Source organism: Pipistrellus hanaki, assembly GCF_964339955.1.
Source record: "Pipistrellus hanaki genome assembly, chromosome: 17".
In the NCBI taxonomy this organism is placed as follows: domain Eukaryota; kingdom Metazoa; phylum Chordata; class Mammalia; order Chiroptera; family Vespertilionidae; genus Pipistrellus; species Pipistrellus hanaki.
Window position 1 is genome coordinate 14,137,319 of NC_140519.1, and position 288,358 is coordinate 14,425,676.

The 288,358-nt window shown below is 44.6% G+C and overlaps 1 protein-coding gene and 2 long non-coding RNA genes across 7 annotated transcripts; all 3 read left to right on the plus strand.

Annotated features, from left to right (window-relative positions):
- The first annotated feature begins 7,334 nt into the window (after nt 1-7,334).
- STAU2 (staufen double-stranded RNA binding protein 2) lies at nt 7,335-229,588 on the plus strand. Of its 5 annotated transcripts, XM_084865006.1 has the most exons (15): nt 7,885-7,983; nt 17,493-17,558; nt 20,965-21,019; nt 33,427-33,557; nt 37,899-38,058; nt 46,652-46,787; nt 82,487-82,646; nt 84,861-84,968; nt 87,852-88,064; nt 90,427-90,564; nt 98,268-98,399; nt 105,230-105,290; nt 122,684-122,991; nt 227,157-227,245; nt 228,388-229,588. In XM_084865006.1, the coding sequence occupies exons 4-15, from the start codon at nt 33,444-33,446 to the stop codon at nt 228,479-228,481; spliced, it is 1,713 nt and encodes a 570-aa protein (XP_084721132.1). In that variant the 5' UTR covers nt 7,885-7,983; nt 17,493-17,558; nt 20,965-21,019; nt 33,427-33,443; the 3' UTR covers nt 228,482-229,588. The 5 variants fall into 5 exon arrangements, with proteins under 5 accessions (XP_084721135.1, XP_084721134.1, XP_084721132.1 ...); XM_084865005.1 differs by lacking the exon at nt 20,965-21,019 and having other exon boundaries at nt 7,886-7,983; XM_084865007.1 differs by lacking the exons at nt 7,885-7,983; nt 17,493-17,558 and adding an exon at nt 19,891-19,938.
- LOC311612208 lies at nt 128,522-129,956 on the plus strand. Its single transcript, XR_014793251.1, has 2 exons — nt 128,522-129,592; nt 129,886-129,956. It is a non-coding gene; the product is annotated as an uncharacterized lncRNA (long non-coding RNA).
- Nucleotides 229,589-231,714: 2,126 nt separating the features above from the next.
- On the plus strand, nt 231,715-239,589 carry LOC311612206. Its single transcript, XR_014793248.1, has 3 exons — nt 231,715-231,797; nt 237,390-237,786; nt 239,401-239,589. It is a non-coding gene; the product is annotated as an uncharacterized lncRNA (long non-coding RNA).
- The last annotated feature ends 48,769 nt before the right edge of the window (nt 239,590-288,358 follow it).

Genomic DNA, 288,358 nt, shown 5'->3' on the forward strand with positions numbered 1-288,358 from the left:
TTGGCTCAGTGGTAGAGCGTTGGTCTGCAGACTGAAAGGTCCCAGGTTCGATTCTGGTCAAGGGCATGTACCTGAGTTGCGGGCACATCCCCAGTAGGGGGTGTGCAAGAGGCAGCTGGTCGATGTTTCTCTCTCATCGACGTTTCTAGCTCTCTATATCTCTCCCTTCCTCTCTGTAAAAAATCAATAAAATATATTTTTAAAAAAAAAGAAGAAAAAAAGAAAAGAAAATAACTTCAGGTTTTCTCACTGTGCAGAATATAGTCAAACACTGCTGCAGTTAAATATTTTACCCTTTGTTCTTCCTGCATGATCTATAATAATAATCTGCTTCGTGTTGATATTTACTGCTGTGTTGCTGACAATCAATTACCTGAAAGAGAAGTTGGGTGCTTCCCTGGGCTGGAAAAAGGTTAGGTAAATCAGAAAGCAGGCCTAATTAAGCAAATTTATCTCTATATATAAAGCTCTCACTGGTGCCAATCACACGTGTGCATTTTGATCTGTCATTGCCGATTGTGAATTTGGTTGATACTTCTATTATAGAGAAAGGGCAAATGGTGAGATTAAAATATTTATTTTAATTAATTTCCTTTCGATGTGCACCAGACCACTAGTATATATATAATTTAAAAAAATAAACCACTAAATTCTGGGATAGCTTATTTCACTGCAATATCTTACTAACTCAGAATGCCATTGACAACTACCAAAGAGAGGAAAGAATGAGGAGGTGTCAGTAGCTGCAAGGTTCAGTTTTTGTTTTTTTGTATGTTTTTCTTCCTTTATAAATGTGAAGGGAGAATGTTGGATCAATCATGAAGTCCTTTGAAAAGGAGGGGACAATAAGGAAAAATTGAGAGGTGATTGCTAAGATGATGTCTCTCAAATTAGTTACAATTAAAAGGTAACAACTTACTTAAAAAAATACACATACCTTCCCTCTCATGCTGTTTAGAAGTGTTATATATTTAGCCCTGGCTGGTAGCTCATTTGGTTAGAGCATCTTCCAGATACAGCAAGGTTGTGGGTTCGATTCCAGGTCAGGATACAAGAATCAACCAAAGAGTGCAAGTGCATATATAGGTATATTGCAGCCTGGCTGGTGTGGCTTAATGGTTGGGTTACCAGCAAGTCGCTGGTTGAATTTACAGTCAGGAACATGCCTGAGTTGCAGGCTCAATCCCAGAGTTGGGGCATGCAGGAGGTAGCCAATATACACTGAGTGGCCAGATTATGATGATCTCTGAATGCATAATAATCTGGCCACTCAGTGTATATCCTATATAATAAAAGGCTGATATGCAAATTGTCCCCTCAACCAGGAGTTTGACCAGCAAGCAGGCTGGCCAACCGCCCATAACCCTCCCCTTGGCCAAGCTGGCTGGCCCCCACCCATGCATGAATTCATGCACCGGAACTCATATATATATATGTATATATATATATATATATAGTGGTCAGATTATTATGCGTTCAGAGATCATAATAATCTGGCCACTCAGTGTATGTTGATGTTTCTCTCTCCTCAATGTTTTTTTTTTTTTTTTTTTTTTTTAATATATTTTTTTACAGAGAAGAAGGGAGAGAAATAGAGAGTCAGAAACATCAATCAGCTGCCTCCTGCATACTCCCACTGGGGATGTGCCTGCAACCAAGGTACATGCCCTTGACCAGAATCAAACCTGAAACCTTTCAGTCCACAGGCTGACACTCTATCCCCTGAGCCAAACCGGTTTCGGCTCTCTCCTCAATGTTTCTATCTCTCTTTTCTTCTCTCTGTAAAAAATCAATAAAATACATTTAAAAAAATGTATTTTAAAAAATGTTTTTATTGATTTTTTAAAGAGAGGATGAGAGAGGGATAGAGAGTCAGAAACATTGATGAGAGAGAATGATCGATCAGCTGCCTCCTGCACACCCCCTACTGGGGATGTGCCCGCAACCAAGGTAAATGCCCTTGACCGGAATTGAACCTGGGACCTTTCAGTCTGCAGGCCGATGCTCTATCCACTGAGCCAAACCGGTACAGGTTAAACATGATGAAATAAAACCAAATTATAGATTTTTCTTTCTGGAATGCTTTTCCACACCACCCACCAATTCTCTGATTTTTTTGGAATTGTACACTAAACCTGGGTATGTGCCCTGTCCTGGAATTGAACCAGCGACCTTTTGGTGCACAGGACTAAGCTCAACCAACTGAACCACACCCACCCGGGCAAAACACTTTCACCTTTATTATTCTGTGGGTATATCAGGAGCTTGGAGCAAAACCCAAATATTATAACAAATCATGATCCTATCTTATCACTTAGAAGATTACAAGGGTTTTAGGAACTCTATAATAGGAACCCTGGACAAACACCAAAATAAATCTTTCTTAGATCATCACACCACACTCTTCCATTCTTTTTTTTTTTTTTTTTTTAATATATTTTATTGATTTTTTTACAGAGAGGAAGGGAGAGGGATAGAGAGCTAGAAACGTCGATGAGAGAGAAACATCGACCAGCTGCCTCCTGCACACCCCCTACCTGGGATGTGCCCGCAACCAAGGTACATGCCCTTGACAGGAATCGAACCCGGGACCTTCCAGTCCACAGGCCGACGCTCTATCCACTGAGCCAAACCGGTTTCGGCACACTCTTCCATTCTTAAAAACGAATAAAATGCATGAAAAAAACCCGAATCCCCCAAGTTCCCCTTCCCCCAAAACTCTACTGGGTAAAGCTAAGGTAATCAGAGATCTGGAAAGAACTCAGATTAGGCATGAACAAAATGAAAATAAATTATGTTAAAATTGTGTCGATCATTATAGCAATAATAATAATGATGATGGTGATGACGATGATAATAATAATAAAATGGGGTATTGCATTCAAAAGAGAGAAGAAGAATCTGCCATGTTTCCCCAAAAATAAGACATCCTCCAAAAATAAGACCTAGCGCATGGAAAGATAAAACATCCCCTGAAAATAAGACCTAGCGCAACTTTGGGAGAAAAAATTAATATAAGACACTGTCTTATTTTCGGGGAAACAGGGTAGGCTGGAAGAAAGGCCACTGAAGAGAAGAATGCTTTCTGTGAGCATTTTGTACTATAGGTAAAAGCAGAGTAAGCTAGTATTGTAGGCCCCCACAGTGTTCTTTCTGCTGGCCTAGTAATTACATCTATATAAGACAGATTAACACGAAAAAGGAACCAAATTTATTATATATGTATGCATGGGAACCCCACATATTAGTATATGGGTGAGTGAGAGGCCCCACCTACATGAGAGGTTCAGGGACAGAAAGTTAAAATGAGGTACTGCTGGCATTTTAAAAAATCCTCACCCGAGGATATATGGAATAGATTTCAGAAAGAAAAGGAGAGGGAGAGAGAGATAGATACATCAATGGCGGGAATCATTGACCAGCTGCCTCCTGCACACCCCCTGCTGGGGATCGAGCCCGCAATCAGGGCATGTGCCCTAATTGGGAATCGAACCCGAGACCTTTGGGTGCTCTGGCCTAGGATCTACCACTGAGCCACACTGGCCACGGCTATGTGGCATTCTGAGCGAAGGATGAGGTCAGGTGCCTCAGGGCCTCAAAGGGTCAGTAGGGTAAGAGATGTTCAATGGATAGTGGTTTGCCCTGCCATGTAGATAGTGCGCACAAAGTTATTTCTGGTGATGTCTTATGACAGGCGAGTTTCTCGGTCTCTATTGCCTTTAGTTCAAAATAATCTGCATACCACCGAGGCACATCCTAGGATGGCTCTTCCTGAGCCCTACAGTACACATTCGGTAAAATAACCCAACTTGTAGATGACAAAACAGACTGAGATGAAAAAGCAGGTTGTAAAGCTATCTTATCTTGTCTTTTTTTTTTTTTTTTTAAATATATTTTATTGATTTTTCACAGAGAGGAAGAGAGAGAGATAGAGAGTCAGAAACATCGATGAGAGAGAATCATCGATCAGCTGCCTCTTGCACACCCCCTACTGGGGATGTGCCCGCAACCAAGGTACATGCCCTTGCCCGGAATCAAACCCGGGACCCCTCAGTCCGCAGGCCGACGCTCTATCCACTGAGCCAAACCGGTCCCGGCTTATCTTGTCTTTTAATTAAGTAATTTTGAAGCAGAGACTTAGCCAATAAATTCGAATAAAGATATTTGAATATAGTTGAATCAAATTTCTGCCATGGTGGAAAGTGTAGATGTAGCCCCTTCCCCTCACTTCCCACAAGTTGAGATGTTTAGAGAGCAGATGATAGATAGGAAGGAAAAGTCAATAGAAATATAATTGGTTTCCTATTTTTTTTTTATTTTTTATTGAAAAATATCTGTTGAGCCTGGCCAGAGTGGCTCAGTTGGTTGGTTGGTGTCCATGCACTGAAAGGTTGCTGGTTCGATTCCTGGTCAGGACACCTGCCAGGGTTGCAGCCAGATCCCTGGCAGGGGCATGCAGAAGTCAGCCCATCAATGTTTCTCTCCCTCTCTCCCTCTCCCTTCCTCTCTCTCAAATTAAAAAGTAAATCAATAAAAATTAAAAAAAATATGTTGAACACCATGTTTCATAAAATTTAAAAGAATCATTGTACAGTTCATTAAATAAAATTTTGTTTCCTTACTCTCAATGATGATATTTGTAATGTAATTTATTTCTGTTGTTTTTTTAGTACCGTGTGTAGACAGCTGATGTTTTGGAAAAAAAACATCATTATTATGGAACATTATTTAATTCTAAGCAATCAATTCATCAGTGAATATACAAATTGATTAGGCATATCCAGAATAGTACTCCAATAGGGAAAGGATTTGGGAGTGTTTATTTCACTCGCTCACTCATTCATTAATGCATTCCTCTGTAAGGTCCAGGAGGTGAAGACTTTGCAGATTTTTTTTTCCCATTGCTGTATACTCCGGGGCCACAAACAGCCCTTGGCAGATACGTGACCCCCAAATATGCCGCTTTGGCTTGTGGGTTATTTTGAACTGAAGGCAATCAAGACTCAGCAGACTCAAGAAAGACTCTCCAATCTGCCTTAACTACTGCAAGCATTTAGATGGAGGGCCTGTTCCAGAAGACAGCTATTCCCAGAGATAACTTTGATCTGAACGCCTTACCTGTATGGCAGGGCAGATGTGGAAATGCCGAACGTCTGCGCTTCCTACTGTCCTGGGAAATACTCTCTCCCCTTTGAAGCTCCAGGCCCTGATCCCATTCCTTAACTCAGGATGGCGTGTCAACCTCAACGGCCAGCCTTGCCTTGGGTCTCATGTTTTCAAGGGGCTCCCTTAATAATTAAATTGCTTTTTCTCCTCTTCATCTGTCCCATGTCATTTTAACTATTAGACCAGCTAAAAGAAGGGTGGAGGAAAAAATTTCCCTTCCCAGCTGTACTCAATAAATGTTTGTCAAATTCACTAATCCATTTATTCAACCACAATTGTTAATGAGCATATAGACACTGTGCTCGATGCCGCAGAAGCAAACACGAGGAAGCCATTGTTCTTGCCTTCAAAGAGCTGAAGGCATACTAGAAGAAACAAATACGGTGTAGTGATAAATATATGTTCAAATATAAGCATATAAAGGAGAGCAAATTATTTGGTGGGGACTGGGGGCTAAATGAATTTTACAGGAAAATAGATACCAAGGAAGGGATGTAATAAGACAGAGGGCATAGCTAAAGGAGAAATTATGGTTTGTGACTCTGGAATCTGTCCCATTCAAATTGCTTAAACTGACCACAAAGTTGAAAACACTATTTTTTTTTTTTTTCTGATGGTTGAATATTTGACTTCTATTAAAAATGCATGGAGTCCGAGTGGCTTGGCTCAGTGATTGAGCGTTGACCTGTTGACCTATGAACTGGGAGGTCACTATTCGATTCCAGGTCAGGGCACATGCTCAGGTTGCAGGCTCTATCCTCCATCCCCAGTGTGGATGTACAGGAGCTCGCTTATCAGTGATTCTCTCTCATTATATATATATGATTCATGGATAAATTAGTGGCTCTGTTTTCATCAGCTGCCAATAGGACCACTCTTCTTTATTTGTCCATTATTTTCAATTCCTATGCAAATACTTGGTTTTAAAGTAAAATCTTGAGATCCTCGATTTATGTGCAGATTGCCATGCCACTCAGGTGATCCCATGCGCTGAGGCTATATATCTTGAGCAACTGAAGGTGCTGATTCAAGCTTAAAAACAATGTTCTTGAGAACCAGGACGGCAGTGTAGGTACACGGTGGGACTCCCCGCCTCCCGCAACCACATCAAAATTACAACTAAAATACAGAACAACCATCATTCAGAACCGCCTGAAAGGTGGCTGAATGGAAGGCCTACAATTAGAGAAGTAAAAGAAGAAAGCACATTGAGACTGGGTATCTCGGCTGCAGGGGTCCCCTGTGAGGAACAAGGGGTTCCAGCAACTCCCGGCCCCAGCCCAGGGTCACTGATGAAGGACTGGTGCAGATACTGGGAGGGTGCCACATTGCCACATGGGAAGTGAGGGACTGCAGAGGTGCAGAGGGGAAGGAGCATGGGAAAGCTCCAGGAGGAGACCTATTGGTAGCTCCTGGCTCAGCACAGACCCACCACATGCCAGGCCCTGCATAGAGGGCTTTGCATGTAGTGTCACATTTACACACATGTTATATGTAATCTGCGGAACAAAAGAATAACTGACTCACTGGGTGAGTAACAGGCCTGGTTATCTGCTTCTGTGCTCTTGCTTTGAACCACAGGCCGCTGGGCCTCCAGTTGTAGATAAGACACCCATTGGTTTTCGGGGATGGCTCAAATCACAGGCCTGGGAGGCACCTCAGGGGAACTGGTATTGGGAAGGAATGCTGGGAATAAAAATGCCAATGGAGACGTTTGGAAAACATGGGGTATTTATATTTTTGGACTTTACTGTCAGATTATTCTCGGTGCCATTTACTAAACGAAGTGTGGACTTTTTTTCTTTCTTTCTTTTTTTTTTTTTTTTTTTTTTTTGTGTGGCTGAACTGGGGTTATCTGGGCACCAGAAACCCACATCAAAACCAGGGCGAACCAGAACGTAATTTGAGTTTCCTGGCACTCTTGCCTCCACAATCTAGGATCTAGGGCACTGTGGTAAAATGGTCCTCATTTTCGGTCCCAAGGACTTCTTTCTCATGTGACCAAGTACGTTTTTTTGTGTTTTTTTTTTTTTGGCCGAGGAGGATGTGTGGCCACGTTGCTGATCTTGGAGAACAGGTGATTACTCATCATTGGTGTTTTCTGGACAAGACAGTGGCACTACCCCCTCCCCGTCCCCCTACACTCCTCCCCGCCCCCCCCCCCCCGAGCCTGGAAGGTGCGGGATCCGCTAGCCGCGCACCCACAGCGGCGCGCAGCGGCGGCCGAAGCGCACGCGGGATGGGCGCGCGCCCCCGGCGGCGCGGAGCGCGGCGGCCGGCGAGCCCGGGGCAGGTACGCGCGGGGGATCGGGGCGCCGCCCGCCGCCCAGAGGGAGCCGGGGGTCCCCCGGGCCCGGGAGGCGGCTGCCCTAGGCCCACCCAGTGCGGCGCGGGCTCGGGGCGGGGTGGGTGGGGGCGGCGAGCCGGGGACCCGGAGGCTGCGGACGCGGTGCGCTCCCAGCCCTGGCGCGCCCTCCCGCCCACGGCCCCGGGGACGGTCCCGGCCTGCGGGCGCCGCACCGCCGCACCCGGGAGGCCGCCGCCGCGGGGCCGGGCCGGCCGCCAGGGGGCGGGAGCGGCGCCCGAACAATGGCCGCGCCGGGCGGCGGGCGGGAGGCGGGAGCGCGCGGGCGGGGGCGCGCGGCGCGGGCCCGGGAGGGCGCGGCGGGCGGGCGGGCGGAGCGCCGGGGAGGCGGGCGGAGGCGGGGGCGGGGAGCCCGCGGGCTGGGAGCCGGCGGCGGCGGCGGCCGAGCGGGGTCAGTCCTTTGGAGGGTTTGCCAATGTGGGAGCCGCCCGCCCAGCGTCCCCGGCCACAAGGTAAATGCCCGGCCGGGGGGCGCCCCGGAGGCCCCGGCTTCCGCCCCGCGGGCGGAGGGGGAGACCGAGGGCGCCGGGCAGCCCCGGGCACCGGCCCCTCCGCGGCCTCCCGGGCCCCGCGCGCCTCTCGGGCTCCTCGGGCGGGAGGGGGAGGGGGAGGGGAGGGAGGGGAGGAGGCTGGGGAGCCGGGGGCCGGGGGGCCGCGGAGGGGGCGAATGAATGGGGGGTGCGTGCAGGAGCTGGGACGACACAGGTGTCGGGAGGGGAGGAGCCGGGAGGAGGCTGGGGCGCGGGGGCGGGGGTCGTGGGGGCTGGAGCCGCACGGAGGGCGCTGGAAGGTGGGGCGGTGGGGCCGGGTGCGATCGGCGGGAAGCGGGGCGGCGGGGAGGGGAGGGAAGAAGAGGGAGGGGAGGGGAGATCAGATGGCGGGGAGGGGAGGGAGGGAGGGTCTGGGGAGCCGGCCTGGGCGCGGGGCGCCGGGGGAGGCGGCCCGGGGCGCCCGGGCGGGGAGCCGGGTCTGTGAAATGGGCCGGCGGCGGGGCAGACGTCACCCTCCGGAGCGGGGAGGGAGGTGGGGCCGAGGGCGCAGAATAGACCCCGTGACGGGCAAGTTGCGCCCGCCGCGATGCGGGCCCGGCCTGAAGGGGCAGTTACTTGGCAGCGAGTGACCTTGCCGGGCGAAGGGAGTTGGGCGAAGAGACAAAGATCAGTTACCGAGTCCTCCGCGTGTGGGCAGCGCCGCCGCGCCGCCCAGGAGCGCGGGGCCGGGCCGGGCCGGGGGCTCTGCAGAGGCTGCGGGTGGGCGAGCCGCGGAGCTGCGGTTCTCAGCGAGGGGGTGGGGGTGGGGGGTGGCCTGGGGCCCTGGAAGTCCTGCAAATGTGTGCAGGGTTTTGCATTTGTGATTAATCCCTGTTTGGAAAGCCCCCCGACGTCCCCATCGCCCCCAAAAGGCTAAGAACTGCTGGAGTAGGGAAGGACCATTCCATTCGGAGAGGGTTTTAAAGTGGGTGGTTCCTGCGGAAAGGAGAAGATGATCCTGTAAAGGTATTTCCCTGGGAGCTGAAAAACCTTCCTTTGGAATGTTTGCTCTCAGGATTTTGGTGCACTTTTGCCAAGCACAATATTTGACTTCTCTTCTGGTGCATCCCCCTACGTCTTAGGAAACCCTGGTAAACACTTGAAATCGAAATCGTGATGGGCAGGCAGGATGCTAGTAGCCTCGTGGGGGAAAAGATTGCAACATTTCTCCTGGAGGAGAGTTCTCCTCTGCCCTTGCTCTTAAGATGGTTCAGATACACTTTAACTGAGCTGCGAGGGGGTGGGGGTGGGGTGGGGTGGGGTGGGGGAGGCACCTTTAATAAAACCACCAAAAACCAAAACATTCCACATCTCGATTGTTATCCGACAAGTCTTTCAGTTTTCAGTGTGTCTGTATTTTCTGCAAACTAGAGAGATCACATGTCACTGGAATTGTAGATTTGCTGCATTTTACAGCAGGCCTGAGTTACATTTTTGAAGCACTTAGGCCAAACTGTGGGGTGTGTATTTTTTTTTTTTCTCTCTCTCTCCCCTGCTAGGGTTTCAACTCAAGTCCCCAAGGCCACGTTTTGTTACATGGCAGTGTCCTTTGAAATTTTTCCCTAAAAGAACATTAGTTGGTAGGATATGGTGCACGTTTTCTCAGAAATGATTATTTTTCCTTAAAATCTCTTGCTTTGTATTTGTAAAAATGTTGCTGTATAATCTAAATATGTATGGTTAACTTCAGATAGAATGCCATGTAATTTTTAAGTTTTAACTTTTTGCTTGGAAATAATTTCAAGCTTGCAGAAAAGTAGCAAGCATAGTACAAAGAACACTTATGTAACCTTTACTCAGATGCACTTGTTACTGCTTTACCATTTATCCTTATATTGCGCGCGCGCGTGCACACACACACACACACACACACACACACACAGTCTTTTTCCTGGACCATGAGGGTAATAAGTGTCATACATCATGGCTCTTTATTCCTAAATACACAGCATGGAAAACCATACAAACTTGCCTATTTTAGCTTACTTAGCTTACTAGGAATGGAATTCTAGGAAGGAATGGCTTGGTCTGGTTTTCAGCAAAGATAAGGATTTCAAAAGTATCTAAAATGATCGTCACACCTTTTAGTACGTAAGCAACACAAAATGAGGTTGAATGGTTTTCTGGTTTTAGGACCAGGTGCTGGAAGATGTAATAATTGGCCAATATGTTTTGTTCTGTTTTGTAGTGAGTCTCTTTACTCCTATTACTCTGTCTCCTTTTGTGCTGGGTATCTGATTATTTATGTGCACAGGTCAGAAAGAGGGAAAAATCTAGGTATTGTAAAATGGGACTGGTTGATAATAGACTGAATAGAGAGATGCACAGTACGATCAAATCACATAGGTATATTTTTTCCTCTTAGTTCTAAAGAAAATAGTAGATGAGTGTCTTGAATCCATAATAATTATACTTTATGTATAATTATTTTATTTTGAATAAATCACCAAAATTCTATAGAGGAGCCTTGACATGCTGTTGTCCTAGAGCCCATGCCCTTTGTGACAGGAAAAACTTTAAGTTTGGTCTTTGTTTATAATTAAATGTATAATGAAGGGAAGAGGACTTTGAACCAGACCATATTGGGTTTTATTAAAAAATATATATATATATATATATATATATATATAGTTATTGATATTTACAGAGAGGAAAGGAGAGGGATAAGAAACATTGATGAGAAACATCAATCAGCTGCCTCCTGCACACCTCCCATTGGGGATGTGCCTGCAACCAAGGTACATGCCCTTGACTGCAATCGAACCTGGGACCCTTCAGTCCTCAGGCTGATGCTCTATCCACCAAGCCAAACTGGTTTCGGCCATACTGGGTTTTAATCCTAGCAATGGACTAGCAGTGTTTCCCAAAGTGCGGTACGCGTACCCCCAGGGGTACGGGAAGAGTTTGGTGGGGGTAACGCGTTGCACCGGAGTTCGGTGGGGATATGCACTGCACCGTGCTTAGCTGCGCCTAATTCTACGTTCTCATGAGTACGAGGGGTACTCGGCGTTACGAAAATTATAGAAGGGGTACACATATGTCAAAAGTTTGGGAAACACTGGACTATGGGAAAGAAACCTAACTTCTGGAAAGATGGGGATATTACCTACATCCAAGTTGATGAAGATTGAGTTAATGTAAAAATGGCAAAATAGCCCAGCTGGTGTGCTCAGTGGTCAAGGGTGGAACTATGAACCAGGGGGTCATGGGAACCTGATCAGAGCACATGCCCAGGGCTTTGTGCTGGAGCCCACACATCCCCAGTAGGGGGCCTGCAGGAGGCAGCCGATCAATTGATGTTTTTATCATTGTTTCTCATCATTAATGTTTCTTTCTTTTTTAAAAAAATATATTTTATTGATTTTTTACAGAGAGGAAGGGAGAGAGATAGAGAGCTAGAAACGTCGATGAGAGAGAAACATCAACCAGCTGCCTCTTGCACACCCCCTACGGGGGATGTGCGCGAAACCAAGGTACATGCCCTTGACCGGAATCGAACCTGGGACCTTTCAGTCCGAAGACCAGCGCTCTACCATTGAGCTAAACCGGTTTCGGCTCATCGTTAATGTTTCTATCTATTGCTCCCTCTCCTTTTCTCTCTGAAATCAATAAAAAAATATTTTAAAAAATGGCAAAATATGGCCCCTAGCATTTAAAATTGGAGTCTGATAAAAGTTTCCTTTTCTTCTTGGCTGGTGGTGTTTTTATTTATTTTTATGGGAGAAGTTCATGGAGTGAGATATCTATACACATAGAATCTTTCATAGATTCTTAGGATACATTAAAATTCATACGAGTCATTTAAAAAATATATTTCATTGGAGAGGGAGAGAGATGGAAACATCAGTGATGAGAATCATTGATTGGCTGCCTCCTGCACGTCCCTTACTGGGGACTGAGCCCAAAACCCAGGCATGTGCCCTTGGCCGGAATTGAACCTGGGACCCTTCAGTCCACAGGCTGATGCTCTAGCTATTGAGCCAAACCAGCAAGGGCAACTTGTCATTTTTTAAAAACATAAAGCAGTTTTTCTGGGATGCTTACTTTTAAAGAGAAATGAAAATGAAAAAGGTTTTTAAAACACTGTTTAAGGATTCCATGACTTTTTTAGACTAAGGAGCTTGGAGTTGATATTTAGATTTATAGTAGTTTGGAGTCTTACGAATGGAGATGGGACATGCTTTTGCTTTTCAAGTTGTCCAACAAAGGCATTTAAGGGAGGATTGTGGAATGGATGATGATATAAAAATGTATAGGGAGATTAATATTGCTGTTTCATAAAGCAGTATTTAACTGTTGAGGATTTTATAGATTTAAGCCCGCCTTTCAGTTTACCAGATGAGCCAAAGGTAATTGGTATCAAAAGCAGTGTTTTTTTGTTTGTTTGTTTTTAAAATATATTTTATTGATTTTTTACAGAGAGGAAGGGAGAGGGATAGAGAGTTAGAAACATCGATGAGAGAGAATCATCGATCAGCTGCCTCTTGCACACCCCCTACGGGGGATGTGCCCGCAACCAAGGTACATGCTCTTGACTGGAATCGAACCTGGGACCTTTCAGTCCGCAGGCCGATGCTCTATCCACTGAGTCAAACTGTCCTCGGCCAAAAGCAGTGGGTTTTATCAGCAGTGAATTTCAGAGACATGCAGGACTTGGACGTCCTCATGGGCAGCGAGTCTCCCACATGAGCAGTGCCCTCTCCACGGAGCCACCTCCTTGCATTTAGTAGCCGGGATCGGAACTGGAAATCGCCTGTTGTAATGTGCCCGACTGGGGACCCCGTAGGGTATTTTTGAGGAATGGGGATCGGTTTCTTTAGCTGTAGTTGGAATGCACCGTCTTGATATTTTATCAAATTCTTTTAAATATAGGACACTAGACCAGGCATGTCTTTCAGGAAGAAGTGAACTGTTAAAGATGTGCCCCAGTGGGCATTTTGAATTGTCCATGGGGTAGTTGTGAATCACAAATTTTTATATTGGTATAAATTTAATAGAATTTGTTGATGAAAAAGAATAGGTTCTGAGCGTCACCCAATTACCTCTCAGGTGCTGTGATGGATATTAGTTTCATGTTTTAATGCATACAGATCTTGTTATTATTATTGTGAAGAAAGGATTGCAGAATATTTAAAGTTGCCAGGTCCATTTTAAGCAAATAGGTGCTTTTTAAAAAATTGTTTTTATTTATTTTTAGAGAGTGAAGAGAGAGAGATAGAGGGATAGAAACATCAATGAGAGAGAGGAGCATCATTGATTGGCTGCCTCCCACACGCCCCACACCAGGGATCCACCCGCAAACCTGCAACCTGGACTTGTGCCCAGGCTGAGACTCCGAACCACTGACCTCTTGGTTCCTGGGTGGATGCTGAACCACCCAGATGGACTTTTTAAAAAAATTCTCATCTGAGGATATTTTTCCATTGATTTCTAGAGAGAGTAGAAGGGAGGGGAGAGACACAGAGAAGAAACACAGAAACACATTGATTGACTACCTCCCACACATGCCCCAACCAGGGCCAGGAATCGAGCCTGCAACCCTTCAGTCCGAGGGCCAGCGCTCTGTCCACTGAGCCCAGCCAGCTAGGTGATGCTTTCATTTTTTTCTTTATAAAACTACCTTTTTATATTAGAAAATTTTTAAAAAAAATGTACCCCTGTATCTTACTGTGCCTACTGCTCGGAATCAGCCGCCAGTGATACCAGATTCTAATACTGAAGAATCACATACAGCTCTAAAGATAGCATTTGTAAGCTATAGAGATTTACATCAAATAAAAACAAAATGGGATTTCTCATCTGGGGTGAGTGCTTACCAAATAATGTTACATTCTAGAAAGTAAGGCACGTGAAATCACTGGGATACTTTTGGTAGTTCATTTACATTTTAACTTCCAAATGAATTGTTCCCAATTACAAAATGAAGTCCTAACCGGTTTGGCTCAGTGGATAGAGCATCGGCCTGTGGACTGAAGAGTCCCAGGTTTGATTCCAGTCAAGGGCATGTACCTTGGTTGCGGACATATCCCTAGTGGGAGGTGTGCAGGAAGCAGCTGATTGATGTTTTTCTCTCATTGATGTTTTTCTCTCATCGATGTTTTTAACTCTCTATCCCTCTCCCTTCCTCTCTGTAAAAATCAATAAAATATATTTTAAAAAATGGTTAAAATGAGAAACTTAAAAAAGAAAAAGAAAATCAGATGGGTCTGTATTTTTAGTTATAGCTAGTATATTTTAATATCATTTGAGTAATGCTACACATTCTAACGATTTCATTTTTTGAATAAAATATACATGTTTAGCCGAAACCGGTTTGGCTCAGTGGTAGAGCATTGGTCTGCGGACTGAAGGGTCCCAGGTTCGATTCCGGTCAAGGGCATGTACATTGGTTGCGGGCATATCCCCGGTAGGGGGTGTGCAAGAGGCAGCTGGTTGATGTTTCTCTCTCATCGACGTTTCTGGCTCTCTATCTCTCTCCCTTCCTCTCTGTAAGAAATCAATAAAATATATATATAAAAAAATATATACATGTTTAAATTTTATAATTTACAATTTTTAAATTTTGTAATGGTACTTGTTTGCTCAGGGAATTAATTCTTTTTTGGCCTACTTAAATATGTTGGTCAATACCTGACGCACCATACGGTTATAGAATTTTAGAGTTGAACCAAACTGTTTTATTTATTGTTGCATTACATACTACGCCACAAACGAAGGGCTTAAAACATTTATTACCTCAGGAATCTGGGTGCAGCTTATCTGGGTGCCTGTGGCCCAGGTCTCTTATGAGGTACAGATAAGCTGTCATTGGGGCTGTAGTCTCAGCTGGAAGCTCGCCTGGGGGAAGATTTGCTTCTAGGCTGGTTCCTGCAGCTCTTGGCAGGATTCAGTTCCCAGGAGGACCTGGGCGGAAGGCCTCAGTTTCTTTTGGGCTGGTGGCCTCCCTCAGACCTTTGACCGGTGGGCCTCTCCACAGGGCAGCTGGCACTGGGAGCTGGCTCCCTTCTGAGCAGACAGGTGAGAGACCCAGGGCAGGTGACACCTACAGGGCGTTTTATTTAGCTGCTGTTGTCCAGTTGTTAGAGGTTGCCACCTATAAGGACTTTAGTTTGTTTTGTAAAGATTTAAAAAAAAAGCCGAAACCGGTTTGGCTCAGTGGATAGAGCATCGGCCTGTGGATTGAGGGGGTCCCAGGTTCGATTCTGGTCAAGGGCATGTACCTTGGTTGTGGGCACATCCCCAGTGGGAGGTGTGCAGGAGGCAGCTGATCGATGTTTCTCATCCATGTTTCTAACTCTCTATCCTCCCTCTCTATAAAAAAATCAATAAAATATATTTTAAAAAAGATTAAAAAAAAGATATGAAAGCAAAAGAACCCAAAGATACACAAAGTGGTTAGTAATTTACCAAGGCTCAGAAGGTACTGCTTGAAGAGCTTAGACCCAATCTCACATTCACTGCTGCTCAGACCTTGGGCTGTTTCTGTAACATATGATTCTCTTGTAAGATATAAAATGCCGAGGTCACCACTGTAAGGAATATATTAAAAACCTCCACCGTCATTTAGAATGGACCCCAGTGTGTCATTTTGAAAAAATGATAGGCAAACGTACACACACATTTATAATAGACATATGTATGTGTATATGATGTATCTGTGCGTATGTTTGTTTCTCAAGAACCTTTGCTTCTGAGGGAAAGTTCAATATTAAAATTTTACAGCATAATAATTTATACAGCAGTTTAAATTATACAACTTGGTTGTATATCCAAATTGTTACTGCTTTTTAGATAATTTTTTTGGGGGGCTGTGTACATAATTTATCTTTTTAAAAATATATTTTTATTGATTTTAGAGAGGAAAGGAAAGGGAGGAATAGAAACATCAGTGACGAGAGAGAATCATTGATTGGCTGCCTCCTGCTTGCCCCACACTGGGATCGAGCCTGCAACCCAGGAATATGCCCTGAATGGGAATCAAACCGTGACCTCCTGGTTCATAGGTCAGTGCTCAACCACTGAGCAACATTGGCCCGGCCATAATTAATATTTTTTAATGTAAAATTACCATTACAAGATCCCATTATTTATTTGTTTATAAGTTTGGTGTCGTTGCCCTTCTTTGGTACCTATATTTTAAAGTTCAGTGTACAAGAAATTTGCCACATGAAAAGAAATGGTGAGGTCAGATCCAGAAGGAAACAAATTGGAATGTAACACTGGGTTGTGTCAGGATCGGTGATTTTCCTTTTGAAAATCTTATGAGGAAAAAGTTTAAAAAATATATAGCTTATTGATTTTTTTTTTACAGAGAGGAAGGGAGAGGGATAGAGAGTTAGAAACATCGATGAGAGAGAAATATCGATCAGCTGCCTCCTGCACATTCCCTACTGGGGAAGTGCCCACAACCAAGGTACATGCCCTTGACCGGAATCGAACCTGGGATCCTTGAGTCTGCAGGCCGATGCTCTATCCACGGAGCCAAACCAGTTAGGGCAGAAATTTTTTTTATTGTTGACACTCTTACAGATGTCCCCCCCTCTTCCCCTCCCCTTTGATCTCTGTAAGTCCATTTATGTGAAATTTTAATGTGCATGCTGTTTTTCTAATGCTGATGATAAAACCACACACAAAAGTCTCCAGGTAGGTAACCTGACTGTGCACTCCCTGTACCGCCTAATAGAAGACTTGTGCGTTGCCTCTTTAGGCTTGAATTTATCTTACAGGGGACGGGAACAAGGCCTCTTAACACCTTATTGGAGCCAGGGGAGAGGATATTAAACATTAATCTGACTATACGTTAGAGATGGGGGAGTACATATTAAATAAGTAAAAACTTTTAGGTCATTTTAAGTTTCACTTTTGCTGGACTTGTCTTAGGACTCTAGAACCAGGGTGTGTGTGTGGGGGGACGCACTTTGTTCAGCCTAGATTGGCACTGCCCAGGATGGTAGCCGCTAGCCACATGCGCTTATGCACATTTCAGTGACTCTTATTTTTTTTTTTAATTAAAAAAAATATATATATTTTATTGATTTTTTTCAGAGAGGAAGGGAGAGGGATAGAGAGCTAGAAACATTGATGAGAGAGAAAACATCGACCAGCTGCCTCTTGCACACTCCCTATTGGGGATGTGCCCGCAACCAAGGTACATGCTCTTGACCGGAATTGAACCCGGGACCCTTCGGTCTGACTGAGCCACACCGGTTTTGGCAACATTTCAGTGACTCTTAAAGAAAAGTAAAACTTTGCTCTCTTGGCTGCATTAAACCGCATTTCCAGTGCTCGGTGGCCATGTGCCGCCAGAGGCCACCATCCTAGAAAACTCTGCATTTTATTCCTGGTTTTGACCAGGGGTGTGTGTGTGACAAGGGCTCATCCCTGAAATCGCCTGCCAAGCTCACCTTTATTTCTCTGTTTCCCTTTTGCAGGTTTTGGAGCCGTGAGGGATCCCGCAGCTGGGTCCACGTTGCTTTAACATGCTTCAGATCAACCAGGTGAGTATGGGTCGAGGCCCGTCATACTCCTGGGGTGCTTGGGCTGCCCCCCGGGGCACGCACTTCCCCGGCTTTCCTGTAACCCTAACCTGGCCGCCGCTTCGCAGAGCAGTCCCCGCGCTCTGTTCTGTGGGAGGATCACAGCCGCAATCCGAGGGGGGAGCTCTGAGGAGCGCTCGGCCCAGCGGGCTCGCCAGGTCCGCTGCTCTTTGAGGACGTGCTGGCGTGTTCAGAACGCTCACCCTGTGGTCCGTCTCCGGTCGGCGGCAGTTCTGCGGACTGCGGGCGCTTCTAGTGGCACATCTTGCGAGGGAGTCCTCATATCGGTGTGTTAAAAAAGGTTCCTTTCTCGGGCACTGGAAGAGGCGAGGAGGGAGTGCTCTGCTAAGGGAATGACAGCGTAGCGTGCCTCAAACTCACCGAGGGAAATAGCTTCCTTGGGTGTCGGCATTTCTCCAAGAGCTTTATACCCTTAATCTTTTTTTTCCCCCCAATATATTTTATTGATTTTATACAGAGAGGAAGGGAGAGAGAGAAACATCGATGAGAGAGAGTCATCGATCAGCTGCCTCTTGCACACCCCTCACTGGGGATGCGCCCGCAACCAAGGTACATGCCCTTGACCGGAATCGAACCCGGGACCTTTCAGTCCCCAAGCCGACGCTCTGTCCATTGAGCCAAACCTGTCCCGGCTATACCCTTAATCTTATCCTTTCTGAGCAAATCGGGCATCATGTTGGAACGGTAGTATTAGAAAGCACTTTGTTTTATTTAATTTAATTAATTAATTTATTTTTTATTCCACACTTGCAAATCAAGAAAGTTTAGATGGCAACCATTTGTTTTCTTTTAAAAATATTTTTATTGATTTCAGAGAAGAAGGGAGAGGGGGAGAGAGAGAAACATCAATGATGAGAATCGTTGATGGGCCGCCTCCTGCATGCCCCACACTGGGAGTCAAAGCCCGCAACCTGGGCACGCGCCCTCACCGGGAATCGAACCGTGACCTCATGGTTTGTAGGTCGATGCTCAACCACTGAGCCACACTGGCTGGGCTAGATGGCAAAATTCAATTGCAAGAAGTAATTTTTTGTATGTGATGTGAGGAAGCAATGCAAGTCTCTCTCCCCCGCTCCCTCCCTCCCTCCCTCCACCCCACCAGCTTCCCTTGCCCAGGGCACGTCCGGTTCTCGTTCACCACCCGCCGACTCTGATGACCCCCACGTCTACTCCTGGTCTAGACCTGTCCTCTGAGCGCCAGTGTCACATAGCGGTCACCAGCCTGATCTCTTAGCGTGGGTGTCTTCATACAGCTCAGGGTTAGCCCGGGCCCAAAAAGCCGTCTAACTGTTCTCCGTTCTGCCAGGCTGGCTCAGTGCCTTCGAGGGGCAGGGCCATTCCCGCCCGGGGACCCCGCCAGAGCACCTCTGCCCGCCCCCCAGTCCCCCCCCTCTCGGCCAGTCCAACAGGCCTGGCGTTTGCTCAAGGCGCGCGTGGCACCCTGCCTGCCCTGCTATTGAATGGCATCCTGACATTTCCTTGACATTTAATGATGTCATTAATTGTTTAATGTCTGTTTACTATACATCCTGCAAGCCAAATGCTCCCCGGAGGCAGTGACCTTGGCTTGCTTCCCTCTTGTATCTCAGGTCCTCGTAGTTCTCGTCGGGCTTCGTTTTCACCTGTTTGCTGAATGAGGGGGTGAACGGTGCCAGGGTTGTCATGAGAGCGAGGGTCTCTGCGGTCCTTGTACCGGTAACCACGTGATGGCATTGTCTGTTCTGGGGCCCGCTGACACTTGCTTTACCCAAATGCCATGAGGTAAAACCCCTCGCTTCTGCAGAGCTGCTGTTCTATTTCCTCCTGGCGTTCGGAGATTTTCCCGTGCAGTAAATGCTGCTTTCATCACAGACATCGCTGATAACGGTGCACATGTGTCAAACACACGGCCCGCGGGCCAAATCCAGCCCGCCAGGCCTTGCAATGTGGCCCGCACCGCGCTGTCATCACTGCACTCCGCTGCCAGTTTATGACATTGTCAGTTTATGACTGTTCAGTAAACCATTCGGCCCGCGATTTAGGCTGGATTTTAGATTTTGGCCCCTTCTCTGATTGAGTTCGACACCCCTAGACTGTAGAGGCATTTCAGAGCAGCACCGCGCGTGGGGCCACGGCTCCCTGCTGGAGGCGTTCACGGAGCTTTTGAGACGTGGCCGGCAGCCCTGCTGTCCGTGGGACGTAGTGGCCTCTGACCGACCGCATGGTCACCTGCCCTGAATGATGGGGGTCCGGTTAGAATAATTTGTTTTATGTTCTACTGCACACAGATGGGATTGGTCCTGTTGTGCCAGTCAACATCGCTGCAAAGTCTAGTTCGTAGGTGAGTCCCTGACTGTCCGTGCTGTGGTCACGCTGAGTCAGGCGTGTGGAGCGGTTCTAGGCGACCATCTGCATGGCCGCAGCGGGCCCCGTGCCCGCGGGCGTGGGCGCTTTGCTTGTGATGGACGTGTGTGGGGGGCTCTCTTCCCGAGCCTCTCTGGTTATCGACTGAGCGTTGTCCCCCAAAATGTTGGAGCCTGAAGGGAAGGGTCACCCTAGTTTGGGTGGCAGACGTAGAGAAGGCTCTCTCTTCAGCCAGACTCGGAGTGATTTTACGTTTGCTCATTTCCACGGTGACTGCGCTCCCTGCCGAGGAGGGTTCTGGAGATAAATGTGACAAAAGGCAGTGGAGCAGTGGAGGTTTTTGTAAAAAAAAGTATATTTTATTGCCCTGACCGGTTTGGCTCAGCGGATAGAGCGTCGGCCTGTGGATTGAGGGGTCCCAGGTTCGATTCTGGTCAAGGGCATGTACCTCGGTTGCGGGCACATCCCAATTGGGGGGTGTGCAGGAGGCAGCTGATTGATATTTCTCTCCCATCGATGTTTCTGGCTCTCTATTCCTTTCCCTTCCTCTCTGTAAAAAATTCAATAGTGTATATATACATATATATATATATATACACACACACACATATATATATATGTATATATATATAATATTTTAGGATTAGGACTCAGTTTTTATTTGGGAGGTCCTTTTGTTGTCTTAAAATGCCTGAACAGTACTAACAAATTCTCCCGAGTGTGTTTCTGGTAGTAATTAGAATCTAGGCTATTGAATACTAAGTTATTTGACTTTTTTTTTTTTTTTTATATATTAACCCTGCCTGACATTCTTATTAGGCATTTGGGAATGATCGTGTTCTGTTAGAATAATGATACTTTTCCTTTAAATTTGTGCTTCTCAGTTTGACTTTTGTGTGGAGTGTGTGTTGTTATCCATGTGCATTTCATGTAGAAAAGTTAAGTGGTACAAATAAGCAAAGAGAAAAAAAAAATCACAAATAATTCCACTATTCTTTTACAGAGATTATCACTGCTAATATTTTGGGGTGTATACTTCTAGATATTTTTCTACTCAGGTATGTTTTTGTGTGAATATATGTTGCTTTAAAAATATGTGTATGCAGCACCTAATATTTTGAAGTGAGTTCATAATCTTGGTTTGGAGGTACTAAAATTTATTTAGTCAAACCCTTATTGTTGGACAGATTGTATATTCTAATTAGTGCCATAGCGAGTTTTAAAAAAAAAAAAATCTATATTCCTCGGTCCCTTATTTTCTTGTAATTAAGTATTAGAAATAGAAATACTAGTCAAAGGGGTATGTAGATTTTAAAGATATTTAATGTATAAATACTAAAAATACAAAAATTTCATTTATTAAAAAGTTTATTAGAATGCCTGTTTCCTTACATCCTTGACGTATTTTCAATGTTGGCCAGTTTGTCTGACAAAAAGTGTTCCTGTAATTTGAATTCCTATGATTTGCATATATTGGTTCTTTTGCTTTTGTCTTTTGTGAATTGCTTATATGTGTCCACTGCTGTCTTTTTCTTTCATTAAATATATTTTATTGATTTTTTACAGAGAGGGAGAGAGAGGGATAGAGAGCTAGAAACATCGATGAGAGAGAAACATGGATCAGCTGCCTCTTGCACACCCCCATTAGGGGGTGTGCCTGCAACCCAGGGTACATGCCCTTGACGAGAATCAAACCCTGGATCTTTCAGTCCTCAGGCCGACGCTCTATCCACTGAGCCAAACCGGTTTCTGCTAGTCTTTTTCTTTTTCTTTGTAAATAAAATTCTTTTGATTATACCCCCTTTATAATTTTGTGAGCTAGTATTTATAATCATTGCCTTATATATTCCTTAATTCATTATTCAATAATTTACTAATGAAAACCTATGTAGGAGCTCGGTATAGCTATTACCTTTCTCCCTGACAGTCAATTATAAGTCCCTGGGGGAGAGGAAACCCATCTTGACGGGAAGCTGTAGCACATATAAGTGAAGCAGGCACATGTGCTGTGAAATAATATGTTAAAACGGGTGGCTGACGTGGGCCGCATTTTTGGGGATTAGCTGGTGAGGCACACTGGACAGGCGGCTGTCTGAAGGGTCGGGGAGTCTATATTAGGCAGCTGTGGCAGCAGGAAAGCCCCGAGCAGGGGATTCAAAGAGGTCCGATTAAAAAAAATAAATGCTAAAAGTTAAAATAAGGAAAAGAGGTCTACATTTTTTTTTAATGGTTTCTTTTAAAAAATATATATATTTTATTGATTTTTTACAGAGAGGAAGAGAGAGGGATAGAGAGTTAGAAACATCGATGAGAGAGAATCATCGATCAGCTGCCTCCTGCACACCCCCTACTGGGGATGTGCCCGCAACCAAGGTACATGCCCTTGACCGGAATCGAATCCGGGACCTTTTAGTCTTCAGGCCAATGCTCTATCCACTGAGCCAAACCGGTTTCGGCTTTAATGGCTTCTTTTAAAGAGGTTTGGTGGTAGGTGCTGGGACCATAGATTCTTAAGAGGAAGCGCTCAGGCCAGGACAGAGCAGAATGTCAGTGTCCCCTGCAGGGCGAGAGGGAGGGAGGGAGGGAGCGGGGTCACAGGGGAGAAGGAAGCCGCACCCAGGTACCCTGTAAAGCGTGGAGGCCCTTCAGGGCCCCAGGAAACAGGCCTGGGGCTCAGGGCTCATGGTTCCTCTCTCAGGTTTGTGGTGAGGGGTAAGGGAGGTGACAAAGGCAGATGCTTCGTGCTGGTCTGGGACTGTTGCTGCTGCGCTTGGTATTAGTGTGTGTGTGTCACAGTGTGTGTGTCCCTGTGCCCATGTCGCTGTGTCTTTTTTCCCCCCTGGTTATCTCTCAATTCATTTTTTAATTTTTAATTTTTATTATGATTATGATTATTATTTATTTCAAAAATATATTTTATTGATTTTGTACAGAGAGGAAGGGAGAGAGATAGAGAGTTAGAAGAGAGTCATCGATCAGCCGCCTCTTGCACACCCCCCACTGGGGATGTGCCCGCAACCAAGGTACATGCCCTTGACCGGAATCGAACCCGGGACCCTTCAGTCCCCAAGCCGACGCTCTATCCATTGAGCCAAACCGGTTTCGGCTGATTACTATTTTTTATATGTCCACTTATTCCCCTATTACCCTCCCATCCCCAGTGTGTGCCCCACCCCTGCGGTCTGTGTCCATTGATTAGGCTCATTGCACGTACAGAGTCCGTTGGTTGATCTCTTTCCCTTTCTCCCACCGAACCCCTCCTTCCCTGAGGTTTGAGGTTCTGATCGATGTTTCTCAGTTGCCGCTGTGTCCGTTGCTGCTGGCGCTGGGGACTGGGGAGGAAGGTGGCCGTTCCGATGGGTTCGTTGGGGGGGATGGAGCTTCACCTTTGCTCTCCTCCCCTTCCCTGCCGCAGGCACAGGAGCTCTTTGTTTGCTCTCCCAACCTGCTGCTCCTTCCCTGGAGTCATTTTTCTCCCCAAGTCTGGCTGTGGAGTCAGATCTACAGCCCCACTGGGGAAGCCCTGGGATGCAGGCTGCAGTTGGGGGGCTGACAGACAGTCACCTTCTCCGAGAGCTTTAACTGCCGCGCTGGGAAGAGCCTGGCGGAGAGGCCCACGTGGCCAGGAACGGAGGCCTCCTGCACACACAGAGCTGAGTGAGGCCCATGGCCTCAGGGTGTGGCTGGGCCTTCTGGGAAGCAGATCTCCCGCCCTGTCAGGCTCCCAGCCCTGGCCCCCTGGCCCACTGGCCCACTGGCCCGCTGACCCCTGGCCCACTGGCCCCCTGGCCCACTGACCCCTGGCCCCCTGGCCTCCTGGCCCACTGGCCCCCTGGCCCACTGACCCCTGGCCCCCTGGCCCCCTGGCCCACTGACCCCTGGTCCCCTGGCCCACTGGCTCACTGACCCCTGGGATCCTGAGCCAGAACCGCCCTTGGGCTTCTCCTTGATTGTGTGGCCTCGTAAACTGGCAGAGGAGGCGTATTGGGTAGCAGTCACATGCGCCCTTCCTTCACAGAGGCACACATCAGCATGTAAACAGTGGCTTTCAGACACTGACTGATGGGTAGCCGTGGCCTGCGGTCCCTGAGAATGAGAGCACATGGGAGCGGCTCTTCTGCACGGTTTACGGAGAGCCATGGGGCTGCTCGCAGGCTGCCAGGCAGGGAGGAGGGGCCGGCAGAGCCCAGGCCTGCAGAGATAGGCGCACAGGGGAGTGTTCAGGAAGACCAGGAGCCCCAGGGCCGAGGACCAAGAAGGGAGCTGTGGGCCAGGCGGATGGAGTGTGCATTGCCGTAGAGGAGTTACATGCAAGCGTGCACGCATTCTGGAGACCCGCAGAGGGCTTCCCTGAGTCTTTGGCTGAGTTTTGGTCCGTAGATGGTGACAGGACCTACGCAAAGCCAGGGAAAGCATTGCTGGAAAACCGTAAGAAAACCATTCCCATAGCTCATGGAATGCTGGGGTGAGCTTTTTTTTTTTTTTTTTTTTTTAATATATTGATTTTTTACAGAGAGGAAGAGGGAGAGATAAAGTTAGAAACATCGATGAGAGAGATACATTGATCAGCTGCCTCTTGCACATCCCCCACTGGGGATGCGCCCGCAACCCAAGGTACATGCCCTTGACGGGAATCGAACCCAGGACCCTTCAGTCTGCAGGACAACGCTCTATCCATTGAGCCAAACCGGTTTTGGCAAATTCACGCTTTTTTCATCCAATCAAAAACTAAAGTGGTTGCCTCTTCTGTAATAAGGGACAGAACATCTAGGCAGAAGATTAGTAAGGAAATAGGACTTGAACGAAATGTAAACCAATTAGACCTAGCGAACATGTACAAAACACCCGGCAAAGCAGGATACACATTCTCAGGTGAGCGCAAGACTCTCCAGGAATAGACCATTGGTGGAGCCACAAACAAGTTTCAGTACATTTTGTTGTTGTTAATGAGGACATTTTCCCATTGATTTTTAGAGAGTGGGAGGGCTCAGGAGAGACAGAGAGAGAGACACATTGCTTGGTTGGCCTCCCGCACATGCCAACTCTGAGCACCAAGCAGCCTGCAACCATGGTACGTGCCATTGACTGGAATCAAACCTTCAGGCTGCAGGCTGACGCTCCAACTGCTGAGAAAACTGGCTAGGGCAACCACTCTTAAATAGCCAACAGATCAAAGAAGAAATCACAGGTTAAATTAGAGAATAATTAGAGATGAATGAAAATGAAAACACTATATACCATAACTTGTGAGATGCAGCGAAAGCAACGGGAAATTTATAGCAGTAAAGGCATAAAGCAGCAGTTCTTAACCTTTTTCATCTCATGGCACACATAAACTTAATTCCTAAAATTTGGTGGCACACCAAAAAAATACATTTTTTTGTTGATCTGACCAAAAAAGGGTATGATTTTGATTGATATACAAAAATAAAAAATAATAGTAATTACCTACACTTTGTTCCAAAGTGATTTTTTAAGCCCAGCTTGTGTTGCTCAGAGGTTGAGTGTCGACCTATGAACCAGGAGGTCATGGTTCGATTCCTAGTCAGGGCACATGCCTGGGTTACGGCTGGATCCCTAGTGGGGGTTGTGCAAGAGGGAAGTCAATCAATGATTTTCTCTCATCATTGATGTTTCTATATCTCCCTTCTTCTCTGGAAATCAATAAAAATATATTAAGAAAGATATCGAGCCGAAACCAGTTTGGCTCAGCGGTAGAGCGTCGGTCTGCGGACTGAAAGGTCCCAGGTTCAATTCCGGTCAAGGGCATGTACATTGGTTGCGGGCACATCCCCGGTAGGGGGTGTGCAAGAGGCAGCTGGTCGGTGTTTTTCTCTCATCGACGTTTCTAGCTCTCTCTCTCTCTCTCTCTCTCTCTCTTCCTGTCTGTAAAAAAAATCAATAAAATATATTAAAAAAAAAAAAAGAAAGATATCAAATTCACAAAACTAAATCCACAAGCAAACTCATTGATTACAATTATAAAATGACCAAACGAAACAATAACAACAACAAAAACAAAGTGACTAAAAAAAATCAGGTGCCTATACTTGTACATAGGATTTCTGGTGCCAAAAATTAACCAATCAGATACAGTCTTAGGCAACGTGACCAATAAGAGGCAAGTATATTATCTGAACTATATATTTATGGTTTAAGACAGGGAGTTCTCACCAGGTGGCTATTGTTGTGTTGGCTGTTGTCATTTTTTTATTTGTTAATCTAAGGGAAAAGAGGTCAGTGCCCCTGAATAAGGAGTCAGGAATTACATGTTTTAAAAATTCTTGTGGCACACCAGTGAGCCATGGCACATGGGTTGAAAATTGCTGACATAAAAGAAGAAGAAAGCTCTAAAACATATAACCTAACTTTTCACCTTAAGGAAACTAGAAAAGAGGAACATATTAGATCTAACACTAACAAAGAAAGGAAATAATAAAGATTAAGTGGAGATAAACAAAATACGGAATAGTAAACAATATGGAGAATCAGCAAAACCATAAGTTTCTTTGAAAAGATAAACAAAATTGACAAACTTTTAGCTAGACTGGCAAAGGGAAAAAACACATATAACTAAAATCAGAAATGAAAGTGAGGATATTACTATTGACCTTAAAGAAATAAAAATGATTCTAAGAGAATAGTATGAATAAATACAGGAAAAAATTGTATAACCTAGATGAAATGGGCAAATTCCTAGAAATACCAATTATGGAAACTGACACAAGAAAAAAAATAGAAAATATGAACAGATTGAATCAATAATAGAAAAAAAAATTCCTCCTAAACAAAAAAAAGTCCAGGACCAGATGGCTTCACTGGTGAATTCTACCAAACATTTAAAGAAGAATTAACACAAATCCTTCTCACACTCTTCAGAAAAATAGGAGAGGAACGAATACTAACTTATTCTGAGACCAGCATTTCTCTGATACCAAAGCCAAACAAAGACACCATGTGAAAAAAATTTTTTTTCTAAGTGGAATCATACAGTATTTGTGCTTTTGAGACTGGCTTGTTTTACTTTGCATAATGTCCTTAAGGTTCATCCATGGTGTAGCTTGTGTTAGAATTTATATTTGTTAATGCTGAATCATGTTCTGTTTATGTACACACCCATTTTATTTAGCCATTCATCCATGCGAGCACACTTGGGTTGCTTCCATCATTTGGCTCTTGTGAACAGGGGTGTGCAAATATCTACTCACATTTCTGCTCTTAGTCATTTTGGGTTATATACCCACAAGTTAAATTGCTGAATCTTATGGCAATTCTATGTTTAATCACTATTTTTCATAATGGCTGCTCCATTTCACATTCCCACTAATGAACAAGGGCTCCAACTTCCCACACTCTCACCAATACTTATTGCTAATGGTCATTTTAATGGGTGCGAAGTGGCATCTCTTTGTGATTTTGATTTGCATTTCTCTGATGATTAGTGATGGTGAGGATATTTTCATATGTTGGTCACTTGTATGTCATCTTTGAATAAATGTATTCAAGTTTATTACACATTTTTTGATTGGCATATTTTTCTTTTTTTAAAAATATCTTTTTATTGATTTCAGAGAGGAAGGAAGAGGGACAGAGAGAGAGAAACATCAATGATGAGAGAGAATCATTGATCGGCTGCCTCCTGCATGTCCCCTACTGGGGATCGAGCCTGCAACCCAGGCAGGCATGTGCCCTGACTGTGATTTAAACTGTGACCTTCTGGTTCATAGGTTGATGCTCAACCATTGAGCAACACCAGCTGGGCGGATTGGTGTATATTTTTGTTGTTGAGACATAAATGTTCTTTATATATTCTGTGTATTAATCCCTTATGAGATATATGATAGGCAAAGGCAGTGACTTTTGAGAGAAGCAAAATCTGAGGGAATTCATTTTCAGCAGACCTGCACTGCACAAGGTCTTAAAGAAGTTGTTTAGGCAAAGAAAATTAGTAACAGATGGAAATTTGGATCTTTGAAAAGCAATGAAGAGTGCAGGAAATTGTATAATACGTGGTAAATATAAAAGACATTTTCTAGGTTTTTAACATTTAAAAAGACAATTGATGATTCAAAATAAAGTTAACAGTTAATTGGAGGCTTATAACATACATACTTAGGCTGAGGCCAGTAGCATAAAGAATGGGGCGTGGGAAAGGGACATAGAGCATTGTTAGGGCTTACACCATACATGCAGTGGTATAATATTTACTTGATGGTAGGCTGTGTATATTTTAGAGCCATCGCTCTAAAAATAAAGAAAAATAAATTATAAGCCCATAAGGGATATAAAATTGAATACGAAAATATAATAGTTCAAAAAAAGGTAGGTAAAGATGAAAAAGGAAAAAAAAAACACCACACAGATGGGACAAAAAGTATCAAAAGAAGGTATATTTTTTTCTAGTTGACAGGTAGTACATAGCTTAGGGTCATTTCTGAGGACCGTAAAGGCTTGGATATATGGAACCTCCATCTGTTTCCTTGGGACTTGCAAAATAAGATGGTATTAAAATTAGTGGTTTCAATAACTGTCCAAACATCTTCATTGCCCAATTTATACCGGGTCCAGGCCACGTTGCAAAAGATTAGCCTCTTTTTATGAGCGACTTGGTCAGATTTCTTCCAGTGGGTGAGCGTGTGCAGGAGGCAGCTGGTCGATGCTTCTCTCTCATCGATGTTTCTAGCTCTGTATCCCTTTACCTTCCTCTCTATAAAAAAAAATCAATAAAATATATTTAAAAAAATGTCTCAGAGATCTAAGTATGCAATCCCAATTATAAAGCTGCTAGAAGAAAACATAGGAGAAAATCTTTGACATCTTAACTAGGCAATGATTTCCTAGATACAACAGCCAAAGCACAATCTGTATCTGAACAAATCGATTAATTAGACATAGTTAAAGTCTGTTTTTCAAAAGACGCTGCTAAAAGGATAAAAGGAGAAGCCACATACCGAGAAAAAAAATCTTTGCCAAACGTTTACCTGATTAATACTACTTGTATTTAGAACTTCAAATAAAACAAGAAGGAAAAAGAAATAACCCAATTAAAATGGGTAAAATATTCAGATAGACACTTCCCTACAGGATATATATATATATAGATAGCATATAAAAATGAAAATTTGTTCAACCTCATTAGTCATTAGGGAAATACTGGTTAAAACCACAATGGGAATGCACCTGTTCGAATGGCTCAAGTAAGAAGACAGACAATACCAAATGCTGGCAAGGCCACACTCTTCTAAGCAGTGTTGAAATCCCACTTAGTTTCATTTGAAAAGTCAGAGATTTGTAGGCCTTACACTTATGGCCTCCTTTTTTAAAAATTACAGTTGACATACAATATTATATTAGTTTCAAGTGTATAACATAGCGATTAGACAATTATATAGTTTATGAAGTGATCCCACCCTACTCATAAGAGTAGTGTCCATCTGACACTGTACTGAGTCGTTACAGTATGATTGACTGTATTTCCTAGGCCAGTGGTCAGCAAACTGTGGCTCCCAAGGCCACCTGTGGCTTTTTGGCCCTTTGAGTGTGGCTCTTCCACGTACAGTGCGATTGAAACTTCGTGGTCCATGCGCAGAAGTCGGTTTTTGGCTCTCAAAAGAAATTTCAATCGTTGTACTGTTGATATTTGGCTCTGTTGACTAATGAGTTTGCCGACCACTGCCCTAGGCTGTACTTGGCATCTGGTGACTGACTATCTTATAACTGATTTATGAATTGCTTTGAAACAGATCCTGCAGCATCTTTTGTTTTCAAGAAATTTGATGGCACTGGAAAGAGCTCTGTCAAGGAGTTAAGACTCATGAGATTTCTGATTAAATAGAGGAACAGCTACTTACAGTTTTAATCATTTTGTAAAGCAAACAATTTCTTTTTTTTTTTTTAATATATTATATTTTATTGATTTTGTACAGAGAGGGAGAGAGATAGTTAGAAACATCGATGAGAGAGAGTCATCGATCAGCTGCCTCTTGCACACCCCCTACTGGGGATGTGCCCTCAACCAAGGTACATGCCCTTGACTGGAATAGAACCTGGGACCCTTCAGTCCCCAAGCCAACGCTCTATCCATTGAGCCAAACCAGTCTCAGCTAAAGCAAACAATTTCAACCAGGATTAATTATTTTCACATTTACCAACTTGAAACAGTTGTATTTTGCTATAAAGTTTTATCAAAGTGAGGTCTTGCCGAAACTGGTTTGGCTCAGTGGATAGAGCATCGGCCTGCAGACTCAAGGATCCCAGGTTTGATTCCAGTCAAGGGCATGTACCTTGGTTGCAGGCACATCCCCAGTGGGGTGTGTGCAAGAGGCAGCTGATTGATGTTTCTAACTCTCTATCCTTCTCTCTTCCTCTTAAAAAATCAATAAAATATATATTTAAAAAAAGTGAGGTCTTGCAGGTGTTTTGCATACCCTTCTTGCCAAAATTTTACTCACACATTAAAATGTTTTATTGGGTGCATGTTATTTTTATGAAGCAGAAAGTCAAAATTAGTGGAATCTGAGTTTAATACCATGTTATTAGTTACCACTTTCCTTTAATAGATTTCAAGCCTATGCTGTTAAGACTTTTCTTACCGAGCTAGCATGGCTCAGTGGTTGAGCATTGACCTTTGAACCTGGAGGTCATAGTTTGATTCCCCATCAGGGCAGGCTCAGACCCCATTAGGGGGTGTATAAGAGGCAGTCAATCAGTGATTATCTCATCATTGATGTTTCTCTCTCTCTCCCTCTCTGAAATAAATAAAAATATATTTGAAAAGAACTACCTTTTTGTTGTTACTGTTGTTAATCCTCAACAAGGATATGTTTCCATTGATTTTTAGAATGAAAGGGAGGGGGGGAGACAGAGAAACATCGATGTGAGAGAGACACATTCATTGGTTGCCTTCCCACATGTGCCCTCACAGGTGTCGGGGATCAAGTCTGCAACTGAGGTACATGTCCTTGACTAGAATCAAACCCGGGGACCCTTCAGTCCAAGGATCAGTGCTCTATCCACTGAGCCAACCCCGCTAGGGCCACCCTTTTCTCACTGTAAAATTGTCACCTTGTGCTTGCCATGTTCCTAGAAGTTTTGCCATTGTAACAGATGAATGTGCGGCATTGCTGAGTTGTCAACATTGTACACTAACAGAACAAATGCTAGTTCAGTGTTATGCAAAACTGCCTGATTCTTACCAGACTTTAATATTTTCTCATTTTTAATACATTGGTCGTTTTTCGTTTGGCTTTTTTTTTTTTTTGATGTGCAGGTAGCTGTGTTTGTTATCTGTTGTGCTTGAGTATCTAATGTCACAGTGTGTGCAGACCAAGATGGGTTATAGCCCCAGGTCACCTTGTGTTTGATACAACGACTGGCTCTGGAACCATCTATGGAATGTTTATCTGAATGCTACACAGTTGGCTAAGGAGTAGGCAGGTTTCCTCAAAACTCCCTTGACTTACTCTTGTCTTTTTTGTGTTGTTCCAAACAATAATGATTACTAGGGTTTTTTTTTGTTTTGTTTTTTTTTGCTTGCAAGCCACTTAGAATGGTTTAATTGTAGAATCAGTAGTCATCTGTATTGGCCCTATAGCTGATTTCTTAGATTCTCTTTCCTTTTACTTCTGCACTATTAGGTAGTTTTCTTAAAAAGTAATTTCTTAATCATAATGATTATGATAGAGTTATTCTATGAATTTATTGGTCTTGTAAAGAGCTTTAAAAAGTTAAAAGAATACAATTTTCTACATTAAATCTTGCCATAGAACATTTGAACATAAAGTTCCTGAAACCAGCTGTTTCCATTTATTTAATGTGTTCTCCACACATTGTGACTCCAGTTTGAGCAGGAGGTGATCCGTGGGCAAGGTGTGACACTGATACATGGGAGATGAAAGAAAAACTAACATGCAACTAATGTGCCTGTAAGGGAGATGAAGGAAAAACATTAGGGAAAATAATTTAATACAGTATTTGGGAAAGTTCTGAAGCTGTAATAATATAATGTAGAGTCCCATACATTTAAAAATCTTAACCTCATAACAGCCTGTGCGTTAAGTAGGATAGATTTATGGCCTTTCCTTTGCAGATAAAGGAGAGAAGGCTTAGGAAATTTAAGTGAAAGTAATTAAGACCTTGCAGGTTAGGAAAGGATTTCTTAAGGCCTGAAAAGCATAAGAGATTGATTAGTAGTTTTTTAAAATATAAAATATATAAAATGACCAATAGAAAGCAGGACAGAAGCAGTTCCCAGAAGAGAAAACCCAAATGATCAACATGAGCGGATGAGTCCCCTCACTTGCAGTCTGTGGATGCCAATTAAAAGAGGGATGGGTGGGGGACCATAATGGGATGCTATTTGTCAAGGTTTAGCTTATCACAAAGTACCCGACCATACCGTGTGTTTTCAGTGTTGAGAGAGACGGTAATTATCATGTTGCTAGGGAAGGTAATTGGGTACAATCATTCTCAATGCCACTTGGTAAGGTATTTTTTACCTGTGTGAGTGAAGAATTTGAAGCATTCTAAATGTCCATCGGTAGGGGAGTGGGATAAGAAATGGGTATGATCTTGTGAAGGAAATTATACAGCAGTTAAAAGGGATGTACTGAATATATAAGTTACAATTGCAAAAACATAATGAAAGAGTGAAGAAATTGGTGAAAATGATATATTTATTATTACTCTTTATGTGGCTGTAAAGCCACATATATCAAGACTGTATTTCTTCTTGGATATGCATGCATATAAGTGTGTTTACAATATCCCAGAGGGATATATTTTAAATTCATATAATTTTGGTTTCTTAGATAAAAGAAACTTAACTATAAGGTAATACTGTTGGTTTTTTTAATAAGACTTAAAGGAAACATGGAAAATGTTAATTTCCATTCTGGATGCTAAGGACGTAGGCATTGTTAAATTATTCTTTCTATTCGTACTTTCAAAATTTTGTTTAAAAAAAGAAAAAGAAGTTATTATAAAATAGTAGTTGAAAGAACTAGTACTTAAATTTAGGACTTGATTCCCAAGTCTAGAGCTTTTCAGTTAATATGCTGCCTCAAGATGAGAAGATACTGAGTTTCATAGTACTAAGAATCAGGAGGATTATGTGTTTATGCTAAAATTTTTTTAAGAGGAAAGAAAAGTTACAAGATAATTTAGAAATTGTTATTATCCTATATTATTTTAAAATCTTTGAGCATGCTGTTATCATATGTGTGTAGAGACAGCAACCTCAGCACTTAGGAAAAAATTACCCTCATGTATTGCTTAAACTGTGATTCATATTTCTGTTGCATGTCACGGAAGACAGTAGATGATTTGAAACTTTAACATAAAATTTGTGAAAAATAACTTAATCCAACTAGACAATCTGACCTCAAGCTAAGAGAGTCAAAATGAGCTTTTCTTCCATTGTGTGCAGTCAAGAGTGACAAAAACTTCACAGCCTTTTTATTTACAGCTTCTCTCCAAGATAAAATGGCAAAGCCCAAAGAGAAAACTCCAGTGTGTCTGGTAAATGAGTTAGCCCGTTTCAATAGAGTCCAACCCCAGTATAAGCTTCTGAGAGAAAGAGGGCCTGCTCACGCGAAGGTAAGGCTTGAAGCCAGGCGGTGAGACGCGCTTCTCAAAGTCTATCCGATTTATCGTCTAGGTTTCCATTGTGCTTCATTTTTTGGGGGGAGGGGGTGGCAGATGTCCTGGAGGCTCTGAGTTCCATATGAAAAATATTTTAAAGTCTGTAACTAGACAGCTTTGTAGCTTTTTATGGTTTATAGAACTTAGATACGGTACTTCACAAAGTCACATGAGATAGGGCTTTTTGATTTCCTTTTTGTAAACTAAGGAACTCCGGCACAGAAAAGTTAAATGACTTGGTTAATAGCTCATAAATGCCCATGTCAACATGAGATATGTGCTCTTTGGCTCCCAAGTGTAGTGTTCTTTCCATTAAGTAAATAGCTGCTGAGTAAATAAAACTGTGAGTACAGCGATGGTTAACTAGTCGTGAGATATCTTTTCCATTGTTTACTGCTGAGGCTCACCATTTATGGAAGTTGTCTAACCGGTATTGTTGCCCGGGCATTGGCTTGTAATATTGTTCTTGTAAATGGAAAATCAACGTATTTCTGTATATTGCCTTACATGTTTACATGTGTACATGTTTTAAAGAAATCTGTAGCTGATGCATATGTGTTTGAATTCTATTCATCTGTTTAGGAAAGTCTCAGTTGTGCATAAGTTTCCTTGGTACATTTAAAATCTTGGATATTGGAGATTATGATAATGACCATCAGTTCTTGTATAGCATGTGGAGGCAATTGATTCTGTAAAAGTTGATTCATTTTTGTAAAGCAAATAGCTCTTGGATTGTTAAATTGTTTTCTTGCATCTCCTTTAAAGAAGGAAAATAAGATGAAATTAAAATCCATCAATTTTGTCTTCTATTAGAGGCTTTTAGGAACGGTTCTGGGCAACAATTTACATAATATCTTTTGTGTAGAGAAGAAGGTTATGGCCTTGGTCTACCTGTCTAATCGTATATCCTCCTTCATACCCGTTAATTCATACCCCTTTCTCTTTTTTTATATTTTTATTGGTGATTGGCTGCCTCCTGCATGCCTCACACTGGGGATCAGGCTCGCAACTTGGGCATGTGCCCTGACCGGGTATTGAACTGTGACCTCCTGGTTCATAGGTCAGTGCTCAGCCATTGAGCCGTGCTGGTGGGCATGCATAGGATTTTTTGTTGTTGTTAATCCTTACTCGAGGATACTTTTTCATCAATTTTATTTATTTATTTTTTTTTTTTTTAAGAGAGAGAGAGTCGAAGGTAGAAAGGGAGGGAGGTAGAAAGAGAGAAAGAAAGAGAGAAATATTGACTTGAGAGAGCCACGTTGATGGGTTGCCTCCACATGCCCTGAACGGGGATCGAACTTAAATTTTAACATAACATTCATGAAAATAACTTAATCCAAATTTATAATCTAACTTCAAGCAAAAAGAGTCAAAACAAGCTTTCCTTTCATTGTGTATAGTCAAGAGTGACACAAACCTGCAACTCTGATATGTGCTCTTGACCGGGAATCAAACCGGTGATCCTTTGGTTTCGGTGCTTGGGCTGATGCATTAGGCAACCGCCCAGGGCAGTAATGTATAGGATTTAAAAAAATCCTTGGTAAATAATTATTGAGTATTTACTACATGACACTCACTATCCCTGCACTGCAGCGTTCTCCTCTGCAGATTCTGTAATGTCACTTTTTACATGTTCTGAATGCAAGTTCTTCCTTAATGTGCTTGGCAAATATTCCCTCCTACTCTAAGTCTTATCTTTGCCTTTCAAAGAGCAGTTGTTAGTTTTGATTAATTCCCTGATATCCATTTGTTCTCAGATAGATGGTGCTTTTGGTGTGGTATCTAAGAAGTCTTTGCCTCATCGGAGATCATAGGGATTTCCTTCTGTGTTAGCTTCTAGATGTTTTCTAGTTTTTGGTCTTAACATTTAGGTCTAACTGCCATTCTGACTTAGTTTTTTATGTGATGTGAGATATGGAACAACATCCAGATTCTATAAAACCAATAGCTTTTGATTTTGTCATTGTTGAAGAGTTAATTCTTTCTCCACTGAATTGCCTGTGCCCCTTTGTCACCAATCAGCTTGGACTCTGTTCTGTTGTTCTATTTTCTCATCTTTATGCTGTGCTGTTTTGATTACCGTACCTTTGTAAGACATGAAATTGCACAGTATTAGCCCTCTAATTTGATCCCTTTTCAGGATTGTTTTGGCTATTTTACATCCTTTGTATTTTCATATGAATTTTAAAGTCAGCTTTCCATTCTGTAAAGCAGATGTTATTTTGGATAGAATTGCCATAAATCTATAGCTCCATTTGGCAAAAATGAAGATATTAGAAACATTGAATCTTCCAATCCATCCTCAAAATCTATCTCTCATTTATTTACTCTTTAGTTTCTTTCAGAGATGCTTTGTAGTTTCCATTGAGCAGGTATTTCACATCTAGGTTTATCCTAAGTATTTCATATTTTTGATGCTATTGTAAATGTTATTGTTTTTTATATTTTAGTTTCTATTTGTTTTTATTTATCATTGCTGTCCTATGAATGTTCTTTATTTATTCTTCCCTAATTGCATTGGCTAGAACGTACAGTACAATGTTGAATAGAAGTTATGGAAGCCAATATCTCTATCTTGTTCTTGATCTTATGGGCAGCCATTTAAAATCTATTTTCTCAATATATTGATTTTTTACAGAGAGAAAGGGAGAGGGATAGAATTAGAATCATTGATGAGAGAGAAACATCAATCAGCTGCCTCCTGCATGCCCCAACTGGGGATGTGCCCGCAACCAAGGCACATGCCCTTGACTGGAATCGAACCTGGGACCTTTCAGTCTGTAGGCCGACACTCTATCCACTGAGCCAAACCAGTTAGGGATAACTGGAGACCTTTTGGGGCATGGGTCAATGCTCTTGCCAGGGCCCTGCTATGTTCTTATTTATCTATCTTATAAAAGATCAGAGACATTCTTCTCCATAACCACAGTACTGTATCATCACTCAAGAAATTTGACTTTGACTGAAAGTCTTATTTGATAATATATAGTCCAGTCAAATTTCCTGAGTTGTTCTCTAAATGCCTTTTCTATTTCTTTGTCTTCCAAGTACACATCCAGTCAAGGGTCATTTGTTGTACTTTATCATATGCATTCATATTTCTTGAGCATCCTTTAATCTATAATAGCTATTATTGTTTTGTTTTTTCCCCCTTTCATGACATTGTTATTTTCGAAGAGTCTAATCCAGTTACCTTATAGAATATACCATCATCTGATCTGTCTGATTGTTTCCCTGTGGTTAGATTCAGGCTAACATTTTTTGGTCAAGGATATTCAGTCTTCTCACTGGGTCATATCAGGAGGTTCGTTGTGTCAGTTCGTGTGATTATTGATGATTTAATTTAATCACTTGGCGAAGGTATTTTCTGTCTGACCTCCTTTCTGCAATTATTTATTTTTAATTGAAAAGCATTTGGAGTTAATATTTTGTATTACTAGAGAGTACTAAGTTATATGTGGAGTAAAATAGTGGATTGTGTTCGTACCCTGTAACTTGATTCTAAATTCTCAAGGTGAGCAATAGGTTTGGGGCTCATGAGGAAATGTGTGAATGGAAAGTTAGGGTGTGAAGTGAAGGCTGACAGCTGGGACCGGCTAGGGCGGGAACAGTTTGCAGGGTTTTAACCTGCTGTTGGTTGGGGTGCTGCAATCGGGTTTGAGCTTTAGGAAGATAGTCTTAGCAATCATGTGGGAGGTGATTATGTCTGAGCTAATGATGGTGAAAATCTGACTCCAACGCAGCGTCACTGGCAGACAGAGAGGAGTGAGAAATACTCAGGAGGTTAAAATGGGCTGATTTTGGTGACTGGCTAAATGGTGATTGTGGAGGATTGAGAGAATCTTGGTGACATAATATTTGATAGGATTGCCTGACTTATTGACTCGATCATGCTAAGGATGAGTTTAAGGAATTTAATTTTATAAAGTGTTACAGAGACAGGGCCTTGTGGATTCCCTTACAGTTTCTCTTGACTCTTTGTACTTAGTACTCTGCTTTTTTGAGGACTGTTTGAATGGCATTAACAACATGATCCTTTTTAGGGACGTGATTTCTTTTGACTTTCTTACCTCAAATGCTCACGTATGCCTTTCAGCCTTTGGCTAGGTCAGAACAGATTTGGCACAAGCTCTTAAAATTGGTTCACAAGGTAGAACCATACGATTTTTTTGCAAATGATCTGTGGGGGACCTCTAGCTCTAACATGTTGATTCTGCGGTGTATCTGTTTTTCTCTCGGAGGGCACGTTCGATTTCCTGAAAACTTTTAATGTGTTTCTTTCTATGTTTTCCTAAGATGTTCTCAGTGCAGCTGAGCCTCGGTGAGCAGACATGGGAATCGGAAGGGAGCAGCATCAAGAAGGCCCAACAGGCGGTGGCTAGTAAAGCTCTGACTGAATCTACACTCCCCAAGCCCGTTCAGAAACCGCCCAAAAGTAATGTCAACAATAACCCAGGTATGAACGGACTCCTTTCCTCCGTCATGCTGTGTGTTCTGTGTGTGCTGGTCTGTCCGTTACTGTCCCTCTCACTTCCTTTGTCAGGCCAGCTGTATAGTCAGCAGGCGTATTAATAGTACGTATGAGAAAGACAGGTGAGTGATCACTGAGTGTGAGAGAATGAAGAAGGTAATTGTAATTAATTAAAAATGTTGCCTTAGCCGAAACCGGTTTGGCTCAGTGGTAGAGCGTCGGCCTGCCGACTGAAAGGTCCCAGGTTCGATTCCGGCCAAGGGCATGTACATTGGTTGCGGGCACATCCCCGGAACGGGGTGTGCAGGAGGCAACTGGTCGATGCTTCTCTCTCATCGATGTTTCTAACTCTCTATCCCTCTCCCTTCCTCTCTGTAAAAAAAAAAAAAAAATCAATAAAATGTATTTAAAAAAATGTTGCCTTTGTGGATACTATCATGATGCATTACTGAATTTTTCTTTCTTTAAAATTTTTTTTTTTTTTATTGATTTTTTTTTTTTAGAGAGACAAAGGAAGTGAGAGGGACAGAAACATTGATGCTGTCTATCAGTTGTCTCCTGCATGCTCCCCACCAGGGACTGAGCCCACAACCTGGGCATGTACCGTGACCCTTCAGTTCATGGGACTGATGCTCAACGGAGCCACACCAGCCGGGGCCATTACTTACTTTTTCAATCTTGGGCAAAAAGAAATTGGGATACAAAGAACAGAAATAAGAGTGAATTTTCCCCTAAAGTAAAGATAGAAATGTTCAATTTTTATTTTTCAATATGTCATATAAAATTTAATAATTAAAATGGTTATTCTTTTTTTTTTTTTTTTTTTTTTAGCTTAATGAAACATTTAAGCATCTTATTACTCTGTTTGTTGGTGTAGAAATGATATTCAGTTTAGGACATTCATATGAAATTTAGTAAGGAGCCCACAAATAAGAAAGCAAACCCATCTGTGTTTAATAAATGAATACTCTGATTTTAAGCTCCTACTAATAATTTAAAAAAGTTGTTCTGCATATAATGCCACAACATTATATGTTCAGTAACCTATTGGGCAGAGGCAAACCTGTGTTGGACATGGTGCATGAATTCACAACATCAAATTAATAAAATTTCATAAGTTTAGTACCAGCCCTACATCCTTTTACTTATTCGTTAACTTATTAATTCAGGTAGTTACTTCTGATCAATGTTGCTTTAGGTGTTTTTGTGATGGAGTACGAAAAGACATTTTGCCTGCCCACAGTCACCCTATAATCTATTTAATTATAGTTCACAGGCTTATGTTTGTAATCAAGTCAGACACTTCTTGTGCTCACGTGGCACCTGTTCCATAGACACAATCTCCTTTTGCAAGAGCTGTTCTTTCCAGAACTCCATGACTTTCTTACTACTGGGCCTTTTGCTTCTGCCCAGCTGATTCCAGTATTTCTTTTTTTAAGTATATCTTATTGATTTTTTACAGTGAGGAAGAGAGATGGAGAGAGAGTCAGACACATCAATGAGAGAGAAACATCAATCAGCTGCCTCCTGCACACACACACACACACACACACACACACACACCCCTGCCCCACTGGGGATGTGCCTGCAACCAAGGTACCTACCCTTGGCTGGAATCAAACCTGGGACCCTTGAGTCCACAGGCTAATGCTTTATCCACTGAGCCAAACTGGTTAGGGCTGATTCCACTATTTCTTTTTTAAATATATTTTATTGATATTTTACAGAGAGGAAAGGAGAGAGATAGAGAGCTAGAAACGTCGATGAGAGAGAAACATCAACCAGTTGCCTCTTGCACACCTCCTACCGGGGATATGCCCGCAACCAATGTACATGCCCTTGACCGGAATCGAACCTGGGACCTTTCAGTCCACAGACCGACGCTCTACCACTGAGCCAAACCGGTTTCGGCTCCAGTATTTCTTAAGTAAGTTTAAAGAAGGCAAACTATTATTATAATAAAAAAACAACAACACGCCTATTTAGTTTGAAGTTGATAAGAGGCTAACTACTTATTTGATTTTTAAAATCTCCTTAGATTACTGGATGATCATTAGTAATGATCACCACCACTACTTCTATTTATTAAGAACTTACTCATATATGTAGATCTAAGAAGTATGTAAAATGTAAGATGTTACGGTCATATATATAAATCACAGAACTCAATGAATGGTAAAGGTTAAGTAAGTACCAAGTGAATGATAATGGCCATTGGTGTTGTCAGTAATACCAATGGCAGGAGGTAGCTGAGGTGAGATGTGGGTCTTGACTGGAGAGTGGGCAGGCATGGAGGAGAGGAGAGAAGACTACTCTGAGAAAAGGCACTGGAATTGGAATCTGGACAATTGGTTTGGTTTTAAAAAAAAGTTGTAGATGGTTTTTAGTTAGAACAGGTAAGTGACCATTAAGGGATAAGACTGAAGATGTAGCCTGGCTGGTGTGGCTCAGTAGGTTGAGTGTGGTCCCATGCATCAGAAGGTCCCAGTTCGATTCCTGGTCAGGGCACATGTCCAGATTGCAGGCTCAATTCCCAGAAGGAGGTGTCGGGGAGGCAGCCAATCGATGTTTCTCACTTTGATGTTTTTCTCTCTCCCTCTCCCTTCCTCTATCTGAAATCAATTAAAAAAATTATATATATATATATATATATATATATATATATATATATATATATATATATGACTGAGGATGTATTTAAGGAGTGGATTGTGATGAACTTGAGTGCCAGCTTTAGGACATAAAGTTTTATCCACACAGCAGGTCCTCGATCACCTTGTTTCATTAGTTGCTGCAGGAACTTCACTCCCGTGTCTATCACTTAGCCTCTGGGGACGTGGCCTCCTCATACAGGTTTCCATTTGGCTTAAAGTCGAAGTTAAAGGAGGACTTAGTTTGGTGGATTAATACTTACGAGGTGGTGGGTGACATGTTTAAAAAAGCATTTTAGGAAGTTCAATTTGACATGTAAATGGAAGGTAGAAAATACTAAAAACACGATCAGGTAGGAACCCCCTGCCATAGTTTATGGGTGAAGAAACGAGAAAAGAAAGTCATGTGCACTGAGTTCTGTCTGCCCCTGAGCTGCAGGGCTGTTGGGAGTGGTGGCCAGAATGGAGCAGGACAGGAGTGCCTGACCCAGTGGCTGCCGCCGGCCCAGTGGCTGCCGCCGGCTCAGTGGCTGCTGGCCCAGTGGCTGCCGCCAGTCCAGTGGCTGCTGCTGGCCCAGTGGCTGCTGGCCCAGTGGCTGCCGCCGGCCCAGTGGCTGCTGCTGGCCCAGTGGCTGCTGCCGGCCCAGTGGCTGCTGGCCCAGTGGCTGCCGTCGGTCCAGTGGCTGCCGGCCCAGTGGCTGCTGCTGGCCCAGTGGCTGCTGCTGGTCCAGTGGCTGCCGGCCCAGTGGCTGCTGCTGGCCCAGTGGCTGCTGCCGGTCCAGTGGCTGCTGGCCCAGTGGCTGCCGCCGGTCCAGTGGCTGCTGGCCCAGTGGCTGCTGCTGGCCCAGTGGCTGCCGCCGGTCCAGTGGCTGCTGGCCCAGTGGCTGCTGCCGGCCCAGTGGCTGCTGGCCCAGTGGCTGCCGCAGGCCCAGTGGCTGCTGGCCCAGAGGCTGCTGCCGTGGCAGTGCAGTGCTCTGCAGGGCGGTTGGTGTGAATGGAGCAAGAGCGTGTGTGCGGAGCTCTGGGTCAGGCCCACCTCGAGGGTTATTGTGGAAGGCACAGCAGCCCAGAGGCCAGAGGAAGGAAGCAGGACCGAGCCTGAGGGCCAGTGGAGATGTCTTTCCCCTGTTGGAGGTGGCAGTGAGCGGAGAGAATGAGTAGATTTGGGGGTAAACCTTTAAGATGGAGTATAATCGGATGCACCAGCAGGCGCACGCCTCCCGGTGGGAGCCCTGATGGATCTTGGCTCTTTGATCGCTTTGCCACAGGCTCTGCCAGGGCCCCAGCCCTGTGCAGTGGCTACACAACTGCAAAGGGAACGCTGCTCTGCTGTCTCACGTCTCACCTGCATTGTGCCGGCTCGCGGAGCCGTACGCCAGGTGGCTTGTTTTTCTCAATATTATGCTTGTGAGAATTATCTGTGTTGTGTTCAGCAGTGTCACATTCCATTGCTCTATAGCAGGGGTTCCCAAACTTGTTTGTGCCATGGTAGACCCCTTGCCATGTTTTTCGGTTTTGGGTAGACCCCCTACTTACCTGATATTGATTTTTTTGTAAATTTCTAACTGTAGTGAAGTTTAGTGTTAAAATTTAATAAAAAAATAATGTACCTACTTTTCTCCGGCATTCTCAAACAAAATAACACTGACTCACTATAATTTGTATGATAAACTACCAGTTTATATTTTTAAAAAATATTTTCTCAGCACTTTCCTATTCAAGATTCAGGAAACGAATCTTGAACGTATTTTTCTCACATTCATATTTATAGAGTGACGAATTGAACAAGTCGGTGCAAGTTCGCGAAGCTTTGAGACAAAAATTGGCAAGAATGTTTACTGCGCGTATGCTTGTAACAAGATGATACTGGTATATCATTATGTGCAGGTTTTTATCCTACAACTTACACAATTTTATAAACATATATAATAAATTTTTTACTTCATAGGTACTTTTATAAATAATTTATATGTTTTTATATTATAAGATAATATGATGTAAGTAAATAGGTACTATCAGTGTATGTTGAGATCCACTATCGTGGACCCCCATTTTCATTTCATGGACCCCCAAATTTTTTTTCCGCTGACGTAGACCCCTTGCAGGTTGTCATAGACCCCTGGGGGTCGATATAGACCACTTTGGGAATCACTGCTCTATAGTATCCCATTGCATGAATATCCCACAGTTTTCTTAGTCGTTGTACTATTGATGGAGGTTTGGGTTGTGTCCAGCTGGGATTATGATTTAGAACTAATATTGTTGTGATCATTCTTGTACATATACTAGTACATCTCTGTCGGGGCTGTGCCTAGGATTGCAATGGTTGAGTCATAGGTTATGCACATGTTCATGCTTAAGTCACACCAGAACATGAATTAAGGCCGGAAGTTGATGAACACAAAAAGGACAGGTGTTCTTGCATCACAAGCTTCTATTTCTGGATCTGTTGGAAAAAATGAGAAAGCTATTTAGGCATCAACTAGACGCAATAAAGGAACCAACAAGGGTTTTAGCCAAACTGAATAGTGAATGCAACAATTAAAGCATGTTCTTTTTTAAAATGTATTTTTATTGATTTCAGAGAGGAAGGGAGAGAGAGATAGAAACATCAACAATGAGAGAGGATTACTGATTGGCTGCCTCCTACATGCTCCCTGCTGGGATCCAGCCTACAATCGGGGCATGTCCTCGGCCAGGGAATCAAACCAGTGATCTCTGGTTGCATGGGTTTGAAATGCTCAACCACTGAGCCATACTGGCCAGGCACCACAGTGATTTTTTTTCTTTTGTGATTTAAAACAAGAGAAACATTCTTTCCCAATGGGTGATTTTTAGAGTACAGTACTCTTTTTAGATTTAATAGTTGGCATTCTACCCAAGAGCTTTTCTTCCCTCTCGTTTTTTTATTTGTTTGTTTATGTATATCACCACAGATTCCTGCATTCCTGTTTAGCTTAGAGGCGTGTAATCTATCATTATTAATTTCAGTTCTCACCTTGTCCCAGATTTGGCCAGTGGTATGGCCCCTTCTAGTCAATCCCCGAGTCCTTCTGTATTTCCTCCTCATTCTCTGGTCATTTCTTCCTTTCTGGCACAATAGCTGATCCAGGCCGACTGGTATTTTCCTGGCCCTGGCCCTGGCCCTGACCCTGACCCTGGTGCCAGCCAGGTCCCCAAGGAGCCCTGAAATCCATTCATTCTTTCAACACATATTTATTGAGAAACTACTGTGATCTAGGGACTGTTCTAACTTCCGACAAAGCTGTGGCCTCAAGTGTCAGTGATATGTGGCAATTTCTTTCACCTGCCACATACTAGAAGTCCACGATTGTAGCTATAGACGTTTGTATATCTAATTAGCCTTTTTATATTTATCGCCGATGAATGTAGACATTTCCTTCAATGTGGCTAAAACCCACTGAAAAAGCGTCCTGTGGGTATAGTGTTGCTTCTAGCCGTGTGACACAGAAGGGTTCCTGGGTAATGATTCTCTCTATGTAGCCTGTGCCCAATTGAAGATAATGGTCCTGAGCATGACATGGAGGAAGCTCCGAGTTTGAAGTTACTCTGTAAAGAGTGTTTTGTGGGAAAACATCACCGCCTTTGTCTAGTGGAACAGTAGGAGACCTTTTCCTCCAGAGGGGAGGACCCCTTTCAGCACGGTTTGTGCTTTTCCGCTCCCCTTCTCTCCTTCACAAGGACCCCGTGTGACCTGGAGGCTGCTGGTGTCTGTGATGATGGCAAAGGAGAACTCAAAATGACAAAAATCTTACAGCTGATTTACATGTTAATTATTAAACTGGAGTCTTCCTGAAGAGGATTGTAAGCTTTTAAAAGGCATAGACTGCTCTTTGGTGTGGATTCAGATCTCTGGAAAACTGTGAGGCAGTCCGTAATAAAGTTAAATATAAACCTACTCTTGACTTAGCAGGTCCACTGCTAGGTATCCACACCCAGAGCAAGTGAGTGTCAACGTGGCTTTTCACTTAACAGCCCCAAACTGGATACAATCCCAGATGTCCCAGCGACAGCAGATTAGATACACTGGCATGTTCATTCATGGGAATATTCAGTGATGAAATATAGTTTGAATTACTGATATATTCAATAAAATCATTATGTCGAGTGAAAGAAGCAAGACGGAATGATTCCTGTTCGGATTCGAAGGACGAAACGGATCAATGATGACAGAGGTCAGAATGGGTCCCTTGGGGAGGTCGGTCTTGACTGGAAAATGGCATGAGGAACCTTCCGGGTGATGAAAACATTCGTACCTTAATCTGAATGAGTGTCTACGTTCATGGAGCTATATGCTTACGGTTTGTGCATCTTATTTCTCCCTTGGTAAAATACTGAACAAACGAAAGACACAAGAAAATTCCTTCATGCTGGACTTTCTCTTCCTCTGCCCTGTGCATAAGATTAAATTAGGGATTTGGACTGATTCAAATAACTTTGCTTTTTTTCCTTATTCTTTCCCACCTCTTCCTTTGTCCTTCACTCCCCATATTCCCCCCGTTTCTTAACCTCGGTTTATTCTTGTTCCTTTAAACTCTTCCATGGTTTCACACGAATTCTTTAGGGATGAGACCCCGTGAGCAGGTTCTTGAGACTTGGTGGGTTGCTTGTGGCCTGGGTGGCTACCAGGGCTGCATTGGGGTCAGCCCCAACACCTTTGCTGGTGCTCTGGGCGGCCCCGGGTTCACTGTGGCAGGAACCAGGCCCGATTTTGTATGTGATGAATGGAGTCTTAAACGTACAGAATTTACATTGCAAATAAATCTTACTTTCTAAGAAAGCTTTCGATTTATTTTTGTGATTTGTTACGCGGAATGAATGTAAATATATTTTATTAAATAACTTCTTTTGGTACTTAAAATAACTTGACATAATTTTACATTGTGCATTATTCGTTATATAATTATTTGAACTTGTACTAAAATAGAGAGAGTAAGATAGAAAATATCTCTGTACCTATCCCCAGCTTCAGTGGTTATCCACACATGATGGCCAACCTTGTTTCATTTTTTTAAAATCCTCACCCAAGGATATTTTTCCATCGCATTTTAGAGAGAGTGGAAGGGAGGGAAGGAGGAAGAGAGAGAGAGAGAGAGAGAGAGAGAGAGAGAGAGAGAGAGAAACACACCTCAGTTGGTTGCCTCCCTGCATTCTTATCACACACCCTGACCAGAAGGGGCACCGGGGATCGAACCTGAAACCAAGGTATGTGCCATTGACAGGAAATCGAACCTAAGACCCTTCTGTGCACAAGCCGACACTCTAACCACTGAGAAACACCAGCCAGGGCCAATTTTGTTTCTTATCTCTCTCTCCTCTGAGTTATTTTGAGACTAATCTCAAATATATCACTTCATCCAGGCATGCTTCTGTATGTACCTATGAAGATTATCTGCAGAAAGCATTACTTATTGTATTCCTTTGTCCTGTTGTTGGTTATAGAATAAATTCAAATTTATTTTCATTAGATAAATCCAAGAATTACTGATGACTGTGTTCCTTGCTACTTTTAGTTGCTCAACTGCAAATACAAATAAAAATATTCACAGATGATAATGCTTAATGATTAGATAATTGTAAGTTTTCTGGGATAAGTAATGAGGAAATTCAACACGTTCTTAATAATATCTGAATTGAGCAATCTGTGAAACTTGTGTTTGCCTTGTTTTGAAATAGTATCGCTATAAAGTTGAATTTTGGGCCATCCATTACTGTACGGAAAATGTTGCAAACCCCCAAATCCCAGATTTCATTTGGGGAATGATTTTCCTGTTTGTTTAGTTTGTTTATGCACCTCCTTGGAAAGTCAGACCTACTTCCATGGTGTTTTCATGTAATACAGAGAGAGCTGGCACGATTCATTAGGGAAATGCTTCACTGTGTGCCTTTGCTGTGTGCCTTCACAGGTAGCATCACCCCCACCGTGGAACTGAACGGGCTTGCCATGAAGAGAGGAGAGCCTGCCATCTACAGGCCACTGGATCCAAAGCCCTTCCCAAATTACAGAGCTAATTACAACTTCCGGGGCATGTACAACCAGAGGTGCGTCTGCCCTTTTGGCTTTGTTCTCACTTATTAGTTCGTGCGTGTGGTAAACGGTTCTGAAACTTGAGGCGTGTTTTCATTGTAAACAGTATTGACTTCAGGCATATTTCATGGGACTTGGATAAATCAGACTCTCAGGCATATGTCACTTAAAAGAACAACTGGTTTTCAGGAACTAGTTTTTATTGAGTCACGAGACCCCTGTGTTTGTGTTGGGTGGGGCCATGTTTTAAAGCCATTCCGCAGTCTAGTGCTGACTGCCCAGTCGACTGCTCATTTCTTCACCAAGCAGGTGTTTTCCTTAATTTGTCCGAATATACTGCAAGCATGAGTGTTTATAATTTTTTTAAAGACAGTTTTTCATGGTGGATAAAAACTGTGAAATTATAGGACACATCAGTGAAATTTAGTACTGTGAAAAGGAATAAGAGCCTACTCAAATTCTCTCCTATAAGAGTTTTAATAATTTATAAAAAGTTTGTTGGGAGGATTTACTAAGTCTTTCTGTACATATCCATAATTTTGTGATAGTTATAAGTGTAACAGAATTTTATTTTACAAGCATGGCAGAATTTTTATAAAGGTTTATAATCTTTTTCTGATTATTGGTAAAAGTAATTTAACTCTTTATAGAGAATGTGAAAAATGCAGAAAGATAAAAAGAAATTATAAATAATTTGCAACCCCAGATTTAACCACCTTTAATATTTTGATGTACTTTATATATATTTTTTACTCTACATATAAACATATTTAACCAAATTGAAGTTACCCATAATATGCAATTTCTGTATTACTTCATGGAGGTATATATGAATGATAAAATGTACAAATCTTAAATGTACTTCTTGATGACTTTATTTGATTATTTTATTTATGTATATGTGTAATTATAGTATTTGATGACTTTTTACCTGTGTGAATCCTCATTTGTCACCATTCCCCCCCCCCCCCCCGCCCCCCTCCAGGACTTCCCTCCTCCCTCCTCCATGAAGTAACCACTCTTCTGTCCCATAGACTAGTTTTGCCCGTTGCTGAACTTTATATAACCAGACTCACACAGCATCTACTCTTCTGCATCAGACTTTTTTCACTTTATATAATGTTTTTTTTTTGTTTACTTTTCTTTTTAGGGATTCATTTATGTTTCTCCTATCTGGTTTTTGCTCTTTTTTTTTTTTTTTAAAAAAAATATATTTTATTGATTTTTTACAGAGAGGAAGAGAGAGGGATAGAGAGTTACCGTGTTTCCCTGAAAATAAGACATCCTCCGAAAATAAGACCTAGCGCATGGAAAGATAAGACATCCCCTGAAAATAAGACCTAGCGAAACTTTGGGAGAAAAAATTAATATAAGACACTGTCTTATTTTCAGGGAAACAAGGTAGAAACATTGATGAGAGAGAATCATAGATCAGCTGCCTCTTGCACACCCCCTACTGGGGATGTGCCTGCAACCAAGGTACATGCCCCTGACCAGAACTGAACCTGGGATCTTTCAGTCCGCAGGCCGACGACGCTCTATCCACTGAGCCAAACCGGTTTCGACTGGTTTTTGCTCTTTTTTTTTATTGATGAGTAATGTTCCTTTGTATGACTATATCATAATTTGTTCATCTCATGTACATAACATTACCTTTTCACTTAATATAGTGATCATTTTTCATATATTTAAGTAATCTTTGAAAACTCTTTTTAATGGGTATTAATGCTTTATAATATGGTCAAGGTATACTTTATAAGTATATAATTAGGTATAAACAAGGAATATTTTATAAGTATACAAACAAAAATACCTTTTTGATCATTTAATGGGTTTCCCTTTTTATGATAGTTATAAATAATGCTGCAGTAAACTGTCTTTTATACCAATTTTTGTTTCTATCACTGATTATTTCTTTATATCACAGATAGATTACTGCAAGGGGGTATTGGATTAAAAAGAATAATGTTTTGCTCAATTACATTAAACTTTTTACTCATTTTTAACAGTATATTTCATTGCATTCTGACATCACAAATTGGGTTTGAATGCATTGTCTTGTTTGATAGTTAAAAAGTGGAATATTTTTAGTTTGGTTTTATTGATTACTTGTGAGACCGAACAGATATTCAAATATTTATTAGTTGCTTATCCTTTTTGACTTTTCTTTTTGACTTTGCTAACTTGTATTGTAGTGCTTGACCGATCTTCAAATGTTTATGTGTTGGAGGTATTACATTAATTCTTATTTAATTTTCCTGCTTAAAAAATTGGCTAGATTTGTATTTGTTTTGTGTAATATACTACAGTTTAAAATGTTATATGGTCTAATCTGTTATTTTTTTTGTTTTATATCTTTTACTACTTTTATGTCTAAGGAATTCTCACATGTGATCAGATATTTGCTGATGCTTTGAAATTTTTTTATTGAGGTATAATTGTTGTGTAACATTGTGTAAGCTTAGGGTGTTGGACATTGATTTGACACATTTATATTGCACTGTAATTGCCATTGTGTGTTAGCTAATACCTCTAGCATGTCCCATAATTATTATCTCTGGATGGGCTGCTGATGCTTTTCAAAGCATTTCGTATATTTACTGATATCACAGACTCAGAGGTGAGGAGAAGATATTTATTTGGTCTATACACAATCTAATTTTTTTTTGATGTCTTGCTTGGGAATGGAAAAATTACTATTTAACCCTACTTAAATTGTGAGTAACTCATTTAAATATTGCTCAGGTTCTCTGAGAAAACCTTTTAGACAATCCCATAGACTTCTGCCCCTCCCTGTTCTCCGGGGTGTCTGGGGAATTGGCTGTGCTGTCCTGGTGGGCAGGGAGCGCCCTTGTGTCTGTCTGGGGGCCTGCCCTGTGCCCTGGATCCTCGGTCTTTGTGTTGATGCTCCTTGTCCATGGGTAGCTGGCACCTATCCTGCCTGCCCTGCCGAATCCTGCGCGTGGTGATCGTGGGCCATTGCCTCCCCCTAAGCACTCCTCCAGAGCATCCCCCTTCCTTCTTGGCCACCTGGCCCGCCCCTCAGCTCTCCTCGGCTCCCTGGGCTGCTGCTCCCTCCCCTCTGCGCCCTCTCCCGCCACCGAGCAGCCTGTGGCAGGCTCCTTAGCTCTCCGCTTGGCATCTGCACCGCGTAGGAGGCAAGAGGGACTTCACGTTTGCCGTATAGTTGCCTCACTTTCTCTTTTTCTTTAAAAAAAAAAAATATATATATATATTTTATTGATTTTTTTTTTACAGAGAGGAGGAGAGAGGGATAGAGAGCTAGAAACGCTGATGAGAGAGAAACACCAGCTGCCTCTTGCACACTCCCTACCAGGGATGTGCCCGCAACCAAGGTACATGCCCTTGACCGGAATCGAACCTGGGACCTTTCAGTCCGCAGACCGACGCTCTACCAGTGAGCCAAACCGGTGTCGGCACTTTCTCTTTTTCTGTATAACATATCCATTACCTTCTTTGTCAGCCTGAGTTTACCTAACATAAATAGAACTGTTTGCCAACCTGAGCACCATAGATCTGTTTGCCCACCTGAGTTAGGAACCTCGTCTATTTTATGTTTGCAAGATAGTTAAATTAAAAAAAAAAAAAAAAAAAAAAATATATATATATATATATATATATATATATATATATATATATATTATTGATTTTTTACAGAGAGGAAGAGAGAGGGATAGAAAGTTAGAAACATCGATGAGAGAGAATCATCAATCAGCTGTCTCTTGCACGACCCCTACTAGGGATGTGCCCACAACCAAGGTACATGCCCTTGACAGGAATCGAACCTGGGACCTTTCAGTCTGCAGGCTGACGCTCAAGATAGTTACTTTTAATGTGCTATCACAAATAGACTCACGAGGACATTATACTTAAGCTGGTAGCCCTGCTCACGAATCCGTGTGAGTGCCTCCACTGCTCATAGCTTGCCGCCCTGAGCTCTCCTGTAGCTCTCCGCTGCCACTCGTAGCTCGCTGCCCCACCCCCATGTAGCTCTCTGCTTGTCGTTATGCATCACGGCATAACAACCATTTGCATATTACCTCTCTTTTTTTAAAAAAAAAATATATATTTTATTGATTTTTTTACAGAGAGAAAGAGAGAGGGATAGAGAGTTAGAAACATTGATGAGAGAGAAACATCGATCACCTGTTTCTCTCCCCACTGGGGATGTGCCCACAACCAAGGTACATGCCCTTGACTGGAATCGAACCTGGGACCCTTCAGTCCGCAGGCCGATGCTCTATCCACGGAACTAAACCGGTTCCGGCTGTTTATTGATTTTGATGTCTATAATCCTGTATCGGACTTTTGCTAGGACTTTGATTAGTGAATTTATTGCCTATTTTTTATTTTTGTGTTGTACTATAATCGACATATAACATTATAACTTATTACTTTTGAATGAAAGAAATCTGGTGGTGAAGCAGTGAGACATCTGACATTAATCTCTGTCCTTAGGAGCTCGTGTCCTAGTGGGGCAGGCAGGCGTCAGTAAGAGGCAACGGTTACTCACTGAGAAGGCGACAGTGTTAATAGAGAGCTGAAGGAAGAGAGGGAATGAGCCATGGGAATGGCACTCGGGGAGGACGGGCATTCAAGGCAGCAGAATTGCCAAGTGCAAAGGCCCTGCCGCCAAGTGCAAAGGCCCTGTGGTAGCTGAGCACCCGGCAGCAGTGTCCCGAGTGCGGGTGCCTCCATCAGGGGCCAGAGGGGTGGGAAATGAGGATGTGACGGGTCCGGGTTTCCTGTGATTTTACTTTTTCTGCTTTAGATCTTCTGCTAAGAACGCTGTCATTTTCCCTTTGTCAGCAATTCCTAGGTTCAGGATCTGATTCCGTGGTTGTCATGAAGGTGTAAGGATTTTAGTTGACTTCTCCAAACGGTTGTGCCTTCGGCCATGTCCCTGTGGTGGATAAAGTGGGCTTTCCCCCCGGTGTTTGGAGAGTCTGAGGCACTAACAGGGTGAAAAGGAAGTAGGGGAGCGCCAGGCCGTGTTTTACAAAAGCTCTCCTCCGCTCCCGAAGGCCAGACCTTACCGCTACTCGTTAGAATTGTGATAGCGCAAAGGAGCTTCATTCGCAGAGGCCGCACCCAGAGCTGTTACAGGGAATCTGGAGGCAAAGATCCGAGGAGACGCTTCTTGTCCGATTCCAGGTGAGGCAGCGGCTTCCTAAGGAGGCCGGAATGAAAGGTGAAGGAGTTTAAGAAGCAGGTAGCATTTACAGGGATTTCCGAAAAGGTCTTTTCGTTTTCTACTTAAACTAATATTAAGCAATAATTAGGTATTGCCCAGGCTGGTTTTATTTATTTATTTATTTATTTATTTATTTATTTAAAATATATTTTATTGATTTTTCACAGAGAGGAAGAGAGAGGGATAGAGAGTTAGAAACATCAATGAGAGAGTCATCGATCAGCTGCCTCCTGCACGCCCCCTACTGGGGATGTGCCCACAACCAAGGTACAATGCCCTTGCCCGGAATCGAACCCGGGACCTTTCAGTCCGCAGGCCGACGCTCTATCCACTGAGCCAAACCGGTCCCGGCTGGTTTCATTTTTTAGTCTGTTCTTTCCTGAGGAGGTTCCTCCACTTGCACTCATTCGGAGGCCTAAGGAGAACCTCATAAACGGGTCTCCCTCCCTCCATCCCCCCATTTCTGAGGCTGGAGAAGAAAGAGGTGGTGATTTTCACCTGGACTCTGAAGTCCTGGCCTCCCAGTGCTACCCCCAAGACATTTGAAAATGAATACATCCAGTTGCATCCACTTCCCCCCACTTCCTTTATCATTTGGAGCCCTGTTGACTGACTAACATATAAAGTTGAGCCGAAACCGGTTTGACTCAGTGGATAGAGCCAAAGGACTGAAAGGTCCCGGGTTCAGTTCCGGTCAAGGGCGTGTACATTGGTTGGGGCACATCCCCGGTGGGGGGTGTGCAGGAGGCAGCTGGTCGATGTTTCTCATCGATGTTTCTAGCTCTCTATCCCCTCTCCCTTCCTCTCTATAAAAAAATCAATAGAATATATTTTTTTAAAAAAAAGTAAAGTTGAAAGCATCCACAGATTTATAGGACAAAGTATAAGACGTAAAGATTGGAGAGCATTTATACTTCTGTTCTCCCAGCTCTGTTACAGGAGAGTAGGCACATTATCTCAGGGGACAGAATGGCTAGCCTCAGGCCTCCTGCAGTTTGTCCACGTTGGATACTCACAGGCGGAAGGAAGAGCGCCATTGCCAGGCTCCAGTCGCAGGGCCTGTGGTGTGCCGATGCAGGCCGCCCGTCTCAGGCCGGCCCGCGTGGAAGTGGGGGTTTTACCGTGGGACGGGGGCTCTCGCGGGGAGATCTGGGGGCGCGGCTGGCTGCAGGGCTTCAGTGCCGCTCCTCTCATCTTTCTTCTGCTGCTTCTCTTCATTTTCAAAGAAGCTTGTTTCCATCAGCGATACCTGTGTGATACCAGCCCTCAACTTGCCAGCTGGAGAAGGAGAAAGGGTTTTGGTTTTGGATTGTTCTTAGAAATCACACAGACACACACACACACACACACACACACACACCCCTTATGTAGACTGTCCATCCCAGAATTTGTCATTCAGCCTGGATTTGGGGTCAGGGGGGACTTTAATTGGCCAAGTTTGGGTTTGTGCTGAGCCTGGATAAATAGGAGTTAGTCCCGTCCGAATAACACAATTATTTTATGGAATGGTTCCCCAAGGCCAGATTCTGAGAAAGTCGTTTCCATTACAGCCAGGGCATCCGGTGCAGATCCCGGGCCTGCTGCGTTAGCTGTGCGGTTTGGGGAAGGCCCTGGCCCGGCTGACTGGCCTCATTTCCCTCACGGGGACAAACCACCTGCGAGGGCTCTGCGAGGCCTCGTTCCCGCAGCAGACTGTTCCAGTGCCTGCGACTCTGCCACAGGTTGTGTTGCAGGAGATGCTTGGATGAATGACAGGCTAGTGCCGTGGTCAGCTAATTGCGGCTCTTTGGCCCCTTGAGTGTGGCTCTTCCACAAAATACCATGGCCTGGGCGAGTCTATTTTGAAGAAGTGGTGTTAGAAGAAGTTTAAGTTTAAAAAATTTGGCTCTCAAAAGAAATTTCAGTTGTCGTACTGTTGATATTTGGCTCTATTGTAGGGGTGTCGAACTCAATCAGAGAAGGGGCCAAAATCTAAAATCCAGCCTAAATCGCGGGCCGAATGGTTTACTGAACAGTCATAAACTGACAATGTCATAAACTGACAGCGGAGTGCAGTGATGACAGCACGGTTCGGGCCACATTGCAAGGCCTGGCGGGCTGGATTTGGCCCTCGGGCTGTGTGTTTGACACATGTGCTCTATTGACTAAAGAGTTTGCTGACCACTGGGCTAGAGGATTCTAAGTCTAGGGGAGGAAGACAACGAAAAGAAACAACGATGATAGATGTGTCCATATGGGGATGGGAATATTGAGAACAGCCTCCCTCAGACAGGAATCAAGCCTCCGTGGAATAGACACTTACACTGAGTGCTCAAGGTTAACCGGGTGACAGCTAGGTTGCCAGGAAAGCAACCTAGATTTTGAAAACAACAGCATGGAATCCTGAGAAGTGTAGTTCATTCCTGGACTTGCAAGCAAATGGGTATGTCTGGGATGACAGTGAAGGTCAGGTAGGACGCTGACCTGGGTGCCCGCAGGTGGCTCGCCAAGAGAGTTAGGGTTTATCCTGAAGGTGATTAGAGCCCCTGAAGGGATGAGGGATGAGGGATAAAATAGCTGGATATTTTATTTATTTTTATTATTATTTAAAAACATTTTTATTGATTTTAGAGAGGAAGAGAGAGGGAGAGAGAGAGGAACATCAATGAGAGGGAATTATTGGTTGGCTGCCTGCTGCAAGCCCCCTAGTGGGGATTGATCATGAAACCCAGGCATGTGCCCTTGACTGGAATTGAACCCGGGACCCTGCAGTCTGCAGGCTGACACTCTATCCACTGAGCCAAACCAGCTAGGGCTAGTTGAATATTTCTTAAAAAAATATGTCTTATTGATTTTTTTTATAGAGAGGAAGGGAGAGGGATAGAGAGTAGAAAGACCGATGAGAGAAAAACATCGATCAGCCGCCTCCTGCACACCTCCTACTGGGGATATGCCCGCAACCAAGGTCCATGCCCTTGACTGGAATTGAACCCGGGACCCTTCAGTACACAGGTCGATGCTCTATCCATTGAGCCAACTGGTTTTGGCTGAATATTTTTTTTAAGGAATATGGCTTTGAAAGTGTATGGAAAATAGTTTGTATAGGCTTAAAATTCAAGGGAGACAGAGGAATTACAAGGATGTTGTAACTCAGGCTTAATGTGATGAGAAGCAGTGTCAGGAGATGGAGAGCAGATTGAGTCTAGGTATGTAGAAGATAGGCTTTGTAGCACTTGGAGAGTGGTTGGCTGGGGGGCATTAAGGGTGACCTTCACATCTCTGGACAATGGGAAGCGTCGGAGCAGGTCTTTGGGAAAAGGAGGAATTTGGTTTTGGCTGTGTTGAGCTTATATTACCTACCATAGGCCCAGTGCACAAAATTCGTGCACCGGGCTGGGGGTGGGGTGGGGTGCCCCTCAGCCCAGCCTGCACACTCTCCAATCTGGGACCCCTCGAGGGATGTCCGGTGGGACTGGGCCTAAATGGGCAGTCGGACATCCCTCTCACAATCCAGGACTGCTGGCTCCCAACTGCTCGCCTGCCTGCCTTCCTGATTGCCCCTAACTGCTTCTGCCTGCCAGTCTGATCATCCCCTACCACTCACTCCCATGCCAGCCTGATTGATGTCTAACTGCTCCCCTGCCAGCCTGTTTGCCCCCAACTTCCCTTTTCTGCTGGCCTGGTCACCTCTAACTGCCTTCCCCTGCAGGGTTGATTGCCTCCAACTGCCCTTCCTTGCAGGCCTGGTCCCTCCCAACTGCCCTCCCCTGCTGGCCATCTTGTGGTGGCCATCTTGTGTCCACCTGGGGGAAGCCATCTTGGACCACATGGGGGCAGCTATTGTGTGTTGGAGTGATGGTCAATTTGCATATTACTCTTTAAAAAAAAATATATTTTATTGATTTTTGTACAGAGAGGAAGGGAGAGAGATAGAGAGTTAGAAACATCAATGAGAGAGAGTCATCGATCAGCTGCCTCTTGCACACCCCCTACTGGGGATATGCCCGCAACCAAGGTACATGCCCTTGACCGGAATCGAACCTGGGGCCCTTCAGTTCCCAAGCCGACGCTCTATCCATTGAGCCAAACCGGTCCCGGCTCCATATTACTCTTTTATTTATTTATTTATTTATTTATTAAATTATTATCTGTGTACATATTTTAACATTGCCCCCTCATTTCCATAGATACCCTTCCTCCCCAGAGTTTTGTGTCCATTGGTTGCACTTATATGCATGTATACAAGTCCTTCGGTTGATCTCTTATCTCCCCCAGATCTCCCTCCCCTCTCCATATTACTCTCTTATTAGACAGGATGAGATACTTAGGGGGAGGGAGTCCTGTTACCACTTTGTAAAGCCTCAGTGACGGGCATGTGAAGATAACCTTTGGCGTTGAGTGCCGGCTGGAGATAAAATGGGCAGAGGAAGCCAGGGCCTCCGGAACAGCCTGTGTCACGCATCCTGCAGGAAAGGGCATTGTTTCGGATGCAGCCTAAGTTTGAGTGGCGCATGTGTTCTTTGTTCCTCTAGGATTTATATTTCCTTCCCCAAAGCCTTTGGTTCTATTGGTTTGTCATCTTCATTTTGGAACAGTCGCATGGCTTGCATCCACACCAGGCATCCCTGGCCTCACATGTGGTTGGTTTATTTTGGGTCAAGATAATATGTGGTCGCCTTTGTCTCGTAGTGTATCCCATGCCTGGGCCAGTCACTTGTGCCGAGGTTAGTAAAGCTGCTTTCTCTTAGCATGTGTGGTATGAGTCACAGCAAGTGAAACAAGGAGAGGTGTTTGGCTTTTAAAAAAATTATATCTATATCTATCTATCTATCTATCTATCTATCTATCTATATTTTATTGATTTTTTACAAAGAGGAAGGGAGAGGAATAGAGACTTAGAAAATCCATAAGCTGCCTCCTGCACACTCCCTTCTGGGGATGTGCCCGTAACCAAGGTACATGCCCTTGACCATAATCGAACCTGGGACTTTTCAGTCCGCAGACCGATGCCCTATCCACTGAGCCAAACCAGCTAGGGCATGAGTTTGGACTTTTTTGTCCCAAAGTTACTTGTTCCTATGGCAGAGCCCGATACCTCCTTGAGGCTACCTGTCTCTCCCCACCTCTCTTCTCCCCCCCACAATGCCATGGGAAAGTAACGTATCAGACTCGCAAAGAACTTTACAGAGTGGAAATTCGAGAGGGTGAGATGAGTTTTTTGAACTGTCTGACCTGATTTTATGTCATTATGTTAAATATCAGTAATCTTAGAAATAACTAAGATTTTAGTTTATGAAAATAGCTTATTACATTTCAGGGTTTATGGTGCATAGGTCAATGACTAGCTGCTAATTATTGTTAGAGGTGCTGTTTATTTTAATTTAAGCTTGTTCAAACAGTCAATCTAAGCGTTCCTCACTAGTGTAATGCCCCTTTAAAAACCATATTGGAAAGAAAGTAAAACAGCTGAGAAACTGAATGTATTTGTAGCAGTAGTGGTATCAACAGGTATAACCTGCAGTTTTGCTTTGTGCCACCAGATGGTGCTTGTATACTGATAAAACAACATGCATTCACTTTGGTTCCTATGCTAAGGCTGGTGGTTAAATGATAAATGATAGTTTAAACCGCATGAAATTGCCAATATTTGACTGTTTTTTTTTAACCTTTAATATGTCAGCTTCATATGGTTCAGTGTAATAGGCAAAAATTAGCCTGATGCACAGCTGACAATATGGGTGAGTGGGCTTTCGGCCTTCAGAATTGTGTAATGGAAATTTTATACAGGTTGGTAGTGTTAGCTCTGAGAAATTTGAAAAGTTCTGAATCTCCCCCCCCCCCCCCTTTTATTTGGAGAGTCTACTTTGGTTTGAGTAGAAAAACAGTTAGAAGCCAGGTGTTTTTCCTTAATATTTGGTAATTTTTTAATGTATTTTCTTCATCAGTCAGCTGCCTTCTGCACACCCCCTACTGGGGATGTGCCCGCAATCAAGGTACATGCCCTTGACTGGAATTGAACCTGGGACCCTTCAGTCCGCAGGCTGACGCTCTATCCACTGAGCCAAACTGGTCAGGGCGGTGGTATTTTTCTTGATTTTCTTGATTTTCACACCCATAGGCAGATACGGGTAGTTTGAGGAAAGTGGCTTACTAATTTAAAAATTTTTTAAACATGAATATGGCAGCCTTAATTAATCTTTTGAACTCAGGCACACCCAAAAACTGAAATCTTATTTTCCTTTTATGTTACCTAATATAATTCTCCCATAAACTTAGTCATCATCAGTATTTCTGGTGTAGCACAGGTAAAGCATTTATCTTGAGCCATTAGAGGGCAGCATGAGTTTACTTTTGGAATTAGCTTTCACAACACATGAATGCTTGTAAGTCACAGGCTTAATTTATCATAAGCATTATTTCAAGGAACTATGAAATTTTTTAATTAAAAGTCAAGCTTTCATTTGGCATTTTTGTAATGTAATAAAAAACATGATAGCATATAAGTAAGCCCCCTTTTCCCCTCCTCCCCTCCCTGTCCCTCAGCATAATGGAGCTTTTATACATTTTGGAAAGTAGCACTGTTTGATTATTACTTAAACTTAATACCTTGATTTAAAAAAATATATATTTTATTGATTTTTTACAGAGAGGAAGAGAGAGGGATAGAGAGTTAGAAACATCGATGAGAGAGAAACATTGATCAGCTGCCTCCTGCACACTCCCTATTGGGTATGTGCCCACAACCAGGGTACATGCCCTTGACCGGAATCGAACCTTAGACCCTTCGGTCCGCAGGCCCACGCGCTATCCACTGAGCCAAACCGGTTTTGGCAGGTCCTTGATTTTCAGCTGAAGAATGAGGAACTCAGGAGTCTCAGGTGCTCTGTGAAAAAAAGTTTTGAAGACAAATTGGGAAATGCTGCATACTGTATTCGTCTTAAAGATTCTTTAATGATTTAAAAAAATATGTATATATATTTCAAAGAGGAAGGGAGAGGAAGAGAGAGAGGAAACATCAGTGATGAGAGGGAATCATTGATATCCTGCCTCCTGCATGTTGCCCAAGCCTGCAACCCAGGCACGTGCCCTTGACGAGAATCGAACCGAGGACCTTTGTGTCTGCAGGCCAATGCGCTCTCCACTGAGCCAGACCAGCTAGGGCTCCTTACTGATTCTTAAAGATGCCACGCAGAAAGCTGTTTGTCTAAGTGGTTCCAGCTCTAGCCGAGCATCACACTCTCCTGAAGCACGAGGTCCGATGCCAGGCTCTCCCCAGACTCATTCAGTCGGAACCACTGGCTGGAGACCTGCACACCAGCCTTTACTGGGCCCCCAGGGGAGTCGAATGTCCTGTGCTGGGCACACATCACCTCTGTTACCATCAGGGCTGTTCTGCGATGTGCTGGTTTAAGTGGTCACAGAGAGGTCTTTTGAAAGTGTTAAAGCAGAAGGTAAGAATTGCAGTTAACCACAGTCCTCAGGGAAGCCAGTGTCTGGGCAGCCGCGTTGTTCAAATTGCTGAGGACTTTCCCTTTTCTGCAAACTACAACTTTTCTTATTCCAGTAATTGTGGGTAGACATTTTCCTAAAAGTCAGGGCACACATTTTTCATATTAAAAACGCCACAATCACGAATCTAAAGACTCTTATCACGTTGACTCAGGGTCAGCCTTATAAATGACAGCCACCATTCTAAGCCTTATGACAGTGGTCGGCAACCTCATTGGTCCACAGAGCCAAGTATCAACAGTACAACGACTGAAATTTCTTCTGAGAGCCACATTTTTTAAACTTAAACTTCTTCTAACGCCACTTCTTCAAAATAGACTGGCCCAGGCCGCGGTATTTTGTGGAAGAGCCGCACTCAAGGGGCCCAAGAGCCGCAGGTGGCTCTCGAGCCGCAGTTTGCCAACCACTGCCTCAGGGGATGCAGATGCCCCTGGGCGTCTGCTCGCTGCTGTTTCCCCACCGTCCGTGGTGGTGAGGCGGACAGCTTATCTCGTTGCATGCCAGTCTACCTCTGCATGAGCACCGCTTGCCCTACCTCCTTAACTGAAGGCTGTTAAGCTGCTCTCGTGTTGAAAGCAGATACTGTAGTTAGAACTGGGAGCAAAGCAAGAGGAACAAGGCTTTGTCTGCATTAGGCCCTCAGGTGCTCCTGGGTGAAGTAAACGAGCTTTCTTCAACCCATGGGTTTGTTTTTTTTTTTCATCTCAGGAGCAGCGGGAGGAGAATGTTTTGGAGGAGCCGGACAGGTGTCTACCTCTGCCCAGACGGGCAGTAGGAGAGGGGAAGCGTGGTTATGGGTAGTCGAGTAGGAAGCGATTAGAATAAAAACAAAACCAAAAAACCCAACCGCTTAACGATCCAGGCTCTCTGCTAAGTGTTGAAGGAAGACAGAAGATAAAGCATTATTCTATCTCCTGCCGAAGGAGCTGAGTCTAGAAGGTTAGAGAGGTGATTTCAGTCCAGAGCTAAGTGCTCTGAGAGGGGAGGGGAGCGTGTGCGAGTGCACTTGGTCCATGGGTCAAGTTTGCAAGCCTGAGTTATTTCTTGGATCACATGATCTCACACATCTAGAGGAAATAATGAACAACACAAACAGACCCAGAGAAAGAGAACCAGCGATCAGACTCTCAAACCTCAGAGGGAAAGTAAGGGAGGATGGGGGTAAGGGGAAGAGATCAACCAAAGGACTTGTGTGCATACATATGGGCCTAGCCAGTGGTCATGGACAACGGGGGTGGGGTGGGGGGGCATATCTAGGGAGGGGTTTGGGATGGGAATGGGGGAATAAGGACAATTATGTGAGACCATAATCAATAAAAAAAAATATTTTTATTATTGATTTCAGAAAGGAAGGGAGAGGGTAGGGAGGGAGAGAGAGAGAGAAACATCAATGATGAGAATAATTGACCGGCTGCCTCCTGCACGCCTCCTACTGGGGATCGAGCTGCAATCTGGGCATGTGCCCAGACCAGGAATGGAACCAGCGACACTGGCTGGGGCAAACCTGAACTGAATGTTCGAGCAGCTTTAACAAAGTTACTACTTAGAAATAGCCTCGCAGTTTTAAAATTCAGAACCTGAAGGTGTATTTATCTAATCCTTACTGATGAGAAAGTTTTCCAAAGAGTGTTCCGAGGAACTTTCACCTTCGGGGGATGTTTAAGAAGTACTGTAGAAAGGAATTAACTGAGTAAGTTTGGAGAGTTCTAGATGAAACCAATGGATTTCTTCGCTGCAGGACTTCTCAGAACTCGTGATACGCTGATGTACATTATAAATCTAGAAATGTAAAGAACATATAGCATTTCCCGTACTTGTTTGGCCAGGGATCCTGGTGTGTCAGTGAATCGTGTGTGGATACAAATTTTGGGAAATGCTGGCTTATGTGATTTTTCTCAGTAACCAGTTAAAGCTGCAGCTACAGGACAGTTCCCATGACAGTGAGCTGCGATTTTTCTAAGACATTTCAGTATTACCATAGAGAACAGCTTTCGCTATGGAAATGCCACAATTCTTACGGACACATTTTAGCACTGTTTTACACGTGGTGTGAATAAAATTCTAAACTTGGCGTACGTATTGCTAAATAAACCCATTTTATTTTATTTTATTTTATTTTATTTTATTTATTTTTTGTTGTCAACTTCTTTTTATTTTTTTAATTTTTTTTAAAATCAATCTTTATTGTTCACATTATTACAAAGGTTCCTCATTTCTTCCCCCCTCCACCAGGAATAAATCCATTTTAGTTCAACGGACAAATATTATGTAGAGCAAGTTTAATTCCTTGTAAAATTTATGGACGTAGGAACATGTAACGAAATAGTATTTTCCTGTTTTATTACCCCTTTTTGTGTGGCTTTGAAATATTAAGCATACTTCATTTTAGCTTTCCTATTTTCAGTTCAGCTGTTATCTTGGTAGATAATGCTGCTTTAGAACTTAATCTACTGGACAAATAATGTTATAGTAAAGGTGCAACACTTCATATCTTACCTAATAATAGACAAACATGTAAATTGACCTTACCTCCGCTATGCCATCAGCCAATCAGGAGTGCTATGCAAATTAACCCAACAAATATGGTGGTTAATTTGCATACTCAGCTGCCCAGTGACTGACAGGGACAGGATGCTTGTGTTCTGCGCCCCCCCCCCCCCCCAGTCTCTCAGAGCCTCTGGCAGTGTGGGAAGGAGGGGCCAGAGCAGAAAGAGGCGGCTCCTGAAGCTGAAAGGGGGCTCCAGGGCCTGCACAGAAAGGGGCTAGACCAGAGTGGAAAGGCAGTGCCAGCAGTTAGGGAAAGGGAAGCCCATTCTAGCACGAATCTTCATGCATTGGGCTTCTAGTTCTACTGTAAAAAAGAATGTTTGGGAAGTATTGCTAGTAACTACTTTTTGTGTATTTCTAGATCAGGGTTGGCAAACTGTGGCCGATGGGCCAAATCCAGCCGCTGCCTGTTTTTGTATGGCCCGCAGCCTGAGGTTGTACCTGTGAAAATTGTCGGAAAATAAAAATAAAAAAATCAACAGAAGAACACCAATGTGCCCTGTGTGAAAATTACATGAAATTCTGATTTCGGTGGCCGAAATCAAGTTTATTGGAGCACAGGCGCACCCATTCCTGTGTTGTCATCTGTGATTGCAGGGTATCGAACAGGTGTGAGTGCAGCCTGCTAAGCTTGAAACATTTATTGTCTGGCTCTTAAAAAAAAAAAAAAAAAAAAAAATATATATATATATATATATATATATATATATATATATATATATATATATTTTTTTTTTTTTTTTTTTTAAGATATATATCTTGACCCCTGATCTAGATTAATCAGCCATAGAATTTATGGTGTTATTTTATAAGGCAAAGTATATGAAATATAAGGAACTGTGTTTTATGTGTAACCAATCTTTAAATAAATAAGGGTCTTCTAATAATTTTCATTTATTTGTCCTTGCTGATTCGATTCCCCTTTTTTTCTGGTAGAAGGTATGTTTTATTTTAACTTCAATTGATTATCTTCTTTTTGCCTGTTGATCAGTGAACAGTGTCTAATGCTGTATATTGTGATAGGAAGCCCTTGGATTTGGAACATATTTCTTTGTAGAATACAAGAACTTGGAATAATTTTATATTTTTCCAATATGCTTGGTTTACTGGTATAGGGAAAACTGTTATATTTGAAGTTGACTTTGAGACTAAGTCTTTTTTATATTTTTATTTCTCCCCCTTTTTACCGAATTTATTGGGGTGACACTAGTTAACAAAATTAATTACACAGGTTTTAGGTGCACAATTCCATGACACATCATCTGTACACTGCATTGGAGCAGACGGAAGCCTGTGTGGTGGGAGTGGAGCAGGTGTGAGTCCAGATCAGAGAGAACATTTGGAGTCACATGTGTGTAGGGCCTGGTAGGCCGTTCGAAGGACTTCGTTTTTTTAGTTTATTTTAAATATACTTTATTGATATTTTACAGAGAGGAAGGGTGAGGGGTAGAGAATTAGAAACATCGATGAGAGAGAAACATAGATCAGCTGCCTCTTGCACACTCCCTACTGGGGATATGCCTGCAACCAAGGTACATGCCCTTGACCAGAATTGAACCAGGGACCCTTGAGTCTGCAGGCCGATCTTCTATCCACTGAGCCAGACCAGTTAGGGCTGGTTTTTACTCGGAACAAAATGTAGAACCGCTACAAGATTTTTAGCAAAATAGTGATGTATGTCGACTTGTCTTTTGCCATGATCACTTTGCCCAACTTAGTCTGGGAGGTTATTACAATAATCCGGACTAGAGACAAGTCTGAGTTAATTTTCTTTTCTTTTCTGATATATTTAGGGGGGGCGGGGAATGATATGTTTTTAGCATTTTAGTGTGCATGTCTTTATGAATGTAGTTGAGCTCCTTCTCATAGTGTAAGTCATTTATTATTTCCTGTGAATTGTGACTTTATAACCTCTGCTTGTTTTGCTGTTGATTACATTTCTCTTTCTTACTGATTTGTAAGTCCGTTGGTTTTACATAGAGCTAAGGATGAAAATTACAGCTCTAGCCTGACTGCATCGGTATATACACAGCTGCCTCAAGGTCATGGTCAGGGCAAATGTGAAGAAGTACCTGGAGGGACCGCCGGCACACCTGAGCTCATCCCAGCCTAGCACTTGCCCAGCCTGATTCCACACACCCATCCCAATCCCACGTGCCCATCCCAATCCCACGTGCCCAGCCCGGTCCCACTCGCATCCCTTTATCCTGAACTCACCCTGCAGCGGGCCTGGTCTGCTTTGCTCCCTTGGGGCGTGGAGCCTGGCCGTTGCTAGTCCAGTGTCCTTCTTTCCCATCACTCGCTCCCACGGTGAGAGGACTGCAGTGGTGCCGTGTCACCGTTAAGGGGGGTGGAGGAGCCAGTGTACCCCTGTTTACACCTGGCTCTCCTTAGGCCAGTTACTTCACCCCTCTGCTCTGCCGCCTCCTCAGCTTTAAATGGAAATAACAATGGCATTTACCTCCCGGGGTAGTTGTGTGGGTGAGCCCCTTGCTGTGTGTACAGTGCTGGCATATGGTAAACCGCTCAGTAAAGTTAGCTGTGGTCACCCTCCCAGTTAACAGATGTTTCCCGGACTCCTTTTGAGGGATGGGTTATCACACCAGCTGCAAGATGCTAGGACCGCAGTGAATAAGCCTCTGCTTCCCCCGTGTCTGAGCAGCCATCAGTCCCGGACGGCCTTCCTGGAACTCCGCCCCCAGAACGGCATGGCAGTCTTTTATTTGCTACTCTGTCCAAGAAATGGAACTCATACAAGGTTCACAGACATGAGCAGGGGAGTCCTGTCCTTAAATTTGAGAAGTCAAAGAATACTTATTTTGATTTTGTTAGCATCACATTTTGATAAAACAAGAGTCAAGTGACAACTAAGATTATAGATTCAGCTCCTCATCTAGTTGACTTCGTCATAGTTCATCGGCTTCGAAGTGTTGAGTTTCTGGGCGGAATTGCTCAGGCGTGTCTGGGGGATTGAGCCTCCCCAGTGATCCTGTGGTCAAGCCCCGCAATCTTGATCATTCTGCTGGCCTTGTTCACAGACCACGTGCCCCGCCCCCCCCTCATCCATCTCCCATTACATCGCAGGCCTCTCTCTGACTCACAGGAATTGTCATCCTCTGTAAATAAGGTGGTATAGTCTTCCTTTTGCTCTTTAAAGTGAATTTTTCAGGAAAATCACAAAAAGGGTAATTCAAATTTGCTCAAAGTATTTTCTTACTTTGGTCCCATGTGGGTCTCAACTTTGTGGAATTGTCCATGCTGCTTCCTCAGATCCTCTTGGAGCCTTATCCACACTGGGCTGGAAAGGCTCATAGAGTTTGCTTGACATCCTGTCTTTTTAAGAACACACAGAAGGGTACCTCCGAGTCAGTAAAGGCAGCGGGAGATTTTTTTTGCCACCCTGAACTTAGTAGTTGTCTACATAGCTCATTGAGAAACAAAAATAAAACTGCCTTATGCCGTATGTACCGATCTTTCCTAAATCCAAATAAGTTGTTTATGTTTAGTTTCAATAGTCTATATATATATATATATATATATATATATATATATATATAATTGATTTTTTACAGAGAGGAAGGACAAGGGATAGAGAGTTAGAAACATTGATGAGAGAGAAACATCGATCAGCTGCCTCCTGTACACCCCCTACTGGGGATGTGCCTGCAACCAAGGTACATGCCCTTGACCAGAATCAAACCTGGGACCTTTCAGTCCGCAGATCAATATTCTATCCAATGAGCCAAACCGGTTTTGGCTCAATAGTCTATATTTCTAATCTATATATATAAAAGGCTAATATGCTAAGTGTCTGATTGTCTGACTGGTTGCTATGATGCACATTGACCACCAGGGGGCCGACGCAGGAGCTGCTGTGATGCGTACTGGCCATTTACAGAGAAATGGCACCACGGACCTGGTGCCCACAAAGCAACACTTGGCTCCTGCCAAGTGGGACACAGGCCCCACCACCACCCTGGGGCGACAGCCCACCAAATTGCAGCCGTTGATGTTGGGACCTCATGGTGCAAAATGCGGCCCACAGTCCATACCAGCCCGGAAAAGGTGGCTGTGGGTGCCAGGTAATGACATCATATAGCAACGCCCGACTTCCTCTCTCTAGTGACTAGCCTCCTTGGAGTTTCTTCAGCCCAGGAACACAACTTGCTTTATAGCCAGGTGGAAACATTTCACACTGTAACTAAATGTCTGTGAAATGTTTGCCCATGCCTCAACTCCTTTGATTCTCACAGAAGTCCTGAAGTAGGTAGATAGGAGACTCGGTGGGATCCTATTTTCTTTTCATTAGCCGGAAAATGGAGATTTAGAGAGCGTAGAAATTTGACCCAACTGAAAAGAAATGGTGGACTTTGCAAATGACTTCAGGTTTTATTCACTGCGCAGAATATAGTCAAACACTGTTGTAGTTAAATATTTTACCCTTTGTTCTTCCTGCGTGATCTATAATAATAATCTGCTTAGTGTTGATACTTACCGCCTTGTTGCTGACAGTTACCTGAAAGAAAAGTTGGGGTGCTTCATTGGGTTGGAAAAAATTTAGCTAATCAGAAAGCAGGTCAAAGTAAGCAATATAAAAGGTTAAGTTTGACTTGCACATGCGCAGTACGTTCTTGCTGGTGCCAATAGCACACATGTGTTTTGATCTGTCATTGTCGATCATGGATTTGGTTGACACTTCTATTATAGAGAAGGGGCGAATAGTGATAGTAGAATATTTCTTCTGATTAATTTCCTTTCAATGTGCATGAATTTGTGCACCAGGCCACATGTGTAATATAGTAAAACAGTTTGAATAGCGCACATAATATCATCAACTATTTCTTGTTGCTTGCATACCTTTTCTCTCTCTTGCTCAGCCCTCTCTCTCTCATTGAGATGAAGACAATCAGCTTTGACTCTTTAGCTCTTCGCTCTTAGGCAGTAACGTTTGGACTATATGTTTAATTACCCAAGGTATTATCCCCATCAAGGCTCGGTTCATATTTCCTGGGAGCTTATCATTCACTGATTTCCCAGGCCTTTTCTTGGCTTCAGTCATCTCATCAGAACCTTGACCCACTTGCTTTCCTAATGACCTTGTTATTTGCTGACAGTCTCTGGTCAAGATGCCTTTCTTCAAAGATAAATGAGTTACCAGATTCCTACACCATGGTTGACTAACAGGTCACAGAGCAGTCTGTATAGATGGAACATAACCCCAGACATGGAAATAAATGCCCTTTAAGTCCTAAGACAAAGCAAAATGATAGTAAAAGTAACATTTAATAAATTTTATCATTTTTAAACTTTTATCCTCACCCGATTTAGAGAGAGGAAAAGAAAGAGACCAAGATGGATTGGTTGCACCTGTATGTGCCCTGAGTAGAGACCAAATCTACTGGTATATGGAGTGGCACTTCAATCGAGTGGTCAGGGCTAACCCATTATTTATTATGTAACATTAAATTCTTCCGATGATTTATTTAGTTGGTTTTCACAATATCTGGACTAATGAGTGTATATTCTGAGTGCGGCCTGCTGGTTTGAAGAGCATTGGCATTCCTGAGTGACTGATGAACCCAATGCTAAGTTTCTTGTGTGAAATAGAGGCTAGAGACCAGCTAGCAGGCCTGCAGCCCTGCCCTGGACCTCCCCACAGACCGAGCACTGTGCAGTGGTGGCAGCATCCTTGATTTGAGTGGCCCAGCCCCTTAGTTATTTATGGTGAGTAACAAAGTAAGAGAGGTGCTCAAAGCATCATAGAAACATTGTGGAATGTCTCAGAAGGAGGATGGGTTAGTTGGCAACAAGGGAAGAGGGCAAACCACTGTGGTTTCCTGCTCCGAGCTGGCTGACATGGCCCTCAAAGGACTGAGCTGCTCTCCAACCCAGGATTCTACGTCTTCAAAGCTCCTGTTTTCTTCTGCCACCCTGTGCCAACTCAAAAAAACACTTGCTCTTTGGGAATATTAGGCTCTCACGACAGACTTATTTAAGAATCTCTTTAGCCCTAACTGGTTTGGCTCAGTGGATAGAGCGTCGGGCCTGCAGACTGAAGGGTTCCATTCCTGGTCAAGGGCACATGCCTGGGTTGCAGGCTCAATACCCAGTAGGGGGCATGTAAGAGGCAGCAGCTAGCTGTTCAGTGATTCTCTTTCATCATTGATGTTTCTATCTCTCGCTCCCTTCCTCTCTGAAATAATAATAATAAAAAAAGGATATCTTCAAAAGCTATTTTGCCCATAAAAAAAGTCTTTGCAGTGCGACAAAAATGCAATCTCTGATCTTTGTGGTGAGTAGGAGTAAAACAGCGTAATCAGAGGTTAGGCCTATTAACCTTCAAGCTCTATGCGTCACTCACCTTGTCCCCGTGTCAGTGTCCTGTCTTGGCCTCGGGGGACATGGCCAAGGTTAAGAAGGTTGGGTGATGCTCAGTGTAGTGCACGTCCTGGAACCACACACTGACTTCCTGACGAAAGCTGCAGGCAGCAGCGCAGGAAGAGGACAGCACAGACCAGGCACCCCCTGTGGCATTCCCCACAGGATTTACGCTGGAAAAATAAAGCATTAATTTACATTGCTTAGCATTACCTCCAAGGAGCTATTGTTCAAAGTAGGAGAGTTTTCTAAACGTTTCAGGTACTCTTGTTTTTTATTTTTTTTGTCTTTCTTAAAAAAATATGTATTTTTATTGACTTCTGAGAGAGGAAAGGAGAGAGAGAGAGAGAGAGAGAGAGAGAGAGAAACATTGATGTGAGAGTATAACACTGATCGGCTGCCTCAGGCACTCTTCTTAGCAGGGATTGAGCTCATAACCTAAGCATGTGCCCTGATTGGGAATTGAACCTGTGGCCTCTCGCTGCACGGGACGACGCCCAACCAACTGAGCCGCCCTGGCCAGGGTGGTAATCTTCTGCTTTGCCCTTTGTATAGTGGGAAAGTATCCAGGTAGTTGAGCAAGTCCTCTTTCCCATTTGAGTCAAGAGGCTGGTGTTGGCTCCAAAGGCTCTGTATAACTCCAAAAAATCCTCTGGTGTGGATTATGATAAAGTGTATTACTAATAGAACACATTTCTGAGGCCCTTACATGATTATTAACAATCATTTGAGACTACTTGCGTTGCCCGAATCTGACCACATATCTCCTCCCTGTGGCAGTCCTGCTAAAGAATTGTGTATTTCTGGTTTCAGTGCCAAGGAACTCACCCAAAACTGCATTTTTAAAAGACACATGCCCTTCTTAATGATTCTGGGAATGTGAAACAAAATGATTACCCATTTGATTGTTATTGCAGGCCAGAGGATAAAATGTAGTTTGTAAAATAATTGATTAAATGTACCGATTCCTGGGCATACATGTTTAATTGTAATTTTTATGATGTGTTGACGCCAACGTTTTCCTAGAGAAGCACAACTCAAGAGTTAATATTGGGCAACAGTGGGAAAATGGGATTTAGTATGAAAATATTTGCTTTATGTAACTCTTTTTATGAAAGTAGCTAATGCATAAGAGACGGCAAGCTGTAAAAACAATTGGCTGGGCAAATGCCAAGTAAATTTTTTATATTCCAATGAATATCAGTTAACTACACATGATTGTTGTCATTAAACCATATGCAAATGCTCAGCTAGATTTACTTAGATTCAGGTAAAAGAGAACCCCAAAACCAGAGGTATGCAATAAGTATGATTACTGTTTGCATCTCCAAACAAAGCACATTAATCTTCCTGTAATCCCACTGATGTAACGTCTCCATGTTACTTTGGGGAGTATTGGAAATGGGCAAGCATCCAAAGTTGATAGTTAATTCTGATCAGCAAAGGCACTGGAGTAGATGTCTGGGTTGGACATTGTAACAAAGCAAACAATTTATAAAGCTTTTGGAAGATTTCAAAACACAATCATCCATTTGATTCTCAAATTCTAGAGAATTTGATAAAGTTAATTTATCCAAAAAAGATGAGAATTTGATTACAGTTAATTTGTCTAAATTAACTTTATCTAAATTCTTCTAAAGAGAAGCCTCTTCTAAAAATATAATCTGATATTTGTATTTCTTTTAAATTTAAACTTCTCGAAAACACGTATTTTTGTGTTCAAGATAATGAGGAAACAGAAGCATTTTAAGTATTTTCTAGAACCAATTTCAGACCCATTTTGTTGCTGGAAAGGACTTGAGAGATTCTGAATACTTAGTGGTTTTCAAAGAACCTTCTCAGACAATCACAATCTGTTGATGGAATTGAATAATGAGAATCTTCCAACTCAAGGAAAAAATAAGCTATATTTTTAATAATTTTCTTAAACTTAGGAATCTGCTGTTAGACTACTAGCACACAGTATTTAGTAAGTCTATATTAAAACCTTAGCATTGTATTTATTTTCTTTTTTTTAAAGTATATTTTATTGATTTTTCTATAGAGAGGAAGGGAAAGGGATAGAGAGTCAGAAACATCGACGAGAGAAAAACATCCATCAGCTGCCTCCTGCACACCCTCCCACTGGGGATATGCCCGCAACCAAGGTACATGCATGCCCTTGACCGGAATCGAATCTGTGACCCCTCAGTCTGCAGGCCGACACTTTATCCAAACTGTTGCCCTAACTGAGCCAAACCAGTTAGGGCAACATTGTATTCCTTTATGACGGAAAATAGTGCATAAATAGACAAATTAGAAAACAGAAGAATAGTGAAAAAATCATGTGGAATCCAACATCTTGATCTTAGGAAGAACTAATAAAATATGTAAATAAGTACTCTAATCAAGGTAAGCGTGATTTTAAATCACAACTATGCAAAATATATGGTCTGATAGAGGGGTTTGGGGAAACTCTACATGCTCAGGAAATGAAACTTCTCACGAATGACTACTTTGTTCAACTCATGGAAAACTATTTCAGGACCTGGATGAACCAGGTGATTTTGTAGGGAAGCATAAATGACCCAAACTGACCTAAAAAGAAGAAAAAACGCCCTGATTGCTATAGAAAAGGCTAAGTGAGTATGGGACACATACTTGCTTCCTCCCCACCTTCACCCTCTATCTCCACCTCCACCCCATCCTGAAGGAGAGTCTTTGGCCTGGAGGGATTCACAGAAAAATTTTATCGAGCGTTTGAAAAGCAGAAAACAAATTATTTTGGGCAATTAATAATTTCATGTGTAGCTCAACAATGCCAGTTTATTATTATTATTTTTTAAAACAGTGCCAGTTTAAAAAACAAGAAAGGATAGAGCTTCAGGTCAATATTATTCATAGGCGGTCAAAGGAAAAATTCTAATTGAAATTCTAATCAGACTTTGGCAATACAATTGAAAGATGAACCACCATAAATTCTGGGATTTATTCCAGGAATGTAAATTTGTTTTATTATTAGAAAATATATTAATGAAACTCAACTTATTAAGAGATAAAAAGTAAAAATTGTTAACTATCTGCACAGAATGCTGAAAAGACATTTAAAAACCCATTTATGACTTTGAAAACAATAGGTTATAAATAATTGAATATTTCTTTAACAGTGTAAACTACACACTCTATAGATGCACACACATATATTCTTTCCTCAACCCCTCCACATCCCATCCCGACCCAATCACCCAACCCTAACTCAACTCAACTCTACCCGAGCCAACTTAATCCAACTTAATCCAACCAGCGTTGTGTTTAATGAGGATGTACTAGCTAGCCACTGAACTGAGAAACAGGCAAAGCGTCCTTTCTCAACTGCTACTGACTATTCTTTTGGAGGCATGGGCCAAAGTGAAAATAAAAGGATTAAAATGTGGAAAGAAGTAGAAAAATGATCATTTTTTTGCAACTCAAATATGATTGGAACATTGCAGAGAATCAACTAAAAAAACCTATTAGAGGCAACAAGGTACAAAGTGAATATTCAGGACTCCAAAGCCTTCAGGTTCACAAGCAAGGGAAGGGAAGAATACCCCGGTGAGGAGGTGCTTCTCAGTCTATATAGCATGCCCCCAAATCACCCAGGCTGTGTGCTCACTCTGCAGACCCCTGGACTCCACCCGAAGAGTACAGCCCACCGCCTGGAGCCTACATTGTGACAGGTGTTCCTGGGCCCCGCCGAGAGGTCTGTGCTGGTGTCTGGGCGGGACCCCACTTTGAGAAACGCTGCCCACAGAACCCACTCACCTTCCCATGCCATCACCCATCACGCTGCACCAGCTTCCACAGCGCAGTCCGCAGTGCTGTTTGCCTTTCTCCGCTGCGTGCCTGTGCCAGAGGGATGCTGGCCAGCCACCGCCTGGAGGTACACGTTGCTGCTCCTGCCACCTGCCGCCTGTCCGGGACGGGGCAGGGCGGGAGAGGGCAGAGTGGCGTCCTCTGGGACCTGTCCTGCAGGAAGACATTGAGCAGAGCCTCTTCTAACCTGCCAGGCTCCTCGGGCTGCTCCGCTGGAGTTGCTCATTTCCCACCAGTCCTCTACTCATGTAACGCCTGTGTGTCCTAGTGTCACTCAGCCTGACTGGCCACAGTGCTGGGCGGAACTGGGACTGGTGAAGTCCAGCTCCTCGGACTCTGCACTTGTGCCCAGGAAGCTGCAGAAAAACAGCCGTGGTGATGGCTTCCATAGTGAAGCCGCGGCTGCCCTTCAGGGGACGTGGAGTGCGGCCCGCAGTCCGCTGTCGTTTGGCCACCCGCCTCCTGTTTCCAGGGGTGACCTGCAGCGGCCTGCCAGCGGCTCTCGCTGGCCTCCCTGTGGGGCAGACAGCAGGGAGAGACCTGGATAGTCACATCATGTTGCTTCCCTCCTTTAGACCCTCAGGGGCTCCCACTGAATGTGGCCCCAAGTTCTTTTTTTTTTTTTTTTTAATATTTTATTGATTTTTTACATAGAAGAAGAGAGAGGGATAGAGAGTTAGAAACATCAATGAGAGAAACATTGATCAGCTGCCTCTTGCACACCCCCAACTGGGGATGTGCTCGCAACCAGGGTACATGCCCTTGACCGGAATTGAACCTGGGACCCTTCAGTCCGCAGGCCGACGCGCTCTCCACTGAGCCAAACCAGCTTCGGCGTGACCCCAAGTTCTAATGTGCAGCCTGGATGCTTCTCAGACCTCGTTTCCTAGCGCAGGGCCGCTGACTCACGGCTTCCCAGGCTGCAAACACTTGCTGTTTCTCCCCAAAATGCCCAGTATGCTACCTCCCCAGGCCCTTGGCGCTTGCTGTCCCATTTGCTTGGAACCCGCTTTCCAGGTAGGAATTAGACCTTTCGTAAATATTTGTTGACTTAATAATTGCATTCATATACTCCCCCAGGCAGGCAATCAAGGGCAGGAAGAAGACCAGCTTACTAATTTCTGAGCATGGATGAGGGAGCGGTGCTCTCAGTCCCCGGCTCTGCCCCCTGATTTGGGAGGCTCATTTTTGGGAGCCTGCCAAGATTGTAAGTAGGGAGAATTGAGATCGCCTACGAAGACAGGCTTGTCTTTGAGATGATTGAACCCCAGGGAGCAGCAGCATTAAAAAAATGTCTTTTTTGTTGCAGTAAAATGAACATAACAAAATTCACAATTTTGGCCATTTAAAAATGTTCTTTACCTCATCCACAGTGATGTACAACCACTACCAGGGTCTGATTTCAGAACATGTCATCCCCTCCATTCCCATGTCTCCCCACTTCCCCTCTTCCCAACCCCTGGCAACCCCTAACCTACTTTTTTTGTCTTTATGGGTTTACCTGTTCTGGACGTTTCATCCACATGGAATCATTCCACATGTGGCCTTTTGTGTCTGGCTTTCACTTAGCATGTTTTCAAAGCTCACCCATATGGTAGCATGTGCCAGTACTTCATTTCTGGGAAAGGCTGTGGAATACTCCATTGTATGGATAAACTATGTTTTGTTATTGATTCATCAGTTGATGGACCTTTGGGTTACTTGCTTATTTTTACTATTTTTTTTCTATTATGAATAATGCTGCTATGTACATATGTGTATACATTTCAACACCTGTCTTAATTTCTCTTGGGTTTATATAGCTGGGAGTAGAATTGCTGGGTCAAATGGTAATTCTTTACTTAACTTTGGGACCTGCCAGAATGTTATCCATGGTGGCTGCACCATTTCCCCGCCAGAATGAATGATCCTTCTAGTTTCCTCAGCATCCTTGCCAACACTTGTTTTTGTTTGACTATGGCCAACCCAGCGGATGTGAAGTGGTACCCCATTGTGGTTTTGATTTACACTTCTCTCATGGGAACATCAACATTTAAGCACAGGCTCCAGTTAGGAGATGAGACAGAAAGCTAGAGTCTAGCAGGACTGCAGTCAGATCTGTCTCCTGGGCTTACTGGGCCCCTGGTATTCTCCTTGGTTACAGATGTGACTGTTAGCCTTCAGAGCTCTTCAATATCTGTCAGATCTCTTATGTCCAGTTGTGGTTTTTAAAAATGTCTATATTTTTATTAATTTTAGAGAGGAAGGGAAAGGGAGAGAGAGACAGAAACATCAGTGATGAGAAAGAACCATTGATCTGCTGCCTTCTGCACAACCCTGACTGGGAACTGAACCATGACCTCCTGATTCATAGGTTGACGCGAAACCACTGAGCCATGCCAGCCGGGCTCCTATGTCTAAGTTTGACTCAGATTGCCTTGGTGTTCCAAGTGTGGCACCACTTTTCCAAAGTTAGCATGGATATCTCTGCATTGTAGAGCGCTCACCCATTTCATTCAGAGGCAGCGGAGTGCAGAGGGGGAAAGCATGCTAACTGCCTGGGTGCAGATGCTGACTCCAGTGGCTCGCATCTCTGTTCCTCAATCCTCCTGCGGAAAACGACGCTGGGCCGTCCTGGTGACTGAGTGAGATGGGTGTGCAAAGTGCCGGGAATAATGCCTGGCACATCGTGAGTGCCTTGTGCCTTTGGGCTGTAATCATGGTGATGATGATGACAGTTTATCTGGATACTCATTTAGGGAAGGGGCGAGAAGGGGTTTATGCTGGATCCCAGGGTAGGGTTGAGGGTGGGGGTTGTGTGTCTGCTCAGTGGGCTCTTTGATGGCGTGCCCTGCTTTCCATGGCCCCGTTGTGTGCTGGTGTCAGCACACAGTGTAAACTGTTTACTCTTGTGGCCCTTGGGCTGCATGCGTTTCTCAAGTCCTGTCACTTAATCCAATTTCATTTTAGACGCAGACTTACCTTCATTGGTTTGGACAGGGACTAGACTTGCTTCGATTTAACATTTCCCCCCGCCCCCCTGTTATTACTGTAGTACAATTGTGTTATTTTAAAAAAATGTGGAATTGTGAAAGAAAACATCACTTATAATTGCATCACTTCGAAACACCCTGTCCCAGCTCTGAGCGCACATCTTCCTGTGTTTTCCCCGAGGCATTTCAAGCGTAATTACAATCATCCTACCAACAGAGCCGAAGATCCATCCGTGCGAGTCTCTGAGAGCCTGTTTTCGGCCGCCCTGCGAATCTTTTCTAATGGGTCCTGATTTTTGAAATTCCTCGAGACTTAACATCGAGATCCCGTAAAAGATATATTTTCAAAATTTATAGATGGGAATAGAGAAAGAACCCTCTCCTATCTAGACATTTTATATACATATAATCTTGAAAAGATGCCAAGGACTGTTTTATAGCTTTCTGATAAAACCTATTATTTTTCCGCAGCAAGAAAAAGAATGCTTAGCTGTGCCAAAAAAGTGTACCAAGAGTCAAAATAATCAACATGTCATTCGAATTCTAAGTTTTGGCATTTAGGGTTCTTTAAACATGAATTCTGCAAATATTTTGCAGATAAGTAAACTGAGATAGAAAGACTAAGTGACATTTCTGTTTCCAGTCAGCGTTGGAGATAAACACAGAAACCCAAAGCCTCTCCTATTTAGATCAGAAGATAGCATCTTCCTGTATTTTAAGACATGAACCTGTGGAGGAGATAGGAACACTTAAGCTGTGCTGAGATGTATGAAGGGTGCTATCAAATAAAACGAGGCAATTATTTTTCAGTTTTTAAAAGTTCTGATGTTATTTGGAATATGTCTTTCTCACCTTGTAAAAGTGATACTTGGGAAAGTGGAGATGTTGGAGAATGGGAGGGAGGATACACAGATTTTAGTTTAGAAAAATGATATATTATAGAAGGAGTCTATGAAAAGGGCCATTGCCCAGCTTGTATGGCTCAGTGGTTGAGCATTGACCTCTGAACCAGGAGGTCACGGTTCGATTCCTGGTCAGGGCATGTGCCTGGGATTTTGGGCTCAATCCCTCGTAAGGGGTGTGCAAGAGGCACCCAATCAATGGTTCTCTCTCATCATTGATGTTTTTATCTCTCCTTTTCTCTTTCTCTCTGAAATCAATAAGAAAAAATTTTTAAAAATAAAAAGGGCATTAATGAGGTAACTTTAGAGAAGATGGCAAAGACGTGGTATAGAAAGTTGTAACTGACAGTGAAATAAATACAAGAATAAGAATACTTATATTCTTATAATAATACTTATAGAGGAATGTAACATCTTCCTTCTGCTCAAATAACAAAGCAAAACTGTAAAAGGAATGTCTAATAGTAATTCAGAGGAATTGAGCGTTCTCCGTTTCTTTATTTTGGTGTCAACTTGTGATATCTTGAAGATAGGCCAAATCTAAAGACTTTATTTATTTACTTTTTGATCTACAAAAAAAACAAACAAACAACTTTTACTTTATTTGAAAATTTGTTTAATTTTTGTAAGACTTAGAGCAGACCGAGGACAAAGAGGTGTGGACAAAGTGGCCTGACCAGCAGCCTTGATCAGACTTGGATGGTCAGGCCATGTGGCCCGTGGTGCCCCTTCTTCTGACTCGTCACTCTTGCTGGGTCCCTCCCTGGGGCCTGTCTGAACCTGGTTGGCTTGTGTGAACCTGGTTGGCTTGCCATACTGTAACGACCTGGAGTTGCATCACGTCATTTTTGGTTGCAGCAGCTGTTCAGTCAAACGCTCCTGAGTTCCGTTAGTTAGTGGACCTGAGATGTGAGAAGAAGCCTTAGGCGCCCTGGCCTGCCAAGGACACAGCCAACCTGAAAGAGAAATGCGGACACAGGGAGAGAGGGTGACGGATCTCTAAGGTTAGGCAGACTTGAGGTTGACTCCCAGCAACTCTGTTACCTGTCCAGGCGACCACGGGGACATCTGTCTCACCAGGCTGCCGTGAGGATTAAGGAGAAAGAGATACGGGCACCGAGCCCGGTGCTCTGAGGCGGCGCTGCATGGCCCTTCGCGGGCACGGATTCTGCAGCCCAGTTCCGGAGCTGGGGTGCAGGACGTGAGGCTGGGGGCATCGGTTCCTTGCGTGAGGTTTGTGACCCGTCCCCGGGAACTGGGTCAGCAGACCGGGGGTGAGCACGGGACCCTGCGCTGTAAGCCAGCACTGCAGACACGGAGGAAAGGGGAGTCACACTTTGCAAAATTCACTTTGGAGGTTGGTGGGTAGAAGCCATTGGACCCTGAAACTTGAATAGCTCGGGTGGGTGTGTTTTCCCAGCGCATCTTTTCACAGTGATCGCTGTGGGCACCTAAGCATTGACCACAACATTCTAATTAAGGAAAACCATTCAGGAATAGCAGTGTAAGCTTAGGTGAATAAAAACTAACGTGTAGAAAGGTGTTTATCACTTACTATAAGTACTTTACCAAAAAAAAAAAAAAAAATGAGCTTAATGCTTGAAGTAAATAAAAGTAGAAACAGGAACTTCATTAATTAGCACATCGATTTAAAGTTAATAATTTTGGAGTGTGTCTTTGCCAAAGGAAGTACATATTTAGAGACCAGGATGTAACACACACACACACACACACACACATACACACAGCATTCCGCATTGTCCAAGCTGAGGGCCATTAGGAGAGTGCTCTGGTTAATCTTAATTGTCATGATGATATGAGGAGATGTGATCTCCAAGTTATGCAGACGATGTGGGGGAGGTTATTAAGAGCCGTTGTTAGGCCAGGGGACGGAGTGAGAGGGGATGCAGCTAGTCAGGCGTCCGGTTGTGCTATTTCCCGTTGTTAGCGCTAGAATGTCTCAGAACACAACGCACCTAATTTCCCCTCTGATACTTCGGCGGCATAATTTATGTATACATGTGTATCCACATGCACGCACGCACATACGACGCACACAGAGCCGTGCTCGATGGCCGGAGAGGAAGAGGCCCCGAGGGCCCTGTAGCGTACAATTAATATTTTGGTTAGAAAATCAGCAGATTGTTTCAGTATGGCTGTGTGCGATGACATCATATTCCAGTAAAGTTATAATGAACAGAGATTTTGTTTGTCTCTGTGGCAAACCGAAATGAGTTTTGTAATTGTCCGCAGGCCAGAGCGATTACGGTGGCGCCCACTCCCTCTCCTGTAGTTAAAGGTCTGCTCGCATTCCGCCCGCGGCCCTCTGCGATCAGAAGTGCGTAATTGACTGTAAACATTCGCTCCGCGGGGAAGGCTGGCCGTGTAAGATCTCAGGAGTCCACTTCTGACTTCAGGTTGTCTCTTTGTAAAAGGCTCGGTCGGTAGTGGAAAACATGCTTGGAGCCTAGCCGGTGTGGCTCAGTGGTTGAGCGTCAGCCCGTGAACCAAGAGGTCCCTGGTTTGATTCCTGGTCAGGGCACATGCCCCGGTTGCAGGCTTGATCCCGCGGCTGAGGGCGTGCAGGAGGCAAGCCGATCTAAGTCTCTCTTTTATCGTCGATGTTTCTATCTCTCTATCCCTCTCCCTCTCTCTCCCAAATTGATAAAAACATATTTAAAAAAAACCTTGAAGACCCTTAAAATCTTTCTGCTTCTGCCTCACCTGTTCTTAAAACCTTCTAAGTGTTAACTTAGTTAATTTTCCCATCAGTGAAGTGCTCTTGTGTAAAACAAAACATGCATCGAGTTCTGGAGAGGTGGGAAAATGAATTTTGTGGGACACAGAGATCACCTGCATCCATCCTATTAGTCTGTCCAAATCTCTGCATTAAAATAATTTAAAATGAAACAGGAAACAGGAGATTGCACTTTTGTACACTAGCTATTGCAGTGTTTTTCAACCTTTTTTGGGCAAAGGCACACTTGTTTCATGAAAAAAATCACGAGGCACACCACCATTAGAAAATGTTAAAAAATTTAACTCTGTGCCTATATTGACTATATATAAAGTAATTCTCTTGAATAGGAATCAAATAAACACAAAGAAAGTATTTTATAATTACTTTATTATGAAATATTAAGTAAACAAAATAGTGAAAAATTATAAAATTCTTGTCTTGTCTGCACCTACGGCACACCAGGCAACATCTCGCGGCACACTAGTGTGCCGCGGAACAGCGGTTGAAAAACGCTGAGCTATTGGAATCAAAGAGGAAAAAATGTGTGGTTTCTAATGCTTTTGAGTCTTTGCATGTTTAAAAAAAATAGTCTGTTACGACAAGTAATTTTTTTCCTTCCTTTACCTTTTTCATCTTTGCCAATTAAAAATGAGAATGCGTGACACAATAAAACACATTTAAAAATATGTTATCTTAAAAGAAATTAATGGGAAAACTGCGGGCCAAGAAAATTGACTCTTAAGAATTTGAAATGGTGTCTTGGTCCCTCCTCTGACACTGGCTTTCCGCGCTGCTAATTGCCTCTCTGACGCGGTGGGGTTTCTCTTCTGATGGCGGCCTGCCTTCATCTCCTTCACCGCCGTCTGCTATTTCCCCGGCCTTTTGATCACCGGCGTGAGTCAGAGCCAGCCGCCAGCTCTCCCGCTCGGCTCCTTTCTGCTTTCTTTTTCCAGGCGCTCATCCACTCCCGCGGTTTCCGTTAGTGCCTGCCTCCCCAGCCGCAGGGCCAGTGCCCACCTCCACGCTTGTGTGGAGACCTTCACCTTCAGTCCCATCTGCCCACAGAGTCTGATGGGATGGGCCCCGTGCAGTGGACCTCAGGTGGAAGAGAGAGCACCGCTTCATGGATGTCCACTCGTCATCAAAAATGACTAGGGCATCGACTGGACTTCTTTTTGCTGGGGTACAGACATTTTTCAGCACTGGAGTGGTTTTGCACTTATTTTTTTCAGCATTATTGAAACGCACCATTCCATCCAAATCAGTCCCGTGAGTGTTGCTCATTCATTTGACTTGACCTGTGAGTAGCGTTTGACACTCAGCCCCTCGCTCTTCCATCATACACTTTCCCACTTGGCTTCCAGAAAAGAGGACACCCTGCCTGTCTGGATTTCCCATCTGGCTTTTAAAGTCCATCGATATATTGAAGATTCCCCAAATTTCATTCCCACCTTGGACCTCTTTTCTAGAGTCCAGACTCAAATCCAACTGTCCATTGGACGTCTCCATGTGGATGTCTAAGAGGCCTAACAACTTCACACCTTCAAACCGGAGCTGCTGTCCGCCCACCAACAATCCCCTTCCTTGACTTCGCTCTCCTATGGGGTAGCCAGTTCTTGGGCAAACCCTGTCTCTCTGCTTTTGAAATCCACTGCTTCTCGTCACTTCTGCTGTCACGTTCGGTCAGGCCTCGGTCACCTTTCCCGTGTTACTGCGCTAGTTTCCTAATAGATCTCCTGGCTTCTACCATCCTTTCCTATATGTAGTCTGTTCTCTACATAGTAGTTAGATGATCCTTCAAAAATTGAGCCACATCATGTCACTTCTCTGGTGGGGCCATTTCACTCCATGAGTAGAAATCAAGTCCTTACAGTGATTTCTAAGGACATTCCTAAGCAACCTTGGCCACCTCCCATATCTCGTGGCTTTCTACCCCTCCCACCCCCCCTTTCTCTCTCTCGACTCTAAGAAGATGGACATTCTCTGAGTTACTGAATGTGCACGGCATGCTGCTACCTCAGGGCCTTTGCACTTGACATTGTCTGCTTCCGCTGCACTGTCCCAGGGGATCTGCACGGTTTCCTCCCTCACTTATTTTATTTTATTTTTTAAAATATATTTTATTGATTTATTCACAGAGAGGACGAGAGAGGGATAGAGAGTTAGAAACATCGATGAGAGAGAATCATCGATCAGCTGCCTCTTGCACACCCCCTACTGGGGATGTGCCCGCAACCAGGTACATGCCCTTGCCCGGAATCTAACCCGGGACCCCTCAGTCCGTAGACCGACGCTCTATCCACTGAGCCAAACCGGTCCCGGCTCCCTCACTTATTTAAGATCTTTACAGAGTCGTCATCTCAGTGAGGCCCTCCCTGGCCACTCCCTCTAACACCCACCTCCCTGACATTTCTGAACCTTGGCCTTTTTTACTGTTTAACAGGTGTCTCTAACATGCTACGTTCTGCATATTTACCTTATTTCTTGTCTGCCGCACTTTCATGTGTGTCATTGTCACGTTCCCCTGTCAAGTAATTGCTGCATTAATGGATTTTATTGCATATCACCTTAATTTTTTCCTTCTTTTAAAAAAAAATATTGATTTTTTAGAGAGAAAGGGACAGGGATAGAAAGCTAGAAACATCGATGAGAGAGAAACATCGACCAGCTGCCTCCTGCACACCCCCCACCGGGAATGTGCCTGCAACCAAGGTACATGCCCTTGACTGGAATCGAACCTGGGACCCTTGAGTCCACCGACTGACACTCTATCCACTGAGCCAAACTAGTTTCAGCAATTTTTTCCTTCTTGATGTCTTCTAGGTTTGTTCTTTCTTCTGACACCCTCTTGTATCGTCTCAAGTCTACATCACTGCAGCTCTTCCGTAGCTCTTCTCTTCCTCAGGCTCATTCAACTCAAGCCTGCCAAAGTCTTTACCTTAAACACGTTTATTATTATACTCTCTACCTACAAATTGGGTTAAACTCCCTATTCTTTTTGATGTTGAATCTGATCTTATTTCCTTGCAAAGTACTTGTTTTCACTTTGGAGGAGTAATGCCACCTCTTGGGCCTCTCATTTCTCACCATAACCATCTGCTAAGGGCACCAGAGTCTGCGTGTTGTCACCGGAATGGCCTTGCTCGTCACCATCCTCTGGTGGCTCCCTGGTCTTCAGCACCAGACCATTGGCCCATTCTCATTAAAATCTGTCTGAAAACTTGAAGTTAAAATTTGAGCCCTGGCCGGTTTGGTTCAGTGGATGGCGCGTTGGCCTGTGGATTGGCGGTCCCAGGTTCGATTCCCACCAGGGGCACATGCCCAGGTTGCGGGCTCGGTCCCCAGTGTGGGGCATGCAGGAGGCAGCCAGTCAATGATTCTCTTTTCATCATTGATGTTTCTGTCTCTCTCTCCCTCTCCCTTCCTCTCTGAAATCAATGAAAAAAATTTGATTAGGGTTCATAGAGGGCATAGCACTTTCTGTGGTTGGTATCACTTTCAACAAAACAAATCTGATTACAGAACGATTTCTTTTTTAGTAAAAGGCGAAAGATTTATGCGATCTGAAGAGAAACCAGAGTATAGAACGATTTCTTTTTTAATCGGACTAACCTTCTTCCTATTTTCTTCTTTTTAGGTATCATTGCCCGATGCCTAAGATCTTTTACGTTCAGCTGACTGTAGGAAACAATGAGTTTTTTGGGGAAGGGAAGACTCGGCAAGCTGCTAGACACAACGCCGCCATGAAGGCCCTCCAGGCGCTGCAGAACGAGCCCATTCCCGAAAAGTCCTCTCAGGTGAGCTGTGCTGCAGGGACCGTCTCTCTCCAGTTCCCGGGAGGTGATCCCAAACACAGATGTGTGCATTTTTTAAATTTTTAAATTTTATTTTATTGATTTTTCTTACAGAGAGGAAGGGAGAGAGATAGAGAGCCAGAAACGTTGATGAGAGAGAAACATCGACCAGCTGCCTCTTGCACACCCCCTACTGGGGATGTACCCGCAACCAATGTACATGCCCTTGACTGGAATCGAATCTGGGACCTTTCAGTCCGCAGACCGACACTCTACCACTGAGCCAAACCGGTTTCGGTAGATGTGTGCATTTTCACAGACAGAAGACATAACCTCCTCTGATAGGAAGGAAGGGGAGCGTGGCGATCTCTGTTAATTTGCTTCTCAGATGGATCACCTGTTACTGTCCTAGGCTTGTCCTTGCCAAGATGACCTTGCCTTTAAGAACGTGGGTTCACCAATGGAGTGCCCTTCCCAGGCAGCTCAGGGTCTTGGAATGTGTACAAGGATGAGAAATAGCATTCACTTACTTTGAGTTTAATGCTACTTTTTTTTTTAATTAAAAAAAATATTTTATTGATTTTTTTACAGAGAGGAAAGGAGAGGGATAAAGAGCTAGAAACATCGATGAGAGAGAAACATCGACCAGCTGCCTCCTGCACAGCCCCCACTGGGGATGTGCCTGCAACCAATGTACATGCCCTTGACCGGAAAAGAACCTGGGACCCTTCAGTCCGCAGACCGATGCTCTATCCACTGAGCCAAACCGGTTTTGGCTTAATGCTACATTCATTGTGCATGAATTGTGCTGTGTTGATTTGGAATGGAAGAATTTAAAGTGGAGGAGATCATTATGGATATTTCCAGTCCTACTTAATTTTTACGATTGAGGCTATCGAGGCTTTTGTTGACCCTTTCTCGTGGCTTCAGCTGCCTTCTTTATTGACTTCAGAAGAGTCTCTGCAGCTCAGGCATGGGTGTGAGTCCTCCTCTTACTGAGCTCTCCTCTTGTTATTTCAAACCACACAGTTGCACCTCTCCAGCTCCCCACGCCTGCTGTCCCTCCTCCCGGAAGGCTGATGTGGTTAGTGGCAGACAGAGGTGTTTTTCTCCCGCGCATGTTCGTTAGGACACTTAATCTGTTTCCCCATTACAGCACAGGCCTTCTGACGAAGGATGCCCTCCCTTTATCTCTGCCCCTTACACAACGTCCAGCATATCTGGGGTCCTCCCTCCAGACGTATGTGCTAAATAAGTAAGCGAATTGGTGCCAGGCCAGACCCAGAGCTCCAGAGTCCTGGTTTGCATCCTTTATTCTTTCTACAGCTTAGTTTTCATAGAAGATGCAGTATCTGTTACAACACCAGTGGAGATACTGTGTGTACGTGTGTGTGCATGTATGTGTATGTGTGTGTGTATAGAGATTTAAAAGTGTGTGTGTGTGTGTGTGTGTGTATGTGTGTGTGTGTGTATATATATATATATATATATATATATATATATATATAATATTTTATTGATTTTTTACAGAGAGGAAGAGAGAGGGATATAGAGTCAGAATCACCGATGAGAGAAACATCGATCAGCTGCCTCCTGCACACCCCCTACTGGGGATGTGCCCACAACCAAGGTACATGCCCTTGACCAGAATCGAACCTAGGACCCTTCAGTCCGCAGGCTCATGCTCTCTCCACTGAGCCAGACTGGTTTCGGCTGGGAAAAAAAAGTATATTTTTTATTGATTTTAGAGAAGGGTGAGGGAGAGAGAGTTAGAAACATCAATGATGAGAGAGAATCACCAATCAGCTGCCTCCTGTAAACCCCACACTGGGGATCAAGCCTGCAACCCAGGCATGTGCCCTTACTGGGAATCGAACCGTGACCTCCTGGTTCATAGGTTGATATTCAACTAATGAGCCATGCCGGTCGGGCTGGATAAAGATTTTTAGAGAACTGGATAAACTCAAATTGGTGTATGGTTGAGTGAAAGACTTTCCCGCTGAGCATTTATTCTACTTTGAGGGGGAAAAAATGAAAAGTCAAACAGCACAGAGCCTCAGAGCAGCTCTTGCCTGCTGTGCTTACAGGGACCACAGGACCAGTCTGGGGATTTCTGTTTCCTACTGTATTTTCTGTTAGATGGCCCTCCTGACTGTACACTGTGTGAAGTGTGTTCCAAAGTGAAGACTCAGTGCCATCCTGTTTTTTGTGATTTAGAATGGCGAATCTGGAAAAGAAATGGATGATGACAAAGACGCCAATAAATCTGAGATCAGCTTAGTGTTTGAAATTGCTCTGAAGAGAAATATGCCCGTTAGTTTCGAGGTATGTACTCAATGTGTACTTTACCCCTGCTCCTCACTAACTCAGATAAGCAGCCCACTACGTGATGTTAGCTGGTACCCTCGTGTCCTGAAAGAGTGAGTGTTTCCTTAGGCAGTGAGGTAGGCCCCGGGAGAGAAGCACTTATAGAATGTCATGGATTCCTGCATGTGCCTGACCAGGAATCGAACCAGCGACCTCTTGGTTCCTGGGTTGATGCTCAGCTGCTGAGCCACACTGGCAGTGCTCCTGCTCACCTCTCTTGCTTTTCCGAATTGAGCCATCTGTATATATGATATCTCCGTTTCATCGTAAAATTTATTTTCTCATTGTAAGTTAATTTTTGTAGTGCTCTAGAGAGTTTCGTGTTTTTAATAGGATCAAATTGAAAATATCCAAGTTAGTATTTAGTGACACACGTATTAATATCCAGTTTCTTCTGTACTTGCCAAAATATGTTTACATTTTACTAAGCCACTAAGATAAATAGATAAATAGGTCACAGCTAGATAAATAGGTCACAGAAATATTTATAAAATTGTGTGACATTAAAAATAGGGAAAAATCATTTTCGATATTATAATTCCTTCTATTAATTAAAATTAAGAGGGTACTAATTTTGCAACTCAAATACGTAGGAAATAGGCAAAACCCAGGAAATAAACTGCCACGGTCTGGAGTGCCCTCCTTCTCATTGGGGTGATGCTCAGCACTGGGAAGCTCCTACATCTATTATAACTCACCAGCAGCATCGACTGCCCTCGGCCGAGAATCTGTTTGCTTCCTTCTCAGACACAGTTCCTGCACATGGGTCTGCCTGGTGGCAGCCTGCAGCCGATGGGAAGCGGCATCCTGGGGAAGGCAGGGGCAGAATGCACTGGGGGGGCTTACTAGGCCCAGCAAGAAGCGACAGGGACAGATGGAAAACCAATCAAAGTACTTGCATAGACTTGAAAACTATTGGATTTGGGCCTTCAGAGCTACAGTGAACAGGGACAGTTTTATCAGTCTTAGAAGCCCTTGGCGGCATCAGTATACGTTACAGAATATTTGATGTTCAAATGGTGACCTCATGCCAGCAATAAAAGGTTAACTATTTGGTTTTCTCTATTAAGTCAGGACAGCATATAGGTGTTTTTTGTTTGTTTATTTATTTATTTATTTAAATATTTATTGATTTCTTATAGAGAGGAAGAGAGAGGGATAGAGAGCCAGAAACATCGATGAGAGAGAGACATCAACCAGCTGCCTCCTGCACAGCTCCCACCGGGGATGTGCCCGCAACCAAGGTACATGCCCTTGACCGGAATCGAACCTGGGACCTTTCAGTCCACAGGCCGACGCTCTATCCACTGAGCCAAACCGGTTCCGGCTTGTTATTTTATTTTATTGTTGACAATGTTACAGTACAGTTGTCTCCCATTTTCTCCCTTTTGGCCCCACTTCGCCAACCTCCACCCACTCCCGCCTTCCCCATGTAATCGTCTGTGTCCATGCATATATGCTCTTTGGTTAATCTCTAGCTGTCCCCTTCCTCCCAACACCCCTCCCCTTTCCCACTGAGATCCGTTATTTTGTTCCATGCATCCATACCTCCGGACCTATTTTGTGTGTGGTTATTTTTTTAAATTCAGGAGGATGGCCAGCCAAGTGGTTAAAATAAGCAGTTTTGGCATTTCAGATAGTAAACTTAAATTACTTGGAAAGCATGCTGATCCTAAGTGTCGTATCCCTAGCATTGTCGAATTATTGAACTATTGTGTTGTTTGCTTTCTTTTCCTCATTGGTAGACAGTATTAGACAAACTTTTAGCATGCAGTTAAATAGTAAACTGTTTAACTCAGGAGGGTACCTTTCATAGCTTACAATGTGAAGGAGCACTCAGGTTTGGGGAGGCATCTGTCTCAAATTGAAATGAGCTCATTGGTCCAGGGCTTGGGAGCATTCGCAGCTGACGCATTCACAATCCATAACCCTAGAAAGCGAGGAGCTTTTATGGCATATCGGCTAACCTTCCAAAGGTCATGTCACAGAGAGTAAACATTCCTTTCTACAAAACAGCCTTTGCGCTTTATGTCAAAGGTAGGTTGTTTTTGAGCGGCTTCCCCACGCAGGATGCTTCTCCCTTAGGACGTGGTCCCCTCCAGGAACGCACTCTTCCAGGGAAAATGCAATACGTACCCGTTATCATGCTCGGTGCCCTGTGTACCTAACACAATGTGATGTGTTTTACGTTCTTAATTTTCTGTTCTGTTAAGAAATGAGTAGTCATTGGAAGAAAATAGGAGATGTCTATAATACTATTAACAGTAAAACAAGATTTTAAAAGAATACAAGTTTTTATTAATATCACAGAGGAAGGGAGAAAGAGAGCGAGATAGAAGCATCGGCAATGAGAGAGAATCATTGATTTGCTGCTTCCTGCACGCCCCCTACTGGGTATCGAGCATGCGACCGAGGCATGTGCCCTGACCCAAATTGACCTCCTGGTGCATAGGTCATCGCACAACCACAAGCCATGCTGGCTGGGCTAAATTTTTATTTTATTTTATTTTATTTTATTTTATTTTATTTTATTTTATTTTAAGAAAAGAAATTGTCAACATAATTAGAATTGCCTGTTTTAAATGGGTAAAAAATAATTTTGAGTGTGACTTGAATGTGTTTACTTAGATTTCTGTTCGCCCAACTGCAGTCTCTTAAGCTTTGTAAATTAATCATTCTTCTATAATACCTTTCTAATAGGTTTATTAAAGAAATCTATAATTTTGGCATCATTCTTCATTTCTATTTTGCTCATGACAGGAACATTAAGAAAGATCCATGCTATAGGGACACATTCTAAGCGTGCCTGCGTGTTACTTACTATTGTATTGTACTTCACAGGTTATTAAAGAGAGCGGGCCACCACACATGAAAAGCTTCGTTACGCGGGTGTCTGTGGGGGAGTTCTCTGCGGAAGGAGAGGGGAACAGCAAAAAGCTCTCCAAGAAGCGCGCCGCGACCACCGTCTTACAGGAGCTCAAGAAACTCCCGCCTCTTCCAGTGGTTGAAAAGCCAAAACTATTTTTTAAAAAACGCCCTAAAACCATAGTCAAAGTAAGTGTGTGCTTACACGAACATGAGTCAGTTTTACTGTGTAAATATTCCGGTAACTATAGATAAAAGTTTCCCCACAGGGCAGGCGTCACAACCTATGGATTAGAAACAGTCCCAGAATCAGGGTTGGACGTGTGACTGTAAGTCAGTAACGATTCTGTTTTGCTTTTCAGACACTTGCATACATGTGTTTGTTCATCACCTAATACCTTACGTATGTACAGGTTTTTTTTTTTATGGCTTACAAAGTTCTTTCTTGTTCGCGATCACATTTAGTATAGAATACTTCAGTATGAAACACTTTCCCATCCATGATCACCTTTAGTGTAACCCTCATCATGACGGTGTAAGGAAGAGGATGTTACTCCTAACACATCCAAAGCATTTGTTCACTTTTATTCACTTGTGGGGTAATCTGAACTGCTCTGATCTCTAACCAGTGTTCTTTCTGCACACCACACTGCCATACATAGTTTCTGCTTAGAACACCTGAAATGGTTAAGGATATGGGGGAGGGATGTGAATAATGCCGACCCTGTGACAGGAGCAGCAGCTAGTGAATAGGAAGCACTCTGTGTGCGGGACTTAGTGTTTATTAATAATACAAATAATAGGCACCCAGCAAGTATTACATATTGTTATTTTGCTTGTTCACATAGTACCTTGGTTTTTAGCGTTTTTGTCGCTTCCTTATATGTCTTATATATCTAGGATCTATGTTCTTTATACGCAATGGAAGTAGAGAAAATATATGTGGATGAGCTGCCTTGATTTTTAAGAAAGATAATGAAACTGTCATATTTTCTTGTTGGATCCCATCAGTCAATCCATGATGTAGGTGTTACACCAGTTTTATAGACGAGGTCCTTGGTGTTTAAGAAGCTCACGCAAGATTCCGTAGCAAAGTCAGGGTTTGGGTCTAGTCATGTGACTTGTTCTAGGACCATTGGTTGAAAAGACTGTCCTTTATCCACTGAATTGCTTTTGCACGTTTGTGGAAAACCAGTTGACTGTATATGTGTGGATCTGTTTCTGGGCACTCTGTTTCATTGGTCTCTGTCTGTCTTTATGCTGATTGTACACATACTGTCTTTGTTGCTATAGCTTTGTGGTGAATTTGAAATCAGAGAGTTTGAGTCCTCCAACTTTGTTCTTTTTTTCAGAGTTGTTTTGGTTGTCTTTTCCATTTCCATATGAACTCTAGCATTGGCTTATTAATTGCTACCAAAACAAAAAGCCTGCTGGGATTTTGACTGGGAATGCAATGATTTGAAAGACCAGGTTGAGGAAAATTAACATTTTTAACAATATTGAGTCTTGTGACCCAGGAGCATGTCTGTCCATTTATTAAAATCTTACTTAATTTCAGCAGTGTTTTGTAGTTTTAGTGAGTTTTACATAAATTACATCATACTATATGTATTCTGTGTTTGGTTTTCTTCCTTAACATATTTTTTCCTCCTGAAATTCATTTGCCCTATGTCAAACCATTGTATGAACACGCCATAATTTACATAGTTCTTGTGATGAATATCTAGGTTGTTTTCAGGTTTGTTTTGTTTGTTTTGTTTTGTTTTGCTATTTCAAACAATGTAGCCATGGATATTCCTGAACATTGGAGCTAGCACAGGTGGGCGGCTGTGTTCTAGGGTATATGGTACAGGATGATAAAGATGCTGCTAGGGAGTGTAGCGGCTGTTTTTGGCTTTACCTCACATCGCCCAGTGGTTTTCCATTTCATATCGCCGTTAGCACGGTATAAGCTCTGTTACTCCTCACCCTCACCATTGAGGTTGTCAGGCTTCTGAGTTTTTTCTAAATTAATGGGTGAGAAATAGCATCTCGCTGTGATTTCAATATGCATTTTCTGAGTCCTAAAGAGGTTGATTATATTTTTATAAATGTTCCATCTGTTAAATATTTGTTCATGTCCTTTGCCCATTTTTTTTTAGATTGTATTTTTCTTAATACTTTTTTTGAGTTTTAAAATATATATTTTGGCTACCGGATTTATCCTTTTTAGTTACAGGTATTGCAAATATCTCTTCCCAGTTCATGTCTTGTGATCTTCTATCCTTTTGGTCTTATTTGATGAATAGAAGTGTGAAGAAGCTGTACCGAAGAATTAAAAAGCAGAATAGTTGACTCAATTTATTAGTAATACCCCTGAGCCCTAAATCCCATACCTGCCTTCGTCTCAGATCTGTTTTATGCTTTTCCTTCATAAATCTTTATAAATGACTCTCATTTATCTTCTCCAGTCACGGTTTTGGGGTGTAGGGGAGGAGAGGAGAACCACTTTAAGGATCCAATAACAAGTTTTACAAGCATGTTTTGACATTTTTCTTACATTGTTTTTTAGGCTGGACCAGAATATGGTCAAGGAATGAACCCCATTAGCCGCCTGGCTCAAATTCAACAGGCCAAGAAGGAAAAGGAGCCAGACTATGTTTTGCTTTCAGAGAGAGGAATGCCGAGACGTCGGGAGTTTGTGATGCAGGTATTTCTAACTTTTATATGAGAAGAGTTTTTTTAACCATTGAAAAAAATATAGAAATCCTCAGGTCGGAATAGAGATATGGGGAAAGGCCGACTAGGAATTAATAGCACTATTAATTAATGGCACTGTTTACTCTTACAGCATTGATTCCCTCAACGTGGTTGAAACATTCAAGTGTCAATGATAGAACAGACAGAAGAGTGTTGTTGTTGTTGTTTTTAAATATATTTATTGATTTCATAGAGGAAGGGAGAAGGAGAGAGAGAAACATCAGTGAGGAGAGAGAATCACCAATCAGCTGTCTCCTGCACGCCCTGCCCCTGGGGATCAAGCCCGCAACCCAGACATGTGGCCTTGGCTGGAATCAAACCCGGGACCGCTCAGTCCGCAGGCTGACGCTCTATCCACTAAGCCAGGCTGGCCAGGACCAGACAGAAGAGTTTTGAGGGACTGAGTTCACACAGGCTATTTGGCCAGAGAGTATCAAACAGAAGGTTCGTCTCCGTCTTACTGTGTTACAGTGTGCTGCCAGAGGCTGTTCACTACTGGGACTAGGAGACAGACGGAATTAGAAACAAAATTGAGAAGGATGGATGGAGATGGAACAGGGCCAAGAGCATGAACTGTGGGTTTTCAGGAAAATTAGGAAAAGAGAGAGCTGGCCGTCTCCCTAATCACGGTGAGGACTGAGGGACTCAGAATTGCTGGGAGTTTGACCTGCGTGTTGTGCAGCCCAGACAACTGGAGCCTGGCTGCTCGTGGATTTTCAGACGGGCGGGGACTAGCACCACGCCCTCCTCCTTTCAGGTCTCACCTGCGCTTCTTCACTTGTCCACTCAAGCCCCAGGGTTGAAGAAACCTTTAATTTTTTATTATGAAAGTTTCACACCTATCCAAGGGTGGATATATTTCATAGTGCACAGTGAAGAATAGTGTAATGGCATGCTGGGGAATACGGCCATCATGTAGACAGCAGTTCAGATTCTTACCACACTTGCTTCCGCTGTTCATTTTTCTTTTCTTTTTTTTTTTTTTTTTAGAATAATCTTTTATTTTATATTTTATTGATTTTTTACAGAGAGGAAGAGTGAGGGATAGAGAGTTAGAAACATCAATGAGAAAGAATCATCAACCAGCTGCCTCCTGCACCACCCCCATTGGGGATGTGCCCACCACCAGGGTACATGCCCTTGACCGGAATCGAACCAGGGACTTTTCAGTCCGCAGGCCAACGCTCTATCCACTGAGCCAAACCAGTTTCGGCATCAGCTGTTCATTTTTCTTTCCTTCCTCCCGCCCTTCCTTCGCTTCCTGAAGAATTTCAAAGCTGTTTTCTATTGGTATGTCCTTTCAGCCTACATATTTATTTTTTTTAAGAATATCCTTATTGATTTCAGAGAGGGGAGAGAGGGAGAGAGATAGAAACATCAATGATGAGATAGTATCATTGATCGGCTGCCTCCCACACACCCCACACTGGCAATCGAGCCCACAACCCAGGCATGTGCCCTGACCGGGAATTGAACTGTGACCTCCTGGTTCATAGGTTGACTCCAACACCAGCCGAGAAGCCTATGTATTTAGTGTGTATCTCTAACAAACAAAAAAAGTAAGTTTTTCTTTTCATTAGGCCTGATTCATAAGAATCTTCTAGTGACTAACCTATATTTAAATTATCCTTATTGTCCCCAAACTGTTTTTGTTGTAATTGGCTTATCAAAGAAACCTTTCCAATCAAACCCATGGACCTCACCGTCAGTATAATCCTGTTCAAAGGAACAGATATTTATGAAGTGCCGACCATCTGGGAAAATTTTTGATACTCAAGCATAGTCTCTTGTGTCTCTGCACTTTTCATGCGTATCTGAATTTTACCTTCCCTCCTAATTTATAGTCTTTCCCTCACAGTATTCAATGCAGTGGTCTGTATACAGTGGGGCCTTCATAAACCTTTATACAGACTTGCTGCCTGCCTGCGTGAGAGCTAGTGTGTTTGGCTGTTGCTGGGGATGTAAACTTGTGATGTAGTCACAGATAGACCACTGTGGGAGCCCGGATAGCCACGGAGGGGAGTTCATCTGTGGTTAGTAAGCCATGATGGTCTAGATCAGCTGTCGCCAACCGGTGGTCCGCGGAACACTGGTGGTCCGTGAGGTCGGAAAGGTTGGGTGGTCTAGATGTCCTTAGGACCCGGAACAGTATTGTTCTAGGATCCTCTTTGTAAAATATATGCACCACTTTTTTTCTTTTTACGTTCTTAGCTCTGAAGAATTCTGGAATGTATTCTTGGAACTGCAAAGCTTGAAGGAAAAAAAAAATCACCTAAATTTTAGACCAGTGTTAGGAATGAAAACTGGCTTTGGCTCTATGAAGCAATTCCTTTTCTATGGAGTAGATGGAGTACCCCCTTTGAAAGAGGAATTTACTGAGTACCTTACGCCAGCTTCCTTTTTATGGGTCTTCAAAAACATTCGAGTCAGATGGGAGCATTTGGCTGTGCTTTTACATGCTCTCACACCGAATTCATATTGCTCTTCCCCTCTGGAGGCCCCAGTGGATTCCTTACTCAATTGCAGCAACTTTATCAAAGTGAAGACTTTTGAATAAACAACTTAAGCGACATTAGCATTTATTAAAATGGAACGTGGAAGTAAAATATCTAAAGATAATATGCTTATATTTATTTATCACCAAGAAAAGTAAATCTGTGTGTTATAAAATGTGTACAGTGACTTTATTGATTGTTAGACAAAAGAAAATCTTTGACGACATTATTTGGGTGTTAGTTCCTGAGCACATTTCTTAAAGCTTTTTATTTTTTGTGCAGAGATACTTTAATTTTTCAAAGAAAAAAATAATGATAATGAAAGTAAATGGCTTATCAGCACATGGTATTTTAATATATCACATAGTGTTAAATTTTCTATTTGAGATTATGATCTCCAGGTTTTAAAAAAACATATAAAGCAAATTTCATCAATTTTATTTGTGATTCAGTGAGAGAAAATGAGTTAAGTTTTGGGTAAATGCTATTTTATTGATTTATTTTTAATAAATCTTTATTGTTCAAATTGTTACAATTTGAACAATAAAGATTCCTAATTTTTCCCCCCCGAAGCTCCCCTCCACCCAGTTCCCACCCCACTCTCTGCCCTTACTCTCCACCCCCCATCCTCATCCAAAGATGTACCATTTTTGTCCAGTCTCTTCCCACACCCTCCACACTCCTTTTCCCCTGAGAATTGTCAGTCCACTCCCTTTCTATGCCGCTGATTCTATTATATTCACCAGTTTATTCTGTTCATCAAATTTTTAATTCACTTGATTTTTAGATTCACCTGTTGATAGCTATGTTTTTGTTGTTCATAATTTTTATCTTTACCTTTTTCTTCTTCCTCTTAAAGAATACCCTTCAGCATTTCTTATAATACTGGTTTGGTGGTGGTGAACTCCTTTAGCTTTTTCTTATCTGTGAAGCTCTTTATCTGCCCTTCAATTCTGAATGATAATGTTGCTGGGTAGAGTAATATTGGTTGTAGGTTCTTGCTATTCATCACTTTGAATATTTCTTGCCACTCCCATCTGGCCTACATAATTTCTGTTGAGAAATCAGCTGACAATCGTATGGGTGCTCCCTTGTAGGTAACTAACTGTTTTTCCCTTGCTGCTTTTATTTATTTATTTACTTATTTATTTTTAATGTATTTTATTGATTTTTTACAGAGAGGAAGGGAGAGGGATAGAGAGTTAGAAACATTAATGAGAGAGAGACATTGATGAGCTGCCTCCTGCACACCCCCTACTGGGAATGTGTCCGCAACCAAGGTACATGCCCTTGACCAGAATCAAACCTGGGACCTTTCTGTCCGCAGGCTGACGCTCTATCCACTGAGCCAAACTGGTGTCGGCCCTTGCTGCTTTTAATATTCTCTCTTTGTCATTTGCTCTTGGCATTTTAATTATTATGTGGCATTTTAATTATTATGTGGTCCTCTTTGGATTCCTTTTGTATGGGGTTCTGTGCACTTCTTGGACTTGTAAGTCTATTTCTTTTACCAGGTGGGGGAAGTTTTTTATTATTATTTCTTCAAATAGGCTTTCAATATCTTGCTCTCTCTCTTCTTCTGGCATCCTATAATTCAGATGTTGGTACGTTTGAAGTTGTCCCAGAGGCTCCTTACACTATCTTCATATTTCTGGATTCTTTTTGCTTTTCTGGTTGGGTGTTTTCTCCTCCTTTGTATTTCAAATCTTTGATGTGTTAATTGCGATCCTCCAGTCTGCTGTTGGATCTCTGTTTATTATTTTTTATTTCAGTCAGTGTATGCTTAATTTCTAGTTGGTCCTTTTTCATATCCTTGAGGGTCTCACTAAATTTATCAGCCTTTTCTAGAAAATTCTTGAAAAAACCTTAAAACCATGGTTTTGAACTCTATATCTAGTTGTTTGCTTTCCTCCATTTCTTTTAGTTGTGAACTGTTTCTTTGTCTTTGCATTTTGGCTGCTTCCCTGAGTTGACAGAGTGGCTTTGTGTGCTAGGTGTTCTATAGGGCTCAGTGGCTCAGCCTTCCCAGTTACCTGAGGTGGACACTCTTAGTGCACCCCTTTGTGGGCTGTGTGCACAGACTTGTTGTAGTTAAACCTTGATTGTTGTTGATATCACTGGGAGGAATTGACCTCTAGGCCAACTGGCTGTGAGGATCAGCTGTGTCTACAATGGGAGAATGTCTGTGTTGGAGACACCCTTATGAGACAAGACTTGCTTCAGTGGGGCTTTGGTGCTCACTGAGTCTGCCTCCTGAGTGTGTCCCTTATGGATCTGAGGAGTTGTAATTTGGATGGTCCTACTTTGACTCCTGGGTACACTGGCTCTTGGATCTCCAAGGGGGTGCTAATTTAGCCTCTGCCTGAGGCCACCCAGCAGGAGCTATGGAGTGATCTGCAGATTCCTCTTCTTTGTTTGGGTTTTGGAGGTGCCCAGAAGAAGCAATGCAAACTGCTGTGGGGCCTTGGGCCTTCTTTTTGTTCTGGGTCTCAGTGACTCAGCTGCAGTTTGTTAGGTAAGTTTAGAATTCAATGTATCAGGCCATTCATATGCAAAAGCCTCAGTGCTCAGTTTGGATGGGGTGGAGTCTCAGAGTGGAGCAACCAGCAATGGCTTCCTGTCAGCCCTGCCCTAAGAAGCCCCTGGGATGCAGTATTCCATAGTAATGGCTGCAAGCACCTCTGAGAGAAAGCTGCCCTCCAGTTCCGCCTGCTGCCAGTCTAGTTTCTCTCTGTATGAGTCTGGGTCCCCAGGGTCTCACCTGGAACTGGAGTTAAGAGCAGTCAGGAGCTTTTGTCTCCCTCCCTCTTGAAAAAGACAGCCACATACTTAGTTGCCAGCCCTCTCTGTGTGTGCCTTGTTACCTCTGCCTTCCGCAGCTCCTGTGAGTCTCATTGTGCTTTTCTTTTTCCTTCTAGCTGTAGAATTTCCACTCAGCCAGCCTTCCTGTGGTCTGGATGATGTCCGTTTTGTCTTTTAGTTGTAGTTTTGAAATTGTTGTCCAAGGCAGTAGTCTAGGTGTTTACCTATGCTGCCATCTTGGTTTCTCCACAGTAAATGCTATTTTAGAACTTAAAAAAATATATTTTTATTGATTTCAGAGAGGCAAGGGGAGGGAGAGAAAGAAACATCAATGATGAGAGAGAATTATTGATTGGCTGCCTCCTGCATACCCCCTCCTGGGGATTGAACTGCAACCCAGGCATGTGCCCTTGACCAGAATCGAACCCAGGACCTTTCAGTCCACATGCTGATGCTCTATCCACTGAATCAAACTAGTTAGGACCTATTTTAGAACTTTATTGTTAGATTTTTGAGGACCTGATTTACTTAAATTATTTTTTAAATAGTCTGCAGTCTTAATTTTCTTGCATAGCAAAATTGAACTTCTTTGCAGAAAAAGTAACATTTTAATATAAAAATCCTATTTATAATAATTATGAAAAATTTTCTAGCATTCTAGGAAGATGATTTATGAAGTTTATTATATATTTGCTTGACTTTTATATAGAAGTGATTTTTTTTTTTGAGTGACAGTTGTTAAGGAATCAAAATCCTTCAGCACAGCAGTCTTTTGTACTTTTATTTTTTTATTAATTGAATTTTTTACAGCTATCTTATTTAATATTAACAAATAACTTAGGGTAGCTGCTCACAAACTTTTGAACCGTGCCTCTAAAAAACTTGTGTGAGATGGGGTGGGTGAATGGGCAAATGATTCTGGAAGCATCTGTTCTAGAAGGAACTCTTGAAGGCATCAGAATAGGTCGGATGCAATGATGACAGACAGAGACCCAAGATGAGTGCCGAGGAGGGAGCGGCATGTCCCAGGGCAGGGCCTGGAGCCAGAGGGCAGGCCTGGGTAGATAAGTGAGGAGCGGGGATGAATCGCAGAAGAACTGAATCAGAGTGAGGGGACGTGTACACGGCATGTGAAGACGGGCGGAGCATGCTTTGCTGCTCATGATCTTTTGCTTCCATTTACGTTGGCCAGTCTTTGGACACTCGGAAGCTTTCTATGTAGCTGGCCTATCTGGTAGCTAGCAAGCACTTCAATGTGAATTTTAGCCCTAGTTTATTAATTTATATAAAGAATACTAACTGGCCCTAACCAGTTTGGCTCAGTGGATAGAGTGTCAGCCTGTGGACTAAAAGGTCCCAGGTTCAATTATGGTCAAGGTCATGTACCCTGTTTCCCTGAAAATAAGACAATGTCTTATATTAATTTTTGCTCCCAAAGATGCACTAGGTCTTATTTTCAGGGGATGTCTTATTTTCCCATGAAGAAGAATACGGTACACATTTATTGTTAAATGAAAATAAAGGAAATTTATTACCTGTATACAGTACGGTAGTACGGTAGTTGTCAACACAAACCAGACAAACTGTGAATCCTACAGTATCAAGAATTTACTCATTTATTCAGTGACAATCATGTCATCATCTTCTGGAACATCATCATAACAATCCAATTCCTGAATTTCCTGGTGAATTTCTTGTGACTCCATTTCTTTCAGAATCAGTGGACCAAATCTCTCATGTTTAGCCTAGGGGGGGCGTATTTTCTGGGGATGTCTTATATTTCACTCAGAAGGAAACCTGTAAGTAGGTCTTATTTTCGGAGGATGTCTTATTTTCGGGGAAACACGGTACCTTGGTTGTAGGCACATCTAAAGTAGGGATTGTGCAGGAAGCAGCTGATTGATGTTTCTCTCTCATCGATGTTTCTAATTATCCCTCTTGCTTCCTCTCTGTAAAAAAATAAAAAAAATATGTTTTTAAAAAAAGAATACTAACTGTACTGAGAGCCAACATATACTCTGTTACTATTTGAACCTTATTATTTTGCTTATATAAATAATACAGGTTTATTGTTTAAAAAAATAAAATAATTTTTATTATGTAAGGAAGTAAAAATCTTCTAAGATTCTGTTATCCTAAGATAACCTCCACTGACATTTTGAGAACCATATTTTTCTCCATGTTTATTTTCGCTTATCTATATAACACACAGATGAGATCTTAACTTAGTTGTTCTTATTGTGGACTGAACTTTGTAGTTTTGAATGCTAGAGAGCAGAATACAGTGCTTTGTGGTGTTAAGTTGAGCCTGTTTATCAAAGCAACTCTTACTAATTTCTTATGTTAATCTTATCAGGTCAAGGTAGGCAATGAAGTTGCTACTGGGACAGGACCGAATAAAAAGATAGCCAAAAAGAATGCCGCGGAAGCAATGCTGCTACAGCTTGGTTATAAAGCATCCACTAGTCTTCAAGATCAACTTGACAAGGTGAGCGCTAAACTCACATGTACAGTCCTATTCTGTCAGAATATCAGAGTGATGAGCAAATTCCGTACCAGCGTTCCTTGACTCTAAGTAATGTAGTAAGTGGCGTTAAAGTAGACATCCAGTTTTAATTTTCCTCAGGCAGTGTACTCTCTAACTTAAAAGATAGATTCCCATTTACAACATCACATCTGTTTATGGTGCAAACACGAAATATTGATTCTAATCTCACAGTTAGCAAGTACTGAAAATCTGTTGTGTGGCTCTGTGTATTTTGTATGATACCAACTGAGTCATTTTTAACTTATTGACTCATGGGTTTTGCCATGTAGACAGTTTTAATTTGTGCCCCGTTTTTAAGAACCGAGGTTGTTGGCTTTTATTTCTGAAATGCAGCTGAAAACACTGGAAATAAAGATCCTGAGTTATCCCTTTAGGGCAGGAACTATATTGGACAGACACTCTATAAACTAGTTTTTCTATTTACTTTAAATGTAAAGGTAAACTCAGAGGGTGTTTGTTTTCTGCCAAGACTTGTGTTCATGGTCCCCTATTTCTCCTGCACAGCGAATGACATCATTAACACCTGCCCCTGTTCAAGGGAGGTAGGGGACCCCGAATTCAGGACTTGGCAGATAACTTGGCAAGAACTGGCTTGATTTCATTTTATCTGTGCATGTGTAGAAATTATTATGGACACTCTATTTATATAAAAGTTCACAAAGCAGACTTAATAATTATTTCTATCAAAAACAGCGTACTTTCCCTCACACCATTTTCTCGTATAAAGATTCTGTTTCAGAGATATTTCAGTTTCTGCAGGAACACATGTTTGAAGACTGGAATAGAAACAAAATCGTCTTATTAAAAAACATTTAGGATATACTTGTCTTTTTAAGGCTACTATGAATATGTAGGCAATTATTTTGAGCAATTAAAAAATTATTTGTCTGTGTGGTATTGCTAGAGATTTTAATTCTGTTTTTATAACCTGGGTAGTCAATGGTTTTTCTTCCTTTAAAAATATTTGTAACATGAAACTTAACATGTGTTCAAGTTTCTATAGTTCTTATGTTGTGTATATGTTGTTTTAACTTAACACATTTATATTTACTTAAACCTGGTGAGTGGTTTATAAAAATATATCAAAATAAATCTCAGACATTTATTTGGAAGTTAAATAAAAACAAAACGGAACAAAAGCCAGCATTAATGTCATTAATTTAAGAAACATTTTTTGCATACCCATTTTAGTATTAGTCAGGTTCTCCAGAGACATAGAGCCAACAGGATATGTGCATGAATATACTTGTGTATATATGTGTGTGCACACACACCTATGTACATATCAATATATGTAGATATGCATGATACATGGAGACCTGTTGTAAGGAATTGCCATGCCTTACTGGAGGTTTGGCGAGCACAAGGTCTGATGGGGAGGCTGGTTCTGCTGGAGACTCGGAAGGTGTTGCAATTCCAATGCAGAGGCACCTGCTGGGGAGTTCCCTCCCCCTCCCGGGAGGTCGGCCTCTCTTCCGATGAGGCCCACCCTCAGGATGAGGGCAATCTGCTTCACTCAGAGTTCAGTTATTTTAAATGTAAGTCTCTCCGGAACACCCGCTCAGAAGCACCCACAATAATGTTGGACCAAAAACCTGGGTCCCATAGCCCAGACAAGCTGACACATAAAATTAAACATCAGACCCACTAAATGCCAGTTACTTCCAACTGAAGACACGATGTCTAAGACAATCCTGTAAGCCTTAGCCAGTGTGACTCAGTGGTTGAGAATCACCTAGGAATCAGAAAGGTCACGGTTCAATGCCCAGTCAGGGCACATGCCCGGGTTTGGGGTTCTACCCCAGTAGGGGGTGTGCAGAAGGCAGCCGATCAATGATTCTCTCTCATCGTTGATGTTTCTGTTTCTCTCTCCTTTCCTCTCTGAAATAAAAATAAAAAAGACAACCCTATAAATAAAGGAGTGAATATATTTGGGCAGGCTGAGTAGCAGAATTGCTAGATTAGAGGTACTGGGGGTCTGGACAAGGCAATGGTGGTGGAGAGGAGGGAAAAGGCAACAGGTTGTTTTTTAAAAAAATATGCGTTTCATTGATTTTTTTACAGAGAGGAAGGAAGAGGGATAGAGAGTTAGAAACATCGATGAGAGAAACATCCAACAGTTGCCTCCTATACAGCCCCCACTAGGCATGTGCCTGCACCCAAGGTACATGTCCCCAGGAATCGAACCCGGGACCCTTCAGTCTGCAGGCTGATGCTCTGTCCATTGAGCCAAACCGGTTAGGGTGGCACCAGAGGTATTTCTGAAGTGTCTGAGGAAGACTTCAGTGGCAGGTAACATGCCTGGGGGATATGGAAGAGGGAGGAGTAGAGAATGACTAGGAAAGAGTTGGCACCATTATCCAGAAATTCCCTTTGCCTTCCTCCCTTGCTGTTTTCTGGGTGGTTTTCTTTGGTCTTTATTTACTTCCCTGTTCAGATGGAGCACATACTCTCAGCAGCCCTCCCTCCCTCCCTTCATCTCTATTTCTCTTTTTCTCTCTCTCCTTTCCTCCCTCTCCCTCCTTCCTTCCCTTCCTCCTCCCCTCCTTCCCTCCCTCCCTTCCTCTTCTATTTCTATAACGTTTGTTCTATTTTCTAGGAGATTTCATCGATTTTGTCTTCTGCTCTCCTTTGACGTTTTTTACTTTGTCTCTTATATTTTTGATGTCCCAGAGCTCTTCCTCATTTCTACAATATTTCTTTTTATAGCCTCCTCTTCTTGTTTAATGGGTATAATAACTTTTCATGTCTCTGAGGATTTTTTAAACCTTTTTTTTTTTTTTTTTTTTTTAAGTTTTAGTCTCTTCTCTGTGCTGTTTTTGCCATTCCTTTTGGGTTAGAAGCCTGGCTGCTGTCTTCTGAGGCCCAGATGAGGAAGGAAGCCGGTGATCTTACTTTCCGGGATGTAACCTCAGCCTCCACCCCTTTATCTGCCCTGTTGGGGTATTCATTTCACTCTCATCCGTGCCTCTGTTGTAGCCTAAGAGAAACCTCGTAGGAATCTGCTTGGGTTAGTGAGGTGACCTGGAGATTTCATAGCGCCTTGAAAGACTTCCAACAATTCTCCTGTTTTCAAGCCAGTTGGGTGTTGTCCCGTGCACCGAAAGGCCCCAGGTTGGATCCCGGTATGGGGGATGCAAGAGGCAGCCGATTGAAGTTCAGCTCTCACATTGATGCTTCTCTTTCTCCCTCTCCCTTCCTCTCTCTCTGAAAATAAATTAAAAATATTTTTTTAAAAAGGTAGTAGAGATGTTTTCACCAAGCAGCAGACAGACTATCGCAGGCCCATAGGTAGCACTGTAACTTATCAAATAAATGAAATGTTGGACGAAAAAAAAAAAAAAAAAAAAAAGGTAGCAGGTGTGCTCCTAATCCTAAAGGCTTTCTGGGGTCCCAGGTTACCCCAGTGTCCTTTCTGGGAGTCTCTGCTGGCTCCTCCCTCTGCAGGATTGCCGTCAGCCTCCTGACATCTGCTACCTGACCCCCTGCCTTCCGGTTCCAGGCTTGGAGCTATCTCTTCTGCCGTTGCCTTTTTTTCAGTCTGGGGCAGGGCTTGGAGAGAAGAGAGGGAGAGAGAATGATAGGTTATTGGATTATTGATTTGGGACGTTTGGAGAGAGAGATTCCTCCTATGTTTACTATGCTGTTTTTGTTTGGTTTGTTTTAATTTTTTAAAAAATATATTTTATTGATTTTTTACAGAGAGGAAGGGAGAGAGATAGAGAGCCAGAAACGTCGATGAGAGAGAAACATCGACCAGCTGCCTCCTGCACATACTGGGGATGTGCCCACAGCCAATGTACATGCCCCTGACCGGAATCGAACCCAGGACCCTTCAGTCCGCAGACCGACGCTCTACCGCTGAGCCAAACCGGTCTCGGCTGGTTTGTTTTTTTTTGCTGTTAGAAGCTTTATTGTTTCCTTTGGTCCCATGCATGGGAGAGGGCTTCGGGTGATTAAAAGAATGGCTAGGCCCTAGCTGCTAGGGGTTTTGGGGAGAGGCTCAGGCAAAAGCCAGACACCATGGGATGCAGGGGGCCTTCAAAGGCCTCTGGGCTCCAAAGGCTCCTAGTCGTGCTTGTGCATTAGCCTTTTGAAGAGATCTTCGCCCGGCCCGGCCTGGGGCCGCAGCCTGCGGAGGGGAGCAGGTGTCGCCCATCTTCTTGATGAGTTTCACCCCTCACCCCGGAAGTGGCTCTGCAGGAAGTCACAGAGCTGAGGGGCTGCGGGGAGAGCCAGGCTTGCAGCTCCATGGGGCCTGGGCCAGGGCCCCCTCCGAGGCCACGGCGGCTCCCATGGCACCCTGAGTGCCGCCCCTCCCCGTGGGGAGGCCTTGGCACATCCTGGAGAGAAGGCAGCCATCACGCTGGTTTGCATCTTTAAATATATTTTTATTGATTTCAGAGAGGAAGGGAGAGAGAGCCAGAAACATCAATGATGAGAGGAAACCACTGATTGGCTGCTTCCTGCACACCCTCTACTCAGAATTGAGGCCGTAACCCGGGCATGTGCCTTCCTTGACTGGAATAGAGCCTGGGATCCTTCAGCCCATGGGCCGATGCTCTATCCACTGAGCAAACCAGCCAGAGCAGTTTTGCATCTTTAAGAGATGCTCAGCACTTGTGTGCTTCCAACTCACGGAAGAAGTGGCCCACGCCCTTGAGAGCCACACTGTCGGGGTGGAAATAGAAGCCAGAGAGGTAGGTTTGGGCGGCCACAGGTGCAGGCTGGTGGGGCAGCAGGCGGCCGCCGCCACCTGAGAGGACTAATGCTGACGAGTTTGGGAGCTCATGGTTGTTCATCAATAAGGAGTTAAGGTAGAAAGACACACGGTGGGGTGTTGGCTGGTCTTGGAAGGGGTTCTGAGGAGGTGACTGGATAAGACGCAGGAGAGTGGTCGAGGCTGTAGGAAGGGGTGTCCGTGGGTGTGTTCCGTCCAAGCACTGTTGAAGCAAGAGACAGATCGGGGACCGCTGAGGGCACTGTGGTCACTGTTGTGTTTGAGCCTAAACCTTACAAAAACAGTTTCATTGGAGTAGACATGAGAGAACAGTAGACTGGGAATTCAGTTGAAGGTGAAAAACTAGGCATAGGGAATATAACCTAATATTTAAATAACCTTTGTTATCCATAGAAGGAGAGGCATTGAGAAAGGTTGCATGGCCCTGGCCCGGTAGCTCAGTTGGTTGGCAGTTGTCGCCAACTGGTGGTCCGAGGTCCACTGGTGGTCCATGAGGTCCAAAAGGTTGGCAGCCTCTGGGTTGGAGCGTTGTCTGTGCCGTAGAAGGTTGCTGGTTTGATTCCCGGTCAGGGCACATACCTAGGTTGTGGGCTCCTTCTCCAATCTGGGCACTTATGGGAGGCAACCGGTTGATGTGTCTCTCTCTCACATCGATGTTTTTTCCCTCTCTCTCTCTTCTTCTCTCCCTTTCTGAGATCAATTTTTTAAAAAAACAACATTTTATTGATTTTTCACAGAGAGGAAGGGAGAGGGATAGAGAGCTAGAAACATCAATGAGAGAGATACATCGACCAGCTGCCTCCTGCACACCCCCCACCAGGGATGTGCCTGCAACCAAAGTACATGCCCTTGACTGGAATCGAACCTGGGACCTTTCAGTCTGCAGACCGATGCTCTATCCATTGAGCCAAACCGGTTTCGGCCTGAGATCAAATTTTTAAAAAAGCAAGAAAAGTTGCATGAAGTGCTAAATTTATTATAACCAACTTTAACCAGGCCCTCAAATGTCTGAAAGTCTACATTTTTCCAGTCAGCCGGTTCCTTCCTTCCTGAAGGGACTTATTCCCTACTGTGTACACGTTCCTCTAGCTCACTGCTTCCCTCCGTCAGCGGCCCTCATTCTGCAACTCGGCTCACTCTTCACAGAGAGCAGAGAAGTGGGAGTCTCCCGGCCCCCCACCAGCATACACCGCGTTTTTACTAACGTTTACTCCTCCTCCATCCCCTTACAGTGGCAAGCTATGTGCTAGGATTGTATTTTTATTTATATCTGGATTTAATGTAGTCATTTGATCTTTGACACCAGACAGCAAATATAAAATGCTGATTAGAATAGCAGCATTTTCTCTCCCGGAGTACCTGGTACCAACAACAACCGCTCCACAGACAAGAACATAATCTGTTCATGTCACTAATTAATTTGATTAAATACTACTTCAGACTCTCTGAGTTTACACCAAATATTTGTCACACCGTCTGGCGACAGTCAGGATATTACAAGTTTTACTCCAAGTTAGGGCTTAGTTTTCAATTTCTTATGTGTATGTCATTGGCAGTATTTTGATGATCCTTGTTCATCAAAATAGGACTGTTCCGGGCAGACATAGTAATATTTCTATTGTGGTTTGACCTCAGGAGAGATAAAGAGGCTCCTTTAGTCTCTTTAGCACTTGTCATGATGATTATTGTTTATTATTTGTTAAGGATTGGTTTACTTTTTAGCCACCTAGCTAGAGCTGCTGTTGTATATAATACACTCAACATGGGCTTTCGTGATGACTTAAATTGTACGTGTGGGTGAAGATAAAGGCAGAACCAGACATAGGAAACAAACTTGAATGTAGAAAGGGGGTAGATAATGCTGCTCCAGTTAGCTCCTCTTGGGCCCACAGCCCCGGGGTCAGAGATGGAGAGAATCAGCAGAATGACCGTGCGAGAGACCTTTGCCCATGCTTCATTGATTACTTCATGTTTTTCTTTTTGAATAAGTCCGTCTCTCTGGATTCTAACAATTGATTTAATCTTTCAGACAGGGGAAAACAAAGGATGGAGTGGCCCAAAGGCTAATTTTCCCGAACCAACCAATAACAGTAAGTTTTCACTTTTATGTTAACTACACTGAGTGTTCATTGCTGGTTTGGTGACTCGTAGGTCACTGGCTATTTATTGGGTCTGTCTGGGCTCACGATGCCAGACTTAGTGTTGCAGGGGGGATACGAGGAAATCGTGCTGTTTGCTTTTCTAGAATTGTTGGAAGACATAGGCGCTCATATTCTTCACGTGGTTAAGCATTGCAGGAAGTGTACCATTTAACTCACATAGTGATGGCATTTTAAGTCATTTAATTGCAGGATAATTATAGTATGAAAGAATTAAAAAAAGAAAAGCAATTATCTACAAGCTCATTATACTCTAACATCAGCTGTTTTCACAGTTATAATTCTTTTTAGGTAAACACAAATTTTTACATAATTGTAACTTTATTCACTTTTATTAATTAAAATAGATTCAGTCTACACAAATGGCAAAATCCACTGTATCATCCTAGTTCAAAATACAGATTACAAGCATTTAGAATAACGGTCGCCAACCTTTCAGACATCATGGACCACCGGTTGGTAACCAATGAGTTAGTGTGCTTCTGTTCTGATATAATGACCTGTGCTGTCCATGGTTTTCAAGACTGAGGATAATTATTTAGTAAAATTAGTGTACAATAATTTTACAACCTGTTAGGGAAGAGTTTGCTGTACTTTTTCTTAGATCTCTGTGGAGAGTTCTTTATTTCCACCACATCAAATAATATTTATAATTTCTGTGTTGCTATTGTGAAGATACATCAGGATTTTAATTTAAGAACAGTTGTGAACAGTTAAAGAACAATTGTTAAGACTATTTAGTAATTAAAACTCAGAGTGTTTCTCTGTCTTACTTTAATGGGAAGCCTAAACACTCACTTCATGGTGACTTAAATTCTAAGTCAGCCGCACCATATCTCCGTTTAGATTTTCCTCATGCATTGTGGGAAAGTAGTCATGGCTGATAGATTTCGTCTATAACATGAACGAAAATTTGTACTGTGTGGTTTTCATTTAACATTGCAGTAAGCATTTTTCATGTGCTCGGTCATTAGAATTTTTAATATTCGAGTAAAGTCACTGATTGAACTATCAGAGATGTAAGAATACAATTGCTTATAATTGCCTTCTAATGATAGTATTATCATATGCTTAAAAATACACTTCATTTTATTTATGTGATCAGGCTATTATGCACTGCAAACAGACATTTGTCTTTAACTTCCTACCTCTCCTTAAAGAGCATCTATTTCCACTGAAGTGACCATTTTACTATAAATCAGTAAAACAATCACCAGCCAATGAAGACCCTCTTGAAGGGAAGGGCCAGTGGAGTCAAACCATCTCATTTCCATTCTTAGTGATGAGGTTATAAAGGATGATGTGTAAATTGTCATAGTTTATTCTTTGATGTTAGCAACTCATCTCTTGATGTATAATGAAATTAATAACAAACTCTTATCAAAGCATGCTTATAAGAACTGAATTTTTGGGTCATCAAAACTAGCTTCTTGAAAAGAATATGTTAGTGATGTAATGGCATTCATGAGTTATTTTCTGGGAATACTTGAAATAATTTAATAGAACTCTGAGCCTTTGATCTATATGCATAAGGATGATGGATGTGATAGCATGTACCCCATAGAAAAAATGGAATGAGTTCAAGATTCTCAGAGAGTTTAATTCCTTTGATGTTTGAATATATAGGCTTATAATTGCTTGGTAAGGCAATGTAAGAAGCATTAAATTGTTTTTACTTTTTAAAAAATATATATTTTTTTATTTTTTAATTGATTTCAGAGAGGAAGGGAGAGGGAGAGAGAGATAGAAACATCAATGATGAGAGAGAATCATTGACCGGCTGCATCCTACACCTCCCCTACTGGGGATTGAGCCCACAACCCAGGCATGTGCCCTTGACCAGAATCGAACCTGGGACCTGTCAGTCCCCGGGCCGATGTTCTATCCAATGAGCAAAACCGGCTAGGGCTGTTTGTTATTTTTATCTCGCTAACAGATCTGGGAACTCCTTTGCAAGTGGGAGGAGAGGGCTCAAAGAGGCAGTGAGGTTCAGAGATCAGAAATGTGTAAGAGTGCATAAAAGATTTGCTTTCGATATAGCCTTAGATGTGATAAAGCTAGTCGAAGTCAGCTTACAGCTTAATCATACTGTACGCACTTCAGACTTCCTCTGGGACTACAGCCGTCCACACTGAGAGTGTGGAAGGAGGACTACCCCTCACTCCTTCCCAACTGTGAGGGGTGAGAAAGCTGACCTCAGGGTCCTTCCCTGGGAGCACTGAGTGGTCCCCACCTCAGGCTGCCACTCAGGATGGATGCTCCCTTACCCCCGCCCCCCTCAAGTCCTCTGGAACCAGCTCACAGCTACTTACAGATAACACTAGGAAAAGGTCGGTCTTTTCTTAGGAACTGATCACTCAAGTGATGCATCCATTACCTAAATTCAGTTTAAATTCCTGTATGATGGTAACATTTAGGGTAAATTCTCTCCGACTTAGTTCCTGGAGTTTGACATTTTGCCTCAGTGGTTTCTGTGAAGAACACCTGTGCTCGTTTTTCGCAGCAGGTGGGAGCGGGAGCCTCTCAGGATGGCACGTGGGGGGTAGGGGGTGGGGGGAGAAGGAGAGGGGAGGACAGGAACTTGAGATTGCCAGGGCCCGGCTGCCTCGCTGACCCGGTGTCTGACCCTCAGTATCTCACTGTGTATCTTGTTATTCCGTGTGCTCTGTTAAGAGTGTTGCATACCAGCTTACATGTTGAGACTCTTTAATCTTCGTAAAATGATTCGCTTTCCTTGAACAACATCTGAAAAGGTAACACACTTCTTTATAAAACACAGAACGTCATCCTAAAGACACTCTTCACTTGGTTTTCCTTTGTGAAACTCTACCTTCCTTCCCAGATTATAGTTGATGAGATCAAATGTGTAGCCAGCCATTCTTTGGATAAATACGAAATGAATGTGGAACCATCGTGTACCAAAGTTAAAAAAAAAGAAAGGGAGACCGAATTAGAAAGGGGAAAGAAGAGCGTTTTAACATTAGCTAGTCCCTAACCCCAAGTAGACAAAGTTCATGTCCATGTGCTTTTAATTGTTGAAGTGGGAGACAGTGTTATTTTTTGGTGGAAGATATTATTTTCAAGATTACAGTCCTAAGAAACTGCTAACAATTACAGCTAAAGAATAGCTGAGATGCTTTTGCAAGTGATTGTGATTACATAGTCCGGTTCCTGCCTTGATTGCCTGCAGATTGAAAGCATGGACCTAATTTTTGCCTACTCTCCGCTTTCCGCACGGCCCGGGCTGCCGTCGGAGGTAGACGGTTCTCCGTGTGCTTCCCCCCTCGTGGCTCACTGTCATGGTCTTGTTGAAGGGCAAGAGCACGGAGCTCTGTAATGGGAGGTTCGTGTTGAATTCAGCACGGGGCAATTTAGTGCTTGGCCCGCACATAAAAAGCTGTGGTTTTACAGATGAACGACGAACAGCTTTTTAGAAAAGATGACGCGCTTTAAAGATCTACTGACGGCTCATGGAAAACTTTGTAAAATGCTTAGATAGAGTTCAATTGATAATATCTTTTTTTTTTTTTTTTTTTTTTGGTCTTCACATTCCCTGTTTCTTATTAATTCTGAGTTTTACTTAAAAACAGGCTCATTGTTTCTCAAAGGTGAACTCTAGCTTAATTCAAAATTGGACTGAGCTCAAAGGTACTTGCTGGTATGTGCCGAATCCACCCACTAAAAGATTATTTGGAGGCGCTTTGCACATAAACATTTTTCCGTTAACCTTTTAAAAAGTTTTATTTAGCCCCCGTGAAATATGCTGACTCTTCTGGGTTCATTAGAGATGACCCAAGACACATACTTTCGGGATGGAGTAGAGTGCTTACTGGCCTTTTTAGAACTGTAGTTGACTTAACAGCACTTTTGTCACCTTTGTGTCATATCTGTATGTTATTAAACTCTGTGCATCCTGACGCCAGCGTCTGCACCGTCTCAGTGACCTGACATGACATAGGTCATGAGCATGCTCCCCACATGCTGTGCACGCAGTATGTAGAGCAGGGGTCTTCAAACTACGGCCCGCGGGCCACATGCGGCCCGCAGAGGAGTCTGATCCGGCCCGCCAGGTTTTTTGGGCAGTGAGCGCAGCCGAGGTGTTACAGTAGGAATTAGTAGTTCATATAGTCCGGCCCTCCAGCTCTCTGAGGGACCGTGATCTGGCCCCCACTTTAAAAAGTTTGAGGACCCCTGATGTAGAGCCTGAACATATTTTATTCTTGTTGGGTAAGGATTGTGCTTTTAAGAGAATAGATTAATGGATAATTATTCATCAGCTTATCTAGAGAGATGGTGTTTTATGACTCTAGTCTTACAGTTTGTCAGGAAACATTAAACTTGTGTTACCATTTTTAAAGAAAAAAATATAGGTAATACCTGGTGCATAAAGTATTTAACATACAGAAGTGATGAAGCATGGTAACAAAATAAGCACTAGAATATGACCAAACTTCCCAGTGTCCTCCTCTTCGAAATCCATTGGCCTGCCATGCCTCCCCCAGCAGAGGAAACCACCTTCTCTGGGTTTTATATGTAGTCACCCCACCTTTTATTAGTCCTTAACAGTATTTGTGTAGTTTAGTTTTGGTTATTTATTTATTTATTTTATTATTATTATTATTTTAAAAATATATTTTATTGATTTTTTTACAGAGAGGAAGAGAGAGGGATAGAGAGTTAGAAACAGCGATGAGAGATAATCATCGACCAGTTGCCTCTTGCACATCCCGTGCTGGGGATGTGCCCGCAACCAAGGTACATGCCCTTGACGGGAATCGAACCTGGGACCTTTCAGTCCGCACGCCGACGCTCTATCCACTGAGCCAAACTGGTTTTGGCTATTTTTTTTTATTTTTTAAACCTCAGGAAAATGGTAATATACTGTGTATTTTCTGTACTTCTCCCCTGACTTTAACACTGTTAATTTATTTTTGTTACATGTATTTCATGCATAATGTGAATATCCTATAATTGATTTGTCTGTTCTCCTTTTGGTCTGCATTTGGGATATTTTCAGGATTTTGCTATCACAAAGTAGTACTATGAGCATTTTGAACACGCCTCCTGGTGTACCTACCTGAGTTTCTGGGAGCACACCAGGAGTGGACTTTATGGGTGACAGAGTGTGTATACATTTAGATTTTCAAGAAATACTAGTTGTGCCAAAACTGGTTTGGCTCAGTGGATAGAGCGTCAGCCTGTGGACTGAAAGGTCCCAGGTTTGATTCCGGTCAAGGGCATGTACCTTGGTTGTGGGCACATCCCTAGTAGTGGGTGTGCAGGAGGCAGCTGGTTGATGATTCTCTCTCATTGATGTTTCTAACTCTCTATCCCTCTCTCTTCCTCTCTGTAAAAAAAATAAAATAAAAAAAAAATCAATAAAATATATTAAAAAAAAGAGAAAGAAATACTAGTTGCTTTGTAGTATGAGAGGTGAAGGGCCCTTCAGAACGTCTGGGCTTCCACACTGCCAGAAGTAGAAATCTTTAAAATCGCTTTTGTACCTTGGATGTCATTTTCAATGATGAATTTAGTTTAGATTCCACAGTATCAGTCTTCTTTATTTTTCTTTTATATTTCATTAATTTTTTTGAATGAATTAAAAAAAGCAGAAATAAAAAAAGTCTCCCCCCACATTTGTCCCCATTCGCATGCTTTCCACCTTGACCCCCAAGCAAGTAACTTATAGTTGGCTAAGTTCTTTGGTACTGCTCCCGAATCTTTTCATACAGATACAAGTAGATTCGGACTTACAGTATTTTGTTGCTTAGCATCAGACACACTGCTCTGCAGTTTTCTCTTTTTACCTACAGTATGTCCTGGAGATCCTTCCATGTTAATATGTGTAGGACTTTATTATTAATTATTATTATTATTATTATTTTTTTTTTTTTTGTAAATATATTTTATTGATTTTTTATAGAGAAGAAGGGAGAGGGATAGAAAGTCAGAAACATCAATGAGAGAAACATCGATCGCTGCCTCCTGCACACCTTCCCCCCACGCTGGGGATGTGCCCACAACCAAGGTACATGCCCTTGACCAGAATCGAACCTGGGACCCTTGAGTCCACAAGCCGACGCTCTATTCACTGAGTCAAACCAGTCAGGGCTAGGACTTTATTATTATTGAACCAGTTTCTAGCTGGTGGGTGTTTACAGTATTTTTCTATTATGAAGAATGCTACAGGGTAAAACCTCCAACATATATCATATTGCACTTGTGTTCGTCTGCTTGTTGGATAAATTCCTACAAGTGGAGTTACTGAGTCAAAGAATATGTGCACTTAGGATTTCGATGGCTGCTGCCAGGTTACGTCAATGGAAACTGACCAGTTTCCATTCCCGCCAGCAGCCGGCCGGATTACGCTTCCCCTCCACATCATAACCCGGTGCGCTCAGCCTCTGGGTCTCTGCCAGTCTGATAGCTGGAATATGGTATCCAGCGCAGTTCTATTTTGTATTTCTCCTGTTTGGAATGAGATGGAGTATTTCTTTGTACATTTGAGTCATTTCTATACTTTTTATGTCAACGGTACAGTCATAGCTATTGCTCATTTTAAAATTAGATGGTCTTTTAAGTTGCCTTCTAGAACTTTTATAATTTTATTTTTTTAATCTTTCAATCTGTGATCCTTCTGGGATTTATACTGAAAGTATGGATCCCGTTTTATTCCCACTACATTGATTGAGACTTTACTGTTATCAGATACTAAGAACCCATATATATTTGGTTTTATTCTGGACTTTTCCCTCTTCTGTTTATCTATTTATTAATGCACCAACTTTAATCAGTGTCTTTATTGTGTTTTAACATAAATCAATTTACAGTTTTGTTTAAAACAGTTGAGAAGTGCTTGGTCCCTGATCTTTTTGCCCTCACTACATAGAGTACAGGTAATTGAAAAGATGGAAGTCCCAATGACACGGGAAATAAGAGGCTGAGGGTAGTCAAAGCATTGACTGAAAGAAGGCGCTAGGAACTGTGTGGTTGGAGGCTAAGGTCCAGGAAGGCAGGGGAAAGTCTCCCTGAAACCTTTGTGTAGAATGGATATAGCATTCATTCCTTAATTGATTGATTAGCTGCATTGGATTATTTTTGGTATTATTGGTAATCTTAAGGAGGCTTTTTAAAGTTGAAGCTGCTTCTGAAAAAGCTGGTCAATCTGAAACATAATTAACCATCACCCAGTAAAAAAAGGAGGGGAAACTTAAAAAATGGAACAAGTGTCTTTTGAAAAAAACAAAACAGTTTTTTTTTTATTTAAAAAAACAAATCATATAGCACAGTGCCTGACATTGCCGGGGCTCAATATTTGAACAAATGAAAAAAATGCAATGTTTTTATTTCCACCCACTGCCTGAATGGCCATAGATAGCACGGGCCTCTGGCTCTCCGCTCACCATCGCTGGATTTGATGTCATAATAGGTGTCATTATTGGTATTTCAACCTCATAGAAGTAGTGCATTCATTCTTCGTAGACATCTTGGCTTTGGGCTAGACCTGTATCCGAATTCATATCTCACATTGTTCTGCATCTGATTGGCAGTCTTTGGGGAAGAAACAGGAAGATTACTTATCATTACTAAATAAGTGTGGTCTGTCTGAAAGACCGACCCTCGAAACATGATATGCCTAGGAGAGGAAAAACAGACCCAGAGTCAGAAGTGTGAAAAGGTTGGAGAATGTCCAACCTCTCGTTTACAGACCGGAGAATTGAGGCTCGGGTGATTTTACATGCCTGATCACACCATGTGGGCTAGAGGTAGCGAATCTTCTGAATCCAAGGCCTGCATTTCCCCAGTAGACAACATACTTGTTTGTGGATCGGTCACTTTGCTGATAATTAAGAAAAAAAAAATGAATAACATTTTGAAGGAAATTCCACCAAAATTATGTATTTTCTTGATTGTTTTGTAGATCACGCACCAGAATTATTTTTTAAGAACATTTCATAACATGGAAAATGTCCAAACGATCGTTTCAGATACCAGTTTGATGTTTGGGTGGGTCATGTAAAAACACTAACGTGGCTGAGCAAGCCTGTAAGATGTTTGTTTTAACAATGGAGCTGCCATCTGTATGACATGGTTTTTTTCTTAAGACGTAAAAAACTTCAGTAATAGCTCATTTTAAAAAACACTCAACAGGCTTTTGGGGTGATGTTATTCAAGTGTGTTGTTTTATTCCAGGCTTTCTGGTTTGTGTTAAGATGATTTATAGACTTTTAGAGCTGCAGGAGATTTTCAAGTTCCTCCTGTCTGATTCGTTTTACAGACGAGGAAAGCGGGTTAAGAGGCTACTGGCCACTGCAACTTGAACTGATAGCGAGATTCCAGTCTAGTACATTCGCCGCTCTGCTAGTATGGTGGTCTTGTCTTGGTTACTTTTTGTGCTAAGACAAATGTCAGCCTTTTTAAAATTTGCTATTTTTAAAAAAAGGTATATTTTATTGATTTTTTACAGAGAGGAAGAGAGAGGGATAGAGAGTTAGAAACATTGATGAGAGAGAATCATCGATCAGCTGCCTCTTGCACACCTCCTACTGGGGATGTGCCCGCAACCAAGGTACATGCCCTTGACCGGAATCTAACCTGGGACCGTTCAGTCCGCAGGCCGACGCTCTATCCACTGAGCCAAACCAGTTTCGGCTGAATTTGCTATTTTTTAAATTTAAATTTTTAGAGAACTTTTAGATTTATAACAAATTGAGGAGATTCAGAGATTTCCCATATATCCCCATTGCCATACATTCCCCCTTTTTAGTTTAATTTTCAGAAGTTTCCTTCAGAATTTGCATGTTGATTTTTGTCTTCATTAAATAGTGTCAGTGTATATTTTGCTTAAAAATGGAACAGAACCAGGGACTCGGGGGCTGAGGCTGGAAGACCAGGTGGCTATGAGCTGTGCGGGGAAGGAGAGGGGGCGGCGTCTCATGATATAACCCTTCTCCATTGCATTTCAACAGAAGGGCATTTGGAAAGGGGACTCCTGAGAGCCAATCAGCTTAGCAGCTGCATGTCGTGCAGAGGACGGGTGGTCTATTCCTGTGCTCCAGGGGGGTGGCCATGGAGGCCCAGTGGGCACCTTCTTGGGTGGCATGTGCTGTCACCTGATAAAGGGCCTCAAGCTTCCCTGGGAAGGAGAGAGTCCTGGCCACGAGGCCCACACTGCTGTAAGGGCCTCCCTCACTCTCAGGTGGCCAGAGGTCCAACACAAGGCCATCTGTGGTCACAGCTGCGGACCTCAAGGAGCAGGCACTGCCATTCTGGCCGTGCTCAGGGCCACCCAGGATAGTGCCATCGTCTTTGCCACCTCCCTGTCTTAGCGCTGCCATGTTCTAGGGCCTCTGCTCCCGAGGGAGAGGTCCGAGCAGCACAACAGTGCTTTCGTATAATTGGGTTTTGTTCGCTGTTCGTTAATCCTCACCGGAGGATTATATTCTTCTCTTGATTTGTAGAGAGAGCGGAAGGGAAGGGGAGACACAGAAACACCGATGACTTCCTGGATTAAACCCCAGGTGTTTGGAGCTGGCCGGACGTGACACTTCGTTTTCTACTTGTTCTTTCCGGGGCCACTTAATGTCATGGCTATGTATCCAGGCTCCAGAGACAGACTCCTGGAATCAGATTCTGGCATTGCTGCTTACCGTCCGTACGACTTCGGCTCACTTCCGTGACTTCTGTGGGCTTTAGCTTTGCGTCTCTCATGTCAAGAAATAAGAATGCCCATTTTGTATGTTTCTTATGGGGATTAAATGAGATCACGCATGTAAAGTGTAGACTAGTCCCAAAGTTGTATGTTCCGTGTAGCCGCGAACCAGGGTGACAACTGATGGGCAAAATCAGGGATAAAAAATAGGTGATGGGAGAATGGGTCCAGGTCATCTTGAGATAAAGGGTGAATGTGATCAGTGTAACAAGCCTGAGCCCAGGGAACACCTTTGAAGTCCATGAGCAAAACTGAGGTCAAAGCCAGCAGGAATGAAGGCATAGGCTTACGGTGGTCACACGAGAAGAATTTATCCTGTGTGATAATCAAATACATGGAAATGAACATAGCAGGGAAGTAGTATAGCTGCAGTAATTATTTAGGATAGCTCACTCTGTTTTAACAGAAGTAGGGGAAAACCAGTGGGGTCGCACAGTGCTCCTAGAAGTATAAGTTGGTATCGTTTTTCAGGGGACCTCATGGCAAAACAAGTTAAAAGTCATTAAATATGCAAGCCCTAGATTACTCTCTGATTCTACTTTGAGTTCTTTACCCTATTGAAAGGCAACCTAAATCTACAACAGGAAGAACCTAAATGCATCGAGATCTAACCGTACACTCTGCTGCTGACATTCAGATGGAAACTCATTCAGTAGTTGACTGCGGAATCCATGCGTATCTTTACACTCTTTTAATGACTGTTGTGTTAGTTGAGCTCTGTAGAAAGGAATCTTCCTTATTCACGAGGGACTATCAGCTCAGGCTTTACTGTAGAATATGGAGCTGGCGCTCTGCGTGAGTTCCTGCGCTGTGAGGTAATGCCTCCCTTGAGTGTGGAGCGAGCATGATGGTTGCGTTGTAATATTGCTATTGGCAAGCCCATTACTGCTGTACAGTAATGCTGCAGTAATGCTGTTAGTTTCTTGATTTCTTCAGTCGAGTGTAGAATTTAGAGTCATAACATTTAAGTAATTCTTTAAATAAGATTTACATATCGTGTTTGTGCAGCTTAGTAACAAACAAAAATCAATACCATGGCATTTCACTGACCAAATTGGCAAATATTTTGTAGCTTTATTGAGATATAATTGAAATATAATAAATGCTAATTTCAGGTAAATTCTGACACTGCCACAGATTAAGGGCTCAGTCCCACAAGACTGCCCAGGTTTACTATCAGTTGGTTTATTATCCTATCTAATAAAGAGTAATATGCAAACTGACATACCTCTGCTACACTGACAGGCCATGCCCACCAGCCAATCAGGAGTGAGTATACAAATTAACCCAACCAAGATGGCTGCTGCCACGGAGCTGCAGCAAGTAGGAGGCGTGGGTTTCCACGGCAATGAAGGAAGCCAAGCTTCCCTGCCGCCTTGGCAGGCCCAGGCCTACACTCAAGGATACAAGTTTCAATTATAGAACTTAAATAAATGCCAACAAAAATGGCGGCAGCCCTGGAGCTGGAGAGAGCAGGAAGCGTGAGTTACCCCTGGTGATGGAGGAAGCCAAGCTCCCACAGCCCTGGCCTGCCTTGGCCTCCACTACTAAGTTTCAATTATAGAAGATAAATAAATCCCAACAAAAATGGCTGCAGCCACAGAGCAGTTTCAATTGTAGAAGATAAATAAACCCCAAATCCAGGGCTTCTGCTTGGGTTGCCGGGGGGCATGGCCAGCCTGCAAACCACCACTGGCCCCTCGCCCAGGCTGCCCCACGCCCTAAGGGAACCTCCACCTTAATCCAGGACACCCTTCAGGACAAACCAGCTGGACCCCACCCCTGCACCAGACCTGTATACTATCTAAGAAAAGAGTAATATGCAAATTAACAATCACTCCAACACACAAGATGGTTGCCCCTATGTGGACACAAGATGGCCACTACAAGATGGCCAGCAGGGGAGGGCAGTTGGGAGGGACCAGGCTTGCAGGGGAGGGCAGTTAAGGGTGACCAAGCCAGCAGAGGAGGGAAGTTAGGGGCAATCAGGCTGGTAGGGGAGCAGTTAGGCATCAATCAGGCTGTCATGGGAGTGGTTAGGGGGTGATTAGGCTGGCAGGCAGAAGTGGTTAGGGGCAATCAGGAAGGCAGGCAGGCAGGCAGCAGTTGGTAGCCAGCAGTCTTGGATTGTGAAAGGGATGTCCGACTGCCCATTTAGGCCTGACCCTACTTGGATCGGGAGCCTAAATGGGCAGTTGGACATCCCTTGAGGGTACAGATTGGAGAGGGTACAGGTTGGACTGAGGGACAACCCCCCTCCCCGTGCACGAATTTCGTGCACCGGGCCTCTAGTTAAAGATATAAAATGAACAGCCAGGTGAAGAGATCATGCAAAGAGCCAGAGCTGGAGAAGTCAGGAGCATAGAAACATCTGTTCCTGTGTCGTTGGGGTACACTGTCCTCCAGCACATGGATGTGTTAGAAAGGACCTTTCCAGACCCCATCATTCAGGGGTGTTTATGGAAGTTCCATTACTAGGCGTGACTGATGAAATCATTGGTCATTGGCACTTGCCTCCAGGCCCTATCAACTCCCCAGAGGCCAGGGGGTGGGGCTGAAGGTACCTTTGTTCCTATTTCGGTTTGGATATTATTATTAAAATTTTTTTGCCACTTATCTAGTAACAGAGAACAGTGACAAAAAAAAAAAAAAAATCCAATACTGAAAAATTGGGGAAAAGGCACTTTCATATGTTAATAGGGAAATGTGAAGTTGGTACAAATTTTTTTGGAGTTGTACCAATTTGGAGTAATTTATTAGTGTCAAAAACCTTAAAATACATTTTAAGAATTAATTTAACTGATGATTTAAAGGAACCCGTACTTGAAAACCATAATACATTGAAAAGAGAAATTGAAGAAAATACAAACAAATGGGAGCATATTCTGTGCTTATAAATAGGAAGAATTAGCATTGTTAAAATGTCTATACTACCCAAAGCAAGCTACATACTTAGTGCAATCCCTATCAAAATTCCAATGGCATTTTTCACAGAACTAGAACAAATAATCCTAAAATTTATATGAAACCACAGAAACGCCCGAATATCAAAAGCAATCTTGAGAAAGAAGAAAAAAATTGGAAATATCATGTTACCTGATATCAAATTATTCTAGAAGGCTATACTAATCAAAGCAGCATGGTACTGGCATAAGAAGAGACATTAAGATCAATGGAACTGAATAAACAACCCAGAAATAAACCAATGACTATATGGTGTGTAATTTATGACAAAGGAGGTAAGAATATACAATAGGGTAAAGATAGTCTCTTCAGCAAATGGTGCTGGGGAAACTGGACAGATACATGCAAAAGAATGAAAGTGAATCACTTTCTTACACCATATGCAAGAATAAACTCAAAATGGATTAAAGACCCAAAGCCATAAAACTCTTAGAAGAAAACAAGCAGTAAACTCTTTGACATCACTCCTAGTAATGTTTTTTTTTTGGATTTGTCTCATTGGACAAGGGAGACAAAAGAAAAAAATAAACAAATGGCACTACATAAAACTATAGAGTTTTTGCAAAGCGAAACTATCAACAAAACAAAAAGTCAACCTAGTGAATGGGAAATGTTTGACAATGATACATCCGATAAAGAGTTGGTATCCAAAATATATAAGGAACTTATACAACTTAACACAGAAAAAACAAGCAACCCAATTAAAAAGGCAGAGGGCTGAATAGACATTGCTCCAAAGAGGACATAGAGATGCCAACAACATGTCAAACATCACTAATCATTAGGGAAATGCAAATTAAACCATAATGGGCTACTAACTCACAGCTGTCAGCATTGCTATCATCAGTAAATTGGCAAATAAGTGCTAATGAGGATGTGGAAAAAAGGGAACCCTTGTGCACTGTTGATGGGGTTGTAAATTGATGCATCCAGGATGCCATACTGAGTATGGAAAACAGTATAGAGTTCTTCAAATAATTAAAGATAGACCCAACAGTTCCACGCCTGGGTATTTATTTGAAGAAATCCAAAATACTAATTTGAAAAGACACGCATCCTTATATTCATTGCAGCATTATTTACATCTAGAAGCCTGGTGCATGAAATTCGTGCATGAGGGGTGAGGGTGGTGTGGGTGGGTCGGTGGTGGTGGTGGTGTCCCTCAGCCCAGCCTGCATCCTCTTGCAATCCGGGACCCCTCGGGGGATGGGATGTTAGGCCTAAACGGGCAGTCGGACATCCCTCTTGCCATCCAGGATGCTGTATGCACCAGTGACCATACTTTTTATACAGGTGAAAGGCATCTTGCTGTTGTATGGGCAGCTACATTTTTTTGCCCCAATTATGAAAAGTAGTATATAACACGATCCTTCTGAGGCAGTCGTGCCATTTTCCCTATCTCATGGGTGGAAAAACTGAAGCAGTCAGAAGTTAATTGGCTTTGTCACACAGTTATAAGTGTCAGAACTAGGGCTGACCACGAAATGTGCAAGCCAGAGCCCATGCATGTCATCGCTGCTGCATCCTGTTTTTTCAGTGTTAGACTAGTCTTGCCAGGTTTTAATTTTTAAATCTGTGAGACTGTTCCCAACATATAAGTAGGGTCCCTAGGCCTGGCCAGCAATCAGGGCCATCTGTGGGGTGACCAGTGGGGGAGGCAGTCAGGGGACTCCCGCTGGCACCTGCCTTGGCTGGTGGCCTGGTGCTACCCGCTGGCTGGCCCCGTTCCCCAATTGCTGCTGCCAGTTGCCTCCCTCTCGAGTGTCTGTTAGTGTGCATCAGAGCGATTGGTCATTCTGATTTGCATATTAGGGTTTTATTATATAAGAATTATATAGGATAGCCAAGATATGGAAACAACCTAAGTGTCCATCAGTAGACAATTGGATAAAATAAAGATAAGATAATATATACAATGGAATATTTCTTGGTCATAAAAAAGAATGCAATCTTACCCTTTGAGATAGCATGGATGGTCCTAGAGGATATTATGTTAATTTAAATAAGTCAGGGAAAGACAAATACCATATGATTTCACTTTGTGGAATCTAAAAAAATAAACCAGAAATAAATGCATAGATGCAGAGAACATTTTGATGGTTGCCAAAGGGGAGGTGGGTTGGTGGATGGGTGAAGAAGGGGAAGGAATTAAGATATACAAATTACCAATTATAAAAATAGTCACAGGGACATAAAATCCATCATATTGTAATTACTATATACGGTGTCAGATGGGTACTAGATTTATCGGGGTGATCGCTTTGTAAGTTATATAATGTCTAATCACTGTGTTGTACACCTAAAACTATAGTTGTACAACAACTATAACTGATAAGTAAAAATTATTGGGGGGGCGGAAATTAATATTGAGGTCTTTAAAAAAAAAATTTTATTGGTTTTTCACAGAGAGGAAGAGAGAGGGATAGAGAGTTAGAAACATCGATGAGAGAGAATCATCGATCAGCTGCCTCCTGCACACCCCCCACTGGAGATGTGCCCGCAACAAGGTACATGCCCCTGCCCGGAATCGAACCTGTGACCTTTCAGTCCACAGGCCGACACTCTATCCACTGAGCCAAACCCGTCCCGGCAGTATTGAGGTCTTGAATCAGAAGGTTAATAGCAGGGGAGGGAAGGGCAAGCACGAGGGAGTTAAGCGGCATCTCTCAGCAAATTCTCCAAAAGTGGTGAATTATCTATAATTTTGAAAGATAATGTGATTTGCGAGTTGTTGTTTGATCCAAAGACATTAGAACAAGTCATATGAAATGTGGTTTGAAACATCTCTGAGACAAATGATAGTCAAAGGAAAGTGCTTTTTTTTTTTTTTTTTTTTTTTAAATATATTTTATTGATTTTTTACAGAGAGGAAGGGAGGGAGAGAGAGAGCTAGAAATGTCAATGAGAGAGAAACATCGACCAGCTGCCTCTTGCACACCCCCTACCGGGGATGTGCCCGCAACCAATGTACATGCCCTTGACCGGAATCGAACCTGGGACCTTTCAGTCCGCAGACCGACGCTCTACCACTGAGCCAAATCGGTTTCGGCAGGAAAGTGCTTTTTTAATGCATCTACAACCCCACCACCTGATAGTCCACACACTCTTTCCTTTGTCTATCACAGCCTATCCGTGACCTGGCTTGAACTACGATGAACTTAAGGATGAAGGGGCAAATTCTAGAATGGATGTAGGAAATGCTTGTTTGTGGATAAATCAAAGATGGTTGCCAGGAGTCTAGGTTGGGCAACTGAGCAGATAGATGGTGGTATCATGTTGAGATAACCAAGATAGGAGACAGTGCCCGTTGGGGGAAGAAGATCCTGTCTCTTTTTGACATGTTCATGAGCTAGAGTTGTCCGTGAAGAGAGCACCAGTAGGCCATTGGATATCGGAGATGGTACCTCAGCTTTGGAGTGGCCCAGGCTTCATTTTACCTGCTGTGTCTCAGTTGCTGCATAGATTAGGGTGTTTGTGTCTCTTTTATGAGCTCATAAAATATTAAATTGCAGGGTGAAGACTCTGCATATTCCTAATCTGATCTCCCATTGCATGTCCATACATTATTCATTCTTGTCCTGCCACAGCTTCCCTTCGGTATATACGTTTCACTGAAGTAATTTTGTTGGATCTTTCATTTATTTAATAGAGGCCCAGTGCAAGAAATTCATGCATGGGAGGGGGGGATCCCTAAGCCTGGTCTGCACCCTCTCCAATCCGGGACCCCTTGGGGGATGTCAGACTGCCAGTTTTGGCTCAATCCCCGCAGGCCAGGTGGAGGGACCCCACTGGTGCATGAATCTGTGCACTGGGCCAGTTTGGGCCTGATCCCCACAGGCCAGCCTGAGGGACCCCACTGGTGCATGAATCTGAGATTCATCAGTCTGTTCCATGTTTCCATGCCTGTGTGTTGAGCATTTGCCCCTGGTGGTCAGTGCGTATCATAGCTACCTGTCGAATGGTTGAACGATTGCTTAGGCTCTTATATGAACAGATTATTATTTTTTATTGATTTCAGAGAGGAAGGGAGAGAGAGAGAGAAACATCAATGATGAGAGACAATCATTGATCAGCTGCCTCCTGCACACCCCCTTTGGGGGATGGAGCCTGCAACCCAGGCATGTACCCTTGGCTGAAATTGAACCTGGGACCCTTTTATTCTGCAGGCCAGGGCTCTGTCCACTGAGCCAAACCAGCCAGGGCTGGATCTTTTTCTTAAATAAAGTATTTTTTTAAAATTGATTTTTAGAGGAAGGGAAAGGAAAAGAGAGAGAAACATCAATGCGAGATGTTTCCTCCTGCATGCCCCCTACTGGGAATTGAGCACACAACCTGGGCATGGGCCTTGACTGGAAGTTTAACCAGCAACCTTTTAGTGCATGGTTCGACGCTCAACCATCTGAGCCACGCTGGCCAGGGCTGTTGGATCTTTTAAAACTAATGACCTTAGGAATATTGAAACATACATTATTTACCTCTAACTGGAGGCTGCACTTGTCTCTGCAAATATGAGGAAGATGCTTGATGGACAGTGTTTCTTATTTCATCACCACACCAATGGAAATCATTGAGTTAATAAATGCTATAACATGTTTCTATTTCCATTATTTGTAAGTGTAATAACAATGTTCATTCATTTTATTTATAGCTCCAAAAGGAATTCTTCATTTGTCTCCTGATGTTTATCAAGAGATGGAAGCCAGCCGCCACAAAGTAATCTCTGGCAATTCCCTAGGCTATTTGTCACCCAAAGACATGAACCAGCCCTCCAGCTCTTTCTTCAGTCTATCTCCCACCTCGAATAGCTCAGCCACAATTGCCAGGGAACTCCTTATGAATGGAACAGCTCCTACGGCGGAAGCCATAGGGTTAAAGGGAAGTTCTCCTCCTCCCCCTTGTTCTGCAGTACAACCTTCAAAACAGCTGGAATATTTAGCAAGGATTCAAGGCTTCCAGGTATGAATTAAAAGCAAAAAAAAAAAACAAAACAAAACCAAGAAAACAAAACAATTCATTAGCTCCAAATCCTTCATCTCTGTCCATCAGAAAGCTCATCTCTTGCCTGCTAGTGTGACCCATATGTCACTTACATTGTCAAGTCCTAGGCACACCAACGGCAGAGAAAAGAGGGCCATATGCACGTGTCTCATTGTCTTTTATTTTCATTCTCCCTAGTGAGTCTTTTGCTGCCTGGCTCTCCTCCATTTTTCTTCTTCCTCTTCCTTCTTTTATTTATTTATTTTTAAACTCCCCCTATCCGCCACCCCCAATTCTCTATTCTGTATTTTGGTTGGTCTTGATTGGATGGGTATAGCTAGCTCCACTCTGTCTTCCACAAACAAAATTTCTGCCTTCATATATTTGGCAGTCGCATTGAGCTCTGAGTTCTCCCTCCTTTTACATAAGGTTGAGTTCTTCTAATGATGCTTTTATACTCATTGAAGTTTTGAATTCTTTTGCCAGCAATAATTCAGGTATGTCATTAAGATACAGCACCCGAGAGGTCTGTTATCTAAGGAATTCATTAAACATGGGATTAGAACAATGATGAAATACTTTCTAGTTGTTTGGGGCATAACGCCGAGTATTTGTTTTACTGGATCATGTTTTGAACCGTGTGGGGGTGGCACCTACCAACAATTCGGTTTCACTGGGCGGTCTGAAACCAGCTCTAGTCCACTTGACTGGCTGTCTAGATGAATTTGGGAATAGAAGCATTTCTTTCCTGTTTATTTTTTGTTCTCCTTTGAAAAAACCACCCGACAATCCTTTATGGATATAGTTTTTGAAAGAATGGTTAACACCAGGAAGAGGAAATACCTGTGTTCTGATTTCTTAGTTGCTTGAACATCATGTGCTGACCTGTCACCGCTAACGTGACCTTTTAATGTGACTGCTGAACTGCAGCGAGCTTGTGCGTGGGGGTCTCGCTCCTGCAGGTTCCCGTTTCCACCTCTTTTCCATCCTATCTTCTTCCTTATGACCAGAAACTGTAATTTCCTTTAGGAACACTCTAGGAGCTCTGTACTGTGTAGAAATATCATATATTTCTACAAATTTTACAAGTTTAGATACAAAATTAGAAAGAAGAGCGTGTGTTTTTGGTGTGGGGAGGGATTTTTGCACGTTTTCTTTTTTTCTCCACCGGAAATGGATTCATTCAAGTTGATTGCCAGGTAGTCATTAGACTATTAATATGAAATTACAAAAACTGTTACCAATTATTGGTTCTTCATCTGAAATTTTAAGCGCTTTAAAGTTAAAATTTTAGAACTTGGTTTTGTTAATTATAAGAATGACAATAAATCACTGTTCAAAATAAAAAGACTTTGATTCATACCACATACTGAAAAACAGCGAAGTAATTTTTAGTTCTGTGTATAACCTGCATAGAATGAACTAGTCATAGATTGATATGAAAAGAAAGTCACTGCTTATTTACAAATCTAGTCATCGAGAAACATCTCCAAGTAATGCTGCATTTTTTTTTTTTAAGAATGAAGCAAAAATTGCATCCAAGCTCTGAATTGATTTTTTGCTTAGAGATGTGGTAGATGTAATTTTGCTGCTTCAATTTTTTTATTTGTATTTATTTGTTAATTCTTGGCAATGAAAACAGTAATAATTTGAATATGTCTTTACCTTAGTCAGACTGTAGTCTGTTTTCTCCATTATTGGACTGATTGCTCAGACCTTTTGTTAAAGCTTATGGCAAAGATAATATTATTTATGGACAAACTAACCATTTCTAAATTTGTGTACTGTGACTTTAACACACTAATGAGTATAAACAGGCTTCTTTGGTTGAATGAGCTGGGTGTTGATATGAAATAATTGTCTCTCTGGTGATATGAAATATTGTCCGCTGAGCAGTGGACAGGATTGTGGGAAATGGCTTAGTGTCCTGAGAGATGTATCCACATCTTCATGTCACAGTAGAAGGTTCTTTGTGATTAAGAGTTTTAAAGCCTATTTCTTTACAGGTAACTTTCTCAGGTCTATTTACCTGGTGGAAAAACACGTAGATTGCTCCTGTTTCTTAAATGTTTTAATTGGGTTGTAGTTTAGAAATTATAGGGCTGGGGTGTTATGCTATTCTGTTATTTTTATTTCTGGAACTTAAACACAATAAATCCTTTTACTGTGTTTCTAGGTTAGTATTTTTTTTTATTTTGTTATTGTATGCTGACTAGGTAATTATTGCTTATTGGATATTGTATAAATCCTTCCTTGGCCTTCTTTGCCTATTGAAATCTGATGTGACAGTAAATATTGTATTACAAAGTAAAATTATATTAGTGTACTGAAAACAAAATTGCTTTAACTTTTAATTTTTTTTCATTATCCAGCCTTTAATGAAAACTTATAAATTACTAAAAGTTCATCTGCTTACCAGAATGTGGCTATTAAGCTCACATTCTTTTGCTTAACTCTATTAAGTAATTTAAATTATTATGCAATTAAAGTTATTATTAATAAAACTGACTTCACAGAGCAGAATGTGACTGAACCCTTGCACATTCTTGGTGATGCTTTTATTCCTGCTTGGGCTCACCTAACTTTTTGAATCACATTTTAGAACCAAGCTTTTGGATCTGTGTCATAGGTATTTGCTTCTTTGCAGTTTCATCGAGTGCATTTTAATCATCCTCTCTTAAAACCTGAATGTTTTATTATTTCTTTTTTTTAGCAAAAAGTTTTATGTCATTAGTTCTGTGAACCTCAGACTTTATGCTTCAGTCAGAGTGCTTCTATAACTTTCATGCATTTCATAAAAGCAGGGCTTTTTGTTGTGTAATTTGATACTCTTTCATTATAATGCCAAAATGTTTCCAAATCATGGGGCTTTTTAAAGAAAATTATTATGGGAAAGACGTTCTTGAAATGCTGTACCTTTGAGCTGAATATTTGAATACCTTTTTGTTACGTTTTAATTTATACAATCCTAAGCTTTTTGATTTTTCATGCTAATTATGTTAGAAATATCTTTGTGTAATTAAATATAAGCAGTTCTGCTTGTTTAAATGAGTCATTAGAAAACGATTAGTTTGAAAATGAATTCCATTTGCCCCTCGGTATCCCCAGAAGATTGGTTCCAGGCCCGCAGTATCAAATCGGGCGCGGATGCTCAAGTCTCTTATGCAGAACGGCACAGTATTTGCCTGTACCCTACACACATCCTCCCGTAGACGTTAAACCATCTCTAGACTACTTATGATACCTAACACAATGTCAATGCTATGTACCTAGTTGTTACATGGTATTGTTTAGGGATTAATGACAAGAAAACAGCCTGTATGTGAGTACGCCTGCACCATCACACACCTGACTACCAAGCTCACATCAGCAACAACATAACCCTTTTTCTGCATAGTTATGACCAGCAGTTGATTGAATCTGCAGACGTGGAACCGCGGATATGGAGAGCCGGCTGTACTTTAATAAGCTATTCTTTCTAGGTGGGTTTAATTCCAGTTTGCTGTTCTGTGCTCTTCCTACTTTCCCTCCTCCTTTTTAAAAAATATATATGTATTATTGATTTTTTACAGAGAGGAAGGGAGAGGAATAGAGAGCTAGAAACATCTATGAGAGAGAAACATCGACCAGCTGCCTCCTGCAAATCCCCCACTGGGGATGTGCCCGCAACCAAGGTACATGCCCTTGACCGGAATCGAGCCCGGGACCCCTTAGTCTGCAGACTGACGCTCTATCCACTGAGCCAAACTGGCCCCGGCATATTTTTGAAAGGGTAGTGACGTGGTTTTTGTATTTCAGAAAAATAATTCTGTAGGCATTGAGAAAGATGAACTGGACAAACGAGAGACTGGTGGTGGAGAGACTAATTAGAGTGGTTTTGCACAAATCTAGGAGAGAAATAACAAAGATAGAATGAAGGCAGAGCCAGTGGGTGTAGAGGAAGGGGCCAAAAGTACAGTCGTCTAAGAGAGAATTCATTTCATTGAGAACATTACATGATGTCTGTTGCTGACTTCTGTGAAGCTGCTTTGGCCTGGTCAGGGTGGACACTGGATTTAATGTATGGACTAAATGGAGACTGTGTGAGGATACATAGATCATTCTGTTAGGAATTTGAGAGGGTAAGTGTGAGTTTGTGAAAAGAAGGAACTTGAAAGGAAGGTAATGTGAATGATATGTTTGAGATAAGGTTTTATTTTTAGTATAGATGAGATGAATAAGCTTAGAGGAAGTTAGTAAGTTCCACTTTAGACACGTGGAATTTGAGTTGCCTGAGGGACTTTCAAATGGAGATGCCCAATGGGCAGTAGTAACGGGTCCAGAGATCAGCAAGAGAGGGTAGGACACAGTTCTTGGTATATAGATGTAATTCAACCATAGATAGAAGACGGACCAGGAAAACTGGGCAAAGGCCTAGGAGAGATTGGTGAGTATTCATCCCAATGAGTACTAACATTCATTAATTCAAGCAAAACCCATGGAGCACCTGCCATGGGCAGGTACATTTGTTGGCACTGAGGATGCAGCATAAATTCAGTCAAGATTTCTGCCCTCATGGAGCTAACATTAGGGTGGGATGTGTTGTAGGGGGAACAGGCCAAAGGGCAGATAGTCACATGAGCACATAGGATAAATTCGAGTGGTGGTAATATCCTAAGGTAACAGCTGCTTGGAAATTGTGAGATGAGTTAAGTTTCTTTTAATATATATATATATATATATATATATATATATATATATATATATATATATATATATATATTTAAATAAATCTTTATTGTTCAGATTATTACAAATGTGTTCCTCCCCCCCCTCAATTGCTCCCCTCTACCAGATTCCCACCCCACCCTCTGCCCTTTCCCCACCCCCCATTGTCCTCATCCATAGGTGCACAGTTTTTGTTCAGTCTCTTCCTGCACCCTCTCTCCCCTTTTCCCCGAGAATCGTCAGTCCACTCCCCTTCCATACCTCTGATTCTATTATATTCACCAGTTAATATTGTTCATCAGATTTTTTAATTCCCTTGGTTTTTAGTTTCACTTGTTGATAGTTACGTATTTGTTGTTCATAATTTTTATAATATATTTTTTATTGATTTATTTTTATTTTTATTTTTTTACAGAGAGGAAGGGAGTGGGATAGAGAATTAGAAACATCGATGAGAGAGAAACATTGATCAGCTGCCTCCTGTACACCCCCCACTGGGGATGTGCCCGCAACCAAGGTACATGCCCTTGACTGGAATTGAACCTGAAACCCTTCAGTCCGCAGGCTGACGCTTTATCCACTGAGCCAAACCAGCCAGGGCATGAGTTAAGTTTATTTATGAGATGTATAAGCAGTGACTTAGTGTCTTTAACTGTGTGTCAAAGATAACTACACTTTTTCCCTATTTATTTTTAAATTTATTGTTTAAAGCATTACAGATGTCCCCCTTCTTCCCGCCCCTGCCTCCCCCCCCCCCCCACCTTGACCCACTCCCCCAACCTCCCTCATGTTCAGACCTTCACCACACTATTGTCTGTACAGGCCCATGGGTTATGCATATATGCATATAAGTTCTTTGGTAATGGTTATTCCCTCCCTCCGTTCCTCCCACCCCCACCTTCCCTCTGGAATTTGTCAGTCTGTTCCATGCTTCTATGTCTCTGGACCTATTTTGTTCATCAGTGTATTTTGTTCATTAGATTCCACATATGAGTGAGATCATTTGACACCTATCTTTTTCTGACTGGCTTATTTCACTTAGCATAATATTCTCCAGGTCCCTCCATGCTGTCTCAAAGGGTAAAAGATCCTTTTTTACCGCTGCATAGTATTCCACGGTATAAATGTACCACAGCTTTTTAATCCACTCATCTGCTGATGGGCACTTGGGCTGTTTCTAGATCTTAGCTATTGTAAATAGTGCTGCTGTGAACAAAGGGGTGTGTACATTCTTCCTGATTGGTGTTTCGGAATTCTCAGGATATTTTCCTAGAGGTGGGGTCACTGGGTCAAATGGCTGTTTCTTTCTAATGTTTTGAGGAAGCTCCATACTGTTCTCCACAGTGGCTGCCCAGTCTGCATTCCCACGAGTAGTGCACTAGGGTTTCCTTTTCTCCACATCCTCCCCAGCACTTGTCATTTGTTGATTTGTTGATGGTAGCCATTCTGATAGGTAACTACACTTTTCAATGTTTTAATCAACCTTATTGAGGTATCATTTACATACAATAAAACACACTCATTTTAATTGTACACCTTGATGAGTTTTGAAAAATGTGGACCAACATCTAACTACCACCACAATCAAGATGGGAACAGTGCCGTTACCCTGACCAATTCCCTGCTCCTCTCCGCAGCCTGTTCCCTCCCCTCCCCATGGCTCGGGCAACCAGGATAGCCTCCTGTCACTAAAGATTAGTTTTACCTTTTCAGGAATTGCATAAAAATGGAACCAGGTGGCATGCGCAGTTTTGCGTCTGATTTCTTTGACTCAATATGTTTTAAAATTCGTTTATGTTGTATATATCACTAGCTTGTTCCTTTTTATTGCTAAGTACTAGTTAATTACATGGATATATACCACACTGATTAGGTTATCTATTTTTTTTTTTTTTAATTTGTGAAAAGGCTATTCTTTTTTCTTTTTATTGTTTTCTTTTTTTAAATATATATTTTATTGTTTTTTTTTACAGAGAGGAAGGGAGAGAGATAGAGAGTTAGAAACATCGATGAGAGAGAGTAATCAATCAGCTGCCTCCTGCACACCCCCCACTGGGGACATGCCCGCAACCAAGGCACATGCCCTTGACTGGAATCGAACCCGGGACCCTTCAGTCCCCAAGCCGACGCTCCATCCATTGAGCCAAACCGGTTTCGGCTGATTAGGTTATCTATTGATGGACATCTGAGTTGTTTTCAGTTTGGGGCTATTATGAATAAAGCTTTTTGTGAATATTCATGTACGAGATTTTGTGCAGACATATTTCTAATTCTCTTGGAAAAATACCTTAGAGTGGAATTACTGGGTCACATGGTAAGTGTATGTAGAAATTTATAAGGAACTCTCAGATTCTTTTTCAATGTGTTGTATCATTACATTCCTGCCAGCAATGAATGAGGGCTGCATACAGTGACCAGTCTTATTTTATGAATGGTACAGTAGTATCTGATTTATATTTTAACTTGTACTTCACTGGTGACCAACAATATGAGCTGCTTTTAAAAAAATATGTATTTTTGATTTCAGAGAGGAAGAGAAAGGGAGAGAGAATAGAGAGAGAAACATCAGTTATAAGAGTGAATCACTGGTTGGCTGCCTTCTGCATGCCCCCTATGGAGATTGAGCCCACAACGTGGGCATGTGTCCTTGACTGGAATCGAACTCAGGACCCTTCAGTCTGCAGGCTGAGACTCCATCTGCTGAGCCAAACCAGCTAGGGCAATATGAGCTTCTTTACGTTGTGTTTATTGGCCAAATTATATATCTTTGTGAAATGTCCACATCTTTTGCCCAGTTTTTAATTGGAGCATTTTCTTTTTATGGAGTTATAACAGTTTAAAAAAATATATTCTGGATACCATTTTTGTGTTACAAATATCTCACTGCCTGTGACTCCCCCCACCCCATTATTTTAATGGCATCTTTTGAAAAGTTGAAGTTTCATTGTTGATGAAGTTCAGTTTTCCATATAGTTTGTGCCTTTTTGATCTTATCTAAGAAATCTTTGACTACAAGGTTGCAAAGATTTTCTCTAACTTTTTTCCTAGACATGTATGGGTTTGCTTTTATGTTTTTGTTTTAATATATGTTTTTATTCCAGAGATGAAGGGGGAGAGAGAAAGAGATGGAGAGAGAGAGAAAAAAAGAGAGAGATAGAAAGAAAGAGAGAGAGAAACATCAATATCAATGATGAGAGAGAATCATTGATCAGCTGCTTCCTGCATGCCCCCTACTGGGGACTGAGCCCACAACCTAGGCATATGCCCTTGACCAAAATCCAACCCGGTATCCTTCACTCCGCATCCAAACCATCTAGGGCAGGAGTCTGTTTCTATTGACTGCTTTATGTGTGAATGTGGATCACCCTTTCCTTTTTTTGTTGTTTTTTTGTTTTTTGCATATCTGTAACTTTTGTTTGAAAAATGGACATTGTGGATAATATGTTCAAGCAACTCTTACAATTTTTCCTTTTGCAGATTGTTGTTTTGTTTTTGTCCAGCACTCAGTTAAGCAGTCTGGACTGAAGTGTAAGCTTTGCCTCTCCCGCAGCGACCTTCCTCAGCCGATACCCACGTAGTTCTCTCAGCGTCCCGCTGTGGCCTTTTCTCTTGCAGTGCCTTCCCTGTGCCTTCATAATTATTTGGGCTGAGTTCATCCTCATGTTTTGGAGCCCATTCTCTTTGCATTTCTTAGCTTTCAGCATTTCTGCCCTCCCCTTAATTTTTCAGCTTATCAACCAGCCCATGTCTAGGGATACTTTAGTCCAGTGAAGCGTTTAACTTTCTAGTACTCAAGCTGTATATACTTTACAGACCGCGCTATGCTTTTTAAAAAATATATATTTTATTGATTTTTTTTTTTTTTTTACAGAGAGGAAGGGAGAGGGATAGAGAGCTAGAAACATCGATGAGAGAGAAACATCCACCAGCTACCCCCTGCACACACCCCACCGGGGATGTGCCCTCAACCAATGTACATGCCCTTGACCAGAATCGAACCTGGGACCCTTCAGTCAGCAGGCCGACGCTTTATCCACTGAACCAAACCGGTTTCGGCAGACCGCACTATGTTTTATTAAAAACATAGCAGTGGTGATGGAAGGAGACTTGAACACACACTATATAATATACAGGTGATGTTTTATAACATTCAACATCTGAAACCTATATGATTTTATTAACCTATAGGTCACCCCAGTAAATTCAATAAGAAAGGAAAAGAACAACAACCACCCCCAAACTTTCAGATCTTAATGGATTTCTTACTTCTCTCTGCCCACTTTTATGTCCGGCCCTCTGTGATCTCTCCTGGACATGCAGAGTCTGTGATCAGGCGGGAATTTGGGTGCGGTGTATATGCAGATGGAGAGTTGTACCACTTGTGCAGCTGCCTTACTTCTGGGATTTGTTCCCTCAATGTCCAGCTCTCCTGCCACCCTTAAGAGCTTTCCCCTGCCACCTCCAGCTGGAAAGACTGCAGTTTTCCACCGATAGAACTATAGAAAGGAGAATACCCTCAGGCAAGAAGAAAAAAAAAAGCCACACAGTCACAATTTTTATTCCTTCTAGTTTTGGTCCTTTGAGGTTAAGGGAAAACTGTGCCCTGGTATCTGCCTACTCTTGATCACATTCCAGTGCCTTCAGGTATTTTTCTTTCATTTTGTCTACATTTTATATTGTTATCTGCAAGAGTCTTTGTCCAATGAATGTATTATTGCCTGATTGGAATTTTACCACTTGTGATTGAATACCACTGAATTGACCAATGCACTCATTCATTACTGGCAATCGTGACATCTGTCACAAAAAGTGATTCAAAGTATTGGAAAAGCCATAAGGACACTAGTGTTTGGATGTAGGGCCCACTAACCTTAGGATTATCTTATCCTGAGATCCTTAACTTAATCCCATCTGCAAAGACTATTTCCAAAAAAAATCACATTCAAAGCTGCTGGGTTAGGACCTGGACATATTTTTTTGGTGCCAATACTGAACTCAGTGTATATTTTCAAATTTCTTAAATTGGTATATTTATTGCTTTCATCAAATTTGGGGAATTTTTGGCCATAGTTCTTCCAAATATATTTTTGCACACTTTTCTATCTCCTCTCCTTTTGGGCCTTCATTTACATGTGTTTTTAATTATTGTCCCACAGATTCCTGAGGCTTTTCTATTTTTAAATAAAAAAATTTTCCCTGAATCTCAGATTATACTATTTCTATTGACCTGTAAGTTCCCTCTTTCCTGTATCTCCTTTATCCAGTGATTTTTTTTTTCTCTTGGATATTTTCATTTTCAGAATTTCATATGGTTCTTCTTTAAAAATTCTGTTTCTCTGGTGAGTTCATTCATTCCTTATATACATATTTTCCTGTATAACCTTGTACGTAAGTATAATAGGTGCTTTTCTGCTTATTTCAGCATTGGATGTGGCCTCTATAGATTGCCTTTTCACTTGAGAATGAGTCACTTTTTCCTGTTTATTTTAGGTCAAGTCATTTTGGATTGCATTCTGACGATTATGAATGATACATTATAGGGACTGGATTCTGTTACATTTCTCTGCATAGTTTTGAATTTTGTTTTTAGAGGCAGTTAACCTGTCTGGATTCAAATTCCAAACTTTTAATCTCATCTTGAACTTTCCTTTCCCTTGGCTTCTGAAATAGTAGTCCCTCTTGGTTGTGCATATATTTCTCTGTCAAATGCTGCAAAGAACTTGGCATTGAGGTGGTTACTGCTTCCTGTTTAGAGTAGTTTCAGTGGAAACATTGTGTAATGATAGGGGAGAAAGCTGAGGGTGGAGATAGTAATATTTTCCTAGATTAAAAATAGAAATAGCTGTGCCCAGCCGGCGTGGCTCAGTGGTTGAGTTTTGCCTATGAACCAGGTCACAGGTTTGATTCCCGGTCAGAGCACATGCCCAGATACTGGGCTCAGTACCCAGTGTGGGGCCTGCAGGAGGCAGCTGACCAATGATTCTTTCTCATCATTGATGTTTTTCTCCATCTCTCTTCCTCTCTAAAATCAATAAAAAAATATTTTAAACAAATAGAAATTGCTGAAAATCTGAAAGGTGGTGTTACTACCTAATTGGATCTGCAGTTTAAGCAGCGACTTTTGTAAATTAAGTAACATTTATTGATGTTATTTAGTCCCTATTGCATAGACCTATATTGTTATTTTTCTCTCTCTAAAACTCTATCTTATAGAGGAATCTTTAACTCCTCTTTTTCATGATTGTTTGGATATTGTGATTTTCAGGTTTTTATGCTAGGAAATTGTTTTCCTGCATCCTCTTTCCTTCCTATATCAGAGGTAGGAAGTACTCACATTGTCCAGTAACTTTATTTTTCTAATTAAGAGAAAATTTAGCCTCCACTGATTCTCTTCTTTTGTTTTTGAAAGATTCTTTTAGTATAAAATTCTGATGTGCATAGGAAAACTGAAATTTATCTGTTATTTATTCTAATAGGCTCTCAGCTTCTTTCAAGTCTCATTTATTCTGAAGCACTTAAGAAAGGCTATCTTATAAATCACCTTTAAAGTGTGTTGTTGTTTTTTTACACTTAGAGAAAAGGAGAAAAAATAGTATAGACTTTACAGTTAACAATTATATAAGTACAGTATAATTGTCAGTACCAGGACATTAATGATGATACAATAATTAATCTTATACAGATCTTATTCAAATTTTTCCAGTTTTTTCTACCAATGTTCTTTTTCAGGTCTCAAACCCAGTCTAGGATCCCACATTGCATTTATTTTTTATTATTTTTTTTTATTATTTTTTAATTTTTATTGATTTTTTACAGAGAGGAAGGGAGAGAGATAGAGAGTTAGAAACATCGATGAGAGAGAAACATCAACCAGCTGCCTCCTACACACCCCCCACCGGGGATGTGCCCGCAACCAGTATACATGCCCTTGACCAGAATCGAACCCGGGACCTTTTAGTCCGCAGACCGACGCTCTACCACTGAGCCAAACCGGTTTTGGACCACATTGCATTTAATTGCCATGTCGCTTAAGATCAAGTAGCAGCTCTTTAGCCTTTTATGATCTTGACATTTTTGCATAATATTGAATACTTATTTTGTAGAATGTTAATAATTTGTTTGTTTTTCCTGATATTTTCTCATTATTTGATGAGGTGCATTTTTGATAAGAATATCACAGAAGTGATGTACCCTTCTCAATGACCTATACACCACTCTGTTTATAATTGTCTTGAATATTTCCTCTCCATATGTTTAGAACCATATTAGACAGGGTTATATTTTTGCTTCTGATGCCAAACATAACTTAGAGAATTTTAGAAGAGAAGGAAAGTCTGTTGTATTTACCAACATTTTTACTCCTTTCTGTGTTTTTTCCTTCCTGGTAGAGTTCTAAGAGTCCTGCTTTTATCATTTTCTTTACTTTAGTCATTCTTTTAAGGTAGGTATGCGCGCAATGTATTCTCAGTTTACATTCATTTGGGAATGTTTGGGCTTTTCTTCAGTGCTTAAGGATATTTTTACTGGATATAAAATTCGGGGTTTACTGTTTTGTTTTTGAAAACTGAAAAGCTAAGAACAAAATTTAGGTTTTTTTGCTGTGTACATACTCATCACTTAGTGTAAGAATGTATTAACTCCTTTAACAATATTTGCCACACTTAAGTTGTTGCAATTGTTAGGCAGTTTTTGTCTGTAGACTTGTATTAGAAGTAATTCTGTGCATTACTGATAGATTTTTGTACACCAAACATAGGCATGTAATTTTCAAAGTTTATCCCACGTGGAGAATTCTAAAAGAAAGAGGAAGTAATTGCAAGTCTGAATAATGCGATTTCATTCATTTACTTACCCTTCTTGAGGCATTAGTGTGACAAGCATATTGCATGCAGAGTGGAACAGATTACTCATACAGCTAGAACACTGGTACGTGACTGAGCATGTTAAATATATGTTTACATTTTAGTTATAAAGGAGTTGATTTTAGTTATGAAAAGGATTGAGAAAAAAGCTTTAGGACAAGTCAGTGACAGATATTATGCTAATATAATATTATTCTTAATAATGATGCATCTTGGCCGACATACAAGCATTTTCACTATCAATTTGGATATTTCGGGAAGTGTCATGTCTTTCACATGGACTTCCAATTGATATCAAAGGTGATTAGATTATATTTTTAAAAGTATGTTTTCTAACAACATTATATGTGACAAGAACATTTTAACTGGATCCTAAATGGCTGCGAACCATAGTGATTACCTTGTTAGCATATTGGCTTTTGCTTAAACCCACTATGTGGGAAGTTTCAGTTCCCCCATCATATTTAGCTGATACATAGTAAATAACACTTCCACAGTCATGAATTCATATACACTGAGCGACCTTTTAATTTGCTCAGGAGGTATAACACCGTGAATTAGAACTGCGGTCAAATCTTTTCCCCCAAGTTAACTAGGAAAAATATGTTTATAATAAAATCTTTAAAGTGCTTTGGAGACAAGGTTTTATTTATTGACTTGCTTTGAACTCGAGGGAGTTTCTTACCTTCAGAGAAACTGACGGGCAATCTTAACAACCCTATTTGTTTAAAAAAGTGAAATTATTCAACCATTAGGCTAGGATTCATATTGCCATTTTCAGTTAGATCTACATTAAACATGACAAAAATATTTGTGGACCATAATCTGTAATGAAGATATATGGGTATTATACAGCAAGTAGAATTAAACCTCAGATAGGGAACTAGTATGTGTTTTAATTTTCTGCCTCACAAATTCACGATTTTCATCTAGATTTTTACCCTAAATCTACACAAATTTAACAAATTGAGCATGTTGTAACTAATGAAATCATTTTTTCTTATGGTGTAGTTAGTAATTTATCACAAAAGCAAGGCTATTTTTACTTTATTAGCTTCCAGTGAAAATAAAACACTGCTTGAAAGAACTCTGTGACTGTAGATAGGTGGGAGGAGAGTGGGCATTTTCTCAGTGGGGAGATGGACTCACAGTTCCCCTACCGCCCTCACCCCGCCCCCTACCTCTGATAGGGAGTGTCTTCTGACATGTGCTTTTAATAATGCTTGGCTGTACTTCACTAACAGAAAAATAATATTATGGTAACTTTATTTTGGTCTGCACATTACAAATCTCCTTAGTTTAATTCACTTTGACTGCAATGTCAACATTTCAAGCGGAACATGATGTAGTAATATATACATTTAACAGTGCTTTTAGAGGAACTATCATGTATAAGTAGAGGAATGTCACTACCAATTAGGTGGCAGCCACCCGCACCTGTAGAGTCAAAGATGAGAGAAAAGTCAGGTTGACAAAGTCCTGTTAGCATCAAATAAACTTTGACTTATGCGTATCCTTGGTTCCTAAACTCTTAAAAGTTGGAAAGTATACTAAAGCAGCATTAATAGCCCTCTCCTAGATACTGGAAGGTCCCGATAAAGTTTTAAATGTTTGAAGTGTGTGCTGCATCACTTACTTGAATTTTCCTTGAAATCTGGACCCTCTGAAAAGGCCTGTTGCCCTGGCTGCCTCTCCCCGCGGTGCTCAGCAGACTGCGTGTGTTCTGTTATAGGTGCACTACTGTGATAGACAGAGTGGCAGAGTGTGTGGCCTGCCTGACCTTAGCCCCCATGCGGATGGCTTTCCATGCTGGTTGAAGCCAGCCATGACCAGGTATCCTATGCCACTGACATTGCACTGTGCGCTGGCCCAGCAAAGAAGTCAGAGACCCTCGGAACGGAAGCTATATGGACACGTACAGCTTTGCTTTCCCTAAGACAGGGGTGGGCAAAAGTAGGCTTACAGTTGTGATACAAATAAAGACAGCCAAGCCTCCGTTCTCAGATGTCTCCCATCTCAAACAGTTCAGTTCTCCACCTAGTTGTCCATGGGGAAAATGTCTCGGTTGTCGAACCAAACTTCAGTTTTCCAGTCTGACAACCCTTTCATGCTGATACCTCAGCATTAAGAATAAATAAATAAATTAATTAATAAATTAATAAATAATTGTGTAGGTAAAATTTAAAAAAAAAAGTCTCTCAGGCAACAATGGAGAATGCTTTTGCTGCTGGTGAAATCCACAATTAGCACAATTTTAACACAAAAAAAAACCCATCAAGAGTGCTAATGTTGCTAAGGATGTGAAAGAGATGGTGATCACAGGCAATTTGAAGAGATAGAAAAACTGTTGTTGAATTGGATAAACGAAGAACAGCTGGTGACAGCATTTCAGAGGCAGTGATAGATGACCAAGCGAAGATGCTGCATGCTGACTTCCGAAAAGACCCCTCTTGAAGGAGAGCTGAAAGTGATTCCTTTTTGGCTAGAGCAGTGTTTCCCAAACTTCTCTCATGATGAGAATCACCTGGTGGAGTTGTTAAAACACAGATTCCTGAATCCCAACTAAGAAGTGCTAAACTAGGATTTTTGGGAACATATAGGTAAAATTGTATACTTAACTAGTGCTCTAAGACAGATGTTATATACAGAGCACTAAGTTAGGTATGCAATTTTACCTATATGTTCTCAAAAATCCTAGTTTAGCACTTCTTAGTTGGGATTCAGGAATCTGTGTTTTAACAACTCCACCAGGTGATTCTCATCATGAGAGAAGTTTGGGAAACACTGGGCTAGAGGGCCGGGGCGGGGGGTTCTGATCAATTTAAGAAGAGAAGTGTTTGTTTATAGATTAAATAGCACATGAGACATGTACTGTATATAAACAAGAAAGGGTAAAGCAGGGAATCCTTTGTGGGTCTGCATCGGATTAATTCCATTTGCATTGTTTCTAGTAGGAAAAATGATTCCGTTTTTGAACAAATCACTTCTTGAACAGCCTTCCAGAGCAAACTGAGTTTGAGAACTGAGGTTCCACAGTAGTGCAATAGTTAATAAATAAGGATATAAGAATAAACTCTGTGTTTCCTGTACTTACAAGGATAAACTTTAGCCCCACTCCATGCATTATCCATTGGCATTATTTCCTAGACTTTAGAAAAATCAAAATTTTTTATATTGGGAAACTGATATCTTAGGAGATTTTAATTATTTTAGACATCTAGCTTGCAGTTAAATTATTATTTTAAATATAGAGTCCTCTTACAAGGAAGAAATAATAGTAGTTGTTTTTAGTCATTATATAGGGGAAAAGTGTCAGCAAAACAGTATCAATAACACTGGGCTTTCACTATAATGTGCTCAGTTCTGATGAGGAGAGTTAGTATTCTAGGATACATAGGATAAGCATGTGAACTTTCAGAACTATCAAACTACTCCCATCATTTGGGATATTATTAAAATGAAGTTTCAGTGTTGTTTTTAACGTCTTGCTTGTGAAATAAGGCTAAAAATCTGAAAGTATATTATTTTTAATAACCAAATTCCTTTGTTTAGATAACAGCTTGAATACATATTTTCAATTAATCATCAGATTAGACTAAACCAATGATCTAGGTCATACTGTTTCTCTTTGAAGTCTAAATAAATAGGTACACAGTTTGTAGTATGACTCACCAGCTGTGCTTTCTAAATTAACCATTCACATACAGAATAACCGTAACCCACTGTCATATTAATTTCTCAGGAAATTTCCTTTTATCTGCTTAGTGCCCTTGCACGGAGCAAATAACAGAGCATGAAGTGTTATCTTCTCAAACACATGATTAATTGTCCAACTCAAACCAGACCTGGGAAAATGTTCTTAAGGGCACAGCTCTCCAGTTCATGATATCTCTGCTAGTGTGGGTTTCCAATCATCACTTACTGATTGGTGGCGAGGTATTGCAGTGTTTAGGAAAGCGCAACCAGTTGGTCAGAAAATCTGAGTTTGGGGAACTAAACGTGGCATAAGACGCTCCCTGGGTGGGTTCTATCATCCCTTGGGGACTTGTCTCTGGACTGTTCACTGGAGGAGTTGGGCTAGATGACTTCCAGGATCACTGCAGTGCGGCTCAGGGGTTTGCACAGACTGTGCCCCAGCTGCAGAGGGAGTGCAGCAGGCATCTGAGGAACTTGGCCACACCTGGCAGGTAGAAAGTGTTATGTTTCCCTGTGTTAAACTGTGACTTCACTTTAGCGAGGTGCCAAGGATACATGGTAAGAGTATTAGACATGTTCCTGCTTTCCTGGAGCTTATAGACTAACAACTTGACCCTTTGAATATTTACCAAGAAGCTATCTCTATCTGTCTCTATATGTCTGTCTCTCTTGTCTGTGTCTGTCTCTATGTCTGTGTGTGTCTCTATCTCTGATTCTGTCATTTCTGTCTCTCCCTTCACCTCCACCTCTACTATCTCTGTATCATTCATGGCAGAAACAAATGGCCTGAGCAGCATGAGATAACCATCCTGCAAAGGTCTCTCTTAGCCTGAGCAAAGAAATGCAAGAGTGCCTTAGAAAGCCACACACCTGAGAAGAGCAGCTTTGTTCACAGAGGTAGCATGTTGCTTGTAGAACACGCTACCCCTGGACTGGGAAAGGAGACTGGGATCAAACCTAGAATTGCCCTGAACTACACGTGGGGCTTTGTTTTTTTTCACAGGAATTTGAATTCTTCATAAACTTGGCTGGCTCAGTCTTGTGCTAAAGTCACTCAAAGTCCAGGGCTACTTTATATATTAAAAAAAAAAAAAAGGGGCCTCATCCTCAAGGCCGTTTAATGCTACCCAACAGAAAATTGTTGTAAGCTAGACTGATCTAGTCTACTACGCAACTGTACATAGTGATCTTATACTACATCTAGCTGTCCATTGTAATTAACGGTAAGTAAACAAATACATTTTATATGCCTTATAGATGACAGATTTGCATGAAATTTTAAGATCAAAGAAGACTTTCAGGAAATGTGTTGATAGTGGTCCAATGGATGGATGGATAGATGGATGGATGGAGCTTTGACAGGAATGATCATTTGCCATATCAAACATTCTACTTGGGTGGTCTCAGGGTGCCAAGAGCAGTAGTGGCGTGGTCGGTACTCTCCCTGTACTTGGACGGGTGGGTTCCCTGAGGAAAGTGGGCATGAGGTAAACCTGCATGCCATACCCTCTGGCTTCTCCGATGTGTGTTGCCACTACATTGCTTTCCTCGTACTGAGCGTCTAAGCAAAACGTACTCCTTCACCCTCCCGAGAGCATCAGCCCAGCCTCCTAAGGTGGGAAAGAGGAACCATTAAGTGCGTTTTCACCTGTTAATGGGAAACATTTGGAAGCAAGAAAAGTCACCATCATTTAAAAATGTTTTATGTTCTTAACTCACTTGAGCCAGAGCAGTTGAGCAAATGGGATAAGTATTCTGAGAAAAAGTCTCTGTAACATTTAGAGCTTCTTAGGAGACACGGGTTGTTCTTGTCCATGTAGAAAATGAAGGTGAGAAATGGAAGAGCTCTGTAGCCTTGAACCTTTACAACTTGCCTTATTTTTAAAAATTTAACCCTAGGATGTGGAGACTGAAAGTATTCAGTGTCTTCACTCACCGTATTACATAAAAGAGTCACAGGACAGGGATTGCTAAGTGAACTTTCTCTATCAAAGGCCGATCAGATATACAGAATGGTCAGCGGTGCGATACCGTATCACCTGTATGGGATGCTGTCCAAATGTATGGAACCCTTCATTCTCCCTTCCTCCCCTCCCCCACAATCCTTCCTCCTTCCATCTCCCCCGTCTTTTTCTTCCATCCATCCTGGTAAATGCCACCACCACCTCCCGTGTTTCTACAGCCCAAATCGTGGAGCATTCTGGCCTCCGCTCTTCGTGTGCTCTATCCAGTCCCGCATCTCATCCTCTCAAGGACATCTCTGATCTGACCCCTCTGGGCCCCTCCACTGTTTGCTGTTCTGTTTTTGACCCTGACAACAGCAATCGTCTCTGAACGGCTTCCTTTTTCCTCATTTCGCTCCACGTTTGTCCATCTTCCCCACAGTAGTAGCCAGATTATTTTGAAGTGAATCAGATTACATTGCTCAGCTGCTCTCCACCTTCCAGTGGCTTCCCATCCCCCGTATCAATCTAGGTTTGCTGTTGTGGAGGACAAGGCCCTGTGTGACCTGGCCCTGCCACCTCTCCGGGTTCAGTTCCTACACTGTCCTTTACACTCATGGGGTCCCAGCCCCACTGGCCTCATTTCCGGTGACTGTGTGGCAGATGAAAGGATCCAGATGCTCAGGCAAAGGCTCCACCCTGGAGATTTGATTTGTGTGACGCTCTGGAAAACTAAACTATAGGGATGGAAACAGATCGGTGGTGGCCAGGGGCCAGGGAGAGATTGGCCATACATTGTCATGAGGAAATTTTTTGGGTTGATGGAAATATGCTATGTCAAGAACCAAATTATATAAATTTACCGTGTACTAAACATTGTGCTAGGCTCTACTTACAGTATTTTGCTAAATTCTCATGGTAACACTATGAGGCAGGGGTCTTCAAACTACGGCCCGCGGGCCACATGTGGCCCACAGAGGAGTCTGATCCGGCCCGCCAGGTTTTTTGGGCAGTGAGCGCAGCCGAGGTCTTACAGTAGGAATTAGTAGTTCATATAGTCCGGCCCTCCAGCTCTCTGAGGGACCGTGATCTGGCCCCCACTTTAAAAAGTTTGAGGACCCCTGCTATGAGGTATAAACTATATATTTGCTACATCACCTTTAAGAGCTTATGTCCAGATTAGCCCAGTCAAGCTGAGTTGTTCCCCAGGTGTGTGCTTTGACCAGAATTAAAGGCAGACCCTCCATGGAAGGACAACTAGTAAGTGTAACTATTTACAAATCTCGTGGATATTCTGTTCTACTTTTGATTAATTAAATATTGCTCATAGTTTTTTTCTCTCTAATTAATAAAAAAGTCTCTTTGCCTGAGTAACCATTCCATAAGTTGTATGATAAGGGGAAAAAACATACATGTTGAATATGTACTATCACAACAATAACATGTTGCTTGATTGTAGACTTGTAGTTACGAGATGGTCTCAAATGATAGTGAATATCCTCCCTCGCCCTTGAGGTAATTGCAGTTCATTGGAGTGTAACAGCAAAGATGTTTTGGCTACAAGTAACAGAAAAGCTGATTCATACCTGCTTAAATAATAAGGAGCCTTCTTATCTTGCATAACCGGAAGTTCAGAGGAAGGGTGAACGCTAGGGTTGGTCCAATAAAGCAGCTCAATTATGTCAGCAAACCCTCAGGTTAGTCCATTTCTTAGCGCTGCCATCCTCTGCTTATGGAGAGATGGCCACAGTTCTGTGTCTCTGCCAGTGTAGCCATATCCAAAAGGAAAATGAGAGATCTGCTCTGTATCGCCTTAGAGGGGCAAAGGCATGTGTCGCAGGAACCCCTGCAGCTGTCTTTCTTCCCAGCTCAGGCTTCAGGGAGGCCGGGCAGGCGCCCATCTCTAAACTAGGCACTGGCAAGAGAAGTGAGGTCACTACTGGTTTAAATGCTTGGGGTGAAATGGTTGTGGAGGAATCACAAGAGACTACATGCTATGGATATAGATAAAAGCTTTCTAGGATAACCCTTAAAAAAAAAAAGAAAAAAAGAAGAAGACCAGCCACAACTGGTTTGGCGCAGTGGTAGAGCGTTGGCCTGCGGACTCAAGGGTCCCAGGTTCAATTCCAGTCAAGTGCATGTACCTTGGTTGCGGGCACATCCCCAGTGGGGGCTGTGCAGGAGGCAGCTGATTGATGTTTCTCTCTCATTAATGTTTCTAACTCTTTATCTCTCTTCCTTCCTCTCTGTAAAAAAAATCAATAATATATATATATATATATATATATATATATATATATATATATATATTAAAAAAAAGGCCAGTTTAATCTTCATGTATTTTATTTAACTCAGTACACCTAAAGTATCATTTCAACTTGTAATTGACTTTTTAAATCATTGAGATATTTTTTCCATACTTCTCATTTTGGACTAGCCACATTTCAAGTGCTCAGCAGCCACATGTGCTTCGGACATTGCAGGTCTGTAGGATGAAATCCGAGGGCATTATGATTGGGCCCTGCCCATGTCTCCCGTCATCCTTCACCCCTCCCCTTGCACCTAACGTACAGTAACCACACTTTAAGCGCCGGAAGGAACCACCACGTCTCATTCCTTCTTCCATCCGGGTCTGTTTGCCCTGCTCCTTCCACGGGGGCCACACTCGCCTTGCTCAAAGAGAAACGTCAGTTGTTGCATCCATCATATCCAGCCACGATGGCACTCCAGTCAACAAGCCTTCCCAAACCTACGTTTTATAATATCCACTGTGTAACGTATCACACTCTTTTCCTCTTAGTTTATTGATTTTTTTTACTTGGTTTATCCCACTGGGCAGTGACCTCGGTGAGGGGCAGGGCGGTGCCAGGCATCTTAGTATTCTCCGTGTCCTTGCTCTGGTCCTCAGGAGGCACCTGGTACACGTTTATAGGTGGGATTGAATTGCATTTCTAAGAAAGTTAGAAGGACTTGGGTTTAGTAGAATCATTAGGTAGAAGTAGGGAGAATAATTGAATGCTTGGCTCGGTATGCTTTCTCTTATGGTGGCCTTAAAGGAACATTTTTGTAAACGCACCCAGGTAATTCCAGATGTTGACCTCAGAGTATTTACTACATACCCTAAATACATGTCACCATCACTCTACCTGGTCCCTCCATTAATTCTTTTACTGATCTATTCGTCACTTTTAACTTTCCAACCTATCAGGCATGTGATAACATCCTTCTCCTTGTCCTAAATTGCTTTCTTCAGTCCGGAGCTGCTTACAATTCTAGAATTTGCTGCTTCTGATTCTAGCATAGTGTAGAAGTCATTATTTGCTGAATCATGCCGGTTGGGACTACAGTGTCACAAGTTTGAGCATAATTACACAAGATAGATGGAGCTTTTTATTAATATAAAGGACACACTTACTTGACATTGCATGATACACCCCACAGGTCATCATCCTAGAGGTACCTGTGTTTGGCTTCTGGCAGTCTTGGTGTTACCCAGGCTCAGTATACGTTTTGATCCACTCATCTGCTAATGGGCACTTAGGCTGTTCCAAATCTTAGCTATGGTGAATTTTGCGCTATGAACATAGGGGTGCATATATCCTTTCTGATTGTGTTTCTGGTTTCTTGGGTTATATTCTTAGAAGTGGTATTACTGGGTCAAATGGGAGTTCCATTTTCAGTTTTTTGAGGAAACTCCATACTGTTCTCCACAGTGGTTGCACCAGTCTGCACTCCCACCAGCAGTGCACCAGCATTCCTTTTTCTCTGCATCCTCACCAGCACTTGTATTTGGTGATTTGTTGATAAGGGCCATTCTGACGGGTGTGAGATGGTACCGCATTGTTGTTTTGATTTGCATCTCTCTGATGATTAGTGACTTTGAGCAGGTTTTCATATATTTTCTTGGCCTTCCTTCTGTCTTCTTTCGAAAAGTATCTATTTAGATCAGTTACCCATTTTTTGGTTGGGTTGCTTATCTTCCTTTTGTTAAGCTGCATGAATTCAGTATACATTTTGAACTTCAGCTGTTCAGTTGCTCCACATATCGAGCCCCAGTGCCGAGTGCCTGTGGGTGTTTGAAGAAGAGGGTCTGATCATTGCCACTGGCCCTTCTGGGAGGTCCTGGAGCTGCCAAAATTCAAAACCTAACCTGATTTTTGTTTCCTGATTATGAAATAAGGTGACAAGAGAGATATTGAAAAAGCACATCAATTATTTTTTCTGCTGACTTTCAATGCATAAAATCCCTCTTTACACAAATATATCTTACTAGAGGCCTGATGCATGAAATTCCTTCAAGGGCCTTGGCCTACGTTGCCGCGGTGGCCACCTCTGCCTCGGCCCCTGCTGCAGCGGCTTCGTCCAGAAGGTTGTCCAGTCTAATTAGTATATTACACTTTCATTATTGTAGATAGATAAGGAATTCAAGAATACCTTTCTTCTTTCCATTTTATATTTCAGTAATTAGCCCAGTAGTTCACATAGTGTTTTTTTGTTTTTTTTTAATTGAAATATAATTGACCTAGAACATTGTATTTATTTGTTTCAGGTGTACAACATAGTGAATTATGGATGTATTATTAAATGGTTAGCTTAATAAGTTTAGTTAATATCCATCACCATCCATAGTTATAAATTCAATCATATCTTCAATTATATATGTATTTTAGCAGGAAAAATCACCAGTGAACCAATTCTTATCCCTGGATAGTTATTACCCACTGATGGGCTAGACCAGGAGTCAGCAAAATAAAGCCCGTAGGCCAACTCCAGCCTACCGCCTGAATTAAGAGTGATTTTAGATTTTGAAATGGCTAAACAATATCACAGGGTAACATTTCATGAAGTGAAAATTATAGGGGATTCAAATGTCGGTGCCATAAATGTAGTTTTATTGGAACATGGCCACACCCATTGGTTCTGGGTTATCTGTGGCCCTTCAGTTACGACAGAGACCTTGTAGCCTGCAGGGCCTGACGTATTTACTGTCTGCCCCTGTCCGGAGATCTAATCCCTGGACTCGCAGGAAGAAACATTAGGCACTTACCTTTCACATTTTGTGTCGTATGTTGTGTTATAAACATGGTTGTTCAGAGTATATTCTCTTTCAGAAAGGAGTCAGAGTATTTTCTGGAAATGCTGTCCATGTGACATTCACAGGACTGTGAATGGTGGATTTATTTACTCTACCCTAGAAACCAATTTTATTCTCTAAGGAAATAATCAGTCTGTCTTCATCAGTATTCATCAGAGCATTGAAAGAAAGCTTGCCCGTAGCAAAGGTTACTTTCGTCTCCTTTTCTGAAATCCTGTTTGAAAACACTTCATAGCTGCACTTTTCTTTCCTTTTTTAAGCAATAAGGAATATCCTTTTGTTTCCATTGTGATTTTTCACTTCTTTCACTTCAGATATATAAGCAGTTTCTAGAACTAGCAGGGGAAAGTAGTGGGAAGATTGAATATTATGCACTTTATAACCGACTCATAATTTCATTTATGCTTAGGACAGCATGACCACATTGCTGAGAGGTTGCATATATCCAGTGATATTGTGCACACAAGTGCCTTATTAACTTGGCCTATAAAATAATTTTGGACTGTATTCAAACCCCACGAGCTTAACTTACTGCTTTCTTCCTCCCACTTTTCCTGAAGCGAGGAAGAATAGCTATTTTAATCAACAGAAAGTGTGAAGTTTTAGTTTAAAAAAAACCCCAACTTTTCCCAGCTACAAAGTATGGTACTTTGACCTGTACTCAGTTTGCTAGCTCAGTGTTTCACCACAGATTCTCTCCTTGAAAATAATTTCACAGTCATATGACAGGAGACAAATTAGCATCTAAAAGTGTTTTCTGGATTTTTTTCTCTAGTAAGTTTTGTCCAGTTTTGGATCTGAATACATATTCCATATTAGTTGTTTTTTATTTTAAATTCAGTATTCTAATTTCAAATCATTTAGTAGGAATTTAATATTCCTACAGTTCTCTGCATGTATATGTTTGATGTGGATTTGAAGATTGTTGGGGAAATACTCTAAAAATCTTTCTGTTAACAGTTCACACTAATGAATCAACCGCATACATTATGAAACCAGTAAATACCATATGCGTATAATTGGCTAAATGGATGTGAAAGTTATATTGGAAAACCGTTGCCTATATAGACTTTTTTAAAGTGACGATCAATGGAATATAGTTCCCTCGGCCACAGAGTTGAGAGCATTATTGCCCACTGGAGGTCACTTTTACAGCTTAAAGAGTATTACCGTCCTTGTAAACTCAAATTATGGTGTTGCGTATGATTTATTACTCTATTTAAAACAAAAAAAAACAGTAACCTTCTCTCTCTTTGCAGTGCACCTTCAATTAAGCCATGCCTCTCCCTACTCCCAAAATTCCTTTTTAGACAAACCAGTTACTGGTGAATTTTCAATGTTAATCTTTAATCACAAATATATGTGTATGTATATATATATATATATATATATATATATATATATATATGGCCTGCCTTCTCTGCTTCTAAGTTGGCAGCTAATGCCTTTTCAGATCATTGGCCTCTCTCTTGTATCCTCTGATTAAAGGCCTTCGAAGACATTGTCAAGCCCCAAAATATTTGACATAATGTGAAATTAAATGATGAGGGCTAATGCAGTGATTTAAAGTCTCTCTTTTACTCTTTGTAGGCAGTACAGCAAACCTGGTACCTTTTTGTAAGGTATGTTACCACTCTACCAAGACCCACACTTGAATGTCTCACTCTAAGAGACTCATGTGCTCATTGTTTTCCTGCCTGGTTCACCCAACCTCATATGCAAAGAGAGGTTCTTGCCAGAGTGGGAAGCATAATAAGAAAATGTTCAGCTTAGGGTCAAAGTTGCCTGTTTGTCAGTCTTCTTATTGCTGATCCATGTCTGTTTCCTAGATAGCTGTTTGCTGGGATCCTTACCCAGCATCTCCTTACTGTCTGCTTAGCTGACCCTACTGCCTTACCTTGAACTCTGTGTGACTCCTGGTTACTTACCTAGGATCTGCCCTGTGGGTTTGTGTCGCCTGCCAGTACTGTTGCTCTCTCTGATCTTGTCCTGCCTAACTGACTCTGGGCATTGGCTTCTGACTTGTTTTCTGTTCTTGTCTGTACCTTGCATGCCAGTGACTCATTGCCCCCCAAATTCAAAACTATTTATGATTGACAGAAGTCCATTTTATAGATACTATATTCTACAGTCTTGATAAAGTCCAGGAAATATCAATTGAATTGTTGGCAGAACTGTTGATACTCAGTCTGTGGCCCAATAGGGTTGTACCAATTGTTGAAATGCTTTCATAGCACTCGGCAAATACCTGTTGGCTCATGTTGCATCTCCTGTGAACACGGCCTTGTGCCCCAGGACCTCTGGGACCCCCCAATCTAGCAACTCGGGGATTATTTTTTGGGCCAGCTGAGTTTTCAGGACTCTGTCTTGTTGTCTGATTTATTTTTGGGTGTTGGTATTCACGTCACACTAATTATTACTTTAGTATCGCCTCTGCTTTCAGGTGTGTATGTAAGAGTTAAGTTCTTCAAGTGGAGGGACTGAAAGACATCCTAAAGCAATAATTTTTCTTAAAAGATTTTTGAAAATTTACATAGAAAATCAAGAAGCATTTTATTCAGCGCGTGCTGTATGTCTACCACTGTACTAGATGCTGAGAAGTGTTTGCTATTTTGTAAATAAGGAAGCCCTAAAATGGAGTGTAATTACAAGTTACAGGAGACAGGGTATATGGGAACTCTTTGCACTTTCTGCTCAATTTTACTGTGAATCTAAAACTGTTCTAAAAAGTGAAGTCTGCTTAAAAGAAATAAGGTTGTAGAGACAACAAAACATACAGAAACAGCTGAGGACCAACTGCAAAACAGCATGATTAGTATCAGACATGTCAGAGTATTGAAAGGCTGTGGCACATAGACATGACCAAGAGTGGAAGAATGCACCTGATTAAGCTTCTTTTAGGAGTTGAAGGACTATTTACTGAAAGACAGTTTGGAAGGGCTTTCCATATGAGGCAAACAACACGAGAAGAAAAGGGAAACGTGGAAGTTGCAAGAAATCTGTGGGAGAAGAAAAACTCAGCTTGGTGGGAGCTCCAGGAATGAAGGATGTTGCATAAGATCAAGGCAGGTGAGTACATTCTTGACAGCTGGGTTGAGCAGCATAAATTATATGTTCTTTGCAGCAAAGAGCCCGTTCTTCAGTCAAGAGCACGGGATATGACTATGCTAGTGTCTGTAAGATCAACCTGGGAGCCAGATGCAGCACCGACCGATCGATAAAGGGAAGGAAGGCTTTCATCATGGTAACTTGGGAATGAATGGGTGCTGGTTATCTCGATGGGCGTGACTCAAGGAAAACAGCAACGAGCGACTTTGTAGAGAAAGAATCAGCAGACCTTGGTGACCAGCTGAGTTTGGTAGAGAGAGGCAGAGCAATTATTAAAAGTATCTTTCAAGGCAGAATGAGAGCTGGGCAAATCTTTCCTAAAAGCAGCCATCGCTCACACTGGGCTAAATGGTCAGAACATTGAGGACTCTGGGAACTGACCAAAGGCATTGATCAAATCAAGAAGTATTTATTCATAATAAAAGCCCTGACCTTCAGGAAAGAAAAGTAGGATTCTGTAGGTCCCTACCAGAGCCACTCCCAACCCCTCCCCCAGGCTCAGCCAGCACAGGAGTTCTACAAGGGCAAGGAAAGCCGTGAAAACCAGCAGTTTCACTGGAGGAGAGGGCTTGCTTGCTCTGAATTGGAATGTGGAAAAACCCCAGGCCCAGTGGCAGTGTGAAAATGGTAGACATCTTGGTGGCAAACGCACAGGAAAGGCTCGCTAGCCTCTTAGAGATCCAAAGATCATAGTCTTGATTGTAGTCAACAATGGACCAACAGGCTATTCAGAAATGTGTAGTGATCAAGAGTAATGAACTGTTACATGCTACAGCGAAGATAAACCTCAAAAACCTCCTTTATGAAATACACCAAACACAAGAGACCATAGAGTGTATGATTCCATTTATATGAAATTTGCAAAAAAGGCAAATAATCTACAGAGACAGAAAGCAGATCTGAGGTTGCCTTGGGCCTGGGTGCAGGGACCGGCTGTATGTGGGCCCAGAGAAAGTTTTTGTGTGATAGAAATGCCCTAGGAGTGCCGAAACCGGTTTGGCTTGGTGGATAGAGCATGGGCTTGCTGACTGAAGGTCCCGGGTTTGATTCCCATCAGGGGCATGTACCTTGGTTGCAGGCACGTCCCCGGTGGGGGGTGTGCAGGAGGCGGCTGATCAATGTTTCTCTCTCATCGATGTTTCTGACTCTCTTTCCCTCACTCTTCCTCTCTGTAAAAAATATTTTTTTAAAATGCCCTAGGAGTAGATGGCTGTGATGTTTGTACAACTTTCTAAATTTCCTGAAATTACTCATATTAGATGAACCTCGTGGTATATACATTACACCCCAATAAAGGTGTTAAAACTGTTATAAGTTTCAAATCCTTAGAGCTGACGATGATTACAGGCCATTCATGACCTTGGGGATTTTGGTAAGCGGTCATTGATTTGGGTCAGGAAACTGCGGCAGACCCTGTGGGGACTGCGGAAGGCGGGCTTCACTGTTTGGTGGAGTAGAAAATGATACCACTCTGCATTTCCTGGCCCAAGATTTCACGTCTCTGCTGGGCTTCAGCCCTCCGAATCCTTGCATGCATCTCAAGCCTAAAGACCCTCTCCAGCCTCTCTTGCTCATTTCCAGTTTTCTTAACTTTAGCTCTGTGACCTGCCTCAAATTTCCTATGTTCCTGACCTCAGTTCCTGTTAATTGTTACTGCTCCACCCCAGCTCCTGGTCTTCATGTCACCTCCTGCCCAGACCAATACACTGATCCTGCTTCTGATTGTTCCCTTGGCTTAACTTGTTTCATTTACTTTTCACATATTTTAAAAAATCTCTGGCATGTTTAACCCCAGACATAACGCCAGCTCTGAGCCCTCCTGCCTCACTGGAGAGCCCATTCTTTGAGTCTCTTGGAGGAGGATGACTCGGGTGTTTAACATAGCAATGGTTAGTTCGAGGGATGGGATTCAGTAGATAACGGAAGATTTGAGATTGGAACCACTGAGATATTAGGGATAAAGATACAGATTTGAAAACAGGAATGAGCCAAAACACAGACCTTGGGAAAACCAAGGTAAGGGAATAAAGGATGATTGGAAACCAGGAAAAGGTCAGGTGTTTTTTTTAATTTTTTTATTTTAAATCCCCAAATCACAAATTATAAATTTTTAAAGGTGGTTTTATTTTACCTTGAATTCTCTAGGTTCGTCATTGTCATGAAAACTAACTGCTCGAAAGAAAGCCAGTAGGTATGGAATAAGACCAGTTTGAAGAAATTACTTAAGGTTACTAAAATCCCCAACATGAAAGAAAATGTTGACGGTGGTCTTAAGTCTCAAGGGAAGGAGACCATCCTTCTACAAAACACAAACTTAACTCTGCAACTGCCTCCCCCACTAGGTGGCAGAAGCGAGCTGCGGGAAAGAGGGTCACCTTCCGCCCTGCCTGGTCCCTGCTATGTAATGTGTCCTTAATCTGTCATTTTGAGAAACTCAAACCTATGCATCTGAAGTTTGTAGTTTGTGTACTACCACAAGTTTCCTGTAAAATAGAGGGAGGAGGGGTGAAGATACATACCTGGTGTTGATTTTTCGATTAGCAAACAATTATGCATGTTTGGGGACACAACACAAAAATACTGAGATGTTTACATAAAATCCCGAAGAGGCATTTACCGTGGTCATTCACAGTTTTGTCTAAGAGTTCCTGGGAAATGCTAACTATTGAGAACCCTGCGCTAAAGCAGCGCCCCTGTTTTAAGTAAGCCACTCTCTGGTGCTCAGAGGCCATCAGAAGTCCTCTTTGAACTATTATCTTTGGCTGTCGGTTGCTTTCCTTTCGGGGTTTCCATAAATACTACAGTTTTCTGGAGGTCTCATTTATAACCCGGGATGTAGAATGTGCTTCAAAACAGCCTGAGATAAAAGAGCACGTTCAACGAGTGTTAGGGACTTTCTTTGTTAGGCTCACCAAATAGAGGTCTGCTTTTATTTTTAATATTAACTTCTCATTGGAGTGTTTTTTTTCTCTCTTTTCATATATGTTTGACTCTGACCTTTAATCTGGAGATATCTTTGAAAGGCAGCAGACTATTGCTTTTATTCCAAGAGAAACGGACTCCCTTCCCGAGGCTTGTAAGCCCACCCTGAGTGTCACGGTGGGCTTCCCTGGGAGCTTAGTCCTATGGACCAGAAACAGCACGTGATTGGGTGAACATCTCTCAAACCCTAGCCAAGAGGCACAGGTTTAATCGCCCTCCTCAAGTCCTTGCTCAGATATTAACATTGCATCTCTTGTCAAAGTGTTCTTATTTAATATTCTAGTCAAAGAGTGGCCAGTTGTTGATTCATCCATTCAACAAATATTTATTCAGTATCTCTCTGTACAGGGGAAAAAAAAAAAAAAAAAAAGACTATTGCTTTTTAAACCACAGAGGCCAGGTGCTCGGATGTTTTGTTGATTTAGATGAGTAATTTTCAAATTGTGATTCACTCTTTCGGTCAGTTTCCATGGAAGGAAACCCTTCCATTTTACTACTGATTCTTCCTGCAGGCTTCTCCGTTTATGTAGACACTAGATCCCTGAGCAGGGAGTCAGGTGTCATTCCAGGAAATGAGCCTTGCAATTGCTGTAGGCCTCATTGATTTGGAGGTTTTCAAGTGTGACCCCCCTCAGTTGGGTAGTAAAGAAGCTGTTCAGCAAAACTTGGTTATAAAGCACTCCAGCGTGCCGTGCCCTCATTTCTGCCTCACTCCAAATGGCGTCTCCCGGGCACGCTCTGAGGCGCGGTGTGTCTTGTTCGGAGTTATAAGGAAAGCTATCCCATGGCGTAGTCCCTGTCACCAGGTTTATGGGCTCTGCTGTCTCACTTTATGAATGAGGCTGATCTCTGGTCTCACCTTCAGTTGAATGTGTAATTGAGAGATTAATCTTTTCTATTGTTTGCTGTTGGACATTACAGGCAGTAACAGTTTTTTTGCCACGGTTGATGGCTCAAAAGAGAATAAATCCAGAATAGAAGATTGCAGCTCCATAAAAGTTAATTCATTCAATAAACCTTTATCGAATGCCTGCTGCTTACAAGGCAGTGTGGTATATGGGTGTCCGGGGGTGAATGAAAAATGGATGCTGCCCCCAAGGGCTAATCACCAGGAAAAAGAAAATCTAGCTGCGAATGAAAGAGAAGTGGCCTCTGAGAAATATAAGCGAAGTATTTAAGGGGTAATTTTGATTAAGAAAACTTAGGGCAGAAGGTGGCCCTCGCTATAGAAGAGGAGTGAGCCAAGTTTCCCCCTGGGCAGCAGAGAAAACGGTGTTTGGTCTGGTCATGAGAGCATGACCTGGGCACTGGGTGGGGCAGGTGAGGCTCTTAGTGGACAGACAGACCCTTTGCTTGGGCATGGCATTGGTGTTTTTACATATCAGTGGGAACAGGCTGAATGAGAGATCGAGGTCAGGCCGGAGTGTCTTGGACGCCAGGATAAAAACTTTAGATTCCATCTAGTGGGTCATGAGAAGCCATGAACATTTGCAACCATGCAAAGCAGTTGGGGCCAGTGTCCTGGCATAGGGCATATACAACATTTATATTAAGTGAGAAATAATGTAGCAAAGTAACTTGAGCAATATCTTTTTCTAGTTCTAAAATTCATAAATAATGTAATGCTGCCCCATCAGTGATATAGTTAGTTTATTATTACATTGGGAATGTATCAATATATCCTACTATAATACACGGCAAATGAAAATTCTACTGTAACATCATGGGTGTTAGTTCTGCCCCTCAATTATTAGCCATAAAAATTCCAATGTTGCCAAAACCGGTTTGGCTCAGTGGATAGGGCGTTGGACTGCGGACTGAAAGGCCCCAGGTTCGATTCCGGTCAAGGGCATGTACCTTGGTTGTGGGCACATCTTCGGTGGGGGTTGTGCAGGAGGCAGCTGATCAATGTTTCTCTCTCATCGATGTTTCTAGCTTTCTAGCTCTCTCCCTTCCTCTCTGTAAAAAAAATCAATAAAATATATTTTAAAAAATTCAAATGTTAAGAAAATATAGTTTACAAATTAGGTGATTGGATCCTGGGTCTTTTGAATGGCATTGGAAGGAACCCTAAGAACCCATCTCTTGGTACCAATTCTGGGCCTGCCCTCCCCCAGTGTCCATAGAAATGGAAACCCCTTCCTTGCTCCTTTGTGGAATAATAGGTACTTTCCCAGGAATCGCTGCTCCTGGAGAAGGAACAACAGATAATGGAAAGTGTCTTAATTTACATTTGTAGTTTGGTTGACATTTGACAAAGAACAATGATCTTATTAAACATATTTTTGGAAATACTTGTTGAATTTTATACTTCTCCCTCCCTCCATAATTATGGCTGGAATTGTGGAATCCAGGTTAGGTGAGAGAGAACAGAGACAGAGAAATTTCAGGTTCTTTCCTTGGAAAAATATTTTAAGCATTATTGTAGAATACCCTCAGGAAACTGACCCAAGACGTGACCTTGAGAAGTTTAGAACCTGGGAAATGTTTTACTTACACTTGCTGGAGAAGATTTACAGAGAAGTTACTTTTTTGTACATGAGGCATCTGGGGTATATGTATAGAGGTGTATAAAATAATAGTAACAAGTGTAATAGATATTTAAATTTTAAGACGTTAAATATACATACATGGAATACAAATACACAATTCTAACATGGGTCATACTTGGCCATTGATCTCTATATTCTTTGTGTTTAGAGAGACTCCATCTGAACCAAGCCTAACGTTATTTAAGATAATTTTTTAAGATCTAAAGTACTTCGTTCTCTTTTTCTTATTAAATAACATTTTAATGAGACTTCAACACTTTCATTTAATAAACATCCAACGGAGAAGGTTTACGCAGATGTTTTTGAGTAGGAAGTTTGCACAAAAGAAGTGTCTTCTGATTACCAAATTAATTTGTTTCTTTGAAGTACCTGGCAGATCACATCAGCCTCTTACTTGAATTGGTGCTACAAGAAGACATCTATTGTGTATCATTAGTGATGCGTTAAATTGGTTATTTATGTTTTAAAATCTAAGCAGAGTAGGATCTTTTGTGTTTGCCTTCGAAGATTGCTGTTACAATAAAATCTTTTGAAATGAGTACAGTTGTCCCTTTGGCTTAGTTGATGCATCACTGGAGAACCTTCATATTCTAGCCTCTAACCACCCCTCTCCTAGTTCAGTAGGATGTGAGAAAATTGTGTAAATTACTTGGCATTTGAAGGGATAAATTGTTTCGTATTATTTGTATTATCACTTTATATTCATGGCTAAGAAAATAGAGAAGACTATTTGCATCAGTAGCCTCCTGTTCAGTCTTCTGAACATTTGAACATGTTAAGATTAAAGCATACCACTAAAAAAATAGTTATTTTATCATGTTCATCTGCTATAATAGTGGTTTCCTCTTGTGGTCACTAAGATCAGATAGTTATTTTTATAACTAAAGGCCCGCTGCACGGATTTGTGCACTAGTGGGGTTCCTCAGCCTGGCCTGCACTCTCTCACAATCCGGGATCCTTTGAGGGATATCGGAGAGCTGATTTCGGCCCAATCCCTGCAGGCCAGGCCAAGAGACCCCACTAATGCACAAATCTATGCACCAGGCCTCTAGTATGCATATAAGATCTTTGGTTAATCTCTTCCCGCCCTCCCCACTTCCTACTCCTTGCTTCCCTATGAGATTCATCAGTCTATTCCAGTGTTTTTCAACCTTTTTTGGGCAAAGGCACACTTGTTTCATGAAAAAAATCACGAGGCACACCACCATTAGAAAATGTTAAAAAATTTAACTCTTGTGCCTATATTGACTATATATAAAGTAATTCTCTTGAATAGGAATCAAATAAACACAAAGAAAGTTTTATAATTACTTTATTATGAAATATTAAGTAAACAAAATAGTGAAAAATTATAAAATTCTTGTCTTGTCTGCACCTACGGCACACCAGGCAACATCTCGCCGCGGAACAGCGGTTGAAAAACGCTGGTCTATTCCATGTTTCCATGCCTGTGGTTTCCACTCCTGCATTGAGTGTCTACCCCCTGGTGGTCAGTGCACGTCATAGCGGTTGGCCAGTTGCTTAGGCTTATATATATATATAGATAGATTAGAATTACAACTAAACCATGCATTGGGAATCTTTTTAATGCAATCTTTTAAAAGTTATATTTGATCTCTTTGTTTTATTTTTCAATTACATTTTACATTCAGTGTTATTTCATAATAGCTTCAGGTGTGTACACATAGTGGTTAAACCAACGTTTTCAACCTTTTCATTTCATGACACACATAAACTAATTATTAAATTCTGTGGCACACCAAAAATATATTTCTTGCTGATCTGACAAAAATAGTTATAATATTTCATTCATTCATGCTGGGCAGCTATTGTTGTGTTGGCTGTTATTTATTTTTTTATTTGACATTCTAAGGGGAAAGAGGTCAGCGCTCTTGACTAGGTATTGCATATTTTACAAATTCTTGGAGCACACTGGTTGAAAATTGCTGCATTAGAAAATCATATGCATTGGAAATCTTGTTTTCAAGTTTCTATTTTAAAAATCCATACAAATGATGAAAAGCAGAAGACCAGTAATATTTTTTGCTAATCTCTGACAGAAATGAGTCTATTTGGCTAAAAGTCCCCTACAATTTACTGTGCAATCCGATACTGGTAATAATTTAACTCCAGTAATGGTTAAAATTGTTTGTTTAGTGACTAAATATATACTAGGCCAGATTAGCTGGACAGGTAGACCAGCAGAGAATGGGGCTCATGCTTTTTGGAATCCCTTACAGTACCAGGTTCATAGATGCTATTTAATAAAGACTCCCACTGATAACTTCACTTCTGAGTTCCCTGAGAAAATAAAGATAAAGGCTTAAGCCCCAGCCACAGAGCAATCTGTGAAAGTGCCCATGTCTTACCACACACTGCTGGCCTTAGACAAGGAAGCGATCACTTTGATCAGAGGTATTCCCACCCTTGTGGTCCAGAGCCCATCTTCTGGGACATTCTTCTTCTTCTGGGACTTGGTGTCCCAGCAGTTGTCACTTACCTCTGGCTTCTTTCCCTCAACTTACAAATGTCTCCCTCATTCTAAAAAAAAGTCCTCCCCTCCACTTAACCTTTCTTTTTGAACTATTACATGCTTTTCTTTCTTTCTCCAAGTGCCAAACTTTTCCCACTTTCTCACCTCTTACTCACGGGTAGACAGTCAATGCAGTATGATTTCCATCCCGGCCACCATGTTGCCGCCAGAGTCACCATTGTCCTACTGATGGCCTAACTGCAGGGCCTGAACTCAGTCCTCATCTGCTCCATCTCTCTGCACTATTGCTGCTCCTCTGCAAAGCATCTCTGGCTTTGACGTAGTTTGACGTAGTTTCTTCTTTTCCCCCTTGTCTTCTGGTGGCCTTTGGTTTCTTTCGGGTCCTATGCACTTTCTTCCATGAATTGCATTATTGTTACATATTTAACTGACTTTATATCGGCAAGGGTTCTCCAGTTGGATGGATACACACACACACACACACACACACACACACACCACACACACACACACACACACACACACACAGAGAGAGAGAGAGAGAGAGAGAGAGAGAGAGAGAGAGAGAGAGATTGATTGATTTAGAATAATTGGTCATGTAACTGCTGTTGGGGCTGGCAAGTCCAAAACCTATTGTCCAGCAGGTCAGCGGGCTGGCAACCCAGGCAGAGCTGACCTTGCAATCTTGATTTTGAAATCTATAGAGCAGGCTGACAGGATGGAAATGCAGGTGGGGTTACTGTTTTATGTCTTTAGGATGCATTCCTTCTTCTCTGGGAAACCTGATTTTGCTATTATGGTCAACCATGATTGGATGAGGTTCACCCCCATTTCTGACAATAGTCTCCTTTACTTAAAGTCAATTTATTATAAATGTTAATTACAGCCACAAAATACCTTCACAGTAACATCTAAACTGGTGTTTGACCAGACAACTGGGCACCACAGCCCAGCCATGTTGATACATAAAATTAAGCATCACACTCCCTCCCCAGCTCCAGGCTTGTGTGTGTGTGTGTGTGTGTGTGTGTGTGTTTGTGTGTTTTGTGGGATAGCTGGAAGACATATAGATTGAGGTTTGACTCTTGGTTCTTATATTCACAGGCTGGGTTACCATGGGCAAGTTTTTTACTCTCCCTAAATAGCAATACCTTTGTTTACAATTATTTTTGGTCTGTGGGTTTGTCTTCATGATATACTTATTCTTTTTATACCACTCCATGCCTATTATAGTGCCAGTTACATATATACTTGATGAATAATGGAGTGTATAATAAATGAAAGCAGGAAAAAGACTTCAATTTTGCCTTGGTTGGTGTGGCTCAGTTGGTTGAGCATCTTTCTGTGTACCAAGAGGTCACTGGTTTGATTCCCAGTTAGGGCACATGCCCAGTTTGCAGGCTTCAGTCTCTAGTAGGAGTCATACTGATGTTTCTCTCTCTCTCCCTCTCTCTTCTTTTCCTCTCTCCCTTCCTCCCTCCCTCCTCCCTTTCCCTTCTTCTCTTTCAAATCAATAAAAACATTTATTTTTTTTAAAAAAGACTGCTTTAAAAAAATGACTTCAGTTTTGATGTCACCCAAGTGGAGTTGCTACCTATAAACATGAATTAATACCACCAGCTTTCACTGTATAAAATGTTGAGATAAATTTTAGAGATTTGCAGAAACACCGTTTGTATTTTGACAAAGCTTGTGGGATGTTTTATTCTTTCAAAAAATAGGAATTCTGTTATATAATGGTTTATAATGATACAGAAACACTTGAGTGTGCTATAATTATTCTATTATAAGTTTTAGGGGGAAAGAGAAGGCTCAAAAGATGATCGTAATGTCAGAAAGCACATTTATATAATTCTTGTAGAGTTTGGTATAACAGACTCACAGCTAATGGAGATGATGTATGATTGTACCCAGAGGTAAATGCCCTGCAGGGGTCTGTTGCTGGTGCAGGTCTAATCGATAATTGAAAAGTTGTCCTGAGAGGCAAGTAGGATCTATTCAAGTCTTTAAATTATACATTTTTCTCAATTAGAACCTGAATAGCATCACCTGTTTTAATGAGTATGGCCTTTCCCACTAATAAGCTGCCACTAATTGATAATGACATCGCTTATTGAACATTGATTTGCTTGTGCTGTGGTTCACTAATATAAAAAGCTTTAATAGCCTTAATAATTTAGACTAAACGAAACAAAGCAGAATTAAGCTGGCTTTTATCACTATAGTAATTTGGGATGTTTATTCATTTGAAAGACAGTCGTAATTCTTATGATTACATAAAGACTTAAGCTTCAGATTAAGGCCAAATCTGCATCATATAATATGAAATGAGAACTTGGCAGTTAGTTAACGGACTTCAGCCAATTTAATAGAATAAGTAATCCACTCTCTGTGGGGTTGAGTTCAGAGGATAATTGCCAGTTCTTTACTTCTTAATGATTGTTCAGTGTTAGGAAGAATCATCCAGGTTTTAAAAATGCCAGATGAGATAGGGAATTAATGAACCTTTCCTAAGGAAGGCGGATGTTCCACGGGTACATTTAACGTATGGTTTTCCTCTGCTTGTGCCGAATTTTATATGACCTCTATTAATATGTAAATGTCGACAATAAAGTAATAATAGAGTTTTTAAATAGAAGGAACTGTTAGGAATTGTCTAGATCTGTGCTGTCCAATATGTTGGCCATCAGCTGTATCTCGCTATTGAGCATATGAAATGTGGCTAGTCCAAATTGGGATGCGTGCTGTAATCACAAGTTACACCTGGGATTTCAAAGACATACTATAAAAAAAACACACACACACACAAAAAAACAAGTCACACACACCAGAGAATTTATAAGCTCTCACTAGTAATTTTTTATTGAGTAAATGTTAAAATGACAATATTTTAGATATATTGGGCTATAGAAAATATGTTAAAATTAATCTCATCTCTTTTTTTGTTTGTTTGTTTATTTTTACTTTTAAAATGTGGCTATAAAAATGACATATGTAGTCCTCGTTATATTTCTGTTGGACTGTGACGGTCTAGTTAAATTCTTTCATTTTAAAGATGAGAAAGTTGAAACCCAGAGAAGGGAAGGGACTTACCCAAACTCGCACAGCCAATAAATGGCGACGCTGAAGCTTGAACCAGGCCACCCCATCCCTGACACAGTCCTTCCCATCCGAGCACATCCCCGCCAAACGTGGCCCTGGACAGCCACCCAGGCACACACGTTCCGGAGCATGCACACATCCGCGTGGGCTGGTTCCTCCCACCGGGTCATCTTAGTGTCTTGGGAGGCAGTGTTTGTTGATTTTAGCTATTATTGATTTTAGCGATACCTTTAAGTTTCCACTCTCAGAAATACCTTCAGAATTTTCCAGACATTCTTTTGGTTACAGCTTTATCACTTTTTGTGGTGGCTTTGACTTTTAGAAATAACAAGTCATTTGGAGATGTCGGCTAAGCAATATAATTGTATCTGTAGCTTGCTTTTTATTGCTGAGTAGTATTTCATGGTATGAATATGCCAGTTTGTTTATGCATTCTCTTTTTTGATAGACACCTGAGCTGTTTCAAGTTTTTAACCACCGTGAATACAGCTGCTCTGAGCATTCTTGGACAATCTTTTGTGGACATGTTTTCATTTCTCTTGGATCAGTCCCTAAGAGTGGAATGCTGGGTCATAGGGTAGGCGGCTAATATAGAAATCAAGTAGACTATGTAATTGGAAGCAGGAGATGGAGAAACTGTACTCTCTCTGCCAAAACAAGACCAGGAGCAGACTGTGGTACTGACCATGAACTGGAGTCAGGCTGAAGAGGAACACTACAAGAACCGGAGTGCCAAAACATAGCGTAAATAACATTCCTGATGGATTTAAAGACCACATAAAAAACAGATTTGCACTGTTAAACTTAATTGACTGGGAACCAGAAGAGCTGTGGCCTGAGACTAGAAATATTGGGAAAGAATGCGAAAAGACAATGAAAGAAAAATCCAGATGGATTACAGCAGAAACACTAAAAATGGTTAGAAGTGGGCGAGAGGCAAAAGCAAAAGGTGGCAAAAGCAGGGTTTGAATCCTGAACACAGTTTTTCAATGACTACCATGTAGAAATAATAATAATAATAATAATAATAATAATACCCCCCAAATTATTGTATTAATGAATGTAGGCAGCTAGAAGAGAACAACGAAAAAGGAAAAGCAAGAGATCTCTACCAGAAGAGTCGAAAAATAAGAGGGGAATTCAAAACAAGGAAGCATCTGATCAGACCAGGAGAAAATAAAGGGACGGTGGAAATAGTGTATGTGCTGAAAAGTCAATGCGTAAGAGACAACAGGATGACAGGTGTATTTAAAGAGGGCGCCTGGGAGAAAGAACTGTCATTCTAGAAAGTGAAGTAAAAGCTTCCCTGGAAGTAAAGTGGGAAGAGATAATTCACCAGAGATACCAACAGAATGACTTCAAGCGACGGTGGAGTCTGTCAAAAGCCTCATAAGAATTTGTCAACGAATTTGGAAAACGAAAGGATGGCCTACAGATTGGAAATGGTCAAGATACATCCCAGTCTTTAAGAAGCGGGGCACCGAGGGAGTGCCGTCACACTGGGACCATCGCTGTGATTTCCCACGCAGGTAGTGGTGCTCAAGGTGATGCAACAAGGACTTCTACCTTGCCAAAGCCGGTTTGGCTCAGTGGATAGAGCTTCGGCTTACGGACTGAGGAGTTCCGGGTTTGATTCCGGTCAGGGGCATGTACCTTGGTTGCGGGCACATCCCTGGTGGGGCGTGTGCAGGAGGCAGCTGGTTGATGTTTCTCTCTCATTGATGTTTCTGACTCTCTATCCCTCTCTATTCCTCTCTGTGAAAAATCAATAATGTGTGTGTGTGTGTGTGTGTATGTGTGTGTATTTGTATATATATATATATATATATATATATATAGGCTTCTACCTATTTGGAGCAAGAAATGCCGGATGTTCAAGCTGGAATCAGAAAAGGAAGAGGCACTCAGGTCTAATTGTGAGCATTCCCTGGATACTGGAGTGCCCCGGAGAATTTCAGAAGGTTAGTCTGTTTTATAGACCACAGTAAAGCCTTTGAAAAGCTATGGGTTGCTCCGAAGGAGATGGGCGTGCCCCAGAACTTGATTGTCCTGATGCGTGGCTTGTATTGTGGACAGGAAGCCACTGTCAGGATAGAATATCGAGGGACAGAACAGCTTCCTAAGTGGAAAGGGGTCAGACATAGGTGCATTTTATCTTCCTATTTGTTCAGTCTGTGTGCAGAGCATCCTATCTAATAAAGACGGAATATGCAAATTGACCGTAACTCCTTGACAAAATAAGATGGGGGTGCCCACAGCCAATAAGGAGGGAATATGCAAATTGATGCGACAAGGCAAGAGGCGGCGGAAGGCGGCTCTGGGCTGGAGCGAAGGCAGTCCTGGCCGCCAGGAGAAGGAAGGCCTGTTCTTGCACGAATCTTCTTGCATTGGGCCTCCTGTATCAGATGAAAAACCTGGCTAGGCTCAGAGGAAGGAGTGAAAACTGGTGGAAGAACTACCAGTAACTTAAGAGATGCAGGTGGCCCCAATGTTGCAATGACACGAAATGGATGAAACTGAAAGAAGAAAGTGCCAAAGCTGGACTGTATTTGACCATCAAGGAGACAAAAGAACACGTCTACAGAAGAAATACACAACTGTAACATAGACAGTGAAGACATGGAAATTATTAAAGATTGCTCACCTTGGTTCACTCCGTTCAAATCAAGACTGCAACCAAGAAGTCACAGAAGTCTGAAGCGCAGACAGGCGACAGTGGAAGAACTAGGAAAGGTCGCCAAGAGCAAAGGTGTGTTATTAGAGACCAAGGCTAAGATCATCCAGTTCCTATTCCCCGTTTGTTTATACAGATGACAAAATTGGACAGCGGAGATGGCCGATAGGAAAGAACATTTGATTCATTTGAAATATGGTCTGTGGATACCCTGGACCACCAGAAAGATGAACAAGTGATCCTAGTGCAAAGTAAGCCTGAAATATCACTGGAGGCAAAAATGACAAAATGGAAGCCGTCCTACTTTGGGCACATCATGAGAAGGCAGGTGTGTTTGAAAAAGATAAAAATGCTGGGAAAAAGAGAAGGCAGCAGGAAAAGAAGAAGACCAGCTATGAGATGGATTGACTCCATAAAAGAAGCCATAGGCGGAGTCTATAGGAGCTGACCAGGGCTGCTGAAGTCAGGACCTCGTGGATGTTACTCATTCATATCTCTCTCTCTCTCTCTCTCTCTCTCTCTCTCTCTCTCTCTCACACACACACACACACACACACACACACACACACATATTCACGGGGTAGGTGTATTTTTATGTAAGACACGATTTGACACTTCCAATAATGATGTATGAAAGTTACAGTTGCTCCACCTCCTTGCCAGCATTTGGTGCTGTCTTTTTAATGTTAGCCATTCTGATGGGTGTGTAGTCATACACATCATGGCTTTAATTTGTTGTTTCCTGATGACTAGTGATGTTTCGTACTTTTTCATGTGTTTATTGGTCATTCATATATCTTTTTTTTGTGAAGAGTCTTTTCAAATTTTTGCCCCTTGTTAAATAGGTTGTCTTTTTATGAAGTTATAGGAGTTGTTTGTGTGTCCCAGATACCAATCCTTTGTCATATGTGCTTTGCAAGTATTTTTTTTTCTTCTTAGTCTGGCTTTCTTATTTATCTTCTTATCAATGTGTTTACATGAGCAGAAGTTTTTGATTTTCATGTAGTCAATTTAGGTTTTTTATTTCACAATTATTTCTATTTTAAACCTTTACCTGTTTTCAATTTGTGAACATATTCTTCTTTGTCTTCATCTAAAAGCCTCATAGTTTTAGATATTACATTTAGGTCAAAGACTGACCTAAAGTTAATTCTTGTGTGTGGTGAGAGGAAGGAGTCATGTTTGTTTGTTTGTTTGTTTTTACACGTGGTATTCAGTTAGGAATCCTCTCATGGGAGGAATGCTTTGGAGTTTTTTGGGTTTTTTTGCTTTGGAGTTTTATTGAAAAATCAAATGATCGAATAAGTGTGGCTCTATTGCTGGGCTCTCTTTGTTGTTCCATTCCTATTTGCCAGTCTTTATGCTAATATTACTGTGGCATTGTATTAAGTGAAGGGTGCTTTTTACAGCTTTATTATAGCTTTATAATAAGGGAATGACCATTTTTTTAACAACTGCATATATGCCAGTGTATGTATGTATGTACCTTCATTTTCTTGCCAACTTTTAACTTAATTCATTTTAATTTTAACTTAATTTCCAACTGAGTAATACCATAAAAATACTACCATGAAAGTCTTTGCCTGTATATCTCTCCCCACTTGTTGAATGTACTACTCAGGGCAATTTCTATATTTGGGAATTCTGGGTTAAAGATGAGGGTATTTTTCATTTTGGTGTATAGACTTAGTCTTTTTTATAAATATGTATATAATATGTTTCAATTGATTTCAGAGAGGAAGGGAGAGAGAGAAAAAAACCAATAATGAGACTCATTGATTGGCTGCCATGTGCACACCACACCAGGGACTGAGCCTGCAACCCGGGCATGTGCCCTGACCGGGAATCGAACCATGACCTGGTTCATAGGTCGACACTTAATGATTGAGCCACACCGGCTGGGCCCAGTCTTTTTTTTTTTTACACTCCCATCAACCTTGACGTTAGAGTACTGTACCTGTTTCTTCTTACCGCACCAGGAATTGAACTACTAAAAGGTAATAACAAGTATTGGTGAACTTGGGCCCTGAGAGGTTTGTGTCTATGGGCGTGTGTGTGTGTGTGTGTGTGTGATAGGCATTTACTGAAGTTTCATCTTCATTTAGAAAGTTCTGTCAACAGGTCGCCTCCCTGGGAACCATCTTTGCCCATCTGCATTGGCATAAAAGGCCTAGGGTGCCCGTGAGCATCGGCTGGGCAGGGCTGCCTGCGGAGGTGAGCAGCCGGGGAGCCTGACTGGGCTACTGCGCACGCCCGTGGGTGCTGTCACCTCTGAGAACTCTCCCTGAACTCTGTACCGAGGCTCTCCAAAACAGCAACAATCCCCCCCCCCCCCCCCGCCCCGCAAAAAAAAAAAACACCAAACAAACGCTTGAACAATAGAAAATACTATCTGGGCTCATTTCATGGATACCTGGCAATTTTCTGACATAATAGCAGCTTGGACCGCACAGTCTGCGATGCCAGTCTGAATCAGTAACAGTGAAATGCTGTTATTTTTGTGCTCTGTGTTTATACTCAACCCTTAAACGTTGAGTTGAAAACAAAGCTTGGTACTGGACCTCTTTTCACACACACGCCCTCCCCATGTCACCCCCACTTCTTGGTGATGTGGGGAGGAATTTTCCATTAGCTCTATCTCTCTGAGGCCTGTTTAAAGAAAACAAAAACATGCCAAACTGAACCAGGAGATGTTGCCCAGTTTAATGGTTTCTTTCCTGAAGTCTCCCTCCTTTGCTAAGTGAAGCCCAATTCTCACTTATTTCTTAAGGATGAGTGTCATGAATATCGAGCTGAGGGGTCGGGAGATGGACCTTCTAGTCCTGACGCATCAGTAAATAAATACGTGATTGTTGGCGAATTACTTAAACCTCTCCTGAATCTTTGCAGGCCTCCGTTTTCTCATCTGTGAGGTGAGGGGTTTGATCTTTGTTCAATCCCAAGATTCCTTGTTGGCCTATAATTCTTTGACTGAATCTGTTCCAGATTTCTAGCTTGGGATAAAAAAAAAAAAAAAAAAAAAGCGTTTGAAAATCAGTAGGTTTCAAATATAGCTTAGTTTATTAATTAATTTCTTTATTGGTTAGGAAAAAAGCAAAAATACAAATTAAAAAAATTTATCTAAACCCTTTAAACGACTGTTCCCCCCACCAATGGCAGGACAGAAGGCTGGGAGAGTTTCTGGGGCCAGCACATCAGAAATGTTAGGGGAAGCGGCTGTGTGCCTTTGGAATCACCTGTTGAGAGAATGGGCAACTATTGACAAGCCTGATTCATGGCTGAGTGACTGCTCTGCTCGCCTTCACATGATCCCCACTGAGCAGAATCTTTGACCGCCTGCTAAACGAGGTCTGTTTGAAGTTTCTTTTTAACATTTCCAAGACGTTAATTCAGCAGGATGCCTCCGCCGGGGTCCCCCCGTGTCACCAAATCAGCAGCTGTTGAAATCCATTCACTCCGGTGTGAAATGTTTTCATAAGTGCTTTTTTTTATTTGTGACAACAGCAAAGCAAACAGAAGACTAAAACTCTGCCTCCTTCAACATTTACATGTGTGAAAACGGCTTCTGATCACAGTCTGCGTCCGTGGCGCTCATTTGCAAGCATGGATACCGAGAGTTTGCCGACAGAGGATTTGAAATCAGCCATGCCTGCAAAACATACCCTGCCATGTTCTTTCTTTTTAAAATAGGGTATCCAAGCATTTATACTTTAACTAGGTAAGAATTCATATTAGGACTGCAAGGCACACATTTATATTTCTTAGGAAACCCCGATTTTGGTGACTCTGGTGCAGAGAGCCGTGTTAGTATGCGTTTCAGCTCCAGATGAACCATTTGTTAGGGTCTTGCGGTGATGTTTACAAATTCTTTAAGAAATTTCCCACTTTGAAAGGAAAACTTATTAAGCTTCCAGGAAAATCATTTAACAAGAGAAGGCAATGTGAAATTCTTGAGGAACAGACCGAGGGCCTGCACAACTGGGATGGTCCCCATCAGGCACACCAAAGTCTGGGGATTACATCGCGTCTGTGGGGATTTTCACTCCTTTAGAGCTCCGAGTGTTTAGTCCCTGTCTGTAAAAGCAGAGCCGCTTTGATTGCAGCCGTAAACATGAGAACCGCTCCCTTTTTTTTTTTTTCTTTTTTCCTTCATGGGGTTTGAGCAGAGCCCCTTTTCCTGTTTATTCGGGTCTTAAAAGACCTAAGTGTAGTTTTATAAGTTCATTAACTGGCCTCTCTCTCTGAGATGCATGTCGCCCGCATGCTCTCAGATTTCACTGTGTTCAGGGAACGACCAGATCAACCCATTCTACAGCCTAGCAGCGTGAAGTCTGTTCCCATGTCCGGGGGCGGCTGTGTGCCCCCGGCTCTCGGGTTTCAGCGGGAGGCAGAGGGCTGCACCGTGTCCATTTGTCAAGTTGATTGCACCGCGGCGAGGCTGCATTAGCTTGTCTTTGAACAGAAGTGAAATCCTATGCGGAGCTCCCCTTCCTGTCAGTTCCACCAACATCCATCCTCTCAGAGCCGGGCCTCGGAGAAAAACAAAGTGATGGCACAGTATCATCAGTCACTCAACCTGTCTGTCAGCTGTTTTCCTAAGGAAATGACTTTTAAGTCGGAGCGGAGAGCTGTGGAACATTAACAAAGCTGGTCCTCGTCGTAGTAAAAGTGGGTGGAATCCTCTTAGACCGCAGATGTCTTTTTTTTTTTTTTTTGAGATGATTTTATATGCAGAATGCCAAAAAGGACCCCCCCCCCACCCCTTTCTTAACGAAGCTCATGAAATGCATTTCTCCTTGAACAATAGGCCTCCTGCTGTTCACAGCTGGAGTCCTTTTCGATTAATGTGACTCCCTGTTAATGCTCCCAAGAAACTTTGTGGAGAAAAAAAAAAAAGCCAACAGGAGTCTATATAAAACTCAGCCTCGGTGGGTCTTCTGACAATCAGCGCGCCACCTTTCACCTCCGCGCTAGGTGGCTTTCAGGGATGGAACGGCAGATTTTTGCACACAGGAGGCTGCTGTAGGGTAAATGGTGCTTTAAATGTAAGTTATTAGCATTTCGTGATTAGGCTTAGACAGTTCCTTCAAACCGCACGTCTCTGCTAAAGCCCTGGCTCTATTGCCGATGGCGGCCAATCCCAGGCTGGTGGTCACATTTGCAGGCTCTCTCTCTCCCTAAGCCTGTTTTATGGGCTGAAACACCCAGGTCGTTTGCACCCTGTCTCATTCATCACGCAGTCGTTAAACTCAGATAGTTACACCAGGAGAGATTAGCCAATAGACAAGGGTGCATTCGATTAAGGCCCCCATCGGTTGTGCTTGACTAGTTATCCATCCCATTTGTGCGACGTTTATAGCAGATGCTCTCTTTTTTGGTGGACTTGAAAAGAAGCAGGCAGAGCTTTTGCAGGCCTGGGGAAAGAGCCAGTCTTTTTGTCAGGAATGTGATGAGGATTTTTTGTCATTTTCGCTTGCTCCTCTGTCATTAACCGATAGCCCCGATCACTTGAGGTCGGATGGCTGGCCAGCGCCCTTAAAAGTAAAGTTCGTCTCTCTCCCTCACGTTTGCTCTGTAGACCTACTTATTAGTCACGCTGCTGCTGCTGTTGTTTTTAAATAACGTTTGAAAATACAGTCTCTTCTGCTTAAAGTATTACTAAGAGCACATTCAGTCTTCTCTTGAAAATTATTCTAGAAAAATCCCCGAAGCATTGCTAGACAAAGTCAGCCCCTGCTCCTTGTCAGTACTGGGGAATAGAGACAGATTTATTTTATTTTATTTTTTCAGAAAAGGAAATCAATGAGCACATGTTTTAATGTCAGTTGGATGCATTTCACAGAATGCCGCTGTACTCAACCCTGGCCCTGGGATGAGCTGTTGAGTGTTGGCTTTTATAGTTTGCTTCCCGTTTGAAACTTAGGTGAACATTGGGAATTGGTGGAGCTTCTGAGAAACCCAGGAGATCCATCTTGATTAGTTTATTTTTCTTACCAAAGATTTTGATAGCCTGGTATAGCTTTTTCCTTCCCTTCCTTTCTTTCTCTCCTCTCTCTCTCTCTTTCTCTCTCTCTCGGCTTATTTCCTCTGTTGAGGGATGAAATACTGTTAAAAGCAAGTCATAAAAGAAATAGTAAAAAACAGGTTAAGTACCTGAATATTTCGTTGTCAATGAGGAGCCATCAAATTTAAGCCTGTTCGTTAATTTTGCTCATATTTCTTTCCAATTTAACCTCAAGGTGATCTTTAAAGTTATGGCTTAATTGGGTGGTCATTTTACCTTTGCTTCAGGGCAATTTATTACAGCTTTATTTCCTTTATTACAGCTTTATTTCCTTTATCACAGCTTTATTTCCTTTATCACAGCTTTATTTCCTCAGACTAACAGGGGCATAAATGCTGGGTTGCCTATGATCCAAAGCTATTTTATGGTGAATTGGGGCTTCTTACACAAGAAACTGGAACATATTTTTCTCTTTGCACATTCACAACTGGATGCAAACATGACATCAGAAACTCTGTAAAAATGCAGAGAAGATAAATGCTAGTCCCATTATTTGGGGGGGGGGGGGATTTGAAATTATGTTTACAAATTAAGATAATTTAAAAGTTTATCCTCTATAGAAGAATACACTTACCCTGTTGTGCTTTCCAGGGACAAAGAAGTATGTATCTATGGCAAGTTTTTTACTCATTCATGTGCACTTCCTAACATTTACTGAGTACAAACTGTATGCCGCAAAACTAAAACTGTTTTGCCAGGGTTAACTATTGAACCACACAGATTTTGTTTTGTTTTGTTTTGTTTTGTTTTGTTTTGTTTTGTTTCTAGTACACTCATTATTTCCTAAATAAATTATCTAAGAACATTTGCATTTCAGAGTACTATTCTCCCAAATATTTTATCACAATCAGTTAATAGAAATTATAATTCATTATGAAACATGAACTAACTTTTATAAGCTATACCTAAGGAACATTTATATTCTGGCTTTTCAGTGATGTTTATTACCTCTCCTTTCTCGGATCCCACATTTTGGTTTTCTTTTGCAATATCAGTTGCTCATTTGAATGAAGCTAATTTCTGGGATTATTTGAACCGTCGTTCAGCATGGATGTTAGCACCTCTCGTTGCCTTGCACAGATCTATGTAAACCTCTTAGGATGTGCCGAGGTGCCGTGTGGGCAGTTTTCGAGAAAAGTGTTCTTTTCCAGGCCGCCGAGAGCAGCAGGGTCCGGCAAGAGCTGGACATCAAACAAGCAAATCGTCTCCGTCACCCTCTTCATCAAAGAGAGGGGCGCTCCCGCGTGTTTATGTGAAAGGGGAGACGAGTGAATGCTTCATCCGTAATCGGCCGTGTTGGGGAGCCGCCTCTATTATTTCAGAAAAGTCACCGGGCTTCTCTTCACCTCCCTGGTAGTTCCCAGACTCCTTCTCTTCCATGCGGGTCAGGACTCTTGCCATCCTTCTCTCCTGCCACCCACCAGCGTTCATATCAGGCACCGAGCCCCCAAGTCCTTCCCAGAAATCAGTTCTGAGCATCCTTTTCCCCACTGGCCTGCAGGCAGCCTCGGGAGCCTGATGAACAAGAGAGTGCTCTCGGGTCGTGGCTCCATTGGACGATGCCGGAAACAGGCAGTAAGAGGTGACTGCACTTGCCCTGCTGGGTAGCTCGGTTAGAGTGTTGTCTCCAAATGCCAAGGTTGTGAGTTCAGTCCCTGCCATCAGGGCACATACAAGAGTCAACCAGTGAGTGGCATTCATAAGTGGAAAACTAACCGATGTGTTGTTGTTTTCTCTCTCTCTAAAAAAAGTTGATTGCACTTTACCTCCATCAATTTCAGGAGTACAATGACCAGTGAGAAAGAAAAACTCTGAAATATTAGATAGGATTTTCTGTGGCTATTATAAGAGGTTTTCTTACATTTCCAGGCTAAAACCACGCTGTTAAGAGCAGATACAAAGAATACATATTTTTTAGGGGGGACAAAACTGATGGAAAAAGGAGTTTCTAAATTTGGATGCTGTGTTTGGTAAAATAACTTATTTTTTATTTTTTATATACAAACAGCCAGTTGGTGATAGGCAAAAACCAGTCTCTAGTATGGCATTATGACATAAACCCCCTGAATATAAAACATGTGAATATGTCTGTATATATGGCATTCTCAGTAATCTAAAAAGGAAGGAATGTGGAGTCAAGAAAACTGTATTAGATTGTGCTCATTTATTTGAAATAAGTCACTTAGGACCTTATTTGCATGAAGAGATACACTAAAAGTAAAATTGAAAATTTCAATTACCTTCAATGAATCAATTAGCTGTTTATTCATTTACTTATTTATTTATAAAAGTGTGAGTGTTTGCTAATGGCAGGCCCTGGACCTTCAGTAGCCAGAGCTCTCGCTTCCTGAGGCCAGCTCAGCAACAAGAGAAAAGGCAGGCTCTCATGTACCTAATTGACAGCTTCAGGTTAGTTTTCTGGACAGAGAGGCCTGGCCTCCATTTCCAGAATGGAGGCCAGGCCTCTCTGTCCTCCACATGCACTCCTTTAGAGAGGAATCCAAGATCCTCAGCAGCATACCCCAAATGTCCTTGTCAGCCTCTTCCCCACTGTCCCACACCCCGTCTATGGCTTTGGCCAAACCACTTAACCTTCCTTGATCATTACTGTTTGTTTTGTTCTTGTTTTTTCCACATTTTGGATAGCCTCCTGACCGTCTTTTCCTGTCGTAGTTACATTGGTTCTTGAAATCCCATTGTAGAGATCACCTTTATCCAGGACCGTGTGTTTCATTCCCTGGGCTGGTTCAGCTCTCCCCTCCATGAACCTTCATGCTTGGAGAGAAGCGCCACTTGGTAATTGAGGTGTGAACTCCTGAGGGCAGAGTGTTGTCTTTTGTTGTTGTTGTGAATCCCCACCTGGGATATTTTTTCATTGATTTTTTTTTTTTAGAAAGAATAGAAGGGAGGGAGGTAGAGAGAGAGAGACACATCACTTGTTGCCTCTCACACACACCTTGATGGGGCAAGGGATCGAACCTGCAACCCAGGTATATGCCCTTGACTGACTGGGTATTGAACCTGTGACCCTTCGGAACACAGGTCGACACTCTGAGCACACCGGTCAGGGCAACAAATGACACACTGTCATTGTAAGTGGCAGAAGGGTTTGGTTAAACACCATTTAACCGTCACTCATGTGAATAAGAAGCCATCCGTTAGTGAGGTTCTGCTGTCCTGGATCTCCAGGGCTTCCTGTCTATTCCAGAAAGAATGTTTTATTTATTTATTTATTTATTAATATATTTTATTGATTTTTTTTTTTACAGAGAGGAAGGGAGAGAGATAGAGAGTTAGAAACATCGACCAGCTGCCTCTTGCACACCCCCTACCGGGGATGTGCCCGCAACCAAGTACATGCCCTTGACCGGAATCGAACCCAGGGACCTTTCATTCCACAGACCGACGCTCTACCACTGAGCCAAACCAGTTTCGGCCAGAAAGAATGTTTTAAAGACTGGGAATATCCAAGTACATCTAACTGACTTTCTCCGCTATATAAGCACTCACACTAGAACTATATATCCAAGACTAACCCTTGTCTTTGAACATTTCAAGGATGTTATGTCAGCTTGAACTAGATTCCAATGCTCTGTAGCAATTCTAGACACAGCTTCAAAACAATGACTTCTTCCATGCTCCCATACTCATAAATGTCAGATTTTTAAAATTGTTTTTATATCACGTCATGACGCTGGCTTAGAAAAATCTTACCCTTTATTAGCAGCGTCCAAAGGGACCCACCGATAGGAACATAGGGACGTGATGAGCTCACGGTCATTGGCATCCTTGTCTCTGTATGAGATGTAGCTTTTAAAATTGTTCTTGACACTAAAAGTGAACACTCATCACATCTCAATATGAGACGAACTGTGGGCATGGCTGTATTTTTCTTCTCCTCGTGAAGATGCTGCCCTGCTGACTCCATGGCTGAAACCAAATCCCAGGCATTGAAAAGAAAAGAGCGAGCGAGAGCCATGGCTCTGTAAACACCACTTCAGTCAAAGCCTGATACCAAAGATAGCAGCACGGTGGATGCATGTTGGCCCAGCCTCCGAGTGTCCCACACGCTCCATCTCCAAGTCCTGCATATCAGTCACACCTCCTTCACATACCTGGCCTGGAGCCTTAATGGGATTCCTCCTCATTATGTCAGTGATAGCTGGCTTCCTCTGTACTTCCAGTTGGCTGCTCGCTGTGCCAACTTCTTCAAGGAGCCTGTTCTTACCTAAGCAACATTGTAATATACGCTGACAGTTCATTTATACAGCCCTCCTCGTTCCAAATGTTTTTATGTTCAATTACTGAGATGTAATCATCAGAAGAGATTGGATTTTCTCTAGATCAGGCAGCTTTGCTTAAATGTTAAGCTAATAGTACATTACCGACATATAAGATTTCAAAGGCTTGAAAACTCAATCTCAGGAAAATTCATTAAGCTTTGAACTGATCACCTTGGAACTCATAGAGAAGAGCCATGTAAATGGTCACATACAAACCACCCATTTTAAGAGGAGCTCATTTGAAATTACAACAAAGTCAATGATTGCTCGTGTGTGAGTGTGTGTGTGTGTGTGTGTGTGTGTGTGTTTAATTTTTGCTTTTTCCTGGATTTCTTCAAGTTCTGTGGACATGCTTTTTGGTCTTATTTTCAGCCTTCTCTCTCATTAATGTGAAGTTATTAAAATTCCTTCAAGCCAAGTGATTATTTTTAATCTTTTGTCAGCATGTTGAAAACACGTTTTCTATAACTTCATTTTTATGCTATCGAAGTAGAGACCAGAGAGGAACGACCAACCACTCGACCCTCCAAAGTGCCTCTTGTTTTAGACTTTCAAATTCTTTTGTTGACCACTGATTGCACTGTGTGTGGGGCTTTTAAAACATTCTGTTGTGTCAGGTACAAAGTAAATATTCAATATTATTTTTGGTCCCGATACAAGGAAATTAGAAGAGGTAGGGGAGCCCTGTTTGCCATTCTTTGTGGGGAAAACCACCGACGCAGCTACCCCTCTAGGCTAAATAGCATCCAGGTTTTAATTGAATCTCATTTCTTCACGTGATCTCAAAAATGATGTTCTTAAGTTCTATTTAGGAAGTGGTTCCAATCAGTAAGTTATACATAAAAATATGGCAATCCCCAGTTATTGCTACATGATAAAATTTCTATACCACAAGTAGTGATTCTTGATTTTTCTGGCTGAAATTTTTTCTTAAATAGGACTTTCCATTTGTAACCCAAATGCAAGACTCTTGTTAAACATAAAACCTAAGTGCATTTAATACAAACATGTAGACCCGTCCATATTAAATGAAAGGCAACATGCCGAAATGACTTCCGTTACTGTTATACAAAAGCACTGTGTTGGCTCGGGGTGTTCGGGTGAGAGTGATATGTGTGCCTGTAGACGGAGGCAAGGACTTATCCGCCGCCTTCCTTTGCATTCCTTCCCCCACTACCAATACGCCGGGTGTGCTGAAATCAGCCAGCTTGTTTACTGTTCAAAGGTCCGTTTAATCTTTGAACTGAAAAAGGAGGGCTTTTTAAAGATCAGGAGTCCTTTCCTTCCTTTGTCCTTTATGTTTTGGAGTTCTAACTAGTCGTTCTGGTGGCCGCAGTGGGAATTCTCCAGGATTTAAGAGTCAAGGAGTAATCAGCCAACTCATGCAGTGACTCCCCTCTACCTGCCTGTAAGGAGGAGTGTACTACCTGCCTGGCAGGGTTTTCATGAAGATTAGATGAGATCATATGTGTACAGAGCTGAGTGCAGCCTCACACCTGAGGGGAGCTTGAAAAATGATATACACGATGTCCCGCCAGAGTGCTCAGTGGTTGAGGTCACCGTTCGATTCCCAGTCAGGGCACATGTCTGGATTGCAGGCTTGATCTCCAGTGTGGGACATGGAGGAGGCAGCCAATCAATGCTTTTCTCTCATCATTGATTTTCTTTTTTTAATCACTCCCTCTCCCTTCCTCTCTGAAATCAATAAAAACATATTTTTTTAAATGGTGTACACGACTTTGCTAGCAGCATCAGCAAAAAAAAAGTTCTCCAGGTACACAAGTGCACTTAAATAAAGGGAGAAAGAACTGTGCCTGTTGGGGAAAGCACTCAAAGGATTAGATATACACGGACTACCTGCACAGTAGGGAGACTGCACTCAGAAAATGGCCCACCTACTTCACTGAACTCAAAAGAAACAAAAGCTCTGCCCTATCGAGTTGCTCTAGGAGGAGAGAATATTGGAATCATACTCCACTTTGATTCACCCCCAAGCCTGAGTCGTCACATGCAGTGAACATTCATTATAATGTTTCCACAAGCAGTGTGGCCTACCTTTAAAAGTCATAGTAACATCTCAAAGCAATGACTGTTGCCCCATATTCCCGAAATAGGAGTCGACTTAAAGCACATTGTAGGCCTTTGTGTAGTTATTTGATCATTAGTAGACTATAATGAGGAGGATTGTTAGATAACTAACTTAGATGAACATGGGCCTTCAGTTGGGCAACAAATAAATGTAGGGTTGCAAACATGCTCTTCTAGCTAGAGAAAATTCTAGTTTGGTTCATCCTTAAAACACACACACACGTATTTTTTGGCATATTTTGATACAAATACTTATTCCCAGAATTAGAAACCAGAAGGGACTCCAAGCTGGGACTCTCAAACTTTGGCATGCCTCGAAATTCCCAGGTGCACGTGTGAGAACACAAGATTTCTGGGTCCCGTCCTGGAAATTCTGATTCAGTACGTCTGGAGTGGAGCCTGAAACTGTGCATTTCTAGCAGGTTCCCAAGATCGGAGGACTCGCACTGCGCTGCTCTAGAGATCATCTTTTTAACCACCCAGCACTGGTTAAGTTCTCATGTTACTTCTGTCGGGTTTTTTATAGAGATAAATGTTTTCTATCCATGGCTGTCTGTCCTTTGCATGCAAAGATATTCAAAGAAAATCCAAAGAAAGCATAAGGGGCTCTATCACAGAATAGATTTCAGAGCAAAGAATATTTTGAAGGATTAAGAAGATCAGTTAATGTCCTGGCTTTGTTAGTTGGGTGGCGTTCGTGCTCTGAAGGGTTGCACATGCCCAGATTGCAGGTTCAAGCCCCAGTCTGGGCTTGTGCAGGAGGCAACTGTTGGATGTTTTTCTCTTACCTCGATGTTTCTCTTCCTCTCTCTCTAAAAGTCAGTAAAAATATTTTTAAAAGAAGATCATTTATTATAAATGATAAAGAGACTAGTTTATCAAGAAGACATAATCCTATGTGTGTACACATTTATTAACAGAAGTTCAAAATATATAAAGCAAAAACTTATAGACCTGCAAGTAGAAGTAGACAAATCTCTGAATATAGTCAGAGATTTTCACACCTCTCACTCAACAATTAGGAGAATAACTAGACAGAAAATCAGTAAGGATATAGAACACTATCAACCAACCTGACCCAAAGCACGTTTATAGGACTCCCCACCAAGCATTATTCTCTTTTTTTCCAAGTACACATGGAGCATTCACCTATACAGACTGTATTCTGGGCCATAACATAAGCCTTAATAAATTTAAAGGGATTCGATTGTAAAGATTATGTTCTCTACCAATTAAAATCAGTGACATATGGAAAATCTCTAATATTTGGAAGCTAAAAAACACTTCTAAACAATGGATTAGTTAAAGAAGAAATTACAAGGGAAATTCTGTCACATTTTGAATTGAATGAAAATGAAAATACAACTTGTTAAAATTTGTGAGCATAGCCAAAGCAGTATTATAGGGAGATTCATAGCACTAAATGATTATATTAGAGAAGATTAAAGGTTTCAGGTCAGTGGCCTCAGCTTCCACCTCAATAAACTAAAAAAGAAGATAGCAAATACACCTAAAGAAATAACGAAGAACAGAAGTCAGTGAAATAGTAAACAGAGAAAGAATAAAGAAAATCAATGAAACCAAAACTTGGTCCTTCCAGATAGTAAAATTAATAAATGGCAGCAGACTAGAGGTCAGAAAAAAAAAAGAACAAGGACACAAATTTCCATTATCAGGAATGGGAGGTAGCAGCACTGCATATTCTACAAACATTAAAAGGATAATATTGAATATTATGAACAGCTGCAGGCCCTAAATCCAACAATTTATATTGTTGTAAATCAGAGAAAGACACGTGCCATATGATTTCATTTACATGTGGAATCTAAAGAAAAAACCCCCACACACAACCAAGACAATAAACTCATATATACAGTGAACATACTGGTAGTTGGAGAGTGTAGGGAATTTGGAATGTGGGAGAAATGGGTAAAGAGAGTCAAGAGGTACAAACTTCCAGTTATAAAATAAGTAAAGCCCTAACCGGTTTGGCTCAGTGGATAGAGCATTGGCCTGTGAACTGAAAGGTCCCAGGTTCGATTTCGGTCAAGGGCATGTACCTTGGTTGCAGGCACACCACCAGTAGGGGGTGTTGCAGGAGGCAGCTGATCGATGTTTCCCTCTCATCAATGTTTCTGACTCTCTCTCTCCCCCTTCATCTCTGTAAAAAAAATCAATAAAATATACTTTAAAAATAAGTAAAGCATGGGGATGTAATGACAGCATGGTGTCTCCATGAAAATGATTAAGAGAGTAGTTCCTAAGAGTTCTCCTCACAAGTAGAATTTTTTTTTTTTTCCTTTTCATTGTATCTGTAAGAGATGATGGATTTAGTTTACTATACCTGTTGTGGTAACCATTTCACAATATATGTAAACCAAACAACTACAGTGCAATACCACTTCACACTCATTAGGATGGCTATTCTAAAAAAAAATATATACAGAAACTCATAAGTGTTGGCCAAGATGAGAAATTGGAACCCTTGTGCACTGTTGTTAGGAATATAAAATGAATGGTACAGCTGCTAGGGAAATAGTATAGAGGTTCCTCAAAAAATTAAGCAGCATTTCCATTCGATCTAGCAGTTCCACTTCTGGGTGTACACCCCAAAGAATTGAAAGCAGGGACTCAATGAGTTATTTATACACCCAGTTTCATAGCTGCATTATTCACAATCACAATGTGGAAGCAACTCGAGTGTCCATCAACAGGTGAACTGATAAACTAAATGTGGCACGTACATATAATGGGATATGGTCCTACCTTAGAAAGGAAGGAAATGCTACAATATGGACGAACCTTGAGGACATTATACTAAGTAAAATAAATCAGTCACACAAAAGACAAATACTGTATTATTGCACTTAAGTAATAAGAGACAGAAAGTAGAGGGGTGGTGACCAGAGGCTGGGGGTACAGGCTTTTAGTTGGGAAAGATGAAAAGCCCTGGAGATGGATGGTGGTGAAGGCTGCACAATATTGAGAATTTTCTTAATGCCACTGAGGTATACATATAAATAAGATGGTAAATTACATGTTATGCATGTTTTGCCACAATAAAGAACGAAAAACAGAACATAGGAAGCAGCCCACGCCTGATCACAATCCTGCCAGAAGTCCAGTTCTGGGTCAACATGAGGGCTGTGACAAGGGCCCAGGGGTGGTGAGAGTGGGCGCTGTTGAGTCTTTCTTCTCCTGGCCTTCCATCAGTGACAGCAGGATTGCGCTTTCCTCAGGCTCCTAGGTTCATGCTTGCCATGCTGTTTGCCAAAACTAGCCCCTGGTGTTGTTTAGGTGGTAGAATGTAGATGGTAAAGTTACAAAGAAAAAGGAGTGGTTATCCCCCCAAACAAGATTGTGGTCGCCACTCAGAGGAAGGGAATGGGGGGATTGGGGTAGAGGGTTCTAGAGGATTTCAAGATATTAGTCCTGTTCTATTTCTTACCACTTGGGGGTGGGTACACGGGTGTTTGTTGTTGGCTCTTAAAAATATGAAATGGTGCGTGTGTGCTCTTTGCATTATAGTTTTCATAACTAGAACTTCAAAAATAGTTTAGTTATTTACATGGCATCGGAGCAGATGCGGCAGCAGGTCTGGCATACTCTTAAATCTATGATGATAGCTTGACCTCTCATGTCACATTGAACTTCTTCCTTTTATGAGTCTGCGCTGAGTGTGCTTCCTAATTCGTTGGAATTCATTGCTTCAGTCTCTCTGCGTGCAAGTCAAAGGCCCAGCCTCCCTTTGCTACCTCATACTTCGACTGGGGTTCCCACAGGCTCTATGTTTGTTTGGCAACAAAGACCTTTCTTAAAGTAAACCAGTTAATGTTTGCGTTTGTGATTACAATCTGTCATAAACATTACCTGTAATAAACTGTAAGTGCTCTTAGATTGAGCTCATGAACATAGCCACCCCATGGCTATGTACTCATTCTAAACTAGAGGCCTGGTGCATGAAATTTGTAAACAAGGGGGGGTTCCCTCAGCCCAGCCTGCTCCCTCTCCAGTCTGGGACCCCTCGGGGGATGTCCCTCTCACAATTTGGGACCACTGGCTCCTAACTGCTCACTTGCCTGCCTGCCTGATCACCCTTAACTGCCCTCCATGGCCTGGTCACCCCCAACTGCCCCCCTGCTGGTCTGGTTGCCCCTTACTCCTCCCCCTGCTGGCCTGGTCACCCTTCACTGCCCCCCTCTGCCAGCCTGGTCACCCTTCACTGCCTCCTCCCCCCACTGGTCTGGACACCCCTAACTGTGTCCCCCCTGCTGGCCTGGTCACCCCACACAGCCTGCTGCTCATTTGTTTGGTTGGCCCTCACTAACCCCCCTGCCGGCCTGGTTGCCTCACACAGCCTGTTCGGTCATCCATTCGGTTGTTTTGGTTTCAATGGTCGCTTAGGCTTTTATATATATAGGTGTTTAATCTGAGGGGGTTCTTCAATCATAGGTTGGACCCTCCTTTCTCCATGTATTTTGCTCGTTGTATTTCTGAATGCTGACTATTAGTCACATATCCAACATAAAAGTAAGTACTCCCTCCTCTGTGCCATTACGATACCTAGGACATATTAATATGTCTGCATTGATTGTGCTTCTGTTGAAATTTATTTACTTCTCTGTGAACTCCTTCAGAACAAAGATCGCGCCTCATTCCTTATCATTACCTCTTCATTGCAAGATCGCATTTATTGCGTGTTGAATAAATAAGAAATCATGTGTTTTAGGCAGAGAGAACATTTGAAGGAAACCACAGAGGCATGAAGAAGACCTGTTCAGGGGGTGGAGCTATTCTAACAGAATAAGGGCGCTGAGGGGACCAGGGTGGGAAGAGCAGTGGGCTACAGGCTGAACGTGTAGGTTGGGGTAGTTTGTAATGATCCTGTCACTTTTAGAAATCCAAGCTTGATTCTGTAGACAGAGGTTAACAATGGCTCGTGTTTAAGGAAGGCATCACGTGTTGGATCTGTGCTTTAGAAAACTGTTAGCACCTGCATGTTAGACAAAATCGGGGAGAGACTGGAAACAGAAACCAGCTAGGAGGCTGCCAAGAGCAGTAGAAGAGAAGCACACTGGCTCCGTGTGGGATGCCTGCTTTCTTTTTCCCTGAAACTAGTCATGTGACCATGTCTACGTTCCTACAGGTATTTTGAGAGATGTGATAGATATAAAATATTTCAGAAACTTTGGACCGGGACTTTTTATTTCAAATATGCACAGTAAAATGTTCTTTTTAGGCCTACGGTTGTGTTTCTGTCTCTTCCTTATTAAATCGTCCTGGTGTCCGCTTCCGTCTGCCTTCATGAGCCCCGCCCTCCAGTGACTGCCATCTCTAGCCTGCTCTCCAAACTGTTGCTCCTTTATTTAGGTCTGTCCCCCTCCAGTCCTTTCTATGCAGCAGCCACACTGATCTTGTATTTAAGCTTCATTCCTCTACTTAAATACTTCAACAACGCGGCCCTCAAACTTTTTGATTATTTCCAATAAGAAACAATTTTAACATATGACCCAATGACCACATAAATACATGTCAACAGGTTTTATGTTTTAGATTCTGTCCTATCCGATTCTATTTTGATCTCTTGTATGGGAAAAGTAATGGTGGTTGAAACCCATGAAAGTGATTTCAAGAGGTGATGAGATCCTATGGTGTGAAAAGCCCTGCCTTTTAGGATTTTCACTGCACTCAGGATAAACAGCCAGCCTCTGTAATGAGAATGGTGGCTCTTCGTCTATGCCATCTGCCCATCTCTGGAGCCTCAACCTTTTCCCTTGTCGCTTGATGTCCCGGCTTTTCTGAACCCCTGACGACTGGCCCAGAATGCTGCTGCCTTCTTCTGCCTTTTACTGTTCTATCCCTACCTCTCCCACCCCTACCTCAACCCCAACCCCACCCCCCATTCTGCCTGGTTAATTCTTCAGGTCCTTCCTATGTGAACTTTGGTGTCGCTTCCTCCTGTTACCCTGATAGTATTTATGGAGTGTGCCCATATACATGTCACTGTGCCAACCCTTCTTGTGGGTTATCTCCTTCAAGCTCCTCTCGCCATGACAGATGCTCAGTAAGTCCTCGCTGAATGAATCCATTTCACTCGATGCCTGCAGTGGTTGTTTAGGAATGGTATCAGAAGATTCCCTGTGCTAGGACTTCTAGAGTCCTTAGAATCCACTTCTTAGATGGCTGCGCTTTGACCATATGTCTCCATTTGGCCACTGTACCTATGGCCAGCAGGTCATTTATGGGTATAAGAGCCATTCTGGCTTGAGGGGGAAGTACAGCTACAGGTAGTCATCTGAGAATCCGATGAGAATGCAGTAAGTTATTCACATCTATCTGTGTGTTTTATGCTGTCAATTCATTCTCTTTGATGGTTGGTTTTAAAGCCTACTTGAATCTTGCGGTTCCTATCATTAGAATGAACTGAAGCAGACTATAAATGTTATGCAGCCATGATCAAGGAAACTTATATTTTTCATCTGAATAAGGCCACCCATACCAAGTCACAGAACATTACCCAAAATACAAAGCCAGAAGGTAAATCGTTTGAAAAATAAATTAATCTACTTTGCTCTGCAGTAAGTGAGTCAGAGCCATATGAATCCTGGGAAATGGAATGGACACGGTACATAATTTCAACTTCAGGTAATTATTACTATTCATAAATAGTAATGGCCCACAGCTGGTAAACAGTGCTTGAAAGGCCATTGCAAAGTAAAAATAGCCCAAGTGTTCTCAAGCCGAGGAGATCTAGAATAGCATCAAATCTCTTTCAGATATAAGTCTTCAGGTGTACGTCGAAGGGCCTAAAGAATTCCACTCTGGCTGGTCGGAGGTCAGTTAGTGTGTTCTGAGAGAGTGTGCTCTTGAATAGGAAAACAACGCAGCCCACACAGTTCTCATTGGCAACAATAATGATTTCCAAAATAAGAATGTAGCTTTTTTTTTTTTTTTTTAAAGACACTATTAACATGAGTTCCTAACCTGATAATAAGCCAGTTTTTAAAAATCAGCAATCACTTAGGAACACGTAATTCCTTGACCCTGCTCTGTAGAATGTATGGATTTCACAATGGAATTAAAAATTCAGTGTTGTCACATTGTGACTTCATTTCACCTTTTTTTCAATTGTTTGTAATTTTGTGAACCAATAATGAAGTGGAAGCCAGAACGCTGGAATGAAAATGAATTGTTTTAGTAGTTTGGGAATCTGAATTCTAGTCCATATTCTGCTTTAGTATGTCTGTAAGGCCGTAGGTGTGTTGTATAACCTCTATGAGCCTCAGGTTCTTGATTTATGAAATGTGGGGGTTAAAATCACAGCGTGGTCACCCTAACTGGTTTTGCTCAGAGGTTAGATCAGGTGTCTTCAAACTACGGCCCTTGGGCCACATGCAGCCCGCAGAGGAGTCTGATCCGGCCTGCCAGGTTTTTTGGGCAGTGAGCGCAGCCGAGGTGTTACAGTAGGAATTAGTAGTTCATATAGTCCGGCCCTCCAGCTCTCTGAGGGACCGTGATCTGGCCCCCACTTTAAAAAGTTTGAGGACCCCTGGTAGATCATTGACCGATGGGTTTCGGGTTCAGTTCCTGGTCAAGGGCATGTACCTGGGTTGCAGGTTCGATCGCTGGCCCTGGTCAGGGTGTGGCAGGAGATGTGTCTCTCTCACATCGATGTTTCTTTCTCTCCCGCCTTCCTTCCTTTCTCTCTAAAAATCAATGGAAAAAATATCCTTGGATGAGGATTAACAAAAAATAAATAAAAAATCACGGTGTGATTATTTCCAAAGGGATCTTCTTTGAGTCTAAATTGACATTAGAGGAGACCCTGATTATTTATCAGTGGAAAAATCTTTATCAATTTTAATATATTTAATAAATGGTTTTGATTACCCGCCCCCCCCCCCAAGTTTTCTTTCATATAGGGGATGTGGCATCTCCGAGGTTTTTAAGAGATCTCAAAAACGAAACAAAATCCAAATAACCAAAATATTATCGATTGAATTCACAGTGTCTGTGGATTTGCCAAAACATAATCCATTGAATTTACCACTCCATTTATTGAGTTCATGATTTATAGCATAGTGTGAAGATACTTACATACAGCCATGTGCCAGATAACCATGTTTCGGTCAGTGACAGTTATGTGGCACAGTGTATATGGCTTTGGTACCATAAAATTATAATCGAGCTGAAAAATATCTGTCCCCTAGTGACCTGTGGCATCATAGCACAACACAATACGTGCTTGTGGTGATAAAAAAAAAAGTGTTCTGTAAAACAGTGGCATGAACATCTCCTGTTTACCGCGTCTCTTCATTGCATCATTGCCTCCTGTGGTAGATGTAATCTTGTGTTGTTTTGTGCAGGGACATGCTATACAGCCTGTCGCTGGGAACAGCAGGCTGCCCCGTGCAGCCTAGGTGTGTAGTAGACTATGCCATGGAGGCTCATGTATGTGCACTGGACGATGTTTGCTCAGTGACGGAATTGCCTCACGGTGCATTTCTCAGAATATGACTATGTTCTGTGTCTCAGCGTTAAGCCTCAGGAGCCATTGAGTCTCGGTTGATTAGTTCCCTCCTGATCCATGAGAACAAAGAAGTTTGAAAACATGAGTCAGAGTTAATCTAATTGAATCCTGTCCACTTTGTAAACACTTCTCATTAGAGTAAAACATACCACAGAAAGAAAGGATGCAAGTGGACACTGGATGTCTGAACACACCTGTGTCCCTGTATCTGATTAAGAAGCACCCCACCACCCCAGAAGCCTGCACCATGCTTCCTTCTTCCGGCCACACCCCTGCCCAGGAGGCCACCACTGTCTCAGCACCCAGCAACATAACGTAGTTGTGCCTCGCATAGTGGAATCTTCCTATAATTCCTACACTCAACACTGTATACTACACTGAACACTATATATGAACTATTACTACATACATAATCATATATATATATATATATATATATAAACTATTACTACTCTATATAATCTTCCTGTAACTCCTATACTCAACACTATATATTACATTCAATACTATATACTCAACACTATATACAAAATTATACAGCAATGACCTGAAACTATACTCAACACCATATACGAATATAATATTAAATAAAAGAAATTATTTCTTTTATTCAATATTATGTTTGTATATAATACTCCATTAGGGGACTATCCCATAATTCATCATTTCCAGTTTGGGGCTATTGTGAATAAGGTCATGTACACTCATTTACATCTTTTGGTGAACATATGTACCCATTTTTATTGGGAAAGCTGATCTATTTTGACAAATGCAGCCTTTTGTGAGCCTTTGGCATACAGCTTGAGTATCTGTTGGGAGACTGGGTAAAAATCGGCTTTATCAGTGTGGATTCATTTTGGTTTAAACAAGCCCAGTTTTTCTTCTTCTACCCCCAACAAACACACCCATTCAGATGGGAGATGAAGAGAGCGCACCTCCTTCACGTGAGGAGTGACAGGTAGAGCAGAGTTGTGAAATACCCGATCTTGCTGAAACCGGTTTGGCTCAGTGGCCAAGCGTCGGTCTGCGGACTGAAAGGTCCCAGGTTCGATTCCGGTCAAGGGCATGTACATTGGTTGCGGGCACATCCCCAGTAGAGGGTGTGCAAGAGGCAGCTGGTCGATGTTTCTCTTTCATCAACATTTCTAGCTCTCTATCTCTCTCCCTTCCTCCTCTCTGTAAAATATCAATAAAATATATTTTAAAAAAATACCCGATCTTAATCAACACTTAGAGATAGGAAGTGGTGGTTTTCGTTTTTTGCTTTTTTGTTGATAATAGAGCAGCAGTTTGTGGGTAGACAGAGCTTTAGGTAAGGTAAACTTAAAGTTTCAGATCCACAAAAACTTTTTGTAATGTGTTTCCTTCCATATCAGGGTGAGTTGACAATCATAGATCATGAGATAACCCATAACCCAAGCTTGGTCATCCAGCTTTTATCCACACTTTGTAAGACTTTTTTACTGCTCCTTTTACTGCTCCCTCCTGCAGTTCTGAGGTGAATTGACAGACATTTCCAGAGGAAAATGCCTGTAGACTCTAGGGACATGAAGGCCTAACCTTTTTTTTTTTTTTTTTTTTTTTTAACCATTTAGATCACATGCCACTATATATGTGTGTGTGTGTGTGTGTGTGTGTGTGTGTGTGTGTGTGTGTGTGTATATATATATATATATATATATATATATATATATATATATATATAAAACCTAAGCAACCTTTATGACTGGAATGATGGAACGAATGATTGGCCAGTCACTATGACACCCACTGATCACCAGGGGGCAGACGTTAACATAGGAGCTGCCCCCTGGTGGTCAGTGCGCTCCCAAAGCCAACCTCCTATAGGCCCTCCACCCGGCCGGCCCTTGCCCCCTCCCATTGGCACATGATATATTGTCTCATTTCTTAAATGTGCTGCCAAGTCATTTCCCTTCATAACTGAGGTAGTTTTCACCAATACATTTAATTATATCAGCCTCTTTTTTTTTTTTTTTTTTTTTTAATAAAGCTCGTTTTTATTGACTTTCTCTCTTCTTAATGAATTCTTCTTGGTGGCACAGCACAGAAAGTGGCCTCTGTGACAGCGAAAGGGGGTTGCATTTTTTTTTTTCTGTTTCCTTTATCTGTTAGCTGTGTGTGTGTCTTTTTTTCTTCTTCTTTATATTATTTGTGGTAATCATTCCCTAATTTCTTTTTATATGCTCTTTTTTTGGTGATTTTCTAATACTATAATGCTCAGTTAAACACACAGGACAAAAGAAAAGAATACAATTTTCTAAAGAATAACAAAGCAAAGACATCTTCTTCACTTTTGCCTGGTATATATTTTAATGTGAGGCCAACTTTTATTTACTTTCAATATACCCTCCCCCAATTCTGTTCTCCCTACGCCCCCCACACCCACCCCAGCCACCAGCTACAATTCAGTTATATCTTCATGCTAATACTTCGTCCATTAGCAGTACTATTTTGATTGGGTGTTACCCAACTGTGAAGCTTTCTATGAAGCTTTATTTAAACTCAGCGTCATCTCTTCTTAGCACATCCATTTTTCTTCTCATGTTTGGACAGGTTTGTCCTTCTCCACCCAATCCTGGCACACACCGCCCTGTCCTATCACCCAGCACGCTGATTAGAGGCGGGCCCTTCCCATATTCCCTTCTGCACCTCTACTTCAGATTTTAACAGGGCTAGCCGTTAGCTTAACCAGTGCAGGGAGATCCCCCAACCTGGAAATATCTCTTCCACAGGTCCTACCCTACAATGACCCCAAGTCAGAGTTGTGAAATACCCCATCTTGCCGAAACAGGTTTGGCTCAGTGATAGAGTGTCGGTCTGCGGACTGAAAGGTCCCAGGTTCGATTTCGGTCAAGGGCATGTACATTGGTATACAACCAATGTATACCTGTATTACTTGTTTCTGTACTTTGCATTCAGGCATTAATGGCTGCTATTAAATTGTATAAGTATTATAGGGTTCTCTCTCTCTCTCTCTCTCTCTCTCTCTCTCTCTCTCTCTCTTTCTCTCTTTCTTTCTCTCTCTGTCATTACAGAAGGAAAAGCAAAAATTGGAATCTGAGGAAATTAAATGTAAGATGGTTGAATTGTTGGGGAAAAGAGAGAGAAACAGAGCACCGTGCCAAATGGAGCTCACCCCACACTGGCATCCTGGGGTTCTGACATAGGGAACTAAAAAGCACTGGAGTGTGGGGGCAAAGAAGTGAAAAGCAAATGGTGACATCAGATAATGAACAAGGGGGGCCCTACAGAAAGGAAACCCAGTTCTTCCTCTTGTTTCTTGGAAGCATGCCTGTGTGTTATTCCTATAAATGGTGGTGCCGCTTCAGCAGTCTATCTTAGTGGGCCTTTCCGTGCCACTGTCTCTGTTACCTTTAATTAGCTATTCCCTTGGACTCATCCTTCCAAGCCCGCTGCTTCATTTTGTTAGTCCCATGATCCCTTCCTTCTGAACACTTGGGCATGTGCTGTTGCTACTGGCGATGGGGTGCTTTGCACACGTTAACTAATCCAGAAGCCTCTCCCAAGTCTCTTCTGCCTTGAATCTTCTCTTTCTAGAGGCCAAACAAACAGAAAAGCAAAACTGGTAGTCATTTTCCCAGACTCCCTTGCAGCTAGGGGTAGCCACCGAGCCAAAACCTTGCCAGTGAGACCAGAAAAGATATCAGCCTAAAAGCTTTTGGGGAAACTGGCCAACAACCTAATCCAGCCCAGTTGTAATAATTTCAAAAGAAAACCTGACAACTTAATGAAAAGGAGAGTCAATCCTCACAACCCCATAAAAATATAACATGTCACCTTAAGAAGAAACCAAGGATCTGAGAAGCTAGGTAAGCTGCCTAAAGTGACAGAACCTACAAGTTTGAAGAGAGACCTAGAACCAGGGCTTCTGAATGCAAAGTCACATCAATTAGAAATTCACCCATAACTCTGTCCAGCTATTTCTCTGTTTCTTTTTTCTCCCTGTTGCAGCTTTGTTCTCCAAGCAGCTTTGCTTTAACTCGGGCTTGAGTTGGATTCTTCCCAGGTGTTCTCTGCCTGCATGTTTTTGCATGTGTGTTCCTGCCCCGTGGAAGCGTTACTCTCTGACCTGCTTTTCGCCCTGTTTCCTTTGGCCCACATCCCTTTCCTTTCTTGAGTTGACCAGGGATAGAATCCATGCAACTGCAATAGCCCGCAACCTGTCTTCTCTGGAGACTACAACAAATAGTTGTTTTGGTTATTTCTCTGTTTTTCCAACTAGACCTTCTACCATGTCTTTCCCTCCATCCTTTTCCCTCCCAGTCCTTCTGCTCAGTTTCCCATATGGACACTCTTTCTAGGATGACACAGAGGGAACAGGTGTACCTCCTTTTCCTAGCAGCAAGTCTATGCCGTGTGGTTGGTGGATAGAAGATGTAGGTTCTCGCCCAGCCTTACCGTCGTTTAAATGTGGGGTCAGATCATTTATCCTTTTATTTGTCCTAGTCAGTTTGGGCTATTTTCACAAAATATCACAAACTATATGGCTTAAATAACATACGTTTACTTCTTATAGTTGTGGAGGCTGAGAAGTCCAAGATCAGGGTATCAGCGTGGTGTTTTTCTGGCGAGAGCTTCTTCCTGGTTGTAGACAGTGGTCTTCTTACTTTGTCTTTACTTGGCAGAGGGAGAAATCCTCTCTTGTGTCTCTCCTTATAAGGGCACTAATCCCATTTGTGAGGGCTCCACCTTCATGTCCTAATCATCTCCAAAAGGCCTCATCTGCGATACCGTCGTCATACTGGAGACCAGGCTTTAGTGTATGGATTGGATGTGGTGGTGATGGTGGGGGAAAACACAGACATTCAGCCCATAACACCATGCCTTTGTTTTCCTACCATAAAAAGGGATAAATGATGTCCTTCCCACCTTACCTTAGAGAGACACTATGAGGACAGCTAACCATTTACTAATTCAGCTAATATTTAAGGGGTATCTACCATGAAACAGGCAGAGTGCTTGAGCTTGAAGAGTTGAAGTTAAGGTTCATGCCCTGAATCCACTGGAGGAGATAGACTTATAAACAAAGTTTTAATTGATGGTTAAGTGCCGAAAGGGAGTGTGCGTGTGCTGTGGGAACTCAGCTGGTCGTTCCGAAATGACACAGGTGTGGCTCAGTGATGGAGCGCCGACCTATGAATTAGGAGGGCATGGTTCGATTCCTGGTCAGGGCACATGCCCAGATTTGGGGCTCAATCCCCAGTATGGGGTGTGCAGGAAGCAGCCAATCATTGATTCTCTCTCATCATCGATGTTTCTATCTCTCTCTCCCTCTCCTTTCCTTTCTGAAACCAATTAAAAAAAAAAAAAAATATATATATATATATATATATATATATATATATATATATATATATATATATATATAAAATGACCCAGAAATGGGATAACAGAGAGTGTGCCTGGTGTGATAGGCAAGGGCTAGGCCAAGACTGTGTTTGTCTTGAGGACAGGGATCATGTCTCAATCATCTCTGTATCCTGGCGTCAAGCGAGGTGCTCAATAATTGTTTATGAAACGTTGAATGAGTGGAGGACTTATAGGAGGCCACACACATACTTGAAATCCCGAAATACAAAGTAGAAATTGGTGAGGACAGTAAGGGAGATACAGATAAAACGTTCCGGGACTCCAGTGGAGGAATAGATGAGATGAGAGAGAGAGAGAGAGAGAGAGAGAGAGAGAGAGAGAGAGAGAGAGAGGGAGGATGGCTCCCCAGAGAAGAAGCCTTTGAAAGAAGCCTTCAAGGGTAAATGGTGAATTTATCAGAGTGGCTCCTTTTTTCCTCTTCTGTGTCACATTCTTCCATTCACCAACCTTTGACGCTGGCTTAGGTTTCCCTCCACCCCCTTTTCTTCCTGGCTTCCTTCCTGGAGTATTTCTTTCATCCTGCTTAGAAAGCCTTCATCCTCTCTAATAAGCCGGAGGGTAGAAGGCGTTGCTCAAGCCCTTTCACCTCTGCTCAAGAGGAATTTTATTACAAAGACGAGGCATATAATAGCTGGCGAAATTATTTTTTTTAAAGACTCAGAACTCTAGTGTAAAGGAGGAAGAATTCACATTCTTTTAGCCACGTGACAATGATCATTGGTTGAATTTGAATAAGTTTATGAATCTGAAACCCAGGAAAAAAAAAACAGTTGCAAGATTACACCATGGTGATTTGGTTTAAAGCAATGTCATGTATGGACTTCCCTTCAGGTGTGTGGGACCTGCAGATCTGCTGTTTGAAAATGCAAGAATGCTTCCCTAATGCTGGATGTCAGGAGATTAAGATGCGAGCATGTGGGCATCATGCTCCAGCAGCACGTGCTGCCTTTAAAAGCAGCGGTGAGGAAATAGGCCGAGATAATGACAAAAGGGAGATTAAGTCCGTTGGGGTGTAATTAAGCATTTCAGGCACAGACAGACCCACGAGTGTGCACATACACATTTTCAGGATTATAACTAAACAAGACTGTGACAGACATACAGCGCTGTTGGTGTTCAGTGGCAATCCCAACAAATCAAAGGGGCCATACCTGGGAACGGTTAGGAGGAGGAAGAGTTTTAAAACATTGTCCTATGAAAGCAGAGAAGGAAGTTAACCACTCACCTCAAAAAAATATATGTGACCACCCAAGCTTGCTTTAAGAAATCATTTACCATAAATAAAGACAAACACCTCCTGATAATGAAGAACAGGGGTCTAACACATTTTCTAGTAAAAACAAAACAAAACAAAACAAAAAAATTCCTGCCCTAGCCAGTTTGGATCAGTGGATAGACTGTCAGCCTGCAGACCTGAGTCCCGGGTTTGATTCTGGTCAAGGGCACATACTTTGGTTGCAGGCTCCTCCCTGGCCTAGGCCCTTGTGCAGGAGGCAACCAGTTGATGTGTTTCTCTCACATTGATGTTTCTGTCTTTCCCTCTCTCTTTCACTCTCCCTCAAAGTCAATGGGAAAATATCCTTGGGTGAGGATTAACAACAACAAAAAATTATATATATAAAAGCCTAAGTGACAGTTCGACTGTCCAACCAGTAGCTATGACATGCACTGACCACCAGGGGGCAGACGTCCAACGCAGGAGGTGCTGAGCTGCAATGACTTGGCAGCTGTGGTTCTCGGATAATGCACCTGGAACCAGAGAGGTGGGAGCCCGATTCTGGGGTGCATCACTTGAGAACTGCCCCCTTGCATTCCAGGACGCCTAGGGGGATGTTGGAGAGCTGGTTTTGGCCCAATATCCACAGGCCAGGTCGAGGGACCCCAATGGTGCACGAATCCGTGCACAGGGCCTCTAGTAATAAAATAAAAACTATTTTAAAAATTCCTGTTAAATGTAGACACAAAACACATTCCTGATAAATAGAGACACCAAATAAGGAAGATGGGCTAGATTCTAGGATAGCAGAAAGGAACTGTGGCTTAAAAATATGCCACTAAATACTTACTGAAATATTATCACATGTGCTGGGAAATATAAAACATGCATCCAAAAAGATGTTAAGTGTGCATGACATCTTTAAAATGTGGAGCAGTGGCCCAAACCAGTTTGCTCAGTGGATAGAGCATTGGCCTGTGGATTGAAAGGTCCCAGGTTCGATTCCGGTCAAGGGTATGTACCTGGGTTGCGGGCACATACCTAGGTGTGCAGGAGGCAGCTGATCGATGTTTCTCTCTCATTGATGTTTCTAACTCTCTATCCCTCTCCCTTCCTCTCTGTAAAAAAATCAATAAAATATATATTTTTAAAAATGTGGAGCAGTGGAGGTACCCAAGCACCGTTGGGCCAGAAGACCTGAATGGCCAGGACATGGAGGGCCAGACCAGTTGTCAGTGTGTGGCTGGGGACGGGCCATCTTTGCCACCTGAGTCTCCTCCTGTGCAGGCCTCTGCTCTTCGAAGAGAAGAAAACATCACGTTAACATTTATTTTTCCACTTAACTTCGGTTCCTAAATCATAGATAAGTCACGCTGAGCGAATAGTGACATCCCTATGGGCGGTGACCTCATGTGCGTGGTATCTTCCCAAAATGCTGTCTTGCAAACAGATCCACCCCTCCGGAATATGTCCTGATTCCGAGAGAGATCAGGCTTATTTGCAGGTTGGTGATAAAAACGCCACCTAACTTCCCGACTTCTGTGCCATGAAGCAAGCGAACCCAGGCCGGGTCCGACTTGGATTCCTTGCCTGGTGTTTCCTTGGATTCTTTTTCCTTTCTTTCATTCTTTTCATTTCTTTTCTTTTCTTTTCTTTTCTTTTCTTTTCTTTTCTTTTCTTTTCTTTTCTTTTCTCTTCTGTTCTCTTCTCTTCTCTTCTCTTCTCTTCTCTTCTCTTTCTTTCTTTCTTTCCTTTTCTTTTCTTTTCTTTCTTTTTTTTTTTATGCTTTGTTTTTGAAAGTTTCCCGAAACCCCTAGTGTTTCAAGAGAAGCATTGAGCTGTTTAGGCTGCAGTTTCTATGCATGTGCGTGTGCATGTATATGTGTGTGTGTGTGTGTGTGTGTGTGTGTATGTGTGTGCGCGCTCAGTGTGGCCCTTGAACAAGTGTTGTATTGTATGTGATACGGAGCTGCCTCTCTCCTCCTTGAACAGAGCACCTGGTGTTACTGGTTTCAAAGCGTATTTCAAGATTGGCAGTTGGAGTCTCTTCATAGAAGTGTAACAGCGCTTCCCAGAAAGCTTGAAAAACGATCCTCAGAGTGCAGGAGAATAGAGAATAGGTGTCACCCTCCCAAAGCACGGCAGGCCGCCCCAAGAGCCCCCATTCAGAAGGGATTCAGGGAGGAAACGGAGACGTCTGAGAACCGGCGTTCGAGCTCGGCATGGGCTCCGAGGAACCAGTGGTCTCTCGAAATGGGATTTGCCCAACCTCTCTGCCACCTGTCTCTTGTGTGAGAACCAAACCCCGTCAGGGCCTCTGCTTCAGCGAACAGCCCAGAAAAGTGTCATTCAAAAGCTACAAATTTTCAGGCAACTTGTAAAGTGTTTTCTCAAAAATCCTGACTCGAACCCTGGCGGTTTGCTCAGTGGTTAGAGCATCGGGCCCTCACCAAAGGGCCATCGGGTGCCCAATGCGTTATAGGCACGTGCGGGAGGCAAACAATTGATGTGTCTCTCTTCACATGGATTTTTTTTCTCCTTCCCTCCCTCTCATTCTCTAACAATCAATGAAAAAAATATCCTCAGGTGAGGATTAACAACAACAAAAATCCCAACTCTACTGAAAGAAAAAACCTGGGGGAGATGCTTCCTCACCAACCCGACCTTCAGTGGGGAGAATCACGCTGCACTGTTTAAAAGTCTTGATTCCATAGGCACGGACTTTGAAATCTACTTTGTCCGCAGGACACATAGCAGGCTCACGAAGCTGCTTGGAAGGTTAACATGAAAAACACTCGGTCAATTCCATGTGACAGGAGGCACTTCCCTTATCTCGTCCTGCATCCCCCAGCTCACGAGGGCTCCCTGCCATTGCTAAATCATTTTGCTAAAGTTGAACTTCTCTTCATCCCCAGATATGGGATATATCAGAACCCAAGGAAGTTACCTTCCTGCAAGTCTCCTTCCCACATGGCTCGCTGCCTTCCTGAGGGTGCTTCCCAGGAAAGTGAGGATTCTGAGTCCTGGCTCGCACTTCAATAAATCAGCTTTTAGCAAAGTGATGAGATGAGTAGCAGACCTGGGCCTCGGCCACTTAGAAACACTTAGCAACTTGAACTGTGGACATTTGTATTGTGTCATCACCTACAAAATAATGACTGTGACATATTTTCCTTAAGAAACCATATCCTTTCCGTCCTCAGAATCCATGCAGGAAGCATGTCTAGTCTTCGGAACCGGCACACATGAAATGAAACAGGTGTGAGGAATGCCGTTTTTCTAGACACCACCGTTATAAAGGCCGTTTTTAATTTGTGTATCACTGATGTAAAGCAGGTCAAGAAAGTGCAAACGCACCAATAAAATCCAGCACGTGCTCATTGCCACACAGAAAGATCTACGGGCCACCTCCATTGTCAAAGGCCAGCATATTGCTTTGATAGGGTTTACCGTGAGATAAAACCAGACAGTCTTAGACTTATCAGGCTCTGCAAGTGTCGTGATGACTAATGAACTTGTCCATGCTCACACAGCTGGAGTCGAACCCAGGTCTCCACCCTCTGTCAGACCTCACTTCTCAATTTGGCTCAGAAAATGCTGGTGGGAGGGTAGGAGAGCAGGCAGATAGGCAGGCCAGAGGAAGGAAAGGAAACCTTCAAGTGTCTATTGTGCAAACAGTTTTCAGAGAAGTTCCTTCATCGCCATTGGTCACACACTCTGGAATCCCATAGTCTTGATTGTCTGTACAATTGCATACATCCAAAGGCACTCAAATAAGTTGCGTAATTTTTTTGATAGTTTATTTTTTTTTAGAGAGTAAGGGAGTGGGGGAGAGAAACATCGATATGAGGGTGAAACATCCATCAGCTGCCTCCTGCACGTCCCCTACAGAGGACCAAGCCACCACTCAGGCATGTGTCCTGTCCGAGAATCCAACTGGCCACCTTTCGGTGCACTGGACAAGGCCCAACCAACTGAGCCACACTGGCCAGGGCTAGGTGCATATTTTTAAAAACTAGGTATAAAGACATTAAATTGACTACAACCATTTACATTTTAGCATAACACAATAGAGGTGGCACCTGAAGTTCACAGATGCAGCAGAAATAAGGGAAATTGCTTACATAGTCTTTTAGGTTTAAAACTTTTTGCTACTTATGGGTAGATGTGAACCAAAAAAAGAAAATTATGCTAAATGGGGATGGTAGCTGAAAAGATTGACAGAGGAGGTGATGTGACGGGCTGGGTTGGGTAATCAAGCCAGATGAAGAAGCGGGGATTGACCAAGGGCAAGGGCGGGAGCTGAGGTGGGAACATTTCAGCACCGGGGCTGGGCGGGCACCCAGGCGTGGAGTTGCAGGTGTGGGTCCAGTCCGTCCCTGCGGGCTCCGAGTTTAAGACGTGCCCTGCGTTCCACAGCTGGGTGAAAGCCTGCGGCTGGGTCCCTACCTGACTCCTGCTTCACCCACGTCATTCTCCTTCCCTCCCACACAGTCTTCGCCCTCCCACTCATCCCCATGCCTTCCATATCTGTGGGCCTCTTTGGCTGCCACAGCATGATATGATGTAACTGGTATCCCTTCCTCAGCATGGGATGCGTTTGTGCAAATACACAAGTTGTGTGTAGCCCTTAAAGGATCCTCAGAGTTGCCAAATTACTTATGATTCTACAAGGTTTGTGGGGTTTTTTTCCCCCTCCCAATCCAAAGAGAAGGGATGTCTTCCCCTACTTATTCAATAAGATGCAGCTCAGCTATTAATTATTTTTTAAAACATTTTATTGATTTTTTTTTTTTTTTTTACAGAGAGGGAGAGGGATAGAGAGTTGGAGACATCGATGAGAGAGAATCATCGATCAGCTGCCTCCTGCACACCCCACACCTGGGATGTGCCCGCAACCAAGGTACATGCTCTTGACCGGAATCAAACCTGGGACCTTTCAGTCTGCAGGCCGATGCTCTATCCACTGAGCCAAACCGGTTTCGGCTCAGCTATTAATTCTTGTATTCCTCCTCTGAGCTTTGCTTTTTACCTAATTACTTATGAAGACTGGGATCAGTGTTCCTCCTTTGAGACCAGCTCTTTCCAGAAGTATCGAAATGGCCTGGTGAGCCTTTTCCTTACCCAGTAACCCATGAGTGTAATAAATGGGGAGAGCTGCCATGCATCACACATCTCCCATGAGTCAGACACTGTGGCAAATACTTTGTGTGTATTGTTTCATTTGAAGATGCTCATTGAAGAAATTGAGACTCAGAGAGGTGAGGCAGTTTCCCCAGAGCCTCCCCGCCAGATCGGAAGCCAGGTGGCCCTGACTCCACAGCCCCAGAATCGCCTGCTACACCCAAAGAACCTGGCACACACAGGATCAGTGAATGTTTGTTGAACTCAACTGAAAGAAGGAAAAGAACTGGGGGGAAAAGAGAGGAGAAGGTGCACCCCAAACTAGATCTCAGAGCCGTTGCTCAGACCCCTGATCCAAAGCCCATTCTGGTGTCAACAGCAAGACGGTTGAAAGTGAGTCTCTCAGCCCGTTGGAAATCAGCATGTCCTGAGTGTGCTCCCTGTGACGTTAGTGTGAGAATATGAAAGCAAAGCCACGGACAGAGCCTGGCACTGAATAATCGTGGCTCTCATTCTGGAAACAATTGATGTCTGTTGTCGCCGAAGCCGAGACCTCCAGAGCAACTTGGGAATGCCACAAGACACCCCAAGTCTAGAAGACCATGGATCTGAGAGGACTCAGAGCCGGAGCAAGGACAAATCAGCCCACTCACGTGAGCGTTTTCCTTCCAAAGCCCTCCTCCGTCATAACCATTTAGGCACCCTTCGCTTCTGCGGGTAGACTGATGTCAATTTTCAGAAATGGTGAAGAGTTTCAAAGCTCAGTATCATCAAATGTGTTTAAACTTGTTCAGAATGTCTCTCCTCCCCCGTGGCAATTTAGCATACAAGCTCAACAAGAATTAACAGCCCCCAGTGTTGATTTAGTCATTTGTGCTGTCTATCAAATCATGTCTCTTTTCTAATGCCCACTTTCTTTGAGTCCTTGTTCGCTTTGGTCTAGAGACAACAGCTACACCACCACATCAAGGAGGGCGGCGGGCGGTGAGTGGAATGACTGCCAGAGCCTTGGCTGGTTTTGCTCAGTGGTTGAGTGTCGGCCCATGGACCACAGGGTCTTGGGTTCGATTCCCGGTCAAGGGCAAGTATCTCGGTTGCAGGTTTGATCCCTGGTTCCTGTCCCGGGAAGCGTGCAGGAGGTAAACAATTGATGTGTCTCTCTTACATTGATGTTTCTCTCTCCCCCTTATTCCTCTCTTCTTCCACTCTCTCTAATGATCAATGGAAAAAAATAACCTCGGGTGAGGATTTAAAGAAAAAAGACGACTGTCAGACACATAGGTGGTCAGGCCCCTCAGGCTAAGAAGATAAGGATACCAAACTGGAGTGAGCTTTAGCCTTGTTTGGCTGTCACTTCCCAGTGGTGGATGGGGGTGAGTGGAAGGCTGAGTCTCATAGGTCCTATATGACATAGGAGAGATCCCACCTCCGCAGCCCCTGGCGTGTTCACAGCCGGGGCCGGGCCCGGAGACCTGCAGGCACAGGGAGCGAGGCCTGAGAGCAGGTGCTCCTCCCAACAGTAGCCACATCGAGCCAAGGACAAGCGTTCCTGCAATATGTTTTGAACTTCCTCTTGAACGCATGCCGTCAGCAGCATAGCAGGGCCCTTAGTAAGAGCCCATCGGGTGTTGTGACAATAGTGTGGGTGTGATGACAGCAGCCTGTGTGGGCCACCACGCTGTCTGGGGGCCGAGCTGCGTGAGTCTGAGGGTGGGTTTTGATTTCAGTGGGAGCTCGGCACACAGTAGGGCCACTGTCTAGGTCTCTGCAGAGGGGATCATCTTCATGAGGCTGATTGCCCGGAGGAGGCCCCGATGCCTGACAGGGACAGGGGACAGAAGTGGCTCCAGAAACCAGAGCACCTGCAAATTGTGTAAAGTTGCCTCTTTTAAAAAAAAAAAAAAGCCTGGTCCTTCCTATGGCTCTCCAAATGGATATAGGGATTTCCGATTTCGATATTGGAAAATGTGTTCTCTGGGCCATTTCTTCGGACTGGAAAATGTTGGCTCCTGTTGTACAAATAAAATAGCACAGCCTATCGGAAAGGGCTCAGGCGCCGTGTATTTGTTGGGAGTTCATTTCTTCATGCCATGTGAGAAAGCTCAGCTTCTCTCCTGGGACTACACGCTCCGAGTAAGAGCATCCTTGCCCGGCCGGCGTGGCTCAGTGGTTGACCATTGACCTATGAACCTAGAGGTCACACGGTTCCGTTCCGGTCAGGGCACATGCCTAGGTTGTGGGCTCACTCCCCAGTGGGGGGTGTCCAGGAGGCAGCCTATCAAATGATTCTCGCTCATCATTGATGTTTCTCTCTCTTCATCTCCCTTCCTTTCTGAAGTCAATAAAAAAATATATTTTTTAAAAAGAGCATCCTTTATATGTTTTCTTTTTTGGCAAATTCCATCTCTGCATCTATCTTTGTAGTCTAAAATCCTTGGCAAGTTCACATTAAACAAGCAGTCATTAGTCACTAGAAAAGAATGAATATAGAAAACCTTTCAAAAAAAAAACAAAAAAAAAAACCCCTCCTCTAAGTCAAAATTTGATGGCTCTCATAAAAGTAGGCTTCCATTCAGTGAAAAATGTTGTTGGAATCCTTAACCATCGCAGGGAGCTGGAGAGATGAAAATGTTGTATAATGCACTGTTGTTTTCCATGAGACTCTAGTGTGGCCCGTTCCCTGGCCACAGAAATGTAAGCACTTCTTGGCAAATAACCCGAGCGGGCCCGGGCAGGGTGATGTATAATTAATGTCAAGTGTTGCTGCCTGTCTCCAATGCCCTCTGCCCACTGCCCCGCACCAGCTTCCTCCCACTCTTCCTGTATTCAGAGCATGGCTCACGCCACTCAGGATCGAATTCCGCTTTCCCGTCCTGAGAGCACACCTGACAAAAATCAGGTAATGACCTTCTGCCTCGGCGATAGGGGTTCAGAATGAGGCAACGTTTTTCCAGTTAGAGACACAGGGGAGGGCAAAAGTAGGTCCACGGTTGTTCATATGGAAAATAATACAGTATTTAATAAATAACGATACAAGAATCAAGTCGATGTTTTGGGTACTCACAACTGTAAACCTGCTTTCCTCTGCTCCTGTAGCATTCAAGTTAGTAACGATTTTTTAAAAGAGAACGTGTTGCAGCTACTTTTTAGGGGTATTTTTTTTGTTCTCAATTTTTTAGGCGTTTTCCATGAGCTCTGCTTGACAAATATTGGGAGAGAATGTCTGGCAACTGTTCATGGAACCACAGGCTCTTTCTCTCTCTCTTTCTTATTTCTAAAAACCTACTAGACAGGATCAAGTCCAAGGAACTGATAAAGTAAAAAGGTATTTGCACATTAAAAGTAATATTCCTGAATACCTTGCCATATTGAAGTGGGATCAGAGGAGAAACCCTGAGATTCAAGTATATTATCATGAAGCTGAAGAGTCTAATGAGGAAAACCATTGATTGTGGAAACCAAAATTTCAATTCAGTCCATTTTACTTTCATTTTATGGAAGTAAAGCTGCGAATTTTAATTATATAGTTCTTCGCGTGAGGTTTCTGGGAAGGAAATTTAAAAGATGGCCCTGGCTGGTTTGGCTCTGTGGATGGAACATCGGCCCACAGACTGAAGGGTCCCGGGTTTAATTCCAGTCAGGGGCACATACCTAGGTTGCAAACTCAATCCCTGGTCCTGGTCAGGGCATGTGTTGGAAGGCAATCAATTGATGTGTCTCTCTCACATCAATGTTTCCCTCTCTCTGTCTCTCCCCTTCACTTCCACTCTCTAAAAATCAATGGGAAAAATATCCTTGGGGGAGGATTAACACGAAAATAAAATAAAAAAGACAAATTTAGGAATGACATTTAGGGATAGCGCTTAATGGGGCTGGTCTTCATCAGATGGGGGTTAGTATGACTTAGGCCAGTGGTCGGCAAACTCATTACTCAACAGAGCCAGATATTAACAGTACAGCGATTTAAATCGTTGAGAGCCACCTTTTTTAAACTTAAACTTCTTCTAACGCCACTTCTTCAAAATAGACTTGCCCAGGCCGTGGTATTTTGTGGAAGAGCCACACTCAAGAGGCCAAAGAGCTGCATGTGGCTCTCGAGCCACAATTTGTTGATCACGGTCTTAGGGAGCCCACACTGGTTGTTAACATGTGGAAATTCTTTTGTGCCCATTGGTCAATAGCCATGGCCTCCAGAATGCCTTCCGCCAACCCCATGGCTGCCCAGGCCCCTCTCTGAGACCCCCCTTTTATGTCCCCAAGACCCAGCTACTACAGGGGAACACCCAGCGCAACAAGGGGTGCCTAAGAGCCCACCTACCCCGGGCGGCAGTCGGTCAGCGCCCGTGTTCTTTAAAGCCCAGATTGAACAAATTGTGAGCAAAGCCTGGAGTCGCGGGGACGTGGGAGAGCGTGAAAGTCACTGCATAGCTCTCCTCGGCCTGTTGCTTTGCTGATTCACGAGCATCTGCAAGAATTCCCATCCTCCCCATCCTCTCCTTCTGGCAGCGGATCTCCTTTTGTACCAAATCATGAGTCTGGAAAGTATAAAATGAAGTTCCTTATGACAACATTACAAATGGAAATCCGAGAGGGTGCCTAGGCATGAATGGGCCGTTTGAGGTGAGGACCCAGCCGCCTGTGTGTGCGTGTGTGAGCCTCAGCTGGGTCCACCCAGCACCTGGCGAGGGCTGTGGGCCCTTCAGAATCCCAGGCCCCGCAGCTTCCCAGGGCCTGTGCTCCACACCAGCCACAGTCTGTCATGTTATTGATTGGCATTTTATTTATTTATTCATTCATTTATTTATTTATTTATTTAAAAAATATATTTTATTTATTTTTTACAGAGAGGAAGGAAGAGAGATAGAGAGTTAGAAACATCGATGAGAGAAAACATCGATCAGCTGCCTCCTGCACACCCCTACTGGGGATGTGCCCGCAACTAAGATACATGCCCTTGACCAGAATCAAACCTGGGACCCTTCAGAGCTGATGCTCTTGATCCACTGAGCCAAACCGGTTTCGGCTCGATTGGCATTTAGATGCTAATAGCAGAAGGGAAGTTGTTGAGGTTTCTTTCTGTGTGTTTCTAAGCTTGATTAGGTCTGGAACATTCTTGCCTTTTTCCACTGGGAAACAGCTGACGGCACAGTGATCATTTTGGGACCTTTCAGTGCCCAGAGAGAATAAGAAGAAAAAAAAAATCTTAACTAATGGATAATGTGCCCATGAGGAAAAATCATAGCATTTCAAAAAGTGGCCAATGCAAATTAAAGAACGCCTTCAGGGCTGAAGGGATGTTATTAACATGTTCAAGTATCAACACGTTTATTAAATCAGAGAAGCAAAGATTTGGGAACCGCAAAGGACCTAGGTTTCATTCGTGAAATGTGGTTGGTACACTTTTTCTGGAACACTCCTCAAATTTGAACTCTGTTTTTGAATGGAGGCACACTTGCATTTTGTGTAGGAATTTTTCTATTTGAAAAGGCTAAGTGTTGTCATGGAGAAAATGTCAGGGGCTCTAATAATAGAGAATGGGATTAGCGCAGGTGAGCCACCCGTGAGTAATCGGGAGAGAGTCGTTATTAGATAAGATGCCGTGGGATGGCGGCTGCCTGAGACCTCCAGCCCCGGGCCTGCACTCATCCTGCCTCAGATAGGCTGTTTGGCCCCCTCCCCTTCCCTTCCTGCCGTGGGGAGCGTCTGCCCCCTCACGCCGACCTGACAGAACTTTGCTCCTTTATGTGTGCATTTCTTAGTTCTTTACACCCTCCGCGAAGCACAGGCAGTGCTGTGCATTCGGGATGATTCAGAAGACACCTGACTGAATGAGGGATTGATACCTCCGGGCAGGTTTCGGTTATTCTTTCTCTGTGTAATGCAAGATGAGAGGCTCCATTTCTTACCTGGATTAGTTTAGGCTCGCCTATTTTAAATGGGGTTCTGCATATAGATAGCCCTCCACACCGCCTGCTGGGGTCTGTAGACCACACTTTGCATTTTTTAGATTGCCCCTGGGTGCCTAATCTCATGCAGTTATGATGCCCTCCTCAACTTTTAATTCAACAAAGCCCCATGGCAACAAGACTGAAATGCGTGCTGCCCACAGGTCTGAATATTGTAAGAGTATTTGTCTCCCTGCTGAGCCTGATCCTTCCTGACTTGGGCCTAGACACTGAAACCGTATTTGTAGACTCTAAAAATAGCCAGTGACCTGTGACCCCCTCAGATACTGAGACTCAGCTTCCCATCCATCCATCCATCCATCCATCCATCCATCTGTCCATCCACCCAATATTTATTGAACAGTCACTATACTTTGGGTTCTGTGTTGGTGCTTGAGAGATGAATACAGCACACCCTTTGCCCTTGAGTAGCTCGTGGCCTGGTGGGGTGTAGAGACACGGAGTCTCACATATCATCAGGCAATAAAAATCTATAATGGGCTTATGGGCAGTGCATTCTGAAAGTCCAAAAGACTGAAGGATTCATTCCCATGGAATCTGGGGAGCATTTTAGGGAAGAAATGAATCTCACAGCGTGAGTCAGCTTTTTAGGAGGAGACAGGCAGGAAGGGCCCGCTAGGCAGAGGGAACAGCCTAACCAAAGCCACAGAACACTGCTGGGCCTGTCTCTGGGAGCTGTGAGGACCGCCTCCCATTCCTGGTTTGGGCTGTGTCAGCCTGCCCTGAACTGTGGCTGCCCCGGAGCCCACTGGGACCACTTGCCACACCCTCTACAGGTCGAGGGAGAACTTGTAAGAGACATCAGTGTCTGATGCGGCTGGAGCGAGCTTCCTGGGCACATTGAGCTTTGACTCCTGACCTATGGTTTTGGCTCCTGAACCCTCCACTCTAGCCACACGACCTCGAGAGTAGTGGTAGGACTAGAGACCAACACTGTTAAGTTCTCCAGTTTGAGCCGCCTCTTTTCTCTGAACCTTCCCAAGAGGAAACTTGCCCACTAGTAGAGAGCAGTGAGTCCAGCCTCCGCCCCAGCCGAGCAGGCAGTGGGCTCCATGACCTGCACCTTTGACCCGGGAGATGGGCCCAGGTGGCCCTTGTGCCTGCAGCGGGCAGGTGTTTGGTGGCTTTGCACATGGGAGAACTCCAGGCCGTGCCGCAGACACTGCGTAGGGTGACCTGGCTAAATATTTCCATCTCCAGTTAAGGCCCAATCCTACCTTGAAGCATGAGCTGGCTTGGAAGAGCTGCCCAAACCACTCCTCTGCCGGCTTCACGGCCACCCACCTCCCAGCGCTAACAATCGCAGACCTGTGCAGTCTGCTGTGCTCCTTGGGAGCAGTCTCGCTGCTGGCTCCTCTGTGAAGTCACTGAGTGGCGTTCTGTGTGTCTCCATACACATCTTCACGCACATGTGGAACTTCCTCAGCCAGTTAGTGGACATGATACTGAATTGCTTGGGAAAGACGTCTTTTTTCTCATGTGCTCGAGGGTAGTGGTTGGACTAGAGACCAACACTGTTAAGTTCTGTCTTTAAGGAGAAGTGTGACGTGCTATTCAAATGTAGTACATCATCCTGAACGGTTATTGCGTTTGTTATGTTGAAGAAGAGATGGATGGGCCCATGATCGGGATGTGCTGTGGGTGCGGGTGACCCAGGACCCCATTCCTTTGGGTCCTGATCTCCACCATCCTCCTTTGTTGCCACCACTGAGTTAGCATTTAGAAAAATAACTCTCCATACAGGTAAAACCAGATAATCATATAAAGAAATGTTTTACTTCCATTTTTATGGTGATATTATCAACAACCATAAGGAGGAAGCATAAGGGATATAAGGAGAAAAGGGGAACTTTATGCACTGATAGTGGGAATGTAAATTGGTACAGCTTCTATGGTAAACTTTGGAGATTCCTCAAAAAATTAAACACAGAACTACCACATAATTCCAGTTCTGGGTATTTATCTGAAGAAGTAGAAAACACTGTCTTTAATATATCTGCATCCCATGTTTATTGAAGCACTAGCTACAACAGCCAAGGCTTAGAAACAAGCTAAAGACCCATGAACAGATGGATGGATAAAGAAAATGTGTAATGTACACATATGCAATGGAATAGTATTCAGCCTTAATAAAGAAGGAAATCCTGTCATTTGCGAAAACATGAATGGACCTTGAAGGCATTATTTTAAGTGAAGTAAGTTGAACAGATAATGACAAATACTGTATGATATTACTTATGTATGAAATCTAAAAAAAATACCACCCCAAATGGAACTCTTAGAGAACAGATTGGTGGTTATCAGAGGCAACAGGGGGAGGTTGGGGGGTAAAATAAGTTTTAAAAAAAGAAGCATAAATAAATATGTGCATTAAAAGAATAGATCCACTTAACATTTTCTAAAAGTTAGGTCATATCTGTACATGAAATGGGCAACCAGATAATCTAAGATGAAATGTTATTCTTTAGGGTTCTGCAAATTTTAAACTTGTCCTGTGGGTGTTATGTCAGCGTTACCCGTAAAAGGTTCAGGCTGTGAAGTAAAATGCAACTTCGTGAAGGCATGGCATCTTGTAAACTAGCGTGCAGCCGAAGTGCTGAATTTGTAGTTGCTAATTTGGACTGGTGGACAGAATTCCTGTTTATAGCTTATCCTATTGAGGGACAAATTTACCAAACTCCATTCTATAGATAATTTAGTTATTATGGATAATAGATTTTTGCCTCTCTGGAAATACATTTCCCTTTTATAATAATTGCTAGCCTCAGTTTTTTTTTTAATTTAAAAATTTTAAAAATTTTATTGATTATGGCATCACATAATTGTCCTCATCCCCCCATTCCCATCCCACCCCCCACCCCCAAATTTGCCCCACCCCCCTGCTGTCCATGGCCACCGCTAGGCCCATATGCATGCATATAAGTCCTTTGGTTGATCTCTCCCCCTTACCCCTTCAGTTTTAAAAAGGTCACAGGAGTGTCTTTTTTAAAACTAACTTTTCTGCTTTGTCATCACATTTTACAGGTAAGATAGAGAGATTACAGTTTGCTGAGCAGCCTGCAGCCATGAGTCTTATCTTTGAGGATTATTCCTGCTCTTTGGCAATCTTTCCTTGACTCTAGTTAGAGTCATTTACTAGCCACCAAGACCAAATGCATTAGGTTGTAACAGCAGACCCAAATAAAAAACTCAGTAACTTGGAACGAATGGACCCCTCATTTCATGTCCAAGCTAAAATCCCGGCTGCATTTTATTGTTTCTCAACCTTTCTTACTGCAAACCATCCATCCACCCACTTCCTCCTGGCTCCTTTGAGCTTTGAACCGCACCTTTACAGAGCCTTAAATCCCCACGTCGCCCAGGTGCGCTGTCATGGCGTTCTCTGCTTTCGAGCCAGAGGTGTCTGTCTTTGAAGACATCTTTACCATACTTCGAATTCCCTCCACAAAGCGATGGGGAACGTCCATCTGAAAAACGTGGTTTGGCTTTCGTCTCGGGATGGAAAAGAAGAGTGGTCCACCTTGCGCGTGCGGTTCCGTGGCGGAAAACTCCCTTTCTCATGCGTGGGCACCTTTGGTTGGGGCCCAGCCTCCGAGGGCAGGAAGTGGGGAGGAGAGCACAGGCTGCTCTCACCCACCTGCAGACCAGGGGCCATTTTATTTATTTATTTATTTTAAAATATATAGTTTATTGATGTTTTTACAGAGAGGAAGGGAGAGGGATAGAGAGTTAGAAACATCGATGAGAGTGAAGCAACGATCAGCCGCCTCTTGCACACATCCTACTGGGGACCAAGTACATGCCCTTGACCAGAATCGAACCTGGGACCCTTGAGTCCGCAGGCTGATGCTCTATCCACTGAGCCAAACTGGTTAGGGTGCCAAACCAGTTAGGGCACCAGGGGCCATGTTAAAGGTGTTGTTACAGGGGAAATGGTCAGGGTCATAAAATTGTCAGTGAAATGCACTCTCTGGGCTTTTGGTGGGATGCCTGGAGGGAGAAAGGGGCTTTCGGTGGGATGCCTGGAGGGGTGGCCCCGGGCAGCCTGCACATGGCCATGGTGAGCTGCCCACAGCCAGTGCCCGGCCCCTGGGTCGGCCCAGGAGCTGCTATCACGCTGGGGTTGGGAGGCTGGGCGAGATGGGGCTCTTCCTTGAGCCTAGAACTTCCAGGCCCCTCTGTGGGCGGCCACGTCCCTCGGGCCCGACCTCCCTCCTGCACCCAGCCCTGCACTGCCTCCTGCAGAAGCCCGTCCTCCGGAGGAATTTGTTTTCCGAGCTTTGAAAACAAAGTCACTGGGAGGGTAAGAGAAAACCCAAGCCTCCCGTCCTTGGGCAGCCCGCCACCCAGCTCCTTGAACTCCAGCCCTGGGGTTTCTGTGTCCCTTTGAAATAGACCCGGTTTGGGTTGAACCTGCACTTCCTTGCATCTGGAGAAGAGGAGGAAGAACCCACTGTTTTTTAAGAGGAACTTTCTGGAACGTGTACAAAAACCTGATAATTAAAAAAACAAAAAGCAAGCCCTCAGCTGCACAAACAGCCCTTGTTCTCGGCCAGGGAAGGCCTGTCCGGGGTGCCCACCTTCCTCTCCCGAGAAAGAGCAATTAAGGAGACCGGGAAGCATCTCGGGGTCGGCTCTGTTTTCTAGCAAAGCCCTTCCCACCGCCCGCTTTGATCTGGCTGCGGGTGTGGGCGGGCAGCCCCGGCCTCCGGGCCTGGGTGCAGGCGCTGGGCTGGGACCGCGCTGTCCCCCCCTCGACGGGGTTTTTTTCGGACCGGCGTGCACACATCTGTCTTTATACCTAGCCGCTTTCCTGGCCCCGAACAAGTCCTCCGCGCGTTTCCCCAGCCGAGCTCAGTGGGATCTCTGTCAGCTGCAAGATTTATGTCAGCTCGCTCGGGCCTGAGAACTGTTCCTTCGGCTCGCCACATCTGGATTTAATTGCAGAGACATTAAGTGCGCTGCGAAAGCCTGTTTCGGGGCAGCGCTGTGCGGACACCCCGGCTGAAGGAGCGGAGGAGGGCTGTGGGTTCGCGTGGGATGAGCCAAGACAGCTTCGCAGCAGCAGAAAGCACGGCCTTCTGCAGGGGCTGCTGGGAGGAGGCCGTCCAGGTCGAGGACCATCCATCGGGCCCTCGGGCTGCTGTGGGAGAGAGAAGGGTGCCAGGTGCCTGCCAGCCGCAGGCTTTGCCTGGCAGCACGTGGCACCCACACATGGGTAACCGGGGTGTTTTCATGGGCGGTTTCTCAGGCAGCCTTGCGTGCTGGCATCGGGGCGTGCGATACACAAGCGTCTTCGGGGCGCCGGAGGGTGGTTGGTCACTGCAGATGCCGTCAGCTTCTTGCCTCACCGTCCCCTCGGGTGGCGAGAGTCCCGGGGGGGCCACCACACCCGGCGTGTCTCAATACCTAACAATAGAGGCATCCAGTCCGCTTGGAGCAAAGACAGGACACGCACTTCCTCATGCTCGTGTGACTGTAGCAAAGCCCCTCCCTCCGCAGCCCCCTCCGGGCTTGGCCCACGCTGGTAGGCTTTACAGAGACACATCCCGGACGGAGGAAGGGCAGAGGGGTCCTCGCCAGGATCGGCATTAGGTAGACGGTGTCTGCATTTTCAGACTCGTGGCTGCTGTTCCAAAGGATAATGACGAGAAAAGTTGTCACCAGAGGAACAGCGATGCTTCTTGTATCTGTATTACATGAACTTCCTAGAGCCGCTCAGATGGATTCTCTGCCATCCTGGCCCCCAAAGGACTTATTATTGGAGGGAAGATGGGGATTTCGTTTCCTGCGTTTGAGCTCATCTCATCCATGGCCTTTGTTATGTGGGGCTCTTAACCACTTTTTAAAAATAGGCTTTTGTTGATTATTAGAGAAGAAGAGAGAGGGATAGAGAGATAGGAAGGTCAATGACGAGAGAGGAACATCGATTGGCTGGCTCCTGCACGCCTCCTACTGGGGATCGAGCCCGCATCCTGGCACACACCCTGGCACGTACCCTGACAGGGAATAGAACTAGAGGGACCTCTTGGTTTCTGGGTCGTCGCTCAGCCCCGAGCCATACCGGCTGGGCAGGGACTTTTAACCTTTTTTGAGCCACGGACCCTTTTGGCAGTCCGGTGAAACCTCCGGACCTCTTCCCAAAAGAACATTTTAACCTACATACAACAAAAACACATACGATTTCAAGAAGTCATATTTGAAGTCAATTACCAAACTATTCTCAGAGTTCATTTGTGCTTTGCTTTGGGCAATGCCCGCTGGCGAGATGGCAGTGGGAACTTCCAAGAAGAGGGAGGTGGCTGCTGGTGGCGCCTGCAGAGCTGCGCTGACCGAGTGTCTCCCTCGGGAGCTGGCCGAGGATGGCTCCTCTGGAGGGGAGGTCCGGTCACAGCAAACAGGACAGATGATGGTCTGGCCTCCAGGATGCAGGCTGTTCTTGGTGACAGACGGATCGGGGAAGGGGCCGCTGTGGCTCTGAAGAGGCCTGGCTGCCCCGAGGGCTGGTGGGGCTTTCGGCTGAGAAGGCGGCCACGGGAGGGCTGTGTGCCGAGGCCCAGGCAGAGTCTCCGGTTCCAGACCCCTCGGAGGCCTCGCTGTGGGGAGGTCCCCCTGTGGGCCCGAAGGCTGCGAGGCCGTGGTGTGGGGGAACTCCGAGGACGGAGGGCTGAATCCAGGAAGGTTGTCGATGGTCTGATGAGCCTCCTGTTGGACGCCACGTGCACTGTGGGCTGCCCAGGCAGGGTGTGCGAGCATCAACGTGAAGATCACGCCTCTTTGGACCCAAGGGGTGAGATAGGCCCGAAGAGGCCCCTGCCGGGCCATGGGAGCATCGGGGAACCCAGAGACGAGACTCTGCCCACCACCCCATCTCGGAGCAGAAGGGTGGGAACCCGGAGCTGCCTGCCAGGCCCCAGCCAGTTCCCACAGCAGCACGGGGACTCCCTGGCAGCTGGATCTGGAGTCTGGATGTTGCTCTATAAAGACCTTTAATAACATCTTTTTAAAAGAAAAGAAAAAAGAATTAGTTTGTGCGGTAGCAGGAAACGTGTTTATTAGCACACGGCCTCATTCCAGCAGATGGCCCAAGAACTATATTTCTAATCTACGTCCAGCGTTTCTAATAATATGCCTAAAAAGTGCTAGGTTTCTGTTAGGTGTAACAGACATTTAAAAAAAAAATGTACTGTCTTCCCCGTTACAATTCCCAGAGCCCCTAAATCCGCGGAGCCAGAGCGAACCCCTGGCTTGGTGAGGAGCCCATGTAGCCGGCAGCCCCAGGCCTGCGGGAGCCTCGGCCAGACCGAGGAACTGGCCCTCTGCCCGCCTGCGGCCCCCTGCAGCCCTGCTGGGGAGGTGCGTCACCTTGGAAGTTGGGGAAGGTGCCCAGGGTCAGGGCAGAGCAGGGAGCAGCGGGAGATGCCCCCAAAAGCCTCTCTGTACCCGTAACCAGTCAGCCCTTCCGGCCTCAGAGGCCAAAGACAGAGAGGGCGTCTGCCTGGGTCAGGTAAGAGCTGGGGAAGATCAAGTCCGTTCTGCTGTCTCCTGACTGGCAAACGGCTCAGAAAACACCTCCGAGCGAGCGGCTGCCCTGGTGGAAGGCCCCGTGTGGCTCGAGTCCTTCCTCTCTGAAATGACACCCCGGCCCTTGTTATAGGCTGACGGGTGTCCCCCCAGATCTGAGTGGCGAAGCCCTCACCCCCTCCAGGGCCTCAGAGGGTGACTGTCTCCAGGGATTGGGCCTTCCACGGGCTGATGACGTGGACATGAGGCCGTTATGATGGGCGCTAAACTCATCTGACTGCTGTTCTTACAAGAAGAGCTGAGGCCGAAACTGGTTTGGCTCAGTGGATAGAGCGTCGGCCTGTGGACTGAAGGGTCCCGGGTTCGATTCCTGTCAAGGGCATGTACCTTGGTTGTGGGCACATTCCCAGTAGGGGGTGTGCAAGAGGCAGCTGATCCATGTTTCTCTCTCATCGATGTTTCTAACTCTCTATCCCTCTCTCTTCCTCTCTGTGAAAAATCAATAAAACATATATTTACAAAACAAAACAAAACAAAAAACAAGAAGAGCTGAGGGCACAGAGCGAGGGACTCCAGGGATGTGCACCCACAAAGAAAGGCCAAGGGGAGAAGCCTCTGCAGAAACTAAACCCGGACGCCTGGATCTCGGGCTTCCCGCTTCCAGACCGGAGCGAATACTTTTCTGTTGGTTAAGCGCTCAGCCTGCGGTGTTTTGTTATGCAGCCTGAGCGGACTGATACAGATTTCAGACCCAGCTGCCAAGGGGACCCTGTGCTGCTGTGGGTGCTGGTTGGGGCCTGGCAGGCGGCTCTCCTGTGCAGACGGGCCCGGCCTGCCCTGACCACTCCAGGAAACCGGGCACACGCTGTTGCCCAGGCACACTTCTCAGGCCAGTGCCCGCCACACTTCTCAGGCCAGTGCCCGCCACACCACACCCTGGCCTGTGCGTCTTTGTCCCACCTGGTAGGGGCAACCTCTGCTCATCCCTTACCAAAGCTCAGGCAGCACCGCACCCAAGTCCCTCCCCGAGCCCCTCCAGGCCTGCACGGCATGTGCCACAGGGCACGTCTCTCCTCGGTCTTTGTGTTCCCAGAGCCCACACTTGGCACGGGGCCTGGCATTCGGCATGACGTAGGTATTGGAGGAACAAATACATGTAGCCATCCCTCCAGCCAGTCCGCCCAGCTCCAACATGGGAAATAGATAATCCGGGTTCAAGGCCAGGGCGGGCCGTTTACCAAGTCTGTGACCTCAGAAGAGGAGTCCATGACCTCCTGAGATGCCAGGTCCCGAGCCAACGGTGGGCGCGGGTCCAGGGCCATGTTTCTCAGCCCCGTGAGGACCTGCGTCCTCCTCTGAGCCAATGTGAAAGGAAGAGCGATACGGGACTTTCCCCTGCAAATGACCCCTGACCCTTGCGTTCCATCAGCCAGGGTGATTTTACCAACTCTTACTTCTCTTGTTTACAACTCACTGATACCCACCGCTGGGAGGGAGAGGACCACGTTGGCACCACACTGTTGTAGAACTACAGTTTCAGAATTTTGCCCAGGGTCAGCCTTGAAAAGAGCTTGGCTGCCTGCATCTGGGCTAGTCCGGCGTAAGCCAGACTAGAATTGGTTGGGGATGGGTCTGCGGTGGGAGCAAGGAAGATGGAGGAACAGCCAAGAGCCTGGCCCAGCACCGCACGGCCTTGTGGGAGGGACTGGTAACAGTTGGCAATGTCAGAAATGTAAATGTCTTTTGTGGGCTATTGAGGCGTGTCCACATGGATGTACATAGACAGTCTGTTCGTAGGGGGCTGGCCCAATAATGACGGCACAGCAGCAGCAGGCCCGCATCGGTCACCTCTGGCAACTAGGGATGGGGAAGGCCATCCTTGCTCTCCCGTCAACGATTCCATCCTGGGGCATTTAACTAAGGTGACCAGATCTTCCTGCTTTTGGCTGGACAGTCCAGATTTTTAACCATTTTTCCCGTGTCCCGCGGCGTTTTAAAAAAGTCCTGATTTTTGGAAAGAATCTTTCCAATCTTTCCAAAAATCAGGGCTTTTTGAAAACGCCACAGGACGCGGGAAAAATGGTTAAAAATCTGGACTGTCCTGCCAAAAGCGGGACCATCTGGTCACCTTAATGTTAACGTAAAAGCAATTATTAGACCCAATTCTGCCAAACACAGAGCGTTCTTTCAATGAACAGATGCAAAACTTTTCCTACAGCCTGTTCTGGTGAGTTCAGGGAAACTCGTCTCTGGCCTTAGACGCCCCAGCGGGTTCAGACCGGGACAGACCCGGCACCGTGCAGACTCCAGGGGGCCGTGTCCCCGGAGGGAGTGGGTGACAAAGGACAGCAGCTCTTCAAACCCCCAGGGCGGCGGCAGCGGCGGCGGCGTCAGGCTTCTAGGATTGCCGGGCCTTATTCTTCAGGAACGTCAGGGAGATGGTCCCGTATCATTCTGTCCTTATCCGGAGCACCGCTTACTTACCAACAGCATTGCCATTTCCAAAGCTCCTGATGCTGTCAGAGAGGCAGAGCTGGGACACCCCGGGGATTCCAGAATCTCACAGCTACGGCCATAGCCGAGGCCAGCCCATGCTCAGTATTCCCACAAATACCCGGTGGAGAGAGACAGGGAATCGTTAGTGACTCCAACTGGAGTTAGACTCGTGTGCCTTGTGGGGGATTCCGTGGAGGGGCACACACATAGGGTAAGCTCCTGCTCTGCTAGGTTCTGGGCATAAAAACACAAGTGAGAAGGAACGGCCTGTAGCTTCCTAAAGCTCCACCTCAACGGGGGTAACCAGGCAAACAGGTAACGCTAGCATTATGTAGAAAGTACTAGGGGCCCACCCTCGCTGGTGTGGCTCAATGGATAGAGCGTCAGCCTGGGGACTGAAGGGTCCCAGGTTCGATCCCGGTGAAGGGCACATGCCTGGGTTGCAGGCTTGATCCCCCGTAGGGGCTGTGCAGGAGGTAGCTGGTTAATGATTCTCTCTCATCATTGATGTTTCTGTCTCTCTCTCCCTCTCCCTTCCTCTCTGAAATCAATAAAAAAAATATTTTTTTTTAAAAAAGGAAGTACTAGGTGTCCGCATAGAACGGACACTTGGCCCAAGTAAAAGCCTTGGCTGGTCTCCCGAAGGTGTCTAAGTAAAAGTAAAAATTATCGGGGAGGTTAAGAAAGGTGGGGAGGCCCTGTGCTTCTTAGTCTCACCTTTCCTGCCCGCCCTCTCTCCCCCTTCACTCACCCTTGGCAGCCAGTAATCTGTCCCCCATCTCTGGGAATGTGACATAAATGGAATCATACAGTGAGGGACCTTTTGCATTTGGCTCTCTCCACTCGGCCTAAAGCCCGGGAGGTCCATCAGGTTGTGTGTACCCATCGTCCCGCCCTTTCTGTGGCTCAGTGGTCTTCCCTGGCTCCGTGGTACGGGTGTATCATGGTTTCATGTTGTGGGAGATGTTGGTTGTTTCCAGTTTTTAACGATTCCAGATAAAGCCGCTGTGAACATTCCTGAGCAGGCTGAGTGTGCACATCAGCTTTGTTTCTCTGGGATAAAGGACCCAGAGTGTGATTGCTGGGTTGTAAAGTTTACATTGTAGTTTTATAAAGAAACTGCCGAGCTCTTTCCCAGAGTGCGGAGACTTTTACATTCCCATCCAAAGTGGAGGAGAGAACCAGCTTCTCTGAGTCTTCCCCAGCACGTGGTGGCGTCGCCACCCTCTATCTGAGCTGTTTTAAAGGTCTGTGGCGAGACCGCGGTCTGAAAGGCAGGTGACGTTGAGTATCTTTTTATGTGTTCACTTGCCATCGCAAATTGTCTTTTTCTGCCCTGTGCCCATCCTCCTAGTGGGCTGTTTGCTTCGTACTGTTGAGTTTTGAGAGTTATTTCCAGATTGTGGGTGCCAGTGCTCTGTCAGAGATGAGGTCTGAAATATTTTCTCTCGGTCTGTCACTTGTTTTTCCATTCTCTTACAGGGTCATTAACAAAATGAGGTTTAAAATTTTTTTTTTAGAAAAGGAATGAGGCTGTTTACGGCTCAGTTACTTTCTGCTTTTTCTGCCTCAGTTTCTTACTTGGGATTTATGGTGAATCTTACCCAGTCTGACTGGAGGAGGGGTGCAGACTCTACAGACACTCCTGTCTATTGTCTCTGATGTTCTCACAGGCTCTTCCTGCTTTGAGCGAAACCAAATGGGCACAGAAAGAATAAGGTCCTAGATTTTCATAAAGTCCTGTACTCCTAGTTATTTCCCTATACCTTCTGACTTCTTTCTCAATGGATGAGGAAGTTGGTTTGTCCTTAATAAAGATTTGGTTCTTTTGTTTTGTTTTGTTTTGTCAATCCACACCCAAGGACATTTTTTCCATTGATTTTTTTTTTTTTTTTTTTTTTTTTTTTTAGTAAGAAAGAGAATGGAAGGGAGGGGTGGAGGGAGAGAAAGAGAGAAACATCAATGTGAGATGTCGGGCCTCCTGCACATGCCCCAACAGGGGCCAAGGATAGCACCTGCGATCCTTCAGTGCATGGCCAGCACTCTAACCACTGAACAACACTCTGTCTTTTAAGAACTCAGCCTCTCCCTCCCCGACCAGAGTGCAGAGGGCATGAGAACTGTCCTGTGAAGGCATCTTGCTTGAAGACACTATGAGAATGCTGTAGACGTTAAGTTACCAATACAAATGCGGTCCAGCCTGCTCTATTCTGGGGACTCCCAGTGTAGTGTGGGGAGACAGATGTGCAGATGCCTTAGCAAGTGAGTGCAATAACACGGTGTCACTTGTGGTAGAAACTAATGACTCACCCCCCACCTGCGTCCTCTTTTTCTCAGCTCACAGCCAGACTTGGTTACCCAACCTGGAGTTGGGGGGGGGGGGGGGCAGGGAGCAGTCATGGAGTTAGGTGCAGCCTTGTCCCTGGGTGTAGGCATGTCAATAGAGTATGAAGGCTTCGAGTCCTTATTCATCAACGCCTCCCACACACCATCTTCCATTTTACTTTCCCACCCACTGGCTGAATGGAGAGGACCATAATGCTGGCCTAGAGGAGGGCACAGAGTCACAAGATGGAAAGGGTCTGGGTCCCTGATTGACCAGGCATCACTGCCCAGGAACATGCTGTTGAGCTTTCCCTGAGCATTGAGATTCTGGGATATTTGTTTAGCAATTCACTTACCTTGGCTGACACACAGAAATCCTAAGTCCCTACTCCATTCCAGATACAGGAAGGCTTCTTAGGGGAGGTCCCTCATCCCACATTGCATCTCAGATACCATAAATACTACTTACTTTTACTGATCGGGGTATTGCCTTCTAACTCTTTGTGCATGTAATCATCCATTCATTTTTCTCTTTTGAAATGATAGTTACCATTATTTGGCTAACGATACTAGTTACACCAAGGACTATAGTGCCATGCTATCAAATTCTAAAAAGCTTATTGCTTTTAGCACCTGCTCCTCTTTCAGCAAATCCTTCTGGCCTTTTGATAACTTAATTCATATCCTTTCCACATATTTATCCAAAAGGCAGCCTTTAAGTTCTGGCACGGTCACCCACTCCCCCTCCTCAGCTTTGATACCACCAGATGCCAGAGGGAAAACATTTGCAATATGCCTACAATCTATTTCAACATAAAATTCTATCCAGTTGAATGTCAGGCATTTCTGAAGAATGCTTCTGGCTGGTATAATGTCCCTTTCCCAAGTTCAGGCTTTGATTTGAAATTGCATATTGGAATGCCTCATGTTGCAATTTATAAAGCTACCACAGATTCTCTCTCCTATCTATCTTGTCCCTTAAAAGATTAGCCAGTAAGAATGGAGTTTAACATGATATCATCAGAAAGGAAAAGAAGAAAATCTGCTTTTGAAAGGGAATGTACCCGTAGGCAAAAAAAAAAAAAGAATTCTCTGTCTCATAATACATGTTGGGAACTGCCAGTTGTCATGTTACAGCTTAAGATGGATTAGGGTTCCATCACTGACTGTCCTGTGATAATTTCATCTTCATCTGCAGTCAAGCAAGTAGGAAAAAAAAACAAAACAAAAAACCCACCCTGTGTTTGGATACATTAGAATGTGCTGTCTTACAGCATGAGCCATTTCTTGAAACAACTTAGGAGAAATTTTTACTTAAGTATTTGGTAGACCCAAAGCATATCCCCAAAAGTATACTAAATAATTTCTAATTTGGGGCTGAAGATACGAGAAGGGGACCATTTGTGATCATAATTATTTAAACAAAGTAATTGTCTTTCTTTGATTATATTGTCTTAATGAAGATGTTCTTAAGAAATCAGGATCCAGGTGTGTGTGTGTGTATGTGTGTGTGTTTGAGGTGTTTAATACATAAGGGATTTATGTATTAAATACATCTGGATGAAGCGAGGGCCAGCCGCATGAAGAACTCAGAGGAGTCCCAGTTCTAGGAAAAAGCATATGAAAGTCCCTGAGACAGGAATGAGTCCAGGTCTTCAAAGAACAAAGATGCTTGGGGGAATGGGGGAGATGGCGAGACTGGAGCTGTAGACAGTGGGGGCACAAAGGCCTCCGGGGCCCTAGTCAGAAATTGGGGTTCTAAGACCAATGAGCAGCCAACGGAGGGTTTAGAGCAGGGCTGGAACCTGTCCTTTCCCTCCCACGCCATCTCTGGAGGCATTGGGAGGAGAGCCTGAAGGGGGCAGGGGCAGCCACAGGTTGGCGAGGTGGGAAGCTCCGGTGTGAGTCTTGCTGAGAGATCATGGTAACTTGGGCGAGGCTGGCGGCACGGCAGGTGGTGAGTAGTTAGGTGCTGGATGCATTTCAATGAAGAGACAACAGAACTCACTAATGGCTTGATGTGGGAGGTGAGAGAGAAAAGAAGTGAGTGAGGTTGATTACTAGGAATTTCTGCCTGAGCAACTGATGGAATGAGAGTTCCATTTCCCAGGGGAGAAGTGGAGTCTGCGTGAGGTCTACACAGGAGGTGCCTGGGAACCCCACTTGGGAGGACCCCACAACAGGAGCTTTGCCCAAGACTTTCAAGGTGGCACATCCTGGAATGGAGGACCAGAGCAGGCCTCTTCTATCTGCAGGTGAAGCATGGGTGGCCAAACTCAAAGGTGACAGAAGCCCAAGTCCCAAGGACTTACGTTTCGAGGAGACAGTAACTATCCCCTGTATTCCTGGGAGGTAAACCGTGGGGCAGGAGAGCCTTCTCGCACATGGCTACATACAACCAGTCCTGTGTGTCCCATGGCATATTGACCACAGAGCCCACAGGTGGGGGTACAAGAGATGGAGAGAGACCTTGATGGAGAGAGGCTTTGGCGATGCCTGCAGTGGGATGTTGGGTGCAACAGAGAAAGATGTGTACTAAAAGCTCTCATGTATTGGCTCAGTGGTTGAGCGTCAACCTGTGAATCAGGGGGTCACAGTTCGATTCCTGGTCAGGGCACATGCCAGGTTGCAGGCTCCATCCCCAGTAGGGGGCGTGCAGGAAGTAGCTGATGAATGATTCTCTCTCATCATTGATGTTTCCATCTCTCTCTCCCTCTTCCCTTCTTCTCTGAAATAAATTTTATATATAAATAAATTTTATATATTTCCCCAAAAATAAGACATCCTCCGAAAATAAGACCTACTTACAGGTTTCCTTCTGAGTGAAATATAAGGCATCCCTGGAAAAAAAGGCCCCCCTAGGCTCTGTCTCAGAATGAAAATTAATTTACCTTACTGTATACAGGTAATAAATTTCCTTTATTTTCATTTAACAATAAATGTGTACCGTATTCTTCTTCATGGAAAAATAAGACATCCCCTGAAAATAAGACCTAGAGCATCTTTGGGAGCAAAAATTAATATAAGACACTGTCTTATTTTCAGGGAAACAGGGTATATATATATATATATATATATATTTAAAGCCCTTCTATTGTATTAAACACCAGTGTATGAGCCAGGCCTTGACCCCTCGGACAATCCAGTTGCAGTATGTGGTGTAGTCTCTGGTTTACAGGTGATGAGGAGGAGGCTCAGGGAGATACAGGAACTTGCATGAAGACACACAGCTAGCTGGTCTGCAGTCCAGCTGGCACTTTAATCTGAGCATGACCACACTCCAAATGCCATGCCCCTTCCCCTTCCTTGCCCAGGGAGAGTGTATTAGTTTTATCTTGCTGCTATAACACAACACTAATGTATCAATCACCTTAGAGTTCGGTAGGTCAGAAGTCAGACCCTGGGCTAAAAGCAAGGTGTCAGCAGATCTTGGAGGGGAGGGGCGTCTGGGAGCAAATTGATCTTGCCTTTCCCAGCTCCCAGAGGCAAGGACATTCCACGGCTTAATTTTCCCTTCCCCCGCCTCCAAAACTAACCACCTTGCATTTCTTTGACCATTTTTCCCCTGCCCTCTGCCACATTTTTCTGATCAAAGCCAGGAAAGCCTCTCTGATTTTCAGGTGTGATAAGACTGAACCCACCCGGATAATCCAGCATAATCTCTCCATCTCCAAGCTCATACCTCAGGCCCATCTGCAGAGACACTGTGGCCTGTTTTGATGCTGGGGACCAGCACATGGACACGCCGGGGGCATGGTCTCGCCAATTGCAGGCATGCTTGCTTTGTTCAATGCCGTTGCTGTAAGTGCCGTTACAAAGGGGACTTTCTGTCGAATGAAAAGTAATTAGAGGGCAACACAGGAACTTAAAAAGGAAAGACGTTGGTAAGGCTGGAGGTTTGTGGTTAGAGGAAGGCAGGGCAGCGTGGAGGCTGCTGCTCGAATTTGTTCTGGATACACTGGGAACATGTCTTCCCACAGCTAATCCTGCGGTAAATTAGGCTCTTTTATTGTCAAGGCTGACAGCTTACATGGATTACCCAGTGTAAGAGCCTGACCGAGGAATAGAGTGATGGCCAAATCCATAGCTCATGTGCCCAATTTTGTACTAATTCCCCACATTCTAGAGTCAAAATTCCTGTTCTTGCCCGGCCAGTGTGGCTCAGTGGTGGAGCATTGACCCACCATTCCCCGTCAGGGCCCAGGCCCAGGGGGCGTGCAGGAGGCAGCTGATGGATGTTCCACTTTCACATTGATGTTTCTCTCTCTTCCTTCCTCTCTCTCTAAAAATCAATTTTAAGATCTTAAAAAAAAGAAAAAAGAATGGAGGCCACATTCAGACATGTGTGGTTAGCACTGACTTTAATCGGAACAGCCTGTTTCTGGGATTTAGGCTATGAAATCGGTGGGGAAAGTGTGAAATGGAAAAACCGGAAATAAGAGGATCCATTGGGCCTCGTGTTCAAAGACTCCACAATGCTGTGTGTCATCAGAGCATGAGTTTAAATTCGCATTTTGCAAATGAAGACCATGGTCCTCTCTCAAAGAATGACTTAGTCCTGCTACCCTGCCATTACCAACGAGTCATTCTTTTTAAAAAATATTTTAAAATATAAGTATATTTTTAAGAGGGAAGTTGGAAATTACAGAAACGGCTGGAAAGGCTCGCCTCCATTTTGTGGACACACACACACACACCACACACACACACCAGGACACTTGGGAACCCAAACCAACCAGCAGGCATGGGAAGTATCTCGTTGGCGTAATATTTCTGGCATTGCTATAACTACGCGCAAAACAAGTGACACGTGACATGGTGGCGACATCTGTTCTAGAACCTGTGGGGCTTTGCTCACAAAACAGTTGTAAAATGTTTTGGGGGACAAAAATATTTCTGTGTGTCTATGCAGACACTCTCCCCTACGACACACACACACACACACACACACACGAGTTGCACAGAAAAGGAAGGGGGGAAAAAGGAAATATTCATTTCTTTGAAATATATTCCCTTTTCTCCTCTTAAATGAAGCTGCATGTGCTGCTTTAATACCTTTTTTTTTTTTTTTTTTTTAAATTTATTTCTTTGGTTGTTTAAATCCCACAATATGTAAATTGTCACAGAGCTGACGTTCAGGATTCCGGTGGGCAGACTGTGGTAAACGTACGAGTGGATGCTGAGCGGGTTTGTTTTGATTCGGTAGGAAAACACTTTCTGGCCTTGGAGATGAAATCATTAGCTGCCTGTTTGTTTGTGGCCACCGCCGAATGGAAGTTTCTGGGCGCTTGTGTTCGTGTATCTCGGAGACTCTCGAGTGCACGGTGTGTGGGAAGTCACACACGCGGGGTGAAGCATCCTTCAGGATGTTCCTCATTAAGGAGCGCAGTTACCTCCTTCCCACGCCTGCCAGCTGCCTCAGGCCGCCCCGCAGATGCCCCTGCGGGAGGGGGGCCGCGGGCAGGGCCTCGTTATCCGTTCCCTCCCGTGGGAGATGGCGCTTGCTCCTCAGTCAGCTCTTCGTGTGTCTCCCCGAGGAGGCCAGCTGATTTTCCCCTCGCAGAGCGTCCTCCTTTGAGATTAGGCAGCATCGCCGAAGCCGGTGTGGCTCAGTGGATAGAGCGTCAGCCTGTGGACTGAAAGGTCCCAGGTTCAATTCTGATCAAGGTTGCGGGCACATCCCCAGGAGGGGGTGTGCAAGAGGCAGCTGATCGGTGATTCTCTCTCATCGATGTTTCTAACTCTCTATCCTTCTCTCTTCCTCTCTGTAAAAAATCAATTTAAAAAATTATATATATATATATATATATATATAAAATTAAGTAGCATACTTGCAATATGGTCTTCCTTCTTGTTTTTTAAGCACCTGTACTTGCAATATGGTCTTCCTTCTTGTTTTTTAAGCACCTGCACTTGCAATATGGTCTTCCTTCTTGTTTTTTAAGCACCTGCACTTGCAATATGGTCTTCCTTCTTGTTTTTTAAGCACCTGGCCTCTAGCAGGTAACAGTGTATTCGGTTCGTTTAAACTCGGGGGTTTTGCTAATTTTACCATTTTCTGGGCGGATTTGGAGGTGCAGAGGGAACATTCCTGTGGACGGGAAAGCGTTGGTGTTGGTTCCCACATTGTGCCTGAAACGGCCGGTGTGGGTCCTGCCGTTTCAGGTGTCGCCGCGGAATCCTACCTTGGCATCGGAGAGTGGCCCGGCTCACCCCAGGGAAGTGTCTAATCTGTGAGGGAAGTGTTTAGTCTTTTCCGGGAAAGTGGTGGTGGAGGGTGGTGTGGGGGTGAGGGTGGCGCTGTGATGAGGGGGGACATGGAGGGGTCTGTCCGAACCTCCCTGTGAGAGGAGGCACCTGGTGGGCAGCCCTGGCCCCGCTCCCCTCGCTTACACACCCAGGGCTTCTCGCTCGCTCCCTCGCTCTAAATCACAGCCACACTCACTGCCGCATTCACTGTCCATTTCACCTTCGCACACCCAGCACCGGCTCACTGTGCACCCCGCATCCCGCCACCCGCCCCGCCCCGGAGCTCCCTCTCCCTCCTGCCCGCAGCCCGGGACGTGAGAGAGGAAAACTCCGGGAACAATGGAGGGGGGAGGCTAGGCAAGGGAGCGGACCAGACACTGGGTTCCCTCGGAGGTTAGACACGGTGAATCACGTCCTTGGCTCATTCTCAGTGACAAAACAATCACTGTAGCAATTGGGCTGCGGCCCAAACTGCAAGTGTCACCGAAGTGCTGACCTAAGCCCCCGAGGTCAGCCCGGGGTCTGCACCAAGGCTGGCGGCCGGAACGGGCCATGTCCCCCCGCAAAAGAACAAACCCCTTTTCTGGAAGAGGGAGATAAGCGCATGAGCTCAGCTGCAGTCGCCGCTGTGGGGAGTGACTAATAGACGGAGCGTGGAGGAGGTGGAGGAAGAGCCACTTGGCCATCGCGACGGGGAAAGGAGCCGCGCTGACACGGGGCAGGTGGCTGTGGGCCGCGCTTCGGTTTGGATGGGATAAAGTGGGGTGATGAACAAGAATGTGGGCTGGGTTCCAAGCTCTGCTCTGCCCCTGACTGGCTGTGTGGCCTTGGACTCCCGATGGACAGGCTGACCGACCTGGCTGGGCTGCGCTGCGCTAACCTCTGAGCTCACCGGCGACAGCGCCGGCTCTCATGGCTGGTGGCAGAGTGTCACGCTCACTGGCTGTTTACAGAGAAGATAAACGGCCTTCCGGGGCCTTGTATAAACTAACAGAGAAGTCTTCTCATAATTATAAGCGATTGTCCCCAGGGTTATCAATAAGAGGTGGGTTGCATTATCTCATAGATAGATAAGAGAAGGTTGTTTGGAAACCTCGGAGCATACCTGCAGAGGGAAGCAGCTGGGCAGGAATTCGGAAAATCCGTCGGTGGCACCGCGTGAGAGAGCCTGCCGCCCGAAGGACATTCTTTGCGGGGTGACAGGCATCCTAACAGCGCCAGGGGACCTGCCTGCCACTCCGATAAAATCATCCAGGAGGTTTTGCAAGATCTGAAACATTGAACTGTGCTCCCTGCCCGAGACCTGGCCTTTATCTACTGTGCGCATCTCCTCTGGGCAGGAGAGAGCAGGTGGCCCGGGTCCTGGGCTCGGTGAAGCAAGAAATGTGGCTCCTGGTATTCAGGCAACCCTGGGAACCGAGCCTTCACAAATGTGGTCTCAGTTGCCGCTCAGGCCCTATTGGGAAGAAGCCCCAGGGTCTCGGGCAGCAGTACCACCTGCACCTTTCAATTTCCAGGCACCGAGTCGCCTTCCGTAATAATCCATCTGGGAAGAAATGGATAAAAATCTGCATTCCTGCCAGCAATTCACGTATTAATGGGTCAGAACAAAATAGCTGCTCCTTTGTCCGAAGCTGTTGACGACAGAAAGGGCCCCTCGTCCACGGGGCCGCGCCACGGAACGATGCTTTCTGGAAAGGTCAAGCACGGGTCGGTCTTTGGTGCTTGGCACCGAGTGGCCTGGCCCTGCCCTCTGTATACGTGTGGGCACGTATGTGGGCAGGCGGTGGGCCTCCAGAGCTGAGGTGCATGTGACAGGCTCACAGGAGTGTCCGCACCTGCAGGGCCGTCCTCAGCGTGCCGGCCTGGGGAAGCCACCCAGCCACCTCTGCATTTCAGGACTTAAAAGGAACTCCAGGGCCAGCTCATGGGGTCTGAATGAGAGTCAGCTCTCTCTGCAGATTCCTTTGTTGGGCAGGGGAGTTGTCCACATCTAAGTCTTTTGAGGGTGAATTTAAGTTTTGAAAGAAACATCCCTCAAAACTAAGTCCACGGAAAGAACTCTTACCATTTGCAACAGCCTGGAGAGACCTGGAGAGCATGATGCTAAGCAAAGTAAGCCAGTCAGAGGAAGACAAAGCATCACATGACCTCACTTACATGTGGAATCTAATGGACAAAATGAACTGATGAATAAAATAGATCCGGAGACACAGAAGCATAGAACAGACTGAGGCATCTCAGAAGAAAGGTGTGGGAAGGTGGGTAGGCGGGAAGAGGTCAACCAAAGGACTTGGATGCATTTGTGCAGAGCCCACGGACACTGACAATAGGGTGGCGATGGCCTGGGGAGGGCCTAGAAGGGGTCCATGAGGGGAAAGGGGGACACATGTCATCATTTCAACAATAAAGATCTTTTAAAAGTCTACTCAGAAAGGTAAATGGTCGGGATGGACAAATTCAAAAGAAGGCAGGGCCACAAAAGGACAGCACGGTGTGCTCCAATGACCCACGGTGGCTCTGAGAGGCGATTGGTTCCAGAAGCACCTGCAGAACAGATGCTCTCACACTGCTGGTGTGGCCTCGGCCTCACTGAGGGCGGAGAGCCAGATCTTAAAAAATGTGTGTGCTTTTACCCTAACCAGTTTGGCTCAGTGGATAGAGCATTGGCCTTCGGACTGAAAGGTCCCAGGTTCGATTCCGGCCAAGGGCATGTGCCTTGGTTTCGGGCACATCCCCAGTAGGAGGTGTGCAAGAGGCAGCTGATCGATGTTTCTCTCTCATCAATGTTTCTCTCTATCCCTCTCCCTTCCTCTCTGTAAAAAAAAAAAAATCAATAAAATATATTTAAAAAAAATAAAAATGTTAATGCTCTTGGCGAAGAACATCAGTTTCTAGGAGTTTGTCGTAAGGAAATCAGAGACGGTATGTGGAGTTTGACGTTAGGAAGTTTGGTGCCGTGCTAATAGCTGCTTAAAATGTGGGAGGGGCCTGAAGGGCCAGCGGCAGGGAACAGCTGTTTGTGTTGCTGTGGAGCGCTGCCCGTGTCCTCGGGAAAAGGGCAGGTTACCCCGCGGGCTCAGGTGCCGTCCGGCCTTATATGTCCCTGTGGAGAGGGGGTGGGCATGGGGCGGGGATGGGAAGGCAGACACCACGCTGCGCATGGCGGGTGGGATTGTGACTATCTGCACTTTTTTATTTTGCTTGTTTTACAAATATTATGATTTTTTTTTTTTTTTCTGTAATGAAAAACTCTTTTTTACAGTAATGGGCTAAAATGAAACATCAGAGAGGGGAAAGGGGCCCTGCTAGCCTTAAGGAGGAGGTATGATGTGGTGCCTGAATTCGTTCATTAGTGTCTCTATCCCAAAGTACTGCACCCGGTGGAGTGGCTTCATCAACAGACGCTCATTGTCTCACCGTGCCGAGGCCAAAAGTCCAAGGTCACCGGGCCGGCAGGGCTGGTTCCTTCCGAGACCGAGAGAGTGGGAATCTCTTTCCTGCCTCCCTCCAGCTTCCGGCGGTTCGTGAGCGATCCTTGGTGTTCCTTGGTTTCTGCTACATCACTGCGGCCCCTGCCTTCCTGTCACATAGTGTTCTCGCTGTGTGTGCGTCTGTGTCCACACTCCCTGTTTATAGGGGCATTGGTCATATGAGATCGGGGCCCACCCTGCCCTAGGGTGACTTCATCTTAATTAGTTACATCTGCCGTGACCTATTTCCAGAAAGCACCTCGTTCTGAGGTACTAGGGGTCAGGGCTTCATCATATACATTTGGGGGCGGACACACGTCAACCAATACCAGTGCCCTGATGAGATAGGCACCCTGCTCCTACCCAGCCGAGATCAGTGCCTACCCGCCACCACAGCATGTGCCAGCTGCTGTGCAGTGAGAGCTTGGACCGAGGTCAGGGGTGGGGCACCGACATCCCCGAGGACTCCAGGTTCAAAGAGATAGATAATGGTGAAAATGGAGCGGGGGGGCCTGAGCCCAGCCCCTCCCTTCCCAGCGTGACCAGCAGAGCTGCGGACCTGCCTGGGCAGTCAGCTCAGCACCTCTGAGCTGGGGAGACAGGGCAGAGACCTGAAAGGAAGACTAGTCTAACCCAGTGGTGGGCAAACTCATTAGTCCACAGAGCCAAATATCAACAGTACAATGATTGAAATTTGAGAGCCAAATTTTTAAAACTTAAACTTCTTCTAGCGCCACTTCTTCAAAACAGACTCGCCCAGGCCATGGTATTTTGTGGAAGAGCCACACTCAAGGGGCCAAAGAGCCTCATGTGGCTCGTGAGCCGCAGTTTGCCGACCACGGGTCTAACCTAAAAGAAAAGCACCTTTGGGTTGGATATAGGAGTTGTGATCTAAAAATAGAAAGACTGCCCTAATCGATTTGGCTCAGTGGATAGAGTGTCAGCCTGCAGACTGACGGGTCCTAGGTTCGATTCCGATCAAGGGCATGTACCTTGGTTGTGGGCACATCCGCTGGGTGTGTGTGTGTGTGTGTGTGTGTGCAGGAGGCAGCTGATCAATGTTTCTCTCTCATCGATGTTTCTAACTCTCTATTCCTCTCCCTTACTCTCTGTAAAAAAATCAATAAAAAAAATATATTTTTTAAAAATAGAAAGACCAAGAGAGGAGGGAGACAAAAAGATTGCGTACATTCCACAAAAATCTACACACAGATATTTTATAGCAGCTTCATCCATAACACCCAAAACTTGGAAGCAACCGAGATGTCTCTCAGTGGATGAATGGATAAGCTGTGACATCCACACAATGAAATATTACTCAGTGGTTAAACAGAGATGAGGTATCTAGTTATCAGAAGACATGGAAGAACCTAAAATGCATATAACTCAGGGAAAGAAGCTCATTTGAAATGGTGTGCTGCATGATCCCAACTGTATGACATTCTCAAAAAGGCAGCTATGGAGACTGTCACAAAATCTGTGGTTGCCATGGATCTGGGTGGGGATAAGGAAAAGGGGTGAACAGGTGGCATGTAGGAAGCTGTTAGGGTGGCGAAACCATTCTGCATGGCACTGTAATGGTGGCCACATGACATTATGTGTCTGTAAAAACCCATAGAATGGCCCAAACGGTGCGGCTTGGTGGTTGACCGTTGACCTATGAACCAGGAGGTCATGGTTTGATTCCCAGTCAGAGCTCATCCCTGGGTTGTGAGGCTCAATCTCCAGTCGGAGGCATGCAGGAGGCAGCTAGTCAATGAGTCTCTCTCATCGTTGATGCTTCTATCTCTCTATCCTTCTCCCTTCCTCTCTGAAATCAATACTATATATATATATATATATATATATATATATATATATATGTATTTAAAAACCACACACACACACAGAATATGCAGCACAAAGAGAGAACCCTAATGTCAACTGTGGGCTTCAGTTAATGATGATGTATCAGTATTGTGTCATCACTTGTAACAGCCGACTTGTGCCAATGCAGGCTGCGAATAATAGGTGACATGGTGTTAGGGTGGGGGAGGGGTGTCCGGGAACTCTGTACCCCCTCCTCCATTTTTCTGCAAACCTAAAACTGCTCTCAAAAAATAAAGTCTATTAACTTAAAAACCAAAAGGGTATATATATATATATTACGCATAAAGAAACATCAAAGGGATCATGCACTTGTCAGCTACTCAAAAGGGGTCCCTGGCAGACAAAAGTCTGGGCAATTGCAAGAGTTAGCTCTTTCCCTGAGGCAGTTGAGAAGACACAGAGGACCAAAGTGTGACCCAGCAGGATGCCCGAGAGCCAAGCACACCTCTCTCAGACTCAACAAAGCCCCTTTTGGTGGGGCTTACAGGGCGGGTGGGGGGGGTGCGGAGGCGGGGAAGAACCAAATTCTCATTCCACGAAATAACAGTTTGGAACATGCACAAGAGTGTCAGCGAGTTATGTAGATCTTATCAGCATCGCATTTTTGGTGCCTCCCAGCCATCCAGCGGGGCTCCGCCAGCCTGTCAGCACCCGTCAGCCGCCCACGCAGCGCGGGCCTATCGGCACCTTGGGAGGCCGTACCCCGGCGGGCCTGCCTCCTGGGGCCCCGGGAAGGGAGGTGGGGTTCGGGACATACCAGGACACCATGCCCTGGGTTTGCTGGAGCGTCCTCCTCTCTCGGCTCCCATTCTGTGACTTGGTGAGGGCCCCACGGTCTGTCAAAGGGAGCAGCATCCTGAATGCTAATTTCGGAAAGAGGATTTGGGTTTGGGAAAGTCAGATGTTCTCACCTCTGAAGGCAGAGAATTGTGTAGTTTCAGGAAAGCGGGGAGAAATGATACAGAGTCACCATCCACGTATGCTACGCTTATACAGGGGTGTTTCCACATTTGCAGATAAAACATTGTGATTTTACAAAACTATGGACCAGGGATGAGGCGTAAGGCGTGCTGAGGTTGCCCTCTCTACCTCCCCCACACCCCCACGTTAGAAATACAGCTCTCACGGTAGACGCGTTACCGCCGTGCCAATGGAATATTGCTAAGCGACGCAGCAAACCATTTGTTTAGACGAATGCAAGTGCCAGCCCTCACTCTATAGGTCAGCTTCCTTTTACAACTGCCTGTTTGTGACCGTAAAGCCAGTGAATGGGTCTCCTTGTTAGTCTGTGTGTGTGTTTTCATTTCCAGGCTGCTTTAAGTGCCTTGAAACAATTTTCTGAGCAAGGACTGGATCCAATGGAAGGGACAATGAATATTGACAAAAGCTCTCTTGAAAAGTGAGTAAACCTTCTGTCGTATTCTCACATTTATAATTTTGTCGCTGCACAAACAAAAGAAACAAAACGCAGATCATGATGAGGCGAAAAACTCACGACATGGATACCCGTATTTCACAAAATTATTCGTAATTCGGTTAAATGTGAATAAACGGGAAACCGCACATAGGGTCATATTCATCTCCTGCAGTCTGTCTGAACCTGCTAACAGGTTATTATGTCTGCATGCTAGTGCCTCCTTTAGAAATCTGCATGTGTCTTGTTGACCATAGAGACTGGGAAAATGAACCAAAACATTGTGTTCACTTCACTCTGTTGGGCATTTTCTGGCTGAACCACTTTCTGAGTGAAAATGTTTGACTCCCATTCCTGCCCGGGTGTGGGCACCACAGAGAGGAAAGGAAAAGCAGCTGAGAGGGGACCCTCCCCTCCCCAGCATCTGCCTTTCGCGCTGTAGGAAACACAAGCACACGCTGCCACCAAAGTGTGGCTCCCCAGGGCTTTCGAGCCAGAAATGCAGTGATAGTGAGTCTTTCTGAAATCCAGCTCAGGGCCTTTTTTTTTTTTTTTTTTTTTCATGCAATGGAATTTAAGCTCTTGTCTGAAACTGGATTTCAGGTCTCTCCAGAGACCCAATTTATAGTAGAGAAATTGAACGCAATTATATTTACATAGCGGAATGCAAAGTCTCTGAGAGCAGTCATCACAGCAGGTGAGCCTTCAGAACACACACAGGAGATAACGTTTCTAGGATGAGAAGAAAACAAAAACAACAAAAAAAATAGATAAACCAGGACATCAAAACCAGACACGCTGATCCCGCAGCTAAGGAATCACCCCTCCCGAAACCAGCCTTTGCTCATTCATATTGAGAAGGTGAGAGCGTGAGAAGAAAACATTTGGTACCCAGACGTGGCATTTCAAGTTGTCCATAGATTGGCAACCATTTATAAGCCTAATTTAATCAAAACCGTTTCCACATGATCTCACCGGGAGACTATCTGAACATAAATATTGTTGTTTCACTTTAAAATGTCACTTTGGGGGTGACCTTTGCATCCCGGGTGCCATCTGCTAATAAACATGTCTGAAGTTGTGCAACCCTGCCCCATCCAGCTCTTGTTCATGTATTAATCTTCCAGACAAGGCCAGCATCTGGGAGAGAAGGCGGACAGTAACCAGACACACCCGGGCCCCATCGCTCAGGACTGCAAGAAATCAAAGTCCGTCATCTAGCAGCTCCCCGGACCACGGCAGCCACCGCATCCTTATAAACCTGTCAGCACGCATGAGGGTGTCTGTGTTCGAGGAAATGAATGACTAATGCCCGTCGTTGAGTCTTATGTGAAGACAACGCTGTTCTAGCCCACGAGATAACATACGTAGTCCTGTTCATTCACCCGGGTGGGGGAGGGGGATAAAACTCTGCGCATTTCCCTTGGAAACTGAGATCAGATCATAACTCATGTGTCCAGAGGCAGCGGACATCCGATCCTGCTACCGGGGCCCGCGATAGCCATGAATGAACCATGTTAGACACAGAGGTGACGCTTTCCCAGGATCGACAGGGAGACCGGGCCCGGGTCCCGGTGGTTCGTTCTCTCTCTCTCTCTCTCTCTCTCTCTCTCTCTCTCTCTCTCTCTCTCTCTCTCTCTCTCTCTCGTGGCGCTTGTGTCTCGTTCTCTTCTCTCTAGTTTTTAAATAATGCTTGACGATTCACCCGTCTCCCGATGCCGTGCTGTGGAATGTGATGGTCGTTGTCTTCATATAGAGTCACGCAGTTTCTCTCTCTCTGCAGGTCTTTGTAACCTTCATCCTCTCTCCCGTGTGAGTCACTGTTCAGGCGTGCACACACACACACACTGCTCAAAGCCGTATGCCAAACAACGTGGTTTCAATCGGGTCGGATATTGAATGAAAACTATGAAATCACGTTAGGATCAACTAGTTCCCATAGACTCCAGGAGTTTAAAAAACGAAAAACAAAAAAAATAGCTCCCTCGTGGGTTTTGAGCCCCGTCATGTTCTCAGCCACCCCGAGGGGGCGTCTTGCCTCCGCCCACCGTTTCCCTGGGCCCCGCGTCCTGTGGCGGGATTCCACCCACCCCATTCGTGTCTTGTAGCCACTCACTGTGTGCATCAAGAGTGTGTTTTGAATACCTGCCTCCGGACTGGGGACGGTGAGGAGGACCCACGTCGATGCTGTCCCTGGCGGGGAAGGGAGAGCCGGCGGACGAGCCGTCGGAGGAGTCTAGCCAGCTTGTAGCCAGCCACGCTCGGGGCCAGCATGTCGGGATCCAGCGTGTAGCAAATGCAGTAAAAATTTGGTCGGTTTCTGTGTGACCTGTGGTTCCTGTCGTTCTTTCTGTTCCCTGGCTTTTGTTTCTTTAAGAATTGTCCCCAGGGAGACCCGTGCCAAAGGCCACCACCCGGCCCGGGCACCCAGCTCGGCCCGGACACCCAGCTCGGCCCGGGCACCCAGCTCGGCCCGGGCACCCTGCTCGGCCCGGGCACCCTGCTCGGCCCGGGCACCCAGCTCAGCCCGGGCACCCAGCTCGGCCCGGGCACCCAGCTCAGCCCAGGCACCCAGCTCAGCCCGGGCACCCAGCTCAGCCCAGGCACCCTGCTCGGCCGGGCACCTGAGGACACCCTGGTCGCCGGCCGCATGTCTCTGCGAAACTGCAGAACACCTCGGGGTGACTGGCGCCCGGCCGCTCCCATCACCTCATTGTTCAGGCTTTCTCCGTATATTGATCGGCAGGCGGGCCTTGTGAAATGGGAAAACACTCTCCGATCTAACTGCGCGGCCCAACGTGACAATGGGAATACGATTATGTAAGATTTCACAAGCAGAACCACCGCGGATCCTGATCCGGCTGACTCACTCTGCGACAGGAGGATAAACAAACAGTAACATAAGGAAATCACTCGGGTTGTTTTTAATGATTCCCAGGTGGGGAAGTCCGCCCGCCCGTCCGGGGAGGGCTGGGGCCCGTGGAGGAAATAGGTTGGGTTACATAAAGCTGGGGCCTTGTGGGGGGAAAAATCACAGCACCTTTATAAAGTTGGGGTTCGCCAAGGTAAGCCAGGTGGAGCAGGAAGTCCTGCTGCCTTGCACGGGGTGCAGGGGGGCCCTCACTCATTCCTGTGGGGGACAGGCCCTTCTGCCGGGCCCTCAGGGTTGGGAGTGGGTGGGTGGGTGGGTGGGGGGAGAGAGCAGGCTTGTAGACAGCACATTTCAGTGGGCTCACTAAAGGGCACCTTCTGTTTACCAAAGGCCATAAACACAGACCACCTTCCGCAGCCTGCAGGCCAAATACTAACATGGCCCGAACAGGGCTGTGGGAGAGCATGAGGGTAGGGAATGGCCGCCAGTAAGCTCTTGCAACTCCAGTATCCGAAGCATTTAACTTTTCTTTTTTTAGATTTTAAAAAATATATATATATTATTGATATTTTTACAGAGAGGAAGAGGGAGGGATAGAGAGTTAGAAATATCAATGAGAGAGAATCATCGATCAGCTGCCTCTTGCACAGCCCCCACTGGGGATGTGCCCTCAACCAAGGTGCATGCCCTTGACCGGAATCGAACCCGGGACCTTTCAGTCCCCAAGCCGACGCTCTATCCACTGAGCCAAACTGGTTTCAGCCAAAGTATTTAATTCTTTAGCTATGTGACACGAGTCTTTCCTAGAGCTGATGGATCCCTGAACACGGGTGGATGGGGAGTGGGAGGTGAGGGGCAGGGAATGTCAATTTGCAAAGGATCTCTGAAAGCTGAGAGGGCCGGAGACCAGGATGCCAGGACTCAGGCTTTATCAGAGGAGAAGACCCTGCCGGGCTGCCTTCCAGAGGAGGAAGAGCACACGTGCCGGAGTGAACACACCTTTTGAGGGGAGGAAAAGGAAGGGACGGGGCTTAGGGCACTCAGCACACGCTGATTGGTGGTTTCATGTAGGCACGTGATTAGGGACTTAGGAATTGGGGGCTTAGGGTATTTGGCAGGTGCTGATGGGTGGTTCGATGTGCAGTCCAAATAAGGTGCCTGGTCAGGTGCTCAGGAACGTCCGTGCTGCAGGTACAGGTTACGTCATACGCCATCCATCCATTGGGGGAAGGGAGGATCTATCAATCTCCAGTTTAGGGGCAGGGTATTTATTCCAGATTCCATCCCATCTACTTGAGGAGCCCAGGAAGGCCTTCCCAGAGGTCCGGGAACAGCAGCCCTTCCGGAGCCCCGGCCTCTGCGGGTGGAATTAGCAATGCAAATGACGGGTGGCCCAAGTCCCTCGCAGGGACCTGCTGGGATGCTGTTCCGAAGCCCATGTCATATATCACTCGAGGGGAAACCATTAAGTAGATTTATTGAAAGAGCGTTTCTTCGGCACAGGGAGATCTTTTTGATGAAAGATGGGCCTCATTATTCTTTACGGGACACAGATTGACTTATCTCCTTTTTATCAATTACAGTGTCTGCTTTCAGCGTTCCTCCATCAGCACTGGGCTCTGTAGTCCCTTCCCGGTGCTGAGGCCAATGTGTCTGAAGAGAAAGGTTTGTGTTTTACGTTTTAATTGGAAATATAATATTGCACTTTGGAACCCTGACCCTCCCTTTCCAGGACAACGTGCCAAAAACGGGGAGACACACGGCCAGGCAGGCTGTGACAAGGACAGCCCCTCCCCTTTCCTGGGGTGACCTCAGGGAGTTGTCCTGGTCCTTCTCCCCAGCACACATTCTCAACAGTGTGTGTGTGTGTGTGTGTGTGTGTGTGTGTGTGTGTGTGTGTGGCGGGGTGGGGAGGGGAGGAGGGGAGGTTTGACAGCTTCGACCAATTTCCTGAACCATAAAATAAACATAGATTAACAAGAAACTTAAATTAGTATACAGAGGTTTTCAAGACCTTGGAAATGTGGTCCAGACCAATTGATGTGTCTTTAAATTTTACTGCAGGGGAGTCATCACTGCACCTGCCCACTGTATGTCCTGTGCCTTTTAATTTCCAAAAGCCTCTTGTTATCATGTGGCCACGAATGGTAAAAAGCACACATGGAACTGAGCAGTCCCTAATGGCAAAACCATATGTGAATTTGTCCCTGAGGTCCCCTAACGGTTAAGGGTCGGCAAACTGCAACTCGCGAGCCACATGCGGCTCTTTGGCCCCTTGAGTGTGGCTCTTCCACAAAATACCATGGCCTGGGCGAGTCTATTTTGAAGACGTGGCGTTAGAAGAAGCTTAAGTTAAAAAAATTTGGCTCTCAAAAGAAATTTCAGTCGTTGTACTGTTGATATTTGGCTCTGTTGACTAACGAGTTTGCCGACCACTGCCCTAACCCACCCCATCATGATGTAGGTGCCTGATCCATGTATAAATGATACATTGACTAAATGGACAAGCGAACGATCTATCAAAGGGATAGATCAACCTGCGGAAGAAATAAATCCTGAAGTCTCACTGCTTACATGACACGGAGATAGCCGCTCATGATAATATATGGCATTACTGTTGTACCTTTAACCCCAGGGAGACTGCAGCATTTCTTAATCAAAAACATGGCAAGCCCCCAAAAAAACAATTTCAGAGGAACCGGGCCCCTGCAGGCCCACTCTCCCGCCCCCCATCTTCCCACTCCTGCACTACGTCCCTTCCCTAGGCAGCAGATTTGATGCCAATCCCCACCCCCACATACATTCCTGTCTTTCCACAACCCCAGACTCATATCCTGGTGAGGAGGGATGAGATCTGGTTCAAAGCACAGGCTTCCTTAGACCCGGTCAAACCCAAGTGCCCATTTTGGGCAGATGCCACCCCAGTTCCATCTCCCCCTGCCACGGCCCATTGAAAACGCACCTCGCTGGGGAAGTCTTCCTCTTATGTCCTAACTTCTGAGCTAAAAGCGCTCCTGACTGCATCCCCAGCACTCTCCGGTGTATGCTGGGAATGCAGAACATAAATAAACCAATGAAAGGGCTTCACCCTAAAGGACCCACATTCTCGCTAGAGGGGAAGACAGACAAGGAAATGGGCGTGGAGAACAGGGCGTTGTGAGCTTGTTCACCTGCTGGTCTCTCTCTCGCTACTATTTGTGCCCTCCCTCCTCTTACAGTGCTTGGGGCGCCATTCTGTCTTCTGGTGACACTGTCAAGAAGCCACCATCTACTTCCACACTAGTAGTATATCTTATCTTACCTCCACGCACCCCAGATGTCCACTGACCAACCCCCCACGCCCAGCCACACTATGCAAAGGCGAAGCTCTTTAAGCTCGCCTACACTCAGGAGTCAGTTCAAGTGGATTGATTCTTCATTGTATCTCCTAGGAGCAGTGCCCACCTTAAAATGCTAGGTACTCAATAAATGCTTGATGAATAGATGAGTGACTCTAAAACCTCTTCGATGATGAATTTGCCAATCTAACTGGGTTAGTTACTGTTGTACCTTTCCAGGCGGCTGTAAACGTGGGTTCTGAGAGACACCCTTGTAGTCAGTGGTGACTTGGGCAACTGGACAGAGAAGTCTGGCCGATTGGATGGAGCCATCTGTCTGGTTCTACTTCTGTTCACGTGTAGCCTTGTTGAAGTCATTTAACATCTTCAAATTTCAGCTTTTCACCCCAAAAAAGTAAGGATAAGAATGTGTAGCTCAGTTGGTTACAGTATCATCCTGTATAACCAAAGGTCTCATATTTGAATCCCAGTTGGGACACATGTCCAGATTTTGGGTTCAATTCTCCAGTCAGGGTGCATAGAAAAAGAAAATCTGATTCAGCCTGGCAGCATGGCTCAGTGGTTGAGCATCGACCTATGAACCAGAAGGTCAAAGGGCACATGCCCAGGTTGGGGGCTGGGTCCCCAGTAGGGAGCATGCAGGAGGCAGCCAATCAATGATTCTCTTATCATTGATGTTTCTCTCTTTGTCCCTTTTCTTCTTCTCCTCCTCCTCTCCTCTTCCTTCTTCTCTTTTTCTCTTCACTTTCCCCTCTATCTAAAAATCAATGAATATGTCTCCTTGGATGAGATTAGAAAATAAAAGAGTATGCAGAAGTATATGGTTATTTTTCTTTTTTTTTCTTTTTTAATGTATTTTATTGATTTTGTACAGAGAGGAAGGGAGAGAGATAGAGAGTTAGAAACATAGATGAGAGAGAGTCATCGATCAGCTGCCTCTTGCACACCCCCTACTGGGGATGTGCCCACAACCAAGGTACGTGCCCTTGACCAGAATCGAACCCGGGACCCTTCAGTCCCCAAGCCGACGCTCTATCCATTGAGCCAAACCGGTCTCGGCAGTATATGGTTATTTTTCAAAGTGTATAAGTTGTGAAAGTAAGTACAATATTTTAACCTAAGTTAGTGGGTATTAAGGAAAGAGTTATGGTTTAGGATTCAAAGTCCAGAGACCTGGTTCAGACATAGATGGGACCTTAGCAGCAGATTTAGCCCTCCTGGCCTCAGTTTCCACGTCTATAAAATGGCCCCTGAGAGCATTACAGCTCCAAATTTGTGGTATTACCATTAATACCTCTATTATTAGTGGTATGCCTGTATTCAAATTTTGTCTCTAGTATGCAAATTTTTTAAATACCTACAAGGAAAAATACCACCTGTATCAATTAAGATTCTTTTGGTTGAGAGTTATAAAAATCTATTCAAAATTTATTCTAAAGCTACAGGGGTGTTTCCCAGAACCCAAGGGCAGAAATGCACTGTGGCCAGGAAGTGCCAGGCTATAGGGAAACCAGGAAAGTCTCTTTCTGTCTAACTCTCCACTCCCTCCTGCCTCTGAGCATGTGAATCATTCCTCCCCACACCAGATCCTGCTTCGCCAGAGAACAGGCCTTCCACTAGAACCCAAGTTTGCTGCCACCTGGAGAAACTCGGAATCTCTTGTTGTTGTTTTTTGTTTGCTTTTTAATGTTTTTATTGATTTCAGAGAGGAAGGGAGAGGAAGAGAGAGAGAGAAACATCAATGATAAGAGAGACTCACTGATCTGGCTGCCTCCTGCATGCCCCCTACTGAGAATCCAGCCCCCAACCTGGGCATGTGCCCTGACCTTTGACCTCCTGGTTCATAGGTCGATGCTCAACCACTGAGCCATGCCGCCAGGCTGGATCTCTGATTTGCTTTCATTCCCAAAGTCATAGAAAGGAATCCCTGATAGGCCTCTGTGGACCAGGTGTCCACTGCTGGCCCACATCGTACATATAGGGTGGCCCCAATGCTGCCCCATTGGATTAGGGCAAAGCAGTAGCCAGAGAACCGCTGCTTTGGAAGACAACCCAATAGGTATCGGCCTCAACTACTTCCCAGGGTGGGGGCAAGGCTCATTATAGTCACGTGTTAGTTCTTAACTTTCGGTGTAAACAATGAAGCTTAAGTAACGGAGTAATAGCCTCCCAAATGTCACAGATTGTTCTCAGGTTTGTGACGGCTGTGCTGGTTTGTTTGGTTTTGTTTAATCCTTTTAGTCTTTAGTTTCAAGGGTCTGATGAACCACAAAGCTATTCTGAATGAGTCATAAAACTACCTAGGAGAAAAATAAACACTTTCAAAATCAGTGTCTTGTTCAAAGCCTGCTTTGCTTCAGCATGAAATGCTGAGGGCTCTGGGCCATTCAGTGGCCCTCCGTCCTCACTGATTTCTGTGGAACCAGGGATCCAAGTGGGTTTCAACCGTAAGGACAGTTCTGGTTCTTACAGCTGAGGTAGGCAGAGAGGGAGGCCATCTTGGTCTAATTTTCTTTCAAACTTGACTCCTCAGTTTTGAAGGAAGCCTGAAGAAGGGAGGAGACCTGGTTACTGAAGTGGGTAGGAGGAGGCAGACAATAGAAAGAATCTGAAATTTGGATTCAGTAGTAAAGTGGGTGAGGAAGCCACACTGCATTGGAGAGGAATGAGGAAATGGGTTGCTGTGGAGAAAGACGCAGTGTTGCCTGCAGGGAAGTCTTTACATGAGCAGTTGAAATCTTGTGTTTCCTCTTCAGCCTCCCCCTACACCTTCTTCCTGGGTAGTCATTTTCCTGAAAGGTGTTTGGCCTCTGGTCCTTCCTTGTCGTCTGAGTGCAGGGTGAGGAACTGGGTTCCCCTTCACCAAACCTTGGGAAGCACCCACGTTGCAGGTGTAGGCAGAGAAAGAGGAGTTCATGCTGAGAAGGAATGGACAGCCAGGGGAGGACAGGACGCTCAGGGTGGCAGTCGCCACAGGGAGGAGGAAGAACAGACAGGAAAAGAGCCCGCGAGGTCTGGCATCAGGAGGTCATGGGTGAGCGTGGACAGTCTGTTCAGGAAGGAGGACGAGGAGGATGCAAGGAAGGGCAGCTCCCCAGGCCACATCTAAGTCCAGTGTCTTCTGGATCCTTGATATACTCGTTCACTAGATGTAGTGACTGTCACGGGCTACAACTTCCTAGAGAGCAATCGTAACAGGCATCCAAAAATGGAGTGACGAAAGGGTTCTTCTGATGTCAGTAATCTCTGCCCACTCCTCACTCAGAGATGGTGGCTGCTTAGGTGCTGTCAGTGCAGGAGACAGTGCCGAGGGACCTTGCAGACCAGTGAGTCTCATCTGGGTCAGCATGCGCTCCAGTGGCCTGTGACTGGGGTGTGTGTTGGCTGCCTCTGAAGACATAGAAACTACAGGTGACCATTGGGTGCCTGGCCTGTAGGTGCTGCCCCACAGCCAAGCTTCCCACCTTGGCAGTAAGCTGACGGTCGTCCTGGTGGGCTTGTGGCCTTAGCTCTCTGCCTGTTTTTATTCTGCTTTAAGGGAAGGACCATGAAGCAGAAAGTTTAACTCCACTCGAGGTTTAAACTCCACTCAGCGGCAGCCTGGAGGGGGGCCTTGGCAAGGGCTGTGTAGGGACCGAGATGATGAGGATGGGGCGTGTGTGGGCACACATTGAGATATGCTGACTTACACGGAAAGGCTGTAACTAGGTTTCAGTGATGGATTCAAGGGGGCTGTGATTATTTCTCTTGCCATTGAAGAGTGGAGTTTATTTCCCCCCCTCTCGAATCCCAGCTGCCCTTGTCATTGCTAAATCTGTAGAACCTGTGGAAGTGACATGGCGCCAGTTCCGGGGCGGGAGAGATAGGAGGGGAGGAGGAGATAGCCTTCTGGTGCAGCCTGCTGCCTCCTCCCTACTAGGCCACGCCCTCTTCTGACTCTCATCTTGGAACCCAGCCACCATGCCTTGAGAAGCCCAAGCCACACGGAGATGCCACATGTGGGCGCTCTGGTCAACAGCCTTGGCTGAGCTCCAAACCGACAGGCAGCATCGACTGCCAGCCTGTGAACAGGCCATCTTGGACGCTCCAGCCCGGTAAAAGCTCAGGTGACCACCGCCCTCACCACCACCATGCTGAGCAGAAGTACCATCCAGCTGAGCCCAGTCACCCCACAGCGTGGTGAGAAACGGTGCAAGAAGGGCTGCTTTCTGTCACTCCATTGTGGGGTGGTTTGTTGTGGAGCAGCAGGTAACGGGACAGCTTTCGTTCATGTTTTCCAGAGAGTTGGACCCAGTGGCCAGAGTGAACCGGCAAAGGTAAACCTTCCCCACGAGCTCCCATCCCTGCTGCTCAGAATGCTCACCACCGCTCCTTCCGAGTGGCCCAGCAGGCTGGCGTCCTCTCTGCCTCTCCGTCTCCCTGTAGGTGCAGACAGGGCAGTGAAGGTGGGGTGGGTCCAGGCTCAGAGGGGCTGGAACATCCAAGCCAGTGAGCAGAGCCTCCTGGGGCTGGGGCTGTTTTTGCGCAGGCGGCTGGATTCAACATTCCATTTTCCCCCAGTCAGTCTCCATAGGAGAGGGCCGGACGCCAAGACCGGGTGGGCCCAGATGGCTAAGTTCCCGTTCTCTCTCCCATTGAGGGCTAATTTCAGTTACACGATATGACACTTGATCACAATAACTGCCTGGTTGTGGCTGTATTCAGCACCACCGATTCAAGTCTCCCAGGCCCCGGTCCACAGTGAGCCTGGCTCAGCCAGCAGCCTGCTCCTGCCCTCTGGCTGGCATTCAGCCCAAGCACCAGGGCAACCCTGTCTTCTTAAGGGAAATCATATATATATATATATATATATATATATATATATATATATATATATATATATATATATATATATATATATCAGAGAGGGAGAGAAAGATAGAAACATAAACATCAATGATGAGAGAGAATCAGTGATCGGCTGCCTCCTGCATGCCCTCACACTGGGGATCGAGCCCACAACCCAGGCATGTGCCCTGACCAAAAATCGAACCCTGACCTCCTGGTTCCTAGGTTGATGCTCAACCACTGAACCAAGCTGGCCGGGCTTAAGTTTGTTTGTTTTTTTTAAATATATTTTATTGATTTTTTACATAGAGGAAAGGAGAGAGATAGAGAGTTAGAAACATTGATGAGAGAAAGTATTCGATCAGCTGCCTCTTGCACACCTCCCACTGGGGATATGCCCGCAACCAAGGTACATGCCCTTGACCGGAATCGAGCCCGGGACCCTTCAGTTCGCAGGCTGACGCTCTATCCCCTAAGCCAAACCGGTTTTGGCCGGGCTTAAGTTTTTTACTGTAGCTTCATCTGTACTAACTTTTCATCCAAATCTCAGTTGTCAGTTCCTGGAGGGCAGAGGCCATGGCCCGTGTTGGATTGTGGGCCCTGCTAGGCAGGTGCGGGAGGGATGGCAAAAGCCTGAAGCACACTCCTTTCTGTCTCATGGGAACCAGTGTCGATGCCAGTTCCCGGGAGAGGGTGGCCCTGTGGGCCAGGGCTTTGAGCTTGAAACAAGAGGTGCCTTGGAAAGTCCTGGGTCAGCTATACCAGTCAATCCCACTTTTCTTACTCGGTTGTGATCGTCGTCAATAAGCATATTTATTCATTGAAACGAACTCGTTTATAACAGGCAACATTCGCTTAGAACTCATACCACAGTTACAGCTCTTTGTCCATCGTGTTCAAAAAGCCTTAAATGTGCATACTTTTAGTATCTCGCAGTTGGGTTGTTTTCCATTTGTCTGGAACATAAATGATAGCAGGAAGATCCCATTACGAGGGGGGAAAAATAAAAATTAAACAAGGTGGTCTGTGGTGAGTTATCGTGTATGGAATTAATTTCGCATCCAGGTTGGGATGATCTCATAAATTGTTCTTTTGGTTGGCAGTTTCACCCCAGCCGGCTAGATTGAGTTATTTCCTCGTAAGTCAGACCCCCTGGGCAGCCCGTAACGAAGAACACATTGTGTGTCTTGGCCAGCGCGGGCGGTGGAGGACGGATGCCCACGCTTGTCTGAGAGCCATCAGCACGGAGCTCAGCCGCCCATCCTCGGGGGACCCTCGACGATCTTGTCAGCGGTGCATTGCTGCAGTATCGGGGTGGGGGGTGAGGGTGGGGCGGACGGAGATGGGAGGGAAGCTCTGGAACCCTGAGTCTGACATGAGGGCTGCTGTCTGTGTCAGACCATGGGACCCAACCCCGCAGAACAATGCAGCGCCCCCAACTCCAGAGGCATCTCAGGAAGATGTGGCTCAAGAGGCCAGCCACGGGCCGGGACCGGTTTGGCTCAATGGATAGAGCGTCGGCCTGCAGACTGAAAGGTCCCGGGTTCGATTCCGGTTGAGGGCATGTACCTTGGTTGCGGGCACGTCCTCAGTAGGGCGCGTGCAAGAGGCAGCTGATTCTCTCTCATCGATGTTTCTAACTCTCTATCCCTCTCTCTTCCTCTGTGAAAAATCAATAAAAAATATTAAAGAAAAAAAAAAAGGAGACCAGCCACGGGAGCCCCAGCCACAGAGCGGAGGTCTGTGTGGTGTCTTTGCGGGAGCAGCCCTCACATATCTGGAGGACAAACGTGGCTTCTGTGGCACAGGCTTTCAGATCCCTCACACCTAGGAGAGGGGAACAGACATGCAATAAAAAAGAACAAAAAGCCCTGCATGCATAGCCGAAGGGTCTCCTTTGGGTCCCGGGGGTGCAACAAAGCCCCCTCCGGAGCGGTGTCCCCTTCCTTCTGGTGGGAGAGGTGACAGCCCACCAACCTGGCCCAGAGCCACGCCCTCCGCACGCTGGCGATGACCTGCCCTCTGAGCGTGCATCACTGGCCTCCTCTCCAGTTTGCAGGGGGAACAGCCGTCTGAGGCCTGCTGCTTAGCCAGGGCTGTGGGAGCTGGCCCGGACGCCGTCTCTGCGGCTGAAGCCCATGGCCTTGACTCCTTTCCTGTGACCAGCAGCCCCGGCCACGAGGCCCGCAGGCGCGCCTGCCGCTCAGAGCAGCCAGGGTGCGAGAGGAAGGGCGCGCTGGGTTTGGGCTAGGAGCTGCCGGCACAGGCTCTGAGGGTTCTTGGACCCACAGGTAGGATCCCAGACTTTATCCAGAGAAAGAGCTGCACAGGACGGCTGCCGGGCACAGGGTCACCCACGGTCTCGGTCTGTCCGGGGCCCGGGTTTCCTGGGACAGAAGCTGAAACCAGACCTGAGCAGCTGGCCCCTTCCCTCCAGGGTGCACCGATGGGAGCAGATGGAGGGCCCAGGGGCTCTGCCTCCGGAGCTGCCACTGGCTGGGGGCGCCCGTCTGTGCCCGCTCCACCTTCAGCAGGAGGCGTCTGGGACCTGGACCTTCTGGAGCCCTTTCAGCAAGCTTTGCCTCTTAATGGAGGGAGGGAGGGAGGGAGGGAGAGAGAGAGAGAGAGAGAGAGAGAGAGAGAGAGAGAGCGAGAGAAAGAAGAGGGAAGAGGGAAGAGAAGAGGGAAGAGGGAAGAGGAGGGGGGAAAGAGGAGAGGGAGAAAGAAAAGAGAGAGGGAGAGAAGAGGGAAGAGGAGAGGAGAGGAGGGTGGAGAGGAGGGGAGGGGTAAAGAAGAGAGAGAGAGAGAGAGGGAGAGAGAGAGAGAGAGAGAGAGGGAGAGAGAGAGAGAGAGAGAGAGGAGAGAGAGAAGTGTGGGAGAAAGGTAGGAGAGAGATGAGAGGCGAGAGAGAGAAGTATGAGAGAGGTAAGAGAGAGGTTAAAGGGGGAGAGGGGAGAGAGAGTTGAGAGAGAGATGGGGGAGAGGAGGGAGAGAGAGATGAAATGAAGAGAGGAAGGAACCCTGTGCACAGGCCCAGGGGAGCTAGCCTCCCACCTGGCTCTCCGGCCTCCGGGCAGGCCGCTCCCCGGTGCCCACGCTGGGGTTGGCCGGAGGGCAGTGTGGCGCCGGGGCCGCAGCCTTTGAGGCCCTCAGGAGCCGGTCAGCAGGTGTCCTCCCGCCCCAGCGTCGGAGTGCCTATGGCCCCGAGTCAGAGACCAGCTCCGGCGCCGTCCGGAGGCACAGCTGATAAGGAGAGGAGCCTTTGGTTCTAGTCGGGAAATGGCTTGCCCGCCAGGGAAGAACGCAAACGCAGGGAGCGCTGGCTCCCAGGCCCCTGAAGAGGCCGTGTTCAGGGACCCGCCGTGGGGATGGACACGGGCATCGAGGTGTCCGGTCCCGGCCCCCAGACCTGCAGGCAGCTCCGCAGAGAGCACTGAGGGGGCAGTAACGGTGACCACTGGGTCAGGGTGAGATGCCCTGCTCTGTGCAGCTCCCGGAAAGCTGACCAGTGGGGCTGAGTGTCAGTAGGCCCGTGTGGACGGACCCGCTCAGTGTTCTGCACCCAGAAGGTCTAAGCGACTTGTTCAGGCCCCGGCGTGCTGGACGGTTAGAGTATTGCTTGGGGTTGAAATGGCCGATGCCCCAACTCACTGAGCCCCAGAGGAGGAGGGAGGAAGGAAGAGAGCCCTTCGAACCCAAAACTCCACAGCCTGGCAGTCAGCGATCTGAGCCACGGGCTCCTGCGGCCAGATTCTCTGCTGCTCCTCTCCCCGGCCCTGCCGGCCAGGCTGATCTCCTCCGAACACGCCTGGCCCTGTCCCGCCTCCGTGTTTTCCCCTCACGTTCTCTCGTCTATACGTCCTCCCCTCTCCCTTCCCTCCCCACTTGCCCTTCCAGGTGCAGCCCAAGCCCGCCTCCTGCACGAAGCCCGCCCGGATGCCCGGCCTCTGCCTGGCCAGACACACAGCGCCCTGGCTGCCTCGTTCATTCTGTCCTTAGTGGGCCTGAGCCTCATTCTGTCCCCTCGTCCGGACTGTGAGCTCTGTGAGGGCGAGCCTGTCTTTTGTTCCCTGGGTCTCTCCAGCAGGTCTGGCGCACAGGGGAACTCAGCTGAGGTCTCTTTAGCAAATGGAAACTCTGATTAAAAGCGATGACACCTGCATCTGCTCTGCGGCCCAGCCACGGGGGCATGGGCCCCATGACGCCTGTGTGAGGACGCTCACAGCCCCTTTACCCCTGGCAGCCCCCCGCTGGGAACAGGCCTCATAGGACCTCAGATAAGCACACGATGGATCCTACAGGCTCCTCACTGGGATGAGCCTCAGATGCACCGAAACGTCCCGCCTGCAGGGCTTCCTTTCCGTGGAGCTCCAGGTCAGGTAACCTCGTCTGCGGTGAAAATGGTCAGACCGACGGCAGCTGCTGGGGGCCGGGTGTGGGGCTGGCTGGGAAAGCAGCCCCTGGGAACTCTCTGGGGTGATGGACAAGGGTTCGGGTTGCCCAGGTGTCTGCATTTGTCAGATCTCAGAGCGATATTCTTGAGGCCGGTGTTATCTCCCTGAAGGGAAACTTGGGCCTCAAACAACGTTAGCAAATACCGAATAGTAACCACGTGCGCGCGGCAGAGGAGAAGAGCACTGATGCCGGCAATCAGAAAAGAAAACGCATTGTTGACGGGCGGAGAGAGGGCTGGATGGATAGACACGTGATGAAACCATCGTGGTAAAATAAAGGGTAACAAAGCTCAAGAGCCGGTGCTGGTCGCCGCGCAAACCACTGCACCACATTCAGCGCTGACCCTGCTGGGGAGGAGGGAATGGGGGGTGAGCACCTCCCCTGACAGGGCTGTAGGGGGGAAGGTGGTATCCTTGGGGTGAGCAGGTTTCTAGGGAGACAAAGGGCTGGTGAGGCAGGCAGAAGTGAAGATTGGCACCGCGGGGCTGGGCAGCGTGAGGCAGGGGCCAGCTTGGGGTGGGCCTGGAGCAGTGTGTCTTGCGGCTTTGATCTCTGGGCACGGCCCAAAGGGCTGCCCCCATCTTGGCGCAGACCGGTAGGAAGGAATGCTTGGTGAGTGGCAGGCTGGCTGAGCTCGCTCTGTCGCTGGGCCTCCAGCCCTTGAAGTGACAGAGTGGAATTCATAGTTCAAAGGACTATCTTTTCGTAGGAAACCTTGATAAGCCAAACCACATCTAAGCTCATTCCTTCTGTCGATAGGGCGGCTGGGCTGGTGGACCAAAGAGCCATAGCTGTCGTCCATCTGCGTTTCAGCAGAGGCTGCACACTGGCAGCCCCCGGCCTGGTCCCAGCCCACACATGTGTTACGTGTTTTGTTTGGCCTCCCAGAAGGTTGGCTCTTTGTGTGTTGTTTTTTTTTAAGTTTACCTTGCCAAGGTCTTAAAATCACGTAAGATCTAGATTGTCTGCCTCTTGAAACACAGAAAGACCCAGCGATACGGTGGCCGTGGGCAGGATTGAGGGGCAGCGCCCCCCGGGAGGCCTGGCCCTCTTCCACTCTCCACTCCCATTCCCAGATCACCCCGTGAGCATGGGTGTTCCAACACTTGTGCGGGCAAGGAAGAGAAGCCAGGGTGGGCTGATGATGACACTACACTGGCAGGATGCGATAAACGTTTACCGAGTGCCTGCTACGTGTGTTTGGGGTTGGGGACACCGTGGGGAACAAAGTGACTCCGTCACTTTCCTAAAGGAACTTAGATTCTAGAGCACATGTGTCAAACACAAGGCCCGCGGGCCAAATCCAGCCCGCCAGGCCTTGCAATGTGGCCCGCACCGCACTGTCATCACTGCACTTCGCTGTCAGTTTATGACATTGTCAGTTTATGACTGTTCAGTAAACCATTCGGCCCGCGATTTAGGCTGGATTTTAGATTTTGGCCCCTTCTCTGATTGAGTTCGACACCCCTATTCTAGAGAATAGATGGACGCCTCCCCCCCCCCCCAAAAAAAAAAAAAAAAAAAAAAAGAAAGAAAAACTATCCACGGCTGCATCAGTTGCAAATTTGTGCAGGGATTTAGACAGGGATCGCCTGTGACAATACAGCTCCATCTTGGCTTCTTCCAAAATGAAAGGTATAATACTTTCACATAAATTACAACTTTCCTCGGTAACAGGAAGTAAGCCAAAGCATTAAACAGTTCATTGCAAGCAGAAAATGTCTTTGAAAAGTGGCATAGATTTTGCATTCTAATCTGCAGTGTATCTGCATTCGATCTGATTGGTGGAAGTTGTAAATGACATAGCATTAAACAAACAGGAAAATATTCCTCCCAGTGTCCCCAGTTATGACTTAGTTGTTCTGGAATGGGGCCTGGGCATCCAGATTTTTAAAGCTTCCTGTGGACCCTAATGTGCAGACAAGGTGGAGAACCACTCGCTGATCTAGGGCAGACATCCCCAAGGCGTGGCTCCCAGATCAGCAACAGAACAATCTAGACACTTATAAGAAATGCAATTTACTTGCCCCTCTCCCACCATGAAAGGTACTGAAGCCAAAATTCTGCGGGTGAGACCCAGTGAGCTATGTTTTAGCAAACCCTCCAAGTGACTCAGATGCCTGCTGAAGTTTGAGATTCACTCCTCTGGACTCCGTGCTTTTAAGGCATGCAATATTTCATCCAACCCTCATCTAGAGAGGTAGATAGGACAGATGTTGTCTTTCCCATCTTCCAGATGTGCAAATGGAGACAGAGAAGCTCAGTGACTTGACAGTCAGTGACAGGCTAGAGACCCAAGCCCAGGTCTTCTGAAGGCAGAACAGAAATGGGGTTTGCAATGACCTCTCCCTGCTCTGCTGCCTCCCCGTGAGCTAACAGGTCTGACACTGGGGCCTTGCCCTCAAGAGGTAGACACGGAGTCCTGGGCACTGGGGGTTGGGGTGGAGAGGAAGAAATCCATCAAACTTGTTCTGTAAAGGGCAGATATTGTAGTAAGTAGCTCTGTGGGCCACCTGTTTTTGTCAAAACCAACCCACAATGCAATTTTGGCCTGAATGAGACCATAAACAATATGTAAATGAGTTAGTGTGGCTGTGTGCCAATAAAACTTTATTTACAAATGTAGATAGGAGGCTGGATTTGTATCCTTCTCTGGAGTAAGGTTCAGGCTATGATGCTAACATGGCCAGGCCTCAATTGAGTACCCACCCATGTCCACCCTCAGCATTGTTCCCAGACCCCGCTGGGTGGTTGCTCAAGGCTGGGAAGTGGTGAGGGCTAAAACCCAGCAGGAGGAGATTAAGATGGAGATGGAGAGGATGGAAGTGATGGAGATGATGGAGGTGATGGAGATGGAGATAGCTTCTCTGGCTTCTCATCCTCACAGAGACTTTGGGTGATGTGCTTGGTGGGATCCCAAGACCTGGATAGGTCACCTAAGTGGCAGTGACAGCCAGCTGCTCCCTGCTAGTCTTACAGTGGGTGAACCAGTGAGCTTGCTCTCCAAACCCAGTAGCTAATTTTTCTGGAAATTATCTTCATGGAAAATTTTGGAATATTATAAAGCCTCTAAATACAGAAGGGAAATAGCAACCAAGGAAGATGAAGAGCAAGAAAGAGCTCTCAGAGGTGCCAGGAGGCAGACTCCTGGCCTGGTAAAACCTGCTTGGTTTCAAACCCACAGAATAATGGCAGGAATTAGGAGCCACACACAGTTAACCCTCTGATTTCTAAGAGATGAAATGCAGTTCCACAGAGAAAAGGCAATCCCTTAAGGAGTGACAAATTATGGCGTCATAGAATTTTTCCTTTATTAACAAAGTTTGTCATAACATTTTTATTTTAATATAAACATTATAGCTGAAGCCGGTTTGGCTCAGTGGTAGAGTGTCGGTCTGAGGACTGAAAGGTCCCAGGTTTAATTCCGGTCAAGGGCATGTATGTTGGTTGGGGACACATCCCCGGTAGGGGGTGTGCAAGAGGCAGCTGGTCGATGTTTCTCTCTCATCGACATTTGTAGCTCTCTATCTCTCTTCCTTCCTCTCTGTAAAAAATCAATAACATATATTTTAAAATATATATATATAAACATTATAGCACATATCCTATCTAATAAAAGGGTAACATGCAAATTAACCATCACTCCATCACAAAGATGGCGGTGTCCATAGCCACAAGATGGCAGCACCCAGTCCTCTCAGCCCCACCAGAGTTCCCCAGTCCCCGGGGGTCAGCTGCTGAGAGCAGGCAGCATGATTGGCCTGGTGGAATGCTTGTTTTGTTGCCGTGGCGACAAGGCAAGTGTTCCACACCCGGCTGGGCCTCTGGGCGTGGAGAGCCTCTGGGCAGCAGGTGTGGAGTGACCAGGCCCTGCAGAGAGCTACTGGAGCATGGATTTGTGCACAGGGCTACTCGTTTATACTATAAAGCTTAATAATATAATGAAAGCCTGTGACCCCGTCACCCAACTAAAGAACTAGAACATTGCCAATAATTCATATACCTAAAGTCCTTTCCACACTGGGGGGTGCCAGGTCTCCTCCCAAGAGGAATCATTATCCTGAATTTGGGGTTTTATCACTGATATCTATACATATAAAAGCCTGACTCTGACCATCTGACTGGTAGCTATAACACACATTGACCACGGGGGGCAGACGCTCAACTCAGGAGCTGCTGATCTGTGATGACTTGGCAGCTGTGGTTCTCAGGTGACAAACCCAGAACCAGAGAAGAGGGAGCCAGATTTCAGGGTGCATCACCCAAGCACCACCCTGTTGCAATATGGGACCCGGTATTGCAAGGGGGATGTCAGAGAGCTGCTTTTGGCCCTGCCTGTCTTGCCTAGTCCCGCCCCACCAGCCACCTTCTAATTAATTTCCTTTCAATGTGCATGTATCCATGCACCAGGCCTCTAGTATATATATAATTATATTTGTATGTGTGCTTGCACATTTTATTGTTTACTTTTGCTTATTTTTGAGTTTTAGAAAAATGATATCATGCTATATATGTAGTCTTCTGGGTTAATTTTCATCCAGTATCTTTAAGATTTATCAATGTTGGGTGTAGTTGTAGTTTAGTCATGTTTGTGGATGTATAATATTTCATTGCATGTCTATGCATTTATCCATTCTTTTGTCACTATGCATATGCACAAGAGTAGAATTGCTGGTTAGAGCAGATTTACAGATGTTTACATTCAAGCTTTGAAATTTTAAAATTTACTTTGTCTGCTTTAGGACCTTTGCATTTTCATATGAATGTCTACAAACAAAGAATTGATCCCTTCCCTTCCAGTCTGCATACGTTTAATTTATTTGTCATGTCTCCTTGCACTGGCTAGAACATTCAGTTGAATGGAAGTTGTGAGAGCAGGCATTCTGGCATTAATTCCAATGTTAAGGGGGAAACATTGGCTTTTTTGGCACTGAATATGAAGTTAGCTGTTAGTGTCCTTTATCAGGTTGAGGAAATTCCTTTCTATACCTGTTTTTTTGAGAGTTCTAATCATAAATGAGGACTGGATTTTGCCAAAGGCTCTTTCTGCATCTGTTGAGTGGTTTTTGTCCTATTTTCTACTTATATATGTATTACGTAATTTGATAATTAGATTTTGGGATGTTAAACCTATTTTATATTCCTGGGATAAATCCTACTTGCTCATCGTGCATAATTCTTTTAATATGTTTCTGGATTCAGTTAGCTGATATTATGTTAAATATTTTTATATCTATTCATAAGAGATATTGGTCTTAGCTGCTCTTTATTTATTTATTTATTGTGTGTGTGTGTGTGTGTGTGTGTGTGTGTGTGTGTGTGATGTCTTTATCTGGTTTTGGTATCAAGTTAATACTGCCCTCAATAAATTAATTAGTAATTGTCTCCTCTTCCTATATTTTGTGAAGAATTTTCTGTAGGACTAATATTCTTTTCAAATGTTTGATGAAGTTTACTAATAAGACCATTAAGATTTTTTCAATTTCTCTCTTTTGTTTTTATAAGAGAACATTCATTGGGTAAATTACAGAGGTAGAAGAAGTAATTCCTAGAAGAAATGGGTTAGCAAACTAGTGATCTAGGTAAGGGAAGGGCCCTTGGAGCTTGGGAGTGCCTGGGAGGGGGGTGGGCGGGGGAGAGGAGAGGCAGGAAGGGGAGCTTGAAGCTAATGATAATGTGGGGGGAAAGGGAGAGGGAAAGGCATGGGCGTGTTCCCTGGAAAGAGAGCGCCTCAATTCTTCTTGAATCTGTTTTAGTAATTTGTGCTATTCTATTGATAGAAATTTGATCACTTTAATTAAATCTCTAATTTGTTTGTATAAAGTTGTTCAGAATATTCCCTTAAAAGACTTTTCATTTCTGTGGGGTCTCTAGGTATGACACCATTTTTATTTCTGATTTGGGTAATTTGTGCTTTCTCTCTCTTTTCCTTTCTTGGTCAGTTCCACTAAAGGTTTGTCAACTCCATGGGGCTTTCTGAAAAACCAACTTTTGGTTTCCTTGACCTCTTCTGCTATTTCTCTCTGTTCTATTTGTTAATTTCCACTCTGACCTTTATTATTTTCTACCTCGTACTTTGGGTTTGGGTCAGTCTTTTTTCCTAGCTTTATGACATGGAAAATTAAACTACTAATTTTAGACTTTTTTCATTTTCAATATAAGTGTTCAAAGCTATACATGACCCATTCAGGATGCTTTAGCTGCTGCCAAAATGTTGATATGGTGGCTTTTTCCAATTTGGTTCAGTTTTTTTATTTTTTATTTGCTAATTTCTATTTCCTTTGTGATGTCTCATAATGTTTTATGAATAACCTGAATGTTTGTTTCCTTCATACCTACTGGACACAAGATGTTGTATCAATGAATTAAGTGATCAACAGAGAATGCCACTGAGACCTATTCTGTCTTGAGGTCCGTTCCTATCACTGTAAGGCCACAGTGAGAGGCCCCACCACCTAGTGATTATGAGCAGTTGACTCTGGAGCCAGGTCAGCTCTTTTGAGTCCCGTCTTTATCATTGCTGGATCTGTGACCTTGAGTAAGTTCTTTAATCTCCTGTAGCCCAGTTTCCTCACTCTGCACCATAATGTTACACAAATGAGTGATGTTGGTAAAGCACTTAGTGTCTGGCATGAAATAAGTCTTATATGTTAAGTCATTAATAACTCAGCCTACGGAGTCTCCCCCTCTTCACTATTAACGGTGGCCAGTGGAATTAGATGGAGAACATCTAAGGCAAAGGGGAAAATGAGTTTCTGTGCTGGGTGCTTGCTTCTTAGAGGAGCGAGTGTCGGCTGAAACCAACACTTACCTTTTTATTTGAAAGAAATAACCTTCTGTGAAATGTGAGTACATGTAGGAATTTTATTTTTTAAATCTCAGATTAAAAAGGATGATATCCCTCCCCCCACAAACACACACACACACACACACTCATCTTTCTTATATCTAAAGCATGATTAATGTCACGAGAATCCTAACTATCTGAGCTAGTGGCAATTTTCCTTTGTGATGTCATTCATGTCTCTAGTTACTCTTTCCTTTCCACTCTTACCATGAATAATATTTACTATATTTGCTAAGGCATCTGTTTCACCACCAAAGTGTAAGTTACACAATATTTTTTTGAGCCCTTTGTTAGTAGGTTGCAGACAACATGACCTTTAACCTCAAAATATTTCTACGTGTATCCCTTAGGAACTAGAATAGCCTCTTACATCACAACTATAGAATTAGGAAATTGAACATTGATACAGTATTGGTACTAAAACAAAACGGGTCATATGCACATCTCACTCGTTCTGCCAGGCTGTTTTATAGCAACACCTTCGTTGTGATGTGCATCTGGTCCAGGATGACACGCTGCATTGAGATGTCACATCTCCTTTAGTCTCCTTTCATCTGGAATGGTTCCTCAGAATGTCTTTGTCTTTTACAAAATGGACTTTCTTTAAGAGAACCCGCCAGTTGTTTAGTTGGATTTCCTTCGACCTGGGTGTACCTGGTAGTTTCTGTGTGATCAGACTCAGGTTACACATTTTTGGCAGGATCACGACCTTAGTGATGTTGTCCCTTTCTCGGTGAATGCCGCCAGAGGGATGTGATGCCAGTTTTACCTGTAACTGGTGTGGTAAACGTCAATCACTGCTCAGGGTGGAGTCCATCTCTGGCTCATTCTTACAAGTGGAATTCCTAAGCTCCCCGTGGGACACACAGTCATCTTTCTTATGTGATTGGTGGGTTATGTGGAGCCGTCCCCATGGTTTCCTGTGAGTTACAGGACCGTTTGGTAAGGGATGGGTGGGTTCAGGATGTACATTGAAAGTTAGATTTGGAAGAAGTGGAGGTCACACCCTCAGAGATTCAGTAAGCCAGATATTTTGCAAGCTGATGGGAAAGGGTTAATCAGGACATGGGCCATCTGGTTTCCCTTAAGGAGCGCTGAGCATTCCCCAAATATCATTCCTCTACACCTGAAGATGTTCAATGGCCCTGTTCCCATGGAGTCTTCAACCAATGCAGCCCGGACCTGTGATTTATAGAAAAAGTAGCTGTTCCTTCATTTCCCCCACAATGGCTTCATTCTTACCTTATGAACCTGCTTTGTCAGTGTTCGCTTTGATTTATGGAAGATTTCAAACTCCCCAAATGACGATTCCTTTTCTTTTCATTAAAGTTAATCCCCACAAAGATACTTTCATCTGCTGATTAGTCACGCCCCATCGAACCTTGCTAACCAGAGGTTAAGTTATTGATGTGTTAAAGATGTAATCTTGAAGTCTTGGGGCCACTGGAGAAACCCCAACATGTTATTTGACAGTCACAATCTCACAATGTATGGCCTCCTTTGAGCAGCGCTGGTCCCACGCGTTCCTCGGGGTCCATAAATCTCTCTGGCCAGACCGCCTGTGAGGGCTGAGTTCTTGTGGGGCTGAGTTTCGGCTGCCAACATGCACTGCCCTGCACCCAGGCTACTGTAGAGCCTCCTCCAACTTCCAGTTTCCATTCCCCATGACATGTGTCCAGCAGCAAATCTGGGACACCAGAAGCAGCTGCTCCTTGTTTTCTACCTGGCCTGTGGCCTGCCTCATAAATTTGCACCAACCCACAAGTCAACAAGACTGTAATTTGGCTACCAATGGCACTAACCCTCCTTCCTACCTGTTGATTCCAAGCGACATGCAAAGGTGAGTCTCATTAGATGATGGTGAATCCTATCTGCACAGAAGGTAGCCTACGTGGAAATGTGAAGAAATTCCTCAACCCCTCAAATAAATAGCTCTTGAACCTTTTTACATATGCGAGGTTCCGTTTGGTCTGAGGCCAATGTTTCTCAGCAGGCAGTTCATGGGACAGCAAGGTCCCTGCATTGTAGGATGTGTAGTGTTTAGCATTTTCAATGCTCACAGTAAATCACAAGAGAGACTCCTACTCTCTGTGATTATTTTAAATGCCTGCAGGATTTCCCCCCTCTTCAAACATTTTTAACTGTCCCCTGGGAAGGTAGCATGCACATGGACACACACACCAGCTAAGAATCACAGCCTTAAACAAACATATAAAACAGAGAAGAAGAAAGGGATATGTAGGTACCACCTTCCTGATATATGGGCAGTAGATACTTTCTAGGAAAAGATAGACTTGAACCTGGCATTTGATCCAAGTTTTTGTTTTTGTTTTTTAAATAACACCCATTTATTAGCACATAGTTCCATAGATCAGAAGGCCAGGTGGGCTCCACTGAGGTCTATGCTTAGGGTACCAGCAGGCTGAAACCCAGATGTCTTATCTGGAGGACTTGTCTTAAGGCTCATGGAAAGAATTGCTTCTGGGCTCATTCTGGCTGTTGGCAGAATTCAGCTCCTTGTGGTTGTAGGACTGACATTCCCATTTTCTTGCTTGAGGCCAGCCAGCACCTTCTCTCAGCTTGGAGGCCACTCACACATTTCTTCTCAGGTGGCTGCCTCCATCTTTACACCAGTGACATGTTGAATCTTTCTCTCACTTGGAATCCCTCTGCCTTCCTGTTCTACCAGCAGCCAGAGAACATTCACTCAGTTCATCGCCTGGCCTCCACCCTCTTTATTGAGGCGAGCCCGCTGATCATGAGTGTGAACGTTGGGGCAATGCCAGGTTGCTGTAAAACATTTTTACTGGCTTCCCCTCAATTTTTGTGCCTAACTCAATGATAACAAGTTTATTTTTTTCTAAATGACAAAGTTTTTAATCATTTAATTACACATGAGATAGATGAACACATTCTTCCAAAAACTCTGAGCATTGTGATATTGTGACCTATAATAATACATTATATGCTTGGCCTTGTCTTTGGTTCCAGCATGGAGCTGCTAAAACCCTTGAAATTTCTTAAATGATGAGAATGATAAGGATGTCTGCTATGTTAATAAGGTGACTCTTGGAAAGCCATGGAGTAACCTAAGAATGACAGCTGGTTGCCAGGGAAACCAAGCAAATGATTAGAGGGTTGGCACTTTTAGTCCCACCCCTGACCTCTGGGAGCAAAGAGGGGCTGTTTAAGTTTTGTAACAGGTCTTGATCTCGCAGAGCAAATCTTTTACCTCTTCCCTTTGGGACTTATTCAGTTTGCCTTGGTAATTCTTAAGCATTTACTCTTCTGTGTGAATTTGACAACCAGTTTGTCAAGTGTTCTAAAAAATCATATTGGGATTTTGATTAAAATTAATTTAAATTTTTGATTAATTTGGGGAACATCTCATAGTCACTTTCCAAAAACTTGTGAAAATGAGACAAAGGAAAAATACAAATGCAAAGATATAAAATTTCAGGATGGAAAGGGCTGGTTCTAAAACCTTTAAAAGCTTCAGAAACTACATGCACTTTTTTAAAAAGTGGAGGAGAAGCCCAGCCAGTGTGGTTCAGTGGCTGAGTGTCCATCAATAAACCAGGAGGTCATGGTTCCATTCCCTGTTAGGGCACATGCCCAGGTTGTGGTTTGATCCCCGGTGTGGGGTGTGCAGGGGACAGCCAATCGATGATTCTCTCTCATTATTGATGTTTCTCTCTCCTTTCCTCTCTGAAATCAACAAAAACATATGTGCTTTTTAAAAGTGGAGAAGAAAAGCCTGGTCATTCATTTCACTATTGGGTTTTGAGTGCCTACTGTATGCCCAGTGTTCTATGCATTCAAGACTTATCACTACCGAAACCGGTTTGGCTCAATGGATAGAGCGTCGGTCTATGGACTGAAAGGTCCTGGGTTCGATTCCAGTCAAGGTTCGATTCCAGTACATTGGTTGCAGGCACAATCCCCAGTAGGGGATGTGCAGGAGGCAGCTGGTCAATGTTTCTCTCTCATCGACATTTCTAGCTCTTTATCCCTCTCACTTCCTCTCTGTAAAAAATCAATAAAATATATTTTTTTAAAAGAAAAAAAAAAAGACATCACTGAAAAAGCTAACACAGCTTCTAAGTTGATGGAATTTGCAGTCAGTAGAGAAGACAAAAGACAGACAACTAAACAAATGCATACACGACTACTGCTGGTCATCACAGTGCCAGTACGGGAGTGAACCCGGGACGCTGGCACAGTGACCTGACAGCCCTGGGCAGCCTCTTTGAGCCAAACTGAAGCCAAAGTCTGGAGGATGGGGAGCAGGGGGAGGTCTGAGGGTCAAAGGCCTTCAGGTGGGAAGGACTGTTGTCTTGAGGATCCCAGAAGCCAGCACGGAGGTGAGGCCCACACCACTGGGGGACTGAGGGTCCCAATGTGGAGTTCAGATTTTATTTACTTGCAGTGAGAAGCCAGGGGAGGTTGAGGTAAGGGAGGAGTTGTGTGCTGGAATAGGTTCATAGTAACAAATTCGAAAGTGGATATCTTCTGGAACAATCATTTAGTGTGTTTTTGAATTTTTAGAAAATTTTACTCTTTTCCCCATTGCTACACTCTCCTTCCTTTCCAACATCAATCTATTATTTTTGAAAATCTTTATTGTTGAAAATATTACTCATGTCCTTCTTTGTCCCCCTGTTGACTCCTTCTAGCCCACCCCTACCTCCCAGCCCAGGCCTTCACCACCCTGTTGTCTGAGTCCATGGGTTATGCATACATGTATATAAGTTCTTTGGTTGATCTCTTCCCACCCACCCGTCCACCCACACCTTCCCTCTGAGATTTGAGAGTCTTCCATGCTTCTGTGTCTCTGGACCTATTTTTCCATCAGTGTATTTTATTCATTAGATTCCACATATGAGTGAGATCATGTGATCCTTGTCTTTCTCAGAATGGCTTACTTTGCTTAGCATGATGCTCTCCAGGTCCCTCCATGCTGTCACTGTTAATCTTTTGTAGGAAAGTAATCACAGGTCACCAAGAGATTATGGTGTTGTCTTTCTTGAAGTAAACTGGTAAATAAGCTCTGTGTTCTTTCTTCTTGACTGGTAGCAGCTTTGCTGTGCTAGGTTAGCTGGGGTGGGGGACGGGTGAGTGAGGATCTCATTTTCCTTCCTCCTGGCTATAAAATAAAGTCAGACTCCGAGGTGATGAGAGTGGAGTTTGTGCTAAAAGCCAGTGGGACCATCCCTGCGGCTACAGGCAGGCACCATGGAGTCACCTTGGCTCACCCACTCCAGGTCCAAGGCATCAATCAGTGTGCACAAATCACCCGTGGATGCAATTGACTTCACTTAGCTCATCAACAGCCTTGGCCAGGCTCCACAACAACCGGTAACACAAACATTCAGTTACTGTAGGTGGGATTAGGTGTAATGTTTTGTTATGGATCAGAAACTGGCTTAGAAACAGGAAGCAAAGGCTAACACAAGCTCTGGGTAGAAACACACGGACCAAGGAACCCTCTACCACCTGTCCTTGGGCGGGGTCTGTAAGGAACCATTGTTGCAAACAAAGACAGAGCGGAGCTTCAAGTTTGCGAAGAACTCCAGCGTCAGACAGATCTGTCCTTGGGCACATTATTTAGTCTGTAAGCCTCGTGTTTCTGATCTGTAAAGTGGAGATAGTTGTGCCTTTTCAACCGTTAAATGAAGTAGTACATTTTATATTAGTGCCTGGGGTTCCTCTGACAGAGTCATTAGTCTTATTTCAGAAAGGAAAATACCAGCCTGATGGGGACTAACTATAGAAAAATCCCAATGAAACTGTATGTTAAGCCTGAAGAATATATGGAATACATGGTCCAAAAATAGAGTCACTATCCTCGGACACACCCTGGGCTTCTCCCAGCAGCATGCATCTTACTTGGTGATTCCACCTTCACCTGGAGTCTGAGTTTGAGTCCCAGAGCTCAGCCTTAGGGGCTCAGTGCCTCCCTCCCCACCCTCATCTCACCCCATCCCCCCACAGGGTCCTATTTCTAAATAGTGATCAAGTTTTTTTTTTCCTCTCTGCTTTTTAGCTCTTCCTTTAGATCGGGCGTTGACAATCGTTTTCTAAAAAGGGTCAGATTTGCCAGCCCGGAGGTAACCACTCAACCCTGTTATTCTAGCACAAAAGCAGCTGTAGACAATTACGTAAAAGAATGAGTGTGGCTGTGTTCCAATAAAACTTTATTTACAAAGCAGGTGGAGGGCTGGATTGTACCCACAGTATGGTGTTAGTTGATCCCTAATGTAGACACCTATGAGGTGTCCTTCTCCTTCTCCTTCTCCTTCTCCTTCTCCTTCTCCTTCTCCTTCTCCTTCTCCTTCTCCTTCTCCTTCTCCTTCTCCTTCTCCTTCTCCTTCTCCTCCCTGGAGGCCTGATCTAATCTTGTCACTTGCCATTTGAAATCTTTCAATGGCTTCCCATTTTTTGGCAAAGGGTGGTCTTGGGCCATATGATTGAGCTGCTTTTTAAAATGCAGAGTTCTAGGCTCTTCTTCAGAGCCAAGAAGACAGCATCTGTGGAGGACAGGTGGGGGAGCTGGATATTAACAAGCCTTCCTTGAAATCAGAATGTAGCCATTCTCATAGGGTTCCCCATATACTTTTGGGAGTTTTTGTTTGTTTGTTTATTTTAATATGTTTTTATGGATCCCAGAGAAAGGAAGGAAGAGGGAGGAAGGGATAGAAACATCAGTGACGAGAGAGAATCTGATCGGCTGCCTCCTGCACACCCCTTACTGGGGATCGAGCCTACATCTCGGGCGTGTGCCCTGACTGGGAATTGAACTGTGACCTCCTGGTTCATGGGTCGATGCTCAACCCCTGATCCACACCCGCTGAGCACTTTTGGGAGGTGTTTTGCTACAGGAAAGAATATGGAGTGTGTTGGGGGCTGGCGGGGAGCCGTGTGGAGAGGGGGGTAACTGAGTAAAGGCCTGAAGGAGGAAGCCACCTGAGAACTCTCTGGAAGGAGGGCTCCAGGCAGAGAGCCCAGCACCTGTGTCTGGTGGGATGGCTGTGCTTGGCGGGGAGAGAGGAAGGCAGAGAGCAGGGGATGAGGCCTGAGAGCAAAAGGCCAGGCCAGATGTAGGGCCTTGAAGGCCATTGAGAGACTTGGCTTTAAGTCAGCATAAAGTGGGAGCCCTGGGAGACAGAGAGGCTCAGATTAGGTAAGCCATTCCAGGAATCCAACCGTCACTTCCCCCTTCCTCTCCCTCAGCTGGGCTTGTGTCTCCCTCCCCGAGGGCAGCAGGCGCCTTGGGGACCCAGGCTCTGTCTCACCTGCCTTTGCCCTCAGTGCCTCCCAAGGCCCAGGGCCCCGTGGGCATTCAGCAAACATCACGAGTACGAAGTTGCCTTCGTCTTCCTCGTGGCTGGATGCTGAGTTTGGTTCGGGAAGGACTGCTTGAGAAAATCACAGTCTTCTCCAAATATTTATTTTCCTATGAGTAGCTTCATGAATGACATATTATCTTTTTATTAAAAAAAAAAAATCCCAGCATCAAAAACACTTCACCAGAGAACCAGAAATCAGCATGCCTTTCCTTTGCGATCATAAATAAATCTGAATAAAAAATTAGTGTTTTCCGGAGGCGATTCCGCGGCCTTCGGAAAGTACATCCCTCTTCTCGGTCCTGGGTCATCGGGGAGTTTCGCAATTCTCCTTTCCGCTCTTCTCAGAGCGCAGCCGCCTCCTGGGTGCGTCTCCTGCCCCCCCCCCCCCACCCGGGGGGACCTCCCGGCGTGGTTTCCTCTCGCCATCTGAGGGAGGGAGTGGACACTTTCCACTCACCGCCGCTTCCTGTCCTGACCCCAGGCTGCGGAGTTTGGCTCCCTCTCCGCTCTGGCTCAGCGTGTGCTTCCTCTCAGAGCTGACAACCTGTCACCTCGCTGGCTGCCCACAGGCCGGACACCTGGGCGCGGAGCACACCTGCTGGGAGAGGCCCCCGGCTCCCCTGTCCCCGTCCCTTTCCTGCTGAAAGGGGCACGGGGGCCTAACAGCACCCATGTGTGCTTCCCACGCCTGCGGCCTAGAGCACTCTAAGGAGGAGATTTTAAGGAAAAGGAATGTCCTGGTCTTTTATGTAACACACATTTGTGTGTGTGTGCGTTTTCTGTTGTTGGTTAGTTTGTTTTTGTGTATATGAGTGGGGTTTTTTGTTGGTTGTTTTGTGTGTATGTGTGTGTGTGTGTGTGTGAGAGAGAGAGAGAGAGAGAGAGAGAGAGAGAGTATGTATTTTGTTGTTGGTTGGTTTGGGGTTTTTTGGGTGTGTGAGTGGGGTTTTTGGTTGGTTTGGGGTTTTTTTTTTGTGTGTGTGTGGTTTTTTTTGTATGTGTGTGAGTGGATTTTTTGTTGGTTGCTTTGATTTGTGTGTGTGTGTGTGTGTGTGTGTGTGTGTGTGTGAGTGAGTTTTTTGTTGTTGGTTGAGATTTTTGTGTGTGTGTGAGAGTGGGGGTTTTGTTGGTTGGTTTGTTGTGTGTGTGTGGGGGGTTGGTTGGTTTGTTGTGTGTGTGTGTGTGTGTGGGGTTGTTGGTTGGTTTGTTTTGTGTGTGTATGTGTGTGTGTGTGTGAGTGGGCTTTAAATGTGTGGCCCCATGGTGCTTTAGTTCCTACCAGGAACTGGCTGCTCTCTTGTTTGCGTTTATGAGAAGTCGGATCATTCCTGTTCTGGGTCTAAGAAGTCATTGCCCTTGGGGACAGCAGTGTTTGAAGGCTGACGGGAAGTTTTCTCAGTGCAGGAGGGATCTGTGAGTGTCCCCCAGCCTGGGGGACAGGGTTTTTGAGAGAACTCAGAGCAGAAGCCATTGCATTGGACAACTTCCTTATGAACTAGATGTTCTGAGTTACTGGAGAACAGAGGGGGAAGCAAGAAGGGTGAGGACCCTTCTCTGCCATCATTCCTCTAGACCTCCAAGGGGGAGCTGGCAGCAGACACCCAGGTGTATGTGAGGAACTGGAGAGAGATGAGACCTGACTTTGGTTGGGGACCAACACCCTGAAGCACAAATGGCTGTGATGCCGAGGGCCTCCTCTGGGAGCTGAAGAAGGCCCCCACCAGCGGAGGCCACAATGAATAGGGGACACCCTGCGTCTGTGGGCCCAGAAGCAGAACATCCCTGGCGCTGTTTGTGACACCAAAATGTGTGACAAATGTGGCAACCACTCTACCAGCGGCCTGCCTACCAGTTAGAGCAGAACAGTGCCTGGCACAAAGCAGGCATTCGATAAATATTTATTAAATTAACGAGAGGCCCAATGCACGAAGATTCATGCAAGAATTGGCTTTCCTTCCCCTGGCTACTGGCACCCAGGACCCGGGCCTTCACTCTGGCCTGGAGTTACCTTCCGCCTTTGCTCCAGTCCTGACTCGCCTTCTGCCTTCACTCGCTGCCCCGAGGCCCAGAATGGCCAGGGTGGGGCGAACACCTGCATTGTATCCCAGCCTGGCCACCACCATCTTTGTCTCATCAATTTGCATATTCCCTCCTTATTGGCTGTGGGTGCCACCATCTTTGTCAAGAAGTGATGGTCAATTTGCATATTCCATCTTCATTAGCTAGGATGTGCAGAGGTATTCCAAAACTATTTCCAGCCGGGACCGGTTTGGCTCAGTGGATAGAGCGTCGGCCCGTGGACTGAAAGGTTCCGGGTTCGATTCCTGTCAAGGGCATGTACCTTGGTTGCGGGCACATCCCCAGTGGGGGGTGTGCAGGAGGCAGCTGGTCGGTATTTCTCTCTCATCGACGTTTCTAACTCTCTGTCCCTCTCAATTCCTCTCTGTGTAAAATCAATAAAATATATTCAAAAAAAATAAAAAAATAAAAAAATAAAACTATTTCCAGTTTTCTGCAGTGGCTTGAGTAAATTTTAACCCACTTTGTGTCTGTTGCTCATTTATAAAGCTGAGATGTTCTAACACCTTTCCTAGAGACCGGGGAGAGAGAGCTTAGCAATCAGTTTGACCACATACCCTGTGAGGCATCGTAGGGATCGCACTGACCTTACACATGCTCCCCAAACCAAAGTTACTGATTGGAAGGGCAAGAATCAGCAAGTCAAAGGATAAAGCTTGGCGTGGCCAGTGTAGCTCAGTGTGGCTCAGTGGTTGAGCATTGGCTTATGAACCAGGAGGTGGCTGGATTGATTCTGGGTCAGGGCATATGCCCTGGTTGTGGGCACGATTCCCAGTGTGGGCTGTGCAGGAGGCAGCCAATCAATGAGTCTCTCTCATCGTTGATGTTTCTATTTCTTTCTCCCTCTCTCTTCCTCTCTGAAATCAATTTAAAAATTTTCTTTTAAAAAGGATAAAGTCAGAAGAAAAACCATATAAGAGCCAGATGAGGCTGGCCATCATTGCCAGAGGGAGAGTGTAGGGAGAGACTCCAAGGGAGAGGATATGGAAATATGAGGAGGAATGAGATGAGAGAGAGGGGGAGAGAAGACAGAGGAGGAAGAGGAGGAGGGGAGAAGGTAGAGTCATGGGAGAGAGAACATGTATGAAAGACGTGTAAGCAGAAATGAGCATGGCGTGCTCCATTTACACAGACCGTCAACATCCATGTCTGGAGTGGAGGGTGGACGCCAAGATCTCATCAGCAGAGACAGGAGCCAGCAGTTCTTAATGCCAAGCTAAGGAGTCTGGACTTGGCAGAAAAGCAGGAGTGGTTACCTAATTTACAAGGCCCAACGCACAGGGACAGCTCTGAGCCCCTTGTTCAAAACGATGAAGAGTTTTAAGACTCAGTAGCAGAGCACTGAACCCGGTGCAGGGCCCTGGGTGGCTGCCCGCCCGCCAGTTCACCTGTGAAGCCCACGCCGTGTATAAGCGCTGAGGATGCACTGAAAGGTTCTGAGCAGGAAAATTCTGGATTCGAGTGGATGAGTGAGGACAGGAAGTGGCAGGCGGGTACCTCTGGTCCAACAGGAGATGGAGATCACACAGAGAAGCATGGTGGCTGCAGAGATGAGTGAAGGAGCGTGTGTGATGTGATACCAGAGGTCATGTCTCTATGGGGTGGGGATGGGGGGGGGCAGGAGTCCAGGCCCCCCTGTGACACCAGGGCTGGAGCCTGTGTCTTGGAAGAAGCAGGAATCATTGAGAGAAGGAGGGCGTGTGGGAAAGAGAGCTGGCTTTGGGCGGTTGGTGGGGAGAAAGCAGTCCTAGTCATGGTCCAGTGTGAGACAAGGGCCGGGCCACCGAGAGGAAATGCCCAGCTGAGGATGAGGAAGGAAGTTCGCATTTGGAAAATACGCGAGTAGATCTTCAAGAGGCAAGACGCATTGTGTAACTGTTCAGTCTGGGAGCCATATGCAATTTCTCAGGAATTAAGTGGCTAGATAAGCAGGGTGCTAAGAAACAGATGAGTAGTTTAAAATAATATTTTCTACCTCCACTGAAAGGAATCGGGCAATTAGTCATGAGGCTGCAGCCAGCAGCCCGATGGAAGGTTTTAACAACTGCTCTGTCCACCAGGAGGAATAACAGATCTGTTTCCGCCCCTCAGCGCTAAAACACGGTCAGACGCATAATAATAAAAACGCTGAAATCCTGGTAAGAACTTATCAGCATGCACTGTCAAAGGGCTCCTGTGACAGGTCCACCCCCCCCCCCCCACCCCCGCCCCCAGCCCACTTTTCCTCACTTTTTAATGATCCATTTATTTCTCAGGCAATTCTTTCAGGAATTTGAAAGTTTAAGCAGGGGTTACAGGGAGAACTAACAGGAAATGTCTCATCTTTCCAAGTTTATTGTTGAGAGTGGCCAGATGTCATTTGTTTGTGAGTGGGAAATGGGAACTTAGATCACAGAACGCGAAATTTAAAACGCCGCTCCTTCTCTGCGTTTGGAGGGAGTGGGGAGGAGAGACGCACACGGGGAAGCCACTTGGCCCCCTGTGACTTCTGTGAGCAGGGAAGCGAGCGGTGCGGGGAGCAAGACGCGAACAGCAGCCCCGGGCCCGCTGTCTGCAGCCGCTGTCCCCCAGGCCTGTGCGCACAGCTGGTCTCCGCCCGGCGCTCCGCGGCTCTGCTGTAATTACACACCCTGGAGGGCCAGGAACGGAGGCCAGCGTCCTTGTTGGTCATCATGCCCCAGAAGGAAGAACGAGAGAGGGACTTACAAACAGTCCTTCGGTATTTAGCACTTAGAAAAGCAATTATACTGATTTTTTAAACAAATTTTTTTTTTTTAATATTTTCAGCCTCTGCGGTTTAAACTCTGGGTCAAACACTTCCAGACTGTCCTGGGCCCTTCCTCTCTTCATTGCTCACTGACTGTCCCGGAAATACCCTCTTTGTCCCTTGGTGTTGCTACGGTGGTGGTGGTGGTGGTGGTGGGGGGGTGTTGGCAGGCTCCTTCTCTAGCCAGGTGTTTTCCCCAGCAGTTGCCATGGCAGCGATGTACAACAGAGGTTCTGAGAGGCTTGGAATTGACAGGCTGGAGGTGGGGCCCGAGTTCCTGTCTCCCCCCACGGCTTGCTGATTCATCGTCTTCCTCAGAGCACAGCACAGAGGCAGGCCTGCGCTTCCCTGGAAGATGAGGCGCTGGGCCAAAGGGACGTGAACTTGGAAGTGGTTGTTGGATCAATGGGCCAACCGCGGGGACACTCGGCCGTGGAAGGATGCAGAGCAACGGGATCCAAGAGCTGAGAGCGTCTTGGCCAGTTTTGCAAAGGAAAAAGGAAGATAAAGCCCCCCACCTACCTGCTGGGCTGCCAAGGGCAACAGGAAAGAGTCTCTTCAACCCATCCCCTCCTCCACTCAAAGCTAGTTAGTTAGCAGGTTTATCTTCTCCAAGCCCTGCCTCAGGTCCCCCCCTGAGTCTCTCCCTGGGGTTAAATCATTAAGGCTTCACACAATTCACTGTAGCTAAGATTTGGAAACAGTCCAGGTGCCCATCAGCAGACGAGTGGATTAAAAAGCTGTGGTACATCTACACAATGGAATACTGCGCTGCAGTGAAAAAGAAGGAGTTCTTACCATTTGCAACAGCATGGATGGAACTGGAGAGCATTATGCTAAGTGGAAATAGGCCAGTCAGAGAAAGATAAATATCACATGATCTCACTCATCTGTGGAATATAGTGAACAACATAAGCTGATGAACAAAAACAGATCCAGAGACAGAGAAGCATCAATCAGACCATCAAACCTCAGAGGGAAGATTGGGTGTGGGGGGGGGGGTAAGAGGGAGAGAACAACCAAAGGACTTGTGTGCATGCATATAAGCCTAACCCAGTGGTTGGCAAACTCATTAGTCAACAGAGCCAAATATCAACAGTACAACCATTGAAATTTCTTTTGAGAGCCAAATTTTTTTAACTTCTTCTAACACCACTTCTTCAAAATAGACTCACCCAGGCTGTAGTATTTTATGGAAGAGCCACACTCAAAGGGCCAAAGAGCCACATGTGGCTTGCGTGCCTCAGTTTGCCAACCATGGGCCTAACGAATGGACACAGACAGTAGAGGGGTGAGGGCATGATAGGGTTGGGGGGTGGGAGGGCAATGGGGGGATAAGGGCACATATGTAATACCTTTATCAATAAAGAAAAAAATCATTAAGGCTTTGTTTATGCAAATATTGAGCTGGAGAAGCAAGCCCATTGGTCAGGCTCATCTGCCACATTGGCCACCTAGGAATTTATTGTCTTGATGCCCAGGGATGAGAATTACAAGAAATAAGCTTTTAAAAAAATAATTGTGGTATATATATATAATTTTGTATAATAAAATTTACCATTTTAACAATTGTCAAATGTACAAATTAGTGGCATTAAGTACATGCACACTGTTGTGCAACCATCACCACTATCCATTTCCATGACTTTTTCATCACCCCAAACAGGAGCTCTGTACCCACTAAACAATAATCTCCATTCCCCACTCCCCTGGGACTAGTAAACTCTAGTCTACTTCTGACTCTGTAAATTCGCCTAGTCTAGGTACCAACAGAGAAGTCTTAAAAAAATAATGTTGTTTTTATGCAAATACATTTTTTAAAATCCATGCTCAAGGAACACAAAAGAGCAGAAAGGAAAATTACATCCTAACATGCCATTGTCAGCATTTGCTGAACAGTCTCTGGACACCTTTGTACGCATATAGACTTCTAGCACTGAGGGAAGAAAAATGCAGTCAGGCCGAAACTGGTTTGGCTCAGTGGATAGAGTGTCAGTCTGTGGACTGAAAGGTCCCAGGTTCAATTCTGGTCAAAGGCATGTACCTTGCTTGCGGGCACATCCCCAGTAGGAGGTGTGCAGGAGGCAGCTAGTCGTTGTTTCTCTCTCATCCATGTTTCCAGCTCTTTATCCCTCTCCCTTCCTCTCTGTGAAAAATCAATAAAATAAAATAAAATAAAAAATAAAAAAGAATGTGCTTTGCAAGGTTCACTTTAAAAAAAATAGAAAAATGCAGTCAGATAAATTTTATAAACATGATGTTATTCAAAGCATGAATGTTTTAAATTAAAAATTCCATTTTTCTTGAAGTTAACAGAAGAAAAAAGGAATTGAAGGTATTGCCAAACTTGAGGTAAGTGATTCTACACAACAAAAATATCAACTGAAGAAAATTTCTCTTCGGTGGTGAGAACAATGAAGACGTTGGTCTCCTGCTGATTTATTGATCGTGTTTTCAACTTTGGCTGAAGCAAGTGAGACCCCGTGATGAGTGACGGTGAATTCATGTACTTCCTCTGCCTCCTGCTTCCCCTCTGTCCCGGCCCTAAATCCCAGTTGTTAGCTGGCTCATCAAGGTGGTAACATTTGCGCTCAGAACAGGCAAGTCAGGGTGGCTGGGGTGAAGGGAAACAAGGGGAGCCAGGAGCCAAGGGGGAAGGCCATGGCTTCATGGCACTGGGGCTACTCACCTGGAGCTTTTATTATCAGACTAGAGGCCTGGTGCAAGAAATTCATTCACTCGGGGTGGGGGTGGGGTGGCGGTCCCTCAGCCTGGCCTGTGCCCTCTCATAGTCTGGGAACTTCACAATCATTGGCCCCAAAGCAGTAGGCCCTGCTCACCTGGCCAGGGCTCTGTGATGGATCGCCCCCCCAGAGGATGGATCACCACAGGATCGCCTGGGCCTCCCTCTTTGGGGTGATCGTAGATCCCCCCCCCCCAATTGATTGATCGCCCTGCCAGCCGGTGGCCTGGGCCTCCCCTCTGCAGGGCAAGCATGGAGCAATGGCTGGGCCCCCGACACATTGCATCACACCCGCCTTGGCTGACCTGGTGCCAGTGGGTGTCATAGCATGGTCGGATGGTCATGTTGTCCAGACGGTCATTCTGCTGTTCAGCCGTTCGGTCAACTTCCATATTACACTTTTATTCTTATAGGTTAGAGTACAGGAAACCATTCCAAGAGCTGACTATGGGCCGAGCTTATGCTAATCACAGTCTTCCATGTATTAAGTTCCTCAGTCTTACAGCCATCCTGCGATCAGTGCTATTGGCTGGAATTTTTCAGGATCCTGTGTGCTGTATGGATAAGAAGCTGAGGTTTGGGGAAGGACTTGCCCAAGGTCACGGAGCTAAGACGTGGAGGGAGGCAGTCTGGTTGCAGAGCTCACAGTGTCCTCTCCACTCACTATAGGGGAACAGACATTGATCTACAGCTTCATCAAGGAGGGGTCTTTCTAGGAGGGGCCTGAGGGTGACAGAGATGGTAGAGGGGGCAGCCAACCCTTCATGCTGACATGGTGTGTCCCCATTATTTATCTGGTTTGTTCTTCTCCATAACATTCCCATCTGACTGATGAGGGAGAGAAGTGGTTTAACCTCACCAGGGGCAGGGGCGGGGGTCATTTCCAGGGCTCACATGCCAGCACCGACTTCTTTCTTCCCTGCTCCCTCCTCAGCCCGGTGCTCTCTGATCCAGACAGTGGTACTTGGCCAATGTTAATGGGGGCGGGGAGCCTCCTTTGCAACCAGAAGAAACCCCTTCTGAATGAGCATCTTCTGCTAGATGCCACGGGAAGGGAATCCAAGGGCTCCGTGTTAGCTTCCTGAGGCCGCTGACAACACGCTGGGTGGTTTCAAACAGTAGAAGGTATTGTGTCACCACTCTGGAGGCCAGGGGGCCAAAGTCAAGGTTCGGGCAGGCTGAGCTCCGGGGGAAAAAAAAAAAAACAACCCTTTGCATCTTTCAGCTTCTGGCGGCTGCCAGTGATCCTTGGTGCTCCTTGGTACGTGGATGCCTCCATCTCACATGGCCCTCTCCTCTCTCAGAAGGACACTTGTGATTGGAGTGAGGGCCCACCGTAACCCAGGACAGTGTCAAGGTCCTTCGTGTAATTATATCCGTGGGAAGACTCTTTTTCCAAATCAGGTCACCTTCACAGGTTCTAGGCCAACTTACCTTTTGGGAGCACTCCACCCAGAGGCTTCATGGTGAATGCGGACTTGCTGGTGTTTTTGAGCCCATCAGCGATGGTTGACAGAGCAGCCACTCACATATTAAACTGCAGGCCTATCCGTAACAAGCGGCTGCTGGTGGTACCACAGAGAGAACTGGGTTCCACCTCCCAGAGTCACAGCCATTCCCGCAACAACAGCGTTCCTGCGTGTTGCAGTTGGATAGAATTTCTTTGGTGCCATAGATGCAATTCCTCATTTAGTTCCTGACTAGAAAAAAAAGCATCAGCGCTCAAACCCCATAGGCTGTCACAAGTCTATGTAATGCTGACCTGTCCATCACACAAACTCAACGTTTTGCTCAATGCTTTGAATTGTCCCCAAGTTTATGTAGGACATATTATGAGGTTGGAACATGTGATAGATTATTATATAGCAGAGGCCCAGCGCACGAATTCATGCACTAGTGGGGTTCAGCCAGCCCACTCCTGATCAGAGTGGGGAGGTGGTTGGGGGCTGGGCCAGGGGGGGGGAGGCTGAGGCCCCTGGTAGAACTCCCAGTCAAGGGGACAATTTGCATATTAGCCTTTTATTATATAGGATTTTTTATATCTTCACCTGAGGATATGATTTTATTGATTTTTTTTTTAGGGAGAGAGGAAGGGAGAGGGAGAGAGAGAAACATTGATTGGTTGCTGATTGGGAATTGAACCTGAAACCTGGCTATGTGCCCTGACAGGGAATTGAACCCATGACCTTTTGGTGTATGGGATGATGCTTCAGCCAACTGAGACACAAATTATTTTTGAAAAATAAACTGAGGCCTGGTGCAGTAGGAACATTTAAGCCTGGATCCCCTTGTCTGAATTTGTGCTTTTGGCTAAGGGACATGGTAAACTGAGGCCTAGCATCTGTCTAAGGTAAGCATGTCCAACTCAAAGGCTAACTCGGGCCAAATAAATGAGGCATGCAACCCATAGGTCACGAGTTTGATATGCTTGATCTAAGGGACCCTTGCCATACTAATCCCTAAAAATTCTCCTTTTCTTTCTTTGTTTTTAAAAATATATTTTAGCTGAAACCGGTTTGGCTCAGTGGATAGAATGTCGGTCTGCGGACTGAAGGGTCCCGGGTTTGATTACGGTCAAGGGCATGTACATTGGTTGCGGGCACATCCCTGGTGGGGGTTGTGCAGGAGGCAGCTGGTCAATGTTTCTCTCTCATCGATGTTTCTAGCTCTCTGTCCCTCTTTCTCTCCCTTCCTCTCTGTAAAAAAATCAATAAAATATATATATTTAAAAATAAATAAAAATATATTTTATTGATTTTTTTACAGAGAGGAAGGGAGAGGGATAGAGAGTCAGAAATATCCATCATCCGCCTCCTGCACACCCCCCCCCCCCACTGGGGATGTGCCCAAAACCAAGGTACATGTCCTTGACCGGAATCGAACCTGTGACCCATCAGTCTGCTTGCCGATGCTCTATCCACTGAGCCAAACCAGTTTCAGCTAAAATCCTCCTTTTCTTTCCAGTCCATCTCTTACGAAATTCAATGAGGCTTAAAGTGGATCCTTTCTTTGGTACCAAATGTTCTCCCTAGGAGGAAGCCTCCTTTCTCACCACCCCCGTGTGACTCAGAGCCCATCCCCTCCTTGAATCCTTCCCCATTCGTCCTGGGCCTTCAAACGCAAGGCTTCCTTTGAAATCCCAAAGGCTCTTTTGCTATTCTACTCACCAGCGCTTGGCAAACGCCCCATCCCTGATGCTGGGAAGGAGATGATGCAATGCCTTGCCTCCCTGGAACTCCCACCTGGGCCCAGGACCAGCCCCCCGGGTGTGAGGTCAGCGCTGCTCCAATGACACTGAAGCCCCTGTGTTCCTAGAACCCCCGCCTCCCTCATAGCAGCAGAAAGACACTCAGTTCCTCAGAATGCAACAGCTTCGTAAATTTCATTCTTTTTAGAATAGTCTTTCATTGAATTTTATTTGTCCCCAAACTGATAGACATCCCTGGCTTTGTGCTTTTTATTTAATTCTTTTTACTTTAAAATATGTTTTTATTGATTTTATTTTATTTTTTAAAATATATTTTATTGATTTTTTACAGAGAGGGAGAGGGATAGAGAGCTAGAAACATTGATGAGAGAGAAACATTGATCAGCTGTCTCCTGCACACCTCCTACTGGGGATGTGCCCACAACCAAGGTACATGCCCTTGACCATAATCGAACTTGGGACCTTTCAGTCTGCAGGCCGACACTGTATCCACTGAGCCAAACTGGTTTCGGCTGTTTTTATTGATTTTAGAGAGAGAGGAAGGGAAAAGGATAGAGACATATAAAAACATGGATGAGAGAGAGAATCATTGATTGGCTGCCTCTGGCACGCCCTTTACTAGGAATCAAACCTGAAACCAGGGCATGTGCCCTGACCTGGGAATTGAACCTGGATCATAGGCCGATGCTCAACCACTGAGCCACGCCCATTGGGTGGCTTTGCATTTTTTAAATCACATGTGTCAAACACAAGGCCCGCGGGCCAAATCCAGCCCGCCAGGCCTTGCAATGTGGCCCGCACCGCGCTGTCATCACTGCACTCCGCTGTCAGTTTATGACATTGTCAGTTTATGACTGTTCAGTAAACCATTCGGCCCGCGATTTAGGCTGGATTTTAGATTTTGGCCCCTTCTCTGATTGAGTTCGACACCCCTATTTTAAATAGTCAACTGTCAGTTTTGTTATTTAGACCCCATTCTTGTTTCCAAAAAAAAGAAAGTGAAGCGTCACGTCTGGGGTATGGCACATTTTTATCTGTGACTAAGGCTATGTCAGAGTTAGGGACTACCAGTCATGCATTGTTCCTCTATGGCTCCCTTCTGCTGGGAAGTGGAGCAGAATTCTCTAAAACCAGGGTGTGTTCGTGCTAATTGGGTGCATGGCCCTTTCTCAGGGGTCCCTCACACTGGACCAACCTGGCCAGGCTCTGTTCATCTGCTTTACTTAGACTTCTGAAAACTGACATACGATGGACATATAACCTTATGCCAGTTTCAGGTATGCAGCATATTGACTTGATATTTCAAAATGATCAACATAATAAGCCTAGTTAACCTCCATCAACACACACAGTTACAATTTTTTTTATGAGAACCTTTGAGAGTTACTCTCTTAGCAACTTTCAAATATACAGTACAGTGTTAACTCTAGTCATCATGTTGTACGTTACACTGAGTGGCCAGATTATTATGATCTCTGAATGCATAATGATTGGGCCACTCAGTATATATCCTATATAATAAAAGGCTGATATGCGAATTTTCCCCTCGACCAGGAGTTCGACCAGCAGGCAGGCCGGCCAACTGCCCATGTCCCATCCAGTGCACAAATTCATGCACTGGGCCTCTAATATATATATATATATATATATATATATATATATATATATATATATACATACATACACACACACACACACTGAGTGGCCAGATTATTATGTATTCAGAGATCATATAATAATCTGGCCACTCAGTGTATATCCCAGGACTTATTAATTTAATTATTCTTTCATTTATGATAAAATTTAAAGTCAAAGTTAGTTAGGGACAGAGAGGCAGAGCCAGGACCTACGTATTTTCAGCTGGAAGTTTGTGCTTTTTGACCCCTTCACTCATTTCATTCACCCTGCCCCCTACCTTTGGCCACCACCAGCCTATTCTCTGTATCTGTGAGTTCAGGGTTTTTGTTTTGTTTGTGTTTTATGAGTGAGATCATAGGATATTTATCTTTCTCTATCTGACTTGTTTCCTTTAGCATACTCCCTCAAGATCCATCCATGTTATTATAAATGACAATATTTCCTTCTTTTGTATGCCTGAATAATATTCCATCATGTATATGTATATATTTCCCTCCTCTAAGCACCATGGTTTTAGATAATTCTGGCTCATTTCCTATCAGAAGGGAGCCATGTAGGAGCAATGTGTGACTGGTAGTCCCTGTCACACTGAGTATATTATATATAATAATATTCCATCACATGTATAGCACTTTTTCTTTATCCATTCACTCATCAGTGGACACTTAGGCTGTTTCCATGTCTTAGCGGTGATAAATAATCCTGCCAAGAACCATGTGGGTGCAGCTGTCTTTCTGAATTAGTGTTTTTGTTTCCTTCGGATAAATACCCCAAAGTGGAATTGCTGAATCATATGGTAACTCCAGTTAGACCTTTTTGAGGAACCTCCATATCGTTTTCTATAGCAGCTGCACCCGTTTGCAATCCCACCAACAGTGCACCAAGGTTTGCAATCCCACCAACAGTGCACCAAGGTTCGCTTTCTCCACATCTTTCCCAATACCTGTTACCCTTGTCTTTTCTAAGACAGCCATGCTGACAGGTGTGAGCTTATGGCAGTTTAGATTTGCCTTTCCCCGATGGCTAGTGATGTTGAGCATCTTGTCGCATGCCTGCTGGCCCTCTGTATTATTGTTTTTTCTTTCTAAAAACATCTATTCTTTCCTACGCTGCCTATTTTTTAAATCAGAGCACTTGTGTGTGTTTTCCGCCGTTTAGTTGTATGAGTTCTTCACACAGTAATCCCTGACCAGAAACGTGGTTTGCAGGCAATTCCCCCATTTCGTAGGCTGTCTTCTCACTTCCTGGATGGTTTCTTTTGCTCTGCAGCTTGTGAGTTGGATGTCGTCCCACTTGTTTAGTTTTGCTTTCGTTTCCTCTCCTTTTGGTTTCAAAGCCAAAACCATCACAGCCAAGACTGATGCCACGGAGCTTACCGCCTACCTGCTTTTCCACGGATGTAACCCTCTCAACAGGCCTCTGCAGTGAGCTGTATTGTTGTCTTCATTTTAAAAGGAGAAAACTGGAGAGGTTAAGTCACCTGCTCCAAGTCACAGAGTGTTACCCAGATCCTGCCCCAGAGTCTGGGCCCCTGGCTACTCTGGCACTACTGGCTGGCGCCTGACCACTGTGTTGCACGGCTATGTCCCTGTGCCGGCCCCTGAGGCAGGGGCGCATCACCCACAAGGCCACACACTCACCATCCACAAGGCCACACTTCCCGGAAGAGCTGGTGGACATCTTCACACGTTGTGATGTGGAAAGTAAACACATCTCAGGCGGCCAGACTGGGGCCCCAGGGGCCAGGACACAGGTTCTGTTTGTATCCTTATGTTTCTCAAGAGGAGATGGTGGCTTCGAGTGGGACCTGGTTTGCCCAAGGTCGCCCAAGACGTAAGTGGTGACTTGATTTGAACCCAGCTTCTCACAGATGCTGGGGAGGCGCTGCCTGGTCTGCTCTGATCACACCGGTGAAGCTCACTTCTCCCCAGGCACCTCTCGCACCTGCTGCCTTCTCGTTGGGAATCCCCCCTGCCCGCTGCCTCGGCCAGACGGCGGCCCTGCGGTGGCCCCGCGGGCAGGGCTCGCGGTGTGCCCGGCACCTGGCCTGGGCCGGTGCTGCCAGAGTGCATGTTGAAAGAATGGATAGACGTGTTCCTAGGAAGAATTTTTCCCCAGAAAATACCAGTGAGCATGCAAATGTGTGGCTGGGCAGAGGTGCCCGGAATCGGTTTCCTGATTCCCTCCCAGAGAGCAGCGCTGTAAGGGATGACTGGATAGGACTAGAGATTAAAGGGAGGGGAAGCCCTGGAGTTCAGGGAAATGCCCAGGCACAGGGTGAGCCCTGGGGAATTCGGGTGCAGCCTGGGGGCCTGAACACTATGGAGGAGGGGAGCATGTGGGTGCAGTCCCAGAGCTGGAACAGGCCCAGCCCTTTTCTGGCCCTCGGGGTGCCATCTGCCAACCTCCTGTGGGAGAGCCCATATCTTCTTTTTTTTAAAAAAAATATATATTTGTATTGATTTCAGAGAGGAAGGGAGAAAGAAAGAGAAGCAGAAACATCAGTGATAAGAGAGAACCATTGACTGGCTGCCTCCTGCACACACACCCTCACCCTCTCCCCCAACCTGGGCAGGTGCTCCTGGCCAGAATTGAACCCGGGACCCCCGAGTCCGCAAGCTGACACTCCATCCACTGAGCCAAACCGGCTAGGGCGAGGCCATGTCTTAAGGCAGGTTCTTCTCAGTCCCGGAAAAGGGGGAAAAACAAGCTTCCTTACCCATGCTCTCCTACTGAGTCAGCATCTCCTCCCTCTCCCAGGACAGCAAATGGCAGCACCATTGGACTACCCACCCCCTCCCCGCAAAGTTCACAGGGCAGCTCTGCCCCACCCCGTCAAGGCAGATGTCCCCCAGACCTTTCTCTGTGCATATGGACACACACAGGTGAGCATTCTACACAGACACTGGACTGCTCTCCGCAGGATTCTGTGGCCCATCTTCCCCATTTAAACACGCTGGAGGTCTCTCGCCGTCAATTCATGTGGATTGCTGTAATCTTTCGTAAACAATCTCATTGCATTTGGTCATACGGCAATCCAGGCAGAATATCATAGTCTAAACTCAAGGAACAATGTCGCCTCCAACGTTTTGCTGTTCCCAGCAGCACTACGATGAACAATTCCTCTGCTACCACAGATTCCACCACCCGCCTGCCTTCTTGTCATGGCTCTCACTTAAGAGGGGACCAATCAAGAGGGTGTTTATCCCAGGCAACCGGACTCAGCTGGAGAAGCCCGGCTTCAGGCTGCCCTCCGGGAAGTGTGGGGCAGTGGGTGAGTCACTGGGCCAGGCATCACTCACTGGGAATGAGGGTGAGTCTCAGACCCCACAGAGTCACTGCCCCGGCCGGACGCTGGCCTCTCACCTCCTGTTCTGGGGCGTGGAGCCACCCCGGCATCACTTCCTGAAATGCCAAAGGAAATCCCCCATAAGCGGACACCCTCTGGCCCCGCAGGAGGCACTCCCCCAGCCCACAGAGATAGCGGAGGAAGCTCTGTGAATCACAGCTCCGCTCGCCCTCGCCCTCGGAGCTGCCAGAAGTCCTCTCCGCTCAGAGCGGCCGCTGCCTCCAACAGACACCGCGCTTCCTAGGAGAGCGTCATTCCTCTGGGTGTTTATTCTAGGGGTGGAAGGCTGTTTCCCAGAAACGCTCCCAGCACAAAAGGTAGTTTTCCAGTAAATCTCATGAGATGTCTGCAGAGAGGGGGAGAGTGCTCTTGATTGCAGGCTTTCTATTTCACGTTAATGTGCCAGAGAAAAGGGAAGGAACCAGGCTCTTGTGCTCAGTGACAGAAGCTGGCACTAGGTGACTCCAGTCTTGTTTTAGGGTCATGGCCTTTTCACTCGCTAGAACGTCAGTGTCCTGGCTGGGACGTGAGGAGGACAGGGGGCTGGGTGCTAAGTGGTCGTTTACAGTCTTGGTTTTTGTCTCTTCTGTGGACCAATTGTACCGTTTTTTAATGACTTTGAAAATATGTTTTTATTGATTTTTTTAAAATATATTTTTTATTGATTTTTCACAGAGAGGAAGAGAAAGGGATAGAAAGTTAGAAACATCGATGAGAGAGAATCATTGATCAGCTGCCTCTTACACACCCCCTACTGGGAATGTGCCCACAACCAAGGTACATGCCCTTGACCAGAATCGAACCCGGGACCTTTCAGTCCGCAGGCCGACACTCTATCCACTGGTCCCGGCTTTTTTTTTTTTTTGAGAGAGAGCGAGAGCGAGAGAGAGAGAGAGAGAGAGAGAGAGAGAGAGAGAGAGAGAGAGAATGATGTGAGAGAGAAACATCGATCAGCTACCTCCAGCCCGTGCCCTAATGGGGAATTGAACCTGTGGCCCTTCAGTGCATGGGGCAATGCTCAACCAACTGAGCCATCCCAGTCAGGCCTTTAAGACTTATAAAAATATAGCTTCATCCTAATTAATATTTTCAGTAATATAATTAGGTTTGGGAGTCCCGAACAGTGACACACTCTGATAGATACCTCCCCTCCTGCAGCCCCGATGTCCGCCTCCTATTGGGGTCCGCTCTAAGGGTAGCAGAGGCTGACTGCATGCAGACAGGAAGGCATTGCCACGTGTCTTTGCACTTTAGTGCGTTGAATGTGCCACAGAGCCAGGAGATGGGGGTTGGGAGGAACGGAGACGCTGCTGGTGAGAGTCAGGGCAGCTCGTTGGAAAACGCACAAGCTTTGGTACAAGTCTTAGTGACATTTGTAAAAAGGACATCGTGACAGCCCCTTTATATAGGGGAGCAGAGAATAAAACGACATAAACGCAAAGCACCTGGCTGAGGGAAGGCATCCATATACCCAATGGCGGCCGCGGGACCTTCGGAGCCCGGCCTCGGGGACATTGAGACCTGGCGTGAGTGAGATCCGGGGCCAAGATTGACCCTCTAGGGATCCTCACTGCTCCCGCTGGACACTGGGGACACAATGTCTGTCCACAGGCCGCTGACAGTGTTGGAGAGTGGGAATTTTTGAGCATGCTTCCAGAGAGGCCGTGGACTCTGAGTTGTCAGGGCTGACATGAGGCCAGGCCTTGAGATAGGGTCTCATGGCCCCTTCCCAGCACACAGTAGGCCTTCTTTCACAGATCACTGTCAGCTTTCTGAAGACCAGGATGACCCTGTGAACAACATGGTCATCAATGGCATGACCCTGACGTTGCTTGGGAAAAAACTGTTTTGTCTGGGGTTACTTGTTCTGCAAAAACAGGATGTGGTTAAGGGGCTTAAAAGTGGTCCTACACAAAGGGTTGCTGCTGCTCTCTGGTCTCCCTGTGTGGAGAAGGGCAGAGCAGTCGCCTGGCTGGCTGCTCGCCCAGCCGGCTAATAAAGGCTCTTTGCTTTTGCATCGGACTCAGCTCCCTGGTGGTCCTTGGGGATCTTGAAATCTGGGCATAACAACAGGAGCAAACAGAACTGGGAAAGCACACAGTAGGCCCCCACCGATGCGACTCTGCTCTGAGCTGCTGCCAGAATGAGCAGGTGTCTGCGTTAGTGAGGCGGCTTCTTCCCTCCTGGTCTTCCGACCCCGAGTGCTTTTGGCAAGGGCACAGAATGAGCATTCTAGATTCACGACCACACTGCTGGGGTGCCAGGCATTGGGGGGCTCCCCTAATCTCATGCGAGTTTCACTGCAGTGGTGTGTATTCCCTTTTGAGCAGGAGGTGGGAGCAACAAGGAACACTGGGGAAACCCACCAGAGGTCTCAGGTGCCCCCTCACCGGCCTCCGTTACCTCTTGCTCCTCCCTGCTGGTCCTGTGACCTCCTTAAGGCCCACCACGTGGTGTGGGGTCTGCCCCCGCCTTCCCGCCTCCCCGCCTCCCCGGCTGGCCATCCGGGGAGGAGCTGGACCGGCGAGGGGATGGGAGGGCTCACACCAACTGGGCCATCGCAGCGCTCACGGAAGATGCGCTGGGATGTGGTGCTGAGAAAACAACTCCGCTTCCTGTGGAGACTTCAGAAGCCCACGCCCTGTCTACCGCCGCACATGTTTGCAGCTGAAGGAGAAGCTGCTGGAAACAGGAGTGTTTCCCTGATGTCACCGGGATGAGGTCGACTGTGTTGTCCCGGAGACACCGGGGAGCTGGCTCAGGAAGGGCTGGGTGGGAAGTGATGAAACCCCGGACAAAGGCTCTGGGCTCTTCGCCAAGCGAGGTCAGGTGGGGCCCCCAGGCTCCCGTTGGCTGAACTTTCACCTGCACTGTAAGGGCAATAGAAGGTTCTGGTCCTGGGAGTGGATGGTGTGGAGAGTCAGAGGCTCTGAGAAAGGGAAGGGCGGGGCAGGAAGAGAGGCGGGAGGCCCTCTGACATCTCCCTTCCTTCTCTTATCTTGCCCTCTCCACCCAAGGAAACAATCTTTGTCCTATTGACGCCTCTTGGTGCTTGCCACGTCCTGATCTTATTCACCAAAGGAGCCAGCGCTCCCTGGAGAAGCGACCGGTTTCTGATTGGAGCAGGAAGCGTCCTGCGTGAGCCTCGGGGTTGTGTCAAAAAGCAGGGGACCCATCAGAACAGGCCCAGCAGCCGCCCAGAGAGCCTTACTGGCTCAACGTGGGACGTGTTTGGCATCATAAAGAATAAAGACTGCGCCGAAACCGGTTTGGCTCAGTGGATAGAGCATCGGCCTGTGGACTGAAAGGTCCTGAGTTCGAATCCGGTCAAGGACATGTACATTGGTTGTGAGCATATCCCCAGTAGGGGGTGTGCAGGAGGCAGCTGATCGATGTTTCTCTCTCATCGATGTTTCTAACTCTCTATCCCTCTCCCTTCCTCTCTGTAAAAAATTAATAAAATATATATTTTTTAAAAGAATAAAGACTTCAAGATTTGCATTGAGCCGAAACCGGTTTGGCTCAGTGATAGAGCATCGGTCTGCGGACTGAAAGGTCACGGGTTTGATTCCGGTCAAGGGCATGTACATTGGTTGCAGGCACATCCCCGGTAGGGGGTGTGCAAGAGGCAGCTGGTCGATGTTTCTTTCTCATTGACGTTTCTAGCTCTCTATCTCTCTCCCTTCCTCCTCTCTGTAAAATATCAATAAAATATATTTTTTTAAAAGATTTGCATTGAAAGGTAGCAAATTGGAAACTATACAGTCACAACAATAGAAAGAACCCTTCTCAGTCACCATTAGAAGTCATTTGGGTACCAACTCATTTCTCTGAACTTGGATAGAAAGAGGAAGCCCTGGTGCCACTTTCCCCATGTGGTCTACATTGCAGAGTAGCCAAAGAGCTGAGGAGGGCAAGCTCATCTTCACGTAAGATTTCTCCCTCATCAATGCAGAGGAATAATAGAATTAGAAAACCACACATTCGCATCCCTAATAAAATAAGGGGTTTAGACATGATCACCAGGGAATGCTAAAACTACCCTGTGAAAGGTTGACAGGGAATTTGAAAAATAGGAAATCTACAGCAATACATCCGAAGTATCCTTCTCACAGAAACCATTTAAAACGGAACCTAAACAACCTACTTAAATGTCACCACCCAGCCTCCGTGTGGCCCGAGACCACGTGAGATGGAGCTACTCTGAACTGAGATGTGCTTACAGTTCACAACGCACACCCACTTCTGAAGAGGTAGTGGACCAAAGAGTACAAAACAGCTCATGTCTATCGCTGATGCTATGACAGATGTCCCCGTTGCTCATTTATAACTTTTTATATTAGTAACATTTTGAAGTAGTAATAGTTTGGCTGTTTCCTTTTAAATGAATAATTTGATATATTATTAAAACTCATTTTTACCTACCTCTTTGAACTTTGTAAATGTGTCAGGTAGAACACATTAAGTGCACCTGTGGCTTGCGTGCTACTTCCATGGCACATGATTGCTCTAATAGATTTGAAATCATGCCTAGCAGTTTACACAAAATACCAGCAACAGTGAAACTAACCACACAAAGAGGACACGCTCAGCCAAGAATGTGGGGGAATTCTACCAGGTAAATGGCTTACTCTCTTCAACAAATAAATGGTATTAGAACAAATAAGGAGGAAAGATAGTTAAGATTAAAAAAATCATGTGATGTGTGAGCCTGGCTTACTTCCTGGAAAACCAGCAGTTATAATAAGGCACCGGGCATTTTTAAAACAGCTGAATGTGGGGACTGAGTGTTAGATCATAGGAAATGTTTAGTGTGTATCTTGTTGAGGTGATACTGGCAGTACAGTTGTATCTTTTAAAATGTGCTTACCTGGGAAGGAAAACTGACTTGGGGGATGAACACACAGCACAATATACAGATGATGGGGTACAAAATTGCACACCTGAAACCTATATAATTTTATTAACCAATGTCACCCCAAATAAATTCAATCAAAAAGGAGGAAACGTGTAAAATAAAATGTGGGTGAAATGATATTTTTTCTGGTATTTGCTTTAAGAATGCCCAGAGTAAAAAAAAAAAAAAAAAAGGGTGGGAGACAGATGAAACCAGATGGACAAAATGTTGATTATTGTTGAGATTAGGTGATGAGGATGAGAGAGGTCATTACATTCTTCTCTTTGTTTTTCATATGTTGAAAAGTTCTAGAGTTTAATTATTAGATAATATTTATAACATATCTCTAAATAATAGACAATACTATATTTAACAATATAGCTATCAATAGGGCATATGTTATATAATAAGAAGTTGTAATGTGGGGAGAGATTCACATATATGCATAGCCCATGGACATGGACAATAGTGCAGTGAAGGCCTGGGAGGGGTGGTTGTGGGGTAGAGGAGAAAAAATGGGGGGAATATTTGCAATATTTTCAACAATGAAGATAATTTTTTAAAACATTTGTAGCCCTAGCCAGTTTGGCTCAGTGGGTAGAGCGTTAGCCTGTGGACTGAAGGGTCCCATTTGATTCTGGTCAGGGCAGGTACCTAAGTTGCAGGCTCATTCCCTGGCCCTGAGTCAGGGTGTGAGTGGGAGGCAAACCGTCGATGTGTCTCTGTGTCTGTCAGCCCTCCTCCTCCCTTCCACCCTCTCCAAAAACCAATGGGAAAATATCCTCGGGGGAGGATTAACAACAACCATAAAAGATGGTAATGATTTTTAACGCCTTAGAAACTGTTCTTACTCTCAGCGCCTGGGAAGGGCAGCACACGGTTGGTTTGTCCGGTGAGAGTGAACGAAACCTGAGGAGACAAAGCCCCAGGGGAACGGGAGGGACGTCTGATGAGACAACCACCCACACCTGTGGGTAGCAGCATCCGGGGGTTTTTGGAGAGGAGCACAGGTGGGCCAGGGCCACAGCTCAAAGGCCCGGATGCCTAAGGAAGGAGGCAGGGAGGGAGGCAGGGAGGGCAGGCAGGGTCTGGAACTGTCTAAAGCAGCGGTTGCCAACCTTTTGGACCTCACAGACCACCCGTCGTCCACGGGCCACCAGTTGATGACCGCTGGTCTAAAGGAGGCCTGGGACAGAGTCTGTCTGGTCAGCCGGCTCAGCATCAGGTCAGGACTCACAGGTAGGCCCCTGCCCAGGTTCTGGCCTGTGACTGGTCTATAGGAGGCACCAGGCCCTAAGTTCATTGGAGGGTGACCAATCACAATTCCAATTGGCCATCTTCAGCGAGCTGAGGCGGTCAGGGATCCGCTATCCGTGGCCGCGGGCCGCCCTGTGGGAAACCAACATCCAGTGGGAGAAGCAGCGTCTGGAAGACGGTGGTGCTGGTTTCGGGGGCTGTGGTACTTCCTGGTCCGCATCGTCTCCACCGACTACACGGGACTTTCTTTTGGGGATTAAGAGGGCAGCATAGACCAGTGTGCCCCAGATGGTTCTTGTTTTAGGATCCCTTCCAACCCTCTAACCCTCTTCCTCTCTCCTTACCTTTTATTCAGGTATGGTCGAGCCATTCCATCTCTTTAGAGAAACTATTCGTTGTTGCAAATCAGCTCTCAGAGGACAGACCTAGTTCCCCTCCAAGTTCTCTTAGCCTTCTGGCTAAGGTCAAGGGTAGCCTTGGCTTCTTAAAAATGCATTCCCTGCAAGCAGGCTGTGGAATACAGGCTAATCCCATAGACAAGGTCTATTGGACACGCCCACTGGGCTTGTGTCTCTGACCCTGCAGCTCCCAGGGCCGCAGGGGAGCTGGAAACGGTAAGCTCACCCACGGCGCCTACTCACATCCCGTAAGGCTCACACGTCTTCCCTGGCAACTCTCGGCCCCAGGCCCCATCCACGCAGCCGTCCTCTGCCGTGGGTCTTCCTGGAAGGATGGCATTAATGACTAATACTGCTTACTGCCGAAACCGGTTTGGCTCAGTGGTAGAGCGTCGGTCTGCGGACTGAAAGGTCCCAGGTTCGATTCCAGTCAAGGGCATGTACATTGGTTGCGGGCATATCCCCGGTAGGGGGTGTGCAAGAGGCAACTGGTCGATGTTTCTCTCTCATCAACGTTTCTAGCTCTCTATCTCTTTCCCTTCCTCTCGGTAAAAAATCAATAAAATATATATTTTTAATGACTAATACTGCTTACTGGATTACCCTTCTAGGGACATTTTGTTTTGTGGTGTGTGTGTGTGTGTGTGTGTGTGTGTGTGTGTGTGTTTTAATTTATTGATTTTTTTACAAAGAGGAAGAGAGAGGGATAGAAAGTTAGAAACATTGATGAGAGACAATCATCTATCAGCTGCCTCTTGCACATCCCCTACTGAGGATGTGCCTGCAACCAAGGTACATGCCCTTGACCGGAATCGAACCTGGGACCTTTCAGTCCGCAGGCCGACGCTCTATCCACTGAACCAAACCGGTTTCAGCCTGTGGTGTGTGTTTTTTAATCTTAGAGAAACATTTGTGTGTCTGTGTTTTTTTTGTTTTTTATATGCTTTTATTGATTTCAGAGAGGGAGACAAAGAGAAAGAGAGAAACATCAGTGATGAGAGAATTATTGATGAGCTGCCTCCTACAAGTCCCCCACTGGGCATGTGCCCTGGGCATTATAGTGAGGAAATGACTACAGAGCAGCCGTACAGGGCCTTCCACACCAACCCGGGCATGTGCCCTGGCTGGGAATTGAACGGTCACCTCCTGGTTCGTAGGTGGACGCTCAACCACTGAGCCCCTCAGCCGGGCGGAGGGCCATTTGCTCTCGAGCTCAGCATAAAGCCTGACTTGGCCCAACAGAACAACCCTCTGATGATGCAAGGCAGACTCCCCAAGTGTTTGGCTCTCAGTAGGCGCCCAATAACTATTTGCAAAGTGAGTAATGGAGGGAATTTCAGGCCCTGTAGAGATTGCGAGGGGCATCCATCAGCCCGGGGACTTTCCTGGGACCATTCCAATCACCCCACCGAAGGCCAGCCCTTGGGAAGGACACCAGGCCAGCGTTCCTGTCAGGGCTGAGACTGACTCTGGGTTTCAGAGCTTTCCTGTCCCACAGTTGTCTTAGGTCCTTGAAAACAGTGGCTCTCAACCTATCGACCCACAGGTTGAGAACCGCTGCTGTAGAGCCTAAGACCATCGGAAAACACAGATATTTATATTACGATTCATTAACTGTAACATTCATTACAGTTATGAAGTAGCAGCGAAAATAATTTTACGGTTGGGGGTCACCCCAACACGAGGAGCTGTATTAAAGGGTCGCGGCATTAGGAAGGTTGAGAACCACGGCTTTACAGCGTTGCCTCCGCGGCGGGGTGCCCAGTGGGAGTGATAGAACGCTCACCACTTAAGCCATTTAGGCTTTGGCCGCCCAGGCCTGAGGAAAACGCCCTTGGGACTGACGCTGAAGTGCCTGCGGAGAAGTTAAATGGCTTAATAGATCCTGGCAGCGCAGAAAGGGCTAATGGCTCTGCGGTAATTGGGTGCAGAGGGTGATGGATCTCTGCAGAGGTGCTCAGATGTTCCCGGTCAGCTCTCCCTGGCTTCAAAGCAGCCGTCAGTCGACCCCCACAACCTGATGCTGATTGTGAACGAGGTATGGATGCTGGATATTTCATTGGCCTTCAGCGAACATTTATTGAGTACCTACTATGTGCCCAGCGTTGGAGACAGATGGCACTTCTAGCCCTGTCCCCAGGAACCTCTCTTCCGGAAGGCGGAGGAGGATGAGAACCAGGAGACGGCCACCTTGCTGGAAGCAGGTCCAGGAAGGGGCAGAGAGGAGGAAGCATGGCTCCTCAATCACTGCTGCTGGCAGCTGAGCATCTAGGAACTTGTACAAGTCATAGGCCACTATCCCAAGGCCGGCCCTGAGAGGCACATTCATTTCAGCTCTTGGATCTCAGGTGACTTCTTAAAGAAACTGAGGTTTGAGGGGAGTGGGGAGGTATCATCGTACAAATAGGATGATATTAAGAGCTGATTCAATAACCACTGATTCAATAATGTGCCAAGTGGACATATGTTCCTGCTAATTCCTTTACCAGCTGCAGACGGCAGGCATTATTCTCACCGTTTTGCAGCCGGGGAAAGGAAGGCTTGGTGAGGTAAAACAGCCAGGGCCAGGCTGCTGGGTGGTGCCAGAATGGGGATTTGAACCCAGGTCTGTCAATGTTTGCTGCGTGCAGACATTGTAGGGTCAACGTGAAGAGAGCACAGGATTTCTGGGGGGCTGGGGAAGGATGACTGGTGGACAGGACAGGGCTGGGCACAGAGAGCTGTGAATGAGCTGGCTAGTGTCAATAGACCCTACTGTCCTGAGTCTCAGTCAGGCACCTCCTCTTTTCCAGGAAGCCCTCCCGGATTTCCTCAGAGGTCCACCCTTTTACCCCTCACTTGTAGGCGTGACCCTGTCCCTCCTTTTCCACGAACTTAATCCCTGTATGCAAACTGCCTACTTGTTGGTTTCTGTCTGGCAGTACGCTCCGTGAGGGTGGGGCCATGTCAGGTTGACCTCGCATTCTCTGTTTGTGAGGCAGAGAGGCCAAGAGACAATGGGGCCCTGGGTGTGGAAAGGGCAGGATTTGGCAACAAGCGATGGGCCGAGGGCAGGGGAGGAAGAAAGCTCTGAGCATTGGGTCTGCCTGGGAAGAGGGAAGACCTCTGATCCGGCAAAGGTGCGGGAGAAGCAGGGTGCCTGGGAGGGGGCAGCCCTGCCCCTTCCACCTGGTGAGGGGAGGGAGAGAGGAGATGGCATTCTGACCTCATGAGTCTCACGCTGGCAGGACGCTCCAGGAAACTGGCGTGGGCCCCTGGGGAAACTCCTCGGCTCCACCGGCCTGAGGCTGTCTGGGTCCAAACTCCCCCTTCCCTACCAGGCCTGTGGCCACCTACAGAGCCGTCTGCCTCCGTGTTCCTCGCTGGCAAATGGGGCCACGGACCCCACTGAGCTCGGATCACGCGGAGTCATTCCACGGGGAGGCTGTGCCACGTGGTGCTTGTCCACTCGTTGTTGGACGTCCGGGCTGGTTCCATCTCTGGCTCTCGCGAATAGAACATTTGTGCACAGCCAGCTGTGTGAGTCCCGACGTTCGGTGTCCTGAGGTCCGTGTCTGGAGCTCTTATAGGGCAACTCTGCATTTCACTCCTTGGGGACCGCTAGCCTGCTTCTCAATGTGGCTGCACCACGTTCCGTTCCCAGGAGCAGCGTAGGAGGGGGTTCCGGCGTTCCCACCTCCTCACCAGCACATCCTTGCTGTCCTTTGTAAAGACATGCCATTCCTCTCTTCATGTCTGTGCCAGCCACCCTGCGGGTGTGGAGCGGTGTCTCTGTGTGGCTTTGACTTGCATTTCCCGACCAACGAACGCCGCTGAGCATCCTCTCCCTGCTGCGTTGGTTGAACGGGAGGCAGCGCCGGGTGTGACTGCCGGTCCGAGTCAGTGCGTCACCGGGAAAGGCATCTGGACAATGTGAGTCCTCCCCGCGCGGCCCCAGGTGTGGGCTCGGCTCCTGGGGTCCTGCTTAATGTCTACGTGCGGCAGGGGGTGGGGCCCCCTCCTCTGTTACCCAGGGACGTTCGTCCCCGGTGCAGAGGGAAGGCACGTGAGAAAGGGGAGAGGCTGAGAGTGTAGGCTCTGAAGCCAGGTTACGGGTTCCGATCCTGGCTCTGACACCGTCTACGTGACCTTGGGCTACATGAGTCGATGTCTCTGCACCTCCGCTGCTTGTCTGTAACTCAGTTTACCCTGAGTGGCCAGATTATGATGATCTCTGAACCCATAATAACCTGGACACTCAGTGTATAGCCTATATAATAAAAGGCTGATATGCAAATTGTCCCCTCAACCAGGAGTTCCACCAGCAGGCAGGCTGGCCAACTGCCCATGTCCCCTCCCCCTGGCCAGGCTGGCTGGACCCCACCCATGCACAAATTCATGCACCAGGCAGCTAATACACACACACACACACACACACACACACACACACACACACACACTGAGTGGCCAGATTATTATGCGTTCAGAGATCATCATAATCTGGCCACTCAATCTAATAATAGTGACGGCCTCACCAGTGTAGTTGCCAAGATTAGATGCGTTCGTATCTGAACGCCAGTGCTCAAGAGGTGTCTGTGTTCCAGCTTCAGTGGGATATGCAGTCACTCCTGTTTGTTCTCCTGGGCGCCAGCCTCCTCGGAGGTCTTTCTCAACCGCCTTCTGTTTGAACTACATACACACTCTCATCTGTTGTCTGCACCATCTTTAAAGCAAAAGGAGTGCGGTCTCCGTGAAGACATCCTTTGTGTCTAAGCAAGACTTCGATGAAACTCGTTAGGAAGTGCGCATCTCTGGTCATCAGATGCGGAGCCGGGAGCACAGGGGAAGAAGCAGACGTTAAAAGGCCGGTGAGTCCCCCAGACCACAGCCGCCTGGTCACCGAGGGCGGAAAGAAAACCCGCTTCTCCTCCTGCCTCAGGCTCCCCACGCCGCCTCGGAGTCCTGCCCTGACCCACAGTGAACTTCGGTCCTGTTGGCACCAGGAGTGGCCAGGCCAGCCCCAGCCCTCCAAGAAGTCCTGCCGGGGAAACCCATCTCACGCTTTCCCTAAGGCTGGCTTCCGCTGTCACATCCGGGGTTCCTTCAGCACCCTCGGTTCTCTCATGCCCACATGATGAGTCTTTTAAAGAAGCTTTCTCCCTGTGTGAGTGTGCACACACAGACAGGTCCTGTGAAGACCCTGGCCAGGTAGCTCAGTTGGTTAGAGCCGTGGTCGGCAAGCTGTGGCTCGCGAGCCACATGCGGCTCTTTGGCCCCTTGAGTGTGGCTCTTCCCACAAAATACCACGGCCTGGGTGCATCTATTTTGAAGAAGTGGTGTTAGAAGAAGTTTAAGTTTAAAAAACTTGGCTCTCAAAAAAAATTTCAATGGTTGTACTGTTGATATTTGGCTCTGTTGACTAATGAGTTTGCCGACCACTGGGTTAGAGCATTGGCCCCGTAGCCAAGGTTACAGGTTTGACCCTAGATCGGGGCATATATAAGAGCAAGCAATGAATGCATAAATAAGTGAATAATAGATAATTTTATTATCCATTCTCTCTCCTTGCCTCTTTCTAAAATCAATCAATAAGTTAAAAATGATTAGAGAGAGAGGAAGGGGGAGAGAGAGAGAAGAAAGAGACATTGATGTGAGAGAGAAATACCAATTGGTTGCCTCTGGTTCTTGACCTGACCAGGGATTGAACCCCTAACATTTTGGTGTATGGGATGATGCTCCAACCAAATGAGCCACCCAGCCAGGGCTGGAATGGAGTTGTTTTTTTTTTTTTTAAATATCATTTGGAAAGGCAAAACCCGGAAATGACAACTCATATAACCAGATGAATGGTTATAATAAAATATGATACATAACGTATAACTGCATCACATGACAGAAATGTATAGTGAAAATACCGCAGGAATTAAAGAAACTAGACTCAGGCGAAAAAATTCGTTCGACCATAGCCTTGAAAACATCTGACTGTGGACTGGGATTCAGATGGCAGTGGGAAGTCCTTGTGAACATCAGCAGGTGTGATGTGATGTGGTAACAGAGAAAACTTTGTAAAAAAGGAGAAGTGAGTGTTCCTACATTTGGAGGCTTATCCTGAAGCATTTTGAGATAAAGTATTCTGACATCAGCAAATTACTATGGAATGGCTCTGTAGACAGACAAATAGGTGTAAATAAAGCCAGTATGACAACAGGTTTAGGACCATGGAGTCTAGGAGGTGGGGGTGTGGGTGTTCGTTGTGCTATACATTTTCACTTGTTCGTATGTTTGAACATTTTTATAATAAAAAGGTGGGGAGAGAGTCCATGGAGCGCATGCAGTGGCAGGGCCTGGGGGCAGGGACACCTGGTCCTTGTTCTTCCCACTCATCTCTTCTGCCACTTCTGCAAGGTGAGTGATTTTGTAAGGACCTAGAAGAGACACTGTCTTTGGTTGCTTTAAAAAAAATACTCACCTGGCTGGTGTGGCTCAGTGGTTAAGTGTCCACCTATGAACCAGGAGGTCAAGGTTTGATTCCCCAGTCAAGGCACATGCCCAGGTTGTAGGCTTGATCTCCAGTGGGGAGCATGCAGGAGGCAGCTTATCAATGATTCTCCATCATCATTGATGTTACTCTCTCTCTCCCTCTCCCTTCCTCTCTGAAATCAATAAAAACATATTTTAAAAAATTATACTTAATTAATATGTTGGAAACCTCCCCAATTTTGCTTAAGCTTTTAAGTTCAACTGACAATTCTCATTTATATATCTAGTCAATTTTAACAATCACTCTTAAAGGGGCTTTTCACTTGTTAGTTAAATCCCCTTCTATATCTTCAACAAATTTATACATGAGATATATTTGGTTTTATTTATAAACTTTTCAAATACCTAACAATCAGAACATTCCCAAACACTAAAACATATTTTAATAAGTCTCAAAAATTAAACAAAAATATAGTGCATCTCGAGGTCTCATAAACATTCCAGTATTGTTTACAAACCTAGTAAAATCACAAATGTGGACAATTACTCAATTACACACTTCACATTGGAATCACGGGACTGATATATGATTCTTTCATGCCAGCTCCTCTTAAACATTACAAACACCCAGGAGGCCCAATATACACAAATTGTTGCAAAACCCAATGCAAACATATTAATATTTTATTGGAATCCTTCCCAAGGTCAAAAGGCGCTTACTCATGGAGGAAGCAGTAAAGTTGGGTCAGCAAATTGTTGTTTCCCCTCCGAGGGCCGAGGTGACAGCCACAGATTTCCCTGCGGACACGGCTCCTCACAGACAGGTCACATCACCCAGGCAGGTCTGCAGGGGGCTGGGATCTCGGGGTCAGTGTGTCCCCTCACCAAGTCTCATCTGCCTGGAGTGTGTACATCCTCAGAGTCAGGTTATGTCATTAATGTATCGCCCCAGGCTGTGTAGGTTCCCCAGCCCCGTGTGTTCTTCCTGTCTGTCAGGTCTGCAGCTCGATCAGCTGTAAATGCCACCCCGCTGGGATCTGTGTTTCTCTGGAGGCTCGATTCCTGGTCAAGGGCATATGCCTGGTGTGCAGGAGGCAGCCAATGGATGCTGCCCTCTCACATGGATGTTTCTCTCTCTCCTCCCCTCCCCTCTCTCTCCCCCTTCCTCTCTCGCTAAAAAAATCAATAAACTATTCTTTAAAAAAATAAAATTTTATATATATATATATATATATATATATATATATATATATATACACTTATATATATTTCAGCCTTAGCTAGTTTGGCTCAGTGGATAGAGTGTTAGTCTTCGGACTGAAAGGTCCTGGATTCGATTCTGGTCAAGGGCACATGCCCAGATTATGGGCTGGATGCAAAGTTGGAGGCATGCAGGAGGCAGCCGATCAATGATTCTCGCTCATCATTGATGTTTATATCTCTCCCTTCCTCTCTGAAATCAATACAAATATTTAAAAAAGAATAATAACAAAAATAAAAAATTCTATTTTATCTTCCTAGCCTCCACTGCCGAAGAAAGCAAAGTAGACTGGCCTGGGAAGTCTGCAACTCTTCGCATGTTTCTCTCATCCATATAACCTCATCTTTCCCCCTGCCCCCCTTTTTTGGGGGGGATGCACAAAAGGATTTACCCCCCTCCTCTGTTGCTTCTAAAGGAACTTTAGGGGACAATAGCATTTTCCGTGGCCTAGCAGAGTGGCTCAGTTCACTAATCTTTGAAGTTACCTGACTTCCACCACCTCCACAGCCCGCCGTACATAAAATATGACTTCTGTCCTCCTAAGATAAATCATTCCACACTGGCATTTCTTCATTGGGAAGAGACCAGAGTGCCCCGATCACACCCGCTCCTTGTTCTGGGGCTCACAGAGCTAAAACCTTGAGGCGGGAAGGAACCTCGCTCCCCAAAGCTGGGTCCCCGAGAGGAAGCCCGGCCAAGCCCTCTCCTCCGAATGGGCTGAGTCCGGTCACATCTGCAGCAGGTAACGCAGAGGGTTCCTGCCTGTCAGCTGGGGCGTCCGCGGGGACCACTCCGGGGCTGGAACAGGAAGCCGGAGCAGCTGGAGGAGCTGCGGTCTGAGTCCCCGGGGCCGCAGCTTGTGCTCCAGTTCCTTCCGAGACAGCGCGTTCCTTTCCTCCCTCCCGGCCAGGTTCTGTCGTTCCCAGCCCGCGGTCCCCCCAGGAATGCGAGGGCAGCATGGGGCTCCGGAGGCAATGGGGAGAGCGGCCAGGGCTGGTGCGAAGGCCCCGGCGTCCTGCAGGGAACCCCACGGCCAGCTGTGGATTTTCTCTCCTGACGCTCCAAGACCAATCGGCCAGAGATTCTGAGAGATCGGGAGGACCAGCACCTGTGGGGTGGGGTGCCTCACACTTTTCTGGTCATCAGTGACTTGCCAGCACAGGTGAGGTTGCTGGGGGCAAAGCTCTAAGGGTGTGTGAATAGACAATTCTTTTTATTCTTTTAAAAATTTTTATTGTTTTAATACTCACCCAAGGTCATGCTTAGAGAGAGGAATTGAGAGAGAGAGAGAGAGAGAGAGAGAGAGAGAGAGAGAGAGAGAAGCCTTCCTCTGTATACTCCTCGACTAAGGATC

Coding starts and splice junctions, on each gene's coding strand:
- STAU2 (XM_084865006.1), top strand. CDS start 33,444: ATGGCAAAGCCCAAAGAGAAAACTCCAGTGTGTCTGGTAAATGAGTTA. Junction 122,992..227,156: donor CAAGGATTCAAGGCTTCCAG/GTATGAATTAAA, acceptor TTTCATTTCCAG/GCTGCTTTAAGTGCCTTGAA. Junction 227,246..228,387: donor GACAAAAGCTCTCTTGAAAA/GTGAGTAAACCT, acceptor TTAATCTTCCAG/ACAAGGCCAGCATCTGGGAG.